Genomic DNA, 271052 nt, shown 5'->3' on the forward strand with positions numbered 1-271052 from the left:
TCAACTACACTTAAATAAAAAATAAGAATTAAAAAAAACTGAAATAAAGCAAAACAGACTGGACGTGATAAGGCATTACATGAGAAATGAGGAAAAGCAAATTTACTCTGGGAAGTGAAGGTTCTTCTTACCTGGTGTTTAGTATCTAAACACCACACCCACTTCACTGGATTATGCTGCCTGACTTGCCCCTGATGTATTTGAACTTCCCGCCCCTAGAGAGGGCTGGCTCCCTCCGTCCCAAAGAGGAATGTGAGACCTGAGGAGGGGGGCAGCTTGCCCAAGGGTCTCCTGCTGAATTAGCTCCATGCGTCTTTTCTCCTTTGCCGCCATGGCAAAGACTAGTAACCATGTCTGAGAGGCACTTATTTTCCTAGTGAACGCCTATAAGGAATGATGGTTTGAAAAAATCAAAATAAAAACATGTGGGCTGTTAACTCTGTCTTAAATTATTAGACTGGTTAGCATCTATTGGAATTTCCTGATGCCAGAGTTCACGGGAGGCTCAAAGTCATTGCCAGGAGAGAAGAAAGGGAAAGAAGGAAGGCGGTGGACTCGCCTGGTATTCTGACTCCCTGGGGCCTCATTCTTTTTGCTTGAATCCAGCTGCTGCAGGCCCTTCAGGCAGGTGTGGGAGGGGTGAAACATCTGGCCGTAAAAAGAGCACAGGCTTTGAGGCAGCAGGCTTGGGTCCAAATTCTGCCCCTTTCTCACCACCTGCAAACCCCAGACAGATTTCCCTAACCCCCTAAACCTCAATTATCACACTAGTAAAATGGAAGTGAGAATGCTTGTTTTGCAGTGTTGCAGTGAAAATTCAATGAGGTAACGCACGTAAGAAGTTATAAGAGGACGGATGTGCTGGCTCAGCTCTATTCCTGCCTCTTAGCCCTCAATGCTCAGGTGGTTCTGGAAGGCACTGCTCATAGCCAGACTGTGAAGGCTGCTGGCTGACTTTCTTCTCTCTGATTCCGGGGGCCACATTTATTTTGCAGATGCTCTAGGATGAGAGGGAATCAGGGCTGGTGATACTAGTGGTCATCAGTCCAGGTGGACTGGTGAATCAATGGCCACTGCCCTTAGACCCCTGAGTGCCTCCACTCACCATGCTGAGCATCCTGGCCCCTCTACACCCCACCAAACACAGAAACAGAGGAGCTAACACCTGGCAGAGCAGGGTCCCCTGAACAAAGGGCTGGCAACTGTACTGATGGTCAGCGATGGAGTCATGCTGGTTGCTCAGTGGTTTGAATACCACCTCAGAAAGAAGGAACAAACAATCTGTGTCCACCAAGCCTTATCATCATCGCCTTATCTTCAAAATGCAGGTGTCCCCTTCACAAAGGGTACAGTCTTTGGACAGCCACCGTCAAGGTCAGGGAGGTAGTGGTTCCTGGGTTCTTTGCACAGTTGCTCTAAGCTGTAAACACACGATCCTTGACCAAATAGCCTTTAATCCACTTGATAAATGAGATTTCTGAGCCTCCTTGGTGATGCCTGGGTCTCATTTTTCTCTGGAACAAAACCTGGTTTTGTTTCTCGGGTTCTCAGTGGTCAATCCCAGATGTGTTTGCTTTAGCTCCATCTCCTTGTTTCAGCGTTTTATCTGTGGTTTTCACATGCCTCTAGATAAGCATTCCAATTGCCTTACAGGAAAAAAAAAAAAAAAGATTATTCACCAGCAGTCTTCCTGGTCCCTGGCTTGCCAGCTTCAGCACCAGCCCAGGGGTAGATGTGGCTCGTGGCATTTACAGTGTCTCTGGATGGCCCAGGAAACCCTCACCTGGTTGCACCTGGCACCTGGTGACTTCAGACCATCCCTATGTGTCTCCCTTAGAACTGCAGAATCTCTGGCCAACTGCCACCCTTGCCCAGGGTTAGAGGTTCACCCTGTAGCATCACTGATATTATAAAAGACCCTCTGCTGCATCTTTTGGCATATGGGAGTGAATTGGTCTTCTTGTGTTGAAATAAGTGGAAATATTCATTTTGCATAAATTAATACATGGACTGTCATTGGCCTCCATCTTTCTGGCTTCTGGAGATTGAAAACTCTATCACAAGGCCAGACATAGTCTGAGCCCCTAAATCCAGAAGCCAGTTCACCTCTAGACCGAACACTTGAACCCAGAACATTGTCTGTGTTCATTGGAATTCATTTTTCTAACACAGCAGACAATATCCTGACTAACGCAGAAACTAAACTGGTCCTGCTATGGGGTATCAGACTCTAAAGCGAAAAGCTGACAGGGGGTTGGGTGGCCCTCCGGGGAGGATGGCTTTTTGGTGAGGATTATGCTTTTCCTGGTTGCGAGTTCAATTCCCAAGTGCTGGATACTTTTCTATCTGCCCCTTGAAGCCCATTTGTCACCAGGAGGCAGAGAAAGTCCCTGGGAAGGTGGGGGGGGGGATGGTAAATGGAATACAGATGGCAAGTCTGGTACAGAAAACAGACCAGAGGGAAAGATGAGGGAATAGGAGAAGGTGAAGGTCAGGGTGTAGGGGCAGGTGGGGCAGTTCTCACCTCTGTTACCTGTGAGATAAGAAATGAGGTTATCTTCTGGGTATGAAGGAGGCATAGGTGGGGTGGGAGGTTTAAGAGCAATGATCACAATTTGGAAAGGCTTTGAAGACGGATTGGAAGGTGACAGATGGGAGAGAAGTCATCAGCTTGAAGACTGGTGAGTGGCAGCCGCCCTAACCCTGGGCACCGCCACTCGCACAGCCGCCTGAGCCGACACTGAGCAGCCCAGTGGGGCAGAGCTGGGGCTGGGGACTTGGAAGGGTTATCCCCAGGTGGGGACAGGGTAAGCGCCATGGAATGGGCTGACATCCCACTGGAGTCCACCCTCCTTTGTATGCAAACAACAGTCAGGTTGGGTAATGCCTTGACCACAGTAGCCCCAATTCCCGGAAACTTCGAAGATACAAGAATGTGGCTGAAGCCCAGTGGGAGATGTGCCTTGACTGTTCTTGTCTGGCTCTTTGGGCTCCGTGAGAAATCATCTACAGGAACAATGTCTATTATGAAGACTCCCTACCAAAGCCTCGTTTCCAAAGGCCGACTTAAAACAGCTTATTAGGTTTTACGTGGTGATAGAGGGCGGCATTTTCTCTCCCATCGCCAGCTGATCAACCGAGGGTCAGCAGGACTGAACTGCTTGGAAAGCAGTGTTTCCCATTTCAAAGAGGGCTCAGCCCAAGATATTAAAAAGAAACTAGACCCACAGTTGTCCACCAGGAACTCCTGAACATTCTTTGCTATGACTATAGCAAGAAAAGCCTAGTTTACAGAGCATTTTATATTTACTCCATGTCACCTGTCAATTTTTTGAGACTTTACAATCACCCTGGGAGGTAAGCAGGCTGGCCCTATTATTTCTTTTTTTTTTTTTTTTTAATGGGAGAGGTAATTAGGTTTATTTATTTTTGATGGAGGTACTGGGGATTGAACCCAAGACCTCATGCATGCTAGGTATGCACTCTACCACTGAGCTGTACCCTGCCCCCTCATTCCTATACTTCAGATGGACCCGAGGTGACTCACCTTCATTCTACATCTGTCGTCTGCCCCACCCCAGAGGCTAGAGTCATTTCCCTCTGACAACGTATGGAACTCTACAATTTATTGACTAGTCACTGGATTCCCCCAATCTCAGTCCTTGTCTGTAAAGTCAGAGCACACAGTCCTTGGAGGGTCCTGCTCTCGTCATAGATGCTACAGATTACAGCAGTTGCTGTTTAACCGATGTAATACGATTTGTTACAATGAAATGTTCTAAAGGCTTACTCGTAAAATCGACTTGGCAGAAACGATGGGTATGTGTAAGCCAGCAGTGTTTTTTTTCCCTGCAGCATCTCTCTTCCGTTGGAGGCAGGAATCTATGTTAATTTAATTAAAAGACCAGCCGTCTACCAATTTAGCAAACCTGAATCCCCCTGGGTTAAGGAAAGTTGTATGTCTGAAAATAAGATAATCCTAGATTAGGATTTTAAAGACTTGCTGTACAATCAGAAGACATTAAGCAGGTACTCAGCGAATATTCATCAAACACATGGGTCAAGACTCCTGCATGTGCCAATACTTAACCCAAAAGAAGAAAAATTCTTCTTTTTTCCAAGGCCCATCTATGAAATTACGGAAGAGGAATAAACAACAGGGAAGTAACATTGGGGGATCATCAGAAAAGGTGTTTACCCAGAAGATACAACAGTATTTCACAAGACAGCAGGTAAAATGTGCAATTGATGCTGCCTCTGAAGAAATTAGCAAGTAAACACCTATGTGTACAGAGACTACTTGTCCATGGAAGAGAGCTGCATCTACCTTCTGTCTTCTCCAGAATCACCAACTGCAGACCACAACAGGAAAGGTGCTTTTCCTGTGACATGTGGATTCCTGCTTGTGGCTCAAGGAACTGTGCCCAGTTTGAAGGCAGATGGGGCATCACAGAGACAGAACCGAGCAGGGCATTGCTAACACTTCCCAGGTTAGAGGAGACTTTGGCCACCAGACTCCCAGGGGAGAGGATGCAGCAAACTGCTGTAGCTTGGTGGTCCTGGCCATTATTAAAAATGATGACTTGCCTGTTGGCCATCTGTAAGTCTTCTTTGAAATAATGTCTGTTTAGGCCCTCTGCCCATTTTTAAATCAGATTTTTGTTCTTATTAAGTTGTTTGAGATCTGTATATATTTTGGCCATTAACCCTTATAGGATGCAACATTTGCAAATATCTTCTCCCATTCAGTAGGTTGCCTTTTTGGTTTGTTGATGGTTTCCTTTGCTATGCAAAAGCTTCCAAAGAAGACATTCAGGTAGCCAACAGACACATGAGAAAGTGCTCAACTAGTCATTAGGGAAATGCAAATCAAAATGACCATGAGATATCACCTCACACCTGCCCAAATGGCCATCGCCAAAAAGACAACAAATAGAAGGCACTGGCAAGGATGTGGAGAAAAGGGAACCTTCATGCACTATTGGTGGGAATGTAAATTGGTGCAACCACTATGGAAAACACTATAGAGTTTCCTCAAAAATTAAAAATAGAACTACCACATGATCCAGCAATTCCACTTCTGAATATTTACCTGAAGACAATGAGAACACAAACTTGAAAAGATATATGCACCCTTATGTTCATTGCAGCATTACTTACAATCACCAAGCTATGGAAGCAACCTGTATCCATCGATAGATGAATGGATAAAGAAATGAGGTAGATATACATACAATGGAATATTAGTCAGCCATAAAAAGAATGAAATCTTGCCATTTGAGACAACGTGGATGGATCTAGAGGGTATTATGCTAAGTGAAATAAGTCAGACAGAGAAAGACAAATACTGTATGATCTCACTTATATGTGGAATCTAGAAAGCAAAACAAATGAACAAAGAAAAAGGAAACTAGATTCACAGATACAGAGAAAAGACTGGTGGTCACCAGAGGGGAGGGAGTAGGGGCTTGGGTGAAATACGTGAGAGGGATTAAGAAGTTCAAACTTCCAGTTATAAAGTAAATAAATCAGGTGATGTAATATACAGCATAGGGAATATGGTCAATAAAACTGTCATAACTGTGTGGAGACAGATGGTTAGTAGATTTATTGTGGCAATGATTTTGTAATGTATTTAATTGTTGTATCGCTATGCTGTACACCTGAAACTAACATCATATTGTGTATCAACTATACTTCCTTAATAGAGAAAGGATGACATCACCCTTTATCTGGCACTAGGTTGAATGCTTTAGACACATTTCTCGCTCATTTTTCAGGCCAATCCTTTGAAGGTATTATGCTAAATCATCCCTATTTAATCAATGAGAAAAATAAGGGCCAGAGACGTTAAGAAATTTGCCCAAGGTGACATAGCTATTTGGGGACAGTTTTTGGTTTGGAACCTGCTTCTGTCTTAGCCTCTACGCTAAATCTCCTTGCTCTGATTCTGTACCCACCCAGCTCTCCAGCCAGGAAGAGACTGGTGGACAGATGTGGTGAGACACAGGAGGGAGTGAAGGTTGGGAGCCAGCAGATCTGACTTCCAATCCAGGTTCTCCAGTGTATGAGCCGTGGGGTAGTGAGAGGGTCTTCCGTCTCATCTGCAGAGTAGGAAAACTCAAAGACCTCACAGGGAGCCCCCTCTGACAGGGTTACAGGAGTGCGGCCGCGGGGCAGCCTCCCCACACACATAGTTCCTTTTCCCTTCCATGCTGCCCAGTGTGATAAAGGGACCTTGAAAGGTCAACATTCGTATTTGGGCTTCTCAGGAGATTGGTGCAACCCTGTGGGTTTGCAGATCGGAATGAGCAGTGGTTTTGTCCATAAACCCAGATTTTTCTGCTGAGCATCACAGCCTAGAACACTGCAACCCACCAGGATGCTACTTCTCATAAAGACCCATCTGCTGAGCAAGCCGGCTTCCCCAGGGAGCGTCTTCACACTGTTCTTTTAAACTACAACAATATTAAATACTCTGGCACAACACTCCTTGCCTTGAAAGTCCATTTCAAGGGAGAGTAATGAACTATTTTCTCTCTGGATAGTTGGAGCCTGGGATGGCATCACCAATGCCCCCAGAGGACAGTAGTGACTTAAGTGGAAGAAGAGGCTGGCACAGAATACACAGACGCCTGGGGCAAGGCGGAGAGTGAGCTTGCCCCTCAAGAAGTATACGTAACAGCAAGCTGGTCAGGCAGAACATAGAATAGAAGCTTTGCACCCTTTCGGGGACAAACTAATCTGTGTGTGGCTATTTTGTGACAGGCTGTGAGCTCTGTTGAGACTCAAGGATTGGTCCAAACAATGAACAAAGTCTCTAAGGGTAAAAAGCTCATCAACAAACAGCCTTGTAAAAATAACTCTTACTCCCATTTGCAGAGCACTTAACGGTTTCTACAACACCTTCCACCTACATGGTTTAGTTTAAATCTCACTGCAAGCCTGGTGGCTGTTCCCACTGTTCTCGGTTTATACAAGAGCTAAGGCTCCCTTTATAGAACACATGCTGGGTGGCAGGAACTGTGCAAGCACTTCTTGGTTATCCATTCACTGACTACATACTGGGTGAGCCTCCACTCTGTTCCAGGCACTATTCAGAGTGCTGGGAGTAAAAAGCCACGAACAAAAGAGTGAAAGTGCCAGCGCCGAAGGAGCTGATATCCTAGTTGAGGGGAGGCAGACAACGACTAAGCAGGTAACTGTGTCTTAGGAGGAGAGATGGTTAGTGCCTTGCAGAGAAATAAAGCAGGGAGAGCGGGGACGGGGAGAGTGAGGACAGGCCTGTGGGTGAGATGTTCTGTAGCCTCGTTCAGGGAAGGACCTCCCAAGAGGGCGACATGTGGGTAAAGATCTGATGGTGTCTGGAGGTCAGCAAGGAGGGCGAGGGAGGCAGGGATGGAGCACGTGAGTGGCCTGTAGGGAAGATAAAGCCAGAGGAGTGAGGGGGACAAGGGTCATGGAGGAGCTGATGGGCCCTGAAGGACTTCAGTCTGGACTCTTGGCAACATGAGAATCTTCTGGAAGGAAAGACCTGATCTGACTTAACGCCATTTAATTTTCAGGATGACTCCACAGAGTAGGTGCTATTATGATCCCCATTTTAGATGAAGAGTAGACACATGGAGGTTAAGTAACTTGCCCAAGATCACACGGTACATATTTTGGAATCAGGACTCAGGCCCTTGTCTGTCTGCCTGCAGAGCCCACGATCCTCAGCCTCCCTAAGGGATGCTAACCTTCCAGCACTCAGAAACTTGTGCCAGTCCTGCCATGTATGTTGCCCAAAATCACACACCCAGGCGGCCAAGGAGTCATTGGCTTAGCTGAAATCTTTTTTCTCTTGGGCCCATCTCTTATATTCATTTATAGGACTTTACGGGGAAAAGTAGGGAACAAATTTGTAAAATATTTTAGAAGTAGTATGAATCCTAGACTTTTCATGCTACATCAGACACACACACACACACACACACACAGAGAGAGGAGAGAGAGAGAAAGAGAGAGAGAAATAAATAGAAAATGTATTGATGAGTTTTATGTGATGGAGGTTGTCAATTATGAAGAGATTAGGCAATGTTCAGTGTTACTTTGGGCAGGTGCCAAAGCCAGTGTGACATGTTACTGGTGTGGGGGTGCCTCCACTTACCCGACCCTGCTTTGAAAGTAACATGTGCAGAAAAGGCCCAGAAAGCAAAGTGGAATGGTCTTAAATGGGAACTGGACACACCAGAAAGTACATATAAAAACTAAGATAAGAATGGACTCCATGGTTTAGTTATAGTATTGTACCTTTGTACCAGTGTCAGTTTCTTTGGTTGGAAAATGTCCTATGCTTATTTAAGATGTTATCATTGGCAGAAGCTAGCTGATAATACACAGGAACTCTCCGTACTATTTTTCAACTTCTTGTGAGTCAAATTATTTCAAGATAAAAAGGTTTTTTGTTTTTTTTTTCTAATGGGAATGGGACTCAAAGACATGTGAACACGTATTTGTAGCCGCATGGTTAGTAAGAGCAAAACTTGGAAGGAACTTAAAGAGTCATCTCATTGGTAAGAAACTAGTTATCCTTTAGTATCTATATATCCTATATAGATATTAGGCAGATATTAAGAATAGAGCGCTAAGAGACAGCAGTAAAATGCAGAATAGTGTGTGCAACACGCTGTGAATTGTGTTCCAGGAAGCATGTGCGTGCACACATATTTGTATAGACCATCTCTAGGATAATGGCTATTTAAGGAATCAGTAATTGCTAGGAGTTCTGGCAAGAGGAACTGAGAGTCTGGGAGGCAGGTGGAAGAGAGGCTTTAAAGAATATATTTTTATCATATACATGCCCTACCTATTTAAAAGTAAAATGTTCTGAAATGTGGTGCACCCCAAAAAGAGTTCTTGAGAACTTTCGATCTATTAACCATAGATAAATTAAGGCAAGAACCATATAATAAATATTTGCTAGATCTAAGTAAAAGTTTAAAATCTCCTTATGTAAAAATATATCACTTTAAAAGGTAAAAATGGAAATCAGGAAAACTCCTCATTCCTAATTTAATCTCCAGAGTCAGTGTTCTGAGTATGAAAAAGTGAGGAAACTATTTGCAATATATGTGACCATTGAAGATTAATATCTGTTATATATTAAGAGCTTATTCACTCATCCAGAAGCAAAATATAAACACCAGCAAAACAGAAAAATAGTTCAACCTATTTTTACAAGTTCATTTTCACAGGTGAACAGGATGTTCACAAAAGAGGAAATACAGCTGGCCAATGAATACACCAACAATGTCTAGTCTTGCCAATCGTCCAGAGAAAAGTAAATTAAAATGAAGTAACTTTTCTTACCTTTCAGATTAGCAGATAATGAAATAATAATACTTCCAATCCAGAAATTCTACTTCTATGATTATATCCTAAGGAAATTAGCATTAAGTGTGGGGAAAATTTTATCTAAAGGCTAAAATTCCTAACTTGGTGTCCCTAATTTATTTATTTATTTGTTTGTTTTATAAGAATGTATTCTAAGCATTTTAAACAATGATGATTTTTTAAATTGTGAAATAGTTCTGCTTTCCAAAGTTCCTTAATATCATATTTTTGACCCAATCTCACCATTGTCACAGATATATATATATATTTTATTGAGTTATAGTGGTGTCCCTAATTAAAAAAAAAGTCAGAAACAACAGTGACCAACAAGAGAAGACTGATGGAATTAATGAGAGCCCAGGCATTCTATGGAATAAAATGTAGACATTAAAATAGTGATCAACAACATTGTAAAATGACTATAACTCAATAAAAAAAGTGCTTAAAAAATAGTGATCAGACCTCTATTTATTGATGTGTAGAGATGCTCACAGCATTGCTAAATAAGAAAAGCAAATTATAGAATGGCATGCTATAATCTGTATATAATAGTATGTACCATGTTCCATCCTGGGAAAAAGTGCTTATGATTTTTGCTTCTCCTAAATGAAAACACCGAAGAAGCTCTCAAAGGAACTCCTCCAAAAACACTAACAGTAGCTCTCTTTGGACAGGACAACCACAGAGCTTTTTCTTTTGCTTACCTCCATGTTCTCTTTTTTCCTACTCTATGTGTGTGTGTGTGTGTGTGTGTGTGTGTGTGTGTGTGTGTGTGTGTGTGTGTGTGTGTGTGTCTAAAACAAACAAATAAATGAAGGAAGAAATAAGGCCTGTTCAGTTGGCCAAGATGAAAGTTTAAATAGGATTGAACAGTGAACATTTGAAAATGGGTCAGGCAAGTTTGGACAGAAATGGCTGCAACACACTGGAGGGGTGCTCGTTTGGGGTTCCTTCCTCCCCCTGGACCCCTGCGGCAACCCCCAACACCTGCTCGCAACATCCCTCCCCATCACAAGCCACTGCTCGGGCTCCTCTGGGCACAGGCAGGGAGCGCCCTCCTTCCAGCACCTAGTGAGCACTTTCTAGCTATGACATTGTCTGACGTCAGGATCTTTTCCTGCTCTGGAATTCATGCATTAAACCAGATGTGATTCTGTCCTGTGTGGCTGTTCTGTGCTGTCATTAGATGGGACGGGGACAAGAATAAGTTATGGTCACCGTCTTGGTCACAGAGTTCTTAGCTGCAAATGACAAACCTGCCCCAGTCTGTGCAAGCAGGAAAGGAATTTATTAAAGATGACAGGCAGCTCACAGTCTTTGTGGAAGGCCAGAGACATAGGCTTGGTTGCATAAGACCAGGTAGATGCCCCCCCCAACTTCCATCCCCACTGCTGATGGCTCCAGCAAGACCTCTGCCCCTCATGCCACTGACACTGCGGCGTCTGCCACCAGCACTCACTCCTGGGGGGCTCTGTGTGATGCCAGTTTTCATGCGTCGTCTTTAAGGGGGTCTTGCTCAGTGTGTCTGATTGTGGAGCTGAGGTCACAAGCCTGTGACAAGGATGCCAGGACAGCAAGTCCTAGCTGCTACTTAGGTATGATGGGACTCACATCGTGTGAGATTCTTCAAACCTGGTGTTTCAAAAGAAACCGAGAGGCCACAAACGATGATGATTGTGCCCCTGACTTCCAGGAACTTAGAGTCTACGACGGGCAGTTTAAACGTTTGCAGGTGAAAGCGGAAGTGTGTGTGGGCCCCCTGGTGAGAGGGGAGGCAGCCCCTCACAGGAGCAGGAGAGCTACCCCAAACGGGTGTCAGGGTACTAAGACTTATTTTAGGAGTGGTGGCAGATGGCACTGGAAAGGATCACCGTGGTCAGCTCGGAAGAGCTTTGAGAGCCATTTGGTCAAGAGACCCGAACTTCTGTGGGTAGAGGAAAACCCAGGTTGAAATTTTAGGCACTGTGGCAAGCTGTGGGGGGGATCATTTGGGGATTAAATGGTGTTATGGCTTGAATTATATTCCCCTCAAATTCATATGTTGGAATCCTAAGCCCCAGGGCCTCAGAATGTGACTGTATTGGAGGTAGGGCCTTTAAAGAGGTAATTAAAACAACATAACGTCATTCAAGTGGGCCCTTATCCAACATGACTGGTGTCCTTAAAAGAAGCAGAGGCCAGGACACAGATGCCCACAGAGGAAGACACAGGAGGAAAATGATCAACTGCAAACCAGGAGAGAGGTTTGCAGAAGAAATCAACCCTGCTGACGACTTGATCTCAGACTCCTAGCCTCCAGGATTGTGAGAAAATACATTTCTGCTGTTTAAGCCACCCAGTCTGAGATATTTTGTTATGGCGGCCAGAGCAAACTGATACAGATGGTAAGTCCCTGAAATATATCAGGACGTTCTGTTTGTTGCTGCTCCCGAGAGGCCATTGTGGGCATGAAGAGGGCAAGCAGAGTTTTTTAGAAGAGCACGGTGGAACAAAGAGAAGGAAAGCTGGCTTGTAGTAGCAGGGAGTAAACACTTAAGAGTCAAGAAGAGTTTTAGAAAGTCCAGGCTGTCTGAGCCCATGTGGCCTGTCCGGAGAAACCTGGCTGCAGGGTGCTGCGTCCTCATACCGCGGAGAGTGGCTTGGGGCACTTCTGATCTCTCAAAATAGACCTCAGGCTGCCAACTGGACTGACCACTCTTCTGCCTCCTTGAAGCCCAGCTTCACCACTTGGCTATGTGGCTGGCATCTCTGAGCCTCTATTTCTTTGTGTGTGAAATCAAACCAGACAACATGCTTTGTGCCCACCCACCCACCAAGTGCGAGGCGAAGGCTCAGGAAAGGGGAATTCTCTTCCTCTGCTCTTTCCCGTCAAGGGCAAATGCGTATCGAGGGTGGGAACAGCAAGGGTAAACATATAATTGGGGTGGAGATCTGATTGATGAATAACTCATAAATCATCTGAAACCATAGTTTCCTGTTGATAACCAACCCTCTGTAAACAGTGACTGTGTCCTTGGCGTGTTACCTTTCCTAACAACACCAAATGTATGGTTGCCAGCTCCTATATAAGCTTGACATGACTTTCCCTGGATGCATGTGCCTGTAAGGACTCCTGCTCATCACAATGGTAGGTAGCTGGTTTCATCCCTAAAGGCCAGGAAAAAAAAAAGGATCTATAGTCCTTATTTTAATATGCTGTGATGTGTGTTTCTGCCGGAGAGTATTTAACAGTAAATGTGACCTGGTGAAGAATCTTCTATAGATGATTTACAATACAATGTGTAGTAGAATGAGAGTCTGGGAGCTTGGGAACATCTTCATGAATTTAGCACCATTTCTGCTCTCTGAAGTCTGTTATTTCTTCCAGGAATTTGGGGATTCAATTGGGTTTCATCTGTGTCTCTAAATCTTGGGCCCTGAGTGAGTGATCTGTGAAATGAAATCTGATTTCAGAGCTACAGCACTGCATGGTTTTACAGATAAGGAACCTGAAGCTGGGGAGAGAAGAAGCTGCCGTGGGGGTCTCTCCATGAGCCAGGAAGGGAGCTGAGCTGTGAACCCAGGAGTCCTTCTCCCTGGGCCGGTGATTCCCAAACTTGGCTGTGCAGTGGGATCACCTGCGGATCGTTGAAAAATACTGGTACTTGATTCCCATCACAGATACTCTGATCTAATTGGTCTGCAGTGAAGCCCGAGAAAGCAGGGTTTTTCAAAGCTGCCCGTGTGATTTTAAAGCAAAGTTTGGGAATCGTTACCCTAGGCCCTTTTTACTGTATCGTGTTGTATTAAGAAAAAATTTTGTGTCAGAATAGATAAAAACTTATCTTCCTTTCTGTCTTTAATTCCAACTTGATCTTTTAAAAAGTATCCTTGGCTAGAGCCAGTAAAAGGGAATGAACTGGGCTGCTCTCCTGGTACAAAGGAAGAGGGAGGCAGCGGCCAATAGGCAGAAGTAGACAAGTGGGGTTGGAGACGGTCCTCTCTCGGGCCGCGCCTCAGAGACTGCATTGAGACAGAGCTGGGAATAGCAGGGAAACAGTGCGATCCTCCCTGCTCCACTCAGACCCCTTCCTCCAGCCTCAGAGTGAACTTTGTAAGCCATGGCCCCAAGCCATGCCGCTGCCCTGCCTAAGACCCCCTTGAACACACCTGACTCTGGATCGGACAGGGCAAGGCTCTCCAAGGAGCAGCAACTTACCTAAAGGGACACAATTTCTAGGGGCATCGCCAGCCTGCTTCACCCCAAGGCCAGGCATAAAGCTGCACCATTTAGAAAATAGAATGGGATGGGAGCATATAGCTCAGTGGTAGAGCGTCTGCTTAGCATGCACTAGGTCCCCGGTTCAATCTCCAGGACCTCCATTAAAAAATAATAATAGTTTAAAAAACAAATAAATAAATAAACCTAATTACCCATTCCCTGCTCGTCCCCCTTAAAAACCCCAGAAAATAGAATAAATGCCATCTTCTGTGCCTGCACGTATTAGAGGCTCATGTTCACTGAAGACAGGAAAGGAGGCAAAGAGGAGCGGGAGGGAAGGTGGAAGAATAGAATCCCGGAACAGGAAAGAACTTTAGAGCCTTTCTGCTCAGGGGAGTTCCTCAGGCCAGCAGTGCTAGTGCTGCCTGGGAGCTTGCTAGAAATGAGGACTCTTTAGCCCCAGTGAAGCAGAATCTGCTTTTTATTTAACAAGATCTCCCAGGGATTCATATGCACATTAAAGCAGCACTGGTTTGCATCATTTTTCTTGTGCGTCTCACCTGGGAGACTCTGTAAAGATTCAAAGACACTGATGTTATCCTTCTTCAGTGAGCTTGAGAATGGGGTCCCTTATTTGCAACCTAGGTGATTCTGAGACCCACTCAAGTTGAGGAACTTCTCTTTTTACAAGGGAGGAAACTGAGGCTGGGGTGGGGAGAGAGGGGCAGGCTATTTGTGAGATAGTGCAATTGATTAACTTCAAAACTGAATAATTCGTCCCCCCCCCCGCCCCGTCACCATTTTTGGACTCCATCCTCTAGTCATTCAATCAGGGGCCTCTTCTCAGAGCTGCGGCACATCTGGGAATCCTTCACCTCTCACTCACCCTGGGCTGCAGTCCTGGCTCACGCCTATTGACTCCACTGTTCCGTGACTGGGTGAAACCGGATCTCCAAGATTCCTGTGATCACCACTACCCGCAGGGGCCACCTTTCTGGATGAAGGGAGCAGAAATGTTGTCACTAAGGCTGGCCTTTTCTTTTTTTTTTTTTTTTTTTTTGAGAAAAGAATTCAGATTTTCACAATGATCTTAAGGTGAAGATTATGCAAAATAATGAAACAGAGAGAGCAGGTGCAGCCTCAAGTTCCGGTGTAAACTAAATGTATGGAGGGTTTCTTGTCAGAATGGATTTTATTTCTTTTGGTTATAAAATCAAAGCATTTCACTGTAGACAATTTAGAAAACAATTTCGAAAAGAAGAGGTAAAGTCAAAAGAAGGAAATTGTCATAATCTGTCAACTCAAAGATCACTTGTTGGAACGTGGTATAAAACCTTCAGTCTCTTCCTGAGCATCTGAGCATCTCCCTCTCTATGTATCTTTTTACATTAGACTATTGTTTTGTTCATTGTATCATTTCACTTAATGATATATAGTTATCATTTGCTCATGTCCTTTCATATTCTCTTACCTCCTCCATTCACTTGTTTCTTTTCTGAACCACCATGTTCTCAACGAGCCCTGGGCATTTTGATTATTTCCATTTTCCCATGGCTGTGAGCATCCTTGAGAAGTCTATCTCTTTCTTTCTCTGTGCTGTTCTTCTTAGGATGAAGTCTTAGAAGTGAAAAAGTGAAGTCGAATGTTGCAAACAGTTTTTTTCTTTTTTCCAGTATATTATTTTTCTTAAATTAAAAAAAATTGAAGTATAGTTGATTTATAATGTTGTGTTAGTTTCTGGTGTACAGCAAAGTGATTCAGTTATAAATAACAGTTTTAAGAATTTGGACATACACTATCAAATTGCTCTCTGTAAAAATTGTTCCAATGGCAACCATCCTTGGGCCTTTTACTTCCCACATATGCTTCTATTTCCCTCTGGGTATTAGAAATTAAATAACTATTCTTGCCACCCCATTATGATTCTATTTTATCTATATAGTTACATTTCTTGTGTTATTGGTAAGTTGAACTTTCTCATGTATTTATTAACCTTTCTATTCAGGCGTGTGGGAAATGTTACTTTATTTCCTTTGCCATTTTTTTGACTAGGATGTTTCTCTTTTTCCCATTGATGTTTTAAAAACTCTTTATATAAATTCAAATTTGGTAATTGCTTTTTAATTTTGTTTAAGACTTACACCTTTTACATATTCAAGTCTATTTCCTTTTTCTTTTATGCTTAGAATAAGATATTTACCTATGTATCTGTAATTAGCTTATGATCTTATTGTAAAAATGTAACTTTTGAATCCTTTTAGAATTTATTTTATTGTGGGAACTAAAGTAGGGAATTAACTTTGTTTCTTCATCAGATAGTTCACCACTTGTTCTAATACCATTTATTGAATAATTATTCTCTACAGATTTCAAAGATTAGGTTTATTTTATAGTAAACTTATATATTTTTAAAAATTTGTTTATAAATATGTATATATACCCATACTTTCTGGGTTTTCTATTTTGTTCCCTTTATCTTTCTATTCTTACATTATTAATGCACTATTTCATGTAGCATTAGTTCATAATTAATTTTAGGCAGTTTACAAAATAAGTACCCTCACCTCATCTTCCTTTTTAAAAAGTTCTTGGAAATTTCCACCTTAAAGTTTGTTTGTTTGCTTAGCTTACTCATCTCAAAATGATGACAAGACACTTTCCTTTGTCCTACACATCCAGTATTAGCCTAGAGGAGCTGATATGTTCATGCAGCCATCAATGATGCCTATATCATCTGGAAAATGCAGTTCTTAGCCTTGTGGTCTAAGACTCCAACTAACCCAGTTAGCTCCAGCAAGTCTCCTATTGTGTTTTCTTTGTCTCTGTATCTTTGTCAATGTTTTATTATATTCCTGAACTCTTTCACTCATTTCTGTCCTTTAAATTATACATACTCTGCAAAGCAGCTAAAAATTGCCTACCCACAAGGGCTTCCTGAATCTCCTCTGTAATAAAATTGCACACTTTCATTATCGCTCTATGACATTTGACTCACATTTAAGTTTTTCTCCAGTTGATTTTAGTAACTTCTGTAGGTCTTACTCCTCTGCTAGATTACCCGAGAGTAGCAGCTCCACCTTCAAAGCACCTGTCAGAACCCTGCAGGGGTCTCCATACAGGACACTTAGTCAGTGTTTACCGACTGAATTTATTCATTCTCCTTCCCTGACCCTTCTTCCCATTACAGAATGCTATTCTGGTCAGCCTCGTGGTTTTAGCCACCTTGGTGACTTTATGCAATACTCAGTGCTTTATCATCCCTAACCAGAACTCTGGATCTAATGGTAAGTCCTAAGTTTTCAATGTTTATTATTTTATTGCATCCTGGTAGATGTAACCTGTTGGCAGATGAATGCCCTTAAATCTACACAAGAGAGAGGGTTAGGGCAGATATAGAAATGGAGAAGAATTAAGGACTTCAACTTAACCATTTATATAAGACAGTGCTTCTCAATCCTAGAATTGAGAATTGCCTGGAGAGCTTTTGAAACTTAGCAGTGCTCAGGCCCCATTCAAGACCAGGAGCTACACACTTAAAAGCTTCTTGGTTGACTCCTACATGCAACTAGGATTGAGAATCATTGATTATTCCAGTACTTCTCAGACTTCAGTATGCATGTAAACCCTCTGGGAATCCTACTGAAATACAGGTTCTGATTCTATGGGCCTGGAGTGGGCATGAGGGTCTCCATGTCTCACAGTCCCAGGTGGTGCTGATGTCGCCGGTCCCTCAAACACACCTGAACCACCTCGGATCTAGAGCAGTGGTTCTCATTCTTGTTAAACATCTGGACCATTTAGGGGGAGCTTTCTGAAAATATGGCAGCCTGGGCCCCATGCCCAGAGATTCTGATCTGATTGGTCTGGGTTGGGACCTGGCACAGGGCTTTTTTTTTTTTTTAATTTTTTAAATGCCCAAGATGTCTCACATGTGCATTTGGGGTTGAGAACCAAAGCAAAAGGAAGTGGAGAAATGAGGCATTTATCTGGAGATAATCCAGACGGGAAAAAAAAAAATCACCCTAAGTACCACTAGGCTCATAATAGCTAAGTGATTAAAGAGGGAGGGGCTTATTTTGTCTTGAAATGTCTGTTCTGAAGCCAAATCTGGATGGATTCAAGCTTGCTGTAAGAAAACATGACCAGTGGCATGAGCTCAGCTGCCCTGGAGTTGAGCCATGAGTGAACACAAGAGCACTTTTCTGAGATGACTTTAAAATCATTAAGATTCTCCATCTCTAGGAGGGGTGCAGAGGGCAGGGGCTGGCCCCAGTGCCCAACAAGCCTTGTTCTGGTTGCATGATTTGGGGACCCCACTGACGATGCCACATGTATTCTTTTAGAATGCAAGGATCTCGATGGAATCACACACCCTCTGGACTCCCAGTGGAAGACTGAGAACTGTGAAGAGTGTTCTTGCAGCCAGAATGGAATTAACTGTTGCAGCCTGTAAGTCTCAAGCCAGCAGGGCCAAGAAGAAGGTGTAGCCACTGCTGGGCTGCTGCCTAAGGAACGGTTTCTCCTTCTTTCAAAATCCCATCCTGAAGGAAGTTGAGTTTTCAGTCCTCTTTCTTTCTTTTCTTTTAAAAAATCATGGTAAAATACACATAACATAAAATTTAGCATTTTAACCATTTTTAAAAGTAAAATCAGTGGCATTTAAGTTCATTCACGATTTCGTACACCCATCTTCACCATCCGTGTCCGGAACTTCTTCATCTTCCCAAACTGAAACTCCGTGTCCATTAATAAACAACTCTCCACTTCCTTCTCAACCCCAGTTCCTGCCAACCACCATTCTACTCTCTATCTCTATGACTTTGACAACCCTGAGTGGAATTGTCAAGTATTTGTGCTTTTATGACTGGTTATCAGGAAGGAAGAAGACTTTTCTCTACACTTCTAGGTTCTTCTGGCTAAGAATTAAATTGACATGAGATAGATTAACAGGAGAAAATCAAGTTTAATTTCATATATATGGGAATGCCACATACATGAGAGGTTTAGAATCAGAATCCTGAAAAGCAGGTAAAATGAAGTCTATATGCCAACCTGAGCTAAGGAAGGGAGAGGGGCTTGAGGCTTCCAAGGACAGGAGGGTCATTCACAGGATGGTGAGATTAAGAATAGATGTTTGGTAATTAGATGTTTACTCTGACACATAGATGGGGCCATTTAGATAAATTTACCTCTGGTAGTAGCTCTTTTCTGGGAAGGATCCTCAATTTAAATTCTCCTAGGAAGTTGAGGGTGGGGAGCAGAAGTTTCTCTTGAACTTGCAGGGTGTCTACTGTCTTTAGCTGCAGATAATCCTCATGCAAAAGTGGCACATTTGGGGGAGGCTCATTCTGAACCCCCATACTGGGTTATTTCAGTATAATGTCCTCAAGGATCATCTATATTGTAACATGTCTCAGAATTTCCTTCTTTTTGAAGGCTGAATAATGTTTCAATCACATTTTGTATATCCACACATCTGTTGATGGACATTTGGGTTGTTTCCACCTCAATCTCATTTCTTTTAACTTATTTTTGAATCTCAATAAATATCTTTATTATTAAATACCTATATCCATATGGGTTGCTGAAGACAGGAAAGGACACTCAACAGACTGAAGCTAGTCTGGAAGTGAGCTGGTTTTCACTTCAGCCTTGCTTGGTCTGTGGCCATTTGCGAGAACAGGAGTGGCTCTGAACACAGGCAGAGGGAATGATGTGAGGAGTGGAGTGAGTGAGCTTTGTATTCTAAACCTGAAGTTGCTTCACTGCTCGAGTTTAACTCAAGTCAGCCCAAGGGTCGAGCAGGTGTTTTTCTGCTGGGTGATTGTGGACACCAAAGCCACACTGGTACTTGGGCCAATAAATCAGAGAGTACTTGCAGCATGGCCCTAATTTTCCTGTTTCCTCAGCAGCTACATCCAAACTAGCCAGTCCATCTCCACTCCTTCCTACCCCCGCCCCCAAACCCATCTGAGGTCTTCATGTCAAACTTGGCCTATAGTGTTTTGTTTTTTTTTTAACATTTTTTATTGATTTATAATCATTTTACAATGTTGTGTCAAATTCCATTGTAGAGCACAAATTTTCAATTATACATGAACATATATATATTCCTTGTCACATTCCTTTCTCTGTGAGCTACCATAAGATCTTGTATATATTTCCCTGTGCTATACAGTATAATCTTGTTTATTGGCCTATAGTGTTTTGCAAGAACAGAATTGGCTTTGGTGACAGAGGCATTGGCATAAAATAGTGTTTCCCAAACTTGCCTGAAATCACAGAATCATCTGGGAAAGTTGATGAAATACAGATTCCTGGAGCCCATCCCCAAACCTACTAAGTCAGAATCTATAGGAGGTTAAGCAATTTGAACTTTGGCAAGTGCCTCTGAGAATCTCATGATACCACCAGGGAGCAGAAAGAAGATTGAGCGCTTGACCAGAATCAGAACATACAAGTGCTGCTGAAGTTTAAGTGCCTTGAAAGTTCTGAATACATTTGTCGAGATGCGCCCTGCTAAGTGCTTAAGGGAGCAAAAGGAACACCAGGTCAGGAAACTGTATGTCTGGCTGCCTGAAGCAGGTTCGCAGGTATTGCCTTGGCTGGGTGACTGCATATTACAACAGACTTTGATTTTTTGCCCCCAGAAATTTGATATTGTCTTTGTATCAAGTGTCAACGGGACTCTGGAGTGTGATTGTGTCGGCCAGGTTAAAGCCTAGTGAGCCATTCCTCCCTGACATGGGAGTACACCTCCAGAGTGCAGCATCCGTGACACCCGGATTTGACACTCCCTACCCTGGTCATTGCTACATCATCACAGCCACGTCAGTATGACCCTCTTCTAGGGGTCCTGTGGACCTAGTGTAGAAAAAGTGAAGTGGGAAGAGGCTCAATGCTGGAGTCAGAGCAACTGAGTCTGAATCTCCCTTCCCTTGCATACCATCTGTGTGACCCTGTATAAGTTTCTTAATCTCTCTGAGCCTCAGTTGCCTCACTGTAAAATAGGGATAATCACGTGGACATAAGAATTTTTTTTTATTTTTTTAACATTTTTTATTGATTTATAATCATTTTACAATGTGTCAAATTCCAGTGTTCAGCACAATTTTTCAGTCATTCATGGACATATACACACTCATTGTCACATTTTTTTCTCTGTGAGTTATCATAACATTTTGTGTATATTTCCCTGTGCTATACAGTGTAATCTTGTTTATCTATTCTACAATTTTGAAATCCCAGGCTATCCCTTCCCACCCTCCACCCCCCGGTAACCACAAGTCTGTATTCTCTGTCTGTGAGTCTATTTCTGTCCTGTATTTACACTTTGTTTTTGTTTGTTTGTTTTTGTTTTTGTTTTTTTAGATTCCACATATGAGCGATCTCATATGGTATTTTTCTTTCTCTTTCTGGCTTACTTCACTTAGAATGACATTCTCCAGGAGCATCCATGTTGCTGCAAATGGCATTATCTTGTCGGTTTTTATGGCTGAGTAGTATTCCATTGTATAAATATACCACTTCTTCTTTATCCAGTCACCTGTTGATGGACATTTAGGCTGTTTCCATGTTTTGGCTATTGTAAATAGTGCTGCTATGAACATTGGGGTGCAGGTGTCATCCTGAAGTAGATTTCCTTCTGGACACAAACCCAGGAGTGGGATTCCTGGGTCATATGGTAAGTCTATTCCTAGTCTTTTGAGGAATCTCCACACTGTTTTCCATAGTGGCTGCACCAAACTGCATTCCCACCAGCAGTGTAGGAGGGTTCCCCTTTCTCCACAGCCTCTCCAGCATTTGTCATTTGTGGATTTTTGAATGACGGCCATTCTGACTGGTGTGAGGTGATACCTCATTGTAGTTTTGATTTGCATTTCTCTGATAATTAATGATATTGAGCATTTTTTCATGTGCTTTTTGATCATTTGTATGCCTTCCTTGGAGAATTGCTTGTTTAGGTCTTCTGCCCATTTTTGGATTGGGTTGTTTATTTTTTTCTTATTGAGTCGTATGAGCTGCTTATATATTCTGGAGATCAAACCTTTGTCGGTTTCACTTGCAAAAATTTTCTCCCATTCCGTAGGTTTTCTTCTTGTTTTACTTCTGGTTTCCTTTGCTGTGCAGAAGCTTGTAAGTTTCATTAGGTCCCATTTGTTTATTCTTGCTTTTATTTCTTCTAGGAGAAAATTTTTTAAACGTATGTCAGATAATGTTTTGCCTATGTTTTCCTCTAGGAGGTTTATTGTATCTTGTCTTATGTTTAAGTCTTTAATCCATTTTGAGTTGATTTTTGTATATGGTGTAAGGGAGTGTTCTAGCTTCATTGTTTTACATGCTGCTGTCCAGTTTTCCCAACACCATTTGCTGAAGAGACTGTCTTTATTCCATTTTATATTCTTGCCTCCTTTGTCGAAGATGAGTTGACCAAAAGTTTGTGGGTTCATTTCTGGGCTCTCTATTCTGTTCCATTGGTCTATATGTCTGTTTTGGTACCAATACCATGCTGTCTTGATGACTGTAGCTCTATAGTATTGTCTGAAGTCTGGGAGAGTTATTCCTCCAGCCTCTTTCTTTCTCTTCAGTAATGCTTTGGCAATTCTAGGTCTTTGATGGTTCCATATAAATTTTATTATGATTTGTTCTAGTTCTGTGAAATATGTCCTGGGTAATTGGATAGGGATTGCATTAAATCTGTAGATTGCCTTGGGCAGTGTGACCATTTTAACAATATTGATTCTTCCAATCCAAGAGCATGGAATATCTTTCCATTTTTTAAAGTCTTCTTTAATTTCCTAAAATCAGTGGTTTATAGTTTTCTGTGTATAATTCTTTCACCTCCTTGGTTAGATTTATTCCCAGATATTTTATTACTTTGGGTGCTATTTTAAAGGGGATTGTTTCTTTACTTTCTTATTCTGTTGATTTATCGTTAGTGTAAAGAAATGCAACTGATTTTTGAATGTTAATTTTGTAACCTGCTACCTTGCTGAATTCTTCAATCAGCTCTAGTAGCTTTTGTGTGGACCTTTTAGGGTTTTCTATATATAGTAACATGTCATCAACATATAATGACACTTTTACCTCTTCTTTTCCAATTTGGATCCCTTTTATTTCTTTCTCTTGCCTGACTGCTGTGGCTAGGACTTCCAGGACTATGTTGAATAGGAGTGGTGATAGTGGGCATCCTTGTCTTGTCCCAGATTTTAGTGGGAAGCTTTTGAGTTTTTCACCGTTGAGTACTATGCTGGCTGTAGGTTTGTCATATATAGCTTTTATTATGTTGAGATATGTTCCCTCTATACCCACTTTGGTGAGAGTTTTTATCATAAATGGGTGTTGAATTTTATCAAATGCTTTTTCTGCATCGATTGAGATGATCATGTGGTTTTTGTCCTTTCTCTTGTTGATGTGATGTATTACATTGATTGATTTGCGTATGTTGAACCAGCCTTGTGTCCCTGGGATGAACCCCACTTGGTCATGATGTATAATCTTTTTTATGTGTTGTTGGATTCTACTTGCTAAAATTTTGGTGAGGATTTTGGCTTCTATGTTCATCAGTGATATTGGCCTATAATTCTCTTTTTTTGTAGTGTCTTTGCCTGGTTTTGGTATCAGGGTGATGGTGGCTTCATAGAATGAGTTTGGGAGTATTCCCTCCTTTTCAATTGTCTGGAAGAGTTTGAGAAGGACTGGTATGAGTTCTTCTTTGTATGTTTGGTAGAATTCCCCGGTGAAGCCGTCCGGTCCTGGACTTTTATTTGTAGGGAGGTTTTTAATTGCTATTTCTATTTCCTTTCTAGTGATCGGATTGTTCAAGTGTTCAGATTCTTCTTAATTCAGTTTTGGTGGACAGTATGTTTCCAGAAACTTGTCCATTTCCTCTAGGTTATCCAGTTTGGTTCCATATAGTTTTTCATAATATTCTCGTATGATATTCTGTATTTCTATTTTGTTTGTTGTAATTTCTCCATTTTCCTTTCTTATTTTGCTAATTTGTGCTCTCTCTTTTTTCTTCTTTGTGAGTTTGGCCAGAGGTTTGTCGATTTTATTTACTTTTTCAAAAAACCAGCTTTTGGTTTGGCTGATTTTTTCTATGGTCTTGTTAATCTCTATTGTATTTAATTCCCCTCTGATCTTTATTATTTCCTTCCTTCTGCTGCTTTTTGGGGCTTTTTGTTCTTCTTTTTCTAATTCATTCAGGTGGTGGGTTAAATTGTTTATTTGAGATTGTTCTTCTTTTTTGAGGAAGGCCTGTATCGCTATAAACTTCCCTCTTAGCACTGCCTTTGCTGTGTCCCATAGGTTTTGAGTGGTTGTGCTTTCATTATCATTTGTCTCAAGGTATTTTTTAATTTCAGCTTTGATTTCCTCATTGATCCATTGTTTTTTCAATAACATATTGTTTAATCTCCATGCTTTCCTTATTTTCTCCTTTGTTTCTCTGTTGTTGATTTCCAGTTTCATGGCATTGTGGTCAGTAAAGATGCTTGAGATAATTTCTATCTTCTTAAAATTGCTGAGGTTTCTTTTGTGCCCAAGTATATGATCGATCCTGGAAAATGTTCCATGTGCACTTGAAAAGAATGTATATCCTATTTTTTGGGGGTGTAATGCTCTGAAAATATCCACCAAATCTAGTTTTTCTATTGTAGTATTTAATTTCTCTGTTGCCTTGTTTATTTTCTGTCTGGAAGATCTATCTAGTGATGTTAATGCAGTGTTAAAATCTCCAACTATGATTGTATTCCCATCAATATCCCCCTTTATCTCTGTTAGTAATTCTTGTATGTACTTAGGTGCTCCTATATTGGGTGCATATATATTAACGAGTGTAATATCCTCATCTTGTATCACTCCTATAATCATTATAAAATGTCCTTCTTTATCTTTCTTTATGGCCTTTGTTTTAAAGTCTATTTTGTGTGAGATCAGTACTGCAACACCTGCTTTTTTGGCTTTTCCATTTGCATGGAATATCCTTTTCCATCCTTTCACTCTCAATCTATATGTGTCCTTCTCCCTAAAGTGGGTCTCTTGTATGCAGCATATTGAAGGTTCTTGCTTTATTATCCAGTCTGCCACTCTATGTCTTTTGACTGGAGCATTTAGTCCATTAACATTTACAGTAATTAATGATAGATGTGTGTTTATTGCCATTTTGAACTTATCTTTGCAGTTGAATTGGTATATCCTCTTTGTTCCTTTCTTCTTCCTTTTGTGGTTTGGTAATTTTCCTTTGTATTTTCATGGATTTTATTTAATTTTTGTGACTCCTTTGTAAATTTTGGACATAAGAATTAAATGAGATCCTGAACATAAAGTCATTAATGTAATGAATGTTTAATGCCTTCTCTATGCCAGTCATGTGTCCCTCTAGCCTGGGACAGTAACTGACACCTAGTGGCCACTTCTTGAGCAGGGAGGATAAGCCGAGTTAGGCTGGAGCAAGCTACTAGACCCCAGAGAAGCTCAGCTCTGTCTCTGAGACTGTCGGAACTTGCTGTGGTCTTGTGCATGCAGAATGGAATTTAGCAAAATGTTAAAATAGTCTGTGTTCACAGACCAGGTTCTGTGTATTTGGGTGCACGGTCCTGAAGGTGGCCCTTTGGGGTTTCCAGCCAAGGGGTGACCTTAAGTCGGTGAGAGGCACCCCAGACACTTGGAGTATGGGCTGCTTCTGGCACAGAATGGGCCCTGGGGAGGCTGGGCATCTGATTCCTTCTAACAGGTCTTATTCTTGTCTCAATGACAGTATTGCTGTACCTGTGGATTATGACACAGAAAAGTGCAAGAAAGTCTTCAACAAGGAGACGTGCAGCTATACAGTAGTGGAACGCGACAACCCAGAAAATCCCTGTGCTGTCAGCCAGTGGGTGTTATAATGTTCTTCTCATGGGCCCAGAGCTCCCAGCCAGATCTTATCCTCCTCTGGCCTCTATGAATCTATGATTGCATAATCCTACTTACCAGTAAAAACTTTTTTGAGCAAACACTTGAATTTGTGTATACTTTTAATTTCTAAATCATGCATACATTGATATAATGCACATTAGAAAGCACGCAAACATTTAAAGGGGACAAAAACCAATGCGAATGAAAGTTATAACATTTTCCCTCCTCTCCAGTGGAACACTGTGCCTCCCCAACTCGAGACCACTGCTGCTGCTTCTCTTGCTTCTGCTGTATCTGCTCTCTGCTGCCCCCATGCCCCACTATCTGGTGAACAATTCAGAAAACGTGTTTTCAAGATGAAATCAGATCCTTTATTTTCTGGGAGATATTCACGTTCATCCTTCCTTCCACTTCTGCAGAGCATGTCCTCCTGCTGTGTCCCTCACAGACATCTGTGTTTGCCTGAGGTTAGAGCAGCTTAGAGCAGGATAGCCTGGAAGAAGTGCTTCCAGGACCACATGCAGCCCAATGGGGTATTAAAAGGTCCTGCCATGTGGATGAAGGATGGTTTGGGTGCAGACCTCCGGTATCATTCCTCAAAACTTAGGGACTTAAGAGGGGAGCATATAGTTCAGCACGCACAAGGTCCTGGGTTCAATCCCCAGTACCTCCATTAAATAAATAAATAAACCTAAAGACCCCCCCCCCCAAATTTAACCAAAAACAAAACAATAACAACAACAATAAAAAAAAAACAACCTTAAGGACTTAGAGACTTAAAAAAGCAACAATGCTGATTTGTTCACTCAGCAGGTTTTTACTGACTGCTGGTGGTAATGTGGGCCTGAGGATACGGTAATGAACCAGAGAGACCAGGTCCCTGCTCTCCTAGGGCTTAAAGTTGGGGGTGTGTGTGTACGTGACAGATCACAAGCAAGCAGACAGTCCTCTGTTGAACAATCTTGGGCAATCAGTAAAGAGTTTATTTTCTCTCTGCTCTCTAACCCTACTGTGCAAACATACTTTGAACTAGTTGAGCAATCTAGGTAGGTCCTAGATTTTGGTCACTCTTAAGATAATAAAAAAGTGCCTCGGTCACTTTTAGTTACAGAAAGGTATCAATCCAGAATCTGCATCTGAATTGAAGAGGGAATGAGGAAAAGCAGATTCAAGGGTTTGATTGAGTCTTGGCTCCATCTGCCTGGGGCAGTGTTTATGATGATTTACTTCCTCCTGGGGCTTTTGTGGGCTCCTTCAACATTCCCTGTTGCTCCTTATTCTCCAGGGCTCCCCTCCCAATCACCGGTTATGACTGCCCTTTTAGCGTCTGTATCTGAACCTGTTTTCTATTGCTTTCTGTTTGAGATAGCCTTTCTTCTTGTATTCTTGGACCGGATACGTAAAACCCTATTATGATCATCTCCTTTGCACATCCTATTCAGATGGTCCTTCATCTTGCTGGGAAATGTGGGGAGCAGTTAACAGCAAGTATTGGGGATCTCTGTCAAAACTGAGACAGTAAGACTTTTATTTTAACATCTGGTCATAATAAATAAATAAATAATTAAAAATTAAAAAATAAAATTGCAATGTGGATATTGCCAGATTGTGAGGGGAGGTAAAGAATGGTGGAAAGCAGAGTAGAAGATTGTGTGGTGTGATGTGGTGCAAACAAGCCTATGCTCTGAAGTCGGATGATGGAATTTGGAATCTGATCTCAGACATACATGTATTTATTTAATTATTTATTAAAAATTTTGGTAAAATATACATAACATAAAATTTACCATTTTAACCATTTTTAAGTGTACCCTTGAGTGATATTAAGTACATTCGCATTGCTGTGCAACAATTACCACACTCATATCTAGAACTTGCCATCCTCCCAAGCCTATGGCAACCACTATTTTATTTTCTGTCTCTACAAATATGACAATTCTAGGTACCTCATATAAATGAAATCATATATTTGTCCTTTTGTGTCTTCTAACATTTATTTTTACATCTGTACGTTAAGGCTAAACAGTATCTGTATTTGTGAGGACATTTGGTGTGAGAGAATCACTTAGGAAAGTACTCGTTACAGAGCCTGCCTTCAACAAATGTTTCTTCCATTTAATCTTACTTATTCCGGAAGGGCAAAGGGACCCTGAGTTGGAGCACTGGAAAGTGTATGCGCCTGCGCTCTGCGTCCTCTGGAGGGCGGACAAGGACCTTGGGCTGACCCAAGTAGCGATCTCGCGAGACTGTCAAACGTGTTGTGTAAGGCGTGGGAAGAAGGTTGCGATCTCGCGAGAATTCTGCCTTTTCGGCCCTTGGCTTTTTTCGGGCTGTGTCTCTGTCCACGGAGGTCTTCTCGGATCCCCGGAAGCGGCACTCGGAGGTGGTAAGAACCGGAGTGGTCAGCCGGGCGGGTGTGCCTTCTCCTGCTCTCACGCCGCGGGTTGGTCTGGGGCGCCATGACCGCTTTCCCGGCCGGCCGAGCCCTGTCTGGGCCTGAGTTTGGAGGCCGGCCTCTCCCTCGATCCGCTAGCCCCCGGGGGCCATCTCCTCCTGCCTGCCCGCCGGCCCGGGCCGGTCCGCCTCTCCGCGGCCCTCGGCTCTCTCGGTCCGAGGGCCACCTCTTTCTCCCTGCCCCGCCCCAGCTTGTCCTCCCCTCTAATACTTGAGACACGCTAGCCTGGGGACCACCTCCGCCTGCCTGCCCTCCCCTCTTACCGCTCCGGCCTCGGGTGTGACAGGTCCAAGTTTTTGTTCGCTCTCGCCTGGGTCTCTTGGAGCGAGGAGGGGCCCGTTTTCCCGACTGAGACCAGAGTATATGCATTCCTAGCCCTGTTGGATGGAAACGCGTAGAAGATAATTAGGGAGGGGGGGCTCTACCTGCCAACACAGCGTTACTTACCTTATCGTACAAGTAATTCTCCCAACAGTTTCGAAAGATAGCTTGATTATTTCTTTTTTTACAGATGAGAAGAGCGAGGCTTGCAATTTCATAGATTCATTGCACCAACAATTGTTTTTTCAGCGCCCATATGTTCAGGGTGTGGAGGGTATAGCAATGAGAAAAAAAAGGACACAGCCCTTATTTTCATGAACTAAATTCTTGTGGCAGGAACAATACTTATATTGTCTTAGGTGCCACGTGATATAATAGGGATGATGCGATCAAGAATGGTGAAGGCAGAGAGCTAGTCTGTAGAGTCTTTTCACCATAAAGGCAGAGCTTTTTCACCATACCGTTTGGTGGTGTTTTCTAACCAGGGTAAGGTTCACCATAGCATAACTGTTTCCATCAGCCACTTGGTAATATGGAAATATGGTTGTAGGGACTTTGAGTTACTTCCTGGGTTAGGAAAGGGCAGGTAGTCATAGTTGGTTCATTTCTGCACGTGAGTGCTGGTGTGACATTTCTGAACTTTAAAGAACCTCAGAACCTTTGAGGAAGACTTACCCAGATGCTACAGTGGTGCAAGTTACTTGGTTTGCTCTTTGAAGGTTTGCTAGCTTGTGGATTTGTTAAGTGAGGTATAGCATGTAAAGTCTAGTATGGTGACATTTCTTGCATTTCACTTCTTCCCCCTTTTCTGTGGATCTTTTGTCCTTGGGTCCCTAGGGAAAAAATCCTAGTGGTCTAAAGTTTTATTGTACTGTATTTTGTGTCTAAATAAACTTCTACAATGACATTACTACTTTTGGGCAAAGAGGTATTTCAGAAGTGGAAAGGCATGGTGAACTATGTAAGGAAAGGAAAATGTGATTCTCAGAGAGGGAGGAGATATCTTATTTTAGAATTACATGGGACTCCCCACCCCCATTTTATTAAGATTAAGTCAGTTTAGCTGTGCCCCAGTCTTAGAAGCCTGTGTAGGGACTTCATAAAACTGCACAGGCTATTCTGACACATATCCCTGCCCCGCTGGCTTCTTGGCTCCTGTTTTATGATAATTTCCCTCATTAAGTAAGTGTTAGCACACTAGAAAGCATTCAGAGCCAGTCGTTTTTGCTGCTGATGGGCTTCTAAATCTCAGTCTCTTATTTCAAAATCTTATAATTTTCTTAGTTTTTGGTGACTCAGTGACACAGAATTTCCTCAAAATTGCCACTTTACCATTGTGCCCTTAGGGTCTTTCACAGTAAGTGTCAGCTTAGGCACTCAATAAATATTTGTTGAATGAATATATAAACTCTTAATACCTAAGGGATCCCTTCAAGATGCATTATACATACATACATCCATACATGTGGTTGGAGCTTTAGACTCAGATCTGGGATTAAATCTTGGTTCTTTTACTTGGAAGCCTGTGACTGTAGGTAATATATCTAACCTTGTCAAGCCTTAGTGTCTCTGTGTTTAAAATTGTGATGAGAATGTGTATCTGCCTTAAAGTTTTGTGAGGACCAAATGAGATAATGTGTTTAAAAAAAAAAAGGCTTGGCACATAGGTACATAGATACATTAAATACTTACTGAATTCATTCTTCCGACAAATATTTCTTGAACACCTACTATATTACAATGAATAAAAAAGGCAGAGTCCCTGCCTGTATTACAGTGAACAAAAGGAGAAAGTCTCTGCCTATATACCCTCTAGTGTGTTTTCTGAAGTGGGGTCAGAAAATAAATTGTTTCTACATGTCAGATTGTAATAATACAATGGAGATAATTTTAAAATAAAATATATGAAGGGGGAGCGTGTGGAAGGAAGACTTATTTTATGTAGACTAGTGAGAAAGATGACACTAAGGAAGAGAAGGAGTGGGCAGGATATCTGGAGGGAAATGCAAGGGCCCTGAGGCATCCTTAGTATGTGGGAGGAGCAGCAAAGAGGCCATTGTGGCTGGACTGAGTGAGCAAAGAGGAGGGGAGGAGTGGGCAGCAGTAATGAGGTTTCTGCAGGAGTCCTGGAGAGAGATGAGAGTGACTTATTTCACTGATGAACTACATAAAAGAAGTCCTCCTTTATTATCATACCCCATTCTCTTATCAAAAGTATAAAAATAGCTAATACCTACATAGCTCTTCTATTGTAAGTGCTTTGCATATGTTGATCTTTGACCTCTTTCCAAAAAAGTATACCCAGCCTCAGAGAATGAAGACTTGTCACTATGCAGGATACGCAGTGGAATGTGCTGCTAGATCAGAGAGCACCTTCTGAGTGTTACTGAAATCAGTGAATTCAGTGCCTCCGTATAGATACCAGTTAGGTTGCAAGTCAAAAGGGTCTACAATAAGGGACCAACCAATATGTATATAATGAATGGGGTTAAGTTCAGTTTCATGAAGGAACTGTAGATTTCCATGGCCATTTTATTACTCTCCCTGCTACTTTTTGGCTGGCTGGCTGGCTGGCTGTCTGGCTGGCTTGCTTGCTTGCTTGCTTGCTTGCTTTCAATTGAAGTGTAGTCCGTTACAGTGTGTCAGTTTCTCATATACAGAATAATGTCCCAGTCACGCATATATATATACATATATTCATTTTCATATTCTTTTCCACTTAAGATTATTACAAGATATTGAATATAGTTCCCTGTATTCTGCAGAAGAAATTTATTTTTTATCTACAGATAGTGGTTAACATTTACAAATCTCAAACTCCCAAATTTATCCCTTTGGCTTTGTTTTCAATGTAGATGTGTCTAAATACATTGTTGCCATATAGAAGACATGGACAATGCAGGTGGCCTAGGCTGATAGGGGCCCCAGCTGGCCACTTTTGCTCTGGCGAATTGCTCTAGTAGTGTTTCTATGTTTGTCAGTTAGAGGAGCTGCCATAGAGTTCTTCTCAGCTTGTCTTCTTTGCTCGTTAAACCGTAACACTACAGTCATAATTTATAAACTTCCTGCCTAGCCTACAATACCTCAGATCCTGGCATGTCATCCTTACTCTTTAAATTAGATAGATTCACTGGCAAGTGAACAAAAAGTTATTTTGAGGGTGCTTTTTTTTTGTTTTAATACTTCTGACTTATGAATTTTTCATTTTAACTCTCTTAGCCATTCTTATCCCAAGACATCATCTCTGGTTTTGCTTGGCTCAGTCATGCAGTGGAATCAAGATGTTCTTCTTTGAGACTTGGAGTATGTTTGGGGCTAAATATTCCTCTTATTTAGCATTGCCTTGAGCGCTCTACACATGTGATGATTTGGTTCAGTGAAGGAATGAATAACTGGCAAAATAGGTTAAAAGGTTTTGCTTGTCAGTTGGTCATAGACAAGAAGTTAAGTCTTTTAATACTTGGACAATTACAGACTTCATAAGAATGTGATCTCAGGTATATTTTGAGTTTTAATTTAGTGTTATTGCTATTCCCCCAGGCTTTAAAGAAGGGGAAATATTTTATTACTTGTTTACTTATGTGGGGAAAACCACAAGATGTTTAACACATAAAATCAGGGATAAAATAGTATTATTATTGTGATGATAAATAACATATTTTCCTAACCTTGGCTGTATTATGGCAAGAAGTTTCAATTTGAAGATAGGGTGCAGCCCTAGTCTGAAAGCCTACCAAACTTCTGTTATGTCAGCTGAAATTTCTGTGGTACTGCAAAATTTGGGGAACCTACCCTACCCCTGCCCACAGTTGGTGATAAATACAGTTAATGTTTCCCCTTTAACTCACAGATCAGCTGGTGCTTGTGAATCTGTGTGGCTGAACTTTGTTGGGTCTGGCATCTGGACCTTGTGCCTGTCTCAGTGCCATTCTTGGAATCATGGTTTCAGTAGCAAATCCTTTGCTAGTTTTGCCTTGTTTGAAAGAAAACTAAAAGTAATGGTTATGCTAGAAACATTTTCAGCACTGAAAAACCTTCCTGAATTAATGCAGGCCTTGGTAGGACATCAAGTTGATTACCGATGTTTGAAGCAGAACTATACCATACGCATTGTGGCTGGTCTGAACTTGAGTGTTCGTTTATCATTTTTTCACCCATCCATTTATTAAACAGGTATTTAGCCCCTGTTGAGTTGAAAGCTACAACATTGCACAACTCTAGGGACACTGTTTTCTTTATGCCAGTTCCATAGAACAAATAGAATGTAAAGGGGGTAAAGCCAAGATACTGATACCAGGCTGTCCATTCAGCACTAAGCCATATAATACATAGTCCCTTCTCTCGAGGAGCTCTTGGGCTAAGGAGGCAGACATGTAACACTAAGGATAACGTGTGTCATCGTTGTCATGCTGGAAACTTAACAGATTACAGTGGACCCAGAGGAGGTGGCACCTAACTCTTGGCCAAAACTACTAAGAAGTGGGATGGTTGGTCAGGAAAGGCTTAATAATGGTGGTGACTTAGGCATAGTCAGAAAAGCAGACAGGTAAGGAGAAAGGAAGGAACCGGCATTGCTGGCGCAGGGAACTGGGAGAGCCAGGCTGGACAAGGCACACCAACCTGGACTATGTGACAGCTGTCCAGAAGCTCATGGTATGGGGGAGATAGAAGGAGGGTCAGGGTGAAGCCAGAAAACAGAGAACTTTATAAAGCCTTTATAAGAAATTTGGACTATCCTATATGTAGGTGGGGAGCCATTGGAGAGTGAGAGTTTATGCTCTTTTTAGATGAGATGATTACTAATCTACTAGGAAGTGGATGGTTCTCTAGTTTTGAGACAGCATAGAAATCTTGAAGCAGAAGAGAGGTAAAATGCCTTATGACTTTTGCCCCTTTAGAATCTGAACATTTCATAAAGATGCAAAGGCAAATAACAAAGCTTAAGGGAGTAAAGAGGTGCCTCAAAGTCTGAATGCAGAATTCTTCTAGATTTTTTTTCTATTTGTTGTTTTTTTTTCGTTGGGGGAGGGAGGTAATTAAATTTATTTATTTAGTGGAGGTACTGGGGATTGAACCCAGGACCTTGTGCATGCTAGGCATGCACTCTACCACTGAGCTAGATACTCCCCCTCTTCTAGATTTTTATGATTTTTTTCCTCCCCAGTCTTTTTATGTTTATATACTATTTAATACATCGCATCATTATAGTAACAACTAAAGCTGTCATAAACTGACAGAATAACACTGACTCTCAGTAATCATAAGTCAGTTCAAGTGAAGGAGAGCTGGAGCATTTAGTGTGCTGAGGCATTGGTCAGAATCCTTTAAAGAGAACATAGAGACCACTGGTCATATAGGTGATGGTCAACAAAGTTCCTGCTGCATTTACATTGTGACTATTTTGTAGGGGCATATAAAAGAGAGATGAAATAAAAAAAAAAAAAGGAGAGATGAAAGTTCTTGACATTAGCCGTATTTTTATGGACTGAGAATTCCTTCTTCCTTGCCACTGACTTAAAGTACAAAGGGCTATCAAATTTTAACTTTCATCATTCAGAAGTATGTCTAGCTTTTTTCGTATCTTCACAAAATGCTATCCAATGAAGATACTCTGAATTAGGAGAGAAATTGTTCTCATTATTTTTGGTAGTGAATGTCTGAAATGGGAGTCCAGAAACTGCACATCACAGATAAAGCCAGTGCTTCCATAAACTATTCACCTGAAATCTGAGGGATGCTTAATTGAAGGTGTGGTCTTTAGTGTCTAGTGGCCTTTGCTTTTTTTCATGTGGTTTTGCTTTATTCTTATTGTTTATGAAAATAGCTTCATATGCATAGACAAGAGCAAGTATTTTACATTAAAACAATCGATTTAAAAGGAATGACACTGCTGTCTAGATTCTGTCTTCTGGACTGATTGGATAAGCGGCTATCAGGATTATTTTTGGAGAAAAAGGCATCCAACTAGTAGTACCATGAGCATGATAATCAGCAGACAGGAAGTACTTACTGAGTGCCAGGACGAGCCCTAAACATTTTTAATATATTGATTCATATGATTCTCATTATTGTCCTCATTTTACAGATGGGGAAACTGAGGCACAGATTGGTTAAGTGACTTGCCGAAGGTTACACAGCATCTATATGGCAGAGCCAGGTTTTGTACCAAAGCGGTCTAGATCCAGAGTCCATCCTCTTAACTATTATGTATTACTGCCTCTCCAGGTAGGTCTTTCACGACTGTATGCCCAGCATCCACAATAGAGCTCGGCGTCTGGTTGGTGCGCAACTTGTTGAATGAGAGGCATCCGCGAGTGTTAAAAGCAGCACTGGACTGAGGCCGTGTGGGAGTGTGTTTGAGAGGGAGACAGAGACACGGGGGTACAGGTAGGGGTGTGTCACATATGTAAGGAGATGTCGGAGCCTGAAACAAAAGCCGAGGGCTGAACCCCCGCTAGGCTGACTAGTAATCTCGGAGGGAGTCATGAGCTACTGGTCGGGAACATTCCAATAATAACTCCGGAAACCTGACTGATCCACGTTTGTTATTTCTCTGTAGTGATTAGCAGCAAAATCCTTACATCCTTGAGGTCTTGACGATTTGGGGCGCGGATCAGGGTGTACACAGGGTAAGCGCTGGAGCAGGTGGGCTGAGGAGAGGCTGCTGGAGGGGACTGTCGGGGCTCTGCAAGCTGGCTTCGCCCGCAGTGGTCGGGAGCCCGACAGGCGCAGGAGCCAAGGTGGAGCCAAGATGGAGCCAAGCCGGAGCCTTACGGGAGGCTGGGGTCCTGGGGCTGCGGGGAGGGCCAAGTGGGCCGCCCGAGTGGGCGGAGCCTCCCGTCCCACCCCGGCGCCGACGTGCGCGCTCCCGCCCGCCCCTGGCCAGACGCGCGGGCGGGGCGAGGCGCGGCCTACCGGCTTGGGGTCCTTCCTCACCCCGGTGCTGGATAAAGTGGCCTCCTGCTTGCCCGACAGCTCGCGCGGCGGGGACCTGGTCTGCGAGGTACGTCCGGCAGCCCAGGCCCTTGCCGGGCTGGGAGTGGGCCCTGACGCTGGGGCTGTGCGCATGCGTGCTGGGCGGTTGCGGTGCCAGCTCTGAAACCGAGTGAACGCGCGGCTGCGGCTTCCTAGGGGGACGCGCCAGGCTGCTTCGGGCGACTGTGCTCTTCGAAAGTGTTGGGGAACCTGGAAAGTGTTATGAGTCACTGTTGGTTTTGAACTAGAAACGCCTTACTTGGCATTAGGTGGTAATGACCAGTTTTGTGGTCAGTTTTCATTTATTGCTTCGCAAAGTTATGCTGGGATTGAGTGCTCATAGTTACATGTATTAAGGTAGGCAAATCTGAGCGCAGTAAGGTCTGAAGAGTTAAACGATCTTAAAATAGGCAGTCGTGAATTTATTATTACCTTATTTTGTTTATGTCTGTTCAGGCATTAACCTTTATTTAACGTGGTTTTTAAAAAATTATGGAGAATCAGATCCTGAATTTTAGAAGCTGTTTGTTAAAGAATTAAAGGGCTAGGATAAAATATGTGTATATAACTTTTGAGTTAATGAATTATGATTATTAAAAAAACTTATTTTTTAAAACTGACAATAAGAAGAAAGAACGTGTCCAGTAAAGAAATGTCTCAAGGTAAAGTTGAATGCGGACTATTACTGTTTTATAGTTTATAATTTTTTTCCTGAAACTTTGTACAATTGTTTTAATATATATTGTCTCATCCAAGATAACTAATTTGACAATTAGTATTTCGAATTTAGTAATCCGTAGAGCATAATACGTATCCTGTGGATTTTTTTTTAAGGGCTTGGTCTTCTAGCAATGATTCAGATGCTCAGAAAATAGTAAAAAGTGAACATCTTTTTTGGAGAGGAGGGCCAGGTGGGAATGGGGACAAACAGTGAGACCTGGAAGGTGCAGTTGGAAACCACACATGGTCTAAGTCTTCATTCAGACAGACCAGAGGAATGGCACACGGAGTGGTTGTAAGATGTGAGATCAGAACTCAGGGCTCTTGCTCCTGACCTTCATACTTGGAAATGTTTTGATTATCCTCAGCTTATCATGACCTGCAAGGGTACTATTTTTGTTAGTATTAACCAAGGAAGAAGGTTCTGAAAAATTGTTACATTTTATTGAAGACTATGAGAATGGACTGAGATTCTTAATGGAGGGTATTCTGATAGTAATCCATTGGAATGTTCACTTTAATCTCCAGTGTTGGCAAATAAAAATAGTTTATGGGTGATAATACACTAAAGGAAGAACAAATTGGTCAGGGGGAGAGAATCCAGGACTAAACCTTAGTTATAAACCCAAGTCTATGTGTTACGGCTTTGGCCCTTTAGATGGGTCATTTAAATTATCTGGACCTTTGTGGCTTCATCTATAAAGCAAGAGTCATCTACTAAAGAGATGGCTAAGTGTTTTTCAGCTTTAAATTGTGGTTTATTTTGGTCACAAGAAGGTTATAGCTCTTTGGGAATTTTATGGTTAAACCGTATGATAAAGACTTAGCTTCGTTTGTGGTTTAGTTGCTCAATTCTGGTTTCATGATCTTAGGATTTCATAACTAGATTTGTGCAAGGCATTGTGCAAGTATGGCATAGATAGTTTGTGGAACTCTTCTTTGAGGAAAACCTGGAGCTTTATTTATTTGTTTGAGGGACATTTTGTTTTCTCCTCCATTTCTTCCTTCCCCCTAAACCTAGAACAGGAATCCAAGAATCCAAGAGTCCTTAATTTTAGAAAGCACTTAAACTTTTAACTTTGTCTCAAAAATTACACATTTAAGGCACTCCTCTTTTGAAGGTGATAGGGCAGTAGTTTAGACTATAAAGGTGAAGAGAAAAATACATTTTTAGTAGTCTTTCACTGATTTGAGTTTTAGAATTAGATCTGATTTGGTCCAATCTTCTTACAGGTAAGAAAACAGGCAAAAGTATTCATACTTGGGATATATTAGAGGATTTAAACTATTGAGTTTTTGCCGTAAAGACAACTTGCCTTTTTGCTGTGTTGTATAGTGAAAGAGTAGATGGGAGCTAATATTTATTAAACAAACACCACATCTTACCCCTAAGTCTATGAGGTAGGTATTGTTATCTTCACTTATGAATTAGGACATTAGATTCCAAAGGGCAAATGGTCCAATGTCATAGCATTGATTAATGGCTAAATGATTCTAAGTCAGGGCCTCCTCACTTCAAAGCTTTTCTAGCTTCAGTGTTGCTTTCTGTAGTCCAAAGGTAGAGGTTCCTAAGGTCCCCATAACTCAGCTAAACCTAGTAACAGTAACAACCAAAGTGTTAGAAAGTGCAGTGTGCGGGGGCTGGGTTAAGTGCTTACAGGCAGATTTGTTTCACTTTAACTTCATTGCATCGCTCTGTAGCCACTGTCATTGTCTCCATTTTTCCAGAAGAAATTGAGGCCTTGAGAAGTTAAGTAGCTAGCTCATGGGTCTCAAGGTTGCAGATGGAGCTGGAGCTGTGGTTTGTCATTACTCTGCCTCTTAACTATCACCCTACACTGGCTCTTGGACCTGAAACAAATGGTGAATTGTTGAAATTGACCATATGAGCTAGGTAACTCATACTAGTCTCTTTGGAGGTGACATTTCATAAAGCTAGCCAGGCTTCACCTTACGGTGATTTGAATTCACCCATGTGATGGAGTTCTTGATTACAGCTCTGAGGGCTTCCTCCTCACTGCAGTACAAGAAGGCAAGCCTTTGTACATCTCCTTTCTTGGGATCTAGGCTGTGGAAGCTGACTGCCCCTTGACTGCTCCCCAGGGGCGAGAAGGGGCCGAGCCAAGGGCAGCGATAAGCATCCTGAGACTGGCCATAAAGAAATGAAACAGGTTTTTTAGTGAAGAATGGGCTCCAGAGACCCTTATTCTAACAAGATTACTGAAAGGATAACAGTCATTTAAATTTGAAAACCTGGGATAAATATGTGGGAAAAAATCAGTTCTGTAACTTTTAATTCTCATCCTACCTTCTGTCCATAGCTGATAAAGGCAAAATCCAATTTGTGTACTTTTGCTGTATTCTGTTCTTACAGGCAGTTGAATAGTCCTTGTGATTGACTTGAGAAGACTTACTTTGTAAGTCAGCACTGTATGCATTTAAGTTTGTCTCCCATATGATCTAGAGCTCTGGGTTTTTTGACATTGTGAAGCAATGTTTCAATTTAACTTTATTGATTAGATTTTACACTTTGCCAGGCATTGTGGCATTCCATATAAATGCTGAGGACCTAAGAATGAGAAATTTGGCGCAGGTGAAAGTTGCTAGTACATTTGAAAGACAGATAAACGTGCTTTGCATATAACTAACTTAAGTGCAGAGTGAAGCTACTTGTGGTAATGAGGTGACCCTCCACTCTCCGAATATGAGCCAGCATTTTGCTCACATTATGCAGGTATTTTTCATAGTTCCTACAGTGTGCACCAAGTATACACTAACAGATGTGCTTAAAACAGGGCCACTTACAGTGTTAAAAAAAAAAAGTATCAAAGTAGCTACAGCTGGTGTTTCAAGAGTTGGAAAAAATCTCCCAAGGGGATTCCTGTCAAATCCAGTTAATGAAGCCTCTCCTTTTTAGAGATCATTATGGGGAAACAGACTGTGGTAACAAAGTAACAAGGGGAAGTTAGAAAGTTTCATGATCTTTCAGTTTTTTTTTTTTTTTAGGAACTCTCGTTCCTGAATGTGACTCTTTTGCTGAGATGGTCAAAAGGAAGCCTATTGGGCTTCTTCCCCCCATTTTCTATTTCTGAGGGTTGGGAATCACACTGCATTTGGCCCTTCTGAGCTTCTGGGTAGCCAGCCACCTGGCCCTAAAAGGGCTTGCAGATGCAGTGTAGGGCAGCGTTCCCTGTGTCTCAGACGAGCACTTAGCCACCGGGATGGCTCTATGCTGGGTAGACTGCTGTCAGCTGAAAGCTGGCTTGCTTCTCTGAGAAGGTCATTGCCTTCAGGACTGTTAGGAAGGTTTTTCAGATGTTGCCTTCGATGTCTCCTATTAATCCTCCTCTACCCGCTTTGGGTTATTCTGAACAAGTCTAATTCTGTTTTACAGGGTCTGTAAATATTCCAGAATGGTAATCTTGTCCTCTCAGAGACTTCTCTTATCTAGACTAAACAGCCTCCCTTCCTAGAGCAGTTTTTCATGGTTTCGAGGCCTCTTTCTTTTCTTTCTAAATGCCTCTTTCTAAAGTTTGTTATTCAGAAAGGAATTTCAAAATTAGCCTAATAAACATGGAATGGGTTAATCCTGTGGCAAACGTTATACTTTTGGTAAAGGTAGTCAAATAGTGTGTAAGTCATTTCCCCCTGAGATCCAGCACACTGCTGACTCATAGAGCTTGCTTTCAATTAAAAGTCTCCATCCTTTTAAAAACATTTATTCTCTTCCATTTTGTCCTCCCCTGTTCAACTTAAAAAAAATCTACGTTTTATTTTGTAAGATTCAACAGCAATGTAGATTGTTTTGAAATCTATTTTTGTTATAGCCTCATGTTATCTTTAACTCTAATATCTGCCTTCTGTGTTTTCATCCAATCAGTTAGAGCAAACAGTTGAGTAACTGGGGAAATGGGCATATCTCTAAAAACTTGACAGCCTGGCTTCACTCCATTATCCTTTGAGTACTTTGTAAAAAATAATCTTATGATTCAATTTAGTTGTCTTTCTGTTTCACCCATGTTCACTTTGTGCACAAAGATAGTATCCAGCCTTGTCACAAGTCTTACTGTCGTCCAGATATATCGTGTGTATAGGATTACATTGACTGGCTGGTTTAGTAAAACCAGGAAATAATTTTGGTGTCACAGGGCTTAGTGAACCCATGCTGGGCAACAGTGGCCACTGCTTTCTTATGTATTTAGAAACCACCTCTGATTCTGGATCTATCCGGATGGACTCCCCCCGACTGTTGTCCCAGCAGTGTTTGTCAAGCTTTGCTTTGTTGCTTTTCTGACAGTCTTCTGTCCCAGTCTCATGTCATTATATCTTGGGTTCTGTGGTATTCTTTCCCCTTCTCTTTCTTCTCTCCCATATAGCTAAACCTGTTGGAAAATTCTCTAGTTTCTCACACAGATTTCTCTAAGTACCTCCCTTATGTCAGAATCCTATGGAATTGTTTTTTAGAGTTACATTCTTTAGCTATGAAGCCATCCCTAAGTTCTTCCAAAAAAAAAAAAAAAAAAAGGATAAGTTAAAAATTTAAACCTCCCAATAATTTTAGGTATATGTCAGATCCAAACAGTGTTGTAAACTCTGTTTATCAGGTTATTTATTTTTTTTTTTTTGCAGCTTCTTTTTTAAAATAATCATGGGTCCTTCTAGGCCTTTTAGTCTTTACCTCTAAATCTTTAAGATCACATGCCCCCTGTGACTTTATGTAAATGGAAACTTACACTCTAGTGTTCTTTAAACTTTTGGGAGGTTGTATGCCCTCTTAATTTGGGAAAATCAGTGTATTTTTTTCAGAAAATCTGTTCATATGTAAAGTGTACAGTAGATGCATAGAATCTGGGGGGTAGGAACACAGTAGTGGTGGTGCAGGTTGAGGGGAGGAAGAGGAGGCAGTATTTATTAAGAGTATGTTTTGCTCTGTTGGAAGTAATTAAGTAGTTAGTAACGGAGCTGGTTGGAATGATCATTTGGGGGATGATTGTAAGGTGGCTTTTGGTTGTAATTATGGTGCAATTTGGATTGTTCCTTTTTTTTTTTTTTCTTTTAAAGGAATGGTGAGCAGAATGAGTACCTCACAGGACGAGAGTGGCTGTTCCAGTAATAGAGAACCCCTTTTGAGGTGTTGTGATGCACGGAGGGACTTGGAGCTTGCTATTGGTGGAGTTCTCCGGGCTGAACAGCAAATTAAAGATAACTTGCGAGAGGTGTGACGTGTGCTTGTCTCTTCCCTTGTTTGAATGCTTAGCACAGGGCTGGTTTAAAGCATGGCCAGGGGATTGGCTTCTCCCAACCAAAAAGTTTCACCCCATGCCTTGCATGGTCTGCCTGAAATGTGGGTGCCTTTGATTCCAAAGGGAAAATAAAGCAGATGTTAGAAGAGTCTGGAAACTTTTGTACCACCTTAGAGAATTCAGTTCAGCATGCATTTTTGATGGCTTCTCTGTGTAGCCCCTGTGCCAAGCATCGCTATCAATTAAAAAGTAACAAAATGAATGAGCTTATTACCTCATTGAACGGCTTAGTTGTGCCCTTGATGCATAAAGGATGGCACTTCAACATGACCCCTACCATCTTTTAACTCGGTATTGGCGTGATTTTGGTGGTGGCATGGTTCTGTAAATGACTTAATTGTTAGAGCAAGCCAGAACGAATTCTGTTCCTTCCATTGGCCTCATAGCATCCTGTTGGTGAGTGGGTAGACCAAGCGTTACATGACTTTGAAATACTTTACTATACCGAAAAAGGTGTTTTAGAGTATAGTTTCTTATGTGGGTTCTCATGGATGATTTACAGCTATAATGATTTTCTTCCTTAGGATTTTTATATTTATCCTTCTTTTTAATCACTATGTATGTTTCCAGAAACATTTAGTTTATAATTTTATGTAAACTGTCTTCTGGCTGTTGACATGTAGTGGTGCATCTCTTTACTTAATTGGCCTCCTGTCAATGTATTGCTGATTTGGAAGGTGACAAAAGAGATAAGAGCTAGCTGCTAAATAAATATTCTTGTCTTATTCCACTGATGAATTTATAAAACTATAGGCTTTCAAATTATATGAAAAACTGAGGGGTATCTGTATAACGTGACATATCCTTGTATTTTCTCTTGATAACTTTAGGACACCCAAAATAAACCTGATCCTCTTAGGAGGGGTGTTGAAGGAGGATTTTAGAGTTAGATATGCCTTTATGGCTGGAGTTCTTGAACTGAGTTCATGGAGCTTTGGTGGTTCGAGAGTTGCGTTTTGGGACACTAAACCCTGAAATTAAAGGCAAAATTTTGAATGTATGCCTTTTTCTGGGGAGACATTCCATACATGCCATTGAATAATCAAAAGGATTTGCGACCCCCAGGATTTTAAGAACCTCACCATTCTGTGGAAAACACTGTTCTTTGAGCTTAAACCACTAGTGAAGCTAACATATGTATGTTTCCTAGGTCAAAGCCCAGATTCACAGCTGCATAAGTCGTCACCTGGAATGCCTTCGAAGCCGCGAGGTGTGGCTGTATGAACAAGTCGATCTCATCTGTCAGCTTAAAGAGGAGACACTTCAGCAGCAGGCCCAGCAGCTCTACTGGGTAAGGTGACTGCAAGGCTGTAGTTGGTTTGAGTATGGTTTCTGGTTCCAGAAACTGTCTTTGCTGTAATGTAGTGTTAATATAGATCAGATGAAAATTTAATCTAAAGTAGTATTTGCTCTTTATTGACTTGGATACATTTGGTGCTTTTAGTATCATTGTGGCTAGATGTTTTCATTTTTCTTACAGTTACTGGGCCAGTTCAATTGTCTCATTCACCAGCTGGAGTGCACCCAAAACAAAGATCTAGCCAATCAAGTCTCTGTGTGCTTGGAGAGGTAGAGACCTTTTTTGCTTGTTTTTTGGCTCTTTTGACTTTGGTGTATTAAAAAAGAGTCATTTTGTAACTCACTGCATGTCTTGGATTAAACTTGACTTCTCTGTGATAAGATCATTCTGTTTTATATATTTAATATTTTACTTGGTGGTGCATGGTTAAGACGTCTACCTTTGGTTGAGTTTCATAGTAAAAGTACAGTTGTTTCAAGTAACTCACAATTTGGTTTTTATTTTGGATGAATCTGAAACAGATATTTCTTTAAAAGAGTCAAGTTTTGTCTATTTTTTTCCTCCAGACTGGGCAGTTTGACCCTCAAACCTGAAGATTCGACTGTCCTCCTCTTTGAAGCTGACACAACTGCTTTGCGCCAGGCCATCACCACATTTGGGTCCCTCAAGACCATGGTGAGTAGCACTGATCTCAGGAGGTTCATGGTGAGCTTCTCAGGCCTGTGGCCTCTCAATTGGTCTTGAAAATATCACCATGTTTCACTATGAATAGTGGCTTTCTTGATAACTTGGAAAACTTCAGAAATTTCATGTTCTGATTAAGTTGGTGGAGCATTAGGCTGGTAGTTCTTGGAATGTGGTATTTTTGATAGTCTCTAGAACTCGTCTTGTATCTCTTTAAAATCCCTTTGATGTATTTCTTATAAAATTTATGGTTTGAATGATCTTTACTGTAAAAGTCACACATGGTCTCATTTGGGTCTTATTAAAAGCAGTAATACTATCAATTCTGGTGAAGATCTCTTACATGAAAATAGTTATGTAGCAGAGAATTCTCAGATTTGATAACTGCTTCTCGGGTCACTGAATTTAGTGTAAAGAATATTCTAGTGAAATGGTTAACACTTTGCTTAATGCTTTTGAAATTTAGAAATTACAATTTCACTTTTTTGGCATAAAGCATAACATTAATAAACATGATTAATTTGCTTTTATTTTACAGCAAATTCCTGAGCACCTGATGACTCATGCTGGTTCATCAAATATTGGGCCCTTCCTGGAGAAAAGAGGCTACATCCCATTGCCAGAGCAGGTAAGGCATCATTTTGTTTCTGGTAACTGAGTTACTACTTGGCTTGTATAGTTCTTTTGAGTTTTGATTATAAATCACTTTTTTTTTTTTTTGTAAAAAGGCATGGGTGGTAATGAGTAAGTTTATGCAGTTAAGTGTTTCCCTAGAGACTGAATGTCGGAAATTTAGAGGCTTTAGAGGTGTTGAGTAGGAAAGTAATTGCTATCAATTAGTTCATAAGAAATTATCATTAGCTTTCTGATCGGGTTGGTGCTTTCTTAGGAATCCTTCTCTTTATCATTCATAGAGATGACTTACTTCTAAAGGCAATGTGAACATAGGATTCTAGACATGTTGAGCTGAGAAGAAGCCTGGAGACCAGCTCTACTCCTTGTTTTGTAGCTGTGAAAATGGAGGCTCAGGGAAGTCATGGGACTTGTGCGGGGTCAGCACCAAACCAAATTTAGAAGAGCTTAGGTCTCCTGCTCTTCTGGCGAACTTCCTACTGCATTTGACATTGCCTTGTTAAGCAGCAAAGTATTATGTAATTAGCAGAAGTCAGCATCCAGCACTACAGCTGTCCCTCTCAGCGAGTGGCTCCTTGGAAGCAAACCTGCCAGCAGTCGCCAGGCTCCTTACACGCCCAGCACCAAACTCCAGGACTGGCTCACCCAAAGGCAGACCTCGGAGAATAGTCAGGTGTGTTGCTGCCTTATTGTTTCTGAGATAGATGTGGTAGATGGATTACTTATTGCTGAGAGTGTATGTCTTTGTTTCATTTTTCGTTCTGGTTTGGGAACCATATATTGTTAATAACTTTTTATTATAATAGTGACACCTCTTCACTGTAAAAGCTTAGAAATATAAATACAAGTCCATAATCCCATATGCAGAGACCACCACTGCAACGCTTTTTTTTATGCATACATATACTTAAAAAAAAAATCATTCTGTAAATCTTGTTTTTGGCTAGCAGATTTTTTTTTTCACTAACAGAGCATTTATATATTGTTCTGTCATTGAATTTTTTTCTATAAAATCCTTCATAGTATATTTCATTGATTGGCTATAGAATCCAGTTTTTCTGAATATAAATAAAATTCCTCTACACATCCAGAAGCTAATTATTTATGTACATTCTTGATTAGTTGTCGAGGAGTAAATTCCTCGAAGTTGCATTTGTAGATTACAATTCTGCAGACCCTTTAAGGCTCTTGATACATATTGCCAGTCTGGCTTTCCAGGAAGTTGATACCAATTTATATTCCCACCAGCAGAGTACTGAAGTTACCTGCTTCCTGAAACTTCTCCAGTAGTGGTAGTCTTTTACAAGTTTCTTTTTCCCTCTGAATTTGACACATAACAATTTTACTTTTGAGTTTCTTAGATTACTAAGGAGGTTGGGTATTTTTCATGTTTACTATTAGCCTTCTTTGATGACTTGTCTCATCATACCCTTTGCTCATTTTTGTCTTCTTTATTCATAAAGTCACAGTATGTGGAACTGCTCATCTCTTTTCTATCAAATATGCCACAAATGCTTTTTTCCTAGTTTGCCTCAGTATTTTTTTTTTAAACTGCAGAAAGTTAAGTTTTTAATGTAGTCAAGTACAGTTTAATATCTCAATAGAGAAATCCTTAGTCTCTTGCCTTTGTATATTGAAATGTAGAAACATTGGGCAGTGCGGGAAATAGGCAAATAGAGAACTCTTATCATTGACTCCCAAGGCAGTCACGATGTTCTGGTGAACTAACTAATACTGTGTACTTCTTGTACAGACTTCTGCCAGAGCCTGCAGTTTCTTTAGTAACATCTGGGGCAATCTAACGGGCTTGGAAAACTGGCTCCACAAGAGTCAGCAACAAGTAGTTTCTGAAAAACCAAGCTACCAAAAGTGTAACAGCCATTCTACGACCAGTTCTTACTCCACTGAAATTGAAAAGCTTGGAGATCTAGAGCTCTTGGAGCAAGATGAGATGGAGCTTTCTGACTGGCTGGTGACTCCCCAGGAATCCCATAAGCTGGAGAAGCCTGGGAGTGGCAGCTGTGAAACCAGAGAGAAGTTTAAGCTCTTGTTCCAGGTGTTCCAGGAGTCTTACAGCGTGAGTGATTGGCTTGTCAAGCCTGATTCCTGTACCAATTGTCAGGGTAACCAGCCCAAAGGTGTGGAGATTGAAAACTTGGGCAATCTAAAGTGCCTGAATGACCACTTGGAGGCCAAGAAACCCTTGTCCACTCCCAGTGTGATTACTGAGGATTGGCTCGTCCAGAACCATCAAGACCCATATAAAGTAGAGGAGGTCTGCAAAGCCAATGAGCCCTGTTCCAGCTTTGCAGAGTGCGTGTGTGATGAAAACTGTGAGAAGGAAGCTCTGTGTAAGTGGCTTCTGAAGAAAGAAGGAAAGGATAAAAATGGCATGCCTGTGGAACCAAAACCTGAGCCTGAGAAACGTGAAGATTCCCTGGATATGTGGCTCTGTCCATCCAGAAAAGAGGCACCAGAACAAGCTAAGGCACCCAAGCCAATGGCTTCCTCAATTGCTGACTCCTTCCAGGTCATAAGGAACAGTCCCTTGTCAGGGTGGCTCATCACCCCCTCCTGCAAAGAAGGATGTCCCAAGGAAGTTCCTAGAACCGAGCACAGAGCTGGTAAACAGAAGCTTACGAGCCCCTTGCCCACTTCCTGGTGTCCCTTTAAAACAGCTGACTGGGTCTTGCCAGGGCTGAAGACAGAAGACCATACCCAGATATCCTCAGGAGAGGACAAGTGGCTACTTCGAAAGAAGGCCAAGGTGGGCACAAGACATTAGAACAGCACCATCTGAAATATATTTAATAGATTTTTGTTTCTTTAATCCCAAACTTTGCATATGGGCCAGATCCTTAAATATGTTAAATGTGGCTTAAGTATTAATTTTGGTCTGATGTTACCAACAAAATGGAAGATTTAAGATTTTTCAGACTGAAATTTTTGTGCATTTTCTAGGCCCCTAATCCCCATCCTGCAGGCACAAAAAAACCCTGGCCTGTTTTGTAGCTGTTTATGGGAAAGATTAAGGGTAGATAAAACATTTGTCTACCCTTTGCTCTGTTATTAGAATGCCCAACATTTGCATTATTCTTTATAGACACTATACTGTTTGGAAGATGAATTGTTGGTCTCTTGCCCCCCCAGTTGTCATGTAGCAACCCACTTTTTTTCTTCTTGCAGGAAGTATTACTTAACTCACCTCTACAGGAGGAACGGAACTTCCCCCCAGACCGTTACGGCTTCCCAGCAGTTTGTGATCTCTTTGCCTGTATGCAGCTTAAAGTGGATAAAGAAAAGTGGTTGTATCGAACTCCTCTACAGGTGGGTACCTGCCACTAGTGTAAATATTTTAATTTTAGCTGCTGAAATCTTTTGTCTTCATATATGAAGTCATACTTTGCCTATTGAACTGTATTCCTTTGAATGGTTTGTATATTAGGTGACAGTGGGAGAGAGGGAGACCATAAAAACTTCATGTATTTCACTTGAACTTGCTTCATGAAGTAACTAGGACATACTTGAAAGTGACCTTTCAAGATGATGTGGCTGTCAGGAGAATTTCTGGAGCCTGTGTGGATTCTTGTAGCTTATTGAGAAATGAGAGCTTTAAGGTGGGGAGAAACTTGCTTTTTTTTTTTTTATCTTGCAGTGAAGTGACTTTTTCTGTGGGCTTTTCTTTACAGATGTGAAGGAATGGAGGACTAGAGTCGAGCAACTTTTCTGCAGATTATCACAAATCCATGAGCCGAGTGACTGCAGCTTGCCAAATCATTTTTTCTGGGTCTGATGCAGTTCCTTTCCTGGCTAATTTCAAACCAATGAAGAGAAAAGTCATCAAATTATAAGTTACTGTGTAAAAGAAAAAGGCTGTTTGTTGATACTGAGGTGATTCAGTTCCTTCTTACAGAAGTATTAATTCACTCCTATACTAGAAACACAGCATCTTAGTGGATAGGTCTTTTTCATACGCCTCCATGGCTCCTTAGATTGGGTTACGAGAAGTACATTGAAACACTGTAGTTTTAAAAAATGAAATCATTCTATAATCAAGGTGTGTTGATACATTATTCTGAAGCTAGTAAGCTTACCTGATCTTTTGATTGCCCTTCTTTGGATGATTCTCTTGCTGTGGGTTTTCTTCCATTAATGGTGAAGTCTTCTGTTTAATAATACACAATATACTTTACACAAATAATTAACCTTGCCAATATAGTGGTTTTCCTTACCAAAATGTGTATTAACAATCTTGGCAGTTTTTGACATCAGTTATAAATCATTTTAGTTTATATGCCAGATTCTATGTTATTTTTCTTTCAAAAGAAACTCAGTTACAAGTTTTGTCTTTATTCTCTACCCTTCTCTAAATGTTAAGGTATCTAGGGAGCTCTCTTAGAAGGGCTCCATACTGCTTAAGACTAGATTCAGGGTGGTCCTAGCCTTTCAATTTACTATGCCCTACAGGCAAAAGAACCCCAGTGCCGACTAATCGAAAAGCAAAAGGCAAGACACGCTGGCAGTGTATTACTTGAACCGTTCATTATCCTCAAGTGTTACTGGTGCATCCTGTGTAAATGGAAGCTGAACTTCACACCTGGTGCTTTTAACTAAGGATGAATCAAATGTTCTCTCACTGCAAGCATAGCTTACCTATACCTCTAGAAGTATAATGCAGTGACATTTTAGTGAATAGGCTGTTTTGAACACTTGTGCCTTGGGGTGTTTACTGAAGCTTTATGAGAACTATCGATACTTCCTTAGTATCCTTAAAGTTATGTCCATGCTTTGAAGTTTCACTGTAGGAGAGAAATGGAATTTATACCATGTTACAAAATTCTCAGAGACATCTTAGCTGCTTTCCAGGCTTTGAAGCTATTAAGCCATTCAACTTGCCTCTATGTTACTGGAAATACTTTTGCTAAAGTTTGTGACGTGGTCATCTAGAAAGCCCTGTTGGGGAAACTTCCCAGTGCCAGTGTCGTTGCCACACAGCTTCATTAGAACTCTTGACCCACAGCTGAAAACAGCCTCCTATTATTTTTTAGTTCCCCCAGATACCATTTAGAACTTTAAAAGTAAAGGTGGTGGGTAAAAACTTAAGAAGGAGCCTTTTCATTTATCTTAGGTTGCAGGAAACTTTGTAGTTTTTGAAGTTTAACACATTGTGTATTCCTAAATTTACATTAAGCACTGTGCTAATGAGTATGTAAAACATTCTTTTGCATTGATGCGTTTTGTACCTCCCTCCATTAAAAGCATAACAGCCAAACAGTTGTCGTGTATATTTGTAAAACACCTTGTCACAAAATTATATAAATGTGATATCCTTTGGTTAGGAGTACAGCACAGAAACACCTGAACGTAGAAAAGTTATTTTTATATTTCACTTACATAAAGTGCATTGATACTTTATCTTAAATTAGTAGACAGGTATATTATCACTAACTTCCATCTTCAGTCTTTTCTTGCAAATTTTTCACATCTTTTAATTTTTAATCTGCTCTGTTGCAGGTGAAATAGATTAAACTGCTTTTTTCTCTAACTAGAGGACTTCAGCTAAGGTTCAGTGCTTTTCTGCCAAATTCCTTCTTACTAGATGCATCCAGAAAGGCCCTACTTCACTTTCTCTAATCTTAACCACCACCAGTTGTTCAGAAGTCATTATGTATATATGTAACCTGCGGTGTAATCTTACTGTTAACTTCGTTTCATAGATGAGAAAACAAACTCAGAAATTAAATAACTTGCCCTTACTTTCTTTAGCTTTCCCAAGACTTCCTTAAAAACATACTAGCTTGTCTGTGTCATCTTTTCTTCTAATTATCCCCAGTAAGATGAATTAATGTGTACAGAACTAATCATGATTGTTGGACAGACTGTAGAAAAGCTTTCACCTAGTTAATGCTGCCAGTGGCCCTTCATTTCAACACAAAAATGAAAACGTGTTTTATTTCAGCCTAGTGGGGCAAAAACAAATGCCAAGAGTAACTTCCACATTAACCCAGAAAGATGGGTTTAAATGGAGACATCCAGCATATTTATGTTGGAGTTATGACTTTGGTTCTATTTTCACCCTTTATTCAGAATACAGGGCAATATTACAGTCCTGGATCATTAAGTGAACAAACACGGTGATAACAGTATTGACAAGCGTGACCTGAATTTTGGGAGTAAGTGGTTTTCCAGTTCAGGGGGTAGGAGGTGCAAGAATCTTCTTCAAAGGAGAAGAGAACCACATTACTCAGCCACCGAAGGGTTTTGGCTTCAGCTCATTAATGGCTGGAAGGAGTGCCAGTCCTGGTCAACCGTCCATGATCTTCATCACAGCAAAATGGAATCTCCAATTTCTCAAACTAACTGTAGGCAGAAGAGTAAATGACTCCAGACTGACTTATTAATTGATTTGGATGACTACTAAAGTGTCCTCCATTCACAAGCTAGCGAAATCTTCAGAGTGACTGTTGGAGCAAGGAGCCTTTCATGTGCTCCCAGTTGTTATACAGTGCATAGAGGCTCGTGAGTGTCAGTCCTGCTAGACCGCCTCGTGCTACCCCTCGAAGACCACCTGGGAGAGGAAAGGAAGGAAAGAAAATAATAGTTTTGTATTGCATACTGTCCTAGCATCAAAGGTTAAATAAGGGTATCATAAAACTGACCCATACCATTCATGTTGATGTTATGAAGATCCCATCCCAATCAGTAGAATCAAAGTTTTAAAAGTAATAAAAGAAACCAAGTTTTAAAAGTAATAAAAGAAACCAAACTTCTCCAAGAAGTTCAGGAGAGAAAGATTCCCTAAATGAACTGTTTAACACATAAACTTCACATTCACAAGCTTTTTGCTTTCACTTTTAATCTCACAATTTGTACCTAAGATCGTCAGTAAGATTTTGTGATTTTTCTCAATCTGACTTGATCCTACAACACTTTTGGACAAGATCTTATGCTTATTATTGAAGTCCCAACCAGATCAATAATTTCCTGCTAGTCACATAATTTAGAACTTTCCTGGTACTGCCAATCGATTTAAGGCTGTAACATCAACAAGGTGACACCCTCTTTGGAAACAGTACTAACAGCCTTTGGACTCTGCACAGGTCCTCTTCCTCTAAATATTAACTTTGAAGACTCAAGGCAAAGTGGTGATAAGGTGGCTACAATCAGGCTTTGAGCTGGTGCTCCATCAGCTCCCCTGTTCTTCCCCTGATGTGTCAGACAACCTTCAACTAATAAGCCATGAGGCACTTACCATCATACTAGCTGAAAAACATTCAAGGATTACTTTTAACTATTTTTGCTTAACAACAAAAAGCAATTTTTCACGTGGAAAAAGATAAGCAACATAATTTCATTTGAAGTGCAAAAACAAATGTTTCAATCAATTATCTGAAAATAGCCCCCAAGTCCAGTAAGAGGAATGGGGGTACCCAAAGACGCTTTTAAGAAATACTTGATGTTCTCTTACAGTTTCACAAACAAGTAGAGGTCATGATCATAGGCTTAAGGTGGCCTATAGTGTACCTATGGTGTATCTGTTCCAAGTCACGTGTTAAGAAGGCAAAGGTCCAGTGTTAATACCTTATTAGAGGCCCCTTAGCTATGAGCCAGTAAATTCTGTGAAATTCAGTGACGCTGCTGCTGAGTTAGAACACTTAAACCCAAATATTTCTGCAGTGAACGTCCTGCCAGATGGCTTCAGCTGATAGATTACAGGGCCACTCCCTCTAGGAGCCTCTCTGGCCTGAAGACTTAAGATAGCTGACCCACTTAAGCTTCCACTATGAAGTGCCCCTAATTATCTCTCTCAAACAGACCCAAATAGAAACTGCAGGCATCATATATAAACAGCTGTCAAATATGCAGGAGGGGGATCAGAAACAAAAGTAAAGTAAATGGGAGATAGCTCCTTGAAGCCCACATCATCTCTTTATATCTTGCCATACTTACATTAAGCATGACAGCTGAATTTGCAACTGTATTTAATATGGTTGAAAAATTATAAAAGTAATGTGTACTCAACCTGCTAACTAAAAACAATCGGCTCAGTTTAATAAAGATATACTTTGTGTCTTTGAACAGTTAGCCAAATGAAAGTTATAGGGGCTGAAAGTGAACTATAATTAGACCAAATTCCTAAAATGGAAAAAATACACTATGAAGCCCAGGAGAATAAACGCTAAGTTATCCACACCTATGGCTGTTATTAGATCTAAACTTTGAGGGTAATGAGGGTTCTTTAAGCAGGTTACAAAGATATAATACTCTCTTCTGAATCAACACAAAACAAAGCAAAAGCTAAGGTGGCCCCACTGCTATTAGAAAAAGGATAGAGGGCAGGTAATTGAAGGCACAGTAATTTTATCAAACATTCAACTTCAGACCAACTTCCCAGGACCTTTAGTTGACTACAGATCCACAGGAGTCTGCAGTCTACCTGCTGCAAAGTGTCCCTTTCAGTTGGCCCTTTGCTTTGAGTGTTCTAAGAACATGATTTCTATGTGGCCCTCTTAGAAGGGCTTTTCCACTACTTCTCATCTATCAAGTAACAAGCCTCCGTGGACACAGGCACCAGGAGTAACAATGAAACTGGGAACTGTAAGGATGTAAGATCTCTGGACATCAGCAGTGTACTAAGTGCCCCTTAAGAACAATTTATTCCCTAGAAGCTTTCTACTTTCTGACCAAAATGAAACAAATAGTTCAAATCAATTAAGATACTTCTTGGGGGGAGGGTATAGCTCAAGTGGTAAAGCGCATGCCTAGCATGCCTGAGGTCCTGGGTTCAATCCCCAGTACCTCCACTGAAAAATCAAATAAATAAATAAACCTAATTACCTCCCCGCTGCAAAAAAAAAGAAAAAAAAAAAAAGAAAAAAAATACAATTAAGATACTTCTTTGAAGGGTAGAAAAAAGCTGTTTCCAGCAAGAAAACACCGAACACATGCAGTGTTTGATTTACTAATAAGCACAGTAATCCTGACTCAAGGGTTGCCTTTTAATTACATGTTTCAGTTTAAATTCTTTCCATTAATTTCATGGTTTTCCAACTGGTTGATCTGTTAAAAGTTTGAGGGCCTCAGCTTTAAGCCTTCTTTAATAAAATGACTTTTGCTCATCAGGAAGCTGATCAGCAAATATACTTGCTTTGAACACTGAGTAACCAAGTAAGGCCAATGGTTAACCTCTACAAAGCACAACAAACATGAGCCTTGTGTGTCAGTTTTATCCCGACCTTTTGCATCCTTACACAATTCTTCCAGAAAGGGCAAACATCACCTCTTCTAAACATGGGAGAATGGGGCCCAGCCCAGAATGTTGAAGTGCCTGGTTTGTAAGGTACAGAGCTGGTGAGTGGCAGAGCTAGCCCAGTGAGCTAACAGGCGATCAGCACATTTCTCCTCAAACACCCAGAAAGTAAATATTTTAGGCTTTGAGGGCACAAGGCTATATCGATACTTACTATAACAATTTTAAATGTTAAATATTTTAAAATGTAGAACACATTCTAAGCCTGCAAACAGTGAACGGACAGGCATCTGGCCAGCAAGAGTGTGTGGCCCTTGCCTTACCTACACACTGAGATGGTTATAAATTCCTTTCAAATTTTTGCACTATTTAATTTTAAAAACTTTTGTTAAAATTATTTTTTTAAATCGTGGTAAAATACATAGAACATAAAATTTACCATTATTAAGTGTGCAGCTCAGTAGCCTTAAGTACACTGGCAATGTGCTACCATCATCCACCTCCAGAGAACTTCCCTGCAAAACTGAAACCCTGTACCGATAAAACTAATTCTCTACTCCTTTTTCCTATCTAATGCCTAATTTATTATGTCGATACATGTTTGCTCACTTTTCTTTAATTTTTATTTTTATCATTATCCACATAAGTAATTTAAAAAGTCAAGCCAGTACCAAAAGATCTTAGTGTCGCACAACAGTCTGGTGTTCTCATCATCCTTACCCTAATTCCAGTTCCCAAAGGCAACTACTTTAATTCTTTGCTTTTTACCTACATGTTTCTAAATAACATGATTATCTTGCTATTCTTGATGTTTCAATTCTAGGTATTTGTCTATTGACTTCCTACTAGGAAAACTATGTCAAGTCTTGTAAGAACTATACAAAATGTGCTATGGCAGAAGGTTCATGTAGGTTGTTTTGTCTAGGTCATCTCACTTACGAGTCTATGAAGGGAAGAGTCACTCTTGTTTTAAAGTAAAGAAACGATCCCCTTTAAAATAGCACCCAAAGTAATAAAACACCTAGGAATAAATCTAACCAAGGACGTGAAAGACTTACACACGGAGAACTGTAAGACATCGATTAAGGAAATTAAAGAAGACTTAAAAAAATGGAAGGGATATCCCATGCTCCTGGATTGGAAGAATCAATATTGTTAAAATGGTCATAATGCCCAAGGTAATTCACAGAGTCACTCTTGTTTTATAGACAAATTGAAATTCAGACAAGTCACTCTCTTGTTTACATATCTATTCAGGGATCCAGTGCTAATCAACTCCAGTCTCACTCCAAAGCCCACTGTATTTCCCGCCATACCAAACTGCCTCCAGGAGAGAGAAAGGAGACAGGGAAATTTCTTTCAAGGGGCAGTTAACAGTTGAGCTGGGCCTTAAGGATGGACTGCGTTTTAAATTCATCTGTTTGGTCATCTGACGTGCATAAGGAAGCTGACACAAAAGGCTGGAAAGACAGGTTAAGATTAGAACATGGAAGACTAGGGTGAGAAGTTCGAATTTAGGTTGAAAGGTAGTGGGTCATCATCAAAGGCTCCTGCATAGGGAGTATCAGCATTAGGACCACCCTTGAGGAAGATTAAGCTAGAAATAGTAAGTAGGTTAGAAACTGGAGACAGAAGCCTAATGTCAAAATGATCAATGAAAAACACTTAGAGAAGTTTAGGGCTTGTGGTAAGAGCCTCAACTCAGGTGACAGGCGGTAAACGTCACAAATGATGGAATGAGTGGATGGTGAGAGAAAGGTAGAAATCAAAGGTGATCAGGTCACTAGAAGGCTGTTTCCTGCTTCTTGGCTTTTTTCTGAACTTTGCAATAGGGTGGAGGCAGGAAGTGAGACTTTGCACTGCACAGCAGCTAGCTTTCCTCATCACTGTGCCATCCACCAGCGCCAAGCACTGCGTCCCTGCAATCCCAGCGCTTCCATGCAAGACTTAACTCACTAAATCCCAGTTGTTTTTGACCTCCACATTACTGTGTCCTTTTAGGACTATTTTTTGCCAGATTCATAGTTTCTTGGTGGTTGTTTATCTGCAGGTGGTAGAGTGTCCCAAACCCCTTTGAGAACCTTATGAAAATTTCAGAGAATTTAGAAACCCTGACTTAACATCTCCTGATATAGACTCTATACTCAGGAGAAGGCTGGAAGTTTAACTCTCCAGAAGTTGCAATAAACAATTTAAGGCTTATAAATAAATGGAAATATTAGTATTTAGATGGTAAGAATTAATCAAAGTCCAGTTAAGCCAAATCTTCACAGTGGCTATGAAGCTCTATCGTCTGTAGAATTTGGTCCCTTGCCACTTTTATGACTGCAGATCCTCCTATTCTCCCACTGCCTTTTAACTCCCACTTCAGGGCCTTTGTTCTTGTTGTTACCGGACCTAAATCCCTCCCTGCAGACATCCACCTCACATGCTCCCTCACCTGTCCATCTCTGTTCAAATACCACCTTCTCCTTGAAGGGTGCCTTAAACTTCTTGGTACATACAGCTTTGTATGCATGGCTTAGGGTGCTGCAGGATAAATTACTGAAAATTAGATGCCTTGAGCAAAGGACCTACGAATTAAAAATGTTTATTTTGCTTTTTCCTCGTTGCTTGCGAGCAACTTCTATTATCTGGGGGGTCATGTGTATTTTCTCCTGAAGGGCTATGTCATATCTTTACTCCATTTTTTTATTGAGTTATTAGTTTGAGTGGTTGGTTGAAATGTTTTAAATATTATGGCCATCAGCTCTTTGCCTCTTATATATGTTAAATGAATTTTTATTTACTGAAAGAATGTTGATGCCAGTAATAAAAAAGTCATCAGGGGGCTGTTTGCAGCATATGAAGCTTAATCTTAAAGGCCTGGCATTCATTGATAAGCAGCGCCTTTTAACAATAAGGATAGTTTATAATATATTCATTTCTGGTGTATAGCATAGAGATTCAGATATATACATAAACTCCTTTTCATATTCTTTTTCATTATAGGCTATACAAGATATTTGAATATAGTTCCTTATACTATACAGTAGGACCTTGTTGTTTATCTATTTTATATATAGTAGTTTAGTTTGCTTTTATAAGGTGACTTTCTTATGGAAGGCACAGGGTTAACAGCTTAGGAATTTTTCACAAGGGGGTAAGAGGCACCCATATCTTTTGGTTTTGGAGGTCTTGTTTCTTGAAGATAAGTGATGTAAGCTTACGAATGACAGCAAAAACACAGCTATTCTCATTCTGACAGAATACTGGTCATTATTAAACAGATTTTCACATGCCACAGGAAACCTATAACGACATTTCACACCCTCTGAAAAATATCTACACAGTTCATTAAATAAAGCATTAGATCTGAACTAAAATCATATCATCACAATTATTCCTGTAGTCTCTTTCTGGTCTGACAATTAACCCACTTTCTCATGTATTTTTCCTCCTAATTTTCTTTCTACAAAAGTAGCTCCTATACCTAAATTGAGTCATACCACTTTCATTCTAAACTCCTTCCTTAAAAAAAAAATTCCTATTTTAGAAGAGTATGTTGGAGATTGGAAAGATTTTATGTCAGCAGGAATTAACCCTTCCCTGAATGTAAACTTCTTTTCCTAACGGTTTATGCCGACTCCAGACAAAAAGAATGCCTAAATTCTTTTCCAAATCCTTGTATCTGGAAGCTTTATATATGTATTCCTGCCACACAAAATTCATAATTCTGGCTCTGTCTTAAGTATAGTCTAAACCAGAAATCAATAAAAGACACTGATTTGCCTTTGTCAGAGCAATTCTGATGTGCTGAGTTAAACTGTTCAGCCAGGAACTATGAACCCATGTCGGAATTCTGGGTCAGCAGATAACTGACCTCTTCTATGTTCCACCACTGAAATGGAAGCTGAAATCTACTTGTCACCTGACATAGAATTAATGGATATTCTTTTTTGCTTTTTCTCTTCTGAGCCAAGAGCCTATTCTTCCATGATTTATGTTGGAGGTGTCCCAGGCTATGTTACAAATGTTATTACTGCCAGGAAGTACTTGATTCAGAAAGCTAGGCTCCCAATTCTTTTGACACTATCAAGTATTCAGCCTTTCCCTTTCTATCTTTAAAATGTATGTAATATGTCTTAAATTAGATGGTAATTCAATACACTCTTACATTCAGGACTACCTTTAACATAGGAAATGCGAAATGGCTCATCTTGAGTAAGAAAACGGATTGGTAGGGACCAAGCTGGAGCGTCAGCACCCATCCATGGGGGCAGGGGAGCAGCTCCCCCAACTCAGCTTTGGCCACTTGCTACCACGCATAATGTAACCTTAGTGCCTTCCATTTGTTCAAAAGAAGCTGAAATTCCAGTTTTTTGTGTAAATCTCTTGTTTTTCAAATTTTCACTTGATCTTTCGTAAACACGGTTTGGGTCAACTAAACTTGCTGAGTGCCACCCTTGTGGTGCCAATTAAGGTTTTAAATTCCTTTGACCTAAAGATTTTCAATGTGAAAGTATTTTTAGGTTTATAACAAACTTTTTTTTTTTTTGCCAAGGTCATATTTTCATGGACATAAAAGGTATTTACTGTCTTTACCTGGGAGCTCTGGTTATGTGTGTAAAACACACGCACATGTTGCAAAAAGTACTGTGAGCTCTTACGGATAGAATTCCACATGTGATCCATTTTCAGTATAAAGAAAGCCTCTTAAGTTCAGATATGTCAGGAAACTTTGGATTTTATAATCTCGTTGAGACTTCTCTCTTATTTCTTTCTAGTAAAATGAAACAAAAATGCTACCTGATATTTGTGATAGAGGAATTATATAAAAACAAAATGACTCAATCAAACATCTGAAACATAATAAACAATAGTACAGAGGCCTGAGTATAGAATGTATGTAATTTAGGCAATTTAAAACAGAAATATGATGAAAAATTTGGGACTATCACCAGTTATACGACCTTTTGAAAAAGGTCATCTTAATACTGTGTTCATCTATAAAATCAGGTGTGAAGATTATCAATTCACAGAGTTTTAAGTGAAAGAAGTTATATGAAGTGCTTATTGCTGACTGTATAATCATAACTCAGTGAATGTTAATTTCTTTTCCACTTAGAAGAGATTCTGATATTTGATCTTCACCCAGGTAACTCTGATTCAACTCTGAGGGTTTTGATTCTTTTTTTTTTTTTTTTTAAAGTGGAATGGTATTTAGTTCATCCATGTTCATAACAGCATTATGTCCAGCTCCCAAAAGTGGAAGCAACCCAAGTGTCTGTTGACAGATGAATGGATGAACAAAATGTGGTATATGTGTACAATGGAGTATTATTCAGCTTTAAATTACGGAAGGAAATTCTGACACATACTACAACATGGATTAACCTTGAGGACATTATGCTAAATGAAATAAGCCAGGCACAACAAGAAAAATCCTGCAAGATTTCACTTATATGAAGTATCTAGTCAATTCACAGAAATAGAAAGCAGAATGGTGGCTGCCAGGGGCTATACAGAAGGGGGAAATGTGGACCTGTCGTTTTTAAATGGGTAAAGAATTTCAGTTTTGCAAGATGAAGAAAAGTTCTGGAGATGAGCTGCACAACAATGTAAATATACTTAACATTACTGAACTGTACACTTGGAAAATGGTTTGGATGGTCAATTTTCTTACGTGTATTTTACAAAAATTAAAAAACAAAATAAAAAAATAAACCCCCAAACCACAAGATGTCAGAGAACATTAGATTACACTGTAAAAAAAAAAATGTATAAAGTTTCCTTCTGAAACTATGGATAAAAAGCATACTTCAACTGTATTAAGAGACAGCTCCACCATTCAACAGTACCTACCTGTACATTTATACAACATGCCTGTCATGGTTCCAGCTGCTACTGTGTTGAGGTCATCTTCTGCACCTCGTGTTTTCTCAATGATGACACCAAATGCACTATAGAGCAAAGCTACAGGGGAAATGGAACCGAACAGCATTAAAAAAGTGAACTGAAAGTCAGAATGGCGATTATATTTAGATAAATGTATTCTACAGACATCACTCTGCAAGTATTCAAAGACATATAAACAATGATCCCTGGAACACTTTTTGTAGTAACACAAGCCTAGCAACAAATAAAATGAGCTTCAAGAGGGGAACGATCCAGGAGACTTTCCATATAATGGAATACTATCTACTGACTTAAAACAAAAAGCAGGAGGTCCTCTATTCACTAACATAAATCAGGCACGTGTGTGTATGAAAATGTTTGGAAAGATTCAGAAGAAATTTATACTAGCTATTTATGGAAAGTACCACTGGGAAGTCCCAGGAGGAATATCTTTATTTTCACTTCCATTTTATCCATAACAACTGTACTTTTTGGATTTAGAAACAAAAAAAAAACCCATATGTATTTCTATTCTAAGAAACCTATAACTAAATATAACTCACATTTAATATACATTCTTGAATATATAATTCAAGAAAAGTGAGATTTGGTTCTTGCATATGTAAAAATCCTAACACTAGCACTATTTAGTTTTTTTTTTGGGGGGGAGGAGTGTCAAATAATTTTATTGAGGAAATTTGGGGGAGGGTCAAAGGGCTGGGAGGACAATTAGATCTGACGTCCTTGTCCAGCCGGGATCTCTCTCTAACTTCACACTTGCTGAAAGGTACTATTTAATTTTAACAAGACCTCCCCCTGCCCCCAACCAACCACCATTCTTTGATGCCTGTAAAGATACCCATTAGCCATGAATGCATTAACCCTTTTCCTTACCCTTTCTCAAAATTATAACATCTGACCCCTCAAAATTACACTAAACTCAGCCTTACAACTCCTCTGTTGTTATGTTTTTGTACTTCTATAAAAGCTATTCTTTCTGTTTCAATTTATTTAACTGAAACTGAACTTGAGCAGAACACTGTGACTGGTCATAGTACAATGGAAACATACCAGGTGACTAGCCACCCAATTTGCCCAGAACTGAGGGTTTTCTGGAGCATGGTCTTGAGGTGCTAAAACTGAGAAAGTCCTGGGCAGACCAGGAAGACTGATTACTTTAGGAAAGTAAACAATGACACAGACACCAAGGAGGTTACTGTGTATGGTGGCGGGGGCACTGGGGTCACGGGCAGCATATGAAAGCAGCCATTTATTAGGATCCCAAAGGTGAATCTGACTTCACAGTGTGAACATGCACTGCTTCCACAGCCCATGTCAAGGCTAAGACCTTACTCTGTCATACAGAGGTTCTTCCTAGCTTTTCAATGAGATGCCTACATCTTCCCTTACTTAGTTTGTCACAGTTAAGATTTTCAGACTTTCAAATAAAGAAAACTTTGGATTAGGGCATACGTGCCACAAGCAGGGTCAGAAGTAATCAGAAGAGTCAATGACTCATAGAAAATACAGTATCAAAGTAAGCGGTCCTGACTAAGGACTGTGTTATCCCTTGCTTTAAACTGCAAATGTTTTCAGTATCTACAAAGGCCCTACCGCAACTGTGGCAATTAAGTCTGGGAAATCTAATTAAGAATGATGAATGGGTCATTAGGAAAACATACTGGGAGGGCTGGATTAATCTATCACATCTTACTACAGGACCTTGAACCTTTCCTAACACACAAAACCATCTTTCTTGGACCTAAATTATCTGGGTTTCATTTAGTTAAAATATAATTTTATTTGGTGTCTTGCTTGGACAGGATAGAACAGAGTGTTTAAAACATTCAGAAATGGTATTCGAAATGGTTCTAGTGCCCAGGATTATTTTGCTGTATAGTTTATGGTCTTCTCCTAAGTAGTACCTACACCACACACCCCAGAGTGGACGTGAAGATAATTTTTAACCTCCTGGGACCAGAATTTTCGTTGATCCAATTGTTCATGACTTGTGTACCTTCTTTCTTTGCCTTAATGATTTATTATCAAGTGAGATATCTACTTACCCAGAGAACCTAGAGTATTAGCCCAAAGTGCCCCTTGCCTCGTCACCATATTCAAGATCCTAGCAGGGAAGAAAGAAAAAGAAACTGTATTTAGAATCATTATTTCTCTAGTATTTAGAAAAACCGTTGATTACAGTGATTTTAAATGTATAAACAAGGTACCCAAAGTTTTCTTAATTTTAAAACTTAACACCTCCTCAGAATTCAGTAAGGATAGCTTTTACTTTATATAAATATAAATGAAGGTTAGGTTAAAAACTCCAACATCTTTGGGCAATGAGTAAAGAAAATTCTAAAACTAAATATATAAAAGGTTTGAATGACATTGTGGAATGTATTTTATAAAGAAGATTACAGGAACTGATCTATGTTAAAAAGATGACATCACAACAGATAAACTAGCTTACAATTAAGTTTCCTGGCCGGAGGTGGGGGGCATCCTTAGAATATTAAGTAGAATCAAAATGTAAAATATTATGGAATATAAAGCAAAATTAAAGAGAAATACTCAAAGAGAAGGAAAAAGTCATCTCACTAAAATACATGAAGAAAGCATATTCTGTGTCTGCTCCCAGACTAGAACTAAGCAGCCAAAGTGAATGCTTAGCACACTCTCAAGGAAGCACAGCTCTGCCTTGCACCAGTGCCAGATGTCACCAGAACAGCGACAGAGGCAGCTGGAGAAGAAGACAGAACATTTCTCTCCCAGCAGTGTAACACCATCACAGGAATGGTTCTGTCCCGACAGCTGACTACTGCTGGAAATTAGGGAATTACAAAAACATATAGTAAAAGAATTCATTTAATTTAATTAAAACACTCACTTTAATGCTCAATAACAAAAATCTGTATTACTTCTAAAGGATTATTCATAAATTAGTAATGATTACACATTATTTGTTACATATTCCAATAAATTAAGTTCAGCACTTTTCCCCTCATTTGTAACAAGGTTTTAAAACTATTAATTTTCTTTATATTGCTGGTGACACTGCAAACTGGCAAGATTCTTTGGAATATGACTGGGCAACAAACCTCCATTTATCTGGGCCCTTAACTACTCTAATCACCTCTCAATAACCCTTGAAGGCAGAATGCAGAGAAACTTACCTAAGATCCCAGAACAGTAAGTAATGAAACTAGGCTTTGAAACTACACAGATCTGTCTGGCCTGAAATCCTATTATCTTTCCATTTTTTTTTTTTAAATGCTGTCTCTCTATCTGAAAGATCAGACTGATTACATTAAAATGGTATATAATATTTAAAAAACCTAACTTCAAAAATGCAAACCAATTCAACTCTCTCCAAAAAAATTAATAACTATGATGGTTTCAACAAACAAAGGTTATCTCTTCTAAGAGACCTTCCACTTTCAAATCGGTATTTAACAATATGCTGGGGGTTTGTTTCAAAACAATGTGGGAGTGAAGAAGGAGATGGGACACAACTGGTCCTGGTGCTGCTTGATGGCTGTTGAGTTTGGATAATGCTTCATAGGTGTTCACTGTACTATTTTGTCTACTTTAGCATATATTCAAAATGATCTGTAGTATAAAAAGTAAAAAAAAAATTGGAGTAAAGGACAAATATTAAGAATATAAATACAGGGGGACGGTATAGCTCAGTGGTAGAGTGCATGCCTAGCATGTATGAGGTCTTGGATTCAATCCCCAGTATCTCCATTAAATACTTCCATTACTTCTGGTCCCCCCCCAAAAATATATATATATATAAAATACATAAATAAAAATACAAAAATATTCAAGGATCTGGGCTTGTAAAGCAAGGGCAATGATCCACACAGTAAAAGGATTATGAAAAACTTGGCAGGCTGTGAGGTTTCCCAAGGTCTCATTCTAGCACACCTACTGCCATCTGCTGGCTAACTAACATGTAACAAAAATGGAGCTTACAGGGTCCGAAAGTAGAACCATGAGTCATGGAAGAACACAAACTGTGTGATCCTGCTCATACATGGTATAAAAACATGCAAAACTAAATAAGCATATTATTTATGGAATAGCAACAGGAACCTGTCATGTTTATTTCTTAAGCAGGGTGAAGATACACATTATATACATTTTCTAACCTTAATTGCACTTTCTCTTCTCTGCAAACTTCAATTTCTTAAGAGAAGACTGTCTTGTTCCTTTTGGAACTACCTCTAAGTTCTAGAAATTTCATTTAAATTTTCCGGCATCTCTGCACTTCAGAAATGGAGAGTGAAGTCAATGAAATGTTCAAGTCAAATGAGAGCAAATTTAGCAATTACTCTTATGTGCTTCTTATTTCTTCACTTACCATATCCTATGGTTTTGCACACCGCTGAACAATCCAAATAATGTACTAGTACTCTAACAATTTGAAAAGCATGTTATATAGGTCCGTAAAATGGAAGAGGTGCAGCTGAGAAGTCAGGTTGGGTTACCAATGTTTGGTAAGAACCTATGCATTCCGGCTTGTGCACAGGTTCTTGCCAAACACTGCACCAGCTGACTGAGGGACACTGACTAAAAAGTCACTCCTTTTAAAAGGGTAGACTTGGTAATCTGACTCTTAAGTTGCTTTTATTTTGGATAAGGGAAAAACAAAATACCAGAAAAAAACAACTGACCAAAAATCAATACTCGAAGCATCTGTCATCTCAAAAGTGTGCTCATCAGGCCAACAAAGCAGAAATTAATATTCAAACGTTATGACATCACATGATTACATGAAACTTACTGTACGTTTCTTGGTTTGGACCAGGCCATGTTCTGGGTTTCCTTCAATCCTAGCCGTAGACCATTCATTGCCCCAAATGCAGCCCCTGGCAAATCATAGTAACAATTCATCCAAATAATCAGTTTTATATTAAAGAACAACTATAATTCTGATTCTTTTTCATTTTTATTTAATAATAAGAAAAATGCAAATAATGATTTTTTAAAAACAACCTTGAAACCAATATTCTAATTACCTTTGATTTTAAGTACCTTTGACTACACCTTTGATTGAGGACATTTAAAAAAACATATAAATACTAACCTGTCATACAACATCCTCCAATGGTGAAGAAAGCAAGTTCAAATCTGCCCCGGGTTTTATTAGCTCCAGTTGGTAATATAAACTCATCTGTATCCTAAAGGGATAATAATAAAAACCAAGTTGAGATCCCTTCAAAAGACATCATAGTTGCAAAGTGTTTAATTTTTCAAAGCAGGTTTTCACAGAGCGTAAAATCATAAATTAAGTAAAACTCAACTATACTTAGTCAAATAAAACTTTTTGCAACAAAATCAACATGTCAAAGTGAAATGACATATACAATACATATGGTTATGCTCATTAGTTCTTAGGAGAGATTCTTATTCAAGACTTTGCATCTCATTGTAAGTTTGACAGATTGTAGGTAATTTGCCTTAGTGATAAATTTGAAGCAAGAGTGCAAGGGAGTTTAGGAAGGGTGTCTCTGGAGAGAGGTGAACTGAAAGCTATGAGAGGTAAGAGTATACCAGTCTGGAAGGAGAAAATAACTTTCGTTCTGTAGCTACTATTTATCAAGTATCATTTTACTATATGTAAGACTAAATGACCATTAAAAAACTGAGCAGAAACTATAAACGCACAATAGTTTGGATCATTTACGCAAGGGCAAAATCACCTCCTTAATAATTCTTAACTGTTTGGAGGGCATGTATTCCTTTGATAATCTTAGAAAGCTATAGATTCTCTTTCCAGTGAATATAAAATATTTGGTATGAAGGTCACCCAAGAATCCTAGGTTGAGAAGTGCTCACTAGGGCTGATTTTGCAATACGATACACTTTCATGAAGAACAAATACTTTTTGGCAAGCCTCCTAAGCAGAACTGGTTAAACTACGCCCCTTCAGGGCTTATTTTATCTTTTTAAATTTCCTTGATACACAGATTTTTATTTGTAATTTTTAAAGTCTATTTTATTATAAGCTTTCTTTGCACTTAAAAATGAACAGTTTTTTGAAGTATTCCTCCCCAAAATGAGTATTTACTCTCTTAACTTCCATCATGGCTGGTTAATCTGTAGAGAATAGAAAATACAATCAGACACATGCTTCAATGCATTATTCAGTGTGACACATGTCTTTTTTATATAAAACTTTTAATAAAATATTCTGGAGCAAAAAAATTATTTTACCAGGAGAGCACACACCCCTAGCAAAAAACACTAATAACAAGTAAACAACCCTTTGGCAAATATTGGTAAATGCATTTCTGATTAGGAAACCTAGCTCTGCACTGGTTATTGATTTCTGGCTTGTGCACAGGTTCTTAACAAACATGGTACAAATAAACAAGCACATCTACTCTCATCACACAGAAATGGTCTCCTAGGCAAACTCTGAATAGATCCCATGTCATAATATATTTATTATAAATAGGTTTGTAAATCTTGGGTTCTTCCTGACTTTTTGATTAATGATTTTGTTTTAAATTGTGCTTCTTGTTTGAGGTTTTAAGGAATGCTGCATTTAACACGGTAAGGTAAATAACTGTCCAACTCAGAAATGGATCACTAATTACAAATAGGAAATAAAAAGATGGCCACGATGAACATTAGTAAGAACAAGTGCATGTCATCACTTACTCATTCTTCAGCTAGTGGGTCAACCATAATAAAATCAAATGTATATCACTTCACACACATAGCCACTGGAAAACAATGTGATTGGGGCTTAACCTTTTCAAGGCAATAAAAATGTACTGTTTCATGTAACAAAAATTTCTGAAGATATTTTTGAAGGCAGAGACCCTGGCCAAACTGCATTAATTTTAGGGGGAAACAACCCCATAAAATTAAGGATCTTGGCTTCTTTAAAAATAGGGTTAACAGTTTATAGTACTATAGAAAAAAAACTTCTGTAAGCCAAATTTTAAAATGCAAGAAATAAGCACCTAACAAGGTTATTATAAAGTATTTTACTACAATTCATGTAGGGAAAACATACTGAAAAGTTCACATGAATCTTGTGCTGCTGACACTGTAGGGCATCAGTGTCATTAAAATACCATCAGTGCCACTGTTGGCTAACACAGAGAGGAAAGAATCCAAGAAAGGATATCATTGTACCTGAGGAAATAATCAGAAAGCTGAGACTATGTGAAACCTTTATATTTCAACTGGATGACACTATGGATGTTGGAAATATTTAAATTGTCTTTATTTTGCAAATTCCGTGTCAGAAACGACCAAGTTTTAAAGTGGCAAGGTCCCAATCATCAACTTGTTTCTATTTAAACACTTGCTCCAACAAGAAATACAGCAGTTGTCAGTTGATGTTAGTGATTAAACTCTTAACAAAAAGTTCCAACTATTACTCTTTGAAAAAAACCAAAAATTTACCGATTTATAATTAACTCACTAAATAATTCACCTATTTAAAGTGTACAATTCAATGTCTTTTCAGTATATTCAGAACTGTACAACAAAGACCACCATCAATTTTAGAGCATTTTCATCACCCCTCAAAAGAACAACATACCCATTAGCAGCCATTCCCCATTTATCCCCAACCCTGGGCTAATCTACTTTGTGTCTTCACAGTTGATGATTCGTTTTTATGAGAACACGTGGCAAGCTTTCAAGGTTCACCCAATGTTCTAGCATGCATCTCATTTTTTCATTCCTTTTAACTGCTAAACAATATTTCATTGTATGGATATACTACATTTTGTTTAGCACTTATCTGCTGATAGACATGAGTTGTGTCCACTTTTTGGCTATTAGGAATAATGTGGATAGGAGCATTTATGTACAATTTGTTGTGTGGACACATTTTCAAATCTCCTGGCTATATATCCATGAGTGGAATTACTGGGTCATACGGTGACTATATTCTTAAAATTTTGCGAAACTGCCAGATTATTTCCAAAGCAGCTGTAATATTTTACATTTCCACCAGCAGTGTATGCAGGTCCAATTTCTCCAAATCCTCACCAACATCTGTTATTGTCTGTGTTTCTGATTACAGCTATACTAGTAGGTGTGAAGTGGAATCGCACTATGGCTTTGTGACTTGCATTTCTCTAATTAGTGATATGGAGTATCTTTCCTGTAACTACTGGACATTTGTATATCATCTTGGAGAAATACCTATTCATATATCCTTTGCCATTTTAAAAGTTGCTTGTTTTTTTATGAATGAGTTTTAAGTTTTTTTAAAATTAAATATTCTAAATGTCAGTCCATTTCATATGTGTGATTTATAAATATTTTCTCCCAGTTTGTGGGCTATCTAACCCCTTTCTTGATGCTATTAGTCTGAAGCACAAAGCCTTAAATTTTGATTAAATCCAATTTACCACCCCCCCCCACCTGTGGTTTTGATGCCATTACCTAAGAAATCAATGTCTAATTTAAGGCCACAAATACTTATGCCTATAATGTCTTCTAAGAGTTCACAGTTTTATATTTAAGTCTTTGGTCCATTCTGAGTTAATGTTTATATATAGCATGAGGCTGGGTTGGACTTCATTCTTGCTCATACTATTTAGTTGTCTCAACAACATTTGTGGGAAAACTATTTTTTTCCTACTTAATTGTCTTGGCATCCCTGTTGAAAACGAACTAACTATAAGTGTGACAACTTATTTCTGGACTCTCAATCTTTATTTTCCTGATCTCCCAATCTATCCTTATGCCAGTACCAAATTGTCTTAATAGCTACAGCCTGGTAGTAAGTTTTGAAATTGGGAAGTGTGAGTGCTCCAATTTGCTGTTCTTTTTCAAAATTGTTGGGCTATTCTGCATCCCTTGAATATCCATATGAATTTTAGGATAAGCCAGTCAATTTCTGCTAAAAAGCCAGCTGAGATTTTGATAGGCACTGTTGAATCTACAGGTCAATTTGAGGATTGCTGTTATTTTTATAACATTAAATCTTCCAAGAAAATTGAATATCTTTCAATTTATTTGCCTTGATTAAGATTTTTCAATGTTTTGTAGTTTTCAGAGAATAAGTTTTACATTTCTGTTGAATTTATTCTAATTTTATTTCTTTTGACTCTATTGTTATTGGAATTATTTTGCACTTTCATTTTTATAATGCCCATTGCTACTATTTTGATATAATTATGTATATTGATCTTGTATCCTGCAACTTGGCTGAACTTTATTAGTCCTAATAGTTTTTTGTGGTTTCCTTAGGGTTTTCTATAGACAAGACCATGTCATCTACAAACAGTTTTACTTTTTCCTCTATCAGTCTAGCTGCTACATCATTCCCTTATCTAACTGCCCTGGTTATACAAAGTTGAATAGAAATAAAGAAAGTGGACATCTTTGCCTTGCTCCTCAGTAGGATAAAGTATTTACTCTTTCACTATTAAGTATGTTAGCTTTGGATATTTTGTAGATGTCATTATCAGACTGAAGAAGTTCCCTTCTATTCCTAGTTTACTGATGGTTTTTTTGTTTGTTTCAATCATAAGGGGGTGCTGAGTAATTTTGTCAAGTTGTGTCTACTGAGATAATCACATAGTTTCTGTTTATTCTTTCCTTTATTGACACAACATAGTACATTGCTCTTCAGGTATTAAATCAACCTTGCATTCCTGAGATACCCAACAATTATGCTTTGAAGCTTGATATTATAAACTGAGCTTTAAAAACCCCTACCATTTGCAACATTATCTATGTTGAACCAGCAACTTCTCTAAACAACCAAAAAACCAAAACAAACCCCAACAAAAACAAACAAACCAACAAAAAACTGAGGCTAATATGTCTTAAAATGTTTAACCTCTAATATCAAATGTTTGTATTCATCAGATCACTCTTATTTCCATAAACTCTTGAATAATATTAATAATCTGATCTAATAAAATACACTCAAGTAGTATTTTTTTTCCATATGTACAGATTTGGTTCAAGATTTCATTAAAAAGAGTCCAAGCTTTACATTCTCATTTATACTTAACTTGGCATTAACGATATAACTTTGTAACTACTCACTTCAATATTTTTTATTGGAGTGCCTTTAAAATTAATTACTCATTGTTTTTAAATATAAATCTCAATTTGTGTTCTGATCACTGCTCCTTCTGATCACAGAGGTGCATACACAGAAGCAGGTAGTCATGGCTGTTGTATCCTCCCCATCTCCCACTTATTTCAGGGGCTTTAAAGAAGAGCTGAGAGCTGGTCCCCATGCTGTTTCCCCTTCATGGGTCTGACATTAAAGACTAGAATATTCAAAGCAGTTGCATATAAATGAAAAAATGGAAAAGTGACAACATATGCCCAGGGAAACTGTAGGCTCAGAAAAGAACTGAGAAGAGCTTGAGTTTACACCTCAGGCTGCTCCTTGGCACAGAGACAGCCTATGATAATTAAAAAACCAAAAACAATAACCAAATAAAAGCAAACCCTGGGGAAAGGGGGAGAATGATTTCCAGAGTTAACCACATTATTAGATTCAACTGTCCAGTTTTCAATAACAAGGCATACAAAGAAATAGAAAAATATGGCCTACTCAAAAAATTAAGTCAACAGAAATGTCCCTAAAAAAGACTTGATGGTAGATCTACTAGGCAAAGACTTTAAAACAACTGTCATAAAGATGCTCTAAGAACTAAAAATGTGGAGAAAGTCAAAACATGTATGAACAAAATGGAAAGAAAGAGAAAGAAAACCTAGAAAGAAACCAAAAAGAAATTCTAGAGCTGAAAAGAACAATAACTGAAAAATTCTCTAAAAGGGATTCAAAGGCAGATTTGTGTAGGCAGAAGAATCATCAAACTTGAATATAGGACAATAGAAATTATTGAGTCTTAGGAGGAAGAAGAAAAATGATTAAATGGATGTGAACAGCACCTACAGAACTTGTGGGACACCAGGAAGCTGACTAACAAACAGACTGTGAACATCACAGAAGGAGAAAGAGAAAAAAATGTTTGAAGAAATAATGGCTGAATACTTCCCAAATTTGATAAAAGAGATGCATATCAACATCCAAGAAACTCAATAAACACCATGTAAGATATATATGAAGAGACCCAAACTATATACTATACACTATACTGAAGACATATTAAAATCAAACTTTTAAAAGCTAAAGACAAAGAGAATATTGAAAGCATCAAGAGACAAGCAACTTGTCACATACAAGGATCTTCAATAAGATTACAGCTGACTTTTCAAAAGAAACTTTAGAGGCCACTAGGCAGTGGGCTGATATGTTTAAAATGCTAAAAGAAAAAACTGTCAACCAAGAACACTATATGCAGCAAAACTATCCTTGAAAAGTGAGGGAGATAATATGACATTGCCAGATAAACAAAAGCTGAGGGAGTTCATGACCACTAGCTGCACTGCAGATGTGATCAAGGGAGTCCTGCAAAGCGAAATGAAAGTACACTAGGCAGGAACTCAAAGCCTTATGAAGGCATAAAGATCTCAATAAAGGCAAACACATGGGCAATTATAAAAGTATTACTGTAACTTTGTGACTCCACATTTTGTTTTCTACATAATTTTAGAGTCTAAAGCATTTAAAAGAATCATTTATGTTTTTCAGCACACAATATGTAAAGATAAAATTTTGTGACATCAACAACTGAGAGGCGCAGGGACTGAGCTGGTAAAGGAGTACCATTTTTGTATGTTACTGAAGTTAACCTGGTATAAATTCAAATTAGTATTATAATTTTAGAAAACAGCTACAGACTACATACAAAAGGGAATGAGAGGAATTTAAACAAGTCCCTAAAAAAATCAAGTAAACACAAAAGAAGACAGTAACACAGGGGACAAAAAGCTAGAAGTCATATAGAAAATGAATAGCAAAATGCCAGAAATCTCTCCTTATCAGCAGCAACCACTTTAAATATGAATGAATCAAATTCTCTAGCCAAAGACAGAGATTGGCACAATGGATTAAAAAATACCACCCACTTATATGCTGTTGACTCACTTTACATTGAAAGACATAAACTGATTGAAAGTGAAAGGATGAAAAAAGATATTCCACACAAATAATAACTAAAAGAGAGTAGTTTTTAGTGCTATGCTAACATGAGAAAATACAGACTTTACATTAAATAAGGTTATAAGAGATAAAGGACATTAATAAAAGCTTCAATATAGCAAGAAAACACAACAGTTATAAATGTTTACTTACCTAGAAACAGATCATCAACCATATTAAGCTAAAGTGATGTTATTAAAGGGAAAAATAGAAAGTTTTACAGTAATAGTTAGAGACTTTAACACCCCATTCTCAATAATGGACAGTAACGGTTATAACCAGGCAGAAGATAATAAGGAAGTAGAAGAGTTAACATAATCAATCAACTTGATCTAACAGATAATACAAAACACTACCCTAACAATATACACGTTGTTCTCAGGTGCACATAGACATTTTCTGGGATAGACCATATGTCAGGCTACAAATTAAGTCTCAATAGATTTTAAAAGACACCATACAAAGCATCTCTTCAACCGAAATGGGATGAATTAGAAATCAGTAATAGAAGTAAAACTGGAAAATTCACAAATTTGTGGAAATTAAAAAAGCACCTCCTCAAACAATCAATGAATCAAGGAAGAAAGCACAAGGGAAATTAGAAAATACTTGAGATGAATAACAAAGAAACACAACATACCAAAACCTACGCGACTCAGTGAAACTGGTGGTAAGAGGGACATTTACAGTGATAAATGCCCACATTAAAAAATAAAAAAGATCTCCAATCAATAATCTAACTTTACAAACTTAAGGAATTAGAAAAAGAAGAAATTAAACCTAAAGCTAGCAAAAGGAAGGACATAATAAAGGTTACAACAGAGAGAAATGAAGTAAATTACTAAAATCAAGGAGGGAGGGTGTGGCTCAAGTGGTAGAGTGCAAGCTCAGCATGCATGAGGTCCTGGGTTCAATCCCTAGTACCTCTTCTAAGAACAAATAAATAAATAAACCTAATTATCTCCCCCATTAAGAAATTTTTTTTAAAAATTACTAAAATCAGAAATGAAGGTGAGGACATCACTATGAACTCTACAGAATTAAAATGGATTGTAAGAAAATGTTATTAACAACTGTATGCCAACAAACTGGATGTCCTTGATGAAATGTAGACTCCTAGAAACACAAAACTCACCAAAAGCAAAATCTAAAGAGACCTATAACTAGTAAGGAGATTGAATCACTAACAACAACAACAAACAATAAAGGAAAGTCCTGGGTTTGATGGCTTTGCTGGCGAATTTTACCAAACATTTATAGTAACTAACATCAATCCTTCTCAAACTTTCCCAAAACCCTTAAGTGGAGGGAACACTTGGAACATGTCGTAACTCTTTGTATGAGGCCAGCACTATTCTGATACCAAAGCCATAGACATTATAAGAAAAGAAAACTACAGATCAGTATCCCTTATGAACATTGATGCAAAATCTTCAACAAAATACTAGGAAACCAAATTCAGCATATTAAAAGGGTTACATATTACGACAAGGAGGATTTATTCTTGGGATGCAGGATGGTCCAACAAATGAGAACTGATCAAAGTAACCTACCACATTAGCAGAATGAACAGAAAAAACCCACATGATCACTTCAACTGATGAAAAACAGTATCTGACAAATTCCAACACACTTTCATGATAAAAAACATTCAATGAACTAGGAACAGAAGGAAACTACCTCAACACGATAAAAGCCATATATGAAAAACTCACAGCAAATACCATACACAAAGGTGAAAGACTGAAAGCCTTCCCTCTAGAACGAGGCAAGGATGCCAGTTTTTTGGCCACTTCTACTCAACATAGTATTAGATGTTCTAGCCAGGGCAATTAGGCAACAAAAAGAAATAAAGGCATCCAAATTAGAAAGGAAGAAGTAAGATTTTTTTTTTGCAGACGATCTTTTATGTAGAAAATCCTAAAAGACTGCACACACAAAAAAACTCCTGTTGTTACTAACAAGTGAATTCAGCAAAGTAGGATACAAAGTCAACACAAAAAATCATATGCATATCTACACACTAACAATAAACAATCTGAAAAGAAAATTATGAAAACAATTCCATTTATAATAGAATGAAAAAGAATACTTAGAAATATACCTCACATTCATGGATTAGAGACTTAATATTAAGATGTCAATACTACCCAAAGCAATCTGCAGATTCAATACAATCCCTACCAAAATATCGATGTTTGTGCAGAAATAGAAAAAAATCCAACTCAAAATTCATACGGAATTTCAACAAACCCTAAACAGACAAAATAATCTTGAAAAAGAACAATAATCCTGGAGGACTCATACTTGCTGACTTCAAAATTTACTACAAAGCTACAGTAATCAAAATAGTGTGGTTTTGGCATAATGACAGACATTTAAACCAATGAAATGGAATAGAGAGCCCAGAAAGAAACTGCATATATGTCAAACACTTTTGGCAACAATGCCAAGACCATTCCATGGGGAAAAGACAGTCTTTTCAGCAAAAAGTACTGTGAGAATTGGATATCCATATGAAAAAGAGTGAAGCTGGACCTTTACCTAATACCATATACAAAAATTAACTCAAAATAGATCAAAGATCTAAATGTAAGACCTAAAACTGTAAAAAAAAACTTAGAATAAAACATAGGGAAAAAGCTTTGTGACAATGGATTTGGCAATGACTTCTAGGATATGACACCAAAGGCAAAGGCCACAAAAGAAAAAAACAGAAAAACTTGCTTTCATGAAAATTTAAAAATTTTGGGCAGACAATATCAACAGAGTGAAAAGGCAACCCACAGAATGGGAGAAAATACTTGCAAATCATGTATCTGATAAGGAGTTAATAATTAGAATATGTAGAGAACTAAAATTCAACAACAAAAAACCAAATGAACTGATTCAAAACTGGACAAAAGACTTGAACAGACATTTCTCCAAAAAAGACACACAAATGGCCAATAAGCACAAGGAAAGATACTCAATACCATTAATTCTTAGGGAAATGCAAGTCAAAACTATCACCTCACACCCATTAGAATAGCTATTATAAAAAAACTGCAGGTAATAAGGGGTTGGTCAAGAATATGAAGAAACAGGAACTCTTGTGCACCGTTAGTAGGGATGTAAAATGTTACAGCTGCAGTGGAAAACAGTGTGGCCTGTCCTCAGAAAATTGAACATACAATTACCATATGATTGGACACACAATCAAAAGAACTGAAAGGAGGGTCTGGAAGAGAAATCTGTACACCAATGTTCACAGCAGCACTATTCACAATAGCTAAAACATGGAAGCAATCCAAGTGTCCATGGACAAATGAATGGATAAGCAAAATGGAATATCAACCAGCCCTAAAGAGGGAGGAGATTCTGAACATACTATAATACAGATGAGACTGAGGACATTATGTTAAATGAACTCAACTACTCGCAAAAAGATAAATATGGTATGATTCCACCTATTTGAGGTACTTAAAGAGTATTCAATAATCAGCAACAGAAAGCAGAAGGGTGGCTGCCAGGAGCTGGTGGGGAGGGCAGAAAAAGGAGTTACTGTTTCATGGGTATGGAGTTTCACTTTTAGAAGATGAAAAGCATGAAGATGGTTCTACAGTATTAGGAATGCATTTAATACCACTGAACTGTATGGTTAAAAATGGTAAACTGTTAGTATATTTTATCACAATTTTAAAAAAGGGAAAAAAGAAACCAACTAAACCCCCAAAATTCTTTAATCAACTAGTGTAGAAAAAGATGCAAGCCAAATTCCCAGGGACTGTGAAGGAAAAAGGGTGAATGGGGATTGGAGACTTGGTGCCTCCAGCACGTATCACAGATCAAGTCAACATAAGTACCTGGGATTATTTTTTTTAATGGTACGATAAAGGGCCAAAATAGTAAAATCATAAAAGGACTAGTCTTAATCTTACCTGCACGAGATACCGTGGATCCACATTTAAATAAGGAGACAGAGGGTTCATACCAGTTACTAGAGAGAAAACAAAGCATTACATTGTGACAAAATTTTAAAAAGCTATTTCCTTTAGTGTTAATTCTACTCTTGCCGGTTTCATGTGTTTTGCAATTTTGATTTGAGGCTCAATGAATGTGGAGTTTTCTTCCACTTTTTTTTGTCTTATCCTCGCTGTCTGGCAGCGTAGGTGCTGCCTCCTCCTGGGGCCCCCAATCCCAATCAAGGTCTTGCACTGGTGTGTAACTCTCAAACCAACAAGACATTGGCAGTAACATGGACCAAACAGCCAAAGCAGCAGGAAGCAAAGACGAGGTCAATTATAAAGCTAATTTCTTTCTACTGTACTACAAGAATGCTTGACAACTATACAGACTGCAAAATACAGACTGACAAGAGACCAATCAATTTCATAAGCAAAACACTGGGCTATGTGTTGTGTAGAAATATTTAGGGCAGTGCCTTCATATCTTAGTGTTGACAGCTACTGACAGTTGATTTACAGGGTAGATAATTCTTCGGTCATCACTGTAGGAATGGGGGTCAGGGCAAAAGAAAATAGGAACTCTTAAGAAGAGCCAGATTTGAATTCCACTAACTTTGAAGACGGAAAATCAACTCTCACATTTTAAATTTAACCTTTGGCTCCCGCTGTAACTCAGATGATTGTTCACAAATCTATTCATTACGCAGGACTCTGGTCTTTTCATCAATTCAAAGTACTGTTAGTTCTATACCCAATATATACTTCGAATTGTTACTTACCACCATCTTTATTGCTGCCATCTTAGTCCAAACTATTAAATCCCACGTAGACTGCAGTAACTATGTCCTACCTAGCTGGACTCCTTACTTGCTCTAGTCCCTCCAATTCAGCTTCTAAATGGCAATTAAAGTGATTTTTTTTAAAGAAAGGAAATCAGTCTTAATGACTCCCATTTACACTTGTAATCAAATCCAAACCCCTTACCATGGCTTATATTACACTACAACACCATGTTAGCTGCAATTCCTTGCCTCTCTAACCTCATTTATCTCTTAGCACATCACCTCCCTTGTAACTTTGTAGACACATGGCTTAAAAGTTGTTCTTCAAACACACCAATTCCTCAGGGCATTGGTACTAGCCATTTTTCCTGTACACTTGCCTCTCCCCAGGCATTTGTATTGTATTCAGGTAGCAGCTGAAGTGTCAACACCCCTGAGTTGCCTTCCCTGACCCACTCTTAAATGGCTTCTGGCTCCCCTCATCATCTGCAGATCCTGTTTTATTGTCTTTACACACTTACCATTAACTGAAATATTTTCTTTTACTTATGTTACTTGACTCACTTCAATAGAATGTAAACTCCATGAAAACAGCAGTCATCTTTTAAATTTTAACTGCTGTAGTCTTGTACCCAGAAAAGTCCATCTCAAGTACTCAGTGAATGGTGTTCACCCTTTAATCTCTAAATTTACCTTCAAATCTTAAATAATGTAACAATGCTTTTTCACATTTGTGCTCCAAAACTCAGAGCTCCTAAGACTTATTTTATACAAACTAAGTACAATCATATCTTATTCTTTTTATTATTCACAAACTATGTTCTAGATTCAGTTCTGACACAGGTTGACACTAGGAACTTTAAAGGGCGTTTTTGTTTTTGTGCACAAAGGACCTAAAGAAATAATACAAAGGTTCTCAAAAGAGAAAAGTTTTATAAAGTGCTTATTCTTCACCAACTTCCTACTATCTTTAAGTCCAAGTTCTATTCATTAAGTTGAATACCCAGTTAGAAAGTTCCAAAGATCAGGAATACATATTTAAAGTATTAAAGAGAGGGCACAGGCAGGGTACTCGTGCTTCGGCACCCTCGATCTTGCAAATATCCTTTCCAAAAATTCTTATTGGCTTCTTTCTTCATGTCTATAAGTGGCTTTTAAAGTTCAGCTCTCTTCCAAGTTCAAGTTCCTCCAGTTGCCTCGACCCGTGTGCATTACTATTGAGTGTTTTGCCCGGATGGCTCCTTTGTGGTTTTGGGCTAAGAAATTATTTATGGGCTCGATATTTGGACTGCATTTACCTTCAGAGCTGGGTTCTCTTCTTTACCTAGTTGGCCGGCCAAGCACACAGCCCAACATACAAGAAATGTGTCAGAGGAAAGATGAGGCACGGGGCTTAAATGTAAAAGGAGGAAAACATGCAACATCTCCTCAGTCCAAGCCAACCACAGAGAGTTTCTCGAGATCTACGGCTCCAAAAAATGGTTCAATGTTCAAAGACCGGCCGCGCAGACACACTAACCCCACCACTGCTACTGAAGCTTGTGACCGCGAGAGAGAGAGAGAGAGAGAGAGAGAGAGAGAGAGAAAGAGAGAGAGAGAGAGAGAGAGAACAGAGCACGCCGCACGTCTGGCGAGGTCGCAAGAACCAGTCAGAAGTGTTCGCAAGCAAGGCCCGATACTTACGCGGGACTCCAGCCAAATCCGCGTGCGAGTAGCCTGCTCCGCCGGCTCCAAAAAAGCCGGCCAGCCCTCCTGTGGTTTTGTTGCCGCTTCCTCCGCCGCCCTCCATGGTGTCGCAGCAAACTGCCCGTCTGCTTCTCACCTCCGCCTCAGGCCGGGATCGTCTGCTCGGCCGTTGCTCCTCGGTAACAGCGGGGAGACCCGCGCTACCACCACCTCCTTCACACGCTGACCTTCCGGGCGCCGGTGCCCGCTAAACCCACACTTCCGCTTTGCGACAGCGTACGTCCCGGAAGCCGGAAGCGCCTGACGGCAGCTTTCCGGTGGTGGGAAAGTGAACGAAGCCAGAATCAAAGCGGCGCATCCTGAGGCAGGTGGGGTGCCTGTGGAAGAGGGAAGGCAGGCGACTGAATAGGGCCTGGCTCGGGAGGCCGGCAGAGCAGCAGCTGCAGAAGCAGGCAGCGGCAGAGAGGGCATGGTGCCGGGAGGCGCCGAGAAGGAGGCGCAGTTCCTCCCTCCCAGGGTTAGTGAATGAGGCTATCCGCCCGGGCTAGCCCGGGGACTGTGCGCTGCGGGTCCCAGCATGAGTGCGGGCCCCGGCTGTGAGCCCTGCACCAAACGACCCCGCTGGGGCGCCGCTGCAACTTCTCCGCCGGCCGCCTCGGACCCCCGGAGCTTCCCCGGCAGGCAGCGGCGCGTCCTCGATTCCAAGGACGCTCCCGTGCAATTCAGGGTCCCGCCGTCCTCGTCAGGCTGCATCCCGGGGCGGGCGGGACCGCACAGAGGCAGCGCCACCTCGCTTGGTACGTGGGGAAATAAAGCTCTTTGTCCTTCGCCTCGGCCCAAACCTCTTCTTGGTCTTTGAGGACCCAGGGACTCCAGCCACCCTCCCCCCCTTTTGGTCTGGTGTGCACCACTCTGAACGCTGAGGTCCCCGTGCTGAGCCACCAAGGCCACTAGTGGGGAATTGGGGCCGAAATTTTCCTGTGGCGATTGGTGGTGTGAGAAACCCTGATGAGAAGTCACTCACTGGGCGGGAAGTGGCAAGGGATTCCACCTGTTTGCTTTCCTCGGGTTTGACGGAGAAATTGCGTCAGTCGTTAAGGAGGTTTAATTGTGTATATGAAGCTTCAGCCTCTAGATGGAAAGAAAGCTACGAAGAAAGTCGCAACTTCCCTCAGTTTAGATTCTAAGTCCTTGGGTGCAGAGATGTTACACTTAACTGGCATTGTACTTGTCTCTGGCCTACAGTGTTGAACAAGGGTAACTTGGCTTCTGTCTTCAGACCCTTAAATCTATCAAGAGATAGACAGTTACAGAAGTCAACATAATAAAGGGTAATGGATGTTTCCAAACATGAAGAAAACAGATTGTTATGGTAGAAAGTCAGGTGTTTGTGGTGGGATCAAAGATACTTTCCTAGACAGAAGATGAGAATCTTATTCTGAGAACAGAAGAGTGTTGAGTTAGCTAGATGAAGAGGAAGTTAAGGAATGTTCCCAAAGTGCAGCTGACTCATATTGTCAACAGGGGAGAGTAGTGAGTAGTGGGGTTGCAAAGAGGTGGGCAAAAATCAGATCATACTGGACAATGCTAAGGGTTTTGAACTTTAAGGGCAATGAGAAACTATTAAAGGTTTTCTGTAGGGGAGTGACTTGATTGGAGATATATATATATATTTTTTTTAACTAAAATATGTGTATATACTTAAAGGTCCCTGTGGCTGATGTGTGGAAAATGAAGAATGGATTGAAAGGGAGCAGAAGTGCAGGCCCAAGACTGGTTAAGGAGTTAGTCTAGATGTGAGGTGATGATGGTTTATACCTGGCTGCAGGCAGTAGGAAAGGGGAAAAGTGTATGGACTCAGGAGAGAATGGTATACGTGGGTTTGTACCTCATAAGAAATATATCTGTGTTGGAAATATTAATTTGGGAGTTCTTTGCATAAACATGATAATTGATGATGTGGAAGTAGATTAAATCATATAAAGCATGTAGCGAAAATAGAAGTGACCTAGGATGGAAACATTAGAAACACCACCATTTAAGAGTAGACTGAAGAAAAGCAGCCTGAGAAGTAGAGGGAGAGCCTGGCATTTGTCGCGTCATGCAGGGACGAGAGCGTTTCAAAAAGGATACGTTGGTCAACAGTATTAAGAGGCTGAGCAGAAGTCAAGCAGTGCCCTGGCAAGCAGTGTACACTTAGTTCTCTCAGGACTTAGAGGCAGTGGGGAGCAGGCGTGAACAATACTGAAGGATGAACAGGATTTGCTGAATAGATCAAGGCGAGAAAAAGTTATATAGACAGAGGGAAAGGCATGTGCAAATCGCGGTTTGACTGGAGCGCAGAATGACAGGGCTGTCAGTTGAGGCTAGGAAGGGGGGCAAGAGCTTATTTTTCAACAAACTCAAGTGCCATTTCAAGGAGTTTGGACTTTATTCTGTGGTTAATGGGGAACCACTAAAATCTTGTGGGAAATAGGATATCGTTTGGTTAATATTTTAGAAAAGATGTCTGGACTTTCCTGACTGCAACCCACAGTATGTCACTTGATACACAGTGTAGGAAATATTTTTATCTTCTGGTAAACATGCCATACTTATAACAAACATGTTTCAGGAAATAATGCTTAACCTTTACTGTGTCTGATGCATTCTCATGTTGTCTATATTATTTTATTAAAAAATGTTTGTCATCTGTTGTTTGTGAAACACTGGGTTAGAGAAGGTCAGGACAGTAGGCAAGGAGACCAGTGGCAGGAAACAAATGCAGTTGCCTAGTGAGTGATGTACCTGTTCTTTTAATGTTGGTGTTATTTTGAAGATGAGAAGGAAGGGATGAGTTTAAGATGTAGGATGTAGATTTCAGAGGATTTGTTGAAGGAGAGTGGACAGGAGGGGGAGCTGAGAGTGACCTCTAGGTACTGTGTCTGACTTCTGTAATCGGCTAATTTGTGGTCTGATTAACTTTATTTGCGTACAGAGCAGAAGGAGTGAGTTTGAGGTAATGGGAGCCAGTCAGTCCTCATTTATTGGATCTTCTGATTTTCTGCAGAAAGATTTTCTGCAGAAGAGGAACTAAATTAATACTTGGGCTGTACTTGTGTATGTATGTAAATATTTTCTGTATACCTGTCACAGGACACCAATGAACGAAGTGTTCCAAGTCTAAATTGTATCAAAATCTATTGTTTCAAATTTTGAAATTCTCTTAGGAACTCAACATTTGAAATTTTTATGTATAGTTATCCCAGGAGAAGTAAGTGAGAAAGGGAAATGGATATTTATTTAGTATCTTTAAATTTTTGTTATCTTCCTGGGCATATATCTTATATCAATTGAAATCTACAAATCTGCACATGGGCAGAACTCAGCGCATTCACATTCCGACGAGGAATGCTTTGTCCAGTTGGATTGCTGTAGGAGCTCCCCTTTTCTGCCTGTTATAACTACCTAGAGTTGCTCTGCCCACTCCAGGGTTAGTCCAAGTGTAGGTCAGTGTTGGGTGGGTGGGGGACTGGGACTGCTTGTCCTCCATTCCCCTTACTCTTGCAGCCTCAGTGCTGTCAAAAGCATCTTTAAACCCCTTTCCTCATCTCAAAAGACCCCCACTGTCCATTGCTCTTTGGTCTCACCACACCCTTTTGTCCATGCCTTATCTTGTTGCTGCTGGAGGAAAGAGACTTTTTGTGAAGGTGAGGTGTCCCTTTAAATGCAGGTGAATTTTACTGCACTTTGTGCCTTTTTCCTGTATCTCTAGTGCCTAATTGAATGATTTGCTCACTGAAACAGGCTGGTCGCTGAATGAGGTTACTGATGAGATTATGTGTAAATGGTGTAGTCAGAGTGAAGTTGGAGAACTGATCGCAGTGAAAAAAGAGATTGGATGGAAATGTTGGGAGAGAATACATTTGTTGGGTTTCTGCTTTGTGAGCCTGGACACAAATTTTCTCTCATCTACGTAAGCACTGGAAATAGGTATTGTTAACCACATCTTATAGGTGAGGAAATAAAGGCTCAAAGAAATGAAGTACGTACTACTACATGACTGAGCAAAGATCTCAGTCCAAGGTTCTGTTTGACTCCAGACCTTGTATCAGTCTCATCACTTCCTATTGCCTCCCTGTTTGCTGTGAATACGTCTAGTTAAAAGAAATTCCCTGGAACCTGGGAAGCATCATTTTATGCTTACTTCAGGAATAAGAGGAGTACAGCTGAAGCAGTCCTGTGATGTGTTGTGAAAGAAATCTTTGGAAGCCAGAAGTAGTGGTTTTGGAAAGAGAGAGGCTATCCTTATTTGGGGCCCTCTGAAGGACTGAGGACTGTTTTATTAGCAGGAAGTATCGGTCCCTAAACTTTTTTTTTTCCAGTTTTATTATGTAGAATTACTACAGTTCGACTGCACATACACGTTATCTTGCATGTAAATACATATAAACAGTATACTGCACATTTTTTGGTTTTCATGTATGTACTAATTATTGATTCTAAGAACCGTTTAGATCTTTAGCTTTGTAAACTTACATAGTTATCAAAGGAATAAAGCCTACTACAAAGTAAGAATCAATAGAATGCAATAATCCAATCATAAAGGACAGTCAAATGTGCTTACACATAAGAAATCAAAATAATAATTAGTTCATTTGTGTCCTTATTATTACTGTTATTATTTTTTAGATTCTTTATATAAATAATGTCATGTGGCATTTTTCTTTCTCTTTTTGGCCCACTTCACTTTGAATGACAGTCTTCAGGTCCATCCATATTACTGCAAATGGCATTAATCTATTCTTTTTTATGGCTGAATAGTGTTCCATTGTATATATGTACCACATCTTCTTTATCCAGTCATCTATTGATGTACATTTGGGTTGTTTCCATGTCTTGGCTATCGAAAATAGTGCTGCTATGAACGTTGGGGTGCATGTGTCTTTTTGAATTTTATTTTTCTCTGGATATATTGCCCAGGAATGGGATTGCTGGATCACGTGGTAAGTCTATTTTCAGTTTTTTTAAGGAACCTCCATACTGTCCTCCACAGTGGCTCCACCAATCTACACTCCCACTCACAGTGTAGGAGGGTTCCCCTTTCTCCACACCATCTCCAGCATCTATCATTTGTAGACTTTTCAGTGATGGCCATTCTGGCTGGTGTGAAGTGATATCTCATTGAAGTTTTGATCTGCATTTCTCTGACAATTAGCGATGCTGAACATTTTTTCATGTGCCTATTGGCCATTTGTATGTCTTCATTGGAGAATTGCTTGTCCAGGTCTTCTGCCCATTTTTGGATTGTGTTGCTTGTTTCTTTGATATTAAGGTGTATGAGCTGTTTGTATATTTTGGAAATTAGTCCCTTGTCAGTCACATCGTTTGCAAGTATTTTCTCCTATTCTTTTTGTTTTGCTGATGGTATCCTTAGCTGTGCAAAAGCTTTTAAGTTTAATTAGATCCCATTTGTTTATTTTTGCTTTTAATTCCAATATTCCAGGAGCTGGTCCGAAAAATATATTGCTGTAATATATGTCTGCAAGTGTTCTGCCTATGTTTTCCTCTAGGAGTTTTATAGTATCTGGTCTTACATCTAGGTCTTTAATCCATTTTGAGTTTATTTTTGTACATGGTGTTAGGGAATATTCTAATTTCAGTCTTTTACAGGTAGCTGCCCAGTTTTCCCAGTACCACTTATTAAAGAGACCATCTTTTCTCCATTGTATATTCTTGCCTCCTTTGTCATACATTAGTTGACCATATGTACGTGGGTTTATTTCTGGACTTCCTATCCTGTTCCATTGATTTATGTGTCTGTTTTTGAGCCAGTACCATACTGTTTTGATTACTGTAGCTTTATAGTATAGTCTGAAGTCAGGGAACATGATTCCTCCATCTCCATTCTACTTTTTCAATATTGTTTTGGCTCAGTTCCTCAACTGTTGCTTCTCCTCCTTCATCCTGTTCTCAGGCTTCAGGAATTGTAATAGGAAACCTGAAGCTAGACAGAGAACACATTCTCAGTGTCAGAGCTGCAGAAGAGAGCCCGCTCCTTCAACTACACTGGAACACTCTCTGTAATTTTTGTATGGAATGATGTTGCATGCACTCTTTAGGGTCTGTGGACTTGTCATAGTGCCGTGCTTTATGCGTGTTGTAGGAACCTAGCCATTGCACACCATTTACTCTTTAAAAAAAATTTTTTTTCTGGGTAGGGGGTGGTAATCCGGTTTGTTTGTTTATTCATTTATTTTTAAATGGCGGTACTGGGGATTGAACCCAGGACCTCGTGCATGCGGGGCACACACTCTACCACTGAGTTATACCCCCTTGCCCCCCCCCCCCATTTACTCTTTACATTTATGGAAAAAGATATTTTAAATTCTACACTGACTCAAAAAACGAATTTTTTTTTGGCTCATTGCGAACTTGTACTTTGAGGATTTTCTATTCTTGCTGTGTTTTATGTAATTTAATAGAGAAGATGGAACTATAGAAAAAAATCTCAAAATCAGGTAGTTCATCCTCTTACTCCCTTGCGACTGAAGCTCATTTTTTTCTCTGAAGCCTGATTTGCTGTAGGAGTACTAACTTAATAAAATTAAAGTAATAGTGTTTAACAAGAAATATATATATATATATTTTTTTGTGATAGAAATAATTTAAAAATGCTAAGCAAATATTTTTTACTAGTTTGATGTTAGTATTTTGTGGAAAGTGTAAATAGTATTGGCACTCAAATACAGTAAAAAATAAATTATTGATTTTCATCTATTTGTGACAGCATCTGTTTTGCTCATGCTGTGGTGTTTGAGGGGACATAGGTGAATGAGAAGAGTCTATGACCTAGGTGCTAGATTTTTACCTTGCAATTTAGACAGTCGTTGAGAATGTTCAAGATTTTGTGTTTTCTTATACGAAAATGTTATATAGTGTAATCTGTACACAGTACATTAAATTTTGAAAACATGCTTAAATTTCTAACGTTTATATAAATTGTGGTTTGTGTTTATTTATGTTACATTTCCCCCTCCTGAATCATCAGTTCTACTTTTGCTGCTGTCTGCTGTTCATTTCTATCTAGTTATCTCTTTGGCCTTTCAAATTTGGTGTGTTCAGAATTAACCTAATCGTATTCCCCCCTGAATCTAGTTCTTTTGTATTCTGTTTCTATTTGATGCTGTCACCATCTTTCAGGTCTCTCAGGCTTAAAGCTTAGTGTCTCTTTTAACTTCTCCTATCATTGTGAAATCTGTAATGACTCACATCTCAACTTTTACTCTGTGTTTTCCCAAGGACTAGTTTTGGCCCTCAGCCAATAGCTCTCCAACCTTGCTGATCATCAGAATCACTTTGTGAAGAAAACGTAGATTCCAGCTCCCCTCAGGCCTCCATCACCACATATAGATTTTGATTCAGTAGGTCTGGATGTGGCCCTCAGATCCATTTGTTACCAGCCTCCTGGTCATTCAGTTGGTTTGGGAACCATGACCCAGAGCAATAGCTTCTACTAATAGGCGCTTCCCTCTTGTCCCTTCACCTTTGCCCTCCAGGCTATGTATCCTGCCTGACTGGGAGCCTCCTAGATTTGGACTCTGGAAGCACAGCTCTGAGTGTGACTCTTGACACTTCTTATTGTACTCTTTTTGTGGGTTGTTCAGGGATCTCCATGATACAGTCCTAGCTGACTTTTCAATCATTTTCTATGGCTTTCTTTATCTTTCTCTGCCATTGGTGCCATTGCTTTTGATGTTCCCTTTATATGACTACATGTTTATTCCTCGAGGCACAATTTAAGCATTTCTTATGAGATTATCCCACTTACTCTTATTTCCTAAAGTAGACTTTTCCTCAGAAATACCTTAATTCCTTATCAGAATCTCTTTTAATACTAAAGATAATTAAGGATTAACACTTACTAAGCATATATCAGATAATGCCCTCAGCACTTTGCACGGGTTGTTATTTAATTTAAACCTCACCATAAGCCCAGCAGAGATACTATTGATTTGCATGTTTACAGATAAGGAACCTGAGACACAGAGAAATGAGTCCTCACAAAGTCACAGAAGAATCCAGTAGGAGAGCCAGGGTTTGAATTCAGTAGGTCTGAGTGTGGCTCTCTGATCCATTTGTCGTCTGACTTCGCAGCCTATATTCTCATCCATTAAGCTAGACCAACTCTTTTAGGGTTGGGTCACTGTCTGTTCTGCATCAGATGTATTTCTCTTTATGTTCCTGTGTTATCTCCCATTGCTTGATTATGGAAGGAGTGATTGATCTTTGTTGAATGCACAGAATCAAGCACAATGCCTTACGTGTATGTATGCTGCTATAGGTATCTTATCTTTGAAGGCATGCATGCGTATACATTAATGTTTTGTTTTTGTTTGTTTTTACAGTTTTCAAACAAAAGACTATTACCAGTTGGATGGACACTAAAGGAGTCAAGACAGCTGAATCAGAAAGGTATAGAAACATGCTTATATAGAGAAACGAATGACATCATATATGAATATTTTATGGGGCTTCATGCTATTTTCTCTCCTTTTTTCTTTATCTGCATTTGTTCATTCTTTCAGTTTATAAATAATAATTTTTTTAGAATCTTCTACTTGCCAGGGATTGTCCAATATACTTAAGGTACAGAAATGAAAGAGGAGTCTCTGTCTTGAAGATGCTTATAGTGTAGTGGTGCTGATAAACACGAAAACCCATGATAATTACGTGGTGTGATAAATGCAACAGTAAAGGTATAAACAAGGTGCGGTGGTGGCTAGCATATAGAACAGACAATCAGCTTTACCTTTGTAAGAAAGACTGCACGGAAGGTGAGTGAAGTTTAACACTGCACTCTGGTAGGTGTTTGCCAGGCAAACAGTTAGGGAAAGGGTGTTATAGGCCAATGTGCAGACATGGCATCATGAAAGAGCATGCTGTATGCTCAGGTAATCACAAATGGTTTAATTATTGCTGTGGCACTAAGAGTGCGTTCAGGTACATGATTTTTTTTTTTGCATCGTAAGTTCTTTCTGTTGTATCATAAATTCTGTTGTATCATTAATTCTTTCTAATCTCTTGTAGTTTGCACAGTAAAGAAAACAACAACAAAAGAGAAGAATCCATGATGAGTTCTGTACAAAAAGATAACTTTTATCAACATAACATGGAAAAATTAGAGAATGTTTCTCAGCTAAGTTTTGATAAATCACCGGTTGAAAAAAGTACACAGTATTTGAACCAGCATCAGACTGCAGCTATGTGCAAGTGGCAGAATGAGGGGAAACATACAGAGCGGCTTCTGGAAAGTGAACCTCCAGCAGGAACTCTGGTACCAGAGCAGTTCAGTAATGCTAACATTGATCGGCCACCCCAAAATGATGATCACAGTGACACAAATAGTGAGGAAAGTAGAGATAATCAACAATTTTTGACACCTGTAAAGCTTGCAAATGCGAAGCAGACAGCAGAAGATGAACAGACCAGAGAAGCCAGAAGTCACCAGAAGTGCAGCAAGTCTTGTCATCCTGTGGAAGCCTGTGCAGGGTGTCGGCAGGAGGAGTTAGACGTGGTGCCAGAGAGTCCCTTGTCAGATATCGGCTCTGAGGATCTTGGTACTGGACTGAAAAATGCCAACAAATTGAGTAGACAAGAAAGCAGCCTGGGAAATTCTCCTCCACTTGAGAAAGAAAGTGAACCTGAGTCACCGATGGATGTAGATAATTCCAAAAATAGTTGTCAGGACTCAGAAGCAGATGAAGAGACAAGTCCAGGTTTTGATGAACAAGAAGATGGCAGTTCCCCCCAAACAGCAAATAAGCCTTCAAGGTTCCAAGCAAGAGAAGCGGACACCGAACTGAGGAAACGGTCCTCTGCTAAGGGAGGTGAAATTCGATTACATTTCCAATTTGAAGGAGGAGAGAGTTGCACTGGAATGAATGATTTAAATGTCAAACTACCTGGAAGTACTTCCAGCCTGAATGTAGAATGCAGAAACTCCAAGCAACATGGAAAAAAGGATTCGAAAATCACAGATCATTTCATGAGACTGCCCAAAGCAGAGGACAAAAGGTAATTTTTTTCCATCAAAAGTATCTCCAATACAAGGAGGGTAACACAAGGCAGATAGTAACCAAGTAATGGTTTACACCGAAGCAGGGAAATAGTTGTGTTTCTTATTAACTATTTATACTAAATTTAAACCTAGTCTCAAACTTTTCAATTCTGAAAAGCCCAGAAACAAAAAACAAGAAATAAATATTGTTAATGAGATTTTAATTTAATGAACCTTCCTCTGAGATTCATGGGAATTACTGGAACATAAATGTATTGATCATAGCTGCTGTTTTCTTAGGCCATTGTGTACCCGTTTTTTTTTTTTTTTTTTTTCCTTGTATATTCATTTTCTCTAATGCCCTTGACAGACAGGCAGGTGGTGTTGTACTCACTTCACAAATGAGAAAACTGAGATCTGGGTTTTGAATCCACTGGAATTATGTAATTTGTGGCTGGTTAAGCTGGGATTTAAATCCCAATCTGTCTGACTGCAAAAAAATGTAAAAATTATATTTTTGCTGTTATCCCATGTGGAGTCTTAAAGCCCACTTCATAATTTTTGTGATTTTTTTCTGGCAACGTGCCATAGTATGTTCACTTGATTGAAAATTACTGTCTTGAGTCCTGAAAAGTAGCTGATACTGTGAACTGTGACTCATTTGGCAGTGTCTGTATTCTGACATGTCCCCTTTTTCAGAAGGTAATTTATGTGTATTTGGAAATTCTTTCCACAGTCTATTGAAAATAAGCTCTTGGGTTTTACTATAAGCCTTATAAGGTTTTTGTTTTTGTTTTTGTTTTTGTTTTTGTTTTTTTTGGTTATTTTTGTTTTTGTTTTTTGTAAATACCAAGTAGAAAGAGCAAGCTTGGCACATTTTAAACAATAATGTTCTGGGTAAGTTTTGTACTTGTGTATCCTAGTGAATTTAAACAATAAGTGGTTTGTGACTGAATACATTTGTTTTGACTTTAGAAAAGAACAGTGTGAAATCAAACATCAAAGAACAGAAAGGAAGATCCCTAAATACATTCCGCCTCACCTTTCTCCAGATAAGAAATGGCTTGGAACTCCTATTGAGGAGATGAGAAGAATGCCAAGGTGTGGGATCCGGCTGCCTCTCTTGAGACCATCTGCCAATCACACAGTGACTATTCGGGTAGGAGTTAGCTCTTACCTATAAAGAGAGAAGATGCCAACTCTTAATTTATTGCAATACTTATTAATGTGAAAAACAGACCAAGGCATAGAAAGTGCTTCTCTTTTCTGCACATATAAAGTACTGAGGAGTCTACAGGATGGAGAAATATAATGGTAGCTTATTTAATACAATACTTAACAAATCTATAAGATGAATCATTGTCAGATGATGAGGAAATTGAAATTTTTTGTATTTTTAAGAATATTGGATTTAAAAAAATACTCAGTTGACAATATTTATTGAGCACTCACTGCATGTTAGGTACTAAAATTCAAAGCTGTGTATGATTCAGTATCCTTAAATTATTCTCCAGTTTTACCCTCTTTTCTGAGCTTTCCCTTTTGCTAGACATCTTCATCACTGTCCCACAGGTATCGGAATTCAACATGTCGGAAACCAACCTCATTTTTAAAAATTGTGGTTAAATATACAAAATATGATATTTACCATAGTAACGATTTTTAAGTGTACTTTTCAGTGGCATTCACAGTGTTGTGCAGCCATTACTACTATCCATTTCCAGGAATTTTTTATCATCCCACACAGAAACTCTACCTACTAAACAATAACTTCTCATGCCTTACTCGCCCCTGGTAACCTTTTTTACACTTTCCATAGTTTCTTTTTTTCTTTTTAAGCAAAGCAACTTTATTGAAGTATATAAAATTTACCCATTTTGAATACTCAATTCAGTGATAGTTGATTTGCTGAGTTAGGCAGCTACCACCATAATCCAATTTTAGAAGATTTCTATCACTCATTGAGTAGTTTTAAATAGTCATCTCACTTATTAGTCTCTATTAGATTTCACAGGGACTACTTAAAAAAAAAATCCCTTTTCTTGTACGACTTCGTCTAGGTGTGATTAAATATCCTGAAGTACAGAATTCATTAGCCTGGTTGGGTAGAAGCAACACTGAGCAGGGTGGTTGGGTTTGAGCTGAGCTCCAAAAGAGAAGCAGAAATTTATGAGGTGGAGTTAGTAAGGCAAGGGAATTCCAGATGCATAACCTTTATAGGAAAAGGCTGTGTAGTTTAAATTCATGTTTAAGAAATGGAAAACAATTGGTTTGCTAGAGCTGAGAATTTGGATGGGAAAGAGAAGACCTGAAAAGTGGTTTGGGTCCACATCATAGAGGCTTTCAGGTGCCAGGAACTGGACTTGAGTTTATAGGAATTGGAAATTATTAAAATATCTGTGCAGACAATAGCTGTACTGTTTGTATAGCAGGATTAATCGGACAGTTCTCTGTAAGGAAAATTGAAGTGAGGATACATTGTAAACAGGGAAAGATAATGTAAAAGCTCAGGTAAGGGATGAAAAGTAAGGAGATGGTTATATTGTGCTACATGAAGATGGTTCAAGGGTTCTTTTGAAATTTGACTCAAGTTTCTTTTCTAAATTATATTTTTAACTGAAAAACCTATAATAAAAGAACTAACAAATACATTCAAATTTAAAAATTCTTAATACCATATTTTAACCAGCAAATTTTGCCAAGAAAACTCATTTTTGTGCAGACCATAGAATCAAGGTTCTATTGCCACTGCTGTGTGACTGAAGAATTTCTATAAGTATCAAAATAACAGTTTAAAAAAGTTACCATTTACAACTATTCAGGTGTGTGAATAGGATTTTCTTAATACTGGATAAGAGGTATAAACATAAATTAAGTAGTAGGTGGATGTAAGCTTTAGCTGTCATCTGTAACTCCCAGTTTCAATTTTTATGTTTCTTAAAATAGCCTCCTGGCCATTTATTGATGTTAGAATAACTAAAGTTAATGTAAAAATTATATTTATAAAAATAGCTTATTTGATTTAAATATAGTGATTTCATATCAGATTTCATAGGGAAAAAAGAGTTCTGCTACTTAAAACAGTTTGAAAATAACTAAATATAATAATTGTGGGAGTATGAAAGAAAAATGGTTGCATCGTTTTGAAGTAAAATTGGTAGGACATGGTAAATTCTTAAGCATGGGTGATACGGAAAAAAGAGACATTGATAATGTGTGTAAAATTAAGAAAAGACTTGGGTGACTGCAAGATGTTAACACTGCAGATTGCAGTAAAGATTAATTGGAGGAGATAAGTGATTTTTTGACTTTTCCTGCTTCCTCTCTCCCACGGCCCACAAAGAAAACCTGAAGCATCTTATACCATCATTAATCTCTGTAATTACTGTTTATTTATTTGTTAGATAGCCAATGACCCATGAATTTATGAAGGTTTTATTTTATTACAAAAGTAATACAGGATCATTGAAAAAAAAAAAGCAACTGTTATGTGAAAGTATATACCTCAGGAAAGTCAAGTGTCTCATAGATCCATTCCCAGAGTTTAACAGTTCGGTGTATTTCCTTCCAGGTCCTTTTTCTTGAATATGGTAATGTGATATATATGTAATTAATATAATTAATAGTTATTAAATGAACAGTCCTTAGTTACATTTCTAAGATGCCAGATATTAATAATTACAGAATTTGAATTAATAAAATGAAGCTGATATTTAGCATTGGAAATGTAAGGCAGTCTGAAATTGCATGGACATTCAGTCAGTACTTGATTATCTGTAAACACACTCACGCCCACATGCACACAAAACACATACACACATATAGGCAAATACACACATAGATGCATGCACTCCACACACACACACCCATTTAGACAGATGGATGCACAGAGCATATTCTTACATATGTGTTCCCCTATGTGTGGAGCTCTATGGTACCTGTTTTTCCACCTCAGATTACATGGAACATCTTTACAGAATCACCTCTGGGGTCCCCGTATGGAGGTGCAAATACTTTAGGCACGATTGATGACTCAGCCAATTTTGACTCTTGACCATTCTTTCCTCCTTGGAATATTCTCCTCCTTTGGCTTCCTGGATACCATCTAATCCGAATTTTCTTCCTACCTCCTCAGCCACCTATGTTCCTTTTAGTTTTTTTTCTATATGTAGCCATTAAACATGGTTGGAGTTCCCCAAGGCTTTTTCATAGGTCCTTTTATCTTCCTCTTTCTCTGAACAGTCTTACATGTACTGATGATTTTACTGGTCATCTGGATAGATGGCCTACAAATTTATTTCTCTTGAGTTGCAGACATGTTATGAAGCTGTCTATTTGACAGTCTTTCATTCCATAAGCTATTGCCTTCTTAAGGAACAATCTTCTTTCCACCTTTTCCTAGTTAACTTCTTTTTGTCCTTTGGAGTTGAGCTCAATTGCTACTTCCTCAAAGAAGCTTCCCTAAGCTCACCAGATAAATTAAAGTCGTTTGGAAAGGTTCTCATTACACTATGAACCTCTCATTCATAGCATCTTACAGTTGAAATTTTGTATTTATTTTTGCGATTATTTGATGATCTTCAATGAAGTTCTCATTCATGCTACAGCATGGATGAACCTTGAAAACATTATGGTAAATGAGAGGCCAGACACAAAGGGTCACATATTGTATGATTCCATTTATACGAAATGTGCAGATTAGGACATTAAAAAAAATCTTCGTCCTTAAACATTTACTTAATGTTTATTATAAGCAGTGTATGTGTGTGTGTGTGTGTGTATATATATATATATATATTTTTTTTTTTTTAGCATACACAGTTGACCCTTGAACACCTCGAGGGTTAGGGATGCTGACCCTCCAGGCAGTCGAAAATCTGAGTTTACCTGTATAGTTGGCCCTCCATATCCAAGCTTCACCATCCACAGGTTCAGTCAACTGCTGATTGTGTAGTACTGTAGTATTTATTGAAAAAAATCCTTCTGTGAGTGGACCCATGCAGTTCAAACCCATGTTGTTCAGGCGTCAACTGTACACATGTATACACTTACACATCTTAAAAACACATGTCAGCTTGTTGTAAATATTCAAAATACAGAGTTAATATAGTTATTCTGAAGAAGTTTAGAGTCTAGTGCATGAAGGGAAAAAAAGTGTTTTAGTATGATAATGATCTTAATAAAACAAGAAGGAATAAGCTTACTGCCTATTAGAAAGTTTTTAAAGACTTCTTAGAGGAAATGAAAATTGAGCTGAGTCTTGAAGGTCAGAATAGATGTTTAACCAGAGAGTATTTTGGGTGAGAGAGGGTGTTGAGAACTAGGAACATCATTTAGAATCAAAATATAGGCAGAGGGGAGCCATTATAGGATTAGAAGCTTGGGAATACTGTAGAAAGATAATGTTATTCCCAAGTTGGGCAAAGGGTTTTATGGGGGATGAATGTGTCTGGGAGCAGTTGGAATTAGGGCAAGGGATAGAAAACTGTTGGCAGGAGTTCAGGCAAGGAAGAATTGAGGACCAGGAGGCTAGGTGGGATAAAGATAGAATACCCAGGACATGGTGACTTGGAAACTGATTACTTGGAGGTAAGGAGTGTGAAGAACTGAAAAGGACTTAGGAGATTTCTTGCCTAGGATCTGGTCTGCATTTGCTTTGGCTGCTTTCCTTGGATCATTTTGTAGAAGGCACACCTAGTTTTTATGCACTTACAGTTTTCTTGTTTACCTGTATTTCAGGTAGATCTTTTGCGAGCAGGAGAAGTTCCTAAACCTTTCCCAACACATTTTAAAGATTTGTGGGACAACAAGCATGTTAAGATGCCTTGTTCAGAACAAAACTTGTACCCTGTGGAAGATGAGGTAAGAACGAAACCGATATTCTCTTAGTCTCTGAAAAATATTTTATTACTTGCTTGAGTTCCTTCTGATTCTCTGATGTAAAAGAACTTAGAGTAGTTTCCTCATGTTTTTCTTTTCCTTAAAGAATGGTGAGCGAACTGCAGGGAGCCGGTGGGAGCTCATTCAGACTGCACTTCTCAACAAATTCACTCGACCCCAAAACCTGAAGGTGGGTTCTTTTGCTATTCTTGTCTCTTACCTGTAATTCTTAGAGGTGAGCCCTGGTCTCCTCCCTCAGAGACATTTTTTGATCTTTAATAAAGTCAGGTAGCAGCATTGTTTATATGTAAAGTGCTTGCTTCCTGAAGAACTCTCTTTAGAGACTTTCTTGGTTTCCACTCCATCACTAGGAAATGAGTTGAAGAATTGAGTTGTAAATGACTTGCCTGGAGCCACAGAGTACAATTTGGAGAACCAGGAATAAGACCTCTGTTTCTTGATTCCCCATCCAATTTCCTTCAGTCCTAGCTTCTCTTTTATTTTTGTTTTAGAATTATGCTCCCGAAATGTCTTTAAAAGTAAATCAGGGAAGAATTATGACTTCAGCAGTATTTGCCCAAAGGGAAGCTGAGTTTCCTAATGATTAAAGTATACATTAAGCATTTCTGTTTTTTATTGCCCTTAATATAGCTTCTAGCAGTTTCATAATTTATTTATTAATCTTATGTTTTGGCAATAATTTATTTTTTGGTTAAAAAAATACTTCATTTAAGACTGTAAGGCCATTCGATTTTTTCCCCTCATATTTAAAATATGGCTGAGTATATGTTTATTTTTTTGCACTATAGCCTTATGTAAACTTGTAAAATTTTTATAACCATAACAGATTTTTTTTATACTTCTGAGAGAGTTTGTTGTGTGCAGTTTCTCAGGTTTTATATTTTTCCATTTCTACTTAACAAGTTCTTAAACTTTCTGTACCTTTTCTAGAGCTCTTTTTCTTTCTCAACATGAAAAACATTGGTATGTTGTGCCATAACGTATTTTGAAAATTTCATTTCTTAGGGACAGTGTTTCTCAATCTTATAATGTACTCTTTTTAAATGGGAGAAATTCTCAGGGTCTGCCAGAGTTTACTTATTTTCAGTATAATGTTAATTACATATATACAAACATAAAACCACATATAAACTCTTTGTACTTACAGTATCCAGCTATGTCAGTTTGATTTTTTTTCTCCATTTTAAACATCATGAGCCACCATTTCAGTTGTGTTCATTGTCATGGTGAAAGCAATTTGTAATCGGTATTCCTTTTTTTGTACAGAAGTTTTTTAACCCCCGCAAAATAGTATGCTGAGAAACTTAAAAAAAAACACTCTATAAAGAAAAAATTCTTCACTTTGTATTTACTACTTCTCTTACTAATTACAAACAGTTGGTGGGTGCTGGTAGAGGCCAAGGTGGGATCTGTATGCAGAACGTTAGCTTGCAAACAAATATGATAGTGACCACTTTGGCTCAGCTTCTTTAGAATTTGACATTCTTATACTGCAGTGTATCTTAGGATGGCTCAATCTTTCCACTGTTTTTATCTATTTAAAGTACTAGCCTTTATTCCTACAGTGCTTTATTTTTGGCCTTTGTATTCATTCTGAAACCATAATTATAAACTCACAAACACAGAAACAGGCCACCTAAGAATACTATCCAAACTCCATTTGAAGAACCCTGTCTTGGGGCCTTTATGGTCTCATAAACAGGATTATTGAAGAATTTTCATATTTTTTCTTTAAGCACAAATGCAGAATAATCATAGCGTCCTGAATTATATTCCTGCTCACCTCTTTTAGCAATTCCTTCATATGCCATGATTACTTTAGGAAGGGGTGATTGCTTTAATTTAAAAAAAAATGTTTATTTTATTGAGTTATAGTCAGTTTACAATGTTGTGTCAATTTCCAGTGTAGAGCACAATGTTTCAGTTATACATGAATATACATATATTCATTGTCGCATTCTTTTTCACCGTGAGCTACCACAAAATCTTGTATATATTTCCCTGTGCTATCTTTCTTGTTTATTTTATGGTAGATTCAACAGAAGAAAGTAACCCAGTGAAATTTTCTTCTCTCTGCTAATGGTAATTGTTTTCTTTCCTGAAAGAACACTGAGAGGGAGGGGGAAACATTAAATCTGTCTTATTGAATATAATAATCTTTTTGCTGTTTTTATGCCATTTGATGTTAAGAGGGATTAGAAATGTTAAAAGTTTAAAAAAGTTGTATAACTGAACTATTACACTGTACACCAGAAATTGACCATACTTCAATTAAAAAAAAGTTTAAAAAAAGAATAATGTCCTCAAAAATTGACTTACAATGTAATGTTTCCATAAATAATGTGTCTGATAATTTGCAAAGAGTAGACTTCTTTGTACTTTATCTAATTGTGCTTATTATGAATTATGAACTGACAAAAACCTCAGTATTTGATAGCTAAGAATATAGAGTAGCATTCAGTTTTTTTCTAGTGATGGGGACCTCACAGGAGAACTAATTCTGAGACCTGAAGTAAAAGTAAATATTAGGAGTTAATGCTCATTATAAAACCTCATGAAAGAATAAGAGTGTACATGCTATTTAAAATGTTTTTCTGTATCAACTTTGAGGAATAATTACGTATAATAAAGTGCAACTTTTTAAAAAATGTAATTTGATTGAGGTTTAACATTTGCATATACCTTGAAGCCCCCAGTACAATCAAGATACAAAACATTCCTGTCACCCGCTAAAGATTCTTCTTACCCCTTTACGGTCAATTTCCTCCTTCTGCACTGATCCTGGGGAACTATTGATCTACTTTTTAAAAAAACTATAGATTAGTTTACATTTTACGTGAACAGAATCATATAGTATATATGCTAGTCTATCTGGCTCCTTTCACTTAGAATGGAGATTTTTGAGATTCATCCATGTTGTTGAGTGTATCTGTAGTTTATTCCAGTAAATGCATTGTTTGTCCATTCATCTGTTGATAGACATTGCTATTTAAAACTTTGTCTGAGGTTCTGAAATCAGATACCAATGATCAGAAAAAAAAAGTCCCTAAAATCTTTTCTTTCCTGATGGAAAATTTTGTATTAAGGCTGTAAGAGAAAAATAAAAGCTTTTTCTTGCCATGCTATTTTATGGTTGATGCTTTTTCTCTTCCTTTTTGAAGGAATTTGGATATCTTCTGATTCCAAGTAAATAATACACATCTTGTTGGTTCATTTTTTAACCTAGATGCTTGGTGATCATTTCTGTGGCATGAAATATTTTTCAGGAAGCTCTATGGCAGAGTGTTAATTTTTAAAAAATTCTTCAATGATGAGGAAATTTGGAAAGTTTATAGTACTAATCTAACACAAGTGTTTTTTAGACTTAGATTGCCAGTATACTTTTGCTATTGGGGGGGTGTGCGTTATGATTATAAATGGTTTTTAATAAATTCTATGTTTTACTTCTTTATTAATTTAATATGTATATTATAAAATGTGATCAAAATGGAAATTTTAAACGATGAGATAAAGCATAATAGTAAATAATAGTTTTTCTGTGTAACTACTGGATTGTATTATGTGTACCTATTCTGACAACCAGGTATGAAGTGTAGCGTATTCAGTTAAACATTACAACCAGTAGATGGCGCAGTAGTTTGACTTTTTACAAAGGAAAGTAATTTACATGAATCGCTGGGGAAAGATACTCATTTGCATGTAGCTTATAAAGATAGCTGATAAAAAAAGATAAAGATAGCTGATAATAAAGGAACAAAAACCATGTTATGCTTTAGGGCAGTGTTTCTCAATCTTTTTTCATTATTGCCCTCTTCCCCGGGGAGCCTTCTTAGATATTTTTTTCCTACTTTACTCTCATGAAATCTTAATACTAATACACTATATATCTGTATATGTAGTGTGACCCCTTTGAGGGCCAAAAATCACCATAATATTTAATTTTTTTATTTCCAAGATCCCCAGTTTTTGTCCACTTGAATTATATCACCTCTGTTTAGAAGGTATGTTTTAGAGTAATTATGTTTTCCCTCCTTATTACTTGGCCTTTCTAATCTCATTTTCCTTAAGTGAAATAAATCAGTATGCATTCTGTTTGTTCACAGCTACTGATGTGGAATAGCTAATGGTAAGAGGAAGCTTCTCCAACATTAAGAAATATACCAGAAGTAGTTCATAAAGGAGACAGGCTATTCATAGATAATTCACTTCACTATATCATGAAGTTTTATTTATGCTTTTTCCATAGGATGCTATTCTGAAATACAATGTGGCATATTCTAAGAAATGGGACTTTACGGCGTTGGTTGATTTCTGGGATAAGGTAAAAATATGCTTATTTCTTTAATTATGAAACTAATACGACAACTCTAATAGAAAAGTTTGAGAAAAGTAGCCATAATTGTGTCACACTAATGCAGTTATCATCTTTTATTTTGGTGAAAAATATTTCCATTATTTTACATGTATGTTTTAGGAGCTAATTTTGAAATTTATTTTATTCTCTCATAATATGCATTTTCTATTGTCTTGTACCACTTTCAATATTGTCAAATGGCTGCATAATATTTCAAGACTAGATTTTGAGAATTTAATGGTTCCCATATTCTCAAACATCTAGGTTGCATCCAGTTTCATTCTGTTCTCAATTATACTGTAGTAACCTTTTTATATATATATAGATATATATGTGTGTGTATAAATGTATATATAAGCTTTCCCAAATTTGATATTTTTTCTTTAGAAGAAACTGCCAGTATACTTTTGTTAGATAAGTAAGTTTCCACCAAAGAAAGATACTTTCATATACAGTCTATTTTAAAAAATTTTTATAATTTGATTTTTCTGTCCATGGTTTAGTTACCCATATTATATATGCTTCATTTACTGATAATAGAAACTGAAAGTTTTTTGAAATGGAAACATTTTGTATTGAAATATTTTCAGTATTATACAATTTTAACTTACCTAATAGAGAGTAACTATTGAACTATAAACGTGTGCTTTATTTTTTTATTGGGGCCTTTCCCTCTCTGGTCTTTTTTTTTTAAGATAAATAACTCTGAGAGATATATAATATGATAATTATTATTCCTATTGTAAATGAGTAGTTCTGATTTAGAAATGAACTTTTTGGGCCAAAGTGACATAGTTTGTCCCTGGCAGGACGATGTAACCCAGTCACTGTTCTTCCCACTATTGCCTGCAATCACAGGATAATTTCCCTCTTCACACATCCTCCCCTCCTACTTGCTGCATATTTTTTCAGTAATAAGAGACTGATCTGTCCCCTTCCTCCAGTTTTCTCTATCCAGATTCACATTTTCATGTCTGCTGCCTCCAAAATGACTTTGAAAAAATTCAAAATTTTTAAAATTTCCATGACAAATTTTTAAATTTATCTTGCAGCACTCCTGCTCTTTGCCTTGCTTTATTCTTGATGAAATGTTGACATTTTTTTGTACGTCTAAAGTTTCTTGGGGCCCAGGCTATGTCTTTCTTAGCTGTGTGTTTCCTGGAGCATCTGTATAATGCCTTCCTTATTGGGAGTGCTCTGTAAGTAGTTATGGACTGGATTTCAGCAGATCAGGTTTTCATACTGGTTTTCATGGTGACCGAGGTCAGAAGAATATTATCTGGGAGTAATGCTTTGAGTTAAAAAATTACATTTCTGATTCCTTCCCTCACTCCCTGTCCATGCACACAAATCTAAATCTAACAGACTCTTCCTTATCTGATCATTTTTAGCTTGTGATGTTCCAGTGTTCTTGTTAGCTCATATCCTATAACTTGAGAGTACTGAAGATCTGTCTGTGCTCTAGGACTACTGGTGGTAATCCAAGAGAAAGATTGGGTGCTTAATTACATTCTAAGGACTCAAGAATAGGACTCAGTTAAGATTATTGTGAATCCTTATTTGGATTACAAATAAGGAAGAGCCTGAAAGTGTGAAAGTGTATGAATAAATACCACCACTCCCTTTCTTCAGAAGTGTTTTGACTATTTCACAAAGTGTCAGAGAGGCAACATCACATAAGCAGTGGCACTCAGATTTATTGTGTATCTGAACCCTGGAGGGCTTATTGAAACAGGTTGCTGCCCATCATCCTCTCCAAGTTTCTGATTCAGTGGGTCTGGGATAAGGCCAGAGACTTAGCATTTCTAACAAGTTCCTAGGTGTGCTTGGTTCAGGGCCCAGGCTTTGAGAACCACTGGTGGAGAAAAGAGCATAGAATTAGAAATGAGAATCATGGGTTCTTAGTCTCAACTCTGTGTAACTTTAGTTAAGCCACATGACCTCAGTGTCAATTTCCTCATTTGTTAATTGACAAAATAACCACTTCATCCAGCTTAATGACGTGTTTTAAGGATCTAGCTAACCAGTGTAACTGAAATCACTTTAAAAATCTGTAATGATAATCAGATATGTTGTTACTTTGTTTCCTCTGAAAAGTTTGCTTTGCCTCTTTGAAGTTTTTTCCATCGTTAACATATCTGAATTGCAGAAAACTTGGGACAATGCCAGAAGTCAGACAATAAAAATTACTCGTGATTTTGCTACCCAGAAGCAATCACTTTTAACATTTAAAAGAAATGTGATTCTATCCACCTATACATATTGAATGTGGATTTTTTAAAATGTTACTATTTTATAATGAACATATTGGTGCCTGAATATTTTGTGTCATTGATGATTTCCTCAAGAATAGATTCCTAGGACTATAATTACCGGTTAAAAAAGTGTATTGGTCTTAAGACCTTTGACACAAATCACCAGTTTACCTCTCTGGAAGGCTGTGCCAGTTTTTGCCAGTGTGTGGGAGTCCTGCATCACCATGGCCTCCTCAGTGTATTCACTTTCTAAGTGATAATACATATAGCACTCTGTTCAGTGTCTTCTGCAGAGTCAGGGCTTCATCTGTCTGTTAAATTTGTTGCCTAAGAAAGTATGCCTGTAAGATATTCAAGCCTCTTGGAAAAAGCAAATTTTGGTTAGGATAAAGTCATTTTCTGGCAACTAGACTGATATCACTTTGGGATATGAGAGTTCTCCAATTTGAATGACATTGCTTTTCAGACTCTGAATAGGTAATTTTACTAATAAAGTGAAATTTATAATATAAATGATAAATTTGAAATTACTTGCTTTCAAAGTTTGAGATCATTTTCCTCCTGTATATATCATATCCTCCATATACTGCATTTTTTCACACACCTAAAGAAATGTGTTCTCATAAGTGTTAGCAGTTGTTGAAGTCATGTACCATGTAATTTTTGATGCCGTGAAAAGTTGACCAAACTGATATAATCGTCTTTGTCACTTGTTACATCATATAGATGGTCTATTTGCGTTTTGTAATTTTCTTGTCTTAAACTGGATACGGTTGTTAATTTTGATAAAAAGTAATGTTAAATTTGATACCTTGTGATGGCAGTAAAACATGCCATTGGTTAAAATACCTCTGTCGCCTTGCCATGAGGTAATCATCCCTCCCATCCCTTCTTAATCAGTCTGCTCAGACAGGACCTTGTTTCCCCTTTATCTGGTGACCTTGCCCAGAAACATTCCTGTAAGAGTAATATATAACAAGTTTTGGTGTGTTTAGTGTAGATCATAAATATGAGGTGATTATCAAGGTGCTGGTGATAGTTTTACAGATCTCTGGGGAGAGGAGTCATTGCATTTTTGACCTTCTGATTTATATTTATTTTATGAACTTAATGGAGGGTTGGAGGAGTTCTCACAGTTGTACCAAATATTTATTTCTTATTATTTTTTCAAGTTTTTGTCTCTTTACATATATATTTATAGTTACAGCTAGATAAAAAAGTATATTTAAAATATTTTATGATATATTATAAAAGCTATGTTACATAGCTTTATCATTTTTAGTTTTAATGGTTGCATAATATTCCATCAAATAGATATATCATTTGCTTAGCCATTCCAGGGTTAGAGATTTAAGGAAATCTCTTTGTGTAAAGCATGTCTAGAGGTTTAAGGGTGTTCTTCCCTATGACTGTTTGTTATTCTGTCATTGTCAATGTACTTAGTGGTAGACCTTGGGTGTTTAATACAGTTGTGTGTTTTTCTGTTTCACATCTTCGAAGATACTAATATAGAACTTTACCACATAACAGCCCACAGGGATAATGTTGCCCAGGATTGCAGGGGTTAGTGAGAAGTAAGTTTTAGACAAATATATGGGTGGTATTGGAGGAGGAAAAGGAGATCTTTAGTGCAAGGGAAACAGTTGTTTGGCTAGGTTTTAAATTATAAATGAATTGTGTTTGCTTGGCATTATCTATGTCCACGTTTTGGAGTAAGTCCTTCTTTAAAACAGAGTTCTTAAATGTTACTTATTAACAGTATTTGAAAAGTCTTTACTTAAATGTTACACCCAACTCTGAGTGGCTTGCTTTGCTAAGGAAAAAAATGAAATTTAAATTTAACAGCATATCAATTTTAAGATTTTACAGTTAAGTTTATTTTGGGCTGTTAATGTTTTTCTCCGTAAAACCTTGCTTTGGCTAATTCTGTGAGTGATGGATGAATTTTGTAACCCACGCCTCCTTAGAACAGGAGGTGTTAATATCAACAGTCATTTATGTGACTCCATGTTACAGTTATTACCTAAATGCTAGTATCTAGTGCAAGAGGTAAGAGACCCAGAATCCTGCTAATCCTGCTATGTAAGCATCCTTATTTAGGATGGAAGTGAGGAATATTGCCTAAGCTTTTTTTAATTTTGTCAGAGCCCAGCTAAGGTCACAGAGATCAATCTGTTATTTTGTAATTTATAGTTAAAATAGTTAAATATGTAGGTGCTGCTGAGTCGAAACGGTCATTATTTAGTGTTTTTTGCATCTCGAGTGCTAATATTGGTCTTCCTCTCTGCCAGCTGTTGGAAGTGCTAGGAACAAATAATCTGTGTTTTATGGCCCTCCTGTGTGGTGTTCCACAAAATTAAATTCAAACACTTCTGTAATTTGTATTCTAAATGGATCGATATACTTCTTGCTGACATTTTTCACAGGAAAGTTTAACAAAATGTTCTATATATTAGGAAAAGTTCTCTATTAATGCATTTTAGAGGAATTTTAAATACTTCCATCTTTTAACACCTGTGACACTATTTCTTCTCATTCTCAGCGAATTAACCTGTGAAATTTACATGGCACATTGAGGCCATAGTGATTGAAGAGGGGTTGGGGGGTGGGGTGTGTTTAAGAGAGGTTACTTCTGTTTCTGTGATCCTGGCTTCTGTTTCTGGACCTGAATGGTAGTTAAAAAATGGATGTTTGCCTTATAATTATTCATTAGGCCAGGCATATGTATTTTGTGTACTTTTTGAATACATATTTCACAATAAATGTAAATGTCAATATAAAGAGCTTTAAATTCTAAGTTTGATTTGTATAGCAAACTTTTTCAGCAAATGGGTTAGTTGTTGAAAGGAAACCTAAGGTTTTTAGTGACTGTTTCATCTTCCTTTCCATGTTTAGTTTTATGTCTGGAATAGAAAAGATAAGAATGAATAGGCCTCTTGTTTCCTTACTTCTGTTAGTTTATCCATAAAGGCTGCTGTAAATAACAAAATGAGGGTTTTGTTTGTTTGTTTGTTTACATCTGTGGCTGCTAAAAGTAGAGAGTGAGAGGTAGGAATACAGGAATGAGAGGACATTTAAAAAATTTTAAGTGGAAAAATTTAGACCTTAAAGTTGAAAGGTTTTGTTGCTGTGTTTAGCCTAGTAATATATCCCTGTTTGGAAGCCGCAATTTTTTTTTTTAAATAAATACAGCATGAAGTCTATACCTCAAGTCATATATACACAATAAATTCTTTAATGAAACTTAGTAATGGTGCATCTTTTCCTTTGCTATAATTATTAAAATATTGAGTATGTGTTGTCCTGTCTGCTGGTGTCCTATGACTTGTCAGAAAGGCTGTGTAAAGTCTCTCTCCCTATGCATGAGGGTGTATGAATCTATCAGTGACGAACTTGCATTCTTGTTTATGTGTTACTTAATTTTAAAAGGTAGATGGGGGGTCATACTGAGTTTTTGAAGGATGCACACTACGTGGAGCAGATTATTGTGCCTAAGTCATCTTTTCCTTCAGAGTTCTCTATGTGTAGTTTTAAATTTCAAAAACAGGTACGTTAGAATTCATTGTCCTTAAAATTGGTGTGTACTCTTATACCCATGTTTAACTAAAATAACATTTTTGAACTCATATAACCATCAGAAACCTTAAAAATTATCATTTTTGACAGATCAACAATAGAAACTCAGAGAAAACAAACATAAGCTTGTTTTAAAATGGATTACCAAAAGTCACCTCACATACATAGAGTGGTGGCTAGAAGAAATTAAATTTTGAGTCATATCTTTATTATGGGATAAAAAATCAATATATAATATACTGAAATTATTAGGCAAAAATCAGCATAAATCACCTGTCATTAGATAACATAAAACACAATAATAGTTACATGTTTATGCATCACTCAGGCATCATACGTAAGTGGTGTCATTTGGACTTCCTGGCCTTCTAGTGCGTGTCATACCATTATGGGCAACTTATTTAATAATTGTGTCAAATGTACTTCATACTTTTTGTATACAAAAAATTTTGGAACAAAAATATTAGAGGAATTTTTTTTCTTTTTTCTCTCTCCACCCACCCCACCCCCCACCTCTATAAACATTTCATGGAACATTAGTGTTTTTTAGACTAGTTTCGGAAAATTTGAGATAAGGCAACAGGTTGTTACACTGTTGCAAATCGGAATAAATTTCTTTAACCAATAATCAGTAAAAATTGTGGCCTTTCACAATAGCTTTTTTTTTTTGGTAATGCAGAAATAAGTTTCTGAATGTGCAGAAATAAGTTTCTGAATGTATAGAAACACATCACTTCTTAGCTTCCAATTCCAAATGGAGTTCTTCATAGCTAATCTATTTTTTGGATCTTTCTTCAAAGCTTAAAAGATGATTTAAAGTGTCCTTGTTATATTTGTCATAAAGAGCCTGTAGCAAATTCCTAATCAAATGAAAGCAGCCTTGAATGTTTCGCAAGACTACAGCTAATGTCTTTATCCCTCTAGCTTTTGAACCTCTGATTTGGAGTTCAGTGGAAATTTAACCTTTTTGGACTTCTTCCCTCAGTGACTCACAGTCTCTAGAATCAATAAGGTCTGCATTGTTCTACAGCTTGACTTGATCTAATTCATGAGAACTGTAGGAGCCAAAAGAAAGCTAATCAGAGACAACAAAATATTAAATTTTGGATTTGTATGGAATATGTGAATAACTACCCCTGGTTTGATTAATGTATGCTTTTAGATTGGAGCATATACTGGTCTCATTCATGATCTGTTTTAAAGAGTGCACATCTCGTAGAATTAATTGCTCCAATTGGGACTAGTCACCTTGCTTTATAAATGTGCTGAGTTATTATGGATTATCAATCTTAGTTGAGTTCTCCATGCACTAGATCATTAATGGAATTAGAGTTGTTATTATGTATTTGTAAAGCACAGTGTTATATTTATCTGTGTGGAGAACAGGGAGGATGGAAATTAAAGACATCCAGAAGTGAACATTTATTTAGTAGAATTCCTCCTAATTCTAATAATGAAATTAATCTACTTCATTAATGCCCTGTAACTCCAGCCTTACTCATTTGGTTCAAATAGCTCTAGAAACCATAACTTTTAAATGTTGCTGTGGCATTGATTTCATTATCCTGAAATCTACTCTTTTGGAATAGTGATGATAATTTCATGGTCTGATCTCTCCCATGATTTATATCTCTGTCAACTAGCTCTGAGGTGGGAAGGTGGGTTTGTTTATGTTTTCTTTTCCTACACAATTTGACCCAATGCCTTGATTTATAATTCCTGTTAGATTATTTTACATATATTCATCTTATGCTCCTACTTATTAAAAATAAATTCTGTGTTCCTTTTGGTTAAGCTCTTAGTAACACTTTTATCTAAGTGTAAGAACTCATATTTAACACTAGAATGAGTTTTGTAGTATGTATTATCTGAAGATAAAAATAATAAGAGGAAATAAAAACAATGTAAAAATGTTTTTCAAATTTATATACTGTTTCCATGAGTAGCCTATATAAACAATGAGCTCTGTGGTAAAGACTGACGTAGGTCCATTATCCTGGTGATGCAGGGAGCAAAACACCATTAGTGCCATCATAGCTCCGTGATGGCTGCATCTGCTGAGGACTGAGCCAAGAGTTTTCTCCATATTTTACTTTTGGTACTAATTGTGAAAGGTCCTTATCCTTGATTTGTTGCTATGGTAATGATGGGCAGTCAGATTCTTTGGTGTCTGAGCAATTATTCTTTACAATGTTAAAGAAGTTTTTAGTAAGCTGAGTGGCATAGTACCTTGTTGCCTCAGGTGCTCTTTGATTACATGAAAAGCACTATAAAAAGATGTTTTCTGCAAGAAGAACAATTTCCAGCAAAGTGAAGTATTTTCAAATGAACTCCCAAGTCATGCTGTTGGTCTCATCTACCTCAGCACTGGGAAGCCCAGCTCAGAGATAAACAAGGTATCGTAATCCATTCAGGCTGTTGTAACAAAATAGACTGGGTGGTCGATAAACAACAGAAATTTATTTCTCATAGTTCTGGAGGCTGGTAGGTCCAAGATCAAGGTGTTGGCAGGTTCAGTGTCTGGTGAGGACCTGCTTCCTGATTCATAGATGGCTGTCTTCCTGCTGTGTTTTCACAGAGCAGAGGAGCGAGGGCATTCTCTGAGGTCTCTTTTATAAAGGGCACTAATCCTATTTATGTGAGCTTCGCCCTTCGTGATCTAAGAACCCACAAAGGCCCCCCACCTCCAAACTGGAGGAATAGGTTTCAACATGTGAATTTCCAGGGGATGCAAACATTTTGCATTGTGTGTTGTTCAAATATTTTTAACTAAAGGGTTTCCTCCTACTGGGAACAGTTCTGAGGGATCGTACAGTAAGGAGATCAGCTTAGCTTGCTTTAACAAAACATTTTCCCCTAACTTATTTATAAATAGAACCTTTTTCTGTGTAACAGCTTATGATTTCTCATGGAACATGCCCCGCAAAACAGTTGTAATCTATTGACTCTCCCCTACCTTCCTATATTTTCCTGCCCAGTCTAGTATCTGTACAGTTGACCATTGACCAACATGGGTTTAAACTGCATGGGTCCACTTATACATGGAGTTTTTTCAGTACTAAATACTACAATATTGCACGATCCACTGTTGGTTGAATCCGAAGGAATTAGCAATGGAGACTGAGGTGAAAAACAGCTCCTCCTCTTCATTCTAACAAGTTCCACTTGAGAAGGAAAAGCTGCCAATAGGAAAGCTCCTTAAGCCCAGGTAAAAAGTTGAGGGACAGGTATGTACTATTCAAGGAGAGGCGCAGAACCACGGATAGGGATGAACCATGGATACGTAGGGCCAAGTATAAATTATATGTAGATTTTCGGCTGAGCGGAGGGTTAGCGCCCCCAGCTCCTGTGTTATTTAAGGGTCAGCTATAGTCTACTTTTTTAAGCTAGTTCCTCTTTGACCTTTGGTATCTGCTAGTTTCCAAATCTGATAGCATCCAGTTACTTGCTTTGTTTGCTCTTTAAGAAAAAAAAATTTTTTAGAACATTTATTTTATTTTATTTTTGTATAATTTATTTTATATATTTATTTTGAGGGGGGGTAATTAGGTTTCTTTCTTTCTTTTTTAACAGAGGTACTGGGAATTGAACCCAGGACCTCGTGCATGCTGAGCATGTACTCTACCACTGAGCTGTACCGTCCCCCCTGTTTCATTTGCTCTTAACTAATAGAGGCTAATACTAAAAAAAAAAAGCAAGGAGGGGAAGGAGGAAGGTAGGAAATGAATCATAAATATTATTAATAGACCTTATGCTTTTTTTGTTTGTTTTTATGAGGGGGAGGTAATTAGGTTTATTTATTTATTTATATTTGGAAGAGGTAGTGGGATTGAACCCAAGACCTTGTGCGTGCTAAGCATGCACGCTACCATTTGAGGTATACCCTCCCCACTAATAGGCCTTATGGAGAGTTCATATTATTGAATCTGAACTTGGCCTTTGGTTCTTTATACCATCTTTTATGTATTTCCTCATTACTCTATGGTTCTAAACCTTTTCATTGCTTGTCTAATCTTCACCCATGCTCTACTATCCACCTGCTCCTACTTCACACCTCTTCAAGGGATTTGAGACCATCTAAAAGGTAGATTCTTCCATTTCCTTCATTTTAGGTTTTCGGAATTATTCATTCATTTTTTTCATGTTATTCAAGGGAAAAGCTGGTCTCATTCCACTCCTCAAACTCAGCATGTGCAAAAGCAGAATTATACTTTAGGAGACATATGTCACCGTATCTTCTCTGGCCTCATCCTTCTTCCCCTGATGCCTGGTTAATGCTTGCTTGTCTTGTAGTGTTCAGCATAGCTGTCACTTCTGTTACTGACTTTTTACTTGTCCATGTCTTATATTCTTCCTTGAAGGAGGCTGTATTTGTTCTTTGTTACGTCCCTATTGCTTAACAGAGTGCTGAGAGTGTTAAATACCGCTTGAAGCTGGGCACACTCAAATCTTTATCTTCAGATCCTTTTCTCTGTCAGCTTCTTTCTTTTTTCTCTTTTTCTTTTCTTTCTCTTTTTCTTTTCTACTTAGGGCTGGCTGCTGGCCACTGATCTGCTGAACCTTTGACAGTCTTTGTACCTTTCTGGGTCTACTTCCTTCTTATTTTTTGAAGGGTGGTAGTGGAGGGAGCTATTTTTTTTACAAGCAAAATGAGGAAATGGGGCTAGATGTGATATTTATTAGTATTTTTTTTTAAGGTTTTCTGTTTCTTTTGTGTGGGGGCGGTAATTAGGTTTATTCATTTATTTATTTTTAGAGGAGTTACTGGGGGTTGAACCCAGGACCTTGTGCATGTTAAGCATGTGCTCTACCACTTGAGCTATACCTTCCCCTCTGTCAGCTTCTTATATTAAGACACAATAATATTACTTCCTAAACACTTCTTGAGGCTCACCTCTATTTCTATTACAATTGTCTAATCCACGCCGTCATCATGACCCAGATGGTACATTGCCGCAGTCATCCAGCTGGCCCCCATGTTCAGTGGTGCTCCCTTCAAATCCATCCTTCATGCTGCTCACACACAGTGAGCTATCTGAAGCATACATCTTCAAATCCTGTGTGGCACCTCATCTATTTTCAGTTCCGTTGGGTGATATTTATGGTATTACATGACCTTGTCTCTGCTCATTTCTCCATCATCATTTCTTGCCACTTCCCTGTTCCAAATCTGATATTCTAATGACTCTGAATTGCTTATGGTTCTCTGCATGCTGTTGGCTTGCTCCTAGCTCAGTCTTTTCAGTCTTTTTTTTTTTGAAGTGTGTGTTTATGTATGTATGTGTGTACATATGTATGTATTTTTTAATGAAGGTATTGGGGATTGAACCCAGGACCTCGTGCATGCTAAGCAGGAGCTCTGTATAGTCACTGTGCTATATACCCTCCCCCTCCAGCTCAGCCTTTAGCTTCTCTGAGAACTCTTTTCTGTCCTCCCAGCCTCTACTAAGAACTCCTCTCTGTGCTCACAGTAGGACCTGTGTGTACCTGCATGCACTCACCACATAAGGCATAATCTGTCTATAAAACATATGCATCCTTCAGGATCCTGAACTTCTCCAGGGCATCTTACTGTTTTCTAGCTTACGGCTGGTGCTCAGTAAATGTTTCTTGAACTGACTTCAGGATATTTAAGGAGAGTAGATCAGCACGCAGAATGTGGGTCTTAAGCCACAGTCTCTCACTGAAAGATTTAGGAATCATTTGTGTAAAGTCATAGTCGACTGGTTGGGATTGGAAGTTGGTAGGAAAGGTGAGGTATGTACACATAAACCATTATGACTATTTATATGCCATTTTTACACTATGAAGTAGTAAGGTTCTAGAGGACAGCGGCCTTGCATTATTTACCCTTGTGTTTATTCCTCACAGTGCTCAGTGTGATGTCCTTGGCAAAGTGGATACTCAATATACGCTGGAACTAAATGTCAACATACTAACAATACATGTAACTAACTTGAGGATAAAGTGGAGTCTGGACCTATAGAGCTGTTCTCTTTCTGGACTCCTGAGCTCAGCTAATCCACAGTTCAGGGGCCCATTTACCTTTTTATTCTCTACATGTTAAGAAAAGAATGAATGTCCCAGATGATAGATTGAGCCTGAGTTTGTAATCTGTCGCATTTGATGTAGCTAAATGCTATACCATTTGTCACATGTCTTCCATTTTATATAAGCTACAAAGCCAGAACTTATTTCAAAAGGAATATTTGACCATTTTCAAATTCATCTATTTTCAAATGAATTGCAGTTACCAGAAATAGCCCAATGAGGTGGGATAAAATTCAGTGTCTTTAAAAATCCCCAAACAAAAAGGTGCAGGTTTAGTTATATGCATTTGCACTATCAGCTGTACATATGTCTAGAAACCGCTGACTCTTCCTTGGATTGCTCTCGTGTCTATTTCTTTGGAGTGAAGGAGCGAGTAGAACTGGATCTGTGTTGTGCAAACAATAGCCAATAGCCGTATATGCAATTTAAATGGAAATTAACTAAAATGAAATAAAATTTGAAATGCAGTTGCTCAGTCACACTGGCTGCTTTTCGAATTCTCAGTCAACACATGTGGCTGTGGCTGCTGTCTTGGACAGCACAGGAAGTTCTGTTCTACACTGAACTAGATCATCTGTAAAGTTTCTTTGCAAACTGACATCTTGCTAGTCCAGCTACCTGGAAGCTCCTGCTGCTCAGATCTCCTCACAGGGAACTTCAGCATTCTTTGATCATATTTTGAATTTTTTCTAGATTGGATATTACCTGAAATAATTGAGTTGCCAGGTAGAACTTGGTCAATTTTTTAAAAAGGTATTTTCATTGGAATGGCATTTGTTTTAACTACTAATGCATTTGTGTTGTTTTCCTCTAAAAAGTCTTCCACCAGGGGGTGCCCTTGAACCTTTTGGGAAAATTATGTTAGTTTCATCCTTATTGGTGAGAGTGAAGGTTGAGCTAGAATATTGATTATTAATTCATACTGGATAATTTAAGAATTAAACATTACAATATGTATGTATGTACATTACTTGATGGGTGTGGCAAATTATTTTCCTAGTGGTGTGAGTTTGAGAAGCTATCACTGAACTGTCTTAAAAATTAGTTAAAAGTAAAAATAAGTCATTTTAAAGTATTTCTTATAGTTCAAAAATATTCTCATGAAATTTAAAACTATTAACTATAGTAAAAGAATGAAGTTATTGTTCACTTATATTTCTTAGACAAATTAAGTCCATTTTACTTCTAAGACTAGAAATCTTACATTAACCATTAGCTATTTCTCTGAAGTCTTGTCATGTGGAGTTTGAGAGCCTGTCTATAGAAGATGGATAATAGTGTGACTATATGTTATTGAAAATATCTGTTGGCTTGTGTGTAATAGCATTGCGGTTCGGTGATGTTTGCTAAAGTGATTGATGGATATAGCCATGAAGTTATACAGTAATACAAGTGAGAGATGAGAAAGACCTATCAGAGCATCTTGTGCCAGTCTGGGATTATTCCCTAAGGAATAATCATTTACTATAACAGTATTGAGAAGTAAATTTTTCTTTGGAGACAGAGGATAATGAGGTTGTGTTACATTTTGTCCTTTCTAAGGCAAGAATACTTTGTGCGTTTTATTATTAGCATCAGAAAAGATAGCGATTATCAGTAAATACTGTTTAGAGAAGAGCTTCCTTCATGTTTCATAAACCTACACAATGTTATTCCTCATGTTTAATCTAATGAAATTTGTGCAGGAAATAGTGTGACTGTTTTTGATTAGAGGCAAATTTTGTTTCAAGAACTGGATGAAAGGTGTTCTTCCTAAATTGATTGTATTCCCAGATTAGTTGTTAATTATGTGGGTTTTGGAGTACATGGTGGTGAAATTTCCACAGCCAGCTACAAACGCCCATGAATTTTAAGCCACTGATGACATGTTTCCTGAAGTGAGAAACTCGTGCAGAGTTCTGTCCTGAGAAACAGAACAGCAGTTGGGAGAGATTGAAAATGGAGTGGTGATGAGGACCAGCAGGAGGGCTCTTTCTCACTTCATTCCTCACTTCCTCTTCTTCCCTTTACTGGCTAATAGGAGTTTGGCAATGGGGTTGGAGATTAAGAATAAAAGGAGATTTTAATACTTAGCACTCTTTTTCTCCTGCTGGCAACCATTGATGGGGAGGAAAAAATATGTCTGTAGCAGCCCATATTAAACAACTGTCAAATTAATTTAATGACAAATACAGATTATTTCCAGTGTAAGTTACAAGACAAATACTTTAAAGGCTCTTTGGTATTATCCTTAAAACAAATCATTTCAAGTGCTCATAATGAGCTGTGATTTTTATCAGTGCTTCTCAGATTTGAGTCATAGCATTTTGAAAATTCCTTAGGAAGCTCTTAATCGCTGTTTAAAGAGGAAAACCAAACTGAATAATGGTACAGAGACGGGGTGGCTTCTCAGCACAGCCCTTTTCCCTGCGTCACCACTGCTGACCCCTGTTAGCACTCAGCCTTTCGTATCGCCTTGCCCTCCGCCACTATATTTATTTTGTATCTCTTGTTGCTATAAGATACAATTTTTGGACAGTCTTATTTAGGTTCACAAAACAGCTCACTAATTTGTGAAATATGCCTGCTTAAATATGAAAATATTAGACTCTTTTCCTGAAAACCAGTTGGACTTTATTAAAATATGGAGATCATTTTTATAGAAGCCATAATTGTCATGGGTGATACACATGAGAGATCACCCTGTGGTTGGCCTGTCAGACTTGCATGAGCTTTCAGAAATTAAGGGGAATGAGTGAGTTTGTTTTCTTGTAAGCTGTCACATTCTGCTCTTCAAAGTGTCAGCCTGAATCGTGCACAAGTAAATGTTAGAAACATTCATCTTCTCCAGTTGATTTTTTTACCCTTACATAACTTAGTGCCATAATTATTTTTTTTCCCTCTGATGTTTAATTTCTGTAGTCTAAAAACATACCTGAAGAAAAGGTGAATCTGGAGATCTTAATAATTCTGATTTAGGCTCTTTTTAATTTTTGAAATATGAACCTGTCTCTCAGACATGTGAAGCTCTGGAGGTAGCTCCAGTAAGTTTTTTAGGTATATTATAGAAAGCTCAGTCTATATACAGCTTAACTTACTTTTCTTTAAAAAACAAAAACAAAAACAAAAACTCTGGTATTTGTGCTAAGCAGTGGAGATTCTGATAGGCAGTAGGGAGAAGGAAGAGCATGTGCTTTGTAAAATTACCTAGCTGTGACAGGAAGTGTCAGTTAGCTTAACAAATATTTTTAGTGCGAACATTACATATGAATATGTTCTGGCATAGTGAGCCGATATAAATCGTGTATGAAAGGAACTTCAAGTAAAGCCCTAGAATGCATGTCCATAAATAACTACAACATAAAGCAAGAAGTCTTAAGTGTCTTGTGAAAAAACATACAGATAAATTACAAGAGGGAGAGTTACCTTCTAGCTGGTGAGTCAGCTTGGCTAGAATTTGAAGCAGTGTGTTGCTTGAGTAAGACATTAAAAGGTTAGGCAAGTTTTAGAGTAGAGGAGGAAAGAAATTCCAGGCGTAGCACAGATTGCATTTGTGGAAGCCCAGGCAATTGCTAGAGAAGAGTAAATTGCTGAAATGTCTTGTATGTAAAATGCATAGGCGGTTGTTTGGGAGAGCGAGAGGGAATGTGTGTGTATGCTAAATGAGACTAGACCAGCATCTAGGGCCAGATAGCTTGATTATTAATTCAGGGAGTTTGCACTGTACTGAAAAGGCAAGGAAAGGCTATTGAAAGCTTTCAGGTGGAACAGGGACACACCAGGGTGTACTTGGGCAGAAACAGAAGGTGGGCTAGCAGCAGGGCAGCAGTTAGATTATCGCAGTGATCTTGGTGAGACTGGATGAGGGGCTGAGTCAGGGTATTTTAGTGGTGATTAGGAAGTGATGAATATGTGAGGCCCTGCTGGATCAATCAGTAGGGCTTGGCAGTTAATTGATGTGGGGGTGTTGAAAAAGGGAGGAGGCTCCAGAAAGGTCGTGAATTACTGGCCCGTTAGGTAATAATACTTTCCATTTATATATGAGGTTTAGAATTCATAAAACATTGTTATATCTGAGCCTTCATAGCTCTGTAAGTTAAACAGAGTTAGAATTATCCTTATTATGATGAGGAATTAAAGAATTTGGAGATTTTTCTACAAAGAGTAAATGTGGATCTGGGCCTATAACTGTAGTCTTCCATTCCAGTTTCTTGGCCAATTGCTCCGTTCTCTAAAATACCCTTCCTGGCGAACCCAGGAAGAAAAGTCCTGGCACCTAGTTCCAATGTATGCCACTAAGCTTAAATGTGGGAAATTGGCTTTACTTTCTCTGCGCTTTAGTTTCTCTGCATATCCTTATATGCTTTCTCTTTTGCAGGGCTACTTTCAGGATAAAATGTAATTTTAAAATTTTTATCAACTCTATTCAGCAAGTAGTAATGAGTACTAAATATTACACTTGGTACTAGAAAACAGGATGTATAAAATGCAATCCTGGCTTTTGCAGTGTCATAGAGTAAAGAAGGAGAGGAGAAAAACATGTAAGTAAATAATTATAATAAAACGTAATAAGTACTGGACCACTGATATGTGCCTGTGCCTATGGAGTCACAGAGGAAGGAGCAATTAAGAAAGTCAGGGAAGGCTTTACAGGGGGACGTGAATGAAGTCTTGACACGTAATTTGTGGTTTAACTGTAGTGAAAGGTTAAATAAGGCAGAGGGCACAATATGCATCATCACCATAAAAGTAGCTACTCTTTGCTGAAAGCGTCTAAAAGCCAAGGAATTCCAAGGATTGCACTTAGGTACCAGGAGCTAGGAAGAGACCAAGAAGGATTTTTTCTGAGAGCCTTCAGATTGAATATGATCCCATTAGCACCTTGATTTTGGAATTCTAGCCTCCAGAACTGCGAGAGAATACCCTTTTGTTTTGAGCCACTCAGTTTGTGATACTTAGTTACAGCAGCCCAGGGAAACTGATACAGTGTGGTGCTGGCGTAACAATCAAGTTAATCCATGGAAAACCCAGAAAGAGACCCATGCCTATACAGTTATATAATTTTCAACAAAGGTGCCAAAGTAATCCAATGGGGCTTTGGGAAGAAAACATCTTTCAACAGATGGAGCTGGGAAAACTGGGAAAACTTTATCCATATGGGAGAAAAAACGAACGTCAACTCTTTGTACACAGCATACACAGAAAATAACTTAATGCAAAAGCCAAAACCATAAAGCTTCTAGAGGAAAGCATTTTTGAGACTTAGGGATAGACAAAGATTTCTTTGGACGCAGAAAGCATTAACCATAAAAGAAAAAATTAATAAATACTTATCATCAAAAGACATTAAGAAAATGAATAGACAAGCTAAAGAGAGGGAGAAAATATTTGCAAAGTATTTTTCTGACAGATGAGTTGTATTTAGACTATATGAAGAACTCAGTTAAAAAAAAAAAAAAGACAAACCACCCCATTAAAAAAATGAACAAAGGTGGGGGAGGGTATAGCTCAAGTGTTAGAGCGAGTGCTTAGGATGCATGAAGTCCTGGGTTCAATCCCCACTACCTCTTCTAAGAATAAATAAATACAAAATAATCTTAATTACCTCTCCCACTAAAAAAAATAATTAAATAAATAAACTTAAAAAATATGAACAAAGGAGTTTAAAAGATGCATCACAAAGATATACAAATGATCAATTAGCACATTAAAAATGCTCAATATCTTATGTCATTGGAGAAATGCAAGTTAAAACTAGAATGAGATAGTAGTGCACAGGCTCTAGAAAGGCTAAAACTAAAATGAACAGATGTAGCTAGAGATGTGGAGCACATGGAACTCTCAGACTTTGTTGTTGGGCGTGTAAAATGGTTCTAACACATTGGAAAAAGGTCTAGCAGTTCCGTAGAAAACTAAGCAATTACTGCTCTGTGACCCATTCATTTCATTCCTTTCTATACGTAGCAAAGAGAAATTAAAATATGTGTACACAAAAATCCTTTGTTTATAGAAGACTATTTATAGCAGCTTTACTTATAATAGCCAAAACCTGGAAGTAGCCCAATTGTCTATCAACAGCAAAATGAATAAACAAATTGTGGTATAATTATACAATAGAATAAAATAATAAAGAGGAACAAAATCACATACACACAACATAGATGCATCTCAGAAGCATGGGGCTGAGGGAAAAAAACAAACTTACGTAAAACAGTACATGTCACATGTTTCCAATATATGAAGTCTTACAAGAGGCGAAACTAATGTATGGCAGAAAGAAATTTAGGACAGTGGTAGTCTCTCAGGTGTTGCCTGAAGGGGCATGAGGGAACTTTCTAGGGTGATATCCTATATCTTGATAGGGGTTATGAGGTGTATGCATTTGTAATGTCTCATTGAATGTACACTTAAGGTTAGTTTATTTCACTGAATGTACATTTGACCTCAAAATGAAAAAAACCTGTAAACAAATAATAAATTATATGCAGGCTGAAGTGATCAGGGATAAAATGTACTGATGCCCCAATTTACTTCAAAATGCATTAAAAATGAATTAATGGATGTATAGAGATGCAACAAAAATATAGTAAAATGTTAATTCTAGAAATTAGTAAGTATATGGGTGTTCAGAGTATAGTTATTTTAGTTTTGCTGTATTTCTGAAATTTTTCATGATGCTGGGAAAAATGGGAATCAATAGGGAATAGTTAAAATTATATATTCATATTGTGGAATACTGTGTAGCATTTATCATTCTGTTATATGGAAAGATTTCTATGGCTTTCTCATAAGGCAAAAAACAAATTGGAAAAAATTTACCATTTAGTTTAAAAATTAATGTAACAGAGAACTAAATTTCCATATGCACATATGTAGAAATGCTTAGAAGAAGTTTGGAGAGGAGATGAGCATCTGTTTATGTCTGAGGAGTAGTTTGGAATTGGGCATTTGTGGTCAAGAAGAGCTTTGATTTCAGCTGAATTGTTTGACATTTCCAAGGCAAGAATGCATTCACATATTACTTAAAAATTAATAGAAAAGGAGGATTAAAGCTCATCACAGAGGGGTTTGTATATGTGGGGATAAAAAAATCAACATCATTAGTAATCAAAGAAACATAAAATAATAACGGTGTCATTTTAGACTATCAAGTTGCAAATAAAACAAGAACCTGAGAATTCGCAGTGTTGGTAAGGTATGGAATTGAGTACTTTCTTATTCAGTACCACGATATAAATTGAACCTTTCTGGAAGGTGATTGGGCAGCATATTTCAAAAACCTTAAAAAAAACAAAACCTGTGCTTTTGATATAGCATTTCCACTTATAGAGATATTTAAATAGTTGCAGAAAGATGGATATACAAGGCTGTTCATTGCACTGGCAACTTTAAGGGTGGAAAATTGACAACCACCTATAAATCTATCATAAGAGATTGGAGAAATAAGTTGTGGTTGTGTCCGAGTAATATAACAATACTCAGCTATTGAAAATGGTGATCTAGGATTATATTTATTTACATAGGAAAATGTCCACTATGTAAATGAGAACAAAATACAAACTGGAAGGATATATGACAGAATGTCAGCCGTGTGTCTCTTGATAATGGGTTTATGGGTGGAGCTTATTTTTTTGTTTATGTTAATTTTCCACAGTGGAAAAACATGATTTTAAAAAACATTTTGTTTCTAGTGATGTTTATGAAGACTATACAGTGAAGTGGAAAATTCTTTTGTCCAATAAAAAAATATACAAATATGTTAGAGCAACATGATTTTTTTCTGTGTGAGAAGAAAAACAAATTCCTAAGTATAACAAACACCTAAATGGTTATATTAACTTCAGGATCATAGGATTATGAGTTTTTCCTCTTCTCTATTTAGATTTTGGCATGATATACTTTTTATGTTAAAAAAAATTATTTAATAAAATTTAACATTCTAGACCTTTTATATAAACTCTTTTGAAAGTTTTCATTAAAGAAGGGTCTTACTAACTTTTAAGATTTTTACTAGAATCTACCTAGGTTTACACTAAGAGATAAAGTGGAGTGACTTGAAGTGTTTGTTATATTTGAAAAAACTGAGTCCTGTAAAATATCTGAAGAAGCAGATCTATGGAAATTTTCTCCTTTATTGAAATAAGACTAGTTTTCTAGTTTTACCAGCTACAGATTTTCACTATTCATTCAAATGTCAGTAATCAGTGTTTATTTAGTACTTTCTTTCAGTGTTTATTTAGTGCCTAGTCATGTATGAATATGTCTTTAATATTAGAGCACAATTCACAGATTTGATCAAGCATTCGGAGAAAGAAGAAATAAGTAGAAAACTGTTTTCTATTTGTATGCTTCTAGATACTTAAATCATTCATAATGTTTTTAACATCTGACAAATTCAGTTACTCTATTTTAGTAGTTTGTTCATGTTTCCATCTGCAAAGGAAGAAAGATAGCTTCTCCACAGTCACTATGATGAAATTGCAGTAATTATTATCCTTCAAGGTGAGGGCTGATGTATTTATTGGAGGGATCACAGAGAGAGCATAGGGCTTTCTGCTTTGAAATTCATGAGGTCAGTGATCACATCTGTTATTGTTTACAATTCTGTGCTCAGTCCTGACACAGTGTCTGGCATAAAATAGTTACTCAAATATTTGTTTACTGGCTAATTGAATGGATGAGCAGATCTAGAGTCTGAAGAGAGGAAATGGATAAAATAGCATTATAATTTTGAAAATCTTTGTGTCAATTCTGAATGAAACATACACATACTCAAATTTTAGGACTACAGCAGAACACACACACATACACACACAGAGAAACAGTTGCCATATATAATTGTCTATGCAGACTGTCCAATAGGGGGCAGAGCTCTGCTTGTGGAAGAATTTAGTGATGTTTTCCCTTTTTATCATCACGTCAGTGCTTAATTTCTTTATAATCATCTTCATCATCATTATTCTTATAAATAGATAATATATGATAGATTATAAATATTTATTATTTAAGGCTATTGTGTCCCTTGAAGTTAAGCAACAATTCATATTTTTAAAACTTACTACTTATATCTTGGTTTACATTATATAGATTAATAAATTGTACAGGTTAATAAATAGTACATCATAATTTGTAAAAGGTAAGATTTACATAAAGATTCTAATAATATATGAGAGGGCATAAGATTATGCTAGCTTTTTAAATTATGCATTCCATCTCAAACAGTAGTTGGGTTGGTTATATTCTCAAATGACATTTTTTATGTTCTCATTTATGTTTTCAAAGCAACAGTTAGACATAGGTTTGAAGTGTTGACAGTTGTGAGGAAGTCCAGTACAATAATGCTTCATCAGATAAATAAGTGATATTTTAAAGCTTGTGACAGCCAGCAAAGCTTGGCAGCAGCTACTCATATGTCAACTTTAAAAGACAAGAACAGGTACCCAAAGGAGAGGAAGCTGTCAGCCTATTCAAACACTTAAGGTTAAATGTCTTTAGGTTAAAAATGTTTGGGTAGACACTTCTCCTTATCCCTCCTGCAAATACAGCTAAAAACTGGACAGTATGAAAGCATTAGACTCTGATAGGTGGAGAAAAGACTGATCAGCTAGGGTCTGTGGGGCCATTGGAAAAATATGGCACCAGGGTGATATCAACAGAGGCCTGGCGGGGAGCCTGAGCGCTCGCCCACCCCACCCAGAGGTATCAAGTTGCCTCTCCCTCTCCCTCTCCCTGCCTTGGGAGTCAACAAAGGCAGTAAAGCACCTCTGTTTCCACTCCTGCCTGATAGTAACGGGGCAGCTCTCCCTTCCTCTGTTATAGAAGGCCTGCTAAAACAAGATCTAAATAAGATCCAAAGTCTCATAATACCCACAATATCCAGGTTCCAATGAAAAAAATCACTCATCACCAAGAACTGGGAAAATCTCAACTGAAATGAGAAGACAATCAACAGACACCAACCCTGAGATAACACAGATACTAGAATGATCTAGCAGCCATCACAAAAAGGCTTCAATAAACAATTACAAACCTGCTTGAAACACGTGGAAAAATAGACAGTCTCAGCAAAGAAATAGAAGCTATAAAGAAGAACTAAATGGAAATTTTAGAACTGAAAAATACAATACCTGATTTAAAAAAAAAAATGCAGTGAATGGGCTTAATCGAGAATGGGGATGACAGAGGAAAGAACTGGTGAACTTGCGAAAGAATAAAAGAACTAGTCTGAACAACAGAAAGAAAATAGACTTAAAAAAAAAGCAGTTTAGGGACCTGTGGAACTATTAAAAAAGATCTAACATCTTTTTAGTTCTGGAAGGAGAGGAGAAAAGGGGCAGGGCTGAAAAAAATACTCAACATCAAAAAAATCAGAAATAATAGCTGAAAATTTCCCAAATTTGACAAAAAGACATCAGGAAGCTGAGCAAATCTCTTACAAGGTAAACTCAAAGAAGTCCATGCCAAGACATATCATAGTCAAACATCTTCAAAGTAAAGGCAAAGAAAAAGTTTTGAAAGCTTCAAGAAAGAAATGAAATGTTGCCTATAGGGGAAAGCAGTTCAAAAGACAGTGGATTTCTCATCAGAAAATATGGAGGCCAGAAAGAAGTGGCACAATATTTTTTAAAGAGTAAAAGAACTATCAACACGGAAGTGTATATCCATTGAAAATACTCTTCCAGAATGAAGAAGAAACCATGACATTCTCAGCTGAAGGAAAGGAAGAGAATGTGTCATTAGTAGACCTATCCTAAAAGAATGTCTAAAGAAATTTCTTGAAACAGAAAGGAAATGATGAAAGATGGAATGTTGGAACATCAGGAATGAACGAAAAACAGAGAGTGAAAATAATAATAAATGTAGTAGACTTTTCTTCTTGAAAATTCTAAATTGTTTGACATTTTCTCTTTCACTGTTTTCAAAAATAACACTGTCAAATGTGTATCTCAATATGTGTAGGGAAATATTAAAGAAAATTATAATTGGAGTGGGTAAAGGAAGGGCCTTAGAAAGGTTAAGTTTCTGTATTTTACTGGAATATGTAAAATGTTGACACCAGGAAACAGTGATAAGTAATATTTAATGAAATGCCTAGAGCAGCCAGTTAAAAAACACCTGTTCAGATATGTGCTCAAAAACACTTTAGATAAGTAAAAATGGAATTCTAAAATATGTTCAAGTAACCCATAGGAATGAAGGGAAAGAAAACAGGTGAATGAGAAAATTATGAGATGAATATGTCCTGACGTATCAGTGATTAAATGTAAATGGTCAAAATTCACTACTTAAAAAGACAGAGATTTACAGATTGTATTTTAAAAAATGACACACTGTATGTCGCTTTCAAGAAATTATTTCAGACATAACAATACAGGCAGATTGAGAGTAAAAGGCAGTTTTGTTTGTAATAGCCAAAATTGGAAACAACCAAAATGCCCCTCAGCAGATAAGTGGTTAAACAAACTGTGGCATATTCATACTATGGAATACTACTCAGCAGTAGGAATTAACTATTGATACATGCTTCAACTTGAATAGATCTCAAGGGCATTACACTGGATGAAAAAAATCAGTCTTAAAAGGACACATGCTATATGATTCCATTTGTATAACATGACAAAATTACAGAGGTGGAAAAGAGATTGGTGCTCACTAGGGTTTAGGGATAGTTGGAAGAAGGAGAGTGTGACTATGAATTAGTAGCACAAGGGAGATTTTGGTCGCAGTGGAACACTTCTGTATCTTGATTTTGGTGGTGGTTACACAAACATACACATGATAAAATAGCATAGGACAACACACACACACTGTACCAGTGTTAATTTCCTGGTTTTGGTACTGTGCTGTAGTTATATGAGAGGTAACCATTAAAGGAAACTGGGTGACAGGTAAACTGGACATCTTATACTATTTTTGCAACTTCCTGTGAATCTGTAACTATTTCAAAGTAAAATGTTGTAAAAAGCAAGAAGATAAATTATGAGTAAGAAGAATTTGTGTAACTTAAATAAATGCGTTAATATATTTTATGTATCTTTGGGTACAGGAAAGCAGGACTCTTTAATGTATATATTAAAATTCTAAAATAGTAGAATGCCTTCTGTATATAATTTTTTTAATTTAGTTTTTTTATTAGCATTAAAGAAGCTTATAATGAAGAGGCTTTGAACCCGTTAGCCTTTTTTTAAATGTATTAACTTCTCATTATAGAAGACAATGATTTAGCTGTTGTTTACTTAACCCTATCACCACTAACACAACCTTTTTTCTGTTTCCCCACTTTTCCACTGTTAGTTATTATATTCATTTCAATTAGATCAGTATTTGCTTTTTTAGTAGGGTGGTAAAAACACTATTCATATCTGAGATATGATTCCTTTTCTACTCTTGTACAACTTTTTGTTTTCCCCAGAGTTAATTATTGTCTTGTATTATTCACTTGCTTAGTCTTCTATACACCTGTGATTAATTAAAACCCAAACTCTCTGAATTGCAAATATCTTTGTGTTCATTCTGAGTATCAGTTTTCCACTATCCTAATTTAAAGAGGGAAGTGGGCATAGGTTTGGGTTTTAGAGCTTTAATATAAAGAAAATTCTTATTTTCTATAATAAAATTAATAAATTTTTCTATAAAACCAGAGTAAATGTAAATTATCTGTGTTACTTTTTCTATTTACACACGTACTGTGTCCAGCTGCAGATAGACAAGTGAATATTCCTTTTTTTCATCTTAGCTCCTGGTAGCAAAGGGAATCCATAGATATTTGTGAAGAGTCTGTGTCGTCATCAATCCCAAGCATCGGTCACATAGAGGAGTGGGGAGGGCCATGGAGTATAGGCAAGAACACTTGGGTTCTAATTCTGATTTGGTTGCTAATTTACATTTCCAATCTAGGATAATCAGGTAACCTCCTTGGCCTCAGTTTTCTTTTCTCTGTAATAATGACAGGATCAGACTGGATTATAACTGAGACCTTGTCTGTCTAGTTCAGATGTGATTTCAGACAGATACATGATTTACTTTAATCCTGACTGTATATAAAATATCCCTAAATTAAGAGCGTTTTCATTTTCAGTATTTTAAAAGAAATACCCTGATGTTTAGAGGGAAATTGGATTAAAAGATCTAAAGTAATTTTTAAAGCGTTGAAGAGATGGGAAATTACAAGAGACAAAAATGGGCCATGATTGTTGTCTTTGTGGTATTTCAAATTATGATATGGGAATCGTGGTTTTAACTTCCTAAAGGTCCCTGGAAAAGGAAAATTCTGAGGTCACCAGAAACCTCATTGTTTACTACCCAATAAGGTTAGATTTGACACATGTAATATGCTCTGAAACAATGTGTGGCTTTTATGGTGATTTCTTATATTGTAGCCTGTAGAAGCTTGGTGGTATAGTAGTTTTTAGCTGATGTAACCAAGGGCAGAATGTACTGCTTTTCATTAGCAAGTGTTTTATTTAGTTGTGAATGTGATATGAGAGATATTTCATGTTTGGGATACTCAGATTCATTTCCAGGGGGCATTAAGGTGAATTATATAAATTTAAAAATGAATTTGTAAGTTCCTTACTGCACATGTTGGTGTACTTTTACACGTGTTTTGCAATGCTGAAAATATGCCTTCATACGGTTTCCTATGAAAAGTAGTATATATAATTTAATCTTATAAGAAACATTTGTTCAGTGGTTATTAGTCATTGATAACATATTTTATTGGTTTTCAGGTACTCGAAGAGGCAGAGGCTCAACATTTGTATCAGTCCATTTTGCCTGATATGGTGAAAATTGCACTCTGTCTGCCAAATATTTGCACCCAGGTTGGTAGAAATATACTTCTCCAGTAGCTTTCTTGAGACTTACAGTTGGATTTCATTTAAACACTGATGGTCAAGGTCAAAGACAGAGAAGAGGGAGCTGGGAAACAGTTTTTGCCAGAGTATGACGATTTTGCTGTATTAAGGAGAAGGTTAGAGGCTAGAGAGGACACACAAGAGGACATTAAAAATGCAGCCTTCAATTTCTAAGCTTGTTTACAGTGTTGACATTTGCTTACTCAGACTTCTTTTTCTCTTTTTGTTTAAACAGCCTCCAACTTTACAAAAAAGGGTAGTCATTATTTCAAAACACACTACTGGATTTAGAACATTTTATCTTTAAAATGGCTTAATACCTGCCCCTTCCCCTGCCTCTCCCCCAAAGTAGTGAATTGTGTAGCAAGTGAGCTCATGATACATTCTTAATTTTTAAAAAGAAAAAGAATCTGGTATTATTTTATTTTGTTTTGGAATGTATTATTTATTTATTGCTGCGTAACAAATTACCTGAAAAATTTAGTGGTTTAATAGGGAGGGTAGAGCTCAGTGGGGGAATGCCTGCTTAGCATGCACAAGGTCCTGGCTTCAGTCCCCAGTACCTCCATTAAAAATAAATTAATTAAAAATACAAAATGTTTTTAAATGTAAAAAAAATATATAGTGGTTTAAAACAAGAAGCATTTATTATCTCAGTTTCCATCAGGAGTTCGGGTGCAGCTTAGCGGACTGGTTCTGACTCAGGGTCGCTCCTGTGGTCGCAGTCAGGGTGTCAGCCAGGGCTGCAGTCACCTGCAGGTTGAACCGGGATTGGAGGAGCCATGTCCAAGTTGGCTTACTCTCATGGCTGCTGGCAGAAGGCCTCAACTCCCTGCCCTGGGGCTCCCCCTCAGCTGATTGGGTATCCTCACGACATGGTTACTAACTTCCCCAGAAAAAGCTACCCAAAGGAGAAAGCAAGGAAGAGGCAGTGCCTTTTCTGACCTATTTTCTGAAGGCACACACTGTCACTTTCATACTTTTCTCTTCATTAGAAGTGAGTCACTAAATCTAGCTCATACTCAAGGAAAGGATGATTAGACTCTGCCTCTCAAAGGCGGGGAATATCAAAGAATGTGTGGATGTATTTTCAAACAACCATAAGAGGTTGTTGGTTTGTTCATAATTGTCTTCCCCATGTTTCTCATGGCAGTAGCTTGAATTTGCCTTCATCACTTATTTCCAGGGCCAGCCCCCTGGCTGCATGGATGCCAGCCAGGTTTCTGCTAACACTGTTGCTCCACAGGGGCCCTAGGGACATTCTGGATAGAGCAATTTCTGAATGTGTAGGATGGTGCCATGCATTGCAGTCTATCACTGGAACACCCCCAAAACCACAGGCACAGTCACGGGGAAACCAAAAAACATATCTAAATGCCTGAGTCCGAATATTGGGAACTGAAAGCGAATATTTTTCAGTGTGCCATATTTGTTAGAATTTTACTGTGATATTTCCAGTTTTATGTAACTAATTTCACTACATTAATGTGTTGTGTCTGAAATAAGCTTTTCTGTTGGGCAGAGAAAATATATTTTTAAATATCTCTTGTTGTTTATATTAGAAATTATTTGCTTGCTTATTTTTTATGTTCATTCTTTTTCCTTTTCCTCCTTGCTTTTTTCCTTACCTAATAAAGTCTCTCACTGGAAATTAACTCAATGTGTAGTTCATAATTGACAGAATATAGCCATTAGACACAAATCACTTTCTCTTCTTCTCTTATCCACATTCTTGGGAGAGGTTTCCATATTGTACTGAATAAGATATGTATTCAGAAGCATCCAAGTTAGTAAGCTATAACAAGTCACTTGGTAGAACCAAAATCAGATTTGTGGCTCCCTGTCTTTTTTTTCCTGCCTTAAAATACCTTTGTTCTCCCACTAGTGTATTAATGGGGAGAACATTTTAATTTTGTTCTCTGTCCTCTAAAATAAATCTCTGCTGTGAAAGTTAACATTTCAGTTTGTTGTCAAAATATGTCTTTGGCAAGTTAAACTGCATATGTTGTTATTAATGATATATCATATTAACATTCTCTTGGCCAAATCTAAGAGGTACATTTTAGATTTATAAAAAGGAAGTTAAAGGAAACAAATTTTGGACATGAACTTTTTAAAAGAGCTTGGTTCACATTAACTAGCCTCTTATTTTACATCGCTGAGTGCTCAGGGATAAGATTTATATCCTCTAGTTTTCCCCAAGAATGAGCTTTCAGGCATTTTTCCTCACCAAGAGAACAAAGAATTTATTATATTTTAAATTATGCTCTTTAGTTATTTGGGGAACAAGAAATATTTGTGTTTAAAGTCCATTAAGCCTAAAATCATTTTTGTGGATAACCTGGTAAATGGTAGTTAAAAACTCATTTCTTACTAAAACCAAAGAACATTTTGCTTTAAGCCACTGACACATTGTCACTTTTTCTAAACTCACTGCTGGGTTGTAAGGAAGTGTATAGGAAGAGAAATGAAGATCAACGTGAGCTCTCTATTGCCTCTTAGAGCTGGTGATTGCAAAGGCCTAAAGGAGGGAGAATTGTGGATACCCTAGTGAAAATAAATTCTTGACATTTCTCTTGTTTGTTTACTTTTGTATTCTCCCAAGGGACATAGTTGAACTGCAGGTTTAGCCTTTTCTTTTTCTAGCAAACCCGTATTCCAGCAATGATGTATATTTTCTGTTAGTTATAAGAAAAGTTAATTGTTCCAACATTGTGGTTTTGATTTGTCTTGCCTGCCTTTCCTCAGTTTTGTTTTGAGTGCTGATTCCTAAGATAAGATCAGGGCAGGTCTCTCTGCGTTCTGTTTTGAGATTAATGCAACCATCTGGGATTCTTAGTTCTGGGTCTTATTGAAGGGAGCAGGAAAGCTTCTCTAAATATTATGTTGGAGCATTTTGAAACTTCACAACTGATATGTAAACTGGCAGTTGGTCTTTGGCTTTCCCACCATGTCTTTAAAAACGTATAGTTTGAATATTTAAACTAGAATAAAACCTACTGAACACAGTACTCAGGTCCTGTGGATTATACTAAAAATAAAAGGTCAGGGGAAGGGTATAGCTCAGTGGTAGAGCTTGTGCTTAGCATGCACAAGGTCCTGGGTTCAATCCCCAGTACCTCCATTAAAAATAAATAAATAAACCTAATTACCCCCCCTCCCCCCAAAAAAAAACGGTCAGTCAGTTTGGGTTTGGTACAAATAGAAGACATTTCAGACATAAAAAACTCGAGGAGAAAATGTCCTGCATCTTCCTCGACTTGGAATGATTATGTAGGAAATGCCTATATTCTTACAATTTATACATAAATAATCTGTATACACATGTTCCATGAATTGCTTTAATAAAATTAGTGTCGGGTCTTATAAATAGTCAGTGTGAAGTGTGATTCAGAATTGGAAGGAAAAGACTTATTTATTGAATTATTTTTCTTAGATCACTTTATTTAGGACTGAAATAGAAAAATTTTTCTGTCCAATAATCTTTAAGTGAGCAGAATGTAGCATATGCAGTAATAGCTAAGCTCAACATTACATTTTTCTGTTCCATCCTTTGTTTTAATTTTTCATTACACGGGTAATGTGTTTTCATTTCTTACTTGCTAAAGTAGTCTCGTTTTTTCACTAATACAAGTAATGTTTTGTGTTCTCTTCACTATCATTATTGTTGATTAGAAATCTGCACTTTGTCAAACAAGTACATTTTTCCAATCATCCTTGATGAACTGCCCTTGACTTCAACAGTGTTGCTGATTTAAGGATTGAAGAGTGGCCTGAAATTACTCCTACCTTAATTTAGCAAATGCAATTTGGTGCCTCTGCTTTTGAAATTGCTAAACTAATTATTGCTCCTCTTGTCTGTATTTTTTTGCTTCCTCTATCAGCCAATACCGCTCCTGAAACAGAAGATGAATCATTCCATCACAATGTCACAGGAACAGATTGCCAGTCTTTTAGCTAATGCTTTCTTCTGCACATTTCCACGGAGAAATGCGAAGATGAAATCAGAGTATTCTAGTTACCCAGATATTAACTTCAATCGGTATGTTTTCAGAGAACACCTTTTTCACAGTAAATAGAGAAGGTTGGAATTGAATGATTTGCCAAACATTTTATGTACAATTATCTAATTTAATCTTTACAATACCGTGAGTTAAGTGATATTTTGCCATTTTGTAGGCAAGATAATTAAAGTGCATAGTGGTTACAGAACTTGCTTAGGGTTCAGGAGCCAGTACATCACAGAATTGAGTCTCAAGTCTGTCTTACTCCAAGGCTCGTGATCTTTCCACCCTGTCAGGTTGTCCTCCCCCTCTAAGCGCCCTGGATTCCTTATGCCTGTTCGGTGTGATCGTTTATTCACAGAACATTTGTTGTACATTATATTCTATGTATGCTGAAATAATATTAAAGCCAGAGTACATGGCCTTCTTTCTGTAAAGTGTGAGTTAAAGTCACAAACCTGACTATCTTATGAGACTTGAAAAACATACCTGTTAAGATTAAAAGCAAAAGTGAAAGTTCACTTTGACTTTTTATGGATGTGATTAACTTATTAATGCAATATTTTTAAAAGGAAAACAAAAGAATGTTTAAATTATTTGACTAAAGTAATATAATGTGGAGGTATTGATAAAGTTTCAGATTCTAGCCATTTTCCCATATTACTACTTTCTCCATCGTTTACACAAGCAAAAGCACTGTAAAATCTTTTTGGCAGCTAAATATCATTTTTTCCTCTCTTCAGCCTCCCCCAGTTCCCGATCTCTATTTTTCATTGGAGAGTTACCTTTATGGGATCTATGACTTGTGAGTTTTCTTCCCTAATGGCAGGAGCGGGCCTTCAGAAAATGTTATAATATGTGCTCCTCTTTCCCAGTGGACTCTGTGTAATGTCCCCCACTACCTCCTTCTGATCCCCATCTCCTGCCTCTGAGGGGTGGGGCAGTGTGGACAGGGTGCAAAGTAAGAGATGCAGTCATGGAGCAAAATCACACTTTTGTTTGCTCTTCTGTTTTTGTCTTCAAAGTTGATTGGTGTGGTAATGGCACTTAGTTGACCTTCTTACTGTTGTCTCTTGAAAAACTTTATTTCAAATTAATTTTAGACTTGTAAAAAAAAGTTGCAGAAATACTACTGAGAATTCCTGTATACAACTGAGCTAACTTCCCCTTATGTTAACATTACTATGTAACTATACTATATAACCATAGGAAAATTATCAAAACCAGAAAATTAGTATCAGTATAATACTGTTAAATTGAACTACAGACCTTATTTGAATCTCACCAGTTTTTCTGTTGTATTTTTCTGTTCCAGAATCCTCCCAATATCCCATAGTGTTTACAGTAGTCCCTCTTATCTGTGGCTTGCTTTCTGTGGTTTCAGTCACCTACAGTCAAACGCAGTCTGAAAATATTAAATGGAAAATTCTAGAAATGCACAGTTCATAAGGGTTAGATTACACATCATTCTAGGCAGCATGATGGAATCGTACCCCGTCCCACCCCCTCCCGCCCAGGATGTGGATCATCCCTTTGTCCAGCGTATCCCACCTGTTACTCACTTAGTAGCCATGTTGGTTACCAGTTCAACTGCTGAGATATCACAGTGCTTGTGTTCAACTAGCCCTTACTTTACTTAATAATTCCCCAAAGCACATGAGCAGTGATGATGGCAATTCGGATACGACAAAGAAAAGCTATAAAGTCCTTCTTTTAAGTGAAAAGGTAAAATTCTCAACTTAAAGAAAAAAACTCATATGCTGAGGTTGCTAAGATCTATAGTAAGAACAAATCTTCTATCCTTGGAATTGTGAAGAAAGAAAAAGAAATTTATTCTAGTTTTGCTGTTACACCTCGACCTGTAAAAGTTATGGCCACAGTGTGTGTGAGTGCTTAGTTACGATGGAAAAGGCATTAAATATGTACAATAGGACATTTTGAGAGAGACACCATATTTGCATAACTTTTGTTACAGTATATTATTATAATTGTTCCGCTTTATTATTAGTTATTGCTACTCTCTTACTGTGCCTAATTTATAAATTAAACTTTATCATAAGTATGTATGTGTAGGAAAAAAATTACAGCATACGTAGGGTTGTGTACTGTCTGAGGTTTCAGGCCTCCGGTGTGGAGTCTTGGATTCCCCAGAGGTAAGGGGGGGCCACCGTAGTTTTCTAAGTAGTCTTCCTTTTCTTTCATGACTTTGGCACTTTTTGAAGATTACTCGTCAGTTATCTTGTAGTATGTTCTTCCATCTGGATTTGACTGATTTTTTTTTTTCCCCACAAAAATGGAGAGACCATTGCATTTTGGGCAGAAATACCAGAGAACCGATGTTGTATCCCTCTCAGTGCATCATGTCAGTGGGCTTCTGATGTTGATGTGTCCTGCTGGTGATTACCTGGCTAAGGTGGTGTCTGCTGGGTTTTCCCACTTTACAGGGACTGACTTTTGCTTTGGGATTGATAAATATCTTGGGGAGCTTTGTTGACACGAGGCAAATATTTTGCCTTACATTTCTCCCCAGTAATTTTAGCATCCACTGGTAGATCTTGTCTGCAACAGGAATTACAATGTTTGCCTATTGTGATTTTTCTGTTTCCCTTTTCCTTCTACATTTATTACTGGGAATTCTATCATAAAGAAGAGCTATCCTTTGTTTCCACTTTTTAATATCAGAATGGGCTTATGGATATTTATTTTATTCTAGGAGTTAAAATTGTTCTAGCTTTGGCCACTAGGGTTTCTTCAGATTGGTGTCTGAAGCCCTCAATCTTTTTTTTTTTTTTTTTTTTTTTTAGTGTTTTCTTTCTTTCTGGGATCACAAGATATTCAAGGCTCATCTTACGTTTTCCATGCTCCAACTCTGAAATCAATCATTTTCTGAAGGAACCTTGGTTCTCCTTTCATTGGAGAATGGTATTTAGAGGCCAAGAACTGGGTGATTCATTGTTACTGGAGTGTCATTGTTTCTAATGCTTCTTAACTTTACGTGGGCAGCACTTCTGACAACTCCATAAGGCAATGGAGAAATAGATTCACAATTCTTTGCTGTGATATAGAATGTGAGCCCAAAAGGTGTTATTTTTAGCCTCTTAAAATTTAGAACGCTTCTCTCCAGATGAGAAAAATTCTAAAATTCAGCTTGTTAGTATGTAATACAAATTTTTATTAAGACCAAGACACTTCAGTACATTTATTCTGTTTTATTTTATTTATTCGTTTGGAAAATGAGGGCATAGGAGATGATTTGAATACAAGAATATTTTTAGATGTAATAATTCTTGGGTAATATTTGTGAGGCTTTCAAACATTAAAATATCAATGAAAATCTTTGTTATTATATACAGTTATTCTCCATAGCAACACTAAGGATGAGTGGAACAGCGAACAATGAAAAATAATATCTGAGTAAGAGATTTTTTTAAAAATCTCAACAAGATGGTATCCATTTTATATCATATCCTCTTTGGTTGTGTAAATACCACTTGTAAGGGGCATGCTTTTAATTTGTTTTTCTAAATTGATGTATTAGCTAATTTTAAGAGAATAGTATTTAGTCATTTAGTTTAGTTCAGATGTATAGTGGCATTTAAAATATTCTCCACAGTATGTTAAGTTCCTTTAGGCTACAAGAGAAGGGACAAGACAGTTTCTGACTTCTGTGGCCTCCTCTCGTCCACATGGCTTTTATTCTTCTTTCAAACCTCACTTCCTGTATCACTATTTCTGATGGTTCTCATAGCAGATCTCAGGATAGATTTGCTGCTCCTCTGAGTTCCTGTAACAGCCTGTATGTACTTCTGTTATTTAAAGAAGTGCGTAGCATCATGACACTCTTAACAGAGAAGGATATAATTTAATAAAGAAAAACTTTCCTTGAGGAAATAACTTTTGAACTAAGTATGAAAAAGTGAGCAGGAGTTTTTACCGAGGAAGAAAGGAGAGTTGATTTCATTCTAGGCCAGGGGAACAGCATGTAGAAAGGAACTGTGGCAAGAAGGACACAGCGTGCCCAGGGACTGGGAGAACACCAGTGTGGCTACAGCCTGGAGAGAGAGGAGAGGCTGCTGATTTAGGTGGAGGCAAGGAGGCCATCCTGCTGTGCTGGGGAAGCCATCCTAAGGCGATAGAAAGTCATCAAAGGATTTGATGTGGGGGAGAGGGAGGCTGGTACACTTGATGAGATTTAAATTTTGAAAAATTGTTGACTACATTGGGGAACTGAGTAGAGAGGGGCCAGAGTATGAGTGTACCCAGTTAAGGAGGCTGTTGCAATGCACCAGGAAAAAGAAGATGGTAGCTGGGGTAGTGTGGTGGCGGGGAGCCGAGGTGTGGAGACAGAAGAGCAAGTCAGTGTGATAGGGATGGACTGAACCAGCGGGTGGGTGGAGAGAGGCTTCCTGGGCACCTACTGGGTTTGTACAACATGTGTGTGCCTTTAGTGTTCTCTGCTTTTCCCACTGTCCTGCCTCCCCTGCTTTGTTACAGTTGTTTAATCCTTTCAGTAGGATGGGGATCTTATCTGTTCTGGTCCCTCTGGTTTCTGCAAAATCTCCTGCATTGCAGGCCTTCAGTAAATCTCTGTTGAGTAAATGAAAATAAATTTTATAGATGAAACATTTGAGAAATTAAGTGACTGGTTAGTGGCAGAGTGCTAGGACTATAACTGAGTCTCCTTGATCTCAGCCTGTTGTCTTTTACTTTTCACACTGCACTATATTCTTAGGAATTATGAGATGTTTTATTTTTAAGCCATATATAATTAAACTGTTTTTACCTTTGATTTTGATTTCATTAGTATTTGGAATAGGGTTAAGAGAAAACAAAGAGCATTGGTATCTGCAGTTGCAGTTGTATAAAGAACCTGTCTATTGAATATAATTTTTTTGCTTATTGGAAAAATTATTGAAGAATTCTCTTTACAAGTAATCTCACTGGTATTTAAGAGCTATGCATTTCACAGATTTTCTTTTCTAATATAGACAAGGAGATGGTCAAATTTTATCTGTAAGTAAAAAAGTAGAAATATAATTTTGTAGAAATGTAATTATCGGTTTCCATGAAGTGTATTAGTTATATTAATAATAAGGATTCTCCAAAGAGTAGGTAACTTTCCTGTTTATTTGAAATAAATGTTTGATCAGCCCAGGATCTGCCAGAGATGCTATAAATTAAAAATTTCTGTCCAGAATTCTGAAGAGAATCCCAGTGGTTTGGGGGTTGTTATTCTCGTTTTTGGTTTGGGTAAGACGTAGCTCTAATTAATAATGCTTTAGAATTAGTGTCTCAGTGGCCACTTATAGTTGTTTCTGTAGAATGAATAATCAGCTACTAGTTAAATCTTGATGATCCCTGAGATAAACCTTTGATGTCTTAGTTATCAGCTTTCTCAGAAGGTTCTTTGGCTTAATCATAGGCTTTAAAAAAAAACTTTTTTGGGCGGCGGGTAAGAACTGTGCACTTTCTTACTAAGTTAAGTTTGTATCAGAAGGCCTCTTCTCTAAAAAAGTAATTTTTTAAAAACTATATTATGGGTATTATCAAACATAACTAAAAAATAAAGAGAGCAGTATAGTGAACCCATGTTGTAATCACTCAACCTCAATACTACCAGTATCTTTTTTTTTTTTTTGCTCTTTTTTTCACCTATCCAACCACTCTTTCTTTTTTCCTAGAATGTTTTAAAGCAAATTCCAGACATTCAGTTTTACCCATTAAGAATTCAGTATTTAAACTCTTCACATATAACTGCAGTACTCTATCTTGGTTTAATGTTTGTGGCCCTTTCCTCAGAAAAGCTTAAGGCTCTCTGTGGATAACTATAAATATACATTCCCTGTCAGGTTAAACAAGAAAAAGCAGAAGAAGGGGAACAGAAGTTAAACCGTGATTAGAATCAAGAATTGTATGTTTTAAAAGAAATAAAAAATTGTATGTAGAATACAATCTCAATTCTGTATCTATTACTATACTGTGTGTTCACATCCATACATATAGATGTATGAGCATGGAAAATGGACTGACAAGAAAATGCATCATAATTACCATTGGGTGGTGAGATAAACACGTTTCATACTTTCTTCATCCTTTTCTATATATTTTCAAATTGCTATTGTAATGATCATGTATTACTTTATAATCAGAAGAAAAATAGGTTAAATAGGAGGAACAAGTCAATCATCAGAAATGGAACACAAGACAAATTTAATAAAGAGTAGACCATTTTTGTAATTTAATTTTGAGGGTAGAATCCCACAGAGATTTTGAACCTTTCCAAAATAGCTAATGTGGATAGTTTCTCCCTTCCTAATTATAGCCCAGTAAACACAGTATCATTACCCCCCCACCCCCCCACCCCCCCGCCAGTTGACTATTCAGCTTGCAAAAGAAACACAAGTCCACAGGGCCCTCTTGACGGCTGGGCACGTGCAACACTGACAGCTGTCTTTTCTCAACAGTAAAATGGACCACAGTTTGGGGATGACTGACAGGTAGAAGTCAAGAAGTCTTGGGAAGCCTTGGCTTTTGTGACTTCCCCTTTCCCGCCACCAAATAACCAGAATTTATATTAAATGTTAATAGATGTTTTATTTTTAAAGCATCTTTGTTTTTCAGCTAAACTTCTGACAGGAGGATGCTGGGACATCCTGTTTTTCTTTTTCATTGTGTGTGGTCATTTATCCTGAACACTGAACTGGTTGACTCTGAGTGTTAGCATGTTAGGCTTGATGGGAAAAGAGGCTGATCCATTTTTCTTAATGAAGGGAATGTGGATTAGATCAATGTAAGCATTTTATGTAAATGAGTATTGGTTTTTTAGCTGAACGTAATGTAATGACTTATTCTATCCAAGTACCTCTGCTTACTCAGCATTATCTGAATTTTTTTGCATAAAAACATGTCTTAATAACAGCTAATATTCACTAAATACTTGCCACATACCAGTCACTGTGCTATTTTTTTAATATTCATATAATCTTTATGAATTAAATATTGTCATTTTCTCATTTTTCAGATGAGTTGGAGGCTTAGAGAGGGTAGTTTACTTCAGCAAGTTAACTGGTATAATTGGGGTTCAAACTCAGGTTATAGTCAGCCTCTAGAAGCTGTGTCCCTTAACCGTTCTGCCATTCAGCTTCTTTTTGAATGAACCAGATTAATACTTTTTAACCTCCTGGCTAGTCAGAAATTAGAACTATCCTTAGAAATAATCCTTGAGCTGTAAGAATTACTTCCAGTCCACAGTGCCCATGAGGGATTTAACCTCACAATTTCCTAGTAGCATTTTTACCAAGTAAGATTTTAAGTGGGTCTGCTGGAGATTTGAAACCAAGCATGCTCTTGTCTTCCTGGCTGATGGATGTTCACCAGACCAATGGAAATTAATTAACACAGGTGAAGCCTCGGGTAGTCTCCACAATTGTTTTAGGGAATCCTCAGCAGTCAGGATGTCTGCTCTTGCCTCTCAGTGGGATGATGTGTTTTCTTCAGCCTGAAACAGCAAAGAACAGTAACAGAACTATTCGTGACCATTGATGCTGCCTATTGACAGCTCACTTTGATTCTATCTGGGAATTTCTAGCGGGGAGGCCTCTGTATTAATAGGTTCAGTGAGAGTAAATGACCTGTGACAGAAGTGGGACTTGAACATTGTCTTCTGTCCAAACTCAGTGCTCTGTCCTATGTCTTACTTCCTCTGGAGAGCAAAACGCTCCGAATGTGCTCCAGAAATGAAAAACAACCAAAAGCTCCCCCTTTATCATGTAGTTTATGAAAGATTAAGTACCTAATTTGATGAACCACTTGGTAAGCTGACTATGGAGTGTTTTGTTGTTGTCGTGTTTTCTTTTTTCTGCATAGTTGCTATTTATGATTACGGTTTCTGCCAGTTGGGAGTTGTGTGTGTCTGAGAGTATTTAGTCTCAAAAGGCCAGCTAGTTGATTGAATAAGAAAAATGGTAAGAGTATGTGGTGGGAGGCTGACGTCAATAAATTGAATAAGTCTTCCTTTTTTTATTTATTGTTGTGTTCTTCCAGCCCTGCTTAGTTATGTTAAATACCCCTGACCTTTTCCCCTGCTTTGCCTTTCAAGGCCTAAACATTCTTATAAAGGCTTCCAATGTGATTAGCATTGATGCTTCTGAGATTGCTTGGAAACTGATGGTCAGAGATTAATTGTGAGTTGCAGCAGTGGTCAGCCCAGGAGGCTTTTACATCTATCTCTTCCCTGGATTGAAAATGCTGCTGGGGCCATATGGCGCAGTGCTTCGCAGAAAAGCCAAGAATGACTTTCTGGCTGGGTTCCGAATTATCATTTGCTTCCATTTTAAAGTGGAGGTTATAGTGCTTTGGGTTTGATTTACTGTATACTAATGGGATTAATCCTTAACTTGAAATCATATGGGAGTGTGTGTGTGTCTGGAATCCAATTCCAGTAATGTTATCAATATTCCATTCAAGGAAAGATTTTTAATGAAACACTGTTTCTCTCTATATGTATGGAAAGAAAAACACGAGTTAATAACTATCCGACCCTTGATTGACTTACTCCCTTGAAAATAAAAAGTTTTGTTTAGAACAAAAATGAGGTTGCATAACTGGCTTTTTCTGTTTGCTTTCTTTAATAAAATCTGTAATTATCATTCAGTCAATTGCCAAGACGTCTTCCTACATGTGGAGGGGTTATTGTGGCCTAGTTTATGTGCATGTTTACATGCATGCCTGCTACCTCAAAATATGCCTTCATGTATACATACCTAGGACTTGAAAACCTGAATTTAAAAAAAAGAAACAGTGTTGAGGAGTTAAAAAATTGTATGGTGCTTGATCATTGTGAGAATCTCATTCTCTCTGAGTCTCTGTCTCTTTCTGTGTTTGTCTCTAAATGTGTGTCTCTGTGAGTTTCAGTCCCTCACATCTCCCTCTGTCTCCACCCAAACTTCTGTCAGTCCCTTCCTCCTCTCAGTCTTGCCAGCCCATCTTTTTGTCTCTTTCCCTTCTTGGGCTCCATCCTCAGTCCCTTTTTCTGTCTCCTCCCTGCCAAACACTGTCCTTCAAATAGTACATCACTCTTGTAGCTTTCACTCCTGCAGATTGCCTGTGTTTTTATGGTTTTTTGCTTCTTTCATATCAGGATACTTCATTTTATTTAGGTGGCTATACATAGTACTTTAAAATTTTACAACAGTGAAATCTGAGAATTAACACAGGAGTTTTAAACCTGCTTCATCTTCCCCAGCTTTCTACCCCACCCTCCTTGTGTTTCTGACTCCACCCTACACACAATTCTCCATCAGGAAGATAGAAAGCATATTTGGTTACATAGTTATTTGAAATTAGACTTGAAGCAGTGAATAAAGAGAATACATGGAGATTCTGCTTGATTTGTTCCTATAAGAGTTAAACCTGCAAAATAAACAATGGTGCTCATTTGAAGTCGGTGATAAAACAGCCATATAATCTTTCCAGGAAAGTCCATTTTGCTAAGGTAATAAATCTGTAGTCCCAAGAGGCTCCTACGGTTAATAAAAGGTTAATAATTTGCCATCATGGTTATGAAATATGTGAACTTGTATGGCATTTTACAAACAACTGACCACACATGGAAGCTTTTTATGTGTGGGGGAATTATTTCTGAAGGGCCATAGCCATTTTCACTCATGATGCAACAGTTCTCCGAAGAGGAACTTTCTTCCCTTAATTGAATTGTATAGTACATCAGTTCATCTCTCCAAAATGATAGCTGCCTTTATATTCATCCTGCTTCCCTCTGCTAAGTAGTAAACCTAGAAAGGGACTGTGCAATGGATCCTAAGGTATTCATTTGATAAATCATATTTATTTGATACAGGATGTTTAATTAAACCGCCAAGTGGCTTCTTCATTTCGACTATCATTTTGATTTAAACAAACTATTCTGGTTGACATATTGCAGAAGAAACCACACTGAAACCTGCACACTCAAAGATTCTTTCTTTTGGCAGGCAGCTGGTTTTTAAGAGTATTTGTAATAAACATTTGAAAAAATAAGTTCTTTTAGATGAGTAAAAATGATCACCCAGGCACTCACCCAAACTATTTTTAAAAATTAATTTGATTTCACATTTGGTAAAAATACGTTCTGACATTAGCATTCTTTTCAGGAAATAAGTATTCATATAAATTGTTTTCTCAGAAATTGACCCTGAATAAAGAATTTCAGATCATTGAAAACAGGATGATTTGAAATCTACATTTCCTTCCCTTTTCCTAATTCATTTCAGTTGCTCAATAGGATTTTCTCATAGAATTAACTTTTCTCTCTCTGCATAGTTACATAAGCTTGTTTTTCTAATCATGAAATATTTTACCCATTTTGGCACTTATTAAAGCAAACTTTTACTTGAAGGGTTTCTGGTTTTAAAGCCAGAGTATATGACTAGAGGCAAATGAATAATACCTCATTATTTATAGCCATGGAATTTCTTTATAATTTGTAAATACCTTTGTAAAGCTAGATGTTGTGCCCGAAAGCATGCTTTTGTGTTAGAAATCTTTTAGTGAACTACTTCCTCAGGTCATATGCTTCCAAAGCCCTGCTTTTCTTTCCTCAGGATAAATTGCATTATGTGTTACCAATAACAATGCCACGTCATTTCAAAGAAAACTAAATTAAGTAGTGCAAGTCCAGATTGCTGGAAACTAGATGGCAATAGGGTCAGCATTGTTTTGGTTACATACAAAGCGTATATTTTTGGTCAGTACCCCAATATCTTGTCATACCTGCTTGTTGCTGTCATTGCTGCCCCCACCACAAACAATCATTTGGACTTTTTTTCAGATACCGTTTTGGTTCAATCATTTAACTACCTAGTAATATTATGAACTATAAATAAAATAGTATTTGCCATTGGGAAGATGATCAAGCATTAACTCACTGGCCTAATTGACTTTGGGGGACCAGATGGTGCCTTCTCCCTGGAGGAAAATAGATTGGAGGAACGTGGTTGTTAGAGAGTGCCATCTGACCTGAACAACTTTTAAGAAGCCTGATTCTGGTTGGTTTCAGTCCTCTTCAGATGCTGTTTGAATCTGAATGTTTCCTGGTTTTCTATTATTACAGAATTGCCTTCTGGAAGAACTACTAATTACTTACTAGCAATGTAGATTTAGTTTCTTGTGAATCATTAAAACATTTTAAATCATCCTTCACCCTCTTTTATTTTCGATCTCTTTCAGATTGTTTGAAGGACGTTCATCAAGGAAACCAGAGAAGCTTAAAACGCTCTTCTGCTACTTTAGAAGAGTCACAGAGAGAAGTAAATTCCTTTCATTCTTACTGTAATTTTTATCACTGGTGAGGACAGTTCAGATCAAATGACAGGTCAAAAACATTTTGTGTTCAAAGTACACTTTCCTGCCAAAAGACATTAAAACAGTAATAGTTCAATATTATGATCTACATTTTATGCGTATGTTTATGTATACATAAATGTGTTCTATGAATGTGTGTGGGTTTTGTGTCCTCTGAAATTAGACCAGTGTAACATAGTCTAATGGATTTTCATGAATAAAAAGAAGTAAGTTAATACTTTCAAAAGAACGTGTATTGACCAGGAAATACATTTTCAGTGTTCTTTATTTAAAGAAGCATTGACTGTTATAATTAGTTTACTTGCAGAGGTTGACTAATTCATTGCCTTTCCACCCATCCTTCTCTTTTGTGCCTCCTTAATGCCCTGTTTAGAGTTCTTATAAAATAGTACTGTACTTAGTGTTTACGGGTTTGTTCCTCCTGTGCTGGACCTTGACCATCTTTTTTTTCCAAGGCTAATCATAGCACCTGAGGTAGTGGTGGTCACTGTCTAACCGACGTTGGTAGTGACAGCTAGTAATAGGTTGGTGTCGCTACTCTTATCCTAGTTGCTGAGTGACCACGGACAAGTTTCTTAACCTCGCTAAGCCTCAGTTTCCTTATCTGTAAAATAAAAGAATAATGATAGCTTACCTCACAGGGTAGTTGTAAATATTGAATGAGAAGTTACATGCTTTATAAATGTTAGCTATTATCATGGGTAGCCTTTCCTACAAATCAGTTATAAAGGAAACTAGAACATCTCAAGAGTTTGCTTTTGATAAGTACAACAGGTCAACTCCGGTCAAGTGAAATGGGTTCTTTTCAATTCTGGTCCTCACTGAATTATTTTAAGATCATTTGTCTCATATCCTTTCCATAGTAAGTAACATCACATTGGCATTTTTTTCCCTCTTGAATGTATTGTATTGGACATTATTCAAATTTGGGGGAAGAAATCAGTTATCAGGATATTGGTATTTAAGGGCAAAAAACCATAGGCTTCTTTGATAAAGGGTTATTTATTTTTTGGGTTATCTATTTTAAGTTTTGTGCTCTGTACTGAATGAAATATTAAGGAATATGAAGGCTCATTGGGCCTTATGAGACATAAAGCCAAATTAGAATTTTTAATAATTCGTTAGAAAGATGAGTATATTTTTCAATATTCTAAATCTAAATAGAATGTATTCCATTACTATATCTAAGTAATTCAGAGTTTACGTTTCTGTCCTTGAAGTTAAATCATGCATGTCTGCTTTAAAAGCTTACTTGCCTTCCCAAGTTTTAGGATTTTAAATCCTTTGAGGGAAAAAGCTAAAATTTTGTTTTTCAACTAGATGTTATAAATCATCATAAGTATTAGGAATTAGGCTGAAAAAATAAATTGCAATTAGACATTTTATTTTCTGACTTTTTCACTGTACATGGGAATTCAGTTCTTTGTAGAAATATACTGAGACATGCTATAGGTTTTTAGGTTGTAAAGCTACAGGCTTAAGGAGGAAATACTAAGTAAAATAAAAGGAGTTTTCAATTTAATAATTACTTTACATAAAAGTTATGGCATCTACTAAGTAGAAACTATAGGAACCTACTTAAAGTTCCGTATTTCATCAACTCTAGGACATGACAGATGGTAAGAAGTTGCCATTATGTTACGTACCACTAAGAAGGGAAAAACACTTAGGATGTGGAGTCGTAGGAGATCTCTTATAAAGCTGGTACACTGAAGGTCTGCACCCCTAGTCTAAGGATAAATGAGACATTAATTTGGCCATGCAGAAGAGGGTCAATGAACTGCAAGTGTCAACCTAGGTAGAGAGGGCACCAAAAAAATCCTCCCTGAAAATTTGCACCACAAGCCCCAAGTCTGGGGTTTGAAGTCATATTACCAGAAGCCTGCAACAGAAGATTTAATTCAGGCTGATCTCAGGTTGGTGGTGCTCCCAGATGATGATGGAAGCAGATGCACATCTTCTCTGGAAAAATTCAACTTTAGTCCAGACCAAGGCAATGGCTAGATACCTTTGACTATGTAAGGTGTATCCTAGTTTCAGAAGCTTAATACATGAAAAAATGTGCTTTTTAGAATTGATAACGTGTAATTCCATCAGTACCAACTTTTCAATGTTGTGAAAAGTCTACATTTTATATTTATAGTGAAGATCTTGAGGCTTAAAGATTTTGAAGAGCTTTGTGAGTTATTTTCAATATAATTTTAGGTAAAACTATCTTATAGATGGAGTATTTAAAAACTGATGATTAATATACAGTGTATATTGTGATTTTATTAAGGGACATACTTGATTACCCAAAATAACCTATTCTGGTGTGAAAGGTGTCTTTTTATGGGAGAAAGGTAGTAGGTGGGCTTTCAAGGTATTTTTGTTATTAATTATGTCTAAAGAGCCATGTTCTTCTTCTTCTTTATTGCTTTGCCAGAAATGTTCATTTTTTTAATTTCTTCTGGTCTCTTCTAGTGTATATGAGGGACATTTAATGTTCTTACTTTTCTGCTAAATTACTGAATGATGATACAGACATTGGTTTTCTATTAATAGAGTTGCTTCTCTAGTGTTTGAATCGTTTGACCTCATGCTTGTGAGTTTTAAATATGCTATCCATTTATCATAAAGAAAGTTAGACATCTAAAGAGTACTTTGTAACCCATGTTAACACAATTCTGTGTTCTGCTGTCACTACTCCATGTGATGATTGAGTCGTTACTGCTTGTGACTGAGAGCAGAGAAATGTGGAATCATCCAAAGGAATGAAATGTTTGCCAAGCTTTCAGTGGGACTCTCCCACCATTATCACTAATAGTTCCTGACGTGTTTCTCCCTGCTTAAGAGCTTTTTTTTTTTTTTTTTTTTTCTTAAGAGAAGAAAACAGAAATGGCCTGGCCTTTTTAGTTTGTTCTTTGATTTGAATCAAACAAATTACTTTTGGCCAACTGATTTATTTGTTGCTTTTGCCACTAGTTAAAAAAAAAAAAAAGGTAACCCTAACAAAAAAGGATCCTATCCTCTAAAATTTACTGCATTTTGATCCCCTCATATCTATTGCTCCTTGAAAACTATGTCATCTTTCTTCTCTAGCCTCTTGGAACACAGTAATTCCTCCTTCCGGCTAAGGCGCCTTATAAGAAGAGCAATTGTATATCGTCTAAGCCCTGGATTTAGCTGTGTCAACCTCAAAGGACACGCCAAGAATTTTCTTTTTTAATCTTAGACATATTATTTTATAACAAAACACGTAAATGTGTATACATTCACCAATCTTCAGGTGTAGGGTTAGGCTTTTCTTTGAGAAGGAGTCTACAGATTAAAATTCAGTTTGTCTTTATTATATAAGCTACATTCATGATACATCTTTCTTTTCCTAAGGATTTTTTAAAAGTATATTCAGTTTAGCAAACTTAACCAAAAAGTACCAGCACTCAAATCCTACTGTTGTGCTGTTATCTGTGTAGTTTTGTGTTTTAAGGAGGGCTTACTGTTTTATAGAAAGTGTTCCTTCTGTAAGGATAATATTATATTAAATCAACCTTCTGTTGTGTTCCAACACTAGGCTTGGTATTTCCCAACTAGTTTTATGGCCATTGTTGGACCCATTCTTTTACTGGGAAAAAAAAATTATACACACACACATATATAAAATCTTTTCAAATTTAAAACTTATTTTGGGTGTATTTCTCTTTTATTGCTTTTGTAGAACCTACTGGGTTGGTGACATTTACAAGACAGAGTCTTGAAGATTTTCCAGAGTGGGAAAGGTAATAATGATATAAATAATCCTGGAATCTTAGAATTAGAAGGACTCTTCCACCATGAGAGAATTCTGTTTTACAGCCCCTGGAAAGATGGCTTCTCAACCTCTTAATTGCCCTAGCACTAGAGAGTTTTCCTCTTAAAATGATCAGTTGATAGCTGTCATTGTTAGAAAGGTCATGCCTTTTGAATCGAAGTCTGCAACCCTTTCACTTCTACTCTTTTGCCTTAGTTTTGTCTTCTGAAACAAAGTGCTATTTAGAATTAAGGAGTTTTATGTATGAACATACTAATATTAAACAGAACACCAACATTTAATGCTCCTCCTTACCCTCCTTTTTTTGGCTAGTGTTTGTATTTTATGGCTATTCTTTCTGAAGGACGAGATTGGGATTTTTTTTTAAAACATTTTTTTATTGAGTAATAGTCATTTTACAATGTTGTGTCAAATTCCAGTGAAGAGCACAATTTTTCAGTTATACATGAACATACATATATTCATTGTCACATTTTTTTTTTTTGCTGCGAGCTACCACCAGATCTTGTATATATTCCCTTGTGCTATACAGTATAATCTTGTTTATCTATTCTACATTTTAAAATCCCAGTCTGTCCCTTCCCACCCCCCACTCCCTTGGCAACCACAGGTTTGTATTCTATGTCTGTGAGTCTGTTTCTGTTTTGTATTTATTTTTGTTTTTTGTTTTTTTTTTAGATTCCACATAAGAGTGATCTCATATGGTATTTTCTTTCTCTTTCTGGCTTACTTCACTTAGAAGGGATTTTTTTTTTTTAATTAAACTAAAGAGTAGATAGTAATTACCTAGAATTTGAGTGACAAGAGTTTTGAAGTTTGTCCACGTTTACGTGTACTATTGGCAATTTTGTGGAAGTTGCTAATTTAATAGGGTTTTTCTTATTATTTGTCTGCCAATACTGAGGCAGATAATAACCAATCTGATTTTATTCGGATTTGTAAGTTCCTTAGTGCTCTGAAATAGCCAACATGTTTTCTAACCTTGAGCAGATCCCCAAAGCACTTAAAGAAGAATGAATCTACTATTTCAATGCATGTGAGGACATGGTTAAACTTACACTAAATGCGTATTTTGGGTGTGCATTCGTGTTAACCAGTGTTTCTTCATTTTCACTTTCTAATAATTTTCATCATAGTTTGTAACTGCTTTGTTTGGACTTAGCAATGAAAGAGACCCATTCTTAAAGGAATTAACATGAGGAGCTGCATACGCTTAGGTGGCTTTCCTGTGTTTTCAGTCATCAAAGATGTTTACTTGTGAGGTGAAAGAAAAACACACTTACTTGAGGAGGCTGACTGCATGGCTGAGAAGATTATTAGCAGAGGGAAGTGGATAAAAGATTAAACAACCAAAAGGAAAACAAAAACAGAGTAAAACTGAGCCAGAAAGGAAGAGAAACATGTACAGCATTTTGGAATCATGGCATATTAGAGATGAAAGGGACCCCAGGAAGTCATCCGGTCCAGCCGCCTGCTAAAAATAATAACTTTGTAATGCCTGTAACAGCCTCGGTGATGGGAAACTCACTGACCAACCGCTGTCTATCCCATTGTTGGCTGCTTGTGTTATATTATCTAATACTTTCATCACTAAAAAAGTCTGTCTTCTAAAAGCCTCCCCTGCCCCGCCCTGCCAAATCCCATTCCTGGTTCTTCCTTCTGGAGTTACAATAAATAATTGTAAATCTAATTTTCTTCAACATTCGATCCTCCTTCATGTATTTTAATGCTTTCTTGATGTACTCCCACCTCTAACAGTGCACACATGTATATACTAAACTACTCATTTCTTCTGTCTCATATATAATAGGGATTGTAAACCCTTTAACTTGTTCTTGACAGACTCTAGGCCATTGGTCCCTCTTGAAATATGGCGCCTAGAACTGAAAGTAACAATCTGTTGTGCTATCTGCCCAGACCAGAGTACAGAGGATTGCTTTTCTTAGCTCTTCTCTTAATCTTTAATAGGAACACAGATGTTTTGTTCATGTCACTTTGGTGTAGATTTTATAGATCATTCAGAGGAGTTGTTTTAAATTCAGCTCAGGATCTCTGCACCTGGCATTCCTTTGGCACTAACGTGAAAGGACACCTATTTGTACACCATCTGGGAGAGAAGGGGTAGGTCAGAATGCAGAGACCAGTGAGACTGCTGTGTCAAGGAGATAACTTTGCCCTTTAAGTAAGATCAAGATATTCCTCTTAACTTGGTAGGCTTATCTTCATAACTTTGTAAACTTTTTTTTATTTCATTGATCTCTTTTTTGTTTTAGCTGCTTCATAAGTGAGTTGGAGAATGTAATTAAAATCAATCTCCCTGATTCCACAGAACCAGAAACATGCATTCACTTAAAAGAGAGAGGATGAAGAAGTGGTGAGGATTGTTGGTGTTCCCAAGAGTAAGGGACTAAATGGCTGCCAGGAAGTTAGAGGCTTTTCTGAGTTCCAAGTTTCTAGCATTATAGTTAACCCTGTGATTATCAGTAAACGCCTTAGCCAGGCTTAGTTAAACACGGAGAGCTAGAATAATCTGTATCTTTGATTCCTGGGGCAGTGGTATGAAGGATTTGCTGGAGCCAGAAGGGGAAACCAATCCGGAAGTTGGAGGATGCTCATTAAAAAAAACCCACCAGTTTCTAGCAATTTCATACTTTTATTAAGAAGTGTGCTATAAGTTGACAACTATAGTCACAGAGAATAATTGACAGCAGGTGAGATTGCTGGATCATGCTTTTGGTATCCTTACAGGTGGTCTCCCTTGGAATAAAATAGCCAGGAAAGTAGGGGACCCCCCCCCCACTCCAAAAAATAAGGAAGTTAAAAAAAAAAATCAAACTATAGTACTTTCTCCAAGAGATTTGCAAAGTAATTTTTCTAAAAGTATAACTTACTGGTTAAGAGCTTAAACCACTGACTTGGGCTTTCTAGGTTCAAATATTTGTTGCTTCTTTTACTAGTCTTGGGCAGGTTACCTAAGCTCTGTTTTCCCATCTGTTAAAGGGAGATGGTAATAGAGATGTTGTGAAGATTAAATGAGTTAATACATATGAAACTTTTAGAACCTGTATTGAATTATCTTCTGGCTTTAAGGCTATCAGTCTGTTGGACCAGAGCTTTACCAAAAATGTATTTGAACTCATTGATACCAGGAAGTAAGCAAATCTCAATAAGTAAATAGTGCTTCTTGGCTAAATTGTCTTTTTTTAAAGTTGTTTTTAAAAGTATATAATTCCCCTTCCTCCAAAAAGTTTATGCCACTCTTCTATGAGTTAGGGGCTTATCTGTTACATTCTGTGGCATTCTTTTATAACTTATAATTTTCATTTAGTAAGTAACTGGGGGAAAGTCTACTAAGGAAAAATGCCATCATCAACTACTATTAATAAAATGGAATTTTAAAAAATATAATGTAAGCCAGATAAACACTGTAGGGCAGGAGAAAGGTTTTCCTCAGCTCTCTTAAGGTGCCTGGCTGGCTGTGAAAATGAAACCGATAAAGACAGATTAACAGGAGAAAAGCATACAGATTTCTTTTATGTAAGCTTTATGTGACTCAGAAGCCTTCATGAGGAAATAAAGACCCAAAGAAACAGATCTATGTACTTTTATGCTAGGTTTGATGTAGAGTGGACAGTCGTGGAGGAACATGGGATGTAAACGAGTATGAAGTAATTACAGTAAACTGGGGGAAACAGCAATCTCTGTGTTAGAATTCTCTTGGCATCTCTGCCTTCAGAGATAAGAGTGCTCCTTTCCTCCAGGTATAGGGAGGGCCCATCACATGAGGGTTTTTACTGCTTGTTTCAGGTAAGAAGAGGGAGAGGGGGAGGACATCAGAGTGACCTTTCTGCTTCTGCCTCTTTCTCAAATTTCTTCAGCTTAAAATATTCAATATGTCAAGGTGCCAAATATGGCAGTAGCATATCAGAACCCCCCATAAACACCTCAACCACCATGGTTTATAAAAAGGAAAGAAAATAATTGTGACTTACAGGTACTAGGTTTATCTATCACTTTTATTGATATAAAAATATCATAAATCAGAATTTATGTGGCATGTGTTTTCATCAAGACCCCCCCCCCCCCCCGCACATATGTGATTTCCAGACTAGTTAAAATAGAGCCCCTCTTAGAATCATGCATGATTTTTTGGTCAGATTTTTCTGTATTTTTCCTTAGGTTGCCGACTCAGCATGCAATTTCATAGGTATTAATTTTTAAAAAATATTTTGAGTAGTTGTTCAACTTTTAAAGAGGAGAAACTTTCCTTGTACACTGTTGATGGGAATGTAAACTGGTGCAGCCACTGTGGAAAACAGTATGGAAGTTTCTCAAAAGACTCAACATAGAATAACCATATGACCCAGCAGTTCCACTCCTAGGTATACGTCCAAAAAAACCAAAAACACTCATTTGAAAAGATATATGCACCCTAATGTTTATAGCAGCATTATTTACAATTTCCAAGATACGGAAGCAATCTAGGTGTCAACAGATGAATGGATAAAGAAGATGTGGTATATATTGCAATAGAGTACTACTCAGCCGTAAAAAAGAATAAAATTTTGCCATTTATAGCAACATGGATGGACTTGGAGGGTATTATCTAAGTGAAATAAGCCAGACAAACAAAGACAAATACTATATGATATCACTTATATGTGGAATCTAAAAAATACAACCAGCTAGTGAATGTAACAAAAAAGAAGCAGACTCACAGATACAGAGAACCAACTAGTGGTTACCACTGGGGAGCGGGAGGGGCAACACAGGGATGGGGAGTGGGAGATACAAATTGGGTGTAAGATAGGCTCAAGGATATATTGTACCATATGGAGAATATAGCCAATATTTTTTAATAACTGTAAATGGAAAGTAATTTTTTAAATGTATAAAAATTGAAAAAAATTAAAAATAAAGAAGAGAAACTTTGATATTTTGTGGGGGAAAACAGGTTTCAAAGCAGTATGGTCTCCCATGTTAATTTAAATGTGTATATTTCTGTATTTGAATGGGAAAACTGGGGGAGACTGTCCCAAGAATGTTAAGAGTGGGCATCTATTTCTGACTTTTGAGACTTGGGAGTAGTTTCCATTTTTCTTTTATAGTTAATCTATATTTTCAAATTTTTCTGTAGTGAAGTGCTTACCATTAAAAAAATAAATAAGGGAATACCTTTTTAAAATTGTAGATGTGAAAAACCCCTGACTCGACTGCATGTCACTTACGAAGGTACCATAGAAGGAAACGGTCAAGGCATGCTACAGGTAGGTGAATCACAGCATTGTGTGTGGAGGGGAGTGGAAGGTGGGGGAGAGAGGGACTTTCTCTTATCCAGCTTCTGAATAGGAAATTTGAAAAGCTGTTTATATATCTTCTAAGCTGATTTAATGCAAAGAAGCATGATAGCAGAATGGAGAAAAACACCAAACACATCATCTTGACAGCCTTGGTAATACTGTTATTTGCCAATATAGGTTCTCTGTTTCTTACATGTGCCTCTTTAAAAAGCCTTGACAGAAAATCCCAAGATCTGGACAACATCAGGCCTCTTGGTTCAGACACAGATTGTAGATTGACAGTGGAGGAAGTTCCCAGGGTATGGTCTTGACAAGCTGTCACCAGGCAGTTTTGTTCTTTGTCTTTAAAGGCTCTTGTTCTGCCCTAAATAATGACCACCTTGAAATGTTTTTCTGCCACCAACCTTGTTTGGGTCTAGGAGGCAGACATCTAAAACTGATTGATAAGAAAACCCTCTCTCCCATATGTAATAGTTTTAGGCGCATGAACCAACTATATTTGCTGTCTTTCCGTTTTAGAGCAGGTAATTTTGTCTGCCTCTCAGTCTTTGTTATTAATCTGTGTTACTGCCATTTCTTAAAAAAAATTTTTGGAGGGGAAAAGAGTTAACAAATGAAACATCTTTGTATCTAGGTTTAAATTGTTGTAACACCTAACCTAAATATGTGCTTTTCTTTTGCTTTATAGGGATCTTTTTTTAAAACCACTAATCAGAGACAAAATGTTAGTGTTTTGTGTTCTTATTTGCAGGAACATTGTAATCCTAATTTTCTTTGAAAGAAGTTTGTTCACCATCTCATTTATACTAGGAGTAGGTGATTTTTTTCTTCTTAGATCCTTATTTGATGCTTATATAGAATCAGACACTAAATAAAGCAGTTGCCTGAGAATGGACCGATACGTTTAAATAACTTAATTTTTATTATAAACTGACTAGAAGACTGATTTGCGTTTGACTAGTTATTGTGTACTTAATGCTGTAAGTGCCGAGATTCTTTTTAGAATGGCCTTTTATTTAGACATATTTATAGTTAAAATCTTCAGAGGCAAACCAGGTTTTGTTTCAAATCGTCTCCCAATCATTAAGATTATAACCAAAAACACTTAAGATAACTGAATTAATATTTATCCTGTACTTAAAATTTTTTTAATTTGTATTTAATAAGTCCCTTTTCTTCTACTTAAAATAATAATTTTGAAATAAGGCTAAAACTTGTTTCAAATACGTATCACCTCCCCCCACATTTCCATCTTGATGGCGTTCTTTCCCACATTGACATTTTAGGATTAACTGAGGGAGTCTTTTTTTTTTTTTTTTTTTTAATGGAGGTTCTAGGGATTGAACCCAGGGCCTGGTGCATGCTAAGCAGGCGCTCTACCACTGAGCTATTGCCCTTCCCCCCAAGGGAGTCTTATTACACATGAAATAAATAAAGCTACTGCTAGTTAGCACTACAGGAATGCTGGCCTTTTGATTATAATACAATTCAACAAGGAATTATTTAACAATGTTCAACGTTGAGATTCTCCCCACTACTCTGGAATATGTTATAGACAAAATGTGAAACCTCAGTAGATTAAAAGAATACCATGAAGGCTTCTATTTATTTTTCTCCCTACGCATGCCGTGTATCCCCAGGAGACCAGAGAATATTGTATTGCAGTGCTACAAAGCTCCTCGTGCAGCATATAAATTACATTATGCTGAATGGCAACAACAACAAAACCCCTCTAAGGAGTGTTATCATTTCTCTCTTTTCATCAAGTTAGAATTCAGAACTGAGTAAGCTGAACAAGTAGCTTTAAAGTGAGTTGGAAAATGACTGGCTAAAAATAAAGAAGCACTCATATGCTTGTTTTCACATACTGGAACAAGTTTCTCACCTGTAATAGAGAGCCTTTTGTTAAAAACTTTTTTAAGTAGTAGAAACTTTGATTTTCTAAAAAACCCCTGCTTTCAGAGGCATATTGAGTTTAGTGTATTTGTTTCTGTGCACACCTTTCAAGTAGTAAATGTTGGCCTTCTATTCAGAGAATGAACAATAGCATGCACATTGAATGTATTTCGTTTATTTCCACGTAGTACATAGACTGGATAGAGCCTGTGTTTTTAGTTTAGTTATGCCTTGTTCCAGTAAGTTGAGCTGATCTCAGACCATCTTTGTTTCTCATTTATATTCTGAATGCCATTATCCTTAGCCAGTTTCTCAGTTTTCAAGAGCTGTCTGTTTTGTTTCTTTGCTGGATCTCTCTCTTCCTTCACTTTCCCTGGTAGATAGAGCCTGTCTAAAGTATTCAGTATGTACCTAACCAGTCTTTCTGCTTTTACTTTTCCAGTTCATTCTTTAAACTATAGCCTAAATTATCTTCCTAAAACACAGTTGTTACTTTTCTTCTTAGAATCTTTCCCAGAACCTTCAGGATTAAGTAAAAGTTTCCTGGACGCCAGACCAGCTCATTACCAGCTTCTGCCCTCCACGTGCTGTGCACTGCACACAGGCATGAGACATCTGCTTACCGCCCTCCTCAGACAGTTCTTTACATTTGATTTTTCCTATGTCTCTGTGCAGCTGTTCCCTTGGCCAGAATGTCAGCAAAACCTAATTTGAATGCTACATCCTCTTGAAATGCTCCCTTATCCTCCTCATGCTCCAATTTTAGTTGACTGTATTATTTGGGAAGTATCAAATACATACTAATAGGTTCTTTAATAATCATCTTACTGTTCTACTTATGTGCCTGACTCCCATCTAGACTGTAAATGCTGTGAAACCAGGAACCACGTCTTATTCATCTTTGTACTCCACGGTTCACAGCACAGTATTTCATCAATATTTGTTGAATTGAACAATTTAAGCCATACTCACCCTATGCATAAAGACCTTATTATGTAATAGGGGTAACTAATTCTAATCGGTGGACTAGTTTATCCAAAATTATTTTTCTGTATAGGGTAGATTTACTTTGTTTTTTAGTGTTGATTTATTATACCAGAATATAAACCCAAATATATATATGATTAACTGTTGTAACTCATTTCAAGAACTTATCCAGTCACATCTTTCAGTATTTTTCAAGTTCTTCTATAGTGAAACGAGACTACTTTATCTTCTGTTAATTTCTGTCATTTCACATATATTTTTACATATCAAAAAATTCATTCTTGTTTTACTCTTTCGTAAAATAGGCTTCACATTATCATTTCATATCATAATTGCTTTAGAGAACACAAACAAGTTTTAAGAAATCTTATATTTGACAATAGTTTAAAAGTATATGTGAAATAATAGGAAATATATATATATTGCTCTCTGCACCCTTTTGTTGGCACAGAGCTCCTAAAACTCTTGTAATTTCCTAAGTGAGCAAAGCACTAGGAGCATCTGTTGTTCTAATATTTGGTCCTTGACCCTGATTCCTGAATCAGAGTTCCTGAATCCCTTGAAATTTCGGGGGTGATAGGAGTCTCTTTTGTTCTAAGGATGCAGCTCTTGGTGGGCTCCTGGGTAGCTTCAGGATCAGGGCTGGTCACCAGAAAGACGTAAGTCATGATTAGAGGTTTGAAACTTTTCCCTCCACCTCCCACCCTCTGGGAATGGAGAGCGACTGGAGACTCAGTTAATGATCAATCATACCTATATGATGAAACTTCCAAAAAATTTCAGAAGTACAGGATTTGGAGAGCTTTTGAGTTGGGAGGTGACTTGGCTGGAAAGGGTGTAGAATCTCTGTGTCCCTTCCGACATACCTTTCCCTGTGTATCTCTTCATCTGACTGCTCATCTGTGTCCTTTATTATATCCTTTTTAATAAGTTAGTAAATGTAAGCACGTGTTACCCTGAGTTCTTTGAGCTATTCTAGCAACTCATCAAACCCCAGGAGGAATCATGGGAACCCTAATTTATAGCCTGTCAACTGGAAGTACGGGTGCCATCGTGGACTTGAGATTAGCATCTGAACTAGGGCAGTCTTGTGGGACTGAATCCTTAGCCTGTGGGATCTGATGCTAACTCCAGGTAAAACGTGTCGGAACTGAATTGAAGGACACCCAGCCAATGTCACAGAATGCTTGGTATGTGGAAGATCCACACATCTGGTGTAAGAAGTGTTGTGAGTGTGGTAGTAGTGTGAGCAAAGAAGAGACACAGGAGTGTGTTTTTCCTATACAGTGTAGAAGCCTCTCTTACATTACTTAGTGAATTCCCGTGCGGGGTGGGGTTGGGGTAGTGTTTATGGATGTACACAAGTTGTGTCTTTGTGTGTAATCTAATTCCTTAAGTAGAATAATGTAAGACAGAATCAGAAACCATTTTTTACATATTACCCCATAGAGCCTAGCATACTGTTGGACACATTAGACTGCATAGAAAATTTAAGACAAACAATCCTGGTAAGTTAAGTTGCTTTGTCTTGAGGATTGTGTAACTCATCTTTATTAATAGGAGCTTGGGGGTCCCATCATAGTACTCCATGGAAAACTTATGTATAGTTTTAAACTAAATTAGAAATAATTAATCTTTGACTCTTTGTTGTTAAACTAGGTTTTTGTCTTCATTTTTTCCCCTGAGCTGTATTAAAGAAGAAATAGTTGAAACGTTTATGTGGTTTGGGGTTTGCGATTGAATTTAGAAGGAAGAAATTTCCATCCCTTTATTCTTCCACAAAAGAAAAAAGTTACCCCAAAAAGATCAAGTACTAATTTTTCAAATCTTTAAGGACAAGTCCTTGATTGCCATATTATATGAGAAAGGTACAGGCTGTCTACCTTGGAGATATCACAGGTTTGGTTCCAGATCATTGCAGTAAAGCTAGTCACACGAATTTTTCGGTTTCTTGGTGCATATAAAAGTTATATTTACACTATACTGTAGTCTTTTAAGTGTTCAATAGCATTATGTCTAAAAAAAGTACATACCTTAATTAAAAAGTACTTTATTGCTAAAAAATGCCAACCATCATCTCAGCCTTTAGCAAGTTGTAATCTTTTTGCTTGTGGAAGATTTGAAATATTGCAAGGATTACCAAAATGTGACACAGAGGCACCAAATGAGCAAATGCCATTGGAAAAATGGCCCCCGTAGCCTTGCTGGATGCAGGGTTGCCATAAACCTTTAATATGTAAAAAACACAATATTTGTGAAGTGCAATAAAACAAACTGCAATAAATTGAAGTGTGCCTGTATAATTGTTTTAAAGTTGTATGAAGTACATAAATTGAAATTGAGTGGTGAATGATGGAGAAATGATCTTGAAACCTCTCCGGGTAAAACCTCCCTTGATTTGTGGCCCTTCAAGCACCAATAAGGTTTATAAACAAGAGTCCATATAATTACATTGAAGCTTTTGCCTAAAAGCTTTATTTTCCAGATTCCTTCTAAGATTTTGGAATCCAGAGAAATATTCAGAGATGTTAACTGCAGTGAGATGGAGAGTGCAGTCAACCACAATCTATTCTCCCTAGGAAGATTACTAATTTGGGGATTGATTTATATGGGAAAGGAAGATCAGGGTTTAGAGGGAGCACACTTCTTTATCGTATATGTGAGTATTTTAAATCATCATTTAATATGCCACATTTTCCCAAATAGGTGGATTTTGCAAACCGTTTTGTTGGAGGTGGTGTAACCAGTGCAGGACTTGTGCAAGAAGAAATCCGCTTTTTAATCAACCCTGAGTTGATTGTTTCACGGCTCTTCACTGAGGTCCTGGATCACAATGAATGTCTTATTATCACAGGTTAGTTTTGGGAAGTCTGGACAGTGGGGTAGTGTTCCCCACCTATGACTATCTATCATGAAGACTAGAGGCCACCCAGATAAATCTTTTCTCTACTATGGTTATTAGTCCCAGTATTTTTATTCATTAATTATGCTTAATTTTTAATTGTTACAATTTTATTTTCATAATCTTGAGTAAGACATTTTATCCCCATTTTTTCTTTCTTGGTAATTTTATCTGAGGAACAAGGGTGAAAACAATTCAATTACTGTCCAGTTTGAAGTTTTATGATATAGTACCCTTAAAAAGAAGAGTGATATGTCTTTGAGCATGTATCCTATTATTTTTCTCCTATTTTATTTCCAAAGTGATTTGTTGTACTTTAATATGAACACACTATATAAATATAAAAAACACAGTTATGGTGTTTGGAGAGAGTCGTACAATAGTGAGCTTTATAGAAGGGAAATAAATCATTAATCTTATGTTTATTCTAATTTCTAATTCTAAGAGAAAAAGTGTGACTATCTTAGTGTTTCTTCTTAAGTTAATATGAGAGGAGGAGAGAAGGAAACATAGTCAAATTTATACTTTAGGTCTGTTATTAAGATTTACATTTATTTTCTTTAAGTTTCTTTAGATTGTGATATCACTATGCTGCAGTATTTTCTTGTGTATAGGCTACAAACAAAATTAATGATTAACTCATAGCTCATAAGAAGCTCTTAATCAGCCATTGTAGGTAAGTTAAACCTTTTATTTGGGTACCTAAAGAACATTCCCACATAAAAGCCATAATTGGCCATGAAACACTGATACTTTTTCTTTCTGCAAAAGAGAATTTATTTCCTCTTTGAATCTACTGCCACTTTGAGATTAGTGTAGGAGACTAAACATTCAACTGGATTGGAAAATTTGGTTGATTGTTACTCTTAAAAGTTACAATAGGACAAAAACCATCCCCTATTAGTTATATCAAGTGTATAACTCAACAAATTTATCTCTAAAGAGATACATGACAGAACTAAGACTGAGGTCTAATCTGAAAGCCACACTCTTTGCCTCAGATACATTTGTGGGCAGGTTTCAGGAGAGTATCTAAATTTTGTCCCTTATGTTTTACTTTCAAGAATCCCTCTTTGTCTTTCAATTCTTCGATTATGGTATGTGTAGGTATGGATCTCTTTGACTTTATCCTATTTGGGTTCATTGAGCATCTTGAATATTTAGACATGTTTGGTAAGTTTTGGGCATTATTTTTTCAAGTATTCTTTCCCATCCCTATCCTCCTCTCTGTTTCTGGGACTTCTGTTATGCATATGTTGGCACATTTGGTGATGTCCCATTGGTCTCTGAAGCTCTGTTCATTTTCCTTGTTTCATCATTCTTTTTGTTTCTCAGACTGGATAATTTCAATTGCTCTGTCTTCAAGTTCACTAATTCTTTCTTCTGCCTTCTCTAATCTGCTTTTTAATCCCTCCAGTGAAATTTTCATTGCAGTTATACTTTTCAACTCCAGAATTTCTGTTTAGTTCTTTTTAAAAATAATTTGAAAATAATTTCTATCTCTTTATATTCTCTATTTATGATGCATTATTCTCATACTTTCATGTAGTTCTTTAGACATAATTTCCTTTAGTTTTTTGGACTTATTTAAAACAACTGATTTAAAGTCTGTTTAGTCCAACATCAAGGCACCTCAGGGACAGTTACTAATGACTACTTTTTCCCCCTGAGTATGGGCCCTACTTTCTTGTTTCTCTGCATGTCTCAGGTTTTCTTGGAAACACACATTTTAAATGTGGCAACTTTTGAAATTAGATTTTCTTCTTTCCCCAGAGTTTGTTTTTGTTGCTGTTTGTTGTTTGTTTAGTGACTTTCCTGATCTAATACTGTAAAGTCTGTTTTCTTTTTTATGTGTGGCCACTAACGTCTCTGCTTGGTTAGGCTGGCGGTCAGCTAATGATTGGACAGAGATTTCCTTAAATGCTTAGAACCAATAAGTCACTCAGTCCTTGCCAAAGGTATATGTTGGGGCTCACCTTCAACACTCCACCAGGCACTTCCTTCCTGCTTGCACAGAGCTTCAAGATCAGACAGAGGGAAGAGTTTAGGACATTCTCAGGCCTTTCTGGAGCATGTGCACAGCAATGGGCATGTGTGTAGACTTCCAGATTCCTGAGGATACTTAGAACTTTTTGATGTCCCTTAAAAGGACATCTCATTCCTCAGCTTTTCCTCTGAAGCCTTTTGGTTAGCCTGTTTACCCCGACTGAAATCTACTGCTTCAGGCAGTTACACTGTTAAATAATTGACTATAGTTGTTTTCAACAAACAACCCTGGGAATTAGACTTTTCCCACTGGACAAAGTCCAAGTCTGGTCAAATAAAGACAGCATTCTGAGTGAGGTCTTCCAGGGACCCACCGGACAGGTCAAATGATGACAGTTCTCTGAGAATGGGGTTTTGAATGGAGCTTAAACTTTCTTCTGCCCCCTCTGGTGGTACCAGGCTGCTGGTTTTCAGTATGGTTACAGGCTACTGGCTTTTAAGCCTACTGCAGAGCTTTGGAAAGTGGAATACGAATAGGGCAAGTTAAAGCACCACATCACTGTTTTTAGCCAATATTCAGCCAATTTTTCTTTAATTAACACTCAGACTGCTGCAAGCCTTTGGTTAATTCCCACAGTTCAGAAAAAGATGATTCTCACAAGTTTTGCCAGCGTTCCCATTTTTGTGGAGAAGAGAATTCTCCAAGGCTCTTACTCTGTCATTTTTGCTGTTGTGTCCTTATCTTTTATAAGTACTTGTGGGTAAAAGGGCTTTCAACAAGTTATTTCACATCTTTTAGATATTCTGTATTATTTCTTATAATATTCTTGTGATTCTGCTATTTTGGTGAGGTAAGGCAAAAAATAACAATTGTTAATTGAGTTTATGTAGGAACTTAAGAATGAAACTTTGGCAAAGGAGCCTCTTTTTTGATAGAAATGCAGCTATTTGAAGTTAATAACTTGAAGATTTCATCCAGAATTCTGAGGTTGTGATCCAGACTGTACTGAAATAGGAAGATAAAACTATTTTATTCTCAGCATTTTCTTAGTGCACATATTGGTAATCTATCTGCATTTGCTGTTTATTATGTATGCAGAAAGAAAAGATAGATAGAAATTACTAGGGGAGAAAGGAGTATAAGGAATTACAGAACAAAAAAAATTAAATGGTCAGAAGTCCATTGTTGGGCATATGAATATTAAGCATATTGATCTCATACTGTTTTAGAGAACAATGAAGGTCTGGAATGTGACTGTCTCCAGCATTTGGGTGTATTGAATAATACTTTAGAAGATTCTTAATTTATAGCAGTTAAGCTAGGTTTGAATTGAAGACATAACAAAATATCCCATCAATTTTTAAGATGAATTTACATCCTTGAAATAAAAAAGTTAGTAGAATGCTGGACATTTAAACTCAAAGCTAATTTGTTTCATTTGCTTCATTTCTGTTGTACTAGGGAAGTAGTCTCTTGTCACCTCCCATTAATGTTTCTGTAAATAAAAGATGTAATTTCCCTGGGAATAATAAAAGGAAAGCATTAGAATTTTTTTTCATTTTCAAGGAGGGTTTGTCCCCAGTCTAAAAGGATCATCACTGCAGTTATAGTTGGTCTCTATCTTACCTGCAGCCATTGTGAAATAGATGGAGAGTTGCAGATCCATGACTCACCTTCACTTTTGTAATTACCTCAGGCTAAGGACACCCGGGGTGACTTTAACTCAGCATTTTTTCCCCATATCCACTTAACTCTATTTTAGTGCCTCCTAATTAATATCTGTGATGTGATGTTCCCTTAATGGAAATGGCCATTTCATCATCTATTTGATGTTGGATTTCTGCCATCTCCCTTCTTAGGAGACTCTTAACCATGCACTGCAATCTGCCTGATCAATTCCATTCCTTCAATGATTCATCCAGGCTCAATGAGCTAATGGCTGTGACTGTGCTGCCTGAATCTGTAGAAGAGTTTGAGAAATTGGAAATAAATTAAATTTATCATCATTGTAGGGCATCTGGTTGGTATCAGACTTTTAAATGAATATGAAACAGGTCATACAAACAGGCAAATACTTTTATCCAGACAGTGTTAATCCTTCTATTTGCTGCTACCCTCCCTGGAGCAGTCGTGAGTTAAAACCTTTCAGTAAGTACAGATAGAGGGAAAGAATTAAAACTCCAGTCTTCCCTTTTTTTTATCCCCTTTGTGTTCCTCTACAACATCCAGTAAATAGCTTCAGTACCAAAAGGTGTTACTGTGGTTCTGGGATATTGTTTTGTTGTTTCTGTGTGGTAAGAACATAAAGCAGATGCCTACACATGAAACTACTGAGTGGAATGTTGGTACATTTAATATAAAACCTGCCCTCCAGTGAATCAAATCATCCCAGACACCCCAGGTCCTTATATCTTTTGTGAGTGTCAGCAGAACTGATAGAAAGGACAAAAATGGACACCATTGCTTATAGTGCTGGTACTTTTTAGAGTAACAACTCTAGAGGTGCCCATCACTACCATAACAGCCCAGTGCTAACTAAATGACACCAGCTCATTGGGAAAGATCCAAATTCAGTTGGAGTTTGGCCTTTCTTAATTTTTATACTCATGGGAGTGAAAAGCAAGAGTGTTCTTTCTGCTGCATAATCACCACTTTTTTAATGATACTAATAAAAGCAGGGTAGATGGTTTTTGTATAAATCTTCTTTCCAAGGGCACAGCCCATTAGTAAGTAGCATTTTTTAAATCTCCACATATTCTTTGCTATGGTCATCATAAACTTTCATTGCTAGTAAAAGAAAATAAGAATTTTTCTTACTACTAAATCTAAGAACTCATAAAGTTGTCATGAACTCTTGAAAAGATTTTCATGGGTTCCTTAGAGTTTTTAACTTAAGTGTAAGTTTGTCTTTGAGCATGAAGTCTTATAGGCTATCCAGAGAACTGTCACAAAGGTCATTCAGTCTTCTGTCTCTTTGCTGTCATCACTGTTTACCTTAGCATTTTCATAAAAGTTTATCGATACATTTGAATTTAAAACAAGCTAAGAGCATTGATTTTTTTTTCAGAACAACATAATTTTGAAAGATGTCTACTTAGAAATTTCAGGATTTAATTCATTTAGACTAAGGAAAAGCATCTGTATGTGTGCGTTTTTGATTTCCCAGACCTAAAGGAAATAAATCTAACTTTGTTTCTCTTAGGAAAGAAGACTGAAACCATTCTAACTTGAAATGGAAATTTGATCATTGATAGTTTATATTGTTCAACCACTTTCTTTTCAAAAGACAGAAAGCTGTTTGTTTTCATAGTTAAGAGATCAGAGTAGGCAGTATTATTATTATTATTATTATTATTATTATTATTATTATTATTATTATTATTATTATTATTATTATTATTATTATTATGACTTTTAATATTGGGGAAAATGAGGCTTGTCCACTGCAGGGCAGAAAACAAAAGAACAAGATTGTTCCTGGCTGTCTTTATTCCTATTCAGACCAGTAGACAAGGTTTCTTTTAAACCTCATGTAAATGGATTCAAATATCTTTGGTTTCTCTAACCCCTTACAAAGTTAATTCTGATGACACCAATACTAACTGCTTTATGGTGTTGAAGAACTTTTAACTCTTTTTATTTGGGTTCCAATTTGGATTTCTTTTATGTTCTTTTTCTTGTCTGATTGCTGTGGCTAAGACTGCTAATGTTATGTTGAATAGAAGTAGTGAGAGTGGGCATTCTTGTCTTGTTCCTATCTTAGAGGAAACGCTTTTTGCTTTTCAGCATTGAGTATGACATTGACTGTGGATTTGTCATATATGGCCTTTATTATGTTGAAGTATGTTCCCTCTGTACTCTCTTTGTTGAGTTTCTATCAAGTGGATGTTGAATTTTATCAAAAGCTGAACCTTATTGAGATGATTATATTCTCTTTATTCTTCAGTTTGTTAGTGTGGTTTATCACATTGATTGATTTGCAGATATTGAACCATCCTTGCATGCTTGGGATAAATTTCACTAGATTGTGGTGTGTGATCCTTTTTATGTTGAATTTGTTTTGCTAAAATTTTGTTGAGGATTTTTTAAATCTGTGTTCATCAGTGGTATTGGCCTGTAGCTTTCCCTTTTTTGTAATATCTTTGTCTGATTTTGGTATCAGGTTGATGCTGGCCATATAGAATGAGTTTGGAAGTGTTCCTTCCTTTTCATTTTTTTGGAATAATTTGAGAAGGATAGGTGTTAACTCTTCAAATGTTATTCAAAATCACCTGTGAAGCCACCTGGTCATGGACTTTTGTTTATTAGAAGTTTTAAAAATTATTATTACTGATTCAATTTCACTATGGTAATGGGTTTATTTGTTATTTTCCGTTTCTTCCTGATTCTGTTTTTGGGAGTTGTATATTTCTGAGAATTTATCCATTTCTTCTGTGTTGTCCATTTTATTGGCGTATAATTGTTCCTAGTAATCACTTGTCCTTCGGATTTTTGTGGTGGTGGTTATAACTTCTCTGTCCTTGCTGATTTTATCAATTTGAAGCCTCTATCATTTTATTCCCTTAGTGTGTCCAATTAAAAGTTTTTCAGTTTTGTTTATCTTCTGAAAGAACCAGCTCTTTAGTTTTGGTGATCTTTTCTATTTTTTTTTTTTAGTCTGTATTTCATTTATTTATGCTCTGATCTTTATTATTTTCTTTACTTCTATTAATTTTGGGTTTTATTTATTCTTTTTCTAGTTCCTTTATATGTAAGGTCAGATTGTTTATTTGATGTTTTTCTTGTTTCCTGAGGTAGGCTTGTATTGCTATAAACTGTCCTCTTAGAAGTGCTTTTGCTGTGTGCCACAGATTTTGGAGGGTGTGTTTCCATTTTCATTTGTCTCCAGGCATTTTTAGATTTCCTCTTTGATTTCTTTAGTGATCTACTCATTGTTTAGTACCATGTTGCATAGACTCCATGTGTTTGGTTTTTTTGAAGTTTTCTCTTTCTTGTGGTTGATTTCTAGTTTCATACTCTTGTGGTCAGAAAAACTGCTTGATATGATTTTAATCATCTTAAATTTATTGAGATTTGTTTTGTGGTCCAACGCATGATCTATTCTGGTGAATATTCTATGTGCACTTGAAAAGAATGTGTCTTCTGTTGGTTTGGGGTGAATTGTTCTGTGTATTTCTGTTTAATTGGATCTAATAAGGCAGCTTTTAATTTTACTGTTTCTTTCTCATAAAGCCAAGTAATTATGAGTTGACCATAGAAATTGGAATGAGCTTATTTAGTTAAAGAGTAGAACACTTTTGACACCATCCCTTTTGATATGTCCAAGTCCAATGAACTAGAAATCTATGTTATGTGCCAAGCGTGGTACATATTCTCATCAGATGAATGTTAATTATGCTTTTTTCCCTCCCTTGTCTTCTCATGCATAAATCTCCTGGCTTTACAGAGCCCTTTGAAGTACCGTACCTATTGATTTGCAAATCCTAGATTTAATTTTAATGACACTTAGGGAATGTTTTTATGTAAAATTTCTTTTCTCAACAATACTTATTAAATGTTACCATCAGATTACTGACATTGAAGACAGTGGACTTCTATAAAACACAGTCTTTATGCATTCCTCACAAAATAAAACAAATGAATATGACAGAGCCTGTTTTTCTTTTTTGATTGGGACATTCATTCACTGTATGGTAAACACTGCAATGGTTTTTGGAGGCATCATTTTTTTCTTTATGGGAAATAATAACAAGTCATTAAGACCAGTGGGGTTGTTCGTTTGTTTATTATCAAAGACCCTTTAGAAGGTACAGTTTTTAAGAAAAGTTTTTCTGAAAAATAATAGTGGCAGATTATTTGTTTCAGGTACTGAACAGTACAGTGAATACACAGGCTATGCTGAAACATATCGTTGGGCCCGGAGCCATGAAGATAGGAGTGAAAGGTGAGTTCATTTCCTTCTTTAGTACATGGCCAGAAGCTCAGGAATGTGGGCTTGACCCAGTACATTCTGTCTCCCATCTACTCTCATTTTAGAAATTGAATTTTCTTTTTAAATTCAATAGTACAGGTTCATTAGTAGTTAAAACAGTATTACCATGTCCATATACCAAAGGGAAGAACAGAGAAATAAAAGCCATATGTCTAAACCAAGAACAAGAAAGGCACAGCTCTCTTCATGTATCTCAGCTGCTAATTGTAAGCAGTCAGTGGTGGTTAACTTCCCAGGCCAAACTTAATTTAGAATAGATTCTAATTAGAGCTTAAAGCCTTTAAACAGCTTATTTATTTATCTTTAACTCTTCTGTGAGTTTAGGTAAGCGGGGCAAACGTATGTTGGGGCAGTTTACCTAATGAGACGACACAGTCGACAGCAGAACGTATGGTGAATTTGTTGCTGCTGTCTCCTGTTTCTTATTAGAATATATTTTACACTGTAACATTTTTACTTCCCCACTAATTTGGTTTACCAGAGGTAAATTTTTACAGAAAAATATATATGTTTGTCTGTGTGTGTGTTTTAATGCAAAAGACCCATTGTGGCAGAAAAAATCAGCTATTTCCTGTGTAGACATACAGACTTCTTCTTTGTAATATCTCAAGTCCAGTCCCTAGTCTCTTTCCCTCTGGTTTGGTTAAAATACGTGGTTGCAACAATTATCTGTGTTGATGTTGAATTCCTGATAATTGTTTACAGACTAGCATGAAGGTTTCTATTGCTATTCTTTAGTGTGAAAAGTTGGCTGACATACTAATATTTGCACATTTATAAAAAAGATGAAATATTTGGAATTTTACATTTCCAAAATGATTTCATCCAGTCCTTCTGGTTTCCATGAAGTATTATTATCCACTTCCATTTCTTTCCCTTTTTAAAAATAGTTATGCACAGTCAGCAGTTGAGCATCGTAGGTAGAATTTTGTACTGATTTTATTACACAGTTTTTACAGCAGTTGACTTCTTGGGATTAGTTCTTGGACAGTATATGGTGATGTTACTCATTGGCTTAGAGCAGGTCTTTCAAAACAAAGGAGTGAGCTCTTGTCAAGATACAAATGCAGTGTCTTTATTATTAGAGGAAACAAAGAACTAAATTCCTTTTGTTTGCTCCACAAGTGTTTTAACCTCAGAGACTCACTGTAAATGATATATGTTTACAATATGTTCTATTTGCTGTCTTAGATAATTTTTCACTTTACTGTTTAAAGACTGGCAGACCATGGTATGTGTTGCCTTGGAATCTAAAAATAAAATGGTGTTTTCTGCCCTCCTGATTTGCTGAGACATATAGCACCTGGTTGGTTGGTTTGTTTTTAATATTTTAACCCTCCCAGAGAAACGTGAGTCTGTGAGGGTTTTATTTTGTAAGTGCCTTTCCCCATTCCTCATCTTCCCCCATCCGTCCTGCCCCAGGGACGACTGGCAGCGGCGCGGCACTGAGATCGTCGCCATCGACGCCCTTCACTTCAGACGCTACCTCGACCAGTTTGTGCCTGAGAAAATCAGACGCGAGCTTAACAAGGCCAGTAACCTTATTTCGTAGTTCATCTGGCAGCTGTCATCTATTTACTGCCATTTTATTAATGCTGGAATTAATGCTTTCTGGTAATTCTTGCAGTGTCAGTATGTCTGCCCAACAGCTCTCCTGATTTAATGGGTCTGTCAGCTTGTACAAGATGTACTTTCCATTTCGTAATTGTTTGATTACTGATGCCAGATAGGCTGTTGCTTGATATTAAGCCCCACACATGCATTTATCTCATCAAGTACTTTCAGCTGCTTTGGAACATTAGCGCGGTAAAACCCTATAGAAATGAATGAACCCTGAAAGTTTTTTTTTCAGACCTGCCCAATGACATTTTCTCTACAAGGTTTGCTATCATGAGTAAAACCAATAACCCATAAAAGTCAAGTCAGTGTTGTTCTATTAAAGGTAAGATTCACATATAAATTATTTATTTATTTGATAATTTGACATATTTATGATGGAATCTGTGGTTTTCTGTGCTGCTTCGTTCTGTCTCCTATAATCATTTTCTTTTTTTTTAAATTGTATTACAAAAATATAAAAATGAGCCAGACCTATTGTGAGTTCAAATTTTTGCTACTGTTAACCGTAATAAACTGTCATACAATGGGGTGCTGATTCTGTTCTCTAGATAAATAGGGCTTTACCAAAACAGGTGGTATTTTCCTTAGTTCTTCCAGTTGCTCTCATAGCTGAAAAGAGTGACCCAGCTCTGAAAACCATTGTTTAACTCCCATGAGTAGGATTTGGTTATGAAATTGATTAATAATATAATGAGGTTTGTGGTTTTTCATGGCTACCCCTGAGCCAATCCCCACATAGACTTTTGATAATGACAGCAGACTGTGTGTATCATTGCAAGGGGATTGGGAGTGCCCTGGGATAGGCATGTGTGGCATTCAGTATCTCATCTTCACATCTTCCCCCTCGGTCTTACCACAGGGACAGTCTCTCTGTGGTGCTCTGCTTATCCCAGCCTTTCATATTGTTAGTAAAATAACCAAATAATCCAGAAAGGCCTTTGCTACACTTCAAACTTAGCAGATGTTTCAAATATAATTACATTTATTACCTTATATCTTAATGTACTTGAGAATCTAACTGTTGAACATGTTTTTTATATATATATAATTTATTAGGTTATTTTAATGTTTAGAATTCTTAAAGGAATCTCATAAAAAGTTTGAAGAGTAAATGCACTATTTTCCAAAGTGAAACATACACACAGATACCATTTTTTAAAACAAGGAATTCCTCAGAAAAGCTGTCCCAAATGTTCTTTGATATACCAATAGTTATAATTTCTCTCTTGAACCTGACTCGTGATTCTGAGAAATATCTTTTATCGTATTAGATTCTTTTGAAGTGTGAGCCTGCTTTCACTGTTCCAAACCCTTGCCTTAAAGCTGTTATCTCCAAACACATGATGTTTTTATTGTTTTTACTGCTTATCAAGTAGAATAAGATTTATCTTTAGCTTTTCATCAGATGTTACTTATTAAACGTGTATGTGAATCTGTCACGTGGTCATTGATAATAGAAGACATTAGCATAAGCAGTAGGTGCTCCTCACCTCACACATTCATTTGTTGAAGCCCCAGCCCTAGTAGGTCAGAATGTATAAGGGATGTGATCACAGTGGGGCCTAATCCAATCTAACTAGCACCCTTAGAAGAAGAGGAGATTAAGGCATACCAAAAAACACCAGTGGTGCATGCTCACAGAGAAGAGATTGTGTGAGGGCATAACATGAAGGTGACCATCTGCAAGCCAAGGAGAGAGGTCTCAAAAGAAACCAAGCATGCTGACACCTTGATCTTGGACTTCTAGTCTCCAAAACTGTGAGAAAATTTATGTCTGTTGTTTAAGTCACCCAGTCTGTGATATTTTGTTATGGCAGAGAAATGTTTGAAAAGTATGGAGAGAAGTGTATGAAAACGAAATGTATTTAACCATTATCATACATTAATGCACACTGAAAGGTCCCTTTTTTCTTAATGGATAACATCTATTTTATCACAAATACTTTCCTGTAGGAGCTAGATCATTCACTTTTAGAAATTATCTACAAATATGATCTTTTTAAAAGATAACCCGGGACATAAATAAATCTTTTCTTTTTAAGTTCCCCATGACCAATTAATGTTCTCTACCTTTCCTTGTACTAACCTTCAGTTTCCCATGCTCAAAGACACCAGAAATGTTAAAGTTTTGGTAATTTTTAAGTTCTTGGTAACACCAAGAAATTTGTGAAGTCTTGGTATATGTGAATAGGTTAAGTTAGTTGTAAGTATTACCAACACTGAAAAACATTTATTTCTACAATGTAGTATCCTTATGAGACACGCTTTATAGAAAAAGAATGAATCCTTAGGTAACTTGGCAACAGGTTGGAAGTTTTATTTCATTCAAGTTAGTCGGTGCCTAGCCCAGTTTTTTAAGATTAACTTTTTAGATATACATTATTGCAAATCACTAAGAATGTTACAAATTTATGGATATTTCCTAAATATTCTTCAAGTGCTAAATAAAGCCCAGTAAGTCCAGTGTCAGTTCCAAAGTGTAGAATAGAAGGAATGATATGAAGCAGATAGATTGATTTTTAATGTATAGTAATAGAGTTCTCTATTTGTTTTCAACCTGCCATGATTTATGTCAGTATGCAATTAAGTCAAATTTATATTTCATTAAAGATTCTTTTCAGTCAAATGCAGGTAGAAATTTTTTTAAATTATACAGTTAACAATAGTAAAATAATTGCCGACAAACAATTTCTTATTATATGCTTGGCATTCTACTTAGCACTTTAAATGTGATGTCTGATTTAATCCAGCCACTCAGGCAGGTATAAATACTGTACTTACCTCCAATTTAGAGACAGTGAACTGAACCCCAGGAAGTTGAATAACTTGCCCCAGGTCACACAGACAGTGGCAAAGCCAGGCCTTGAATCTAAATTCCCTTGCCTTCAAATTACTTTTTAAAAATGTAGCTCCTCCTACATGTATTTATATATTTATAGAGATTACTGTAACTAGATCTGTCTTTCTAGACTTCTCACCTGTTTCAGCCTTAAATCATTTAGACTCTTCCCTGCATTTGGTTGACAAATCATCTGCTATGAGCACATATGCCTGGGTTTCCTCTTCTCTCTCAGTCATAATCCAGTTGAATGAACGAGCAAGCTCCCAGTTGAATGCTTTTCTGTTTGATATTACTTTTTCAAGGAAATTTGAGGATTCTCCCTCCCCCAACCGATTTGTTAAATTGTCATAAGATAAGGAAATGCCACAGGTGTAAAGTGGCCTGTCAACACACGGGCTGATACTGAGAAAGCACCTCGTTCAGGGCCTGGCACTTGGGAACGCAGCTGATAAACGACGTTCCTTCATTCACTACTGGATTCTAAAACATTTGCTCTTCTAACTCTTTCATTGAAAAAGAAGAAAGCACTAAATGATTTTGTTAAGTGCCATTGACATCTTAATGAGAAAACTAATCCAAATGACTTTCGGCCTTCTAAATTAAAGCATTTCATCATTTGTCAGTTACACTTACCTATTAAAATAGAGTTATGAATTTCAGTATAAGCAACAGGGAGTTTTACATAAATTGACAGCACACCTTGGAGAGAATATTAAATTAAATCTTTTCTATCTCACGGTGTCTCGTAATCTTAGGTTTAAAACAAAGTCTATATGAAATCACTTTGGAGAGGGCTTGCACCATACTACTTCTTTTTGTATGCCAGAGAGAAAGTAAGCAGGAATAGAAAAAGGCCATTTTTCCAAATGAAGCAATGGAGCATAAGACCCGTTTTCGCCACCAGAATACAAGGTGGATCTCTGAACTCTGGGGGCCTGCTCTCTACTTGTAGGCATTACTCGCCAGATAATAATTGAAATGGCAATCCCACAAAGTGCCTTATTACCTCCAGAAACAATCAGCTCCAACCAGGCTCCACCTATCCTGTTGGACCCACATCGTGACCTTCAGGTAGTGTTGGTTTTTAAAAGGAAGAATCAGTCTCCTTTTACCTAAGCAATGTTGAATCCTGTGAAAGATCAGCTGGGTGACATTCTAGAGGAGAATTATCTTTGGGTTGGAAAGATTTATGACTCCAGCTTGCAAAAGTGGCAGATAGCTCAGTAAGGGAAGAAAGAAATCATCTGTGAAAAGTTGTGTTTAGCCATGTTAGACTCAATCAGGTAAGGTTAAGTAACGAATATATTTCATGGAGTCTTCTGGATCAGAAATGTAGCAAAGTGAAGAGACCAACCACCCAAACAGAAAATCGCCACCACTGACCTTTTTAAAAATTGATTTATTGATTTTTTTTGTTATTACCACCAAATTTGGAAAGGGGGTTGTTACTAAACCATAGCTTGATGAACAACCAACCAGTACTTGCTGATTATTTCTAAGGAGTTCAACATCTGATCATTAATAATCTTTTCTTGAAGCATGTGTCACTTTACTTTTCCAGAATATTAGTTCAAAATGTATCATTTTTAGTGGTTTTCTCTTAATGTTTCTCAATATATAGAATCAGAAGAACCATAGAAATACCTAATCTAATCTTTGATTTCACACATGTGGAAACTAAGGTCAGCCTAGTGCTTTCATTTTACATTGCATCTTTAAAAAGCAAAATCCATTTACTAATGTTACAATTTTTTTAAAGACAAAAAAAATCCATAATTTTACCTTTCAAATAATTGTTTTCTTTACCCATTAGTATTTAGTATATAAATGTATTCAAAAGTTACTTATAATATTGTCTTTACCTATACAATTTAACCACATACTGTAAGCTTTTTTCATACTTTCTAATAATGTTAATATGGTTAAAGGCCATAAAATTGGTTGGATTGGTATAATATGACTTAGTTTCTGTTTTTGAACTAATAGGTGGTCCCAGGTTTTTCTCTATCATATATAATGTAGTAAACATCTTTGTATCATTGTTGTTTAATCAAATAAAAGAAATTTACAAAAGAAGAAATTTATAAAATTGTTGTTACTGAACCTAAGGATAATTTTAAGACTCTCCATTAATATTATTTTATTCTCTTCCAAAAGATTCGTAAGGAACTTTTTATGTTATGCTTCTTTTTAAGAAATCACAATATGCTAAAACACCAGAAAATCATTATCAGTACCAACTATTTATTCATTTAAGCTAGATAAATATGATAGATTGATTTCATATAAACAACTCTCTAGGAACAATAATTGTTAAATTATTAATACAGCAAACAGTATAATGTATTTACATTATAATGAAGGACATAGTTTAGTTCTGTCTTCTTGGGCCTGCTAAAGTTGACGTGGAAACCTGAGTTCTTAAGTGTGTGTGCTCATGCACATGTGTGCCTGCATTTTTATGACTAGACTGTCCCCCTGAATACCATCTACTTCCTGGGCCCAGTTCTGGGCCTGTGGTTTCTACAACTATTTTCTTTGTTTCTTTTTTTCATTTTCTTGGCTTCCTTCCTGCATCTCCCTCTTTACCACTTCCGGGCTGGGCTGTAGTTTTTAACTCTAGATACTGGTATTTTCCTCCTGCCTCTTGCCTCTCACGGCTCCCCTTTGCAACCTTCAGGACTCCAAATTACCTTTACCTCCCCCCTCTTGGGCTTTCCTTCCCATCAAAACTCATTCTGAGATATGAATGTTTATTGGCATCTTCTACTTACTCTCCTATGTTAAGAATGCTGCTGCTTTTTCCCTCTAGTTATTCATTAGTAAAAATAAATAGCTCTGTCATTGGTGAATGTCAGGTCAGGATGTGACTAGAGTTTAAGATGGGATCTTTCATTGCTTCTGCTCTGTTTAATCTTCTCAAGTGCTCTGGCTCTGGGTGGGGAGAAATTTGTTGCCAGTGTGGAGCTCTTGAGAACTCCGAGTACTTTTCCCTATGAAGTAAGAATCTGGCAACTCTTTTGAGGTCTCTGTCCTTAGCTGATCTTTGTTCTTTACCAAAGAAGCTCATTTACTACCCTGATTAGCGGCCCTGTCCTGGTCTTTAGCATTTGAGGGACCCCTCTCCTTACTGAGAGAAGCATGGCTTGTCCCTCTGAAGGAGACTCAAAAGGAGCTTGCTGCTTCTCTTTTTATTTCTGACCTTGTAAATGCTTGATATTAATGGAATAAAAGAATTTTGTAACAGTAGCCAAGATATGGAAGCAACCCATGTGCCCTGCCCATCAACAGACAAATGAATAATATATATACAATGAAATATTACTCAGCCATAAAAAAGGATGAAATCCTGCCATTTGCTGCAACATGGATGGACCTAGAGTATATTATGCTTAGTGAAGTAAAGGCAAGAACAGAGACAAATACTGTATGGTATCACTTATATGTGGAATCAAATGATATACAAATGAATGTATATGCAAAACAGAAACAGACTCACAGATACAGAAAACAAACTAGTGGTTACCAAAGGGAAGAGGGAAGGGGGAGGGGCAAATTAGGGGTATGGGATTAAGAGATACAAACAACTATGTATAAAATGGATAAGCAACAGGAATATATTGTATAGATCACAGGGAATTATAGTCATTATCTTCTAATCACTTTTAATGGAGTATAATCTGTAAAAATACTGAATCACTATGCTGTACACCTGAAACTAATATAGTATTGTATATCAGCTATACTTCAATTTAAAAAAAGAATTTTATATTTAATCATTGCAGTTATTCTTTATACCTAATTACTATGTCAATACTTTATATCACTTAATTTCTGTCTGATTACCTTTTTAAAGTTTTATTTGATTTTATTTGATCAAAACACAAAATGCAAGTTAATTTCAGTTTTACAGTTTGTTTTTGTTATGGTCATTTTTCAAGATAGATTTTTTTTCATAAAATTGGTTAATAGTTTGTAAAATTGGTTAGATTTTGCTTCTAATAATCTAAATATTTCAAATTTTCTGTTGTTAGGGCTTTAGTTTGGCTAAGCTATTTTTGCTCATTCAAGTTAGCCCAGATGTGTAGAGGTAGCAATATGAAAGAGACTAAAACCTTTCTGATGGTATAAAAACAGCGACAACACAAAATAGGAGGCTAAGAAATCTTCCTCTTCATTTGGCATGTTTGGAGAATTTGACAGGAAGCCAAGTGGCAAAGTTATGTCTGTTCTGACAGGAAGTCTGTTCTCTGTGTTATTGGCATAAAGGCAGAGACTCTGTATCTTTTAAGAACCTGCTCAGAAAATTTGAGCTCTTTGATAGTTTTGACCTGAAAGAGATTTTCAGAAGCTCTGTGCATCTGATTATACAGGTAATTTGTGAGTTCTCGTGTAAGCTCTGTACCACAGCATTGAATAATGGTCTAGTACCAACTTATAATTAATATCTGTCAGGATTTATAGCCAGGGAGCGGGGGTGAAAGGAATAGCCTTGTTAATCCATCCAGACAGTGTGTAAAATAAATTTTTATACCTTTGTAGAAACTTCAGAGTGCAATTTACTATATTTCTATGTGTGGGTTTCATAGAAGCATCTTTCTTAATCTTTGGTTTTTCTCTGGGAACATTTGTCATAGATCATTCTTTTTATTTTCTTTACTATTATACATAAGCTATATTTTAAGCTTTGTTTGGTACTTGAGAACACCCAGGGGAGATTTGCTTTGTTATTATATTAAGCCTCTTAATATAGTCTGATAGTTTCAGAAAACTAAGAACCCTTAGGAGGCAGAAAGACCAACTAGTCTGAGAACAAAGAAATGGAAAACAGAAACTCTGGGGCCTTAAACTGCAGTCTTCTCATATACAAAATGAGCTGTTCACTTAATTAATACTTAGCCAGCATCCTAGGGATGTACTGTACTTTTCTCAAGTTACTGGCAAATTTTAAAATATTCTAGCTTAAAACAGAGCTGTGAAACTAGAGGATTTTGGAGCTGGAAGGGATCTTAAAGGTTACTCTGTAACCAGGTATATAGTTGCTTGCTCATTTTATATAGAGTTGCTTAAAGTATTTCAGTGGCAGGAAGCACATTTAAAAGGTATTCACAGTTACTCATCTAGTCCCAGTAACTCAGAGAGAGTGCTGAGGAAGCATAATAGTAATAACTCTTTACCTTAATGGAAACAATGGTAATTAAACCCCTTCAAATAAAAGTGTCTTAAAATGCTTCTTTCTTTCCTTTAGTCCCTTGTAGTTTGTGATTGGGATCTTACCAGTTCTTGAAATACCTCTGATACTTCCATTTGTATTTGTTTGAACTGGAAAAAGAAACTGAGTCTTGTATTGGTTTAAGTGCTTTGCTTTGCCCAGCATCAAAGCAAATATATATTAGACTTAATCATTTCTTATTCTCTTCAGTGTATAATCCCAGGATTTTCTCTTTTTCCCTGTACTTTGGCCCCTAGGGAAAAAAGAGGAGAGAGAGAGAGAGAGATAACATCAGCTGATAATGGATACTGATCCCAGTACATCAGTCAGAAATGCTGTTACTGTCTAGTCACTCACATGCTTTGGTATTTCTTTCATCCTGTAGGCTTACTGTGGATTTCTTCGTCCTGGAGTTTCTTCAGAAAATCTTTCTGCAGTGGCCACGGGAAACTGGGGCTGTGGTGCCTTTGGGGGAGATGCTAGATTAAAAGGTGAGTGAATCAGTTGTTATAAGAAGCATAGCAGTATTTTGACTAGGGAGAGGAGTTAGTCCTTCAAACTGGATTTCTAATGTTCTGTCATAATAAGAGACCACAAAAATCTAAAAGAAGAGGAAAAGAATATTTCACACCATCTTATTTTTAGGAATTCATATTTTTATTTACTGTTTTTCTGCAGAGGTAATGTATCTCTTTGATCTACCAGACCCTCAGTATTTAGTTGAACAGAAAGAGGTAAGAGCCCAAAATGACTGAAGTTTCAAACCAAAGTACCCACTCAAGCACATTCCTTCACAGAAGTGATTTTTATGGTCAGAGCTAGTTGGTTGACTGACTCATTCATTCACCAGACTTACGGGGCATTCGCCAAGCTCTTGGCACTGTGGTAGGCTCTGAGAGTACACAGGTGAATAAGGTGTGGCCCCTGCTTTGGAATTCATAGTCTGGCATATGAGAAAGAGGCATGGACAGATGCCGCACATAGTAATGAGTGCTTTGGGGTGCATGATGTGTGGGATTATAGCTTGGGAGGCTGCATGAATGGCACCAATAAGGAGGCATTTGAGTACTCAATAAGAATAAATATCTCTTGCATTTTATTGTTTATGGTAGAAAAATCAGAAACCTGATCAACAAAGCTGTTGGCCATTTACCGTATTATGACATTTGCTTTACTCTCAAGAGTGTCAGTTATAGAAAATAATACTGTATTACTACTTAGGATGGTTGCTATTCTGTGTCAACCCAGCTGGCCTGACACAAGTTGGGTGAGCTCAGTACAATCCCGATGCCAGCTCCCTGGGTTTTAGGGCAGCCCCCACGGGTTAAAGGCACAACCCGCCACAAGACTGCCCCTACTTCAGACTGTAGCTGCAGGTCTGGGGTGGGAGTGTCCCCCAGGCCACTTGCACCTCTTATCAACCAGCTACCAATCTTGGAAGGTTTCCAGAACCCCCTTCAGGTTTGATAATTCATTAGAATGACTCACAGAACCTAGGAAGGTGCTATTACAGTTTTATTACAAAGGATACAAATAGGGTGAGATCTGGGAGGGAATACAGAGCTTCCATGCCCTGTCCCAGTGGTGTCAAGGCACGTCCCTCTCCCGGCACATCAGTGTGTTGACCAAGAAGCCTCACCTTTGGTGTCCAGAGTTTTTATTGGGGCTGCATTACATAGGCACAATTGATTAAATCATTGGCTGCGTCCTTGAATTCAATTTCCAGTCCTCCCTCTCCCTGGAGGTCAATGACTGAAAGTCCCAATCCTGAAGCTGTCTAGGGACCCACTAGGAGTCACTTCATTAGCATAACAAATACCCTGTCACTCAGGAAATTCCAAGGGTTTTGAAGCTTCTGCCAGGAACCCAGGAGAAAGACCAAACAAATTATTTACACTGCAATATAATAAGAAAACAAAAAAATAGATAAACAACGAGGTCCTACTCTAGCACAGAGAACTATATTCAATATCTTATAATAATCTATAATGGAAAAGAATATGAAAAAGATCTGTAAAGATAGAGGTATATAACTGAGTCACTTTGCTGTACCCCTGAAACTAACACAACATTGTGAATCAACTATACTTCAGTTAAAAAAAGAAAGAAAAAGCAACATAAAACAGCCAACTGGCCTTAATAGCCAAACTAGATACAGATAAAATCCTTCTCAAATCCTTCTTGTTGGGAGTAGAACAGTTGAATTTGTCACAGTTTATGAGTCTGTTTTGGTTTTTTTTTTTTTTGTAAAAATGATACATTTTATTCTTATTTTTTAAATCCAGAAAAATAAGAAGTATGTAAAAAATCACCAGAATTTACTGTTAACGTTTTGGTGGCCATCCTTTCAGACGCGTCTTTGTAACAACCTGTGTAATTATTTAACATTAATCAAATCACACTAAATATTCTTTTTCTTTTTTTAATTAAAAAAAATCTTTTTTAATGGAGGTACTGGGGAATGACCCTAGGATCTCGTGCGTGTTAAGATGCACTCTACCACTGAGCTATACCCTCCCCCTACACCAAATATTCTGTGCTTTAACCTCCTCTTTTTGAAAATCCTACAGTCTCACTTAGGGCTTTCAACACCAACAGATGTAGACCTAGCTTCAACATTTTTTAATAGCTACATAGTAATCTGTTGTATGTACCTGTAAACCATAATCAATTTTCCCAATGCTCCATTTATAGATAGTTTTATTTTCTTTATCTCATAAGCCATACTGCACTATATAATTTTCTATGTTATTCATAATTATGTTCTTAGGGTTAATTCCTAGAAGTGAAATTAATGACTTAAAGAATATATATACTTTATATTCTGATACTTTTGGCAAATTATCCTTCTGAAAGGCAGTATCAGTTTACATTGTCTTCCTTGCAAAAGCAACCTCACCAAGATAGGATTTTGTCAATCTTTTTAATTTCTCTGAGGTTCAACCAGTTTCATATGTTTATTGGTCATTTTTATTTGTTTTGCAAATTGCTTGTTCACATCTTTTACCCATTTAGCTCTTAGGGAGTAGTTTTGACTTTTCATTGGCTGGTGATAACTCATTGTATATTAACAATATTAATTATTTATCTTTCATATGCTGAAGGGTTTTTTCTCATTTTTTTCATTTACTTCAGCATGTTGGGTTGTTGTCATGTGGAGTTAATTTTTATGTGTTTACATTTTTGTGGCATGCTTAGAAAAATCTTCCCTGTCCCTTTATTCTAAAGACTTTCACCGATACATTTTCTTCATATTCAAAAACAAAAACTGCATGTGGTTAGTTTCAGTGTTTTGAAAGTCAACAGAAGAAAGAATTTTTGGTTTTTATGAAATTCTTTATCATCCTGAATTTGTATGAGGAAACCTGTTTTTCATTCTGGGCTTATTGATCTTATGACAGATACTTTTTTCTGTTTTTCTCTTAAGTGAAATGAATGAGTAGATTCATGTCATCCATCCAGGAACCAGGTCTGCCATAAGCCTTGGTCATTTGTGATGGACAATTTGGGAAGCTTTATAAATGTGTTCAATTTGTTTCTTTTCTTTATGGCATAAAAGCCCTTCTCTCAGACTGCAGCTTCCTCTGGTAACTGTCAAGGGTTATATTCCAAGATTTTCATTGTATTATTTATTTTCTCAATTATCAGGATTTAAACTTTGGAGTGACTTTTTGACAAGTCCCTGCCCTTCATTCGCCTGAATAACTGTTTAAAAAAATAAAAGAAGTAATCATAATGTCCTTCAGTGAGGGTTGTTTACTAAAACTGATTTTGAAAAGAAATAAATTATGGTACCTCTATGTGATGAAATATTATACAGGCATTAACTGTTGCAAAAGTATAACTGCTGGCATGGAAGGACATTTTTTGAATGCTGCCAGAGGGTGAGAAATGTACAGTATGTGCAATATAAATCATTTTAAAAATGAAATTATGAGTATAAAACATCACATAAATTTGAGATCCTCTGTTTATCTGTTTATATGCAAAGATTAACTATGGTTGTCTCTAGGTGAGTGATACAGACATTCTTTATTTTCTGTTTAATCTGTATTTTCCTGTTGTGAGCATAGATTGTGTTGTTGTTTTCCAGTTTTATTGAGATATAATTGACATTTAGCACTGTGTAAGTTTAAGGTGTACAACATAATGATTTGACTTACATACATCATGAAATGATTATCACAATAGGTTTAGTGAACATCCTTCATCTCATACAGATACCACTAAAGAAATAGAAAAAAAAAATTTTGTTTTCCTTGTGATGAGAACTGAGGATTTACTCCCTTAACTTTCATTTATAATGTACAGCAGTGTTATCTTTATCATGTTGTACATTATATCTCTAGTACTTATTTATCTTATAACTGGAAGTTTGTACCTTTTGACTGCCTTCATCTAATTCCCCCTCCCCCAACCCCCTGCCTCTGGTAGCTACAAATTTGATCTTATTTTCCTGTGAGTTTGTTTGCTTGTTTCTTTGTTTTTGAAGTATAATTGACCTATATATTCACAGCAGCATTATTTGCAAAAGCAAAGACATGGAAGAAATCTAAGTGTCAACTGACAGATGAATAGATAAAGATGATGTGGTATATTTATACAGTGGATTACTACTCAGCCATAAAAAATGAAATAATGCCATTTGCAGCAATGTGGATGGACCTAGAGATTATCATACTAAGTGAAGTAAGTCATACAGAGAAAAACAAAAATACCATATGATATCACTAATATGTGGAATCTAAAATATGATACAAAAATATTTACAAAACAGAAACAGATTCATACACAAGAAAACAAATTTATGGTTACCAAAGGGGAAAAGGGGGTGGGAGAGGGATAAACTAAGAGTTTGGGATTAGCAGATACTAACTACTTCATAAAAAACAAATAAACAAGATCCTACTGTATTGCACAAGGAATTACATTCAATATCTTGTAATAACCTATAATGAAAAAGAATATGAAAAAGAATATACGCCAGAAACTAACACAACATTGTAAATCAACTATACTTCAGTGAAATGAATAAATGAACATACATAACCAAACAGCAACAGAGTGATAGAATAAACAGGTGGTTGCCAGAAGGCTGTGGAAGGCAGGTGGAGAGAAATAGGTGAGGGAAAAGAGGTACATACTTCCAATTGCAAAATAAATGAGTCATGGGTATGAAGTGTACAGTATAGGGAATATTGTCAATAATTACGTAATATCTTTTTACAGTGACAGAAGATAGCTAGACTTATCATGGTGGTCGTTTTGAAATATATAAAAATATCAAATCACTATATTGTGTACCAGGAACTAACGTAGTATAGTTTGGGAGCATGGTACCTCTTGTTTTGTTCTTCTTTCTTAAGATTGTTTTAGCTCTTTGGAGTCTTTTGTGTTTCCATACCAATTTTAGGATTATTTTAGTTCTGTGAAAAATGCCTTTGGCATTTTGTTAGGGATTTTATTGAATCTGTGTATTGATTTTGTAATTAAAAGAAGTCTCATCAAAAAAGTGTTCTAAGATGGATTGACCTTGAAGGCATTATGCTAAGTGAAATAAGTGAAATAGACAAATACCATATGATCTCACTTATATGTGGAATCTTAAGTTTTAAAAAAAGCTCATAGATACACAGATTAGTGGTTGCCAGAGGTGCAGGACGGGGGAGTTGGCAAAACAGATGAAGGGGGTCAGAAGGTACAGACTTCCAGTTATAAAATGAATAAATCATGAGGTTGTAATGTACAGCATGGTAAGTATAGCTAATAATACTGTATTATATATTTGAAAGTTGCTAAAAGAGTAAATCTTAGGAGGGGAGGGTATAGCTCAATGGTAGAGCTCATGCACAGGGTCCTGGGTTCAATCCCCAGTACCTCCATTAAAAAAAAAAGTTTTTTAATAAAAGAGTAAATCTTGAAAATTCTCATCACAAAAATTTTTTTGTAGCTATGTGTGATGATGGATGTTAACTAGACTTACTGTGGTGATCATTTTGCAGTATATACAAATATCTAATCATTATGTTGTACACCTGGAACTAATAATATAATGTTATATGTCAATTATATTCCAATACAGGAAAAAAAAAAACCAAGACAGCCATTGGGACTGGGTAAGCCCTTCTTTTATAAGCCCAGCTTCTCATTAGCCACATAGCAGACATGAGCAAGGGAGCATTTAAATCCTAGATTAATCTCCAAGAGAAGAGAACATTAAGAAATAGATGTTTGCTAATGAACCACTATTTGGGAGATAGAGCAGGTGCACAGAGAAGAGTCAGAAGCTATGGTCCAATTCAAAGTATTGATAGATTATATACCATTGATAAACTAAAACCCTTTGAGAGCAAAGGCAGGGCCAATGTTAACTTCTTCTCAACTGGCCATCTTTATCTGTCCCTAGGTCTTACTGCCCTTTCATGAAGATCCATCTGAACTGTCAGATGTTGTCCCTACCCTCTAAGAAAGAGGAAGGAAGGGAAGGCTAGTTAAACAAACAAGCACAAAACTTCACGGAGGGAAAACATGGGCATATGTAAATCCTTAAACTTGTATTTCCTTTATTAGAAATAAGGCCAAATTATTTTTAACACGCCTGTTGCATTGTACATGAGTTTTGCAATTTACAGCAATTTAATTTTGAATGGCTTTCATTGTATGTTATGGTGACAACTAGTGAGAGAATACTTTTCATATATTCATTCATTCAACCGGCACTGATTAACAACTTTCTGCCCTAGGCAACCAGGGGCCCTAGGTGGCAGAGGGTAGGAAAGAAGGGATATAGGGAAGAGGGGCTTGATGCCCATCCCCCAGCAGCAGCCTCCTGCATGCCTGTGGTACCATAGGGGTGCTCTCTGTCCTCCTGCCTGGCCCCTTATCTTTCTACACACCCTGTGGAGTCCAGTAGAAAACAGCTTTGGAGTGAATGTGAACTCTCCTTACTTCTGGGGCTCATAACTATTCCAGAGTGACACCACCCCCCCGCCCCCAGTTGTCACTTGGCTTTTCAAATTTTAAGCTGATTTATTCTCACCCACTTCTGTGGTGGCCACCTCCTTCTCCTGTGTTCTTTCAAGATAACAGTGTATGTGCTTCGTCTCTTCTTACAGGGGCTCATCATACTTCGGTTGCCTTGTAACTCAGCTCTCTTGTAGACTCAGGAAAAATTACGATTCTGTAGATTACTTGACCTTTTCTCATTGTTAGGGTAGAAGCACTACTTTTTGCTTTGTTTTTCGTTTGTTTGTTGCATCCCATCTCAGTAGAGACCGCTGAGTGTGCTCCTGCCCCCTAAGTGTACCACCAGGCACCCGTGAGGTTTTTAGGAAAATATATTATGAAACCATTTCTAAATGGTTGGTTTTTAAAACAAATTATTTTTCTTGTTTCTTATTTCTAATTTTATTGCATTGTAATCAGAGGGTATAGATAATATTATATCTATGTTTTGGAGTTTTTCGAGTTTCCATTTGTGGCCTAACAGAGTCAGTTGTTATAGATACTATGTTGGCACTTGAAAAGACGTCTCTGAAGGGTGTAGAACTTGCACCATGTCTGTTAGATTCTATACCTACTAGATCAGACCCTGTATTCTAATTTTGCCTTCCTACTTTCTGAAGGAATTGAATCATGCTCCAAAGTTCCTTCTCTTGTTTTTTTCCCCACATGTAAAAAAATTGAAATATAGTCGGTTTACAATATTGTGTTAGTTTCTGGTGTACAGCATAGTTATTCGGTTATACAGATATATATTCTTTTTCATTATAGGTTATTAACAAGTTATTCAGTATAGTTCCCTGTGCTTTGCAGTAGGACCTTGCTGTTTCTATTATGTTTTTGTCAGTTTCTTGTCCCACTTCCTTCCGTGTTTATCTTTTGTACGTCTCCATACCCTTATTACCTGATTTGTGAAAGATTATGCCATTGCTAGCTTGCCATAATTACAAGGCATCTAGTACACAAAGATTCCCCTTTCTCTCCTGCACTCCCCCTACCTCCCCACTCACCCTCCCTACAAAAAAGTTCTGTATTAGGATCTTCAGTTACAGGAGACACTAACATACCTTATTACTTCAGACTGAGAGGGGATTGTTGGCATGTGTGGCTGAGAAAGGCGGAGTAGCCTTGTCTCAGATGCTCCCTCTTGTCTGTCGGTTCCTCTCCTGCCTGCCTCTCTCAAGATGATCACCTATTCTCGTCTACTGCTGTTGGTTATCTCTGCTGGGACCAAAGAATTCCAGGCTTACAGTATTGCAGTTGAGTGACCCTAGAGGAGAAAACGACTCCTTAGTTTAAAAATTCTGTGGAAATACTCATAAGTGGACCGACTTAGGTCACTTTTCCACCCCTTGGACTAAATCATTGTAGCCAGGGAGTCAGTAAAACAATAGACACATCCCCTAATGAGATTAAGAGGATTTCCAGTTGATTTTTATTGCATATTTATATTAAGTGAAAAGTTTTCTTAGAGTATAGACACTTTTTATAAATTTGTTTTCTTTCATACCTTATGTCCCATTTATATCAAATGTAAATAACGTCTTTACTAGTTATTTTGCTATTTAGAATCAAAATAATTAAATTCCAGAAAAACCATTAATCTGGGAAAGGTTGGAACTTGGACAGTGCTGATAAATCACTTTCTCCCATGCTGTGTTGGCCTAGCCGTCCCTTTGGCTGGGGTTCGTGGGAGGTCTAGTGGTGGAAGTGGGAAACGGGTGACTGTCAACAAAAAAGGGAAGAGAGGGGAACAGAAGAATGGGCCAGGTCACTCACTTTGTCTCCCACGGGTTCCTCATCACTGCTTCCTTCTGCCAGAACACACCACACTCTCCATTTCTCTCTCAATCTTGTTCCCTCACACTTGAGTAACAGTATTCTTTCCTTAACATTTCTGCGTTGCCCTCTTCTGTGGGCCCAGGGCCGAGAATGGGGTCTTGTATGGTAGTGCATTCCGATCGTCTGGAGCGAGTAGAATGGCTATTATCAGCACTCCGGAGATGCCACTGAGTTAATGGATTTGGGAAATGGCTTTGGACATTTTTTTTTTTTTTAACTGTCTGGGAGTTGCCAGCCAGTCAAATCTGCCAGGTTAGAGAAATATTGCATTCTTTCCTTTAGTGTCGCAGTTACCCTTCCATTTGTAGCCTCATTTTTGAGATGAGGAAACCAAGGTTTTGCAGAGAGGCTAATAAAACCGCCCCAAAGAGAGACAGCTAATAAACATCAGAACCAACATTCAGACTTGGCCTGTCTTCCTCAAAAACCAGTATGTGGTTTTTAAGTTATTATTATTATTGGACAACATGTTGAGTGCATTCTGTGTTGTACTGAGCACTCTCCTTACATGTATTAGCTCACAACAGCCTGTTAGGTATTAGGTATTTTTATTTTTGTAGGTGATGTAACTGGGGCATAGAGGTGACCAGCCTGAGGTCACAAGGATAGCAAGTGTCAGTGCTAGGCTTCAAACCAGGACTGGTGCCCAAGAGCATAATTTGACTCATTTTTCGTTGGGTTCATTTGTTCCAGGAGGACATTATGAATTTTTTTTATATTTATCTGAAATTTTATCATAGCTTAAGATTGATGCCAAGAAGAAAATTAAAACCAAGCTCCCTGCAGGTTAATTTAAGTGATTATTTTGGCACCTAGTTGTGCTTGAAGTTGGAATTTGATGCTTTTATATCATACTTGGACTCAGTCCACACACTCTATTAGGTTTGTGATTTATCCTCATCTAAGAGTGTTCACTTAAATCATGAGACATAATTCTCTAGATTTGCAGAGATCTTGGCGATGTTGTAAATAGTGATGTCTGAAGACAGTTCTATTTAAAATAAAATAATCTTTTGTTAGTGCGTATTGATGTTTCTAGGGTCAAGATTAACTTATATTTCTGAAAATTTCATTTATGTATTTATATTCTAATATCTAATGCAAGGAGAAAAATTACAACAGAGGTTATGAAATTCTGCACTCTGCAAGGGTCTTTAGGGATCATCTGATTCAGCTCCTTCACTGGGGAAAATGCAGGCAAGAGAGTGACTTGGCCAAAGGCATAGAGCTAGACAGCTAGCAGAAGGGCGAGGCCTGAGCACAGGTGTCCCGTCACCAGCCCCAGCTTGTCTGACACACCCTTCTGTCACCAGGTGCACCCAACAAATATGCATGTGAAATCAAGATTGTAATGTAAAGTGGTTCTCTTACTAGGATCTGTCAAGTTCAGTTCCACAGGGACAAAAATGGCCTGTGAAGCATTTCAAAAATAAATTCTATAGGGAGATAAATTTTACATGTTTTTATTCATATTTTATTTTGATAAATGAATGGCAGATGACCAGTGATCTAGTATTTCTATATGTAAGGAGGAAATAGGATTAAAGGATTTTTCTTTGGGTCTCTCTCTCTCTCTCTCTTTTTGAAAATAGGAAATACATAAAACCAAATTTCATTCACACTAAAAGATAAGAAGTGATACCTCCTGGTGGAGGAAGATGATGATTCATTAGTTTCCATTTTTATATGTAGTCTAGGTCAGTTAGGAACCTTTTAAAAAAAATGAGTGTACCAAAGCTTTAACGTATGCATAAGTTGGTTGAGTGGTTTTAATTAAAACTTACCTCTATTTTGAGATCACTTACTTTGAACACTCTGAGATTAATGAGGTCTAGTCATGGTACCTCACATGTTGTGGATACTCAATAAATATTAGTTTGGAAATTAGGAAATGCTTTGGTATTTTAGAATCTCACATGTATTATGTCTTAGATTCTTTCCCAAATCTGGGGATACTCAGCTATATCAAATCTACTCGTTCAACTTAAAAATACTTTTCCTTCCTACATAGCTTGTACAAATTTTTTATTTGAAAGTAATTTCAAATTCACAAAAAGTTACAAAAAGTAAAAACAAACACCTCTTTGTGTGTATGTATATATACATATATGCCTTTGTATTACACACATACATAATTTTTTCTGAATTTTTTCTTCCGTTACATATATTATACCCTTTCTCCTAAATACTTCAATATGCTTTTCCTATTCTGTTTACAAACACATTACAGTTATGAAGTTCATAAATGTACATTGATAGAATATTTTTACCTACTTACCTGTGTTCCAGTTTTGTCAGGTGCCCTAGTCAAACCGTCTCTGGCCTTTTTGCCTTCTGGTCCAGGGTCCAGGGTCAGGTATTGCATTTAGTTGTCATGTCTTTCAGCCTCCTTTTGAATCCGGAGTATTTCCACAGCCTTCGTCTTTATGACATTGACCTGTTTGACAAATGTAACATTCCTCAAGTTTATCTGCTATTTCCTCATGAGTAGATGGAGGTTATGGATTCTTGATTAGAGCACTGCATGGGTGATAGTGTCAGGAGGTACTTGATGGCCATCTGACCCCATTGGTGATGTTAATTTTGATCACCCAATCAAAGTATTATCTGATTTCTCCACTGTGTAGGTTTTTTTTTTTTTTTTTTTTTTTTTTACTCTCATGTAGTTAATAAGTAGGAAGAAACTGTAAGACAAAATTTCCCTTAGGTTTAGCATCCTTTACTGATTTTTGCCTGATCCAGTCTTTACCATGATGGTTGCAAAAAGTGGATTAGTCTGTTCTAGCACTCCCTCCAGACTTACCAGTTAGTCTTTGGCTTTATCCTGTGAACAAGAGCCCGTCTTCCTCTCCTCTATTTTTTTTTTTTATTATGTATTATCATTGTGGACTCAGGACTTTATTTTTTTTGATAATTTGTAATTTATTACTGTACATATTTTGGTGCTTAGCTTGTCCAGATTTGCAAGTGGGAGCTCCTTGGAACTGGCTTCTGTATCCTTGTGACAAGCACCTATCAGTTTTTCCTTCATCTGTTTTTGAGCACTTCTTTACTTTCTGGTATAACAAAACGTCCTGGGTTCGTCTCGTACCTACCCTATCCCAACCAGGGAATCAGGTGTTTCCCTCAGGAACCCAGCTCCTTTTAGGGGGAATGGTATTAGAGACCAAGATCTGGGCATTAAGTGTGCTCTTTGCTACTGAGATGGCTTTTTGGCCCTTTCAGCAGACAGAACTAAGAAATGTGCATGCATGCGCACACGCACACACACACACACATACACACACGTACATATTTTAGAAGTCATAAGTACACAGTAGTGCCTTCCATTTCAGTCTTTCCCACAGAGTTATTGTCTTTCCTCCTTCCATGTTTGTGTGTTCCCTCTTCCATACTGAGAACCACAGCTGCCAACAATATCAACAAATTTTTTTTTATTGAGTTATAGTCATTTTACAATGTTGTGAATATCAACAGATAGAATTATTTGTTCAGTCCTGAAATAGATTTTAAAATGGTTTGAGAATTGCTTCACCTGTACTACTATGGTAAGCAAATCTAGTAAAAAGAGTCTGAGACTTATTTGCAGTTTTTCCTCCTTGCCCAAGACTAAGGGTATATTACTCAAATATTGTGTTCATAAGTTACTTGGATTAGCTCTTACTTTTCATCCTCTCATTTTTCCTGTCCCTATAGTGCTAAATTTTTGAAATGAAGTTGGGCTCATTTGTTTTAGTTTGCTTTCAGTGATAGGTTCCTGCCCATTCCCGTTCTTACTGTTTTAATTTTGTGTTTTGACTATGTAGAATATTAACATGCTCTCAAAAATCAAAACTGTATTTCTCCTCCATAATGTTTTAGTTTGATTCCCACCCCCACCCTCCCTTTTATGAGGGAAAAGATATATAACTAGCAAAAGGGCACTTATTGTACCTATGTTCAGTTTTGTTGTTGTTTAAAATAAGTTTTGTCTATTGAGATGAACATTATAAAGGAACTTAATTTTTGGAAATATACTCCAGGCTCAGTGATTTGTAGCTTTGACCCCTTGGGATTGTGATTCTCGATGATTTTCCTATTCCAGCACACCAGAGTTACCATCCAGTGTTTTCAGTAACATTCACTCCCTGCTGTAGTGATTGGGTGGTGGTGGGAGTGCAGGAGGGGTGAGGATGTCTTCTCTAACCCATTTGGAGAATGCTTGCTTCTATAGGGTCAGTGAGAACAGTAGAACCTCCCAAGTACATTGATCAGAGAAAACTCACAGAGACTCCTTTGATACAGAAAACCAGTGACTATGTAATAAGATAAAACAACCAAATCAAGCAAGCAAACACAAAGACTTTAGTTCCAGATTAATATAAGTGAAAAAAATACCACTTTGGTGCCTTGACTGTGCTGCCTCAAACGCACCTCCCTTTATTTGTTTTCCCACAGACGTGCGTATGTAGGAATTCTGTGGCTTAATAATACTCTCAGCAGCATGTCTGGAAAATCACACAACTAGATGATTTATACTCAGCCTGTATTTGCCATTTCTAATAACATATATATTAGGTTTATAAATCTTTAATCCAGGATAAAGCTATGGCACACCAGCTGTAATTTAGCAGGTTGAAAGAACCAAAGGTATCTTGATGGGAAGTGTCATAATATAGCTGTGTTTTTTCTCTTTGCTACAGCCTTAATACAGATACTGGCAGCTGCAGTAGCTGAGCGAGATGTAGTTTATTTCACCTTTGGGGACTCAGAATTGATGAGAGACATTTACAGCATGCACACTTTCCTTACTGAAAGGAAACTGACTGTCGGTAAGTAGGGGACAGTCTTGACACTGGGTATCTAGATGGACTGTACAACATCCAGGAGGAGCACTTGCTAAATCAGGATAGATCACAGTGGATAAGAAAAAAAAAAAGTGTGACTTTGGGGTAGGGGGGTCGGGGACAGAGTCTTACAGGGGCAACATTTGCAGAATCTTTTTTTCTGGCGAAGTTTCATCCTCAGTCTTGAAAAAGTATGTCAGCTTGTTAAGTTAAGGCCAAGAAGCTGGAATCAGTGTCCATTTTCACTTTTGTGCATATAGAAAACTGAAAGAGGGAAAGTATTGGAGGGTAAGTTCAAACCTGAGAGGCCTCACTCTGAATCATGTTTTCAGATGCCAGCGTGCTCCATCCGCTGTCTCTCAGCTGGCCCTGAAAGGCCTTGCTATCGGGGGAGCTGCATGTAAAATGGCAGTTGCCACAAACTCCCAAATTGTGATTAGATGATGGACTATGTATAGCCTGTTGCAATTACGAGCTAATAAGTAGTTTCTTTAAGCTTTTTATAAATTTTTAAACTTTATGTCAGGAAGGACTTTCCAGGCTCATGAAATTTGTGCTCTATTTTCAAAGGCCAAATTTGAGCACACTTGTAGATTTCTAAAGCTAAAACCAGAGTGTTCTTTAGTAGTTTTATCCATCTACACACCTTAATGTGCCAAACTGCTCTGGCCTTCTACTCTTCAGGAGAAGTGTATAAACTGTTGCTACGATATTACAATGAAGAATGCAGAAACTGTTCCACCCCCGGACCAGACATCAAGCTTTATCCATTCATATACCACGCTGTCGAGGCCTGTGCAGAGACCAGCAGCCAGCCAGGACAAAGGACTGGGGCCTGAGGAGCCGTGTGAACAGAACCTCCCTCCACCTCTTGCCAGAAACATCCTTTTTGAATTGTCAGGTGTAAACATAAGAACTGACTTAATATAAATGTGTATATAATCCACATTTGTAGGCAAGGATGCAGTCCCTTCCACACACATGCAGTTGTCAGTTTGTAAATCCAGACCCCCTCCATCCTGACTTAAGTAGACTCAGATATATTTTGTTTCCATTTTTTTTTTTTCTGTTTCAGTCTTCATTATTTGATTTTTCTTTTTTTGCCCATCAGATTTCTTGTGAAATTTCATGAAAGGTTGTGCTCAGCCTTTCAGCTCTTTTTTGATGCCTGTATATTACATACATTGCCTCTGCAGCCAGCAGATACCAGTGATGCCAGGGAAGAAGCAGAAATTCTAGAATCTGTTTAACTGGGTCTGCTCAAGATCTCCCTGTGAGCCTTTCATCCCCAACTCTTGTTATGATTGTGTTGTTGGAGTTTTTGATTTTTGAAAATTAAGAGTTGGGTTTTTTTCCCCATACATGTTACATAACGCAAGTCTCCTAGGTTAAAACAGTTTTGTATTTAAGACAGAATAATTTCCAGAAATAGTTAGTTTGAGACATCACCTCTATCTGTAATGGTTTGTCTGTCCTTTTTCCCCTGATCAATTTTTCTTGATACTGTTTTTGGAAACTGACCAAGATGGAAGGAAATGAAGAATAAAAGAGAATTTCCCAAATGGTGTTTAAAAAACAAACAGATTCAAGAGACGCAAATGATCTTTTGTTTCTTGGGCTTCTTTTTCTTTTTGAGTTAGGGTTAGGGTTTGTTCCTTGGTGCTTGAAGCATATTCACATAACCAAAGTTTAGGAACTGGGAGCTTCGCGGTGATTTGTACATATTGAAGTTTCTCAGGTATTCAAAGGTTATATAGTTAATAAATTTTCATTAACAAATCATTTGTCAGAAACTCCTATATCATTTATATTTTATATATATATGAATATATGTTCTTTAAGTGTGTCTCTGTGCAAGCACGTAAAATCTAAATAAAACTGGAATTGTGGAAAATGATTAGGTTTAGGCTTTATCAGGGGCTCTGTTTAAAATCCTTTATTTACAATTGCGTCCATTTAAAACTGCCCAGAAACATAAATAATAATGTCTCTTGGAAGTTAAAATAAAAGCCAATACCAATTTGTGTTAATTGAGACTGGAGTTTAATCACAAAAGCATGTATTTATATTTCTAAAGCAATCCTAAACCATACTGTTGAAGTTCTAGTTTATAGTTAACAGTCAGGAAAAGCTATTGGTGGTCAAATCCTGTTAATAAGGAGTTTAAGTAGACAGTCCAAATTCCTGGTATCAATATTGGCAGGGAAAAAATGGAGCCTCCACCAGTGTCTCTAACTCTTTTTGTTATATAGAGATTGAGTGGTTAATGGAATTCGGCACCTGAAGGCAGCCACTTGTCATTGACAAAGTTCTTTACCATAGGAACTAAGATTTTTAATCATCTCTCTGAGTCCAAGGTGTCTGGCTTTATTTCTGCTGCTACTAAAGTCTTCTTCCTTCCCAACCCATTCTATGCTTTGGTTAAGCATTCATGGCACATTTCATTTCTTTTTATCTATCTCCAAATTCTTTCCCTCTTATCCAGCCCCAAGACTAAGTGCACATGCGGTAGAGAGATCATTAAATCCAGGTAAGAAGACCATCCAGCCTAATATTACAGAACACAGAATCTAAGACTCACCTCTTAGTACCGAACATGCTGAGCAACCAGGCCATCTATCTGACTGCCGTTCTTGCTGTTGAAGGGTTTCCAAGAATAAAACCTGCCCACTGACTTGTCCTAGTACATCCTTGTATCAGGACAGTTTGATCAGATGGAATGTGAAGAGAACAAATGTCCATTTTTGAGGTGGGGAGGAAGGTGAAGAGAACATTATTACTTTGTTCTTAAAGGCCCTCTGTTAAAAGAGGGGGGAAAAATCAGATATCTAATTAACATTCGTGTCTATTTTAAAACATTTCACAGCACCTTTTTATTCTCTTCGTTTGGAGTTTGTTTTATTCCACATTGTTTACCCTTCCCTTCTTTAATCTATTGGGGCATGAAAGGATATTGTTAGTGTAGAATTATTAGGTTTTTAATATAACGCACTTGCTTTTCAGTGTCTAGCTCACTCAAATGTACAATAAGTTTAAGGAAACGATGTGGAGTAATGGAGAGAGTATGAGGTTTTAAATCAGACAAGCTGACTTCAGATGCTAGCTATATCCCTAGCTAACATTTTAACCTTTAAATAAACGGAATGTCTGAGCCTTACTTATTAACCCATTTAGAAAATGGGCTATCAGCACCTATTGAGAGATACTATATATAAAGCAACGAACGTAGGGTTTGGCACGCAGTTGGTCCTTAATAAATGCCAACTATTATCCTTGACCAGGAAACATTTATGGAGCACCTGTTGTGTATTAGGGACTGTGCTAGGTGCTTTACGTATTTTAGCCTATTTTCCCAATGGGCTAACAGATGCCCAGAGGTAAGGGATACCATCTCAACCTCCAGGAGTTCACTGTGGAAGGAGACCTACTTTGTCATCTCACGGCAAAGGCTCTGACGCTCTTGTTGTCTGCTGAGATCCTGGGATGGCTTATTCTTTATCACAAATGGTTAGTTATCAGTGGGTACATTAAATGGCCTCTGAAAAAATTATCTCTTTTCTTGCTGGTTGAAGTGACATTAAAGGCAGGCAAATCAGTATTTAAAAGGGAGCTCAAGAAGAAGATCTAACCAGCTTCCAGATTGCTATGTCAGGGACTTAACTAATAAATATTGCTTTGGAAACCAAACAGTAAGATGTCTCGCTCCAGGAATATGATGGAGCCAAGAACTGGTTGGAGTATATTCTTTAAAACTTCAACAGGAAGGAAAGCGGTTGCACAGACTGTTACCTGTTTTCTTTGGTCTTCTCCAGTCTGTGTGGCTGCATGCTCACGGCTTTCTTCTGACGTAAGGAAGAACTGAATCAGTATGTTCGCTCCAAACAAAGAGTAAGAGGGCCTGTACTTCCTTCTCAACCCTGTGGATCCACCCGAGTCCTCTGTCTGCCATTCCTAGAACTTGAGCTCAGAATATTTAATCTGTCCTTTGGGGTCAGGAAGTGGGTCCTAATGTGATGCTTATTAGAACAAACTGCCAAAATCCACTGACCCACTGCTGTTCTCTGTGCCCAGGAAGAGCAAAGTGCCCTTAGTCCCCCCTCACCAGATTCACACGGATCTGCTGAGCCTTGAGAGTGGAAGGTTTACCCAACAGGACAACCTAAACTGTTCATCTAACACCTGGTTTTGTTTTTCTTGTTTATTTTAAATGTAGGGTTATTGTGACGTTATGACTTTGAACCTGGGGCTAAGGAAAGGTCTGTGCTAATGTTTCGTGGTTTTTATAGGAGGAGAATAAAGAAATTCTCGTCCCCTTGTCACCACCTCTTTAATATGCCTACTCTCATTTTAAAAATTCATGGTGTGTCTTAGGCATTTGGGGAAAGTTTTGGCATATAGATTTGTTATTCCACAGTAGTTAATAGGGATGTAGAGATAGTCACTGGCATAAGGAACTTTCCAAAGGTAAAGAGAATTCTAGCTGCATTAGTTTTTTCCCCTTGCCAGGTTCCTGAGGTCATGTTTCCTGGCATTCACTCCCTTTGCCTAGTTTACATCTTCTCTCTAGAGAGCTTGAATCAGGGAAGATGTCTTGAGGCTCTGAGGAGCAGTGTCCTTCCATTCATTCACATATTCATAAGTCTTAGACACTTATAAGTGACTTCTCTGGGCAACCACTGAGCTCTCTGCTCAGGGATACAGATACGAACTGACTTGTCCCCTGCACTCAGATCTAAACTGAGGCACAGAGAGAGGGTAAGTTATCTAAAACCCAACAAGTAGCATTTTCTTTTTACTACCCTGTTTCAATGCAACCTAGGAAAAGCAGTTGAATTCTTATGCTAACAATCTGGAAACTTGAATGGACCCCTGCACCATGTCAGTTCACCAGACTATTGAACTCCCTTACACAACTTTCTCTGTTGGAGAGTCATGTAAACAAATGGCCTAACTTAAGAGGTTGAGGTGGAGTACCTAAATGCCTTTTCTTGACTTGACTTAATATAGGAGCTGGCATTCAGCTCCTTCCCATCTTGAGTACCTGCCATCTCAATTCCACTGGTTCTTGGATACTGAGAAAGTAGCACTGGAGGCTAAAAAGTAGATTTCCAAGTGGAGATGTTCCTTTTCACTATAGTGAGTCCATAGAGGGTAGGTAGGAGGTCAAGTTTCTTTTATTTTAGCTGGAATTATATCGCCTCAGTCTGAATGAATACTACACATTTAATAGATGAAAAATGAAAATTAGCTTTTACTTGATGTCAAGTAAAAAATGAATTTTACTCAGTATCAAAGTATTTCAAAATACAGGAACCCTGGGGATAAAATAATACAAGGATCCTTGGTGGTAAAAAGTTGGAGACTATCATGTCAGAATGTTGCATTTTCTATTAAGATTTGTAACAATAATCTATAAAGTTGGGCATAAAATTTCAATATTTGGAGAGAAATTTATTCACTGTAGAATTACTAGTACCCTCAAAAATATACACCGATCTGCTCCTGAATATGTATGTATGAAGTATCTTCATCATAATCTTGACCTCACGGTACTTGGGAGTATTCATTTATTCCACAGATACTATATTTCATTAATTCCAAAGTGAACATTTTTTTTTCACATTGTAGCATCTGAAATCCAAATATGTCTAAAAATTGATGGTATATCATACTTTGAAGTATTTTTTAATGGTACATAAAATAAAGGTATGATATAATCTATAGCATCTTATATTTAAGGAAACATGGTATTAGAGTGCCAACTATGTACCAGTCACTTTTAAGTTTTGGAGCTGTAATTGTGACCAAGATGGGCTGGGTCCTGATTATCAAGTTTATGCTGTAGTGGAGAGCACAGACCAGAGCCTGTAATATGACTCAGACTGGGTGGTCAAGCAATGGTTTTCTTTGAAAGAATTTTAGACACAGAGAAATAAAGTAGGGCAATAAACCTCCATACAGTTACGTATCACCCATCTTTGACAATTTTCAATTCATAGCTAATCTCGCTTGTTCTGTATTCCTACTCATTACGCACCCTATTTATTTTGAAATTCATCCCAGACATTACATTTCACCTGTGAATCAATGTCTCTAAAAGACATTATCCCCCTCTACACACACACACACACACACACACACACACACTAAAATAATAGAGAAAGGACTTCTTATTCCAAAAGATGGAGTAGACAAACTTTTCCCTGTTCTTCCTGCTAAGAACAGCTAAAAGCCCTGAACATGATATATAAAACAAACACAAGACTCTGAAAGGAGGAGGAGAAAAAGCAGACTGACTAGGGGAATTCTGGGAACCAAGGAACAATAATACAGTGATGAGTTCTCTGGATTTTCTTACTGTTCATATATCCTATAGTGGTTAGCCACATGGAAATTGTCAGTACAGATAAAGAAGGGCCCAGGAAAAGCCTGCTCTCTCTAGTCAAAGGACTAGGAAAGTGGCAGCCTACAAGGCAAAAAACTTTTGTGTAATAAATAATCTACTTAAGCCAACCCCACCCTCAAAAACAAAAAAACACTAAGACCTCCCACCAGCAAAGATAATGTGTAAAGCCCAGACTTCCACCCTTCCCAGGTTATAACAAAGTGCCCCAGTAGGTCAGGTGGTAAAGGGGATCTCTTCCCAATGCAGTGTGAGTAGAGGACACATGGGAGCACTGGACTTCTACCTCCACCTGGGGCTGACAGGGCTCCATGACCATTTCCTGTTAGGTGCTCTGCCCCTTCCCATTAGGCAGGGTCAGAGGAATCCTAAATGACAGGACTCTTGACCACTTCTCAGCAGAACTGAGGCCATTCATGCATTTCCACCCACCATCCTGCATTGTCAGTGGAGAATACACAAAGAGGAGTAGCAGCATGCTCCCCTTCCTAGCCAGGACTGTATCACCATAGCCTACAGTGGAGCCTGGACTCCCAGCTTCCACCCAGCAGTGACAACTGTATGTCAGCTAAGGAGAGAAGAGAACTTGAACTTCCATCTCCATCTGACTGTAATGAGGCAATGTCTTGCTCCCCAGCTGGAGCAGTATCTAAGGCCAAGAAAATAGGTTTCAGAGGAAGCCTGCTAAGACACAAGACTTAATGAGATCCAGAATCTCATAATATAATATCCAAAATGTTCAACTTTCAATGAAAAATCACTCATACCAAGAACTAGGAAGATTTCTATTTGAATGACAAAAGACAAACAACAGACAGCAATACCAAGATGTTAGAATTATCTGACAAGGATTTTAAAGCAGCCATCATAAAAATGCTTCAAAAGACAACTATGAGCACTTTAGAAATAAACGAAAAAGTCTCAGCAAGGAAGCAGAAGGTCTCAACAAAGAAATAGAGGATATAAGAAACACCAAATGGAAATTTTCAAACTAAAAAATATAACTGAAATTAAAACAACAAAAACCCTCCACGAATAAGCTCAACAACAGAAAAGACTGTGGACAGAGGAAAGAATTAGTGAACTCAAAGATGAAACCACAGAAATTAGGCAATCTGAACAACAGTGAGAAAATAAACTGAAAAGTTATAAGTGGGGCTCCAGGAACATTTGAGACTATAACAAATAATGTAACATTCATGTCACTGGAGTTCCTGAAGGGAGAAAGAAGAAGGCAGGGGTTGAAAAAGTATTCAAAGAAATAATTTCTAAAACTTTCCTAATTAGTCAAAAGAGATAAAACTATAGATTCAAGAAGCTGAGTGAACTCCAAACAGGATAAACAACAACAACAACAACAACAACAACAACAACAACAACAAAAATCCACACAAAAACATCATAGCCAAACTTCTGAAACCAAAGAAAAAGAAAAATTATTGAAAGCAGTGAGAAATGACATCTTACCTGTAAGATAAACATAATTCAAATTACAATTGTTTCTCATAGGAACAATGAAAGCCAGAAGGAAGGGGCACAACACTTTTCAAGTTCTGAAAGAAAAGAACTGTCAGTGCAGAGTTACATACCCAGCAAAAACATGCTTCAGGAATGAAGGGAGGAAATCAAGACATTCTCAGATGAAGGAAAACTAAGAATTTGTTTCCAGCAGACCTGCCCTAAAAGAGTGACTAAAGGAAGTTCTTGAAACAGAAAGGAAATGATAAAAGAAGGAAACTTGGAACATGAGGAAGGAAGAACAGAAAGAATAAAAATATAGATAAATACAGTACATTTTACTATTGAATTTTCTAAATTATGTTTGTAGAGGCAAAAATTCTAGCTGTTGTGGTTTTCAATGTACTTAGAGGAAAAAAGACAATTATAATAGGAAGGTATAAGGGCATAAACAGAGGTAAGGTTTTCCCTTCACTCAAACTGGTAAAATGTTGACATCGGTAGACAGTGATAAGTTATGTATTCATTATGTAGTAACTAGAGCAAGTACCCTGAAAGCTATAGAAAGAAGTACACTCAAAAATTCTACAGAGGAAGGTGGATCAAGATGGCAGAACAAGATGGCAGAATAGAAGGACGTGGAGCTCACCTCCTCCCACAAATACATCAAAAATACATCTACATGTGGAATAATCCTCACAGAATACATACTGAAATCTGGCAGATCTCATAAAAGCCAAAATGGCAAGAAGGATCACCACATAACCAAGTAGGATGAACAGGGGGAAAAAAAAAAAAAAAAAGGAATCAGGATGGGACCTGCACCCCTAGGAGGTAACTGTGAAAGAGGAAAGTTTCCCTTACCCTAGGAAGCCCCTTCACTGGCGGGGAGATCAGCCAGGACGAAAAAGGAGCTTCAGAGGCTCAGAGGAGAGTGTAGCAGCTGGTTTGTGGCAGGCAGAACAGAGAGAGACCAGCACAGATGGTCTGTGCCACCTTGCTGCATTCCCCAGCCTGAGACACACATCTGCTGATGCGTGTGGTGGCTGGGTGCTGAAACTCAGGCTTCGGAGGACAGACCCAAGGAGAGGATTGGAGCTGGCTGTGTGGAGACAGCCTGAACGAGCTGGAGTGTGCTCCAGGCTACAACCTGGGCTTTGCACAGGAAGGAGCCTAGGTCAGCATGGAAGCCCCATTGTTAACATGCACCCTTGAAGGGAGGGGGGCCCACTATAGCAGCCTCATTCTTCATGTGTTCACAGTGGATGCAGTTCCACCTCTGTGAGTTCTGGGAGTGTGCAAGCACCAGCAGGTCATCCACATGCAGAGATGAGGTTGAAATCTGAGCTTATCACCAAGGGTGGGGGGACTTTGGAAGCAGGGCTAAAATGTGACTGTCACAGTGGCTGTGCAATCTGTGGATTTACTCCACCACAGGCAGCTTTGTAAACTCAGTGCCTGTGGGACATCTGAGCAGGTTACTGGTGCCTCCATGGCTGGGGAAGATCTGGCTGCAGGCTCTGTGGGCATGCATATGTACAGACACGGCTGGGGTCTGGGCTGACTCAAGTAGCTCCTACGGTGGGTCCAAGCAAATGACTACAGAGGTCTTGCTGCCTGACATCAGCAGTTCTGCACCAATGGAAATGAGCTACAAGCTTAGTGAGCACAGCCCCTGAGGGACACCCAAGCCAATTGCCTGAATTCCCACAGATGAAGTGAAGCCAAAGGCAGTGCCAAAACCAGTGTACTTTCTGAGCCCACACAACAGGTGACAGACAACACTACAGAGTACACTTCCTGGTGGACAGCTCCTGTGGAGGAACACTCAGTGGCTCCTTTTCCCAGTAAGAGCACTCCAGTCCCACCTATCTCACACCATAGTTCAGAAACAGATCTGGGGGCATCTCCTCCAACAACTGGGGAGCAGACCCTGCCTCCAATAGAGCTGTGAAAACCACAGAGCAAAGAGGCAGCCCCACTGAACATCTAGTGCTGGCTCTGGTCACCACAACACCAATCACAACCCCTATCAAGGGGATAACAGCCAGCACACACTGAGGGAAGACATGGCAGACATCCATAGTAAAAACAGCCCTCACATCAAAAATACTAGACTCACTGAGGCTACACAGTGACACTCCACCATAAAAACAGCTCTTCAAGACCACAGTAGATAACAGTTTCTCCTAAACCCATAGAGTCAGAGAAATATAAGTAAAATGAAGAAGTGGAGTAAATACTTTGAATTAAAAGATCAAGAGAATTCCCCTGAATGAACAATGAAACAGATGTCTCCAGTCTACCAGAGTGTGAGTTCAAATGGGAGGTAATGAAAATACTGAATGAATTAAGAAAGGCTATCTGTATAAATGCAGGTTACTATAACAAGAAACTAGAAAACAATAAAGAAGAGCCAATTAAAATTAGAAAACTCATTTGCCAAGACAAAAGCTAAGCTAAAGGCAATAAACAGCAAACTGGAAAATTCAGAAGAATGAACAAGTGATCTGGAAGATAGAATAATGGAAATCACACAATCAGTGTAACAGACAGGAAGATTAAAAAAAAAAAGGCACAATACGAGACCTATGGGATAGCATAAAGTGACCCAGTCTATGCATAATAGGGATTCCAGAAGAAGAAGAAAGGGAAAAGGGGATCAAAAATATATCTGAAGAAATCATGGCTGAAAACTTCCCAAACCTAAAGAAGGAAGCATCCAGGTACAGGAAGCATCCCAACCAAGATGAACCCAAACAGACCTATACCAAGACATATTATAACTAAAATGACAAAAGTTAATGATAAAGAGAGGATTCTAAAGGCAGCAAGAGAAAAACACAGTGCTAAGTACAAGGGAACCCCCTTCCCAAGGCTATCAGCTGATTTCTCTACAGAACTGTTGCAAGACACAAGGGAGTAGCAAGATATATGCTAAGTCCTGAAAGGGAAAAACCTGCAACCTAGGAGACTACCCAGCAAGATTATCATTTAGAATAGGAGAGATAAAAAATTTCTCAGATAAGCAAAAACTTAAAGAATACAGCAATACTAAACCTATCCTAAAAGAAATATTGAAAGGTCTCTACATGGAAAAGAAGCAAAAATCTATAGGAAAGAGAAAGTCACAATTGGAAAATAAATCAATTAAATGAGCCAATACACAGATTAAAAAATTTTTTTTTGAGGGGGCAGGGTATAGCTCAGTGGTAGAGGGAGTGCTTAGAATACACAAAGTCCTGGATTCAATTGCCAGTACTTCCATTAAAAAAATTAAAAGCAAATGAATATATCTAATTACCCCCTAAAAAGAAACTGAATAAAGATTTTAATATTTTTTAAAAAATTGTGAAAGTGATCATAACTACAATAAACAGCAAAAGAATAAACATGAAGATATAGAAGAGGACATGAAAATCATGAAGTGTGGGGGAGGAGTGTAAGAAAATGTACTTTATTTTTTAGAGTGTGTTTGAGCCTATACCAGTCTAAAGCTAGTAGATATAGTAATGGGTTAACATACTTGAAAAACAGGATAACCACAAATCAAAGACATACAATAGATTCACAAAACAAACAAAACAAAAAGAAAAGAACATAAGCATAATACAAAAGAAAACCATCAAGCCACAAAAGGAAAAGCAAAAAGAAAAAGAACAAAGAAGAAACACAAAATCAACTGGAAAACAAGGTCTAAAAAGGCAATACATATCTATCGATAATTACCTTAAATGTCAATGGACTAAATGCTCCAGTCAAAAGACGTGGAGTGGCAGATTTGATAAAACAAGGGCCTACAATACGCTGCCTACAAGAGACTCACTTTAGGGAAAAGGACACACATAGACTGAAAGTGAGGGGATGGAAAAAAATATTTCATACAAACAGAAATGACAAGAAAGCAGTGGTAGCAAAACTCGTATCACACAAAACAAACTTTAAAACAAAGGCTCTAAAGAAAGATAAAGAAGGACACTATACAATGATAAAAGTACATGAAGAGGATATTACAAGCATTAACATATATGCACCCAATATAGGAACACCTAAATACATAAAACAAATATTAATAGACACAAAGGGAGAAATTGATGGGAATACAATAACAGTAAGAGACGTTAACACCTCACTCACATCAATGGACAGATATGCCAGGCAGAAAATCAATAAGGCAACAGAGATCCTAAATGATATAATAGAACAGTTAGACTTGATATTTTCAGACATTACATCCCAAAAAACCCAATACACATTCTTTTCAAGTGCACATGGAATATTCTCTAGGACTGAATACATACTAGGACACAAAATATCCCTCAACAAATTTAAGAGGATACAAATCATTTCAAGCATCTTTTCTGAATACAACTGCATGAAATTAGAAATCAACTACAGAAAACGAAATGAGAAAAAAATGATTCCATGGAGACTAAACAACATGTTACTAAAAAAACCAATGGGTCAATGATGAAATCAAAGAGGAAATTAAAAAAATTCCTTGAGACAAATGACAATAAAAACACAACCATACAAATTCTATGGGATGCAGCAAAATCAGTTCTGAGAAGATCATTGTGATACAAGCCATCCTAAAAAAAAAAAAAAAAAAAAAACAAGAAAAATCACAAACAACTTAATCTATCACCTAAAAGAATTAGAAAAAGAACAAACAACACCTAAAATCAGCAGAAGTAAATAAATACCAAAGATCAGAGAGGAAATACATTTAGAGATTAAAAAATAGAAAATAAAACCAAAAGCTGGTTGTTTGAAAGAGTAAACAGAATTGACAAAACTCCTGCCAGTCTCACCAAGAAGAAAAGAGAGAGGACATAAAGTAAGAAATGAAAGAAGAGAAATAACCAACCAACAATACAAAAAACAAAACAAGGGAATACTATGAACAATTATATGCCAACAAATTGGACAACCTAAAAGAAATGGACAAGTTTCTAGAAACGTAATGTCCACCAAAACTGAATCAAGAAGAAATAGATAATTTGAACAGACTAATCAATAGATGTGAAAGAGAATATGTAATTTAAAAAATCCCTGCAAACAAAAGTCCAGAACATGGCTTCACTGGGGAGTTCTACCAAATATACAAAGAAGAACTTATACCAGTCCTTCCCAAACTCTTCCAAAAGACTTAAGAGGAGGGCACACTCCCAAACTCAATCTATGAAGCCACCATCACCCTGATACCAAAACAAGACAAAGATACTACCAAAAAAGAAAATTACAGGCCAATATCTCTGATAAATATAGATGTAAAAATTCTCAACAAAATATTAGCAAACAGAATCCAACAACACATAAAGAAGATCATACACCATGATCAGTTGGATTCATCCTAGGGTCACAAGGATAGTCCAACATATGCAAATAAATCAGTGTGATACACCACATCAATAAAAGGACAAAAAGCACATAATCATCCCAATAGATGCAGGAAAAGCATTTGATAAAATTCTACATCCATTCATGATAAAAACTCTTACCAAAGTGGGTATAGAGTGAACATATCTCAACATAATAAGAAATATTTATGACAGTCCCACAGCCAACATAATTCTTAACAATGAAAAGTTGAAAGCCTTCCCACTAAAATCTGGAACAAGACAAGGATTCCCACAACACCATTTCTATTCAACATAGTATTGGAAGTCCTAGCCACAGCAATCAGACAAGAAAAAGAAATAAAAGGGATCCAAATTGGAAGAGAAGAGATAAAACTGTCATTATATACAGATGACATGATACTATATATAGAAAACCCAAAAGACTCCACATAAAAACTACTAGAACTGATAAATGAATTCAGCAAGGTAGCAGGATACAAGATTAACACGCAGAAATCTGTTGCATTTCTTTACACTAACGATGAAATTTCAGAAAAGCAAAGTTTAAAAAAATCGCTTTTAAAATCACATCAAAAAAAAAAAAAAAAAACTTAGGAATAAACCTGCCCAAGGAGGTGAAAGACTTATTTCCTGAGAACTATAAAACATTGATAAAGAAAACTGAAGATGATTCAAAGAAATGGGAAGACATCCCATGCTCTTGGATTAGAAGAATTAATATTGTTAAAATGGCTGTGCTACCTAAAGCAATCTACAGATTTAACGTGATCTCTGTCAAATTACCCAGGAAATTTTTCACAGCACTGTAACAAATAACCCTAAAATTTACATGGAACCATAAAAGACCCAGAATTGACAAAGCAATCCTGAGGAGAAAGAACAAAGCTGGAGGCACAACCCTCCCAGACTTCAGATAATACTACAAAGCTACAGTAATCAAAACAGCATGGTATTGACACAAAAATAAGCATATGGACCAATGGAACAGAATAGAGAGCCCAGAAGTAAACCCACACATCTATATTTAATTAACCTTTGATAAAGAAGGCAAGAATATACAATGGAGAAAAGACAGTCTCTTTAGCAAGTGGTACTGGGAATGCTGGAAACCTGCATGTAAATCAATGAAGTTAGAACACAAATAAATTCAAGATGGCTGAAAGACTTAAATATAAGACAAGGCACCATAAAACTCCTAGAAGAGAATATAGGCAACATTCTCTGATATAATTCATTCTTACGAATTCTTAGGTCAGTCTCTGAAGGCAATAGAAATAAAAGTAAAAATAAACAAATGGGACCTAATCAAACTTATAAGCTTTTGCTACTGCAAGGGAAACCATAAACAAATGAGAAAGACAACCTACAGACTGGGAGATAGTATTTGCAAACTCTGCAACCAACAAAAGCTTAATTTTCAGAATATACCAACAGCTCATACTACACAGTAAGAAAAAAACAAATAACTCAATCAAAAAATGGGTCGAAGACCTAAGTAGACATTTCTCCAAAGAAGACATACAGATGGCCAATAGGCTTATGAAAGATGTCCACATCACTAATTATTAGAGAAATGTAAATCAAAACTACAATGAGGCACCACCTCACACTGGTCAGAATGGCCATCATTTAAAAGTCTACAAATAACAAATACTGGAGATGATATGAAGAAAATGTAACCCTACTACACTGTTGGTGGGAAGGTAAATTGGTACAGCCACTATGGAAAAACAGTATGAAGATTCCATTAAAAAACTAAAAAGAGAGTTGCTATATGTTCCAGCAATCCCACTCCTGGGCATATATCCAGAGAAAACTACAATTCGAAAAGATACATGCATCTCAATGTTCATAGCAGCACTATTTACAATAGCAAAGACGTGAAAGCAACTTAAATGTCTATCAACAGATGAATGTATAAAGAAGATGTGGTATATATACACAATGGACTACTACTCAGCCATGAAAAAGAATGAAATAATGCCATCTGCAGCAACATAGGTGAACTAGAGTTGATCATACTAAGTGAAGTAAGTCAGAAAGAGAAAGACAAATATCATATATCACTTATATGTGGAATCTAAAGTATGAAATAAATGAACTTATTTACAAAACAGAAAGAGACTCACAGACATAGAAAACAAACTTAATAATCTCTTCCTGAAAACAGAAGAGGAGAGAAACCTTTCCAATTTGCTTTATTACCTTGATAACCAAAGCCAAGGACAGTAAAAGTACAAACAGAACTACAAACCAATACCCCTCATGATTAGAGATAGAAAAATCCTTAACAAAATATTAGCAAATAGTATTCAGCAATATAGTAAAAAAAAAATATACACCATGACTAAGTGGGATTTATCCATACCACCAGGTATGCATGGCTGGTTCAATTAATATAATCTATCACATCAATAGGCTAAAGAAGAAAAGTCATAAGATGATATCAATAGATGCAGAGTAAGCACTGACAAAATCCAGCACACATTCATGATAAATACTCTCTCAGTAGACTAAGAATACAAGGGAACTTCCTCAACTTGACACATGAAAACAATCTACAAAAATCTACAGTTAACATTGTATTTAATGTTTGGAAACTATATGCTTTCTTTGTAAGATCAAGAACAAGGCAAGGATCTCTCACCTCTTCTATTCCACATCATACTGGAAATTCTAGCTAATGCAATATGGCAGCAAAAGGTATATACATAGGTTGAGAAGGAAGAAATAAAACTGATTTTGCTCCCAATCACATGATTATGGATGTAGAAAATCCCAAAGAAATGACAAAACCAAACAAAACAAAAAAACTCTTGGAACTAATAAGCTATTATGTTAAGGTTTCAAGATACAAGGTTAATGTACAAAAATCAATTGCTTTGCTTTTTACCAGCAGTAAACAATTGGAATGTGAAATTTAAAATACAATGAGCACCCCAAAAATAAAATACTTAGGTATACGTGTCACAAAATATGTACAAGGTCTGAGGAAAACTACAAAACTCTGATGAAATAAATCAAAGATGATGTAAATGGATGGAGACATAGCACATTGTTCATGAATAGAAGACTCAGTATTGTTAAAATGGCACAACTTGATCCACAGATTCAATGCAATCTCAGTCAAAATGCTCGCAAGTTATTTTTCGACATAGGCAAATTGATTCTAAAGTTTATATGGAAAGGCAAATGACACAGAATAGCCAACACATACTGAACAAGAGCAGCATCAGCAGACTTACATGACCTTACTTCAAGACTTACTATAAAGTACAGTAATTAAGACAGTGTAGTAGTGGCAAAAGAATGGATTAACAGATCAACGGAACAGAATAGAGAGCCCAGAGATAGAACCACGTAAATATAGTCAATCGATCTTTGACAAAGGAGCAAAGGCAATTCAATGGAGAAAAGAGCCTTTTCTACAAATGTTCAAACTATACACGCACATACAAAAAAAATTAATCTAGACAATGACCTTATATCTTTCACAAAAATTAACTAAAAACAGATCATAGACTAAATGTAAAACATAAAACTATACAATTTCTTGAAGATAACACCAGCCAAACTCTAGGTGAATTGGACTTGGTGATGAGTTTTTAGATACAATACCAAAAGCATCCATCATCCATGGCAGAAAAAACTAAGATAGGTTAAAATGAATAACTTCTCTGCAAAAGACACTAAAGAAACGAAAAGACAAGTCACAGACTGGGAGAAAATATTTGCAAAACACGTATCTGATTTGATTTGTGCATTCCAAAATATATGAAGAACTCTTAAAACTCAACAATAAGAAAACAATTCAATTAATAAGTAGGCAGAAGAACTGCTAAATATGCATTAGGATGGTTAAAATTCACAGCACTAATAATACCCAGTGCTGGTGAGGTTCTGGAAACAGAGGAACTCTCATTCATTGCTGGCAGGAATGCGAAATAGTACGGTCACTTTGGAAGACAGTTTGACAGTTACTTGCCAAAGTAACGATAGTCTTACCATACGAACCAGCAATCACATTCCTACATATTTACTCAAACGAGCTGAAACCTTATGTCCACAGAAAAATCTGCACATGAACGTGTACAGTGGCTTCATTTATTATTGCCCAAACTGGAAGCAACCAAGAGGTTCTTCTATCAGTGAATAGATGAACTGTGGTATACTCATACATTGGAATATTATTCGGTGATAAAAAGCAAATGAACTATCAAACCACAAAAAGACACAAAATCACATTGCGAAGTGAAAAAAGCCAGTCTGAAGAGGCTACATATTGACTGATTCTAACTATATGACTTTTGAAAAAGGTAGAAACTACAGAGACAGTAAAAAGATCAGTGGTTGCCAGGAGTTTGGAGTGGGGAAGAGAGGAGTGGGGAGGGGTGAAAACTTGGAGCCTGAGATTTTTAGGGTATGGAGACTATTCTTTATGATAATGTAATGTTGGATACATGAAATTATACATTTGTGAAAACCCATAGAACTATATAACACAAAGAGTAAATGCTAAAGTGAACTATGGACTTTAACAATAATGTATCAATATTGACTTACCAGTTACAAATGTACTGCTAATACCAGAAGTTAAGAATAGGGGGGATTCTGGGGGAAAGGGAGTGTATGAGAACTACACTACACATGCGCTCAACTTTTCATAAACCTAAATTGCTGTAAAAAATGAACTTTCGGTGGGGAAAGGGGTATGGGAGGGATAAATTGGGAGTTTGGGATTTACAGATACTAACTACTATATATAAAATGGATAAACAACAAGGTCCTTCTGTATAACACAGAGAACTATATTCAATACCTTGTAATAACCTAAAATGGAAAAGAATATGAACAAGAATGTATAACTGAATCACTTTGCTGTACACCAAAAACCAACCCAACATTGTAAACTGACTATACTTCAGTTAAAAATATATAAACTCTCTTTTTAAAAAGAGCAAGTGAGAGAGAGAGAGAGAACAGTATGAGTTGACTGTGGGGCCAGACTTTGCATGGCTTTGAGCTGCACTGGAGATTTCACTGTCTAAGAACAATGGGGTGTCACTGATGGAACTCAAGTGCCCAGTGTCAAGGTTTATGGTTAAACACCTGCTATTTCTGGGCCTCTTGATAATGATGGAGGTCTTGAGACATTTTCCACTAGTCTACTGAAATGTAATTCCCTGTACCTTCATGTATGAATAAACCCTTTAAAAAAATAGTAAGCCTAAATTCCACAAACATTTATCCATAAAGCTCCACTCTGGAGTTTTAGAGTTTACCAGAACTTGAGGATATGAAGGGGCCAAGAGAATTCTGCTACTAGCAGTAAGGTGGAGTAAATGATTAAAAGAGAAAAGCTACGCTCTAGATATAACATACTTTTATGGCGTTTATGGCTTTTTTCTTTTTGTTCTTGAAAAGTTCCAACTCCCTCCTGCCTCCCCTCAGATGAGTTAAAACTAAGTCTTGGAATAGTAAATGGTAAGCAAGCGGGAGAGAAATGGTTATCCTGAGGGTGGGTGCCAATAATTAAAGTTTGGGCCAATAAAGAAGTAGGAGTGACTAGGCAGATTAGAAAAAGAATCAACTAAAACCTAAAGAAATGGAAAATAAAATTGGTTAAATGATGGGTTAGACACAGTTGAAGAGAAGGTTTGATATTGGCAGCTGTATCTGAAGAAATTATTCAAGATGAGATACAGAAAGGCAAGTCAATGGATAAAAATTAAATATAAATTAAGAGACGGTGCATTTGAAGGCCTACATGGATCTGTCTTTTGATTCAACACTGTTTGGATGGAAGATATCCCAGGACTATTCTCCTTCTAGGTTCTGACCACTCTTCAGTTTTCTGTCCAGCCACAGCCTCCAGAGTACCTCTTAGTCAACCCATGCCTCCAAGACCAGCTAACATTGTATTTTGTGGTCAGTGCCTTGTCTCCAACGAGAGCTCTCAGATCCTTTAGAATTATTCAAATGACGCCAAGGCCACTACCCTCTATCTGGCCTACCCATGTTTGTGAACCTCTAACACCTGACCTCTCTGGGTACTATTTTAATTGCAACAATGTGGCCCTCTAAAGGGTGTGTGCCACTTCTGCAAAGTGGCAAGGCAGAAACATAAGGGCACCAAATACCTTCTTGAAAAATCAGTGTAGTGACGATGCCTTCTTTGAGGATAAGCAGAAGCCATCTCAAGGTGAGTCAGGTTACACCTTAGATGCCTTGGAGGCTTTCATGGTTCTAGAGAAGAATTGAAGGTAGCTTTAATGGATCTGCATCCTCTGGGCTCTGCCAGCACAGCCCCTCATGTCTATGACCTCTGAAAGAACCACTTCCTAAAGCAGGAAGTGAAACTCATCAGGAAGATGAGCTTCCACCTGACCAACCTGTATAGGTCAGGTTTGGGTAGTACCTCTATAAAAGAATGATTAGAGGCCTCCTAAATTCAGTGGCCTTCAACTGGCCCTGCTACAGTCCCCTGACTTCAGAGACTCCACCTGAAAACTCCCATCCCCAGGGCAGCTGCTTATATATTCCCCAGACACTTTTCCAGTCTGTGAACCAAGTAGAAACAATAAGGTTTGTTTTTTTTTTTATATGGAAAAACAGTTTAAAATAATTAAGAGAAGCAGATGACAGACAGACTGAGATCTAAAATGGGTCTGATCAGAGTCCCAGAAAAGAACAGGGAAAATGTGGCAAAGGAAATATTTGAAGAGAATTTTCTAGGACTAATGAGATACATTCCTAAACACATTAGAATAAAATTGCAGAATAGTAGAGACTAAAAGCAGATTCTAAAGACAAAAAGATAGAAAAGAGTGATATTCTGTAAAGAAAGAAAATTAATGAAATAAGAGTGTTATAATAAAATTATATTATAATCATGTTTTGTATATCATGTCTTGATTTTTATTCACTGCCAATTATAATTATGTAATAAATTATAACAATGAGTAAGATAATACATCAGTGAATAAAAATTCATGAAATAATATCTTTAAGTGTTGGAAGAATAATTGTTAACCCAGTTGACCATTTTTAAGAATTAAAATAAAGACATTTTTAGGTAAGACAAAAATTAAGAGTTTACCTGTATCGTATTTTTACTAAAGCAAAATCTAAAAGGATATACTTTAGGAAGAGTGATAAGGAAATAAAATAGTAATGTGTCTATAAATATAATTTTTAAAACAAGAAAAACATTAATGCCTAATTCATGACATTAAAAATAAGGACTAAAGTAAAATAATGGAATAATGGGTAACAATAGCATGGAATTTTGGAGGGAAGTGATCAGAAGTAATGTTTTGACATTCTTGTATTTTTCAAGTAGAGGTATAAGTCATTGTTAAATATAAATGTTTAATATGGATGTTAAAAATCTCATGAGTAATCATTCAAAGAATAGAAATGGAAATGTATATGTGCATAAATATATGCATATATATATTCTAAATAATTAGTGGTCCTAAATAACCAATGGGTCAAAAAAGAAATCAAACTGAAAATCAGCAAATACTTTGTGATGAATAAAAATTTAGACACAATATACCAAAACTTAAGAGATGCCGCTAAAGCAGTGATTAGAGACAAATTTATATCTGTAAATGCCTACACTAAGGAAAAAGAAAGACCTCAAATCAATAACTTAACCTTCACCCTAAGACACTGGAAAAAGCAGAACAAATTAAACCTACAAATAGAAGAAAGGAAACAATAAAGATTAGAGCAGAAAAAATGAAATAGAGAACAGAGAAACAATAGAGAAAATCAATGAAACAAAAATCTGACTCTGAAAAGGTCAACATAATTGACAAACCTTTGGCTAGCTTGACAAAGAAAAGAATCAAATTACTAGAATCAGAATTGAAAGACAGACATTACTACCAATCTTAACAGATGTAAAAAGGATTATAAAATAATACTATTGAACAGTTATTTGCCAACAAATTAAATTAGATGGAATGGACAAATTCCTAGGAAGACCCAAGCTACTGAAACTGACTCAAGAAGAAAACCATCTGAATAGACCTAAAACAAGTAGAAAGATTGAATGAATTTTTCAAAACTAACCACAAAGATAAGCCTAGGCTCAGATGGCTTCACTGCTGAATTCTACCATTCAGAGAATTAATACCAATCAATTCTTCACAAACTCTTCCAAATACAATAGAGACAGTGACACTTCCCAAATCCTTCTGAGACAAGTATTACTCTAATACTAAAACTAGACAAAGACAGTACAAGAAAACTTCAGACAAATCTCTTATGAATATGGAAGCAAAAGTCCTCAAGAACATACTAGCAAACCAAATTCAGCAAACATAAAATAAATTATACATCTTGACAAAATGGGATTTATCCCAGGAATGCAAGGTTGGTTTACATCTGAAAATCAATTAATATAATTATCATATCAATGGAATAAAAAAGCCTTGAAGACATTATGCCAAGTGAAATAAGCCAGGTAAAAAGGGACAAATATTGTATAATTCTACTTATAGAGTAGAGAAGTCAAATTCATAAAGACAGAGAGAACAGTACTTACTAGAAAACCGGGGACTGGGGTTATAGGGAGTTACTGTTTAATGGGGACAGAGTTTCTGTTTGGTATGATGAAAAAGTTTTAGAGCTGGGTGGTGGTGATGGTTGTTCAACAATGTGAATGTACTTAATGCTGCTGAAATGTACACTTAAAATGGTTAAAATGCTAAATTTTATGTTATGCATATTTTACCACAATAAAAAACTAAAGATAAAAGTTCTTCATGACCTTGGATTTGGCAAGAGAGTCTTAGATATGACACCTAAAGCAAAAACAGTAACAGAAAATAATAGGTAAGTTGGACTCTATTTAAAACTTCTGTGTTTCAAAAGACACCATCAAGTATAATGGAATTACCATGCTGTATGCCAGAGACTAACATAACACTGTAAATCGACTATACTGCAATAAAATATAAAACAAATAAACAAAAAAAGATCATATCCAGAGAGTGAAAAGACAACTCACAGAATGGGAGAATTCTTTTGTAAATCATATATCCAATAAGGGATTTGTATTTATAATACATAAACAACTCTTATAATAAAAAGAAAAATAACACAGTTTGAAAAATGGGAAAATGACCTTAATAAATATTTCTCCAAAGAAGAGACACAAATGGTAAACAGGAACATGAAATAATGCTCCACATCATTAGTCATCACGAAAATGCAAATCAAAATCACAACGAGATACCACTTCACACCCAATAGGATGCCTAGAATTGAAAAGTCAGATAACAATTGTTAGTGAGGCTGTGGAGAAATTGAAACCCTGACCCACTGCTGATGGGAGTGTAAAAATAGTCCAGCCACTTAGGAAAACAGTCTGGCATTTCCTCAAACAATCAAACAGAATGACCCTGAATTCCACTCTAGGAAATAGACCAAGAGAAGTAAAAACACATGTCCACACAGAAACTTATACATGAATGTTTACAGCATCATTATTCACAATAGTCAAAAGGTAGAAACAACCCAATGTCCATCAATGGATGAATGGATTAACAAGATGTGGTATAGTCATACAATGGAATATTATTTGGCCATTAAAAGGAATGGAGTATTGATATATGCTACAGCATAGATAACCCTTGGAAACACTATGCTAAGAGAAAGAAGCAAGTCACAAAAGACCACCCTGTGTTTCATTCATTCACCCAGGATAGGGTTGTCTATAGAGACAGAAAGTAATTGTTGCTTAGGGCTGGGACAAGAAATGGAGGGATAATAGCTAAAGGATGCCAGGTTTCTTCTTGACATGATGAAACTATTCTAAAATTGGCTGTGGCGATGGTTGTACTTGTCTGTGAATATACTAACAACCATTAAATAGAAAATTTAAAGGGTGAATTGTATGGTATGTGAATTATATGTCAATAAAGTTATTAAATAATTTAAAATTCTGAAAAAGTCTTAGCAGATCAGAGCACCTTTTTTTCCAGTGGTCTTTTTGTTTTGTTTTGTTTTGTTTTTCTTTTTATTTATTGTCAGAGCATTTTAATTAAAGGGAAGGGACATTCAACTTCACGGGACTCAAAGTGGCAGCTTTGAAAGGAATTGATTCTAAGAGAGAAATGGTTATTTTTAAGAGAAAAAAAAGCAATACCCTTCTATGACAAAACCTCTCAGCAAGCTAGAAATAGAGGAAACTTCTTCAGAGTGATCAAGGGCATCTCTGGATAATTTACAACTAATATATTAATTAAGAAATATTTCTCCTTAAGATCAGAAATAAGACAAAGTTGCTCACTCCTACCACTTCTATTCAACATTGTACTGGAAGATCTAGCCATTCTAATAAGGCAAGAAAATGAAATGAAAGATATAAAGATCAGAAAGGAAAAAGTAAATCTGTTTCTATTTTCAAATGGCATGATTATTTACACAGACAATCCTAAGGAATCTACCAGAAAACTAAAACTAATAAGTGAATTTTGCAGTCACAGTATATAAAGTTAATCTTTTAAAACCTCAATCATGTTTTTATACACCAGTAGCTAATAATTAGCAATGAAATTTAAAAAATTACAACAGCAGCAACAAGAACACAAACTATTTTGGAATAAATTAACTAAGGATGTGTGAAACCTGTACACTAAAAACCATAAATCTTTGCTGAGAGAAATCAAATGAGACCCAATTAAGCTAAGATATATCATGCTTATGGGTTTGAGGATTCAGTTTGTTGATATCTATTGTCCTCAAATTGATTCATAGATTCAACATGATCCTAATGAAAATTCCACCAGCTGTATTGTAGAAACTAACAGACTGATTCTAAAATGTATATGGAGATGCCAAGAACCTAGAATACACAAAGTTAATCTGAAGAAAAATAAAGTTGAAGGAATTAATTACTCAATTTCAAGAGTTACTAGAACACTACAGAAATCAAGCAGTTTGATACTATAGAATATAGAATATATAAGTATAAAGAAATAGGTCAATGAAACAGAATAGAGAGCCAGAAACAGACCCCTAACTTATATTGTCACTAGATTTTCAACAAAGTTGGCTGAGAAATCCAATGGGGAAAGGAAAATCTTTTCAATAAATACTGCTGGAATAACTGGATATCTATATGGGAAAAAAAATGAACATCAACCCCTATCAAGGTATCTCTAGCATACATAAAATTTAACTTGAAATGGATCATAGACCTAAACATAAAAGTTAAAATCATAAAGCTTTTAAAGGAAAACTTAGAGTATCTTCATGACTTGAACGCAGGCAAAAATTTCCTAGGCAAATCAAAGAAATATTAAGTATCAGAGATAAAATGGATTAGATTATCAAAAATAAAAGTTTATGCTCTTCAAAAGACACATATAAAAACTGAATAGGCAAGCCACAGACTAGGAATAAATATTTGCAAACTTATATCTGACAAAGGGATGGCATCAAAATGTATGACTTCCTACAACTCAACAGTATAAATAACTCAATAAAATTGGACAGAAGTTTTGAACTCCACCAAAGATGACTTACAAATGGCTAAAATTTAAAAGACTGACAACATTAAATGTTGGAAATGTTACAGACCAACAGAATCCTTTAACTTTATTGGTGAGAGAGTAAAATTTTACAACTACTTTGGATAAAGGTCTGCCGGTTTCTTATAAAGCTCAAGATGCCCTATGCCTCATCAATTCCATGCCTCACCTTACTTAACAAAAATGGAACATATGTATGTAAAAATATATGCACAAGGATGTTCAAGCAGCTTTTTCCTAATAGCCTCAAACTGGAAGCAATGCAGAAGCCCACGAGGAGAATAAGTAATCTCTGCTATATTCACACAATAGACCAGCACTCAGAAATAAAAAAGAGTGAGTTACTGATAAAATAAAAGGAAAAATGGATGAAACTGAAAAATACACCTAAGTCAAACAAGCCTACACAAAAAAATTACATACTGTATGGTTTCATGTATATGCAATTCTAGAATAGGCAAAACTAATCCATGACGGAAAAAATCAGAATGATGTTGTCTCTGTCAGTATGGGGTAGAGGATTTACCAGAAAGGGGAATAAGGAAAATGTATAGTGTGCTGGTGATGTTCTCTATCTTGATAATGGTTTGGGTTATGCAGATCTGCGCAATTATTAAAATTTAGCAAATGTATACTAAATACTTGTGTATTTCGTTGTGTGTATATTTTATATTAACAATTGTAAAAAACTGAGTCCTATTTAATGATATATATGATAAGGTGTTTAAGGGAAATGTAGTAACAGGGACAAGTAAATGAAATGCATCAAAAATAAAACGGATTAATAGAAGGATAGAGGAATAGCTTCACCAATATGATAAGCAAGAATTATAAAATGTTAGTTGTAGAATCTAGGTGATAAATGTATGAGTGTTGGCTGGAAATTTGAACTTTTCCATCTATTTGGACATTCTCACCAAAAAAACAAAACAAAACAAAAACAAAAACAAAAAACCAACTCTGGATAAAGGAGGAAAAATGACTTTTGAAGGCTGGGTGGTAAAATAAAAAAAGTAAACAAGAGAGGGAAATGTAAGATCTTGGAAGACAAAAGTCAAAGGATGCATGAAATTACCCCTCACACATATATCTTACCCCCAAGCCATCTATTAAGGAAAATGCACTTAACTACACTGACAGAATAGAGAGAGGATTCTTGAAATACAAGTTTTGTAAACCATCCTACCTACCAATTTTGTTCATGGAATGCATACTTATGTAGTTTTCATCTATTAAAAAGCTACAATGGGAAGAAAATAGAAAAGGGGAATCAGAACATTTCAGCCAATGAAAACCTCCCTAAAACCATGAAACAAGAGATATCTGTAACACAACATTGCAATCTGTATTAGCCTAAGAGAAGCACATAAAGATTTGAAAAACACCTTGGATCAGAAATTGAAAATTTAAGAAAAATGGACAAGGAAATAAGAAATGAAACAAGAGTTGACTGAATTGAGGAATGAAAGGAAAGCAAAACATAAAGTCATATCAGAAATGAAGACTAAATTTCAAAGTTCTCAAAAAGGAATATATTCAAATGAAAATTTTATAAAGATGATCAAATAAAAGCATGAAAACAATTAAGAAAAATTAAAAATGAGATTAAAGAAGTACTATAAAAGGATCATAGAGAAAATGGTTTAACTAGAAGACAGGCAAAGAAGAGCCAACATACACATGGGAGGAATCCCAGGAGAAGAAAAACAAAGCAAAGGAACAGAATTAGTGTTTAAAACTATAATCCAAGAAAACTTTCCAGAGATAAATTAAGGCTTGAATTTATATACTGAAAAGGCCTACTGGGAACCACATAAAACTGACTTAGAATGATCTAACTCCAAGACATTTTCACTGTGTGCATCCCTAAATACTTAATATTAGTTTTGCTTGGCTTTGAAATAGATATAGATACAGATACTGATATTCACAAATTACGTGCACTTTTGTGTTTGGTTTCTTTCATTCAACATCATGATTGTGAGAACAGAGACCAGAAAGAGTCACAAATACAGTGTTAAGACTATAAAGAAAAGTGAGAAAGCGATCCCCATGAAAGCTAGGAGAACTGGTATTTGAAAGTGAAGGAGGGGGTTGTGATTGAGAAGAGGCACTGGATGTGTGGGAGAGCCCTCTAGGGAGCTGGAAATAGTCAATTTATTGACCCGAGTTGAGGTAATATGGAAGCTCACAGAACACTTATGTTTTAAATGCTCATCTGTGCTTAAGAGTTGGGCAAAAGAGTAATGGGAAAAGAAAAAGAAAGAAAGGGAAGGGAAGAAAGCAGGAAAGGAGGAAGGGAAGAAAGGAGGAATGAAGGAGAAATTTCTTAAAACACAGCTTTATTGAGGCATACTTTATATACCACCAAATTCACCTGTTTTAAGTGTACAGTAATTTTTAGTATATTTACAGAGGTGTGCAACCATCATCACAATCTTCTTTTAGAATATTTACATGACCTCCAAAGAAACTTCATGACAATGTACTCATCACTCTCACCTCTAGCCCTCTGTCTCTAGATTTGTGCCTTTTCTGGACATTTCCTATAAATAAAATCATACAATACGTGGTCTTTGTGTCTGCCTCCTTTTACTGTGCGTGATAATTTTGAGGTTCATCCTTATGTTACAGCATGCATCGTACTTATTTCCCATTCATGGCTGAAGAATATTCCATTGTATGGATATATCACACTTTATTTATCTGTTCACCAGTTGGTGGACATCTGGGTAGTTTCCACAATTTTGACTAATGTAAATAATGCTGCAATGAACATTCACATTCAAGTCTTTGTATAAACATATACTTTCATTTCTCTTGGAGAATTTTTCTAGGAAAGGAATTCCAGGGTCATATGGCAACTCTACGTTTAACATTTTGAGGGACTGCCAAACTGTTTTCCAAAGTGGTTGCATCATTTTATAATCCCACCAATTGTGTGTGAGGATTTCAATTTCTCCAGATCCTCACCAACACTTGTTATTGACCTTCTTTTTTATAATAGCCATTTCAGTGCGTGTGAAGTGGTATGCCACTGTGATTTTGATTTGCAACTCTTGAATGACTCATGTTGAACATCTTTTTATGTGCTTACAGCCCATATACCTTCTTTGGAGAAATGTCTGTTCAAATCTTTTGCCCATTTTTAAATTTTTCAAAAATCTTTTAATTACTGAGCTGTAAGAGGCTTTTTTTTAATAGTCTAAATATAAGCCCCTCATTGGATATATGACATACATGTAAATATTTTCTCCCAGTCTATAGGCTGTCTTTTCCATTTCTTAGTGGTGGTGTTTGAATCTCAAATTAATTAAATTTTGATTAAATCAATCAGGTTTTTCTTTCATCATTTGTGCTTTCGGTGTTGTATGTAAAAAATAATTGCTTAACCCGAGATCACCAAGATTTTACTCTTATCATTTCTTCTAAGAGTTTTATAGTTTTATCACTTACATTTAGGTCTATAATTCATTTTGAATTAATTTAGGCATATGGTGTGAGGCAGGGAATCCAAATTCCTTTTCTTGCTTGTTGATATCCAGTTGTCCAGGCACCTATTGTTGAAAAGGAAGGAAGAGTTTTAAGTAGATCAAAAACCTTAGGGATAATTGTAGGTTACCTTACAAATATAGGTTACCTTACACATGTAGGTTATCCTACAGTTATCCCAAACCTCAAAGACTGATTTAAAATTCAGTTACATTTTAAGAATAATTTTTCATCCAAAATGTACCTGGCTAATCGTTATCAACTCTACATTTCTTGACTCATATAAAAGAAACTGTAGAAATTCAACACTGCAAATGGAAGTAAAGAGGTTATTGGAAATGAAAAGAGACACAACCCTTGGGACATGGTAACCTAAGTGAAAAGTCAATGTAATTCTGAAAAGTCACAAACAAAAAAGAGAGAAATGGCTTCTAGGATGTCTTAGAACAAACTTTAGAATGGTTCTGTTGATAACATTTGTTTTCTCCCCTTAGTTTAAGCTAGTATATTCTAGACATGTGAAAAGAAAACAAAACCCAAAAATATGTACCACTAAAAGATGACAAACAAGATAAGGAATGGGTTAAGGGGTAGATGGGATGGTTTGGGGGAAAAGCAAATACCTTTGGTGCCCCGCCCCTAAAGAGAGGCAGACCAAGTGCTGCGTGGGTCTTTTTCTTCATAGCTGGGCTCCAGCCTGCATTTTCTGATTTACTCTATTTGCAAACATTTCTTCAAATTCAAATTAGCCCACTTCCTGTTCCCTAGATACACCTTCCTCTATACCTGTGTTTGGGGCCTGATAAATACATTCACTTTTTGCCTTTCAACATTTATCTTCCTTCTAAACCGAGTGGTGTGTCTTGGCTCTGCAAAGCTCCCCCGGACCTTCCTGCACCTGATCCCTTTACTCCTTTCTGAGTCTTTAGAATAAGTATCATCTCAATACTATTTAGTCTGGTAAAACCTTTATCTATTTTCTTCCCTATTGTCACTAACATTAAACAAACAAACAAACAACCCTCTTTGACTTCCTTCTTTGCTTGTTTATCTCCCTGCTGGAAAGAGACTTCTTTGGAGCAGGACCCGTGTCCCTCAGTTTCTCTTCCAGGAATTAACACAGCATCTTTAACCAGTAAGTGACAGATAGATGCTCACTGATCACTATTACTAGTGTCTCAAGGAACCAAATGGATTCACAGATTTGCATTTATGTGAAATACTCATTCATCTGTAAACTGGAGACATGGAAACTGTGTTCCAGAAAAACTACAGCCTAAATATCTAAACAGATCATCTTAAGTGCATTTTAAAGCTGGATGGGTAAAGCCTATGCTGAGGCTTTTGTACAGTGAAGCTTTTTAAAAGGAAAATTGTCATTATTATATACACATGTAATTTATAAATTTTATAGAATTTAACAATCACTGTTCCATAATCTGTTCTATCGATGGGGATTTTGTCTGTTTGGCTGTTTTGGTAAATTTTCTGAAGGCTCAACAAACTTGCAGGCTCCTGAGAGACAGTGCAGTCCACTCCAGGGAGCGGGGGGTAGTGGGCTGTGGTCAGCAATAAGTCTGACCTGGACTTGCATCCTAACTCTGCACATCCTGGCTGTGGGATCCTGACACCACCTTCACGGATCCCTGGGCTTTAAAACCGGGGCTAAGGACAGCTATCTCATAGGGCTGGGAAATGAATTAGAGGTGGGCTCTCGAAAGCATTCATTACCGGGCCAGCATTTAGTGGGTACTAATTAGTAACTAGTGGTTGCTTTTTTGTCACTTCCACACATTGCAGTCTGATTCGGTTCTACCTGCTACTGCTCTGCTTTTTACCCCTCACACACTTTACTCTCCAGTTAACAGTCCCGATGGCCCAAGGGCTTTTGCTACAATAAGGCACCTTCAGATGCCAGGACCCGTTTATCTGTAGAAGTGGGAGGTGTCTGAATTATCCACGCTAGATCTGATGCACCGTCTTATTCCACACGCAGAGGACCACTTAAGAAATCAATAACCATTATAACAGCAGAGTAGGATGAATGTTTTCTGCCAGTTTAAAAGCCCTGCAGGTTTCTCTGGCTCATTGTTGAAAAGATCCAGCCAGTTGGAAGATGAAGGCATATCTGGGCCTGGACGGGGATGGTGTCATACTCAGAGCCAGGATGCTAGGCAACAATTCATCATTCAATTGGTCTGATGTACTGATCAACCGTCCTTATCAGAACATCAGACCGTGGGTCCTGAGTTAGAGCTGAATTTCAGCTAAAGTGAGGCAAGTCTCTCTATCTGCTTTGGCTTTTGATGTTTTATTTTTAATCACAATATACTTTATTATTCAAGGTAAAATGAACTATTTCAAAATTATTAATCTAATTATTTAACTATATGGATTTTTAAAAACACCTTTATTGTGTTATGGTTCCTGTACACTAAACTACACATATTTCAGATGTACAATTTGATGAGTTTTGATAGAAGTATACACCCATGAAATCACCACCGCAATCAAGATACCTAACATTTCCATCACTCCCCAAGGGGTGCAATCTTTGAATTCCCAGTTTACCCCTTTCCATCCCCTTTAACTCTTGGTAACCATAAGTTTGTTCTCTACGTCTGTGAGTCTGTTTCTGTTTTGTAGACAAGTTCATTTGTGTCCTTTTTTTTAAGATTCCACATATAAGCAATATCATATGGCATTTTTCTTTCTTTTTCTGGCTTACTTCACTTAGAATGATGATCTCCAGGTCCATCCATGTTGCTGCAAATGGCATTATTTTATTCTTTTTATGGCTAAGTAGTATTCCACTGTATAAATATACCACAACTTTTTTATCCAGTCATCTGTCAATGGACATTTGGGTGGTTTCCATGTCTTGGCTATTGTAAATGTGCTGCTATGAATCATGGGGTTGTTTAAAAGATTAAACACTTGCTACTTTGTCTCTAAGAAAAATTAATTTCCAGTCCCTTTGTAATTTGTGTTTAAAACATGTGTAAAAAAATATGTTTTGGTTTAATACCATTTAGAGGAATTAATCATTTCCTTGCCTTTATTACCTACCTTCAGGAAAAAAAAATGCGCTGAGATGGAAATTTTCTCTTTTATTTCTTTTCAAATTCACAGAAACGCACACCCTCTGTGAGCAAACCTGGAGGGCACTGGTTTGCCCCGAGAACATACTTCCACTGTGAATAAGGTCGTGGGTAGCCAGGTACCTCTCTGCCTCCTCCTTCTGCTTTAGCACAACAGGTGTGTCCTGAACACCCTGCCACTGACTCAACATGAGCACGGGGCCCAAAGAATGTTCTCCCTCCTTGACTTCCATCCTTAGGAAACAAAGAAATGTAAGTTCCTTAATATGGCCGATAAACATCTTCAAATCCAGATTCCAGCCTGTGTTTCCAGTTCAGTCTCACCTCTCCGTCTGCTGCCTTTTCATCTTGCCCCTCATCGACTAGGAATTTCCTCCCTACTCTTTTCAAACCAGCAAGTTCCTACTCAACTTTGAAGACCCAGCCCAAATGTGACTTCCTCCGGGAAGCCCTCCCGGACCTTCTCAGACAGTCAGTCCTTCTCCTCCAACCCCATGCTACCCACAGCCCCCCACCACCTAGAGCCGGGCTCCTAAAACTTCAGAGTTCCTGTTAAAATGCGGATTGTGATACTGATTCAGATTCTGGAGCCAAGGACTGTGCACTTCTAACAAACCCTCAGGTGATGTTGCTGCTGCCTGTCCGTGGCCAACACTCTAAGTGGTAAGAACAGAGTTCTCAGCACTGGGTTTGGTTCTTATCTATGTGGGTACCTCTCTGCCTCCTCCTTCTGCGTTAGCACAACAGCGACTGGCTGTTTCATCTCTGAGCGCCCAGCAGTGAGCACAGAGCCAACTGGAAAACTCTGAACATCTGTCAAATGAGGACTTCTTCCCCATTACTCTCACCAACATCCGCTTCCCTCCTCCATCGATACAACCACTTCATAGATTTTTATGTTACTGTCTTTTTTCTTTTGCTTTTTGGCTGGTCTTTCATTTGGGGTGTTCTGTTTATTTTTAAAGGCAGACACAGGCTGTTGCTTGCTTTTTAACTCAGAAAGCAAAACCGATACTTAGAGGAAAAGACACAACTCCCCTGGCCTGGCAGGCTTTGTTAAGATGAAGAGGCTGGTGGCTTCTTTTGCTGAGAGCCCTTCAAAATTCCAGTGCCTTGTTGACTGATGTGCTCAGTTCCCACTCTGCCTGCCTCGGGTCTTGTGTCATTGCTTAGTGAGTGTGGCTCAGGTCCAGTGGAGGTGGAACTTGGATTTCCTCATCAGATTCCAGTTAACTAATGCGCATCCTCATTTTACATGCTGCACTCTAAGGATGGTGGGAAAAGGGTAGGGTTTGTGAAGGATACGTGGTCCTTACCCGTCCCATCCCAGGACAGCCTTGGGTTCCCTTTGCACGACAAGCAGACAAGAGTTGAAAAAGATTTCATTTTTCATCCTAGGTCGCATCCCCCAAGCCACTTTTTTTTTTTAATATGTACAGCTTTGTAGTCTGTTATGTACGATGGGTACACGAGCCAAGCTAAATTATATCATAAAGTGATACCACAACGCATACAGGGAGATGACTTGCAGTGAATATCTGAGGTGATGCAACTTGGCACCACTTTCAAATATTAAGTAGCCAGAGGATGGCCCATCCAGAAAGAAGCTTTCAGAGATCACCTGATTTAAACTTATTTTCAGAGCAGGAAACTGAACTGAGGAACTCAGCAGAGAGAGCATCCCATAAGAGCTAGCGCTCCTGCAAAACACTTGCAGTGTTGGGGAGACTTGGAGGTTCCTTTTGGCCTCTGTAAGCTAATTTTTTTTTTTTCCCTTTTTAGGACCCAGTTGCCTCACTATGTAGTCTAGATTTCTGTTGTTCTGCTGCCTCTTGATTCATCTTATGTCAGCTCTAACTCCAGTGTTAACTTCTTTTCTCAGGTCCTGGGCCCTGCACTTTCCACCAGACATGGCTTAGCATACTGGGTCTTAATTTCCTGTTTGTGTCTATGTCCTCACTGTGAGTCTCTTGAGGGCAGGGATCATGCCATGTGCACTGTCCCCAGCACACTCTCTGGCACACAGCAGAATCTCAGTGAAGTGAGAATCTCCTCATCAGAAGCAGGAGGACGTTAGTGCATTCAGGTTGCATTTACATTTTGCACGCAGACCTCTGACAACCCCTGACTAATGCCTGGCTGCAGGCCTGGCCACGCTCTTTGGAGAAGGATACTGTTAGGCTCCCATCCAGGGACTGGTTTATTAAGCCCCGTTTCCCTCTTCAGGGCTCTTCCGTGATGACTCATGTATCTTGTAAATCGGTGTTAGTGTTCAGACACAGCTAAGCTACAATATTCTCAGAAATAGCAAAGGAAACTATAATTCATCAAAGCAAAGGCCATCATACACCTGCCACCCATCCGTAGCAGAAGGGGTCAGATCTTAAAGACTAAAAACAGTCTCTCATAAGACTGATGCACACCTTTGTCCCACTTCCGAGGCATAACGAATACTTCACATTGGGTTGTTCCATCCCACGCTAGAGAGATTCTGACTTGACCAGGATGACACAGTGACAGATCTGGGGCTTAGACTTAAGTCCTTGGTCACCTCTTTTATCATGGCTGTTCTTCTATGATAAAGCAATAGGCCCTGATTAATTGGAGTAAAGGACCGAGCTTCCAGGAGTTAGGAGGTGATGAGTTCAGCATCTCCTTAACTACCAAGGAATTAAGAGCACAGGTCCTCAGCCTTCTCAGAGATTTGTTTCTTCGGCTATGCCCTCAACAGGGGGACTGTCCAGCCACCTCCAGCCACAGGCTGGTCCGTTTCTATGAGTTGGGATCTGGTCCATGATATCATCTTGGAAGGATGATAAGCCCAAGAGAAGAATGCTTAACAATAAAAACTTTACAACTATGTATGCAGAACATACGATGCAAAACCTTCCTAAGGAGACGACTTACTGTCAATCACTCAGGCAAGGCCCTCACAGTTCATATTCCTATGATCTTCCGTTAAAGTCACAGTAGAGAACACTCCCCAGTGGCACTTGGGAGAAACGTACTTTCCTCAAGAAGAAAAAGGAAAGATGGTTCCAAAGACTGGAATTCTCGAACTTATAGTAAAGATGGGAGTTTTTGTTCAAGCTATTTAATAACCAAAAGTTAAGCCATGAAGTTGGTCCCCCGGTTGACAGCCGGACGTAGGGTATCATTTTTCTGAAGGAAAAAAGCTGCAGGATTCTGGATGGTACAGAGAGCAGTGCTTCTCAAACTGAAGGTGCGCATCACCTGGGGATTCTGTTTAATTACAGATTCTGATTCAGGCGGCCTGGGGTGGGGCCTGCTAACAGGCTCCCAGGTGATGCCAATGCTTCTGGTTCCGAGACCCTCCCCCCTAACCCGAGAGCAAGGACATAGACCATGATGGCGCCCAATTCCTAGAAGATGTTGAATATTTGTGCTCCTGAGTTTCTGAGCTCAAAACCTAAGGCCTGCTCCCTAAAGTTCCCTTAAAGGTCAGCAGAGCCCTCTCTTCCTAGCTGTCACTCACAGTGTGAGTAATGACAGATCCCTCTTTCCTTCTCCTGGCTCAACCACTGAGAATACACTGCAAACTCTTGTTTTTTTTTTTTTTTTTGGTGGGGTTTAAATAATAAGGCAATGTCTCTACCCAACCATGTGTCAATAGCTCAGTTCTTCCTTATGAAATCAATTTAAACGAAACCAAAACTCACATTGATTAGCCCACACGTTTCATACAATACAGGAGACTATCTGCATCTTTTTAACTAACCTCAGCCCACACTTCCTCCTTGCTTCCACTGGAAGTTAATGACACTGCTGTAGTTTCTAAATCACTGTTCTTATAGTTGCCCAAATCTTTTCCAGGGGAAAAAAAAAAGGAATTAATAAGAGTTTGGAAGCCAGGTTTCTTAACTTTTGTTATCATGCAAAAGGCAAGTCAACCAAGTCGTATTTGCATTCCTAATACGTAGATTCACTGGAGTTTAGGGGTCAGAGTTTAAGCTGAACCTGGCAGGACTGGGGTGAGCTGTTCACCACTGCCATGCTTAAAGTGACCTAGAAGAGTTTGTTAACCTAATGCGCAATGCCTTTGGGATATTCTTAAGTGAAAACTGACTCTGCAAATTGGGAAGACAGTCTAACCACAACTGTGTCAGAAACTTGAAAACTATATCAAGTGTCAGCCAAGGGAGGCTGGAGAGGGATTCGACGAGGTGAGATGCCCAACTGGAAAAAGGCGCAAGGAGCCAACGTAATGCGCGGATACCACATGGAGCAAAACAGCACTTTATTGCAGTACAAGCGGGTGGCCAGCGCTTAGCCGTAGGCACTTGTCCTTTTTTTTTTTTTTTTTTTACGCCCGCGCATGCGTATTGTTCTTAACACGGACTGGTGCCACTAGCGCATGCGTACATTTACATCTTACCAGGTGCACGCTATTGTGAGCTTTCGCCGGGGCCCCATGGCCTACTCACTTAAGGCTGCTGACAGTAAGAAAGGAAGGAAAACCCTTCAAACTCAACTAAATGGTTGAATGAAAAGATATGAATATTTTTCCTCTTATAACTTGTTGCCCTTTCCAACTTTTCGATAATGAACATCTCTTGACATTGCAATTTGTAAAAAAAAAATCTTGACTCTAAAAAGGAACTCAGTGCCTGGATCTTCTGTCTGATTTGTTAACCACTTCAATTCTTTTGGTTCCTCTGTTTTGCCTTCTCTGCATGTTCAGGGCTGAGGGCTCTATGACCCTGTTGAGAGTGACCTAAATATTCTGAAGCCACCACGCAAGCCCCATTGAGCTCATACTAGTTTCTCCAAGGGCAATGAGGAAACACAATTCTCTTGGTCTCAAAGAATATTATGGCCCAGAGGTGATAACCATCTCTTGGAGAGGCATGGGGGGTCTTGGGCACACCTGACTCCTCCTTCATCCCTACGCACTGCCCCCAGCCCAGCGGATGCCACTCCCATAATATTCTGCCATGGGTGGCTCTTCCCCAGGCCCCCGGGGTACAACTGCAGTTCACACAGGCTTTACCAGCTGTCTCCTTGATTGGGGGGTGGGGGGTGGGACGGGGTGTGCTCCCTCCTTGCCTCTGCCTGGCTTCCTACCAGTCCTCCATCACCTTCCAGATGATTTTTTCTAAAACAAAATCTGACCGTGTCCCCTACTTAAACTCCGAAGAGGCTCCACAGAGCTTTGAGGACTCAGTCGTCAGCTGGAACATTAAAGGCCCTTCCCTTGGGCTTGCCTGAGTCTCCATTCTGACTCTTGCTCTGGGGAACTAGACTCCTGGCCACCCAGAACCACCTCCAACCATGTCCCCAGACCTGCCAGACCCTCACTTGCCTTCAAGACACTGCCCACCACACTGTCCTTGACTCCAACATCCTTCACTTCTTGTCCAGGAAGCCCTCCCTGATACATCTGTCCACATCCTGTGTCCCCAAGCTGGCAAGCCTGACGTTCAGGCTGTCTGACTCTGCCTAGGAGGGACCCCACATACCCAAGTGCTCACCTGGTGCGTGAAATTTCAAGCTGCCTGTCTCCGTTTTACAGGAAACTCAGCCCCCTCTTAAGAGAGTAGCGGCTTTCTTACAGCGCTGGCTGTGTCTCTCCACATCAGGGGCCTGCATTGGATTTCCCGGGATACTTCCTGATGAAGTTCATCAGGAGTAGGTGCAGGCCTGCCTCCCAGGCTCCCATTTCAACAAAGGATCGCCGCCTTCCGCACCTCCAAACAGCACGGCGCCCACCAGCTCAGAGCAGGCGTGGGGCGGGGGCCTGGCTCTGGCAGCACAGAAGAGACGTGAGGTTTTTTAGCCGAGCGCCCGCTGTAATGCGGTGCCTCAGCTCAGAGCCTCCTTAAGAGGGGTGTTCTCAGCCAGGCGCGCCTGGTGGGGCTGGAGCGAGGAAGTGGAAAAGGCGGCCGCGTAAATGCGGGAAGGGGTCTTTTTAAGCCCAGACGTAGGGTCTTCGCTGGGGCGCACTGCGAGGCATTACCGCTAGGGGGAGCCCGAGGCCGGCCCCTGACAGAGCCCCCGCTGCCTGCGCGGGGCTCCGTCCCAGATCGCTGCCCCGGTGCTTTCCGTCCTGCAGCTTCTGTCTGCTTGCCCGGCCCACCGCCTATAAAACTCTTACTCATGGTTCAGGGCCCCAGCCCAAAGGCCCTTTTATCTCTGCACCCCACCTCTCGAGGGACTCCCCGAGCTCCCGAGTCCACTGGTTGATATCGGCTGGCCCACCGGAGGCCAGCAGGTTAGCGGCGTCCGGGGCGGCAGCAGTTCATGTGCCGGATGCCCGCCCCACGGAGTGCACACCCGGAGTAGCGGGACAGGAAATCGAGGCCAGTGTGGTGGTGGTGGTGGTGATGAGCGAGTGGACTGGGAGCAGGCAAAGGCTCCCCACGCCCTCTGGACACCCTCCTTTCACCCCAGGAGGGGACTGCCAAAGGCCTCCTCAGAGGGAAGCTTCCCTTGCTGAAGAGGACCCAGAAAAGCAGAAGCTCGTCAGAGCCAGGGGGCTGGGGCAGAGGGGCCTGAGGTGCAGCCGCCTGTGAGGTGACAGGGCAGGGATGCCTAAGTCAGGCAAAGTGTCAGGTGCCTGAGCCCTGAAAGAGAGCAAAGCCTGGAAGGCTGTTTCCTTCATTCCTACGACCAGTCTGTGATTCCCCATGGGGCTTGCTTGGGGAGGCACCTCCGATGGTGCTGGAGGCTGGGTGCTGAACTTGCATCTGCATCCTGCTGCTCCAAATAGAAGCCCAAGTCAGCCCCTCCACCCGCCCCCTGACTCCATTTCCGAGCCGGCTCCACCTGGCCTGGGGCAGAGTGTAACCAGTCAGCTGGAGGCGGAGTTGGTGGGAGCGCAGAGGCTTCGCAGTGGCCGTTCATCTTCCTAGGATGAAAACTTAGGCCTGCGCTCTGGAAGTTGGTGGCCAGGGCCCAATGCTGGGGGGCAAGTGAGGTCTCCGGGAGGCAGCTGTGACTGTGGGCAGCTTGTCAAAGTGCTTCTGGAAACTTCTGGTGGGGCTGACCACTCCAGGCCTATGGTCAGACTACTGATACAGCACTGGTTTACCAGAAGAGGCCTGTTCTCCACTTTTTAGGGCACCTACCCACAGACAAATTTTACTATGCCATAGGTCTTGAAACCACTTCTTTTTCTTAAGGTGGTAAAAGTGCCCCTTTTGATTTCTTTTGGGGGTGTTGAAATGTTCTAAAATGGACTGCAGTGATGGTTTGCACAACTCTGAATTAACTAAAAACCATTGAATGGTAGGTACATTTTAAATGGGTGCCTTGTATGGTATGGGAATTATATTTCAATAAAGTTTAACCCAGAGATTGAACCACACAAATATGCCCAGTTAAGTTTTGACAAAGGTGTAGAATCAATTAAATGGAAGAAGGATAGTCTTTTCAACAAATGGTGCTGGAACAATTGGGCATCTGCAGGCAAAAAAAAAAAAATTATATATATATATATATATACACACACAAATCCATTTTGAAGAACTTGTGGTATATTTATACAATGGAATATTACTCAGTCATAAAAAGGATGAAATAATGTCATTTGCAGCAACAGAGATGGACCTAGAGATTATCATATTGAATGAAGTAAGTCAGACAAAGACAGATATCATATCACCTGTATGTGGAATCTAGAAAAATATTATACAAATTCTATTTACACACCAAAAACAGACTCACAGACATAGAAAACAAACTATGGTTACCAAAAGGGAAAGGGCAGGGAGGGATAAATTAGGAGTTTGGGATTAACAGACACACATTACTATATATAAAATAGATAAACAACAAGGACCTAATGTATAGCACAGGGAACTATACTCAATTTCTTGTAATAACATATAATGGCAGAGAATCTGAAAAGAAAATATACACATGTAAGTATATGTATAACTGAATCACTATGCTGTACACCTGAGACTAACATCGTAAATCAACTATACTTCAATAAAATTTTTTTTAAAAATGAACCTCAACCTACCTTTCACCCCTTATATAAAAACTAACTCAAAATGGGTGATGGGCTTAAATATAAAATGTAAAACTAGAAATCTTAAAAAAAATAGGGAGAAAATCTTCACGATCTAGGGCTAAGCATAAAATTCTTACACTGGAAACCATAGCACCAGGTATAAAATGCAAAATTGATAAATTGGACTTTATCAGAATTAAAAACTTTAGCTCAGTGAGAGACCCTGTTAAGAGGATGAAGCTCTAGATTGGGAGAAAATATTTACAAACCACAAAAGACCAAGGACTAGTATTTAGACTATATAAAGAATTCTCAAACTCAACAGTTAAAAAAAAAAAAAGCAATCCAATTAGAAAGGGGCTAAAAGACACGCAGAAACATTTCACTGATGAAGATACACAGATGGCAAACAAGCACATGAAAAGGTGTTCATTAGCTGTCAGAGAAATGCAAAATAAAACGTAATGAGTTGTCCCTCCATACTTATCAGAATGGCTAAAATTTTTTAAAAATTTTGGCTGTGAAAGGACAGCATGAGGGATTCTCATGGTGATAGAAATGTTCTATATATAGAATGTCGCTACCCTGGTTATGATTTTGGACCATAGGTTTGCAAGATGTTACCACGGGAGGGAACTGGGTAAAGAGCACACAGGAACTGTGTTATTTCTCGCAAATGCAAGTGAATCTACCTTTATCTCAAAATAAGAAGTTTAATTTAAAGTGTCCCTTTTCCATATCAGTGATTTTAATGTTTTCTTTAAAACAACCATGAACATAGATTGTTAAGGTTAATACGAACATATCTTGAGAATGAATGACCATAGACTGACTCTAAGCCATTGGGACCTGAATTAATGAAGCTTTCATCCATAGATCACCACCCACCAAGCCCAAAAGGAGAGAGTTTAAGAGGGCTGGAAGTTGAACATCCCTAGGGCAGAGGCTTATGTGGAGAAGTCCATGGGAGCCAGGGCCTCCTGTATTGTGCCCTCTTTAGGAGAGGGTGTGAAGCAGGTGAGAAGGCAGGCTGGGGCATGGAAGGAGCCAGGGTGAAGAGGCAGAAGCCAGATAGGGTAAGGGGTCCCTGGAGGAAGAGAACAAGGCATAGCTTTCTCAACGTAAGAGAAGCCATTTTAGGCCTAAGCCATTTTGTGATCCAACCCTGGCCACATTACTCACCTTTGCAGAAGAATGGGCCCTGATATTTAATGAAGGAACTTTAAAGGACCCAAGAATCTAAGAACAAACAGCTATGACCAAACGGGGGAATTAACCATGTCAGAGACTCTAAATCAGTTATAAAGACCCCCTGTTCTGTTTCAAAGGGAAAGATGAGCCTGAATCACATTCTTGAGCTATTTTGCAGGATCCAAGAATCCAACCCCCCTCAAGCACTCAACCACCAGATCAACTAGAGCCTCAGAAACAACGATGCTGCCCTTTGCTAACCCTCATGACTTCAGTTAGCTAGAGCCTGGACTCTGTTAACCTTTGCCTCAATTCTGTGCTCAATTCTTGGCTCAAGCCCCTTCATGAATATGCATGAACCCTTGGCTTAAAAATTCCCCCATTTTGCTGTTCGGGGAGACACTATTTTGGGAAATATCCCTGGTGTTCTCCGTACTTGTTGCAAGTAATAACATTCTTCTTTCCCCTGCTCTTGGGTTTGGTTGTGTCTTTTGACTCAACACCCACCAAGAGGCGAACCCAGTTTTTCAATAACAAGTTTTCTGCATCTGGCTGTGTTCTGTGACCCCGTGCAAATAGTAAAACCTCAACAAGTGCTTAGCTTCTAGCTCCGTTAAATGAGCGTTGGGACTGGAGCTGGGAGTCTCAGAGTTCTACTCCGATATTTCTTTATTGATATGCAGAGCGTCACTCTGCCTCCATGTACATCTGTAAGTGACCTCTGCAAATGACATTTTCCTCATCCCTTAGATGTTGTAAAGAGTAAATGAGATGGCATTTGTAAACTGTTTAGCACATAACCTGGCACTCTCTGGGAGCAATAATCATAGTGGTAACAAAGCAAACTGTGAAGTCTGGTCAGAGGCTACAGACGGAGAATCACTTGTGTTGGAATTTTTTTTTTCAATTGTACTGGAGAAAACACCCAAGAAAATATATCATTATGCACTTGCAGTCATTAAAACCAGGTTTATAAATATTTTTAAAACATAAGAAATGCTTACATTTTTCTGTTAAGTAAATAATGTATTATTGAAACTGTTTGTAAAAGATGTATCTTTTAAAATGAGGATAAAATCTGCCCCAGAGCTAACAGTATTTGCCTCTGGGTAATGATCAGTCCCTTCGATATGACTCTTCAAAATTATAATATAATGAGCTGGGGGAGGAGAAGAACAAAAGAAATGTACTGTCAATAGTAAACAGGCTTAAGCAGGGAGATGCCTGAGGGGGTAAAATGGGGCCAACCCTACCCAACCTGGAGATAGAAGGAGCTCTGACCCAAGAGAAGCTGGAGTTGAGGGAAAACTGTGGAGTCCCGAGTGGTTCTCAAATTAAGGAATGGAGCTTCCAGCAAGAGCACTGTGTTCATTTGCTCAGGCCACCATAGCAAAGTGTCACACACTGGGAGAGGGGGAGGGGCTTAAAGGATAGAAATTAATTTTCTCACAGTTCTGGAGGCCAGAAGTCTAAGATCAAGGTGCCACCAAGTTTGGTTCCTTATGAGGCCTCTCTTCTTGGCTTGCAGATAGCTACCTTCTTCCTCTGTTTTCATACGGTCTTACCTCCAAGTGTGAAGATATCTGCGTCCTAATTTCTCTTCTTACAAGTACTTCTTATGAGGTCCTCCCTAATGACCTCATTTTAACTTCATTACCACTTTTAAGACCTTATCTCCAAATATGATTACATTCTGAGTTCTGGGGGTTAGAACTTCAGCCTCTAAATTTGGTGGCAGGAGACGCAATTCAGCCCATGACAAGCATTAATTACCATATGGCTAAAGCCTCTGTAAACAAAGTTAAAAGACAAGTGACAGAGTGGGAGAAATAAATATTTTCAGCATTTATAACATACCAATTATTCTTACCCAGAATATATACAGAGTTTAGACGAATCAATAAGAAAAATAAAAATAACCCAACAGAAAAATGAACAAAGAATATGAATAGGCAATTCACCTAAAAGGAATACAAAATAAACATATAAAATGATTCTCAACTGCAGTTACCAGTTTTATACAAACTAAATGAGTTTTTTTTAATCTATCAGATTGGCACAAATTTAAAAAACTAATCATAACAAGTCTTGGCAAGGATGTAAGGCAGGGGGAACTCTCAAATGTTAATGGGGACACATACACTGGAATGGTCTTACTGAAGACAGTAGCTATTAAAATTTAAAACACCCATTTCATTTACCCAGCATTAAACTTCTTCTAGGAATCAGTGTTACCAAAATAGTTGCACATGTGCTAAAGGATATATGTAGAAGGGCTTTTTTTCCTGTTGTAAATGACTGTTTAATGGGAAAGAAGTTAAATACAATCATTATAGACCCCTACAATAAATACAATGTACCCATTAAGAAGAATGAAGTGATCCTGTGTGTACTGAGATGAAAATAAAGATCTTCATGACAAGGGAAAAAAGGAAGCAACTTGCAGAACTATAGTCTGGTGGATGCACTTTTTATTTTTGTAAGTGTGTATTTGTACAAGCAGACTTAGGTAAATACATAGACAATTTCTTAAAGACATTCACCAGTCTGTGGCTAGTAGTTATCTTTAGAGGAAGACAAATGTGAAGCTGGGGCAGGTAGAAAGGAGTTTTTCATATCTTGCTCTATACCCTCTGTATTATTTAAATTCTAAATTCTATACAACCAGAATAAATACAAACTTGCATGCATGTTCTGTTAAAAGGAGGTGGGGGCAGCGGTGGGCAAAGAAGAAAAGGAAGGTTTCTGCTTCTGAAGATCTTTGTGGAGCCCACAGCCATCCCTCGGGCTTCTCAGTCTTCTGAGAAAGGCAGCCATCCTTGTGGGAGCCCTGACTGCCCCAAATGTTTGCTTTAATCAATGTAATTAGCAGAGCATCAATTAGGCTGGAAGGCCTGGCAGTTCTGCAGGCTCCTACAGCAGCTGCTTCTGTCCTTGGCTGCCCTGCCCAGCCTCCTTAGCCACTCAGCTTCCCTCCATGGTGTGGGTCTCTCTCCATGGTTCTGTGTTTCTTCTCATCACTCTGAGGACCACTGTGGGCAAAGGGGAGGCTCTGATGCCCATTGATTTGGAAGGGTTTTGTTCCTGCCTGCTATTCCATGTCATACTATTTATCTTTCTTAAGTGGCTCATAGGTAGCTCCAGCCTGTAAACTTTTCTGTTATTCATCCCAACCCGCATCTCTTGTTTTCCAGCTCACTGAGCACTTCCACTGCCTCCCGCAGTCACTAAAGCCAGAAATCTGTGAGTTATCATTGCCTCCACTACTCATGCCTGGTCAACTATTAAACTCCGAAATGTCTCTCAGTCCTGTCCCTCTTTTTCTAACTCTACTGCCAGTGCATTTTTGACTCTCACTTGGATATATTTTTGCTCTCACATTTACTACTCCATCCTCCCACCAGTGGCCAGAGAAATCTTTCTAAAAAGCAAATCTGACTCTGTCCTTCACAGCTTAAAATGTTGCTGGTATCCAATCTCCTACCTAATAGAGTCCAAACCCCTTGACAAGGTAGACAAAGCCCAGTCCCACCTGCCCTAGGCTACTCGTCCTCTGAACGCATCAGGCTGTTCCCATTCCCCTAGCCCTTCTTACAACTCTGCCTTTGCATATCATGCTCTCCTGCTGGAGGTCTTCTGTGCACATGTTGATTTTTTTCTTCCCTAGCATCCACTTCTATTTCTTGTGATACCAGCATCCCATGAACCAACTGCTTTGCTTCTCAATCCATGTGTGTTTCAGATGGGTGACTCCAGGCCCCTGCTTTCCCATTTTAGGCCAGATCATTTAGTGTCTTTCTTCTTGGAATTTGAATTTTGAACATCATAAAACCCTTGGAGCGACAGTCCATTTCAGGCTCAGTCCTGCTTCCTGAAACTAAATCTTCAGTTTTCCTGTGATTCTGAGTTGTCCTTTAGACAACCTTTCTATCAACTCCTTTTTGGATTAAGCCAGCCAGGTAATTTTCTGGTGCTTTTAATCAAAGAACTCCCAATGAACCCAGTCCTTCTGCATCAGACAGACTCTTACTTATCCTTCAGGATCCAAGTTAATTGTCCATTTACTCATTCATTTGTTCATTAAACAAATATTTACTGAAAACATGCTATGAGTTGGGCACTATGCTAAGTTCTGGAGATACAATCATAAACAGGTATGGTCCTTGGCTATATGGACCTTAAAATATGTCCAAATAAACAACTATTTTTGGAGGAGGGACATTAGATGCAGGTTAGAGTTAATTATATTCCTTCATTCTGGCACCCTATCATTATTGGCATGAGCAATCCATTAATTATCTCATATCTGCATCCCTCAATCTCCACCCCCCGTAGGCAACCATGGTAATGTATTTTATATGTATTTGAATGTGTTCTTGTGAAATGTATGTTGTACTTTTGCAGGCATGTGCTTTTAATTAACACCAAGAGTATTACATTACATATTTCTTTTAGTTTTCTAATTTTCTTCATTAAGTATGGTAGCACACATGAAATATTTGAGGTGAGATGATAGACCTTAGAAACAAATGTTAGGATTTTGGCTTTTGAGTGAAATGGGAAGTCATTTGAGGGTTTTGAGCAGAGGGGGCAACCTGATTTGAACTGGTGTTCTACAAGGAAAACTATTTCAAGATTAAAATCCAGGGGTACAAGTGTGGAAGCAAGGAGGACAATAAGGGGGTCATTGTAATAATCTGTGGGAGAGTTGATGGTGGTTTGAACCACAGATGATTATGTTATCACACCAGGAACTCTTGTATATAAACAAGAACAAAACCCAAGAAAAATACAGCAGGAACCCCCTCAAGCTAATAAACAACGTGAGATACAAATCACTGATAATCAGAGAAATGTAGATTAAAACAATAATGTGAAATTGCATTTGTTTTTCAGGCAAAAATTATACAGCCAGACACTGCCAAGTGTCAGCTGGGATATGAAGATTTTAAAATTCTCTTGTACTGTTTACGGGAATGTAGAATCAAGAAGCAGTGTAACACTGCTGAGTCAAGTTAAGTATGCACATGCCCATGACCCAACAATTCAGCTTCCGGTTACGTATTCCATAGAAATTCTCATACAGTTTCTTAAGGGGATGTATAGGAAGATGTTCATTGTGGCATTGTTTGTAGCAACAAGGAGGTGAAGGCAGCCTAGGTCTCCATATCTTGGACAGTGGATGAGTGAAGTGTGTATCAGGTTTTGTGGTAAATACTTAATGTGCGTTATCTCATCTTTTCCTCAAAACAGCCCTAAGACTATGGGACTTTTAATAGCATCCCATTTTACAGACAATAAAACGGAAACTATGCTTCCATACACACAAACGGCAGCTTATTTTCTGGTTCACTCTCCTTAGTGTTCGGACGAGGATACTGGGGTTCAGGGGCTCAGCAGCGTGCCAGGTCTCCCAGACGTTACGTCTCGCGCTGAGGTCTGCGCGATCTTCATGCTTCCGGACCCAGGCGGCCTCGCGCTTGGGCCGTCAGCACCGCGGACAGCGCCAGCGGGGCAGGGCTGGGCGGGGCGTCCACCGGGACGTCACGACGCGCGGAGTCTCCCGGGCGCGCGCCGTGTCACGTGACCCGGGTAATTGGTACCGCGCGCCGCACATCACCTGCACGCCGCCCCCTGACCCGCAGCCTCCGGACCGCGTTGCCGCGCGGACCCCCGCCGGCCCGGTGAGCGCGGCGGCCCCTCGCCTCCAGGTCCCTGTGCCTCTTCCTCTCCCGCTGTCTAGGGGGTGGCCACCCTGCTCCCGTCTCCTGGGTCCTGGGGCGCTGCTGCCCACAGCCCTGAGCCGGGCCCCGGGAAGCGGGAGGAGGTGTGAGCATGACCTTGGCTCCGCCATTGTCTGGCCGCGGCCTCCGCAAAGACCCCCAGCCCTTCGCGTGCATCCAACCCTGCGAGTGCAGTATTTTGTAAAGGAGCGACGCTCTAACGGTGGGGTTTCAGGCATCAGCGTGGGTTCTCATCAGACTACAGACTGTCCACGCTGCCTTTCGCGGCGTGGGGAGGGGCCTGCTGCTCCTCTCGAGCTGTGGAGAGCGGCGCTGGGAATAGGGAGGGTCCAGCATTATATGCCTGCTGGGACACGCAGGCAGCATCGAAGTCTCAGGACCTCATGGTGGGCAGAGCCCTTATAGATGGTTTTAACCACGGGTTCCGTTCACAGATGGGGGAACTAAGGCTCTGAGAGAGGAAAGACTGGCCTGAGGTCGCAGTCAGCCTGGGACCTGCTTCTCCCTTCCCTAGGGAAATGTGGGGGGAGGGGGGGACCCTGAGGTCCCAGCATGGTGCTGTGATGCCCCTCCACCATGAACTTGCCGGCCCCTGCAGCCACTCTGCACACCTCCGGTAGCTTCTTGGAACAGGCCGCATGTACCTTTGTACTTTCCCCGCCTTTGGGCTTTAAGCTCTTTAAGCTCAGGCCCTCCATCTCTACCAAGGAAATAAGCACACCCTGCTCCTACCCTGCTTCCTACCTCAGACTCTGCCGCAGTGGCCTTCTCTTGGGTTCAGTAAACTAGAATTGGGGTTTATTCCTGAGAACCCCCCCACCCCTAATTCCCAGAATGTGGGGCCAGAGTGGGCCTGGAGGAGCGTGAGTCCAGGCTCTGCTTCTGCCCAGCTTCAGGATCTGGGGGAGGATCTGTTAACTGATCTCTACAATGGGCATATTGCAGAGCGGTCCTCACCAGCGCTGATAGGGCCTTGCATGAGGGAATCTTAGTGGCCAGGAATGTCTGCAGTTGTTATGCTTCTAGGGGTGGGGCGTGGGGATGGTACTGACCTTGTCCCCAAGAGCTGCCCAGAGCAACCTGCCTGTTAGTCCGCTGTAGGATGGGCTGGGTAGAGGGTGTGGAGGGTGCCTGACCTGAACTCAGGAATTCCCTTTCACCTGTGTAGGCAGGACCTGGCAGGGCTGACTGGGGCCTTGGCTCCAGCTACTAAGGTTGACTCTGTCCCCAGCCCTCCAGGGCTCCTGAGTCCTCAAGCCCTGCTGGGATTGGGGCAGGGGTGGCTGGCCGGCTGCCTTCCTGTCAGGCCGGGTGAAGTCCACGGCAGTGTCCGGTGGCTGCACAGATCATTCAGGGTTTGTAAAACACAGTGTTCCTACACCAGGCCAGGCTGGACACAGCCCATGGGGGTGGGGAGGGTGCCAGCAGAGAGAGCTGGCTGTAGCCATTGGAAAGAGCACTGTCCTTAAGAGAAGTCTGGGTTTACATCATGACTCTGCAGTGAGGAGGGCACAGGTCCCCAAACCATGCAAAACCCCATCACTCACCAGCTTAGCCTCTCTGTGCCTCAGTTTCCCAATTTGTAAAATGAGGCAAATCCAAGTGCCCACCTCTTGAGATTGTTGAGAAGGTTAGATGAGTTCAGTTGCTGCCCCAGAATCAGTGCTCACTAATTGTCCTCTTATTTTTATTCCTGTGATGTATGGTCTTGGTGTCTGGTTTCCTTCGTCCTAGCATGGGGATGATAGAACTTCCCCACTGGGTTGTTTAGATTCTTCTGATGTCCCAAGCCAGTAGCTCCTGAGCCCTGTGGCCATTGGGCTGGGGGTAACATATTTGCCCAGGCCTCAGGGACAGTCAGAGATAGAGCAGGGGTTGGAACCCTGGCCCTCTGACCCCAGAGCCCAGGCCTTGAGCCCCCACCCAGCACCTGGAGAGGTGCCGCTCCAGGGGGACCAGCTCCTAACAGCCCTCCCTGTAGGGCCTGGCATCACTGGCTGGTGGGGCTGGGCATGCAGCCAAAAGTTTTTGGGTTTGAGCATGTGGGAAGGAAGCGTGGGGCACTCGGCCCTCAGGTTCCAGCCAAACCCACCTCATTCCTCCCTGCAGTGGAATATATATTTGCTTTTGAATTTTCCTTTGTTCAGACTTGCTGCTGATTGCCCTGAGGAGCCCACCCCCTTCCCCTTGCCTCATGTGAGTTTGGAGGGAAAGAGGGCTGAGGCAAGCTAGGAGGGCTGGCCCTGCCCTGCCTTGGGGCCCGACCCCTTGTAGAAGAGAAAGTCCAGCCAGGAGGTTCTGGCGGCTTGGTTAGGCTGGTGGGGGGGTGTGGTAGTGCCCTGTTGGCTGGGCACACCTGGGCCCAGGGGCATTGACTCAGGACCAGGCCCAGGCAGAAAGGCACACTTTCTGGGAGTGAGTTGCACAAGGGGGAGCAGGCCCTTCTGCCTCCATAGCCCCTGGTGGGGTGGGTCTGGACAGATGGGCATTAGTGAGTATTCGGAGGGAGCTGTGTCTGTGTCTGGGCAGTGCTGGTGCAGAGGAGGGGGCTCTGCTCACAGTGTGGGGCAGAGGGCAGGGTGGAGGAGCAGAGGATCTAAGAGGAGGCTCTTCTCTTAGAAAGTCAGTCCTCTGAGCGGGAGAGGAAGGCCCCCCGACCCCGTGTGAAAGCTTGTTATTCAGGCATTTCGTTTGAGAAAGAGCAGGTGACATAGTGGGGTATTCTGTTTCTCTCCAGTGTGAGTGGGCTTCCAGCCTGTACATACCCCCTGAGCTGTTAGCCATCCTGAGTGGTGCTGGTCCTGAGCGTAATCTCTGGTCAGGGTGTGGGTGCGAGAGGGTGGCTGCAGCCACGAGCTCAGCTGGGTATGAGGCCTGCCTCTGGTCAGCCCCTCACCGTTCCCCAGTGCCCTTTCCTTCTCTGAACGTCAGTCCTCTTCAGTGAAGTGGGGCCCATGTCATTGACCTCCTGGCCTAGGAGGGTGCTCGGGGTCAATACTACAGTCAGGGGAAGTCACTGGTCACTTTTGGGCATAGTGACTGGGGACCCACTGGTGCTGTAGGCCTCCCAAGAGAGCACAGCTCAGCCAGTCCCCTTTCTTCTTGCTTTTTCCTGACCGGGCATGGCACACCCAGCCCCTGGAAGACTCCTCTGCCCAAGTTCAGGGTGGTCAGGATGGCTGGCTGATTGTCCCACTCACCTGTATCCCGTCGCTGCTGATCCCAAGGCCAGCTGCCTGGTAGGCCCTACAAATGCCACGTGAGGGGACAAGTGGCTGCCAGAGCCTGCTTCCGTCCTGGTCCTGCGGGTTTATGCCTCTCCCTTATTGCCTGTGTCCAGAATGAGTCAGCTGAGGCTGCTGCCATCCCGGCTTGGAGCACAGACCTCAAGGCTCCTGGCCCCACATGGCGTCCAGAGGCTCAGCTGCTGCAGTAGATCATCTGGGCCACCCGCCACCTTCCCAAGCAGCAAAGTTGGAGGCAGCTCCAGTTACATGGAAGAGATGTACTTCGCCTGGTTGGAAAACCCACAGAGTGTCCACAAGGTCAGCACCACCACCCTGCCCTCTGTGTGGGAGGGGGGCTCCTGGGGCCGGGCTGGGGAAGGGGCGGGGGGAGAAGCAGCTGGCCTGCTGTGCAATCTCCGGCAGGTTTCGTTCCCTCTCAAGTCCTCTGTCGTCTTTGTTGGTGAAAGAGCCTGGTCTGCATATTGAGTGAGGAAAGTCCGTTGCTTTCCTGCTGCTGGACCAGCCAGTGGGTGGTGGTCTGGCTTGAGAAGCCCTGACAATGCCCTGCTCAGCCACACCAGTTCTGAGACCTGCCCTTGCCCCCTTCGTGATGCTGTGCTGTCTCCAGATGGCCCCTTGTTATGTAGTTAGGAGCATAAGTGTTTATGTATGTATTGAGCTAATAGAATAAATAACCGCTGATGGTGGGGAAAAAAAAAAAAGAAAAATCAGGTGCCAGGGTGAAAAGTGAAGCTGCTCTCCCTCCTTCACTTACACTCCTCAGAGGAAAGTAATACATTCACATGATCCAAAAACAAAAAGTATGAATTTCTACAGTGAAAAGACTCCTTCCCAATCCATCCCCTCTCTGCTCAGCTCCCACCTCTCTGTCCCTCATTCTAGTCTTAGTTTCTTCTGTTCATAGAGTTTCTTTAGGCAAACTTATTGCAAACCACATTCTGGATTCCCCTCTTTACAAAAAAATAACATGTAACAGCTACTGCTTTGCCCCAGGCTTTTTTCACTCAGCACCTATCTCCAGGATTTTTCCACATCAGTACCTCAGGAGCCTCGTTCTTTTTCTCAGCTGTGTAGTATTCCACTATCTAGATGGATGCATCACATCCACCCCCAGGGAGGCATCTGCCTCATTTCATTTCAGTCTCTGGCTGTTGTGACTGGTGCTGCAGTGTACATGAATCTTGCATGTGTGCAGCTAACTGGTAGGATAAATTCCCCATGGTGGAATGGTCAGTCAGAGGGCATCTGTGTGTGTCATTTTGATGGGTATTGCCAAGTTGCTTTCCACAGGGCTCATACCACCTATTCCCCCACCAGTCCTGCATGAGAGGGCGCAGAAGAAAGCACGGTTATATGTGTTCTACCGGATCATGGAGATGCTGGTGCATATGCCCATCTGCTTACTGCTTCTGCGCACACAGTAGCAAACTGTATATCCTCCTCTTCTGCTTTGCTCACTTTACAACATATCTTGGCAATTCTTCCACATCTACAATAATAAATGCACCTTATTTTTTTTAAGACTACATAATTTTCCAGAATCTAAATTTACCATCAGTTTCCTATTGATCACTACCACGTAGATTGTTTTTTCCGTTGTCATTTTTATCAACTGCCCCGCAGGGAGCATCCTTCTACATCTAGGCACATTTGTCCAAGTACATATGTAAATTACTGGCAGTGGAATTGCTAGTTCAAAACATATATTCATTGAAAATGTTGAGGGCCTGCCGGCCAAACTGCCCTCCACAAAGGCTGCCTCCAACCCGCAGTGTGTGAGGACATGTTTCTCCCAGGGTTAGAAGCCCCTTGGTCACAATTTATGACCTCCCCCTACTCCCTGCCAAGCTGGGTCCTGGAGAGGTCTGGGATCTAGGTAGGGGGCCTAGGCTGGTTGAGAGGGGTCTACTCAGCAGGCCCCAGGAAGGTCCTGAGAGCTACAGTGGTGGAGGAAAACCACCGCCCCCTGGACCCCCAGCTTGGGCCACCCCCCTACTCCTCCCAGACCCTCACCAGGCTCTTTTCTTGCTTGTTCCCCTGCCCAGTCCTGGGACAGCTTCTTCCGGAAAGCCAGCGAGGAAGCCCCGTATGGCCTGTCTCAGCCCCAGGCCCCTTCTGTCATCCCTGAGAGCAGGCCGGCAGTCTCGAGCTGGACTAAGACCAGCAAGCTGGTGGAGGACCACCTGGCTGTGCAGTCCCTGATCCGGGCCTACCAGGTGAGCGGCTGGACTGGCTTCTCGGGTGTGGCCAGGTGCTGACAGCGGGAAGACCAGCTCAGATCCGGTGTCATCTCAGAGAGCCCGTCTCTGAGTCCTCTGTTGGTGCCTCTGGCCCCTCCTCCTGCTCTTTGTCATATTATCGTTCGTATCACTTACCGTCGCCCTGTAAGTTTTGCACAGACTGATTTGTTTGTGATCTTTCTCACGGAGTGTTGTCTGTCTCCCCACCACTGTGCCCAAGTACCTAGAAGAGTACTTAGTGAACAGTCGGTTTCAGTGAGTGTCAAATGAAAGGTGAGGAGATTGATCCTTGTTAATGTCTATTTTCTCCTCTTGACCAACCATTCCAGGAGGACAGGGACTGGTATACAGCAAGTGCTTAACTATTGTTTGTGGAACCAGTTCAGTAAGCAGCTCTCCCCCTACCAGCTGCTCTGTCCTGGAGACTCAGGTCCCCTTGCTGGGTCTCCAGGCTGGGCCCCTGCTCTGTCAGAGTCCTAATGATGTTCCATATGCTTGATCTTGACTGCGCAGGACTAATGAGAGGGCTGCTCTGGGTGTTCATGCCATAAAAAAGGTAATCACTTGAGATCTGTCTGGGAAACAGTGGCAGAAGCTATTTCCTAAGAGAAACTTGTCTCAGAGACACTCAGAAGGAGGGATGAGGGCATTCTGCGGCCCTTGGCAGAGACTTCATGGGAGAGTGCCTCAAGCCAATGCAGGAACAGGGAGTGGGGTGGGGGAGCTTAGCAAATGGAAACAGTGCTTTGCCTCTGCAGGAGGCCCTGCGTGGGATGGCAGCTACCCTCCCTGTGCTGGGGCGGAAGAGGAAGGGTGGGCAGGACCGGGCTCCCTCCGTGGCCTTGGGACCTGTGGATCGTGGGCCACCTGCGAGCAAACAGCAGTGGTGGTAATTATGTTCTTGGCTGGCTAAATTGACTTTGAAAATGAAGAACAAGGAATATAAAACTATGTGAAATACAAGGTAACATTCCGAGAGCTGCCTGAGGGCCTTAGCTTCTAAGCACCATTCCCAACACATTACTGCGCTTTGTTCTTTCCCGACCCAAGACCCAGCCCTCGAGCCCTTCCAGCAGGGTGGTCTCTGGATTCAGGCGTGTTACTCTGTTCTTGTATGGTAAAAAATCTGCCCAGTGGTGGGCCTGACGGCGGCCACCCCCGCCCCCCGGGGTGGACGGGGTGGACTACAGCCCCTCTCAGGCCCGCTGGAGGCTGAGCCCTGGGTTGGATCATCTGCACACCATACTGATAAAAAAAAAAAAAAACCCATGTTGTTTCTTACGGATGTTTTCAAGCATATAAAAGAAGAGTTGTGTTGGGAACCCCACCCCCATCAGTACAGGGCCAGTCTTGATTCATCTGTCACCCACCTCTGGCTCCAGGCACAGTCCACTTGTTGTTTTGAAGCATCATATTTCATTCATTGAACGTCTCAGCACACATTTCCAGAGATAAAGGCGCCTTAAAAGTATACAAATATCCCACGTTAGCATTATTGCACCTGCAAATGGCAGTCATCCTTATTGTCATCAAGGACCCGGTTGGTATTCATGTTGGCCTGTTTGTCTTAGGATTTCTTTTTACTGCTTGTTTGAATCGGGATCTAAGTAAAGCCACAGGTTGTGATAAGTTGACATGGCTTTTAAGTCTCCTGTACACCACTCCATGGGTTCTTCTTGATTTCTTTTTGTGTTCCTTGCCGTGTGCGTGCGTGTGTGTGTGTGTGTGTGTGTGTGTGTGTGTAAGAAACCAGGTTGTTTGTCCTATAGACTTTTCTTGAGTCTGGATTTTGCTGACTGTGTCCCCAAGGTGTCCCTTCGTCTGTCCCTGTGTCCCATGTCATTTCTGTAAATTGGTAGTTAGATCCAGATGCTTGATCCAATAAGGACTTGATTTTCTTGTTGTTGTACAATCAGTTTCCTGGTGGTGATGGGCACTTCAGGGGATAATTATTTCCTGGACACATTAAATCACTGAATGGTAAAAATGGTGATATTCTAATTCTGTCTTTCTTTGTTTATTACCTGAAATACTTCCTATCAGGAGAAACTTCCCTTCGTCAGCTCTGTGTATCCTGAGGTACAAATTGTATAGGAAAGGCAGGATCAAGGCTTGATTTTTCTTTTATTGACGGGTTTTCAAAATAAAGACATGGTTCCCCAGCATCCTCCAAAGATGGCCGATAAAGGTTTTTCTTAGTTGGTATGAATGCATGCATTTAAACATCTTTGATGAGTTTCAGTCTGTTACAGGTGTTATCCTTATTGTTGCTCAAAATGTGTCCCGATTGGCAGCCCCAGTGGTGTTTGAGCACCCCTTTGCTCTCTGGTAGGACAGGATGCTTTGAGCTCATCTTGTACATTTCTGACCAGCCAGTTCTCCAGGGAGCGGGGAAGTGTTCACTGCTCTTGGTTTGGTCATGATTTCTTGGCTCTTCCAGTGGTTAGAGCCAGGAAATACATATCTTTTAAAAAAAAAAAAGATACCATACTCTATGGGTTTATGCTGATGCTTCTATGTATGTCAAATGCAGGACTTAGGGTTTGTCCCTGACCTCATCAGTCTTTTTTTTTTTTTTTTTCAAGTTCAAGTTTTCTTTTTTTTTTTAACATTTTTTTTTAATTGAGTTATAGACATTTTACAATGTTGTGTCAAATTCCAGTGTAGAGCACAATTTTTCAGTTATACATGAACATACATATATTCATTGTCACATTTTTTTACCGTGAGCTACCACAAGATCTTGTATATATTTCCCTGTGCTATACAGTATAATCTTGTTTATCTATTCTGCATATGCCTGTCAGTATCTACAAATTTTGAAATCTCAGTCTGTCCCTTCTCACCCCCCACTCCCTTGGCAACCACAAGTTTGTATTCTATGTCTGTGAGTCTGTTTCTGTTTTGTATTTATGTTCATTTTTTCTTGTTTTTTAGATTCCATATATGAGTGATCTCATATGGTGTTTTTCTTTCTCTTTCTGGCTTACTTCACTTAGAACGACATTCTCCAGGGACATCCATGGTGACCTCATCAGTCTTACACCATCTCCTTTTAAATATTCTAAAAATAGAGGTTCCCAAAGGCAACAATACAATGACTTCTTTGATTTTCCCACAATCCCCACACAACAGTCTTAGAATACAATTCTGATATTACCACCGCTGATTAGTAATAGAGATGAATTTATGATCTTTTTATTCCTGCAGTTCTGTTTGTCTTTGGGGACTATTCTGTTAGTCAGTTGGAACAGTTCCTCTCTGTGTAGTCATGCCAGCAGATGGATGCATTAATTCATTTGTTTTGTCTTACTTTCAATTTTTAATACTTAGTTTTGTTTTATAGTGATATAAAATATTACTAAGATCCGAAAGTCGAATCTTCAAGGCAAGGTATATTCTTAAAAGTCTAGCGTCTAGCCCTGCCCTTCTACCCTATTTCGTCCTTTCCCCATAGATAATAATTTTCTTACTTTATGGCTTTCTTATTTTATTATTTATTCTTCTAAAGCATATATTCATTTGGATTTATGCAAATATGTATGAATATATGCAAATATAGATGTTTACCTTTCTCTTCCCTTTCTTAGATAATGGGCAATTTACCACACATACTTTTCTATCATTTGCTTTTTTTTGCTTTAAACTATTTTGTGGAGACAACCTCATAGCAGCAGTTAGGGATTTTCTTCATTCCTTTTAGCAGCTCGGTAGTATTCCCTGTGTGGATTTCCCAAACCCATATGCCAGTCTCCTGCTGATGGACATTTGGGAAGTTTCTAGAATTTTCTGATTACTAATAGTACCGTAGTAACTACTTTTGTGTGTGCATTCTGTCCTATTTTTGAAAGCTGCATGTTGTACTTTTAAACAGAATTGTGCTCCTGCCACCTCAGTGGCTACAGTGGGGTTCAGGGGCAACTTCAGGGCCTGGATGCTGGAGACAGGTGGAAACTTGAAACTGCTTTCAAGGGAATTGGGGACCAGTGCCCAGAATCTCCCTCTTGGTGAGGGTCTGTCCAGCTGTGTCCCAGCCCTACCCTGAGCTTTTCCCCTTCTCCAGATCCGGGGCCACCATGTGGCTCAGCTGGACCCCCTGGGCATTCTGGATGCAGACCTGGACTCCTTTGTGCCCTCAGACTTAATCACAACCATCGATAAATTGGGTGAGAGTCGGTACCCTTTCCCATTGCCCTGGCAACCCCAGAGCCAGTGTGTGCCTGTGTCCAGTGAGGGGCTCTGAGCCTGCAGTGCCTCCGAGTCCTGGGGTTCAGCAAGCTGCCTGGGAGGCTTTCTTCTGGCCCTTGCCCATCTACTGCATGGTGTCTCTTCAAGAGATGTCTTCCTGTTTTCCCTGCTGGTGCACCACGGTCAGTAAGCAGGAGATACCTGTCCCGGCCCACCCTTGTGGCGGCAAGCTTGGCTCTGACTCTGGTGCCCTGTGCCCTGCAGGCAGAGGACCCTTGGGCTTTAGGCTGGACCTGGCAGGAGGGTGCTGGGGGCACTGTGGGGAGGTCAGGGGATAACTGCTGGGCCCCACCTGGGCCTGAGCTCCCGCTCTCCTCTCTACTGCCCGGGGCTCTGCTGGGTGCACCTCTCCAGCCTTTTACGACCTGCGGGAGGCTGACCTGGATAAGGAATTCCAGCTGCCCACAACTACCTTTATTGGGGGCTCCGAACACACCCTTTCTCTGCGCGAGATCATTCGGCGCCTGGAGGTGAGTGCAGGCAGGTGTGTCGGGCACACCTGAGGCAGCTCTCTGCGAGCGTTAGAGGGGAGGGGGGGCTCTGCCTGCTTTGCCCCAGATACCAAGGCAGCCAGTCCTCTTCCTGACTCCTAGTGAAGTGTCCCCCTGTCCCCCCAGAGCACATACTGCCAGCATATCGGTCTGGAGTTCATGTTCATCAATGACGTGGAGCAGTGCCAGTGGATCCGACAGAAGTTCGAGACCCCTGGCGTGATGCAGTTCTCCAGCGAGGAGAAGCGGACCCTGCTGGCGCGGCTGGTGCGCTCCATGAGGTCAGGCCCTCAGCACCACCCCGGGAAGCCCAAGTGGCTAGCGGGTGCCGCTCCAGGGTGGTACGAGATGTCCCAGGCTCTGGCTAAGACACTGGGAGGGTGCTTGGTAAGGGAAGGCAGGGCTGGATGGGGCTCCAGGAGAACATGTCCCCGAGTGATGGTGGAAGTGGCAGAAAGTGGCCATGGGAATGTTTGGGCAGAGCGATGTCCCCGCGTGGAGTGAGTGTAGCAGCGGCTGCCTGCAGGTGGGCGCTGCTGGGCACTGCTGGGCTCTGCCCACGGACTTTGCCGAAGCTGCGTCTGCCCAGGACCACAGGGGCCTGGAGGAGCACCTGGCCTAGCTGCTGGGTGCAGAGTGGGTCCCTGAGCAGTGACGTGTGGGCTGGAATTTGAGCTGAGCCATGCTGAGGTCTTTGGGGCATCGTGAGAGAGCCCCAGTACATATGTGGGTGGGAGGGCAGCGGGCTGGGAGCAGCGGAATGGCTAGTTGCAGCAGTTTGACTGGAAGGGGGAGAGAGGGTGGTAGCTAGGAATGGGTGCAGGTGGCGGTCTCTGGTTAATCTGGGAGGACCCTTGGCCTCCTCCTCCCGACCTGTGCTCCTTGCTGGTGGGGGCATCGTGGTGTCGGTGCCAGGTCCTGGTCTGTGTAGAGGGAAGTGACTCTGCAGCTTCCCCTGTCCTGGCATCCTGCCCCGAGCCCTCCAGAGCTGCCCCTGTGAGCCCTAGCCTCTCCACCCGTCCCCTTCCCTCCCAAGCAGGTTCGAAGACTTTCTGGCCCGGAAGTGGTCCTCGGAGAAGCGGTTTGGCCTGGAGGGCTGTGAGGTCATGATTCCTGCCCTCAAGACCATCATCGACAAGTCCAGTGAGATGGGGATTGAGAATGTCATCCTGGGAATGCCACACAGGTGGGCCCCTTCCCCCATCCCTGCCTTAGCCTTGTGCTTTCTCTCCAGGCCCAGCAAGCTGAGGTGGATTAGGGGCCATCTGGGGTAGGGGGGGATGAAAATCAAAGCAAGGGTGTTGGTGGGTAGAGGCAAAGAAGTCCAGAAAGTTCTCAGAGTCCCTGGGTCCTGGCTTGCTCATCACAGAAAGAGCCAAGCCCCTGGCAGCATCCAGATGCAGTGTGAGGATGTCCCCATCCTGTGGGGCTTTGCCTCCTAGACTCTGTGCTCTGAGGGGCCCAGAAATGTCCGGGGTCTGGTCAGAGGGTCAGGCAGAGCTGGCACTGAGGTCTGAGGGCATGGGCACACGTGGCTTGGGTAGAACTGTGGGAGGGGATGGTGTGGGCAGCTCTGGGACTGGTGCTTGGCAGGCCGTCAGCCTGAGGACAGCTCTGAGAGCCCAGGGCTGCTCTAGGCCAGGCCTCCATAGTGGTGGAGGGGCCTCTGAGGCTGGAGGGCCTTGCCCCAAGGGGCCGTTGTCACACAGCTCCTGTGGCTCCCCCCAGCCCCGTCCCCACAGAGCAGGAGAGAGGCCCACGGGAAGAAGGCTGTCCTTCTGTCCCAGGGCCATGAGGGGCTGAGGTCAGGCCAGGGTGTGTGTACAGGCCTAGGGCTGGCATCTACTGGCAGGCTATGGAGGGCGAGTTCGGAGTCATGCCCTGTGCCCTCATCAGGCTGGAGTCCACCCCAAAATAGATTGCCTCCTGATGGGAAGGACGTTCGGCTGGGCTGGACAATCCCTGGTCCCCAGCTGCTTTCCTCCCCCACCCTCCCTTCAGACCAGATCCTCTGGACAGGTCCTCTGGTGGCTCCTGATCTTCGGGGCAGTCCAGGCCCCTCCTCCCCATCCTGCTTCATGGCGCCGCTGGGCTGGGGTGGGGAGCCATGTGTGAGCAGCTGTGATGTATTAGCAGATTGGGGTCAAGGTGCTGGGTTGGGCTCAGCTTTTGGGTCAGGGATTGGGGGAGTGGATATGCTGCCCTGAGGCTGGGGGGCTCCCTGCTCACCAGGGCTTACTGAGTCTGAGACAGGCAGGGACATCTGCCTGCCCCGGGGGAGCTGGCTGGCTGGGACCGCTCACATGCCTTATAAGATGGAGACAGGATGAGAGGGCTCCTGGGGCTCTACCTGGGAGGGGCGGTCCCCCCCCTCAGTCCCCCTGCTGGTCCTGATAGGTCCCAGGTGGGCAGGGAGCATGGTTATGCTAGGGCCTGTTGGGGGGTGGGGGTGGGGGGCGGCCTCTGAGCCAAGTGAGAGCCCCGCCCCTCTGGCTCCAGGGGCAGGCTGAACGTGCTGGCCAACGTCATCCGCAAGGACCTGGAGCAGATCTTCTGCCAGTTTGACCCCAAACTGGAGGCAGCGGACGAGGTGGGTGCCAAGCCAAGGCTCCAGAGCCCCTGGGGAACTGGTTATTTGGGAGGTAGACTGGGGGAGGGGCTGGGCTGGGACCTTGCAGGCTCAGAGAGACCTTGAGATGGACAGACATGCAGAGGAGTGGGAGAGAGGCTGGGGTGCCTGCGTGAGGCCCCTGAGGCATTTTGGAGCAAGTGCTATGGTCTCTGATACCTGAGAGAGCCCTGGGAAAATCTGGGCCAACCTCCCTGTCTCCAGCTAGGGAAACTGAGGCCCAGAGAGGTGCAGGAAGTGCCCAAGTTACTTGCTTCAGCTCCTGGGGCCGTACCTCTGTGCCCAGAGTCCTGTCCACCAGCCCAGAAGGGCTGCCTCACTCACTTGTTTGCCTTGGGCAATCAGGTTGGTTTCCTGTGCCCACTGATAAGCAGAGGAGACATTCTTCTAACCACGCCCCCTTCCTGCACACATACATGTCACGTGTGCCTCACACCCCAGGCCTCTGCCCACGCAGGGCCCTCAGCCCAGGAAGCCTTCCTCTCTCCTCTGCTCTCTGCCTTGCTCACTCTTGCCTGTCTCCCCTTTTGGTGGCTTACAAGGTCCTCCAGGCAACGAATCTGTCACTCCCTCCTCTATGCCTCCTTTGCTCGCCGAACCACCTCTGCTCTGGCCTTCTCTGTTGTGTGTGTGTGTGTGTTCCCCTTCAGGCTGCTAGCAGTGTGAGGTCAGGGGCCTCATCCCTGAAGCCCCGGCACCCATCACAGGTACATGGTTTGTAAAAATGAATCACATTAAGCGACTGCTCTAGCGTCATCCAGCACATTCAGCCAGAGCAGGACTAGAATCCACATCTGCTGGCTCCCAACCCAGAATCTTTCCACCATTCATGTTCATTTTGCTCAAGTACCTTCATCTCTGTGAGCCTCAGTGTGCCTTTCTATAAAATGGGGATAAAAATCTCCTGCCCTCCGAATGGTTGTACAGAATCAGAGATGACGTGTATGTAAACCATAAAACCTGGCCAAAGGATACTTTTAAAATTTTTACTTTTTTTTTAATTGAAAGAAAAATAAGAGCATCATTTGAAAAAGATAATACAATGAGAGTAGGTTTCCCCCATGAGACCTCTTTCCTGCTCCTCAGAGGCTCCACTGTGGTGTTTTTTTTTCTTATTCACTGCAGGCACTGGGGATTGAACCCAGGACCTTGTGCATGCTAAGCATGCGCTTTACCACTGAGCTATTACCCTCCCCCACAACCGTGGTCAGTTTTTGTGTTGTGTGTCCTTCCAGAAATGTTCCACGTACTACAAACGCATGGATTTGTCCAGAACAGCCTTATTTGGAAAAGACCAGAGGAACAGCTTGCGATGCTGCCGGGCACCTTGCTGGTTTCACTTAATGAGCTATCAGTGTTCTGTAGCAGCATGTGGAGCTCTCCGAGCTCCAGGTCCCCCTCTGGCTTCTGCTGTCTCCTGTTGATGGGCATTAGGTGGTGGAATGAGTGTCTTTGCACACGTGTGTGAGTGCATTTTTAGAGGGTATCTGAGAAACGCAGTGGCTGGAGCTGAGAGGGCAGGACTGAATTACTCTCTCAAGAGCTTGCAGACATCAGTGAGCCCACCCACCTGTGGGCGAGGGTCCCAGCCCCCTAGCTTCCCTTACTCTGTCGAACCTTTCTGCCTTTGCCAATGCGATTGGTCCAAAAGTGACTGCATCTGAACATATTTCTTTGTGACGAATTTGAGTATCTTTTCCCTTGTTTTTAAGCCATGTAATCTTTTTCTGTAAATTCCTCTTACTGGCTTTTGCTCCTTTTTCTATGGGGATTTTGGGCTTTATCTTACTGATTTGTTAAAGTGCTTTATATATTGAAGGAGTTAGCCCTTTGGCTGTATTTGTCTGATAAATATGTTTCTCAGCTTTATTTTTTTCCCTCAAATACTGTGCGTGGATCTGCTTCCCCTGTGACAAATTTATAAGGTTTTAACTGTCTTATCCTTTATGGCCTCTGGGGTTTGTACATTGCTTAGAAAGGCTTTCCTGACTCCAAGATTGGAAAATATGTCATGTTTTCCCCAATACGATGGCTTTGTCTGCTGTGTGTACATTTTTAGCTACTTCAGGATAAGGAGTTAGGTAGAGGTCCTCCTCCAGTGTTTGCCCAGAGGCCTGACCAGCGGCCTCAACACCGATTGGGAGCCGCCCTTCATTTCTCTGCTTTCCCTGAGGCTGGCCGGCCCCTCCCCCTCTCTGCCGTCTTGGATGTGGAGAGGATGATGCGGAGGGGCTCTGATAAGGGTCCAGCCTTCCAGCCAAGGCCCAGGGGAACCCACCTGCCTTTCTCAGGCCAGCCTGGAGGGCAAGGAGGGCAGTGTGCTGGGATGGGGGCAGGGGGTGGGGGGGATGCTGGTGTGAGTCAGGGACAACACAGCCCTCCCAAGGAGCAGAATCCAGGGGATGTCCCAGCCCCGCTGTGGGCCTGCGTGTCTGGGATGGGAATGGGGGTGGGGGCAGGTCCATAACGGCCCACCTCAACCTTCAGGGCTCTGGAGATGTCAAATATCACCTCGGCATGTACCACGAGAGAATCAACCGAGTCACAAACAGGAACATCACTCTGTCGCTCGTGGCCAACCCCTCCCACCTGGAAGCCGTGGACCCCGTGGTACAGGGGAAAACGAAGGCAGAGCAGTTCTACCGTGGGGACGCCCAGGGCAGGAAGGTGAGTGTGCCTGGGTCCTGGGGGAGGGGTTCTGAGGGGTGGGCCCTGAATCTCCAAGGTACAGGGGGCGAGGCGGGGTTCCGAGGGGGCAGACCCTGAATCTCTGTGGTACAGGGGGCGGGGCCAGGCTGTACAGGCTGGGGCAGTGGGGCTCCTCCTGGCTGCTGTTCTGCCCCACAGGTCATGTCCATCCTGGTCCACGGAGACGCCGCCTTCGCCGGCCAAGGGGTGGTCTATGAGACCTTCCACCTGAGTGACCTGCCCTCTTACACCACCAACGGCACTGTGCACGTGGTCGTCAACAACCAGGTGAGTGCTGGGCCATCAGTGTTGTCCATCCTTGAGATCCAGGCAGCACTTTGAGGGGAAGAGCGAGATGGCTCTGATCCCACTGCTCTGCCACTTCCCAGGGGGACTTCAGGCAGGATGCTGGATCTCCCAGCCTCGGTTTCCCGGTCTGAAATCGGGAGGAGTATACATCTGTGTGTATGCTGTAGATGATACAGCTGTAAGGACAGAGGAAGATGGCTGTGAGCAGCGCCTAGCACAGAGGCTGGACATGTAACTAAATGCTGCCTTTGGCTCCATGTGACCCAGTCAGTCTTAGACCACAACTCTTACAACCTATGCTTTTAAGGCAGCTGTGGTTAATGCCAGCCCTTCATCTAAACCTATAAAGCCCTGGGTTAACTGCTTTATTCTCATTGCATCATTTAATCTTCACAGAATAAGCCCGTGAGTTAGTGAGCCCTTTTAATAGGAAACCAAGGCTTTGGGAATTTAAATACCTGGCCCGGATTGTACAGTTAGTAACTGGCGGGGCTGGGCTTCACCCCGGCTCGCTCTCCTCACTCCCACTGTATAGAAATGATTGCAGGAGGAAGAGCAGGCACGACTCCCATGGTGTTAACTACCATCCCTGTGGGACCTGCTGCTGTGTCTAATTTGGGGGCTGCCCACTGTTACCCTGTCCTGTCCTGGGCACACCTGATGGGCCTGGAGGCAAAGAGTCCCTGGCCCCGTGGCCCTCTGGTCACCCATCCAGCTCTCAGTGCCTCCTGCTCCGCAGATTGGCTTCACCACAGACCCCCGGATGGCCCGCTCCTCCCCGTACCCCACCGACGTGGCCCGTGTGGTCAACGCACCCATCTTCCACGTGAACGCGGACGACCCAGAGGCCGTGATATATGTGTGCAGCGTGGCGGCTGAGTGGAGGAACACCTTTAATAAAGATGTCGTGGTGGACCTGGTAGGTCTGGGGGTGCTGGATGCTCTGGGTCTGTAGCATCTTTGGCAGTTGGGGCTGGATGGCAGGTTTAGTACTGCTGAGGGCAGTCTGCAGAGGCTTGGGGGCGAGGCGTTTGGTGATGGGTGGTAGTTGGGGCTTTGGAGGCTTTGAAGGGTGTGGCCTGCCAGATGTGCCCAGTTGTGCAGTGACTGCAACAGCCACACCACCTGGGCACAAGGACCAAGTCCCCTTCCGCCGCTGCCCCTGCAGGTCTGTTACCGCCGGCGCGGCCACAATGAGATGGATGAGCCCATGTTCACGCAGCCACTCATGTACAAGCAGATCCACAGACAGGTACCCGTGCTGAAGAAGTATGCCGACAAACTCATAGCCGAGGGCACGGTCACCCTGCAGGAATTCGAGGTGGGCCTCATCAGGGTGTGGGATCAGCCTTGCTGGAGCCAAGACCCTGGGGTGGCTGCTGATGTTACTGGCCCTGTGCTGGGCACTGGAGATTTAAAGAAGCAGCCAGTATGGTCCTTGTCCCCAGGAGCCTCCAGTTATCAAGGTGGCCAGGGGACCAAGAACATTTACAGCCTGGTGAAATGCAGCAGATGCTGCGATGCCATGGAAGCCCAGCCTCAGGCAGGAGTCCCAGAAGGCTTCCTGTAGGAGGTGGCCCTGAGCTGGGTTTGTCCCCACAGTTATCTGCAGATGTGTTGGTCCTCTCACCTTCAGGGAGCTCTGAGAGCAAGGACTATGAGTCTTTCCTAGGTTCCCCCAAGTACCTTGCTGAGTGGAATCCCCTTGAACTCTGAGACTTTGCCTTCTGGCCATAAGGCCCCTGTAGGCCAGTGGGCAGAGAGTTCCTCTAGAATGTGGTGAGAGGGACCAGGGGTTATGAGTCAGGGTTGACCCAGCTTTTGGCTACCCCAGGAATCACTGCCTCAATCCATGCCTTCACCCTGATTTCAGGAAGAAATCGCCAAATATGACCGGATCTGTGAGGAGGCATATGGCAGGTCCAAGGATAAAAAGATCTTGCATATTAAGCACTGGCTGGACTCCCCCTGGCCTGGTGAGTGAGCAGCATGCGGCTGAGAGGGATTTGCCCGGGCCTTGGGCAGTGGCACTGGGGCCAGGACTGCAATGGCCCCCTTGTGCAGGCTGTCGCTTTCTGGCCCAGAGGCCGTGGGCTCTGTCCCTGAGCCCTCTGAGGCTGTGTGGGGCTGATTCCTGCAGGTGGGGTGGGCCCAGGAAGCAGGGGATGGCATCGCCCTCAGAGTACATGTGACCAGCTGTCCCCTGGAAAGGGAGGGCTGAGCCAGGGAGCGTGGACAGCCAGGTGGAGAGAGCCCTGGAGGAGGGGTGCTCAGCGGGCCTCTCTGGGGTGGAGCTAGATGGCTGTGACCCTGGGCCCAGGGCAGAGCCTTGCAGGTTCCCACCGGAGGATGTTCAGTAGGTGTCAGAGCTTGAGCTGTGACTGTGAGCTGTCCCAGGTCCCCAGGATGGGTGCAGAGTTTGAGTGCCGTTGGTGTTAAGGAAGTGGCTGGCCCCGAGTCCTGGGGAGACAGGCTGACCCTGGGGTCTGAGGCCCCACTGCCCCCAAAAGTCACAGAGTCTCTGCCCTCTCAGGCTTCTTCAATGTGGACGGGGAGCCCAAGAGCATGACATGCCCAGCCACGGGGGTTCCTGAGGACGTGCTGACCCACATTGGCGAAGTGGCCAGCTCCGTGCCCCTGGAGGACTTTAAGATCCACACAGGTGAGGTCGACGGGTGGGCTCCGGTGTGGGTTGCTGGTCCAGACCTGATACCTTGTCCCAAGGGAGATGGCGTCAGGCGTCCGGGGGCCTGGCCTGCATCCCCCTTAGTCCTGGGTGCGTCAGCTGAGCTCTCAGAGCTGTCTTTGTGCCCTGTGAGGTGCCTGTGATCCCAGCTCCTCTCAGGGCAAATATATGTGGATGCCACGTTCCCAGCTGGGTGCCGGTGACCAGGCGTATGTGGGACACCTTGTATTTTCCCCAGGTCTTTGCCAGGGGCCTCCCTGGATCACGCAGCAGGAGAGCAGGGAAGCAAGGGCTTCCCATGGAGGGGGCGGTTGGGTCCAGAATGTCAGAGGGCAGGAGTGCTGGGCTTGGATGGATGACAGAGGGCCACCCTGGGCTGTGGGCTCATTAGCTGCACCTCTTGGCCAGGGCCATTGTGGCCTCTGCTCAGGCAGCCTGGAGGGCCCCTGTGGTGGTTGTGGGGCACCTGTGCACCCTTGACCAGCCTGTGGGAGTTCCAAGAGGATTCCTCCACATGTGCCTGGAGGCCCAAGTGTCTTGGGGCACTGGCTGTGTGTACATCACAGTGGGTCTGTGGGTGTAGGGCCAACAGGAGCCCAGCCTGAGCCGGGTGCCTGGGCTTAAACCCAAGTACCTTTATAGCTGTTTGATCGTGAGTCAGTGACCTCCCTCTTCTGAGCCTCAGCCTTCTCATCTGGAGGGTGGGTACCCCCTCCAAGTTGGCACCTCTCCTGTGGGGTTGCGAGAAATGTAACCAACAGTGCATGCGGCCGGTTGTGCACATGGCAGATGCTCCCCTAGAGGCACCTGCTCCTTCCTGCAGGGAGGGAGGCTGGTGGGAGTGTGGGCTCTGGCCAGCCCTTCTTCTCGGCTAGAGGGGGAGTGCTGGAGGAAGGGGGCCTGGCGCTGGGCCTCCTGTGTCCTGCAGCGCCCTGCTCTGTGGGAGGGGTATACATTGAGTCTGTATACACCTGGCTTAGGTCTTGGGGCCATGGCTGTCCCAGGCAGGTGGCTAGGCCCCTGCGCCCCTCAGGCCAGCCCTTCCCTACCTCAGGCCTCTCTCGCATCCTGCGGGGCCGTGCAGACATGACCAGGATGCGGACCGTGGACTGGGCGCTGGCAGAGTACATGGCCTTCGGCTCCCTGCTCAAGGAGGGTATCCATGTGCGGCTCAGCGGGCAGGACGTGGAGAGGGGCACGTTCAGGTGAGGGCTGTGGGGCTTTCTCTCTGTCCCCACCAGGCAAGCACGGAGAGCTGACAGCTTGGCCCAAGCTGTTGGTTGATGTCAAGCCTTGTGGTCATCTATGGTCCTCAAGATCTTTTTCTTTCCTTTGGTGAACTACTGTCAAGCCAGCTCCCTGCTACCATCTTGCTTGCTTGCCGTTGAATTTTGAGTCCAGACTTTACACTTGTCACTTATCCTTGTCACATTTCCTCTGTTTTGGATCCTGACTGGGTCACTGCTATGTTAGTGAGTCATGAAGTATGGCTTCCAGGATTCAATGGGCCATATTTCCCCTGTCCCAGTCACTCATCACTGCTGGCCCTGCTCCAGCCAGGGCACAGGGGTCCTCCTCCCTGCACCCTGAGCTGCATGTCAGTCCTCATGAGGCTTGAGGTTCACCAGGGGGCCCCCCTTAGTCGCATTTCCTCCCTTCTGGGAGGAGGAGGCAAGCTGGTAAAGGGACTAGCAGGTTGGGCAGGGGAAATGCCCCTGGGGTGTGGCCTCCTAGGGACTCAGACTCTACCTAGCATCCTGGAGGTCGGCAGGGCAGATCTCATCGGGTCCTTTCTGTAGGTGAGAAGCTAAGACTCTCATGTCTGTGCTCCAAGACCCCCAGGGCATAGTGTGAGGGTACCAGTGGGAGGGGAGAATGCCTGGGGGAAGAACCAGATCACTCTGGCTTTCTTGGTGTCACCATCTGGTGGGACTCTGCCAGGTGTCCTGGCACAGTGATGGAGGCTTGCCTGCCTCCTGCTGCCCGGCCCGCCTACTCTATGTGAGCAAGTGTCAGCCCACCGGCCTCTCCTCCCTTCCCGGTCTGTCTCTTTCCAGTCACCGGCACCATGTTCTCCATGACCAGGAAGTGGACCGGAGGACGTGTGTCCCGATGAACCACCTCTGGCCTGACCAGGCCCCTTACACTGTGTGCAACAGCTCTCTCTCGGAGTATGGAGTCCTGGGTGGGTCAGAACTCTGTCTGCCGGTCAGGGGACCGGAGAGGGCCTTGCACCTCTGGGTGACCTGTCTTTCTTGTTTTGACCACAGACTGGGTCTGGGGCTGGGAGGGGCCGAAGAGGCTCAGAGGCCCCTGGGTGGACCTGGGTCCTGGGATGGCCCTGAGGGACAGGTTGGGCTGCTCCCACTTGAGGCCACAAGGGAGATGAGGTCCTATCTCACTTAGTCCCTCAGAGAGCCCAGTTGGGGGCACTCTTGCCTGTGGGGGCTCTGGATACCAGAGCCTGTCCCTGGGCACCAGTGGGCCCAGACAGAAAACCCCGTAGAGCCCACTGTGGGATGCTGCCACTGACTGGCCCTGAGCCTGGCTGGCCACCTCCATGTTCCTGACCCCTATATCGCCCTCGCCCTGCTCCCACACCCAGCAGCACTGTCTCGAGGGCCCCTCTCTAGGCTCCCCTGACTGGCCCCTGTACCCTCCTGGCTGGACCTTTAGCTGGCCCGCTTCCTCCCTCTGCCTCTTCCCAGACTGGCCACCCCTTCTGGGGCGTTGCCTCTGGGGCTGTCCCTTCCCCTTCCTCTTAGCAGCCCTGCATATATTTTGGGGGCTCCTTGGCAGATGGTCCCTGCTACCTCCCCAGAGTATCTTTGGACTTGGCTCCTGGTCTAGATAAGGCTGAAGTTAGCCATGCGTGAGGTTGGGGTGGAAGGTAGCATCTCTGGGCGTGTTGCCAGCTGCCAGGAAAGGAGATCCTGGCCTTGGAGCCCTAAGGGTCCCCAGGTTCTTCTGGCCAGCTGGGCAGGACGGGCGGAGTGGGGAGGGTGTATGAGGAAGGGCTGGGTCTGACTGGAGCCACCGCCACTTGGTGCCAGCGTGTGGCCACTTCTAGCTCAGTATCTTCTGTTTAGGCTTTGAGCTGGGCTATGCCATGGCCAGCCCCAACGCCCTGGTCCTCTGGGAGGCTCAGTTTGGTGACTTCCACAACACGGCCCAGTGCATCATCGACCAGTTCATCAGCACGGGTCAGGCCAAGTGGGTGCGGCACAACGGCATCGTGCTGCTGCTGCCCCACGGCATGGAGGGCATGGTGAGGCCTGCAGTGGTGACGGGAGCCGCGGTGGTGACGCGGGCCACGGTGGTGATGGGGGCTGGGTGGGCTCTGGCCAGCCTGGGAGGGGCTGGGTGGACCCTTGGTGGCTTGCAGGGTTGGGGGTGGGGTTTGCCCCTTCCACATGGGTCCTCAGGGTGGGGCCTGCATGTGTCTGTGTGACCACTGGTGAAGGTGACAACACTATTGTTCCAGCAGCAGATGTAACTGACGTGTCTGAGTGTGGCTTTGTGCTAGGCTCTGTTTACATCTCTCTCTGTGTAGTAACTCTTCCAACCCTTACGATAACTTAAGGAGGTCGATCCTGTTCCTACTTTCCAGAGGAGGAACCTGAGGCACAGAGAGGTGGAGTAGCTTGCCCAAGGTCACACAGCTCGGAACTGGGATTTGAACCTATGTTGCATGGTTGCCTGTCCTCTGGTTGCCTCCTTGGAGACTGGCCTGTGCAGCCACACGTGGGGAGAAGGGGGGATGTGCAGGCCAGTGGGGGAGAGAAGGGAGGAGCAGCCCATCATGAGATGCCGCCCTGGTGGGTGCGCCGCCGACCAGGTGGGGGATGGGAGGGACCGTGGCGGCTGCAGGGGCTGCATGGAGCGAGGTGGGCCTGGCCGCTGCTCGGCTGCCATGGATGTCCCTGCGGGCCTGCTCAGCTTGGTCCGAGCATCCGGTCAGGGACTGATCACTGTTGCTCAGAGCCAGGTCTCGCTGTGCTGAGCACTTTACATGCCGCCTATCATCCTGTGTGGGGTCCTGTGTAGAACTGTGTCTGGCACAGCAGACGCTCAGTGAATGGCCACTGCTGTATGTTAGAATGTTCTAGAGAAAGAGCGTCTTAACTTGGCCTTTTTGCTTCTTCCTTCTACCCTACATGTTCACACATGTGCCGGCTCCGGCCGGGTCTTCCTCTGAGGATACCCTCCCTACTCTTGTCCCACGTTCCTGGTTCTTTCCTGTGGTTCAGACTCCACAGTGAGGGCATCTCCTCCAAGAAGCCCTCCAGACTCTCCCCTGAGTCCTGAGTCCCTGTCCTGTGTAACAGGTCTCCAATCCCCCCAGACACTGGCCTGCCTGGGCCATCTGGCATTTGCTTTCAGGGCCCAGAGCACTCCTCAGCGAGGCCCGAGAGGTTCCTGCAGATGAGCAATGATGACTCGGACGCCTACCCCGTGAGTGCTGCCTGCCCGCCCGCCCACCCTCCCCCAGGACCGGGCCACACGCTGCTCTGCCCAGCAAGGCCAGGGCGTGGGTGCCACTGGTGGGCCTTCTCCCAGCCACACCCTGTCCCTCCAGGCGTTCACCCAGGACTTCGAGGTGAGACAGCTCTACGACTGCAACTGGATCGTGGTTAACTGCTCCACACCGGCCAGCTACTTCCACGTGCTGCGTCGCCAGATCCTCCTGCCCTTCCGCAAGCCGGTGAGCCGCCTGCCCTGGCCGTCACTGTAACAGCGCAGGGGCCAAGGGCAGGGAGCCCCGGCCAGGCGCGGCAGGCAGCTGCCAGCTGGGCATGTTTCCCTTCCAGCTGATCATCTTTACACCCAAATCTCTGCTGAGACACCCAGAGGCCAAGTCCAGCTTTGACCAAATGGTATCTGGTAAGTGCCTGGCCATGTTAGGGGGGCCTGGTGATGGGGAGGTCTGGCGGCCCATGGTGTGACCTCTGCTCCTGGGACTCTTCCATCCTCGTCTGTCTGTGGCTCTGTTGGCCCTGCAGCAGCTCCTGGCATGGTCCCCACCAGCAAGTGGGTTGGGAGGTTGGTGCAGCGGCCAGGTCGCTGGGCCTGCTTGGGTCACTTGGGCTAAGCACCAGGGCCAGAGGAGTGCACCGGGCCCCCGCCAGGCCTCCCAGCAGGGCCAGCCTGGCTGCACCGGAAGAGCTTTGCGGCAGGAGGCTGGTGGAGGTCTGCCGGGTTCAGGGGACGCTGAGTATCCGTCATTCATCCATTGTCTTCACCTGTGAGCCAAACAGACATCACTGGCCCTGGCAACCCAGCACCCTCTCCAATAGCTCTCAGCCTCATTGATCTGGGAGTCGGAGGTCAGATAAACACTGGAAGGACCAGGTCTTGGAATTAAATGTGACCCAGTGGAGGGTCAGGAAGGGGCAGGTGTGGCGCCTTGAGGCTTGGCAGAGTAGAGCTGTCTGGGAAAACGGTTCTGGGTAGTAGTGGGAGGGGCAGGGGCTGGCCGGGCGGACCTCAGTAGCATAGTCAGGGGCTCATCTTCACCTGTGTGTGTGGGCATCCCCTCAGGTGTGGCAGGTGGCTGAGCCAGCAGTTCAGAGCTGTGGCGTTGGGGCTGGACCACCTGGGCTGAGCACCTGGTGCTGGTGCAGCCTGGTAGCCAGTTATCCTCGTTGCCTCGGGGTCCTCACCTGGGATGCAGGGACCCTATGGTGGCTTCCTCAGAGGTTTTTGTAATGTGTGTAGTCTGGTGCCTAGAGCATAGCATGAGCTCAGGAAGGAAAGGGAGTGGAATGTGGAGATGGGGGCTTGGGTTTGGGGCTGAGGGAGGAAGGAATGTGCAGGGTTTGCCTTCCAGCTTGCTGGTTGGGCGGATTGAGTGTGCCCAGGAGATGAGCAGGCCTGGGAGCAGGTTTGGGACAGACAGTGATGCTATCTGATGGGGAGCTGACATCACCTTCTCTGTCCCCTCCAGGGCCTCTCCCTGTCATTTCCCCTCATTCTACCCATCACCCTAGACCTTGATGCTCCCAGGACCCAGGCTACAGCTGCTGTCTCCACCCCTCGCCTGTGACATCTCAGGGTGTCCTCTGTCCCCTGCTCTGTTGTTTGGTTCAAGATGTTCCTATTGAAGCTGCAGATCTAAGTCTGGGGCTTGTCTCAGCGGCCAGGGAGAGCCTGGAGGTGCCAGGGACAGGGGCCTGATTGCCCAGCTGCCCTGGCCCCTCTGGGAGCCGATGCCCCTGCCATGCCCTGCTGTCCCCCAGGCACCAGCTTCCAGCGGGTGATTCCTGAGGATGGGGCAGCGGCGCAGGCTCCTGAGCAGGTGCGGCGGCTCATCTTCTGCACGGGAAAGGTGTACTACGACCTGGTGAAGGAGCGGAGCGGCCAGGGCTTGGACGAGCAGGTGGCCATCACGCGCCTGGAGCAGGTACGCTCGAGCCCCGCACCCGGTCAGAGTGACGGGCGAGGCCACATCGCCAGCCGCCCGGCTCTGGGCAGTGCGCCCGGGCTGGGGCCGGTGAGAGCAGCTGTGGCTGTTTTCTGGGGGGCCTGACCCCTTCCCTGGCTGTGCTCTCCTTTCTCCCTGCCTGCCCCAGATCTCCCCATTCCCCTTCGACCTGATCAAGCGAGAGGCAGAGAAGTACCCGGGCGCGGAGCTGGTGTGGTGCCAGGAGGAGCACAAGAACATGGGCTACTATGACTACATCAGCCCGCGCTTCATGACCATCCTGGGCCGGGCACGGCCCATATGGTACAGAGCTGGGTGCCGGGGGGACCTGCCACCTACCCTGGCATCTGCCCGAGGGGCTTTGTGGGCTTGAGACCCCATTCTGGCCCTGCCCTCCCCATTTGCTGTGTGACCCAGAACTGACCACTGCCCTTCTCTGGGCTGCCTTGGAAACCGAGGAGTCAGACCCCATAGTCCCCGCTAGCGCTGTGATCGTCGGGGACAGAATGGCTTCCCCATCAGGGATCCTCTTCAATTCCACCTCACAGAGAGTAAACCTTTGTGTTCGTTCTGCAGCCGGAACTGAACTAGAAAACCTCCTGCATGTCTCAGATCTCCTGCCTTTGATCTTAGGCCGGTGACTTAGCCCCTTGGAACCTCGGGCTCTTCATTTCTGCATCAGGATGATCAGGATTAGGCCCCACACCATCCTGGGGTAGCAGTGAGGCCAGGCCCAGACCCCCCCACCCCACCCCTTAGCTTACCTCTTCTCCCCCAGGTATGTTGGCCGAGACCCAGCGGCGGCACCAGCCACAGGAAACAGGAATACTCACCTGGTGTCTCTGAAGAAGTTTCTAGATACTGCCTTCAATCTCCAGGCCTTTGAGGGGAAGACATTTTAGAGCCTGCTTGGGTCTTGCCGTGGGGTTGGTTGAGGACGCTGGGGACACTGGGGGCTGGCTGGTTCTCCTGCCCAAAAGAGGGGCTGTCAGGGGCCCCAGGATAAAACATACCCATGTGGTGATCAAGGCCAAAGAGTAGATATTGCCAACCAGGGTATCATGCCATCTTGTCCTTTGTTTCAGAACCTTTTAGGGCGGAGAAGGCCAGAGGGGTCTGACAAATGGGCTGTAGTTCTGGGCTGTTTCCCCAGCTGCCCTGGTCTCTCTGGAGTTTTTGTGTGACTTCTCCGTCTGTGTCTTTCATGTCTCTGCAGACAGCCAGCTACCCGGGGGCCTGTATCTTCAGTCTCTCTCTCCCATCCTGGCAGATAGGGCTGTACACCTTGTCCTCATGTATCTGTAGATTCAAGAAATGTTCTCTTTTGTGCTCTTAGAAATAGAGATTTTTTTTTTTTAGCAATAACAACCAGGTGAAGCAAAATCATGCCAGGTGATTTATACGTGCTCTGTTTTATGGGGCGTGTCACAATGAGATATGTCAGCTTCTGTGTGAAATACAGCTGCAGCTCACGTGTACCAAAGTAGAGAACCGAATAACAGAGAAATTAAAAAATGCACAAGAGAGATTTCCTGTTGTCATTTCATGTTGTAAAGTTGGGATAAGAGGCAGATGGCTGAGAGAGGTTAGGTAATGGGGAGAAAGGAGAACTAAACATGTAGGGAATAAAACATTTGCCTCCAGTGGACAGATTTTCCTCCGAGCACCAGGCTATGTTTGCACGTCTCTTGGCATCTCCACTCTTCAGCCCTCTGTTGGTTTTGTGTCCCTGCAGCGCAGGAGGGATGTTTTGCTTTCCACAAATTATTTATTCATGTACCCCCTTCTCTGTGCTGGGTGCTGGGACCCAGGGTGAAAGACCCGTGTGCTGGCTCTTCCAGCTCAAGAGTCCAGCAGGGGAGAGGTGTAGACGGCTTACAGTTGGCCCTTTGTATCCACGGGTTCTTTTTTTGGGCGAGGGGGACAGATAATTAGGTTTATTTATCTAATGAGGGTACTGGGGATTGAACCCAGGACCTTGTGCATACTAAGCACATACTCTACCACTGAGCTATAACCTCCCCACCTCATCCCCAGGTTCTATATCCATGGATTCAACCAACTCAGATGAAAAATAATCGAGAAAAAAAATTCCAGAAAGTTCCAAAAAGCAAAATTTGAATTTGAGGTCCCCAGGCAACTATTCACATAGCATTTGCATGGTATTTATTAGCATTTGCATTGTATTAGGTATTAGACATAATCTAGAACTGGTTTAAAGTATACGGGAGGACGTGCTATGCCATTTTACATGAGAGACTTCAGCATCCGTGGAGTTTGGTAACTTTGGGGAAGTCCTGGAACCAATCCCCCAGGGATACTGAGGGACAACTTGAGTTATGGGTGATGTGGGAGGTAAGTGCAGAGAGTTGTGGGAGTCAGGGAAGGCTCCCTGGAGGAGATGGTATTTGAAGGAAGAAGAGTTCTATGGGAGAAATTAGTATCTTATGGAGCAGATCCAGAAATACTGACTGTGCGGTTGGGGTGGGGCAACCTAAAGAAAAAAATCAGCCTGGAGTTGGAGGGTAGAGTGTTAAGTTCCATCTACTCAAGCATAGCTTATTGGAGTATTTGCTGTATCACAGGAGCATTCTAAGTGACATAAATTTAAAAAATAGTTACAGCTGCCATGCATAGTGTGTCTGTTGCAGCCTGGGCCCTCTGCTGGGCATTTTGCATACGTTACTAAGTACTTTTTTTAACCTTTACCATGGCTTCGCAGGCTGAGAATACACCCATTTTGTACATGAGGAAATCAAAGTTCACATGAAGTTGCAAATAATTGCATGTGAACTTGAGGTTGAGGGTCCCTCACCAAGTGGACTTGGCCTCTCTCCGTAAGACCATGCTGCTACCCTCGGGAAATAAGCTCTTCCCATGTCATGTGTTCCTGGCCCTGTGGGGATCTAGCGGTCTGGGGTCTCCCTGCAGTTGGGCTGTGACAGTTCGCAGGTGCGCATCCTACGAGGCACCTGGGCTGGACAGGGAGCCCTCGTGCTCTGGAGCTGGGTGGTTGGTGCGTCCTGCTCAACCACCCACTGCCCCCTCCTCACTAGCAGTGTAGGGAGGCTGTGGACAGGCTGGTGGGAAACCAGCTGCTGAGGTCACCAAAGTAGGGAAAACCGACCACATGAACAGAGGGCTCCAAACTCTACAAAGAAACTTAACACTGGGAAGTAAAAATGGAGTTCATGGAACAAAAGCTTTAAATGAACTGTCAAAACTTCAGCAGGCAAGGAGGGATCTGACTCTGACAAAACGACAGACTATTAAAACAGTGATCAGATATTTAGAAAACACCAAATATTGCCAAAACAAAAACCTCAAGAGATGGGATGAATAGTAGTATAGACGTAGCTGAAATGCAAGATAATAAATTTGGAGAACATTTTATTCTCTATATAATACAGTATCATTATAGTCACCATGCTGTATTCCCTTTATTCTGCAGTGTCCAAACATGCTGATTATCCCATCCAATGAGTTTTTACTTTAGATCTTGTATTTTTCAGTTCTAGAATTTACCACTTTGTTCTTAAGGGTATTCATATCTCTCCAGAAATTTCACATCATCACTTCACCCATTATATCCAGCTTTCCCTGTAAGTTTGTTAACAAATGTATAATAGTTCTTTTAAAGTCCTTGTCTGCTAATTAAAAAATCTGACTTTCTGTGAGTTTGCTTCTATTAATCATTTTTTTCCTCTGGATCATGGATCACTTTTTCCTGCTTCTTCATGTGTCTAGCAATTTTTAAAGGTTATTGTATACTGGACATTGTGGGTGATACATTGTAGAGACTCTGAATTATGTTACCTTCCTCTAAAGTGGGGCTGGATTTTGATCAAGAAGGCAGTTAGATTTCTGGTGGATCAGTTTGATCCAGTGAAGGCCTGGTGTCAGGCTTTGTAAGAGTGAGTGTTTTTCAGGCTCGCTCTTATCCCTAGGACCGACATTCTCAACAGGAGCAATATTGCCTCCTCCCACCCCTGGCAGGGGTTGAAAATTGGTTCTTGGTAAGGGTGAAAAATATAGATGTTCCAATGGTTTGTGATCCTCCAAAGCTCAGTCCTACCTGATGAACTATTATTCTTTAGTATTTAATTTTCTTCATTCAGAGGAATTTAAATCAAATTTTTCTCAACAGGGGTGATGGGTGGGGAGGGGAGATAATTTTAAAACACAGGCTGAGAAATACTGTCGGCGTATAGTCCTTAGTCCTAGTAAGTGGTCCTTACTCCAAAGTTGTGATCCTGAGATTTCAGTGGAAATTCTGAGTTTACCAAGCTTTTCTAAATTTCAGAATTGGAACTCCCAACCCCCGACACCAGGCAGCTGTTGGAATCTCTGCTTTTTAGCCTTCTAGCTGTTGCCCTCCACTAGGTTTCTTGAAATCTCACCCATGCCCTTGCAGGTTGTAAGTCAGGCAAGGATTGAAGGACATTTGTGTGCACATTGTGATGCTCTCCAGCTGTGGTTTCCTCCTTCCTGGAATTGCTCCTCTCAGTTGGCATCCACGCTGGCAGCCCTAAACTCTGATTTCTGATTTCTCAGCTCTTACTGGACACTTTCTACTTGGGCTGTATTCTTCATTGCCCTCTAAGGGGAGCACCATCAGAGGAAAAGCTAGTTGAATGTATCTCTCACTTTGCAGTCATAAAGCTTGAATTCAAATCCCAAGTCATTGAGCTATGATCACATTACCTAATCTCTCTCTCTCTCTCATTTTGTCTGACTTTGGGGGTGTAGGGGAGGTAATTAGGTTTTATGTATGTATGTATGTATGTATGTATGTATTTATTTAAATGGAGGTACTGGGGAATTGAACCCAGAACCTCGTGCATGCTAAGTAGGCACTCTACCACTGTGCTACACCCTCCTGCCCATTTACTTTGCTTCTCTTCTTGTAAGATCCCTATCTCATTAATTTCTGCCTGCTTTTAGTTAATCTCCAATGTTCTTTTCCCATTTTGTCCAGCATGTGTCAATATTACCAGCGGGAGGGTTAATCTGATATAAGCTCCCTTCACATTCCCAGAAGCTGTTCAAAACCATCGTTTTGAAGGGCAATTAGGCAATTCTATTAAAAATTCAAATGCTTCCATTTCTTGGTTTCTATGCTAGAGACATTCCTCACATTTGCCCTTAGAAGTGAATAAAATATTTTTTTTTTTCCATTTCAGTGCTGTTCATAAGAGTGAAATAGTAGAAATCCTAAATGTTCTACAGCAAGAGTTGGTAAACTTTTTCTGTAAATAGCCAGATAGGAAGTAACTGAGGCTTTGCCGGCCACATGCTCTCTGTAGCAACAACTCAGCTCTGCTGAGGTAAGGTGGGAGTGGCCACAGACAATACATGAATGAATATGTATGGCCGTGTTCCAGGAAAAGCATGGGTGAGATTTCAAGAAACCTAGTGGAGAGCAACAGCTAGAAGGCTAAAAAGCAGAGATTCCAACAGCTTCCTGGTGTCGGGGAGTTGGGAGTTCAAATTCTGAAACTCAGAATTTCCACGGAAACTCAGAATTTCCACCGAAATCTCAGAAGGACCACAACTTTGAAGTCAGGACCACTTACTTGGACTAAGGACTGTATGCCATTTGTGGTCTCTGGAATTTGAATTTCCCATAATTTTCGTGTATCACAAAACATCCACTTTTTGGATATTTTTTAACCACTTAAAAATATAAAAATTATTCTTAGATTTTTCATACAAAAATAGGTAGTAGGGCCAGATTTGGTCTGTGGTTCATAGTTAAATCCTAAAGGTTTAATTGTTTATATACAAATAAGTTCTTTTTTTCCCCTTAAATTTTAATTTTAAAGTAATTATAGATATGCAAGAAGTTGGCAATATAGTACAGAGATCTTGGGTACCCTTCACCCAGTTTCCCCAGCGGTTACATTTTATGTAACCACAGTACATGTAAAACCCAGGAAACTGACATTAGTACCTTGTGGATGTGTATGCGCGTGCGTGCGTGCGTATGTGCGTATGTGTAGAGTTTTATGCTGTTGTCTCATGGGTGTAGACTTATGTAACTACCACTGCATTCAAGATACAGAGCTATTTCACCAGCACAAAGATCTCCCTTGTGTTACCCATTTATAGTCCCAGCTGCCCACCCCCACCCCCATGAAGCCCTGGGCAACCATGAATATCTTTTCCATCTCTATACTTTTGTCATTTTGAGGATGTTACATAAATGGAATCATACAGTATGGCAGCTTTTGAGGTTGACTTCTTTTATTCAGCAGAATGCCCTTAAGATGTCTCCAAGAGGAAGTTCTTGGTAATCAACTATGGGTTGAACATCGATTGTATTGGTGTGCTTTTTGGCTTTAAATTCGAGTTTCTGGCTTGCGTGGGACTTCCAAACTGTCTCTTAAGGAAGAACTTCTATTAAATTTGTATCTTTGAAGCTTAAATTCTCTGAAAAAATGTAGAACGTGGCATCTGAAACACCTCATGTTCCGAATCCTACTCCAACTTACCTGTCTTCTAGCTAACTGCTGAACTGGGTTTTCTTATATGGAACTCCCTCGCCCGAAGGGCCTGAAATGCCGGGGAGTTAGTACTCCTGAGGAGTCAGTGGAAATGGAGCTCCAGGGGCAGAAATGATAGCTGTGTCCTTCCACCCACCCACACCTTTACAGCAGCCAGAGGCTCCCTGGTGCAAGATACCAGACACCACAGGGGAAGCTCAGTGAGAAAATCACACTCAAGGGGACTGGATTCCCTACTCCAAGGCCAACTGGAGGATCACATCCACCACTTGTGTGGAATCTTCTGCCCCTTTGGAACAGTGGAAAGAAAGGGACTTCCTCCAGCAAGGAGGCAAAGATCTCTTCTTGGCAGAGCCATGTCCACAGAATTCCCTTCCTCCACCACCCCAGGTCTGAGCATTTGCTGTCTGGTGTGGTGATTCAGATAAGGACTTGGGAATCAAATGGGCATATATTTCATTCTGCTGTAACATTTGTGGTTCTTTATAATTCTTTAAAAATTATGAAATATTTAAAATATGTAATAAAGTAAGGAGAATATGAAAACCATATCAGTGTACCCATCAACCACGTAGTGATCAAATCCTAATGTCTTATTGCATATGCTTTATGTATTTTTAAAACAATAAAACCAAACAAATACAGTTTAAACCTTGTATTTTTCTTTTTCATATTGAGTTTTAGGAGTGGTTTATAAATTATGGAATCTAATCTTGGCAGTTTCACATGTTACACATAACATTTTCCAAATTGTAGCTTATCTTTCCATTTTATTTATTCTATCTTTTGTTGAATAAATGTTTAAAATTTTAATTCAATTTATCTTCCACTGGTTTGGAAGCCATATGTATTTTTATTCATTTTGGCTTGTGTTCTTCAGGGTATGCTTTTGTAACAAAACAAAATAAAACAAAACAGAACCCCTTGAGTTATCTGGTATTTCTAACCTCCTGAACAAAAGAACTTTGTAAAAATTATTTACCCATTAAATAACTACCATTTTGGTCTTCTTATCTAAAAATAATATTGTTAAACAGAAATTACATTATTTTAATATAACTATATCACTATTTTTATTTTATTTTTAGTAATTAAAGGTTTAGTGAGAATCTGTAAGTGGTAAATCCTTAGTCTTTTCCTGTATAAAAATCCTTTTTATTACCATTCATAAATGATGGTTTATCTGGCTTTCTAAACATTCCAAATAGAGTTATTCATTACCAGCCCTTTGGAAGACATCATTCCATTGTCTTTAGCTCTCATTGTTGCTGATGGGAAGTCTGTCATCCATCTAATTGTTGTTCTATTAGCAATTTATGTTTCTCTCTGACAGTTTTCACCCTTGACTTTCTGCAGTTTTGTTATAGTTTCTCTAGTTACACTAACAGCAAAATATCAGAAAGACAAATTAAGAAAACAATCCCATTTGCAACTGTGTCAAAAGAATCAAGCACCTAGGAATAAATTTAACTAAGGAGGTAAAAACCTGTACTCAGAAAACTATAAGAAATTGATATTTTCTTCATTCCCTACTCTATAACTCCTGTTAGATATTTCAGAACACCTCAAAATAGCCTTCAGTTCTCATAACTGCTTTTGCAAATAACCTCTTAATTTCTTTTTCTCTATATCTTGTGTCATGGGTGAATTCTTCAGTACTATGTATTTTTTCTTTTTTTAATTGAAGTATAGTCAGTACACTGTATCAGTTTCTGGTGTACAGCACAATGTTTCAGTCATATATAATATACATGTATTTATTTTCATATTCTTTTTCATTATAGGTTACTACAAGATATTGAATATAGTTCCTTGTGCTATATAAGAGAAATTTGTTTTTTATTTACTTTATATATAGTAGTTAATGTTTGCAAATCTCAAACTCCCAATTTATTCCTTCCCACACACTTTCCTCCGGTAACCATAAGTACTATACTTTAATCTGTTGTTCTCTTCAACTAGTTTCTCTCTAGAATATATCCTGTCTAGTGAGGTTTTTTTTTCTTAATTAAGCCTTAAAAAAAAAAAAGCAGTTTTAGGTTCTCAGCAAAATTGAGGGGAAGGTACAGATTTCCCATATACCCTTTGCTCCCACAAAGGCATAGCTTCCTTCATTATCAACATTTCCCTACTGGAGTGTTACCTTTGTTACAATTGGTGAATCTATACTGATACATCATAGTTCACCTAAAGTCCGTAGTTTACATTACTTTTGGTGTTGTACATTCTATGGATTTGGAGAAATATAATGGCATAGATCCATCATTACAGTATCATACAGAGTATTATCCCTGACCTAAAAACTCTGTGTTTTGCCTACTCATCCCTCTCAACACCCCCAGCCCCCAACCCTTGGCAACCACTCTGTCTACTGTCTGTATAATTTTGCCTTTTCTAGAATGTCATATAGTTGGAGTCGCACAGTTTGTAGCCTTTTCAGATCGGCTTCTTTTACTTAGTAATATGCATTTACAGTTCCTCCATGTCTTTTTTTTGACTTGTTAGCTCATTTCTTTTTGGCGCTGAATAATATCCTGTTCTTTGGATGCACCACAGTTTTTTTATCCATTCACCTATGAAGGGCATCTCTGTTGCTTCCAAGTTTTGGCAATTATGAATAAAGTTGCAATAAACATCCATGTGCGGGTTTTTGTATGGATATACATTTCAGCTCCTTTGGGTAAATGCTAAGGAGCACGATTGCTAGATTGTAAGACAGAAGCATGCTTAGTTTTCAAAAAAAGTGCCAAATTATCTTCAACGGTGGCTCTAGTAGATTTTGAAAATTTTCAATGACTATACTTTTCTAAGATTTCTAACTTGTTTATATCTACTTAATATTTCATTTTAGTATGCATTCGTCATTTCTGCCTGTTTAAAAGCAATATATTTTATTTTTAACAGATGCTGTTAAAATCTCTTTGTGTGACTTATAATAATTCTGGAATATTTGTCAGACTGCTTTATGAGCTTAATTTTGTCTGGAGTGAATTCATTCTTCCAATTGTTAATTTTCTTGGTTGTCTTTTTTCAGTATTTGCATTCTCCCTTACGTTACGGAATATTGACTTGCTGGCTTGTTTTGAGTAGGAAATTTTAGGACTTTTGTTTTGTTCTGCTCTGGCTTGTTCTCTTCTCTCTCCTGCCTTGTCCATCAGTGTTTCATTTTTGCAGTTGTCTTCACTAAACCACATCTACTTCCCTCTAGGACTAAGCATTATAATGGGGCTTTACAGATTCTATTCTTTGGTAATTCTAGAGAAATCCTAGGCCCAGACAAGAAGCCACGAGGTGGACTTGATTAATTTTATGTTCTTTGTCCAGCCATCTCTTGAGATCCAGAACCTCAGATAAATCACTGCTCCAAGCCCTGATCCACATCCCAACACCACATCCCAACACCTGACGTTAAGCAGAGATTGGAGCCAGTCCTCCATCTCCCATGGAATATTTTTAGTCCTTTTACCTGCAAAAAAAGCCACGCTGCTTGGTACCTTGACTGCGTTGAGCACCAGTGCTCAGCAGGCTTGCAGCTTCTGTACAGTCTACAATATTGCATTCCTATCTTGTTTCTGGCCCCAAATATATACCCCTTTTTTGAGCTGACTCTATCTTAGAGTGCTCCTATTTTGAAATTTCCTCTCATGGTTATGTACTTGGAACACGGGGCTGTGCTGAAGTAGGAAGATTTCTTGAAGGATGCCTTAGAGTTCGTTCCTTGCAAGCTACAGAAATGACCTCTGGAATTTGTACATAGGAAGCCTGGGAGGTGGCTCATGGGGTGGAGAGATGTGACCAGAATAGATCTGGAGATCTAGGTAGCAGGAACGAATGGCGAGCCTGGTCCATGTTGTTCCTGAGATGATTTCCTAGATTTTCAATCATATTCTGTCATCTTGTCACTATCCTTAAGTGTCAAATTCCAGGAAAGACTATCTGATTGGCATTTCTTGGGCCATCCATGTCTTTCTTAGAGTAATTTGACTGACAGCCTATCCAAGACTCTGTACAATGAATGAAGGAGGAAACCAAAACTAAAATTGGGGTGTGGTATCCAGAAGTTAAGAATATGGATGTTGGACAGAACCAATTATAGATGCCCGCCCTGCTTACTCTGCCACTAAGTGGGTGCAGAAACGATAACAGCTGATATTTATCAAGTAATTCCTATGTGTCAGTCACTGTTCTTGGTCTCTTTCAGCTAATAACATCTCTAAACTCTCACTACACCGGAAAAGACATGTACTGCTTTTGTGCTACCGATGAAGATATTGAGGCTCAGAGATGTTGAGTAACTTCCCTAGGGTCACATAGCTGGGGTTCACATTTAGTTGGTTGGGGTCTAGTGTCCTTATCCCGAGCCATGGAGCCACACCACCTCTGCACTCAAGTGCTCTTTCATAATGGTTGACTGAGAATTAACTGAATTGACTGAGGCAGTGTGGGCAGAGCACGTGACCCACTGCTTAGTCCATGATGGTTGTTCAGTGTTCGACAGGTTGGTCAAGTTGGGTCCGATTGAGGCTTATTGGGTTTTCTCCATACGTGGGGAGTGACAGGAGATGATGTGTGCTATTTTTCTTTGAAAACCCAGGGAGACTTTCATAGTAAGAGGAAATTCTCAGAAATTGGAGGCCAGAGTTGAACTGTGGTACAAATGATGTGCCTCCCGTGCTGTTCGTCACCTCTCCTTCCAGCTGAAGTGCAAAGTGAAAATACCCAGCAGTCATTTCCTTCTCAGAACTGCTGGACCCCAGAGAAAGGCCAAAGACAGATGCTGCTGCTACACTGCAGAGACTCTAACAAACCAAACTTCAACTTCTTCCTGATGGGAAAAGTAACATATGTCCCTTGTGTAACAAGGAGACACTCAGGATTGATAATAAAGCATAATCATCCCTCACATTTATTGATGGCTTCACAGTGTGCCAGGATCTGGGTGGGCTCTGCTGCTTCTATTCTTTCATTTTATGCTCATAACTGTCCCGCAAGGAAGGTGTTATTGTTACCGAGTCCAAACTTGTTCTGCTCACTGCACGACAGGCCAATAAATCGGGAGATGAGGTGTTGGGGCAAGGAATAGCGACTTTATTCGGAAAGTGGGCAGACTGAGAGGATGGCAGACTAATGTCTTGGAGAACCATCCTGCTCTAGGCAGAATACAGGCTCCTTTAATACAAAAAACAAAACAAAACAAAAAACAGGGGAGGTTGTGTGGTTGGTTGTTGCAAACTTCTTGATGTAGGAATTCTTTGTTTCTGCAGCTGTCCACGTGGGCCAGGTCATAGTGCTCCTGCAAAACCTCCAACAGAACAAATGTTATTCTCTATTCTGCAACTTGTTATCTTTACGTGAATGTAGAGCTAGCAAGACCAAGCCTAGAAAACAGGGCACAGTGGTTAAAGCTAAAGGAACAGAGTCTAATATGGAGTCAGATTTGGTCTTTTCTATTACATTATTGTCATCCCCACTTTATAGATGAGAAAATTGGGAATTGTGAGGTTGAGTAATTTCTCAGCGACACAGATCCTATGGAGGCGGGAGGAGTTAGTATTCACACCCCAGCTCTGAATCTCCACCCCAAACTGTGTCCCCAAGCCATAAAGTGACACACATGCTTCTGTTAGACCAATCCTCAAAGCATTTTCTCAAATATGCCCAAGGTTGTCGGGTTCAGGAAAGGGCCTGGGGGGCACTTTTTGGTGAGATCTGACAGCCTGCAAAAACGCTAGGACCAACAAGGGCAGCACCGCGCTGCGTCTCTGCACGCCAGGGCGGGCATCACTCATGTTGCCAGTAAGTCAAGCTGCCTGGAAAACAGCAACAATCACCATGACAAACGGGACACGTTGGAAGACGGAGCGATTTCCCGAAACGTATCACCGTTCCAATGATTTTTCTCAGGAAAAACTCCATAACGTAGATTCCTGTCCCTTTGCCTACAGCCGTAACGTGTTCCGACACCTGCTCCACGTCTGGTGAAGTGAGTCCCAGTGTTGGCGGCGCCCTCCGCCGCCTCCCTCCCTCCCCATCCGCACACGGCTGGGCCACGCGGCTTTCTTAGCTTCTTCTGGGTCACGAAGGCAGAGTGGGCTTTAGTCCCGAGCCGGCTGCAGCAGCCTTGTGGCCAAGGGCAAGTTGCTTCACTCTCAGAAACAGTGCTTTTAAAGATCCGGAGACAGCAGGCTCGGTAGCTGGCGGTAGTTGAGAACTCATTAACATACATGAGAGCATGGCAGCGTTTGCTTGCTCAGAACTGCTAACCCAGTGATGCCTTGGAGCCTGCAGCACATTTTTGGCCTGGAATTGAGACAATGGGGAGAAGTTCACTGCCTGAGGAGAAAATAGGAAAGTGTTTGCTTCTGTAAGGAGGACAGAGGCAGGGCCCCTGGGGGGATGGAGAGGGTGGCGGTGGGGGGATGGAGTGGAAAGGGAGGGCGGGGAGGGGTGTGGGGAGGAGAATGGTTGTGCAAACATGAGGAAGACGAATCCCTTGTGATGGGGTATGTGATAGAAGCCATCTCCTCCCTCCCTATGGAAGCTTCCTCAAATTCTACTTTGTGCCTCTAAGCAGGTGGGTTTATTTGGGGGTGCCCTAAGGGGAAGATAAGGTGAATGCCAACAGTCAACTCATGAAGGGGGAGGGGGTTAGGGGTTGGAGGAATGACTGACTGGAGTAGGGGTGCCTAGAGCTGCAGGGAGATGCTGGGAGCTGCCCCATCTCCCACCCGCCCTCCAGCTGCTCTGAGCAGTGGCTGATTTAATCTTTCCTAAAGCCTTCTCTAAGATACCTCAGAATATTTTTTTGAAAAGCTCTTGATTTTATTCAGTTGGTTTTTCCGTTTCATTGATTTCTTTTTTAAAGGGCGGGGAGGTAATTAGGTTTATTTATGTATTTATTTTTAACGGAGGTACTGGGGATTGAACCCAGGATCTTGTGCATGCTAAGCATGCGCTCTACCACTGGGCTATACCCTCCTGCCTCAGAAATCTTTTATTTTTTTAATTTAAATTTTTGATCTTAAATTTCTGCTTGAATTTTTAAATTTGTTTTTATTTTTTGGTTTTATTTTTAATTTTTTCCCCATTTTAAAAATTGAAGTATAGTTGATTTATAATGAAAAAGAATATATGTATATATATATATAACTGAATCACTGTGCTGTACACCAGTAACTAACACATTGACTTTATCTTGCTGAGCGCCCTTGCTGAGTCTGGTGGCTGATCTAGTGAAAAACATTCTGGCTCCAGGTGGTAGCAAACCTAACTCACACTGGTCTAAGAAAAGCCAGCCACTCTTGCCTGAAGGAGTGCTGTGCTCTGATTAGCCAGACACGAGTTTCAGCTTCAGCAGAGCAAACTGCCGCGTCCCAGTTGGACCATGCAGACTAAGGGTAGGGGGAGACGTAGAGCCTTAAAACCACAGGGCTGCTCCCAGAAGAAGGTGGGAGGGAGGCGGCAGAAGTGAACAGCCGCTGCCCACCACAGTGGCCAAGGGAGAGAGCCAAGTCTTCTCTGCTCCTCAGACCCAGAGATTCTCCAGCTCCCAAGAACCTCGGGAGACAGTGTTCTCCAGCAGGTCAACTGATGCCCAAAGGGAGATGCTAAGAAATTGTCAGCAACAGTTCGTACTAAGCATGTTTCTCCAAGGCATTTAAACACTTTCCAACATGCTTTATTAGGCGAGAATGCCACGCTGCCCCTTCAGCAAGTGTAGGCTGGAAGGCTGACTGCTGGTGTGTGAGCCTTCGGTTGTTGACCAAGGTGTTGTTGAGGGCTCACTGGGTGACATTTGCTGTGCCAGGCTCTGGGGTAGGAGACACCAAGATGTGAAAGATGGCATGCCTGCTGCTTTGAGGTGCTCTGTGACCCTCTCAGGAGACAGACACACATGGATACAAGATGCCAGGCATTCGTTCAGAGGCTGGGGAGAGTGAGGGAGGCCAGAGACCAGAGGAGGGAGCCCACTGGGCTACTGAGAGAGACAGGATGAAGAAAGATGATGCCAAGAGGGGCCATTTGAGTCGGGCAGCCTTTATCATGTGAAGTAGGGCATGACGTGGGGGCAAAGGCCTGTAGACCTGAAGGGCCTGGTCTGGTCACTTAGGGCTGTGAAGTGGACAGCAGGTAAGTGGAGAGCCGTGTAGGGGTGACTCAGTCAGCGTTCACAGTTGTGAACCCCAGAGCTGACTCTGTCTAAGTTCAAAAGGAAACATGGAAAGGGAAACCACATCTCAGGTAGGCTGAGAAAGCAGATTGGAT

At 39.9% G+C, this 271052-nt stretch overlaps 5 protein-coding genes and 3 non-coding genes across 17 annotated transcripts; 4 read left to right on the top strand and 4 right to left on the bottom strand.

Annotated features, from left to right (window-relative positions):
- Nucleotides 1-11573: 11573 nt before the first annotated feature.
- MSMB (microseminoprotein beta) lies at nt 11574-25583 on the top strand. Of its 2 annotated transcripts, none has more exons than XM_010985301.3 (4): nt 11574-11759; nt 16764-16860; nt 17920-18025; nt 25338-25583. In XM_010985301.3, the coding sequence occupies exons 1-4, from the start codon at nt 11757-11759 to the stop codon at nt 25465-25467; spliced, it is 336 nt and encodes a 111-aa protein (XP_010983603.1). In that variant the 5' UTR covers nt 11574-11756; the 3' UTR covers nt 25468-25583. The 2 variants fall into 2 exon arrangements, with proteins under 2 accessions (XP_010983603.1, XP_010983604.1); XM_010985302.3 differs by lacking the exon at nt 11574-11759 and adding an exon at nt 12419-12502.
- A 2195-nt stretch (nt 25584-27778) lies between these two features.
- On the top strand, nt 27779-49140 carry NCOA4 (nuclear receptor coactivator 4). 7 transcript variants are annotated; one of them, XM_031460965.2, is made up of 10 exons: nt 27779-27863; nt 41010-41164; nt 42402-42542; nt 42732-42820; nt 43118-43226; nt 43774-43863; nt 44395-44541; nt 45622-46635; nt 47055-47195; nt 47558-49140. In XM_031460965.2, the coding sequence occupies exons 2-10, from the start codon at nt 41012-41014 to the stop codon at nt 47561-47563; spliced, it is 1890 nt and encodes a 629-aa protein (XP_031316825.1). In that variant the 5' UTR covers nt 27779-27863; nt 41010-41011; the 3' UTR covers nt 47564-49140. The 7 variants fall into 7 exon arrangements, with proteins under 7 accessions (XP_031316825.1, XP_010983609.1, XP_010983608.1 ...); XM_010985307.3 differs by having other exon boundaries at nt 44398-44541; XM_010985306.3 differs by having other exon boundaries at nt 27793-27860.
- A 787-nt stretch (nt 49141-49927) lies between these two features.
- LOC105093431 (mitochondrial import inner membrane translocase subunit Tim23) lies at nt 49928-77809 on the bottom strand. The gene is made up of 7 exons (XM_010985308.3): nt 77463-77809; nt 74971-75029; nt 64091-64184; nt 63788-63872; nt 61062-61120; nt 58963-59073; nt 49928-50436 (listed from the first exon to the last, which is right to left on the bottom strand). The coding sequence occupies exons 1-7, from the start codon at nt 77566-77568 to the stop codon at nt 50321-50323; spliced, it is 630 nt and encodes a 209-aa protein (XP_010983610.1). The 5' UTR covers nt 77569-77809; the 3' UTR covers nt 49928-50320.
- Nucleotides 61622-61824, bottom strand: LOC116156109 (small nucleolar RNA SNORA74). Its single transcript, XR_004139973.1, has one exon. It is a non-coding gene; the product is annotated as a small nucleolar RNA SNORA74 (small nucleolar RNA).
- On the top strand, nt 77758-187066 carry PARG (poly(ADP-ribose) glycohydrolase). 3 transcript variants are annotated; one of them, XM_031460964.2, is made up of 18 exons: nt 77758-77833; nt 85853-85919; nt 86535-87521; nt 88480-88663; nt 93244-93366; nt 93491-93574; nt 97652-97726; nt 123351-123443; nt 127361-127518; nt 138704-138783; nt 142536-142596; nt 147820-147895; nt 153518-153665; nt 161566-161644; nt 163115-163223; nt 171752-171857; nt 184893-185021; nt 185721-187066. In XM_031460964.2, exons 2-18 carry the CDS (start codon nt 85882-85884, stop codon nt 185873-185875), a joined length of 2685 nt encoding a protein of 894 aa, XP_031316824.1. In that variant the 5' UTR covers nt 77758-77833; nt 85853-85881; the 3' UTR covers nt 185876-187066. The 3 variants fall into 3 exon arrangements, with proteins under 3 accessions (XP_031316824.1, XP_010983611.1, XP_010983612.1); XM_010985309.3 differs by having other exon boundaries at nt 77760-78262; XM_010985310.3 differs by having other exon boundaries at nt 77761-77982.
- On the bottom strand, nt 83709-83780 carry TRNAA-CGC (transfer RNA alanine (anticodon CGC)). The gene has a single exon. It is a non-coding gene; the product is annotated as a tRNA-Ala (tRNA).
- Nucleotides 187067-231164: 44098 nt separating the features above from the next.
- On the top strand, nt 231165-257809 carry OGDHL (oxoglutarate dehydrogenase L). The gene is made up of 23 exons (XM_031460968.2): nt 231165-231258; nt 234659-234863; nt 236612-236782; nt 240870-240972; nt 241409-241524; nt 241672-241826; nt 242585-242731; nt 244045-244135; nt 246662-246841; nt 247022-247150; nt 247911-248090; nt 248340-248492; nt 249045-249147; nt 249705-249833; nt 250912-251062; nt 251915-252042; nt 252947-253125; nt 254241-254312; nt 254437-254562; nt 254669-254741; nt 256097-256260; nt 256430-256584; nt 257060-257809. The coding sequence occupies exons 2-23, from the start codon at nt 234660-234662 to the stop codon at nt 257181-257183; spliced, it is 3033 nt and encodes a 1010-aa protein (XP_031316828.1). The 5' UTR covers nt 231165-231258; nt 234659; the 3' UTR covers nt 257184-257809.
- A 421-nt stretch (nt 257810-258230) lies between these two features.
- TRNAT-AGU (transfer RNA threonine (anticodon AGU)) lies at nt 258231-258302 on the bottom strand. The gene has a single exon. It is a non-coding gene; the product is annotated as a tRNA-Thr (tRNA).
- Between the last annotated feature and the right edge of the window lie 12750 nt (nt 258303-271052).

The sequence above is a fragment of the Camelus dromedarius genome, chromosome 8, assembly GCF_036321535.1.
Source record: "Camelus dromedarius isolate mCamDro1 chromosome 8, mCamDro1.pat, whole genome shotgun sequence".
NCBI lineage: Eukaryota > Metazoa > Chordata > Mammalia > Artiodactyla > Camelidae > Camelus > Camelus dromedarius.

Bases quoted from the DNA above. Each gene is read 5' to 3' on its own strand.
- NCOA4 (XM_064487937.1), top strand. From the start codon at position 35,815: ATGATTATTAAAAAAACTTATTTTTTAAAACTGACAATAAGAAGAAAG. The intron at 42,543-42,731 runs GTAAGGTGACTG...TTTTTCTTACAG, and splicing joins AGGCCCAGCAGCTCTACTGG to TTACTGGGCCAGTTCAATTG. The intron at 44,542-45,621 runs GTGTGTTGCTGC...CTTCTTGTACAG, and splicing joins AGACCTCGGAGAATAGTCAG to ACTTCTGCCAGAGCCTGCAG.
- MSMB (XM_010985301.3), top strand. The intron at 16,861-17,919 runs GTAAGTCCTAAG...GTATTCTTTTAG, and splicing joins CCAGAACTCTGGATCTAATG to AATGCAAGGATCTCGATGGA. The intron at 18,026-25,337 runs GTAAGTCTCAAG...TCTCAATGACAG, and splicing joins GGAATTAACTGTTGCAGCCT to TATTGCTGTACCTGTGGATT.
- OGDHL (XM_031460968.2), top strand. From the start codon at position 234,660: ATGAGTCAGCTGAGGCTGCTGCCATCCCGGCTTGGAGCACAGACCTCA. The intron at 248,493-249,044 runs GTGGGCCTCATC...CCCTGATTTCAG, and splicing joins TCACCCTGCAGGAATTCGAG to GAAGAAATCGCCAAATATGA. The intron at 249,834-250,911 runs GTGAGGTCGACG...TCCCTACCTCAG, and splicing joins GGACTTTAAGATCCACACAG to GCCTCTCTCGCATCCTGCGG.
- PARG (XM_010985309.3), top strand. From the start codon at position 78,043: ATGAGTGCGGGCCCCGGCTGTGAGCCCTGCACCAAACGACCCCGCTGG. The intron at 88,664-93,243 runs GTAGGAGTTAGC...CCTGTATTTCAG, and splicing joins ATCACACAGTGACTATTCGG to GTAGATCTTTTGCGAGCAGG. The intron at 127,519-138,703 runs GTATGTTTTCAG...GATCTCTTTCAG, and splicing joins CCAGATATTAACTTCAATCG to ATTGTTTGAAGGACGTTCAT.
- LOC105093431 (XM_010985308.3), bottom strand. From the start codon at position 77,568: ATGGAGGGCGGCGGAGGAAGCGGCAACAAAACCACAGGAGGGCTGGCC. The intron at 63,873-64,090 runs GTTAGTATTTAT...ATGATTTGCCAG, and splicing joins TGGAGGATGTTGTATGACAG to GGGCTGCATTTGGGGCAATG. The intron at 59,074-61,061 runs GTAAGTAGATAT...TTTCCCCTGTAG, and splicing joins TAATACTCTAGGTTCTCTGG to CTTTGCTCTATAGTGCATTT.